General features: G+C 37.2%; 22 protein-coding genes, 2 long non-coding RNA genes and 1 pseudogene across 37 annotated transcripts; 8 read left to right on the forward strand and 17 right to left on the reverse strand.

Moving 5' to 3' along the window:
• The first annotated feature begins 272 nt into the window (after positions 1–272).
• Positions 273–12,791, forward strand: brpf3a (bromodomain and PHD finger containing, 3a). The gene is made up of 13 exons (XM_026275633.1): positions 273–837; positions 2,470–4,010; positions 6,484–6,637; positions 6,967–7,098; positions 7,246–7,374; positions 7,515–7,827; positions 8,022–8,267; positions 9,018–9,566; positions 9,678–9,756; positions 10,328–10,413; positions 10,495–10,580; positions 10,675–10,829; positions 10,919–12,791. Exons 2-13 carry the CDS (start codon positions 2,518–2,520, stop codon positions 11,100–11,102), a joined length of 3,606 nt encoding a protein of 1,201 aa, XP_026131418.1. The 5' UTR covers positions 273–837; positions 2,470–2,517; the 3' UTR covers positions 11,103–12,791.
• Positions 12,792–12,894: 103 nt separating this feature from the next.
• LOC113111138 (vacuolar fusion protein MON1 homolog B-like) lies at positions 12,895–19,133 on the reverse strand. The gene is made up of 7 exons (XM_026275634.1): positions 18,708–19,133; positions 18,522–18,622; positions 17,874–18,440; positions 16,193–16,985; positions 14,821–14,968; positions 13,975–14,149; positions 12,895–13,884 (listed from the first exon to the last, which is right to left on the reverse strand). Exons 2-7 carry the CDS (start codon positions 18,604–18,606, stop codon positions 13,874–13,876), a joined length of 1,779 nt encoding a protein of 592 aa, XP_026131419.1. The 5' UTR covers positions 18,607–18,622; positions 18,708–19,133; the 3' UTR covers positions 12,895–13,873.
• A 1,341-nt stretch (positions 19,134–20,474) lies between these two features.
• On the reverse strand, positions 20,475–25,365 carry LOC113111140 (OTU domain-containing protein 5-A-like). The gene is made up of 9 exons (XM_026275636.1): positions 24,553–25,365; positions 23,925–24,018; positions 23,408–23,472; positions 22,563–22,719; positions 22,305–22,453; positions 21,748–21,933; positions 21,460–21,667; positions 21,274–21,372; positions 20,475–21,179 (listed from the first exon to the last, which is right to left on the reverse strand). The coding sequence occupies exons 1-9, from the start codon at positions 25,102–25,104 to the stop codon at positions 21,058–21,060; spliced, it is 1,632 nt and encodes a 543-aa protein (XP_026131421.1). The 5' UTR covers positions 25,105–25,365; the 3' UTR covers positions 20,475–21,057.
• A 733-nt stretch (positions 25,366–26,098) lies between these two features.
• grm6b (glutamate receptor, metabotropic 6b) lies at positions 26,099–42,219 on the reverse strand. Its single transcript, XM_026275635.1, has 12 exons — positions 41,919–42,219; positions 40,152–40,764; positions 35,052–35,268; positions 34,567–34,702; positions 34,113–34,267; positions 33,620–33,760; positions 33,263–33,463; positions 31,722–31,861; positions 31,019–31,642; positions 28,817–29,128; positions 27,405–27,654; positions 26,099–27,311 (listed from the first exon to the last, which is right to left on the reverse strand). The coding sequence occupies exons 2-11, from the start codon at positions 40,710–40,712 to the stop codon at positions 27,415–27,417; spliced, it is 2,727 nt and encodes a 908-aa protein (XP_026131420.1). The 5' UTR covers positions 40,713–40,764; positions 41,919–42,219; the 3' UTR covers positions 26,099–27,311; positions 27,405–27,414.
• Positions 42,220–43,802: 1,583 nt separating this feature from the next.
• On the reverse strand, positions 43,803–45,498 carry LOC113110600 (catechol O-methyltransferase B-like; annotated as a pseudogene).
• A 6,909-nt stretch (positions 45,499–52,407) lies between these two features.
• On the reverse strand, positions 52,408–66,761 carry LOC113111143 (coiled-coil domain-containing protein 120-like). Of its 3 annotated transcripts, XM_026275639.1 has the most exons (12): positions 66,468–66,761; positions 60,210–60,227; positions 59,451–59,565; positions 59,263–59,367; positions 58,861–58,991; positions 58,383–58,490; positions 58,181–58,301; positions 57,439–57,495; positions 57,169–57,325; positions 56,978–57,079; positions 54,771–55,793; positions 52,408–54,558 (listed from the first exon to the last, which is right to left on the reverse strand). In XM_026275639.1, the coding sequence occupies exons 4-12, from the start codon at positions 59,309–59,311 to the stop codon at positions 54,459–54,461; spliced, it is 1,848 nt and encodes a 615-aa protein (XP_026131424.1). In that variant the 5' UTR covers positions 59,312–59,367; positions 59,451–59,565; positions 60,210–60,227; positions 66,468–66,761; the 3' UTR covers positions 52,408–54,458. The 3 variants fall into 3 exon arrangements, with proteins under 3 accessions (XP_026131424.1, XP_026131423.1, XP_026131422.1); XM_026275638.1 differs by lacking the exon at positions 60,210–60,227; XM_026275637.1 differs by lacking the exons at positions 60,210–60,227; positions 66,468–66,761 and adding an exon at positions 61,444–61,613.
• A 778-nt stretch (positions 66,762–67,539) lies between these two features.
• mbd1b (methyl-CpG binding domain protein 1b) lies at positions 67,540–75,119 on the reverse strand. 2 transcript variants are annotated; one of them, XM_026275640.1, is made up of 18 exons: positions 75,053–75,076; positions 74,617–74,717; positions 74,162–74,532; positions 73,888–74,025; positions 73,071–73,194; positions 72,630–72,988; positions 72,451–72,533; positions 72,302–72,327; positions 72,038–72,208; positions 71,627–71,689; positions 71,484–71,516; positions 71,304–71,384; positions 71,003–71,167; positions 70,367–70,594; positions 70,218–70,292; positions 69,921–70,013; positions 69,082–69,216; positions 67,540–68,996 (listed from the first exon to the last, which is right to left on the reverse strand). In XM_026275640.1, exons 3-18 carry the CDS (start codon positions 74,500–74,502, stop codon positions 68,529–68,531), a joined length of 2,583 nt encoding a protein of 860 aa, XP_026131425.1. In that variant the 5' UTR covers positions 74,503–74,532; positions 74,617–74,717; positions 75,053–75,076; the 3' UTR covers positions 67,540–68,528. The 2 variants fall into 2 exon arrangements, with proteins under 2 accessions (XP_026131425.1, XP_026131426.1); XM_026275641.1 differs by lacking the exon at positions 74,617–74,717 and having other exon boundaries at positions 75,053–75,119.
• Positions 75,120–75,786: 667 nt separating this feature from the next.
• LOC113111146 (CXXC-type zinc finger protein 1-like) lies at positions 75,787–82,234 on the reverse strand. The gene is made up of 14 exons (XM_026275642.1): positions 81,998–82,234; positions 81,462–81,577; positions 81,261–81,361; positions 81,047–81,168; positions 80,560–80,715; positions 80,343–80,480; positions 80,076–80,183; positions 78,727–78,905; positions 78,399–78,606; positions 78,180–78,290; positions 78,023–78,072; positions 77,643–77,739; positions 76,130–76,282; positions 75,787–76,049 (listed from the first exon to the last, which is right to left on the reverse strand). The coding sequence occupies exons 1-14, from the start codon at positions 81,998–82,000 to the stop codon at positions 75,903–75,905; spliced, it is 1,689 nt and encodes a 562-aa protein (XP_026131427.1). The 5' UTR covers positions 82,001–82,234; the 3' UTR covers positions 75,787–75,902.
• A 1,551-nt stretch (positions 82,235–83,785) lies between these two features.
• tfe3b (transcription factor binding to IGHM enhancer 3b) lies at positions 83,786–92,504 on the reverse strand. 2 transcript variants are annotated; one of them, XM_026275645.1, is made up of 9 exons: positions 92,334–92,502; positions 91,149–91,384; positions 89,918–90,142; positions 88,824–88,919; positions 87,426–87,537; positions 87,268–87,324; positions 87,100–87,175; positions 86,380–86,527; positions 83,786–86,116 (listed from the first exon to the last, which is right to left on the reverse strand). In XM_026275645.1, exons 2-9 carry the CDS (start codon positions 91,338–91,340, stop codon positions 85,670–85,672), a joined length of 1,353 nt encoding a protein of 450 aa, XP_026131430.1. In that variant the 5' UTR covers positions 91,341–91,384; positions 92,334–92,502; the 3' UTR covers positions 83,786–85,669. The 2 variants fall into 2 exon arrangements, with proteins under 2 accessions (XP_026131430.1, XP_026131431.1); XM_026275646.1 differs by having other exon boundaries at positions 85,839–86,153; positions 92,334–92,504.
• A 297-nt stretch (positions 92,505–92,801) lies between these two features.
• On the reverse strand, positions 92,802–97,688 carry gnl3l (G protein nucleolar 3 like). The gene is made up of 15 exons (XM_026275643.1): positions 97,676–97,688; positions 97,536–97,576; positions 97,020–97,127; positions 96,788–96,904; positions 96,338–96,421; positions 96,093–96,228; positions 95,903–96,006; positions 95,653–95,797; positions 95,426–95,513; positions 95,167–95,344; positions 94,932–95,074; positions 94,104–94,240; positions 93,833–93,996; positions 93,549–93,723; positions 92,802–93,016 (listed from the first exon to the last, which is right to left on the reverse strand). The coding sequence occupies exons 1-15, from the start codon at positions 97,686–97,688 to the stop codon at positions 92,949–92,951; spliced, it is 1,701 nt and encodes a 566-aa protein (XP_026131428.1). The 3' UTR covers positions 92,802–92,948.
• A 4,965-nt stretch (positions 97,689–102,653) lies between these two features.
• On the reverse strand, positions 102,654–105,074 carry LOC113111149 (red-sensitive opsin-like). The gene is made up of 6 exons (XM_026275647.1): positions 104,849–105,074; positions 104,293–104,589; positions 104,014–104,182; positions 103,693–103,858; positions 103,358–103,597; positions 102,654–103,272 (listed from the first exon to the last, which is right to left on the reverse strand). Exons 1-6 carry the CDS (start codon positions 104,949–104,951, stop codon positions 103,174–103,176), a joined length of 1,074 nt encoding a protein of 357 aa, XP_026131432.1. The 5' UTR covers positions 104,952–105,074; the 3' UTR covers positions 102,654–103,173.
• Positions 105,075–106,337: 1,263 nt separating this feature from the next.
• LOC113111151 (uncharacterized) lies at positions 106,338–107,434 on the forward strand. Its single transcript, XR_003293265.1, has 3 exons — positions 106,338–106,829; positions 107,085–107,118; positions 107,296–107,434. It is a non-coding gene; the product is annotated as an uncharacterized LOC113111151 (long non-coding RNA).
• A 91-nt stretch (positions 107,435–107,525) lies between these two features.
• Positions 107,526–110,114, reverse strand: LOC113111150 (blue-sensitive opsin-like). Its single transcript, XM_026275648.1, has 5 exons — positions 109,558–110,114; positions 109,279–109,447; positions 108,912–109,077; positions 107,953–108,192; positions 107,526–107,821 (listed from the first exon to the last, which is right to left on the reverse strand). The coding sequence occupies exons 1-5, from the start codon at positions 109,928–109,930 to the stop codon at positions 107,714–107,716; spliced, it is 1,056 nt and encodes a 351-aa protein (XP_026131433.1). The 5' UTR covers positions 109,931–110,114; the 3' UTR covers positions 107,526–107,713.
• Positions 110,115–116,238: 6,124 nt separating this feature from the next.
• LOC113111152 (host cell factor 1) lies at positions 116,239–137,646 on the forward strand. Of its 6 annotated transcripts, XM_026275654.1 has the most exons (29): positions 116,239–116,399; positions 117,525–117,729; positions 118,903–119,051; positions 120,853–121,013; positions 121,106–121,314; positions 121,405–121,489; positions 125,521–125,627; positions 126,288–126,467; positions 126,641–126,967; positions 127,053–127,204; positions 127,300–127,482; positions 128,191–128,409; positions 128,493–128,597; positions 128,695–128,902; positions 128,998–129,140; positions 129,231–129,363; positions 129,507–129,703; positions 130,417–130,761; positions 130,867–131,161; positions 131,943–132,070; positions 132,209–132,502; positions 132,939–133,164; positions 133,245–133,508; positions 133,804–133,907; positions 133,997–134,134; positions 134,242–134,427; positions 135,219–135,516; positions 135,619–135,682; positions 136,063–137,646. In XM_026275654.1, exons 2-29 carry the CDS (start codon positions 117,534–117,536, stop codon positions 136,100–136,102), a joined length of 5,136 nt encoding a protein of 1,711 aa, XP_026131439.1. In that variant the 5' UTR covers positions 116,239–116,399; positions 117,525–117,533; the 3' UTR covers positions 136,103–137,646. The 6 variants fall into 6 exon arrangements, with proteins under 6 accessions (XP_026131439.1, XP_026131434.1, XP_026131437.1 ...); XM_026275649.1 differs by having other exon boundaries at positions 130,417–131,161; XM_026275652.1 differs by having other exon boundaries at positions 116,246–116,399; positions 117,528–117,729; positions 130,417–131,161.
• Positions 137,392–140,359, reverse strand: LOC113111154 (ras-related protein Rab-7a). 2 transcript variants are annotated; one of them, XM_026275656.1, is made up of 5 exons: positions 140,110–140,359; positions 139,449–139,575; positions 139,058–139,276; positions 138,857–138,978; positions 137,392–138,705 (listed from the first exon to the last, which is right to left on the reverse strand). In XM_026275656.1, the coding sequence occupies exons 1-5, from the start codon at positions 140,160–140,162 to the stop codon at positions 138,699–138,701; spliced, it is 528 nt and encodes a 175-aa protein (XP_026131441.1). In that variant the 5' UTR covers positions 140,163–140,359; the 3' UTR covers positions 137,392–138,698. The 2 variants fall into 2 exon arrangements, with proteins under 2 accessions (XP_026131441.1, XP_026131440.1); XM_026275655.1 differs by having other exon boundaries at positions 138,853–138,978.
• Positions 140,360–145,882: 5,523 nt separating this feature from the next.
• Positions 145,883–150,647, forward strand: gata1a (GATA binding protein 1a). Its single transcript, XM_026275663.1, has 6 exons — positions 145,883–146,087; positions 147,645–147,852; positions 148,372–148,863; positions 148,947–149,092; positions 149,837–149,962; positions 150,048–150,647. Exons 2-6 carry the CDS (start codon positions 147,645–147,647, stop codon positions 150,330–150,332), a joined length of 1,257 nt encoding a protein of 418 aa, XP_026131448.1. The 5' UTR covers positions 145,883–146,087; the 3' UTR covers positions 150,333–150,647.
• A 2,464-nt stretch (positions 150,648–153,111) lies between these two features.
• On the reverse strand, positions 153,112–158,702 carry LOC113111156 (activity-dependent neuroprotector homeobox protein-like). 2 transcript variants are annotated; one of them, XM_026275660.1, is made up of 4 exons: positions 158,347–158,702; positions 156,472–156,581; positions 156,269–156,358; positions 153,112–156,170 (listed from the first exon to the last, which is right to left on the reverse strand). In XM_026275660.1, exons 2-4 carry the CDS (start codon positions 156,577–156,579, stop codon positions 153,474–153,476), a joined length of 2,895 nt encoding a protein of 964 aa, XP_026131445.1. In that variant the 5' UTR covers positions 156,580–156,581; positions 158,347–158,702; the 3' UTR covers positions 153,112–153,473. The 2 variants fall into 2 exon arrangements, with proteins under 2 accessions (XP_026131445.1, XP_026131444.1); XM_026275659.1 differs by having other exon boundaries at positions 156,472–156,584; positions 158,347–158,701.
• LOC113111163 (uncharacterized) lies at positions 158,676–185,204 on the forward strand. The gene is made up of 4 exons (XR_003293268.1): positions 158,676–158,802; positions 160,858–161,003; positions 161,842–162,030; positions 185,077–185,204. It is a non-coding gene; the product is annotated as an uncharacterized LOC113111163 (long non-coding RNA).
• LOC113111161 (DEP domain-containing mTOR-interacting protein) lies at positions 160,259–164,843 on the reverse strand. 2 transcript variants are annotated; one of them, XM_026275664.1, is made up of 9 exons: positions 163,502–164,843; positions 163,173–163,351; positions 162,891–163,014; positions 162,134–162,312; positions 161,715–161,924; positions 160,894–161,013; positions 160,683–160,753; positions 160,495–160,599; positions 160,259–160,390 (listed from the first exon to the last, which is right to left on the reverse strand). In XM_026275664.1, the coding sequence occupies exons 1-9, from the start codon at positions 163,582–163,584 to the stop codon at positions 160,265–160,267; spliced, it is 1,197 nt and encodes a 398-aa protein (XP_026131449.1). In that variant the 5' UTR covers positions 163,585–164,843; the 3' UTR covers positions 160,259–160,264. The 2 variants fall into 2 exon arrangements, with proteins under 2 accessions (XP_026131449.1, XP_026131450.1); XM_026275665.1 differs by lacking the exon at positions 160,894–161,013.
• Positions 165,001–166,585, forward strand: mafbb (v-maf avian musculoaponeurotic fibrosarcoma oncogene homolog Bb). Its single transcript, XM_026275666.1, has one exon. It carries the CDS (start codon positions 165,214–165,216, stop codon positions 166,147–166,149), a length of 936 nt encoding a protein of 311 aa, XP_026131451.1. The 5' UTR covers positions 165,001–165,213; the 3' UTR covers positions 166,150–166,585.
• fam83d (family with sequence similarity 83 member D) lies at positions 182,415–187,236 on the reverse strand. Its single transcript, XM_026275662.1, has 4 exons — positions 186,613–187,236; positions 185,093–185,260; positions 184,231–184,355; positions 182,415–183,880 (listed from the first exon to the last, which is right to left on the reverse strand). The coding sequence occupies exons 1-4, from the start codon at positions 187,084–187,086 to the stop codon at positions 182,971–182,973; spliced, it is 1,677 nt and encodes a 558-aa protein (XP_026131447.1). The 5' UTR covers positions 187,087–187,236; the 3' UTR covers positions 182,415–182,970.
• A 35-nt stretch (positions 187,237–187,271) lies between these two features.
• zhx3a (zinc fingers and homeoboxes 3a) lies at positions 187,272–200,410 on the forward strand. Of its 2 annotated transcripts, none has more exons than XM_026275658.1 (3): positions 187,272–187,400; positions 195,604–198,710; positions 199,209–200,410. In XM_026275658.1, the coding sequence occupies exons 2-3, from the start codon at positions 195,766–195,768 to the stop codon at positions 199,240–199,242; spliced, it is 2,979 nt and encodes a 992-aa protein (XP_026131443.1). In that variant the 5' UTR covers positions 187,272–187,400; positions 195,604–195,765; the 3' UTR covers positions 199,243–200,410. The 2 variants fall into 2 exon arrangements, with proteins under 2 accessions (XP_026131443.1, XP_026131442.1); XM_026275657.1 differs by lacking the exon at positions 187,272–187,400 and adding an exon at positions 189,401–189,817.
• A 533-nt stretch (positions 200,411–200,943) lies between these two features.
• Positions 200,944–213,022, reverse strand: top1a (DNA topoisomerase Ia). The gene is made up of 21 exons (XM_026275661.1): positions 212,860–213,022; positions 212,441–212,465; positions 209,233–209,329; positions 208,887–209,007; positions 208,669–208,715; positions 207,928–208,017; positions 207,345–207,420; positions 207,163–207,260; positions 206,864–206,979; positions 206,352–206,473; positions 206,139–206,261; positions 205,863–206,050; positions 205,641–205,785; positions 204,815–204,958; positions 204,382–204,567; positions 203,403–203,471; positions 203,165–203,279; positions 202,947–203,074; positions 202,731–202,825; positions 202,463–202,612; positions 200,944–202,376 (listed from the first exon to the last, which is right to left on the reverse strand). Exons 1-21 carry the CDS (start codon positions 212,890–212,892, stop codon positions 202,274–202,276), a joined length of 2,271 nt encoding a protein of 756 aa, XP_026131446.1. The 5' UTR covers positions 212,893–213,022; the 3' UTR covers positions 200,944–202,273.
• Positions 213,023–216,244: 3,222 nt separating this feature from the next.
• On the reverse strand, positions 216,245–221,066 carry cyld2 (cylindromatosis (turban tumor syndrome) 2). The gene is made up of 13 exons (XM_026275667.1): positions 220,563–221,066; positions 219,838–219,964; positions 219,343–219,587; positions 219,082–219,244; positions 218,857–218,989; positions 218,664–218,771; positions 218,443–218,522; positions 218,260–218,326; positions 217,792–217,924; positions 217,557–217,665; positions 217,317–217,435; positions 216,988–217,192; positions 216,245–216,814 (listed from the first exon to the last, which is right to left on the reverse strand). The coding sequence occupies exons 1-13, from the start codon at positions 220,983–220,985 to the stop codon at positions 216,642–216,644; spliced, it is 2,085 nt and encodes a 694-aa protein (XP_026131452.1). The 5' UTR covers positions 220,986–221,066; the 3' UTR covers positions 216,245–216,641.
• A 6,718-nt stretch (positions 221,067–227,784) lies between these two features.
• LOC113111166 (protein snail homolog Sna-like) lies at positions 227,785–231,016 on the forward strand. The gene is made up of 3 exons (XM_026275668.1): positions 227,785–228,007; positions 228,429–228,938; positions 229,857–231,016. The coding sequence occupies exons 1-3, from the start codon at positions 227,932–227,934 to the stop codon at positions 230,039–230,041; spliced, it is 771 nt and encodes a 256-aa protein (XP_026131453.1). The 5' UTR covers positions 227,785–227,931; the 3' UTR covers positions 230,042–231,016.
• Positions 231,017–245,693: the final 14,677 nt, after the last annotated feature.

The following is a 245,693-nucleotide window of genomic DNA, read 5'->3' on the forward strand; positions in this document are numbered from 1 at the left end:
TAAAGTGTGTATATAGTGCATTAAAAGATGGTATTTATAGCCTACATTCAGATGGAATAGGAAAAGATTAAATCATTTTAGGTTGTTTAAAACATTATAAAATAAATCAATAAATAATATTAATTATATGCCTAATAATAATAATAACAATGGATAGTGACCAAAAATCACATACAGGACTATTAAAGATGGTCTTTTAATAGGAAAGTGGAAAGTTCATTATAAAAATATCATTATAATATTATTATTAATATTATTAGTATCTTATTATTATTATTATCTGGATTATTATTAACTACGGTGTCGACTATCGTCAAGAAATTACGTTTTTCCCCCCACAATGTACCATACTTTACACGGACGTTTATGTAGCATGTGAACATGGAGTCTATGCGCGCAAACATAATAGGGAAGTCAACCGCGTTGTTTTTCTCATCGTTCTCAATTTCTACTGGCTTCTTTAAGAATTCACGGCCTCTCGGTGACGATTTCGACCAATCGCAGACCAGTGCGCATGATGCGCGCGCCAAGTGCAAACCCAACGCCGAGAATTCGTCTTTTTTCTAAAGGGGCGTATTTTTCTTGCCAATTTAATTACAAACCAACGTTCAATGCACCCGATACATTCTGCAATAATGTCAGGCGCCTATTTGAAACACTCGGGCACCATGTCAAGGTGTTAGTGTTGTGTAAAGAGCGGAGATGTGTGTTTAGAAACGTTTTTGTGGGAAGTCTCTTCAATGGAGGGTTGAGGAAGCCCGTCTTGCTACAGAAGAGGACGCTGTCGCTCCTGGATATGACCGGCATTCTCTGTCGTTTCGAGCGATCGATAAAAGAGTAAGTTTGCAGATTTATTTTCCACTGTTTTCTATAAACAGTAATGTCACGGGGTCAGGCAGCGCTGCGGTTACTTGCTTGTTTGCACTCTCTAAACATGGCTCCAGCATTGAAAGGCGCTGCTTTGCTGACTGTACACGGCGCTTTATTAACGATACACACAAGTGCCTTTTCTGTGCAGATACTCACACGGCATTGCATGCAAACGACTTGCAAATAGCTATAGCGTCATGTGCAGTTATTTGTCGTTTGGCAAATGATGTGTAAATAAGGCATATTACACCGTCAGAGTTTGTTATCAGGAAAAACAATCAAGGTTGAGGCTGTCCATCAGCCCTGCTAAAATGGCTGACTCGTCTGTCTCGCTTCAGGATTGGTATTTAGCGCTCTGCAACCGAACTACGTCAGCTGGGTCGAGGAAAATTTGAAGGTCTGCCCGGTGATTGGTTCGAATTATTCACGTGATATGTGCAAAGCACTCTATTGGTTCGCCTGATATACATTTATTTCCAACGTTTCAAATGAAGTGACATGCATGCTGTAAATGTTTATCTGCTCATTTGAGTAATTATGTTTATTGTTCACAATAAAGCATATACTTTTTGTCACGGCAAATACACCATAGCTGCTACATTTGATAGTTAAAGTGCCCCTATTATGCAATTTTTTTTACCTGTTTTGGGAGTCTCTTGCATATGATTACATGCATGCAAGATTAAAAACGCTTTAGTTTTCTCAAAATATCACCTAATTTTCAAACGATTCTCAAATGATTAGTTCAAAACATTGCTAAGATTCAGTCTCTGGTCCAAATTAACAGCATACTCCCCTAGATGTAAAAAAAAAAATGTTTGAACTCCCTGAGATTTGAGAAACAGTGGTCAGTAGAATGAAGTGTTTGTGGGCGGGAATTATGCAAATGTGTTACCTTGTGACGTATAGCGTTCACGGAAGTGTGATTCAAATTACTAACAACTTGTTTAGTCTTTACAGAGATGATAGGGGAGATATAAATATCACTCATGCTAAAATGGTATAGTCATGAAATTGTCCAGTAAGTCATGGGGAAAAATTGTTAATTATAATTTCATACTAAATAAGTAACACTATATGAATATGAGTGTCTAACAATGAAGATAAATCTCTCTCATGCTATTTGTATATTATTAAGAGGTTTTTGTTTTGTCTCACAGATTTATGGTAGGGTACAGGTCAGTAAAAATGTAATGATGATGATGATAATAATAATAATAATAATAATAATAATAATAATAATAATAATAATAGAATTGTCTGATAGTGACCCTTCATATTTTCTCAAGATCAGACTTTACACCACATAAATATGCATTTCTTTTTCAAAAATGGCCTTTTGTAAAAAATTAAAATAAAACACTTTTTTTCGCTCCATAAATCAGAATATATTTTCAACAGGCGGGAAATAAAATGTTACAAAACCAAGCAAATTCCTTCCAAGACAAATGAATCTCTTCTGTAAAAAAAAATCAGTATGTAGATATTGATGGTGTATGTAAGTCCTTAAAACTGACCTGTAGTGTCATTTTTGTTTGTTTGTTTTAAAACAGTATGTGCTCAATATTTGTAACATATTTATTCCTTTTATCTTTGTAGGTACTTATGTCCATTCGTATTTTAGCATTTGTATAGAGGACCACTCCAATGAGGAAGTTAAGAAAACGAGTTGGCCAATCCCGGGCTGGAGGCTTTGGGAGAGGAATGGTCAGAGGAAAGGATCAGGGTCAGGTTGGTCCATCCAGCCTCGCTGACACAGACGCTTTGCTCTGTCCACCTTCTCCATGCAGACTGAACTTCTCTACAACCAGAGACACACTTACATATGCACAGGCTCAGAAAATGGTGGAGATTGAGCTGGAAGGACGGCTCCACCGGATCAACATCTGTGACCAGCTCTCTGTTGTAACAGAAGACGAGATGCTGGCTCAGGATCTGACGGAATGCAACAGTAACAAAGAGAACAGTGAGCAGAGACAGGGAAACAAACAGACCACATCTAAAAGCAAGAGGAAAGATGGCAAACACACAGCCAAAAAGAAATCAAGCTCTCAATATGGCTTGCAAAACCAGGTGGCTCATAACCAAACCCCCTTGCCTAAGCCTACGTTTCGTAATGTGGACACTTTCACGGCTTCAGAGGCTCCTCCTCTTCCTGTGGCTTATTACCGCTTCATGGAGAAGTCTGGGGAAGAGCTGGACAATGAAGCAGAGTATGACATGGATGAGGAGGACATGGCTTGGCTAGAGATGGTCAATCAAAAGCGTGTGTCCGATGGACACGCTTCAGTCCCCCCTGACACGTTCGAGTTACTGATTGACCGACTTGAGCGCGAGTCCATTTTGGAGTCCCGCAGCCAGACGCTGTCTCAGAGCACCATCGACGAAGATGCCTACTGTTGCGTTTGCCTCGACGACGAGTGTCTCAACAGCAACGTCATCCTGTTCTGCGACATCTGCAACCTCGCTGTGCACCAGGAATGCTATGGGGTGCCTTACATCCCCGAGGGTCAGTGGCTGTGCAGGCGCTGTCTGCAGTCTCCGTCTCGTCCCGTCGATTGCGTCCTCTGCCCCAATCGGGGAGGTGCATTCAAGCAAACCAGTGAAGGAAGCTGGGCCCATGTCATCTGTGCCATATGGATCCCTGAAGTGTGCTTTGCCAACACGGTGTTCCTGGAGCCTGTGGAGGGAGTGAATAACATTCCTCCTGCGCGATGGAAGCTCACCTGTTACCTGTGCAAGCAGAAAGGCAGGGGAGCATCTATTCAGTGCCACAAAGCGAACTGCTACAGGGCATTTCATGTTACTTGTGCCCAGAGAGCTGGGCTCTATATGAAAATCGACCCTGTGCGGGAGACTGGCGCCAATGGCACCACTTTTACTGTGAAGAAGACTGCTTTTTGCGAGAATCACTCGCCTCCTGGGATGGAGACCGAGGGGGATGAAGACAACGGATTGGTTGGGGGCAGGGGTAACAGAGGTCAGAGGTCATACACATTAGTACCTTCACTGCAGCAAAGCCAGAATGGGCGGAAAAAAGGTTCTGCTTCACAACAGAAGAAAACACAGAAGAATCCATCAGGAACCTCGCGGAAGACAGGAGTGCCGCTCCTGCTGGTGCCGCAGATACCGTCCTTTCGGTAAATGTTTTTTGACTGTTATGCCTGGTCTTTTGATTTTACCTTACTGTTAGGGCTGCACGATTAAATTAAATAGCAAAGGCGATAAATCATGATTAAGCAGAAGCTGTGATTGTCATGCATATCTCTCAGTGAAGCACGGTTCTGTGATCCGTAGTAAATCTTCATCCGAAGGCCAGAGGGCGCTCTCGTGCTGAAACTACAAATATGCCCTGAAGAAGAAACCCAGGAAATCCCTATAGCGGTTGCTGAATAAACAGAAGATTTAACTGCTTTCATTGATTCAGCGTGACTAATAAACACACGACTACGACAATATATGGCCTATCTGATTTCATCTTATTATAATTTGTATTATAATAAAGTATATAATAATGCAATGCTAATCAACATCACAAAGCCTTTATCACTGCTAAGAATACTATAAAATATGTTGCGTGCCTTAAGGGGAGGTCACACTGCACTTTTCATTCCATTGACTTCCATTCATACGTATGTGTCAGACCGGAAACGCAGGCTCAGCGAAAAATTTCACATTTCGCTGCGTTCGAAAGTTCAAGTTTGTTGAACTCTGACCTGCAAATTCGCATCACGTGAAGTTGTGTGACCAGTAGATGATCGATACGTCACTGTGTGACCTCAACCAAAAAAAAAAAATTAAGGAAGTGCTAATATTATCCATAGTGAAGCATCATATTTTATATAATACATATTTAAAAGATAATAAAAAAAGAAGCTGCATGTTTCGCAGTGTCAATGGTTACAGGAACAGATGGTACATTTGAATGAGTACATGTTCTATAATTTTTTTATTTTTTAGTGTGTATATATTTATAGAGAGAGAGAGAGACAGAGAGTACAATATAATAAGACGCTTTCGTCACAATGTATACGCAATAAGCCACAAAAGACACAGTACACGCTGTGATAACTGAGGGGAAACCGTTATATCTTGCTCCCGCCCATATTCGCAGCGACGTCCGAAATAATTCCGCATGTTCAAAGGCTAGTGTGACCGCCCCTTTATTCTGTGTAATTAGCCATATCATCTCACAGAAGGATTTATTTCAAACACTCGACTGACGTTATAAAGTGGGTTTAGAGTAAAAATCTGTTATTTAATGTGGTATTTTCACATGCTTTCAGATGGAGCAGCATTTACTACACAGAGCCAAAGTTCACTTACAAACTATGCAAACAGCTTTCATAATCACAGAACAATTTCTTCAATTTCATTATTGCATGATTAAATCATCTGCGATTATGAACGTGATTTTGCGTATCTTGTCTGTGAAATACGGCTCTGTGTAGTAAATGCTGCTCCATCTGAAAGCACGTGCTGGAGATTTACTACTAATAACAGAACCGGCTTTTCTGACGCACATTTGATTAATCATGCAGCCCTACTTACTTTAAACATGTAGAAGAACCTTATCTTCTTCTTTATATTTGGCCAGTGTAGAAGTGACTTTATTCTAAAATCATCATCAAATTGAATTAATATTGTTTATCTTCCTAAAACACAGTCTAGGCTGGAAAATAATGTTAAGCAAGAATAGCTTTTAAAGGTATACTCCATCCTAAAATGAACATTTTGTCATTAATCACTTTACCCCTGTTGTTCCAAACCTGTAAAAGCTTTGTTCGTCTTTGGAACACAATTTAAGATAATATGGATGAAAACCTGGAGCCTTGAGACTGTCCCATATACTGCCAGGTAAATAACAGTGTCAAGGTCCATTAAAGGTATGAAAAGTCATCATCAGAATAATCCATCTGCCATCAGACGTGCTATCTGGGTTATTCCAAAATATCTTAATTGTGTTCCGAAGACTAACTAAGCTTTTACGGGTTTGAAACAACATGGGGGTAAGTGATTAATGACAATTTTCATTTCGGGGTGGAGTAACCCTTTAAGGTTACTTTTCTAGGAGTTTGGGGTCAGTAAGGAATTCATACATGTATTTAGTAAGAATGCATTAAATTGATCAAAAGTGACAGTAAATTATTTTACACTGTAACAACAAATTTCTAATGAAGTAAATGCTGCTTTATATTATAATAATATATATTCGACAGTATTATGATTTTTACTTTATTTTTGATCAGCATAAGAGGCTTCTTTCAAAAGCATAAAAAAACTTAACCCTAAGCTTTTGGTTGGTTCTTTTTGATTGAATCTTGGTAAAAATGTTACTGCGATAATGGCAAACAAACATATACTTATTAAGGATAATTATTGTGATATATTAAGATGCTTTTGTGGATGAACTTGACCATCAAGCCTTGCCTTAAAAAAAAATTGGATATTCACATTGCAGAGTCCTTTACGAGCACATCTACTCTCTTTTTATAATGCTAATGGATGAATTGAATTTAATTAGATATCCTGTGTTGCATTACAGATGAGAAATAGGTTGTGAATGTCTCATGTAGAATTGAACTAATGGCCTTTCTGATATTTCTTAAACAGGCTCAACAAGATTTGCACAGGGGTTTCTGTTGAAAGGAAGAATCAGTTTATGCAGAGGCTCCACAATTACTGGCTGCTAAAGCGTCACTCTCGGAATGGAGTGCCGCTCATCCGCCGGCTCCATTCTCATCTACAGGCTCAGAAGTCAGAGCAGGTTAGTGTGCTGTAACACATTACGCTTGTATTGACAGTAAAGAGTGTAAATAAATAATCTGTTCTCCAACTGTTAATAACCAAGCCCACACAGAATCTGTGCCAGCAGAAAGCGCTGCCGATTTCTACAAATTTGCAGCACTCGTCATTCACACTTTCCCTGCCCCATGTTTGTTTGTTTATTACATATTATGGCTAATTTGATCATGTTTTCAAATCTTTTGCATAGGATTCTGCACAGGACATAATTATTACGGTGTTAAAAGACCTCAGAGTGCTTGTATGTGCATTACATTTACAGATTTGTTAACTTGTTTCATTCATTTTTAGAGAGAGCCAGATGCAAAGTTGCAGGCAGTCAGAGAAGAGCTAAAGTACTGGCAGAAGCTTCGTCAGGACCTGGAAAAAGCTCGACTTCTTATTGAGCTCATAAGAAAGAGGGAGAGGCTTAAAAGAGAACAGGTGACACAGATCCCTTTGTGTCTGTAATGTTCTTTTGTTATCTTGTCAAGGCCCTGTTCTCTGCAAAGCATCACTTATTGCCAGAACAGGCCTGAGTTAATTACTAATTCAGAGCATCGGTTTAATTTGGCTCTCTTCTCTGGTAAGATGAAACTTCAGCAGGCTGTGCTGGAGCTGCAGCTCACCCCGGCGCTGGTGTTTCTGCGCTCTACACTGGAGCAGCTGCAGGAGAAAGACACTGATCAAATTTTCACCTCACCGGTCAATTTGAAGGAGGTGAGGAAATAAGCATTTTTTAAATTTCCTTTCATTTAGCCATGGCCACGACGTATGTACATTGTAGACTGACCTATTTTATTTTAAGAGAGTAGGGGAAATCCTTTTTTCCATATGTCCTTTTTATTATGTTTTCCCAGGTTCCAGACTATCTGGAGTTTGTTTCTGAGCCGATGGACTTCTCTACGATGCACGACAAACTAGAGGCCCATAAATACTCATCGGTGGCTGACTTGGAAAGTGATTTCAATCTCATGATATCCAACTGTCTGAGATACAACTCCAATGACACAGTGTTCCACAAAGCTGCCATGCAACTTCGGGAGGTGGGCGGAGCTATTCTGAGACACGCCCAACTTCAGGCTCTCAGCATAGGCCTTGATCCCAGCACAGGCATGCACCTGCCAGAACAGGCCAGCAAACACAACGCCACGGTCTCCTGGTGGGATGAAGGTAAACATCCCCAAAATAATGACAATAAAAAATATCGATATTTTTAATGACAAAAAAAAAGTAGATCTGTAATTATATGCTTGCCTTCATGTCATTTTAAAGCTTCAGAAAGGCTCAAGAAAAACACATTAAATGTAGCCCAGGTTGCCTGAATATTAATCATTACATTTTCCTTTCTATCAAATGACTTACAGTTGACTTGCTCTTGGACCCTGAAAATCGTGTGCACATGTGTCGTGAGGAGCAGCTGAAAACCCTGCTGGACAAACTGGATCTGGTGGCATCTATGCGCACCAGCGGAGGTCGCACAAAACGCATGCGCCTGCTGCGCAGAGAAATCAACAGCCTCCGTCACAAAATCAGCCACCGGGACCGCAACTCACGACTGCTGAATGGGAAAATTAAAGGGGAAAAGATGGATTACATAACCTCCAACACAGGTAATGCAGTAAACAAGTAAACAAGATAAATCATATCCAGAGGAAGTGTAAGAAATGCCTGGAAAATGTCTGCTATTCTCGGAATTTCATGCTATATGATTTATGTACTATATCATTTTCAGGTAAGTAAAAATAATATTATGGATGCCACCAAAGTCTCTATTTCAAAGAATACCATTTGTGCCTCAGTAAAATAAAATATATATAAAAAGATAATTGCAGCTACTTTTCATATTCGTAACTTCATATTTTTTTAGTTTAAAAGTTTAATATTATTCATATAATATTGTAGCATATATATATATATATATATATATATATATATATATATATATATAATATTTGTATTAGCTTTTGTTCTTTTACTTTTTCTTTAGTAATTAAAAAAATGTTTGCTTCTGTTATTTTTTTATAGTTCTTATTAAGCTTTAAATGGATCTATTTCCATTTTAAGTAATTGTTACTTCAACTTTATTTTAGTTAATTTGCAAGTTTAGTTTGTCAGTTCAGGTTTTTCATTTCATATTTATATATATATATATATATTTTTTTTTATTAAGAATATAATTATATTTTAGTTAAGAATAACATCAAAGATTACTATTTGTTATTTGAAATGTTTTATTGAGGCACAAATGGGCTTCCACAATAGACCATGGCAGAAAAGTGACAGATAACGAGTTCTTTATTCAAACCTCATGTGTTATATGTAAATTTAAGTTAATCATTAATTTCTTTCCATGGTTGAAGATTTAAAGAAATCAACATCCCAAAAAGTGCAGGAACCCACTTGTCCGGCCTCTTCACCTTTACCTGGAGATGCTCCACCAAACCCGCCCATGTTCTGCCTTGAGATGGGACGGACCACCACTCCAGCAGAGTCAAATAAACCTGGAAACAGAAAACGGAGGGCAAAAGGAAAAGAAAGAGGTCTGAAAGAAAATCATGATCAGACTTTAGAAGATGACGAGAGCTTCCAGGATGCAGTGATCAGGGTTTCCTCCACAGAGAACCCATCAGATTTGCCCAAGATGGGTGTGGGTCGTCGGACGTCGGTTCTCTTTAAGAAAGCTAAAAATGGAACCAGACTAACAAAGGACAAGCCTGTTTTATTGCAAAATGGAGTCAGCAAAGCTGAAAATGATGTATCGCTGAAGCAGACCACACCAGCCAAATTATTGTCAGCACCACCAGCCCCAAAATCACCCCCTCCGTCCCCTCATCAGCTGAGGTCCAGAGGACTGAGTACATGCTCGGATGGAGAAGGAGAAAAGGCCCACTCTTCACCTGAAGAAAACGGTACTGGAATATCTTTACTGAAGCGATGTCTCAAGTTTTTGAGCAGTGATTTAAGTGCTGTCCACTTTGATGTGTTTAATTTGCTAAAGTGCTCTAATGCTCTTTATGTAGGCATCACAAATGGACTCAAGAGACAGAGCAGCAACTCATCAGATTCAGAAAGCTGCACTCCCACCTTCCCAGCTCACAGGTAATGGATGCTGTCACTAGGGTCCCAGTTTAGATTCGATGTTAACATCTGTCTGAAGTGATCTGATCTGCCTTGACAGCCCAGCTCACTGATTACATTTAAACTGAAGGGGTTTTATTTCAAATATTTGCTGTTCTTTCGAACCCTGAATCCTGAGAATCCAAAGAATGTTAAAAAAACAATTCAATATTACTTATATTGAGAAATGTTTCTTGAGCTGAAAATCAGTATATTACAGTGATTTCTGAAGGACACCGACTGAAGACTGGAGGGTGCTAAAACTTCAGCTTTGTATAACAATTTTTATATTAGAAATACTTCAAATAGATTTTATATATGTTCATGCTCATGATTGCTTTCCGAATAAAACATGTATCCACGCACTTTTTATATTTGAATTTAGTTTTTTTTTTCCAAGATTTTTATGCAGCAATCCAAAATTTACTTGAAAGTTTGTGGATGGAAACCAGTTATATGACAGGACCCTTTACTCCTGTAATTCAGGTGTTCAAGGTGCCTGCTACAAGAGCTTTGCATTTTGAAATCGTATATCTTCTAATGTTTTCTGCAGTTCCTCACCTCCAAAACGAAGTCGTGGTAAACCAGCTCTCAGCAAAGTTCCTGTCGGTGAGGACGTGAATGGAGTTTCTAATGCAAGTGAGTACAACGAATACCTTTAAACTATATCGCTCCTCTTTCATTTGTTTTGCTCAACTCTCATTGTCTGTGCTTTTGTAGGCAAAGAAACTTCTCAGAATGATGAGATGGAACCTCTTACCTTGGTTTGGGCAAAATGTCGTGGATACCCCTCATACCCTGCAATGGTAAGGATCACATGGTGTTGAATATATACATGAGACTCTTGAATATATGTATATCCAGCCTGTCCTAGCCTAAAGTAACGATGCTTTTCAACAGATTGTCAATCCTAATATGCCCCGGGAAGGAATTCTTCACAACGGCATTCCCATCCCAGTGCCTCCAGCAGATGTTTTGGATCTGGGTAAACGAAGACAAGAGGAGACAGAGGAGAAGTTCTTTCTTGTGCTGTTTTTTGATACAAAAAGAACCTGGTAAGGAGAAACATCCACTTCGTGAAACATATTTCGAAGTCTGTTATAGGTGTACTAAAGTCACTGTTTTGTTATTAATTGACAATCAGGCAGTGGCTGCCGTTGGACAAGCTCCATCACATGGGCATTGACGACACTGTTGACAGGCTGCGTCTGATGGAGGGCAAGAAACCGAATGTGCGCAAGTCAGTACACATGGCATATGACAGGGCGATGACACACCTGAGCCACGTGAAGGAAAACTCAACCTTTAACCCCTCAAATTTTATATAAAAGACTTTTATAAAAGTGCCCCTATTATGGATTTTTTAAAATCACCTTTCATGCAGTGTGTTACACAGCTCTGAGTGAATGAAAACATCCTGCAAAGTTTTACATCTGAAAGAGCACCGTTTATAAAGTCACTGTCTCTCAAAAGAAAGAGTCGACTCTGAATCATTGAAATTAGTCATTTTAAAAACCAATCCAAAGCCATTGATGTCAACATGAAACATTAGCATATTCCCCGCCCACTTGTTGGTCTTTTCCCGTTGGTCTGAATGAAAATGCATATGTATTCTTTGCCACTAGGTGTTGCTTTAGGAGCAGTAAAATAGCTGTTTCCCTGGTTACGCTGTAAACAAAGCAGCACTGCCTCACAAACACTGCTTTATCAGGCATTACAGGAATGATGAAAGGAAAATTAGACCAATCGGACCAATCACCGCAGATTAGCGTCACACAAAGGAGGAGCTTGGAAAAATTAATAATTGAGCGAATTGTCTGGGAGCCGTTGAGCAAATAATGAAAAAAATAAATGCATATTATAAGACAACAAGTGTTTGACCTTGCATGCATGTCAACCTGTTGTTGGGGACTCCCAAAACCAAAATATGAACCTTTCATCACAGGCATAATAGGGGCACTTTAAATGTTTGTCTAAACTGACTGTAAGATACCAATGGAGGTACGTTCATAACATTCAGATATTTATTGGTTTTTATACCAGTGACAGGCAGATTAATAAGCTCTTTTTTTAATATAATGTTTTCCTATCCCTCATAACTCAAGGCACATCATAAATCAATCCTGGTTAACTTTAAATGTTCTCATTCAACCAAGATTTTAAGAATGTGTTAAATTCACTTATTGTAACTGCACTTATTTCTGTATGTTGAAATGTTTTGTTAATTTTCGGCCGTTTTCTTGAATGTGAAGTGATAGTATCACTTATGTTGCCAATGCACCAGAGTATTTAGGGCAGTACAATTCAGGAACTTTGTGCTAGAATTTTGTTACGGTTTACTTGGATAACCTTCTGGATTTAGGATGTGCACAAAATGTTCTGTTCCCCTTAGAGCTGCTGGTTAATCATTCTAACGTGGTCATATATACTTTTCGTCTTTATCAGATTCCAACTTCTGAGCGTCTGGTGTTTTACTACCACGGCGGTTTTAACCTACTGTGAGGTGCCACTAAATGAAATTATTTGGCACTGCTTACACAGAGCTCTATTTTGTGTCTTTTGTTAAGTTAAGATGTGCCCTTTATTTTAAAGAAAGACTGTGTTTGTTAAAAAGCTTGTAATTGTGCGTGGAGAACACTGTGTAAATATAAATGCATGTAATGTAGAAAATATGCACAGATGTGTTTTTAAAATCTGAAATGTAAATTAATGACAAACTTTGTACATGTCATTTTAATTTATTGAGTGGTTATGGAAAAGTTATTTAATAGTTATTGAGAAGGTTTAACTTAACAGCTCTGTAGAGCTTTATATTGTTCAGAAGGCATTACTGCTTTAATGCAATTGTTCCTTAGTGGTCTACCGTGAGAGAACATTGTAGAGTAAAATACCATATAGTCTCTTAGATCATGTACGCAGAGTAAAAGAGAAATGTGTTTTTTTTAAAGCCTGTGAAAAAGCTAATAGTACCAAACAAAAAATGTCTGAAATGAGAAATAAAAACACTGTTGAGCTTATGTTTCCCTGTCATTAAGCTGAACTTGAGCGATACATCTTGATCATGCACTTAGACTAAATTTAGCATTCACGTCAGTATATGAGATTTCAAAATACATGTGCTTTGAGCAACCTCAGATTTATTACAGCACCAATATATTATTCCTCTTGAATACAAATGTTTTTCCAGAAAAAGAAAAAAAATTTCATGTAGTTCTCCAAATATCATACATTGAGGATTTTCCTGTTATGCCCAGTGGTTAAAACAAACCTATTTTGGAGGTCTTGATCTTGACAGCATCATAGTGCACATGCCAGAAGAATAAATGTCACGATTCATGAGCGGCATGTCAAACAGGAAACAAACAAATATATACAACAGTAAACCACACATGCTGTGCAGTAACCTAACTGAGACAGAAATTAAAGTACATTAATCCCATAGTTAAGACAGAATTTTATGATCTGGTGATATGTTTTATCATGATATTTTCTTTCATTATATTGGAGCAATGGTTGGTCTGTTCAGTTTCAAGTAGAAAACCATATAAGACAAAAAGGCAAAGAAAACCTCTAAAAGAAATACATCACAAGAAAGAACAAAGGTGCAATGTGACAACGCACAGCTGAAGCAGCCATGCTAAATAAGAGACTTGATAAACAGCTCATCACTGGGAAACCAGATTTGATCTTTGTACTTAATACCATCTAATCTATATGCAATTAAATGTTCCTATAAAGTAAAATAATCTGGTTATAGCTTCAATTATTGTTCACTGCCACCAGTAGGGAAGGGGAAAAAAATCCACATTTTATTGGGCCTTTGCTATGAAAAGCTCAAACTGTTCTGTTCTGGAATAAAAGGTTCACAAAATTTGATTAGTTTTTCTTCCACATAAAATCAGATCCAGTCCAGGATGTGTCTGTCAAATGGTTAAAGACACAAAAACAAAAGCAGCAGCTTTACATGACTTATTAACTCATGGTAGATTAGGATCTTTTGGTGGAATCATCTCCATTGTTTTATTAAACTGAGTTAAATGTGAATGCGAAGATGCACGTCCTGCTATTTTAGCGGTCAGATCACAGCGGGTCCGTCTGGTCAATGTGCATCTGAAACCAAAACAAAGCAAACGGTCAGCAGACGAAGGGAATCTTGTAAACTACCAAGAAAACATACATCTGATTCAACGGGACTCTTACCTCCTTTAGAGCTCTTACTGGGGTTAGGGGTGGTGGAGTATTTTGGAGGGTATCGGATAAACAGACGGTCTTCCTCCTTCTTGATCCAGCGCAGCAGTTTAGTGATGGCATTGATAGCACTGGTTTTCGTGACAAGGGGACTGAAGCATGTATACAACTCGAATTTGCTCGTGACCTGAAATGTGGAAAATGCAAGGAATAGTTCAGCCAAAAAAAAAAAAGGTCCTCCCATTTAGGTCATGTAAATCATAGATTTGGAGCTCTGTAGTGAATGGGTGCCGTCAGAATGGGTGTCTAAACAGCCGATCAAAACATCACAAGTAATCCAAACAGTGCTTGAACTCTGAGCTGGAGCTGGTTTTTACAAACCGGTCTCTTTTCAATTCACAACACATTAATTGATGGACTGGAGACTACTTATTGTGGTTTTTATCAGCAGTTTGGACTCTTATTCTAACGGCACCCATTCACTGCAGAGGATCCATTGGTGAGCAAGTACTGTAATGCTAATTGAAAGAAACACAATTCTGAATGGCCTGCCCTGAAGGTGAGTACATTTTCAGGAAATTAAAATTTTGGTGAACTTTTTCCTTTAAATTGCTTTGGGCAACACATAATTAACCTGAGAATATTACAAATGAACTCCATTTGGAGCAAGGTCAGGATCCTCATTTGCATAATATGCATATGCAAATGTTGAGTGCTGCTCAGAGGCCTTAAAGGTTACTCGATCTTTCAAGGTCTGTGCGGAGAGAACGACGTGAAAGTGCCAGGCGAGATAGAAAGCATTTTTTGCTCTCAGAGGACTGGAACAGATGCGTTTGACAGCAGTTGTCATTCACTTACCCAGGCCAGCAGCGTCTCACGTTCGGCCACGTGGTAGATGAGCTTGAGGGGGCGTGAGGTGCTGTGGATTCGGCCGTGCATGTCTCTGTACAGGTCCAGGAGTCTCATCTGCTCCTCTTCACTGTTGTACGGCGCTTCCATCTCTGGGCTGCAGGAAACCCATGAGGCACAGAGAAAAACAAAGGTGGCTTTGTGCTTTAGATCTCAATATTTTCTGAAATTTTATTAGTGGTAGATTACATTGTACCGCACATCTCATGACACACATTCTATTGGCATCAAACAACAGGATAAATGAAGAAAAAATGCTTTCAATTCCTCTGTGAAATTCATTCAGGAAATATGTGAGAGCGTGACCATGAGCTCAGATCTACAGCTCACTGATACAGTTCAAAAGTTACTTGTAGAGATGCTGAGGAAAAATCTGATGTCATGAAGCCAGCAAACAAAGACTTTAACTAAATACATTTAAAAGTTTGCCAAATAAAACATTGGCAGTGTTTTTGGAACTGTTTACATACTATTATTTTATTTATAAATATCTTAAATTGGCATAGGTTCAGTTTCACTTTAATTAATTTTTCATATTTATTATTTTTACGAATAAGCCTTACTTTATTTTCAATAGGTTTTTAGTCATTTTATTTATAATTACAATTTATTTATTAATAAATGTATTTAAAGTTTTTTATATATTTTATTTTAATACTTAAACATTTTATTTCTGTTAGTTGTCAAGGCAACATTTATAATTAATTTTATAGTTTTTCATCTAAAACTTATATTTATTTAATCTTATTTTTGGTAATAGTTTTTAATAGTTTTAGTTTTAGCTAACCATCACAATAGCGCATCACAGCACATACATTATATTTATTTAATAATAAAAGTGTTCACAACAAGCAGAGGGTTAAAATAAAAATATGGATCAATCTCATAAAAACATGTCCAGGACACATTTTATCAAAAATAAAAATGGGGAAAAAGATATAGTATTTTGCATGAAGAAAATTATGAAAATTATTTTTACCATGTAACATTATTTGAATGACAATTTTGCCAATTTTTTTATTTATTTTGTCAAAATATTATAGAATTTTAATATCTGCATTTTTCAGTCAGCCATAACATGAAAATAATTATCCGCTTATTATTTTGGGCTAGAATTATATATATATATATATATTTTTTTTTTTTTTTTTTTTTTTTTATTAATCAAAGAATTCTGGAAAAAATCTATCAGTTTTTACAAGAAAAATTAGGAACTGAACTAAAAAAAAAATCCATGCTTCATTTAAAGAAATCATATAAATATTGTTTATTTGGGGAAGAAGTGAGCTGGACCGATTTTGTGATATCCGTGAAGACTCACCTGGTGAACTGTGTTAGCTGGCGATGGTTGTCGGGCACATCAAAAGGCTTGTACATGAAATGCCTGAGGTCAGACACTCCCACCTGACTAACGCTGTACGAGTGTGCTTTCGCTATGGAGCTGAGCGCATTCTGCGTTTGCATAGCCTCCTCGATCCTTCTCTTACACTCGGCCACAGAATAAAACGCCTCTTTATCAGTGGAGAGAAGAACCAGACAAACAGTACATTCAGGAGGGTCCAGGTACGAGATGTACGCATAAAAGTAACAGTCAGGGTTAAAACTGGGTAGGCAGATGGGCGTCCAGATCTCCCCAGCCTGGAAGGCAGACGAGGCCCCGATGAGGTTCAGCAGCAGGTGGAGGTCAGCAGGCTCTAGTCGGGCATCGTCGATGACCATCTTCTCTTGCACTATGGTGAGCAGCTGGTTCTTGGCTATGAGGATTGAGAAGACCAGGTTAGGCGTGATGGCCTTCTGGAGAATCTGACTGAGCGAGTCCCTGAGAGATGAGGCCAAGGGGAGACAGTGCACGGCGGAGAGTAGGAGGCTGGGGTCTGAGTCCACAAGGTTAAGGAGGCCGTCGAGGATCTTCTCCGAGCCGGCCAGCAGGCGACGCAGATCGTAGTTCTTCTTGTGCTCGAAGATGCGGGTGATGCTGGCCTGCGTGAGCATGCTGACGATCTGGTTGTAGACGTAGAGCAGTTCGTTACGGAGCTGCTGCTCTGATTGACGGCTGCTGGAGACAGACACCAGCACCAGAGGACCCCGCTGCATGAACACAACCGTGTGCTCATCTATCAGGAGAGAAGAACCAGTTTAAGTTATTTAAGAATGATTATTCATTACTTAGGTATATGATTAACTAACACCGCAATTGCATAAGAATTTGTGAAAATGTGTTCACATTTGTGGATGTAAACAATATACACTACCATTCAAAATGTAGAGGAATACGCTTATTCAATAAGAACACCTTCATTAAAGTAATCAAAAGTGATAGTAAAGACATTTAAAATATTAAAACACATTTATGTTTTAAATAATTGCTACTTTTTTCTATTTATCAAAAAATCCTGAAAATAAATTCATGGTTTTAACAAAAATACTAAGCAGAACAATTTTTTTTACAATTACCTTTTAAAATATAGTAAAACAGAAAATAGTTATTTTAAATTGTAATAATATTTCACAATGTTCCTTTTTTACTAAATGTTTAATCAAAATACAGCCTTGTTGAACGTAAAATATTTTCCATATACGTCTAAAATTTGTCTAAAATCTGACAAAACTAACTTTTGAACGTAAGTCCATTTTTATAACATTAAACATAATATAGAATAGAGAAAAAAATAAAAAACGCTATTTTTTTTTTTTTAAAGTTGGTAATTTTGTAAAAAAAAAATTCAAAAGTTTTCAGAAAAATACTGGTGAAAAAAAAAAAAACTAATTGTTCAACCAAATTGATTTAAAGGATTCAAAAAAAAAAAAACTATGGGCTACATGAAAAATCTGATCAATTAAATTAAACACTAAAAGATACTTGCGTTTCTATGTCAGAGGATATTAGAAGGTGGAGAGTGCATATGAGTAAACACAGATTTTTAGCTGTTTTGTGAGAGGAGTAAATCTGCATGCAATTTTCACTTCACAGTCTTTGGGCCAATATTTCCTAAGTCACCTACCGGAGTAAACGGAGCGAATGATGTTGTCTCCACTTTGAACGAAGGACACCAAGGCCATCATCACTCCCATAGTGGAGGACAGGGCCTCCTCACTTCCATATCGGGAATAGATGGGCTTCCCAGCCTCGCTCAGCACAAATACATGCTTCCTGTGCTGTCTCCAACTCTCTGCCGTCACATCCTCGTTCCTGTGCGAGGGAGGTCCCGGAGGTGTGCCGGTCTCAGATAGAGAGGACAAGGCTCCTTCCATCCCAATTCCCTGCTCCTCCATCTTACCCTGAGCTAACATGGTTACGACAAACTCGCCCGAGTCATCGTGGACACTGTCGGCTAATGCAGAGTCCTCAGACGCTTTCCCAGAATCAGTCTCCGAAGCCCCGGCGCACAGAGAGCGGTCTTCATCAGTCTGGAGCTTCAGCATATCTCTTAAAAGCTCTTGTTGTTGGCAGATCTCTACTGATGTGGGGTCTGCTGACTCCAAGAGCCCCTCTGGGTCTGAAGGCGTCCTGTGATCTTCATTAACACAATGGTTTTCTGATGGGACGTCACTGTCTGAGTAAGCAACATCTGGAAAGCAAAGTAAAATCAGCACTGTAAAATCAGCATGTTAGCCACTATAACGCATGTTTTAATGCAGCAAAACATTACCTGTCTGATCAAGACATTGTGGAAGGATGGATGGATCACATATCCTCACCTCCTCCATATTCCCACTCTCTTGACTCTGATCCATGTCAACATGCAAACAGCTGAATTCAAAATGAGAACGTGACTTAACACCCAGTCAAACGACAAATATATCAGTAAAGCAGTATAATAAATTAAGGTTCGTACTTAGTTTACAAAGATGGAGTCTAAAGCCGTTTAATCTAATTACTGCTGTTATCCCATATCTGCACCGCTCGTGGAGTTTAAACACCGAAACGCACGTCTTCTCAAGCAGAAACTTTAACAACGATGAATTACTATCGATCGCGATATTTACATAATATGAACTGGTTTAAATTATTGAACAGATTACAGGACACTAACTTCAGCTAGTCTACGTTATATACGGGAAAAACTCACGATCTCCCCCCATAAATGGCTCATCTCGTGAACTGATCTACTAACGTTCGTCGTCTTAATCACATTCATGTCTGACTGAATAAATTACTAACGCCAGATCAAAACCAAAATCATCTTCAGGTTTCGTTCTGCGAAACTGACTCAGCCGCCGGTGCTCCAGGAAGCCTCACATTAAAATCGATACAAAACAAATACCCACAACCACTTCCGGTTGACTTGTTTTATAATAAAAGTCCATAATGAAATACCGTATAAATGTTACATACACACAAAAAAAGGTACTGAAATGCGTACGCTGTTTTCCACGCACGTATATGTATTTATAAATAAATTAAAAAACTTGTCGTATAGCAAGTTAATCTATAAACTGCACTAGTATCTAGTTTAACGTTACTCATTCTTATTTCTTAGATACTAGTATATTTTCCTTTAAGTAATAGTACCTATTAATTAACCTATTATTTATGTACTAGTGCTTATTCATAAGATACTAGTATTTATTGATTAAATACTAGTATTTTTTTATTAGATTTTAGTACTTAATTATTAGATACTAGTATTTATCCATTAGATAATAGTACTTATTTCAATAGTTACTAGTAACAAATTTGAAATTTTGCTACTGACCTCTATGGGGATTCGTCATTGAGATATCAACTATTCAGTTTTGACTAGTATGTATTCCACAAGTGACTAGTACTTAATTTTGTACTAGTAGTTATTAGGTACTAGTATTTATTATTAGATATTACGGCTCATTCATTAGATACTAGTACTTGTCTATTAGATACTAATGCTAGTTTTTTTCATACTAGTACTTATTTATTAGATACTAGTATGTACAAGTAATACAAGTACTAGTGTCTAATGAATAAGTATCAGTTTCTAAAAAATAAGTACTAGTATCCAATTAATGCTTACTAGTAATATTTAAATAGATAATAGTCACTATTGCAATAATTACTAATCATAAATTAAAAGATGATATCAAAAACTGAATAACTACGACTCTGTTCGTTTGGAGATATCTTCAAACTCATAAAAACTGTTTTAAAACTCTGTTTTCATTTCGATATACACATTTATATTCCACTCTCATTACTGGAGATAAGTGCTGACATTACATAAAGTCATAACGCAGAAGTTAAACCAAAATTATATTTAGTCATATCTGTAGTGGATGCGATTTCCTTTGTGGCATGCAATGTTTCCATGACAGCGAGGGGTGCTGTAATAATTCATATTTAAACTTAACTGCAAATTTCATATATATATATATATGAAAGGTGATGTCCATGGGCTCCAAACTACAGGCAGCCATTGACTGCAAAAGAATTTTCATCCAAGTATTAAAATTGTGCTTATATTTACATTTGTCACTTTAACCAAATACTATTGAACCCCTGAAAATAGAGGTACTTTGTATAAAGTGGCAAGAATACTTCCGGAACTGACTGTAATAAAAAGTGTTAGACCAAACTATAATTTACTATAGACTACAGAATATGTGTATAAAATTTACATGGACATAAATGTTTATATACAATTTATACATTTAAATAGCACAATATGAAAACACAATATTTACATTTTGCACTTTACTAAAATATATACACATGTGGATATATGACATATAGTATGTTATGATGTTAGTTACATGTCTATATTTAATAATGAAACCTCAATTTTCACTAAAAGCGTCTGGACTGTTTACAAACAGTGAAGCAATTTGAATTTTTTATTTTTTATCTTTATATAACCAAACACTGCAGCTTGCTGTGCTGCATTGGTCAATTTAGAAAAATGTATGGGAAAAAGCGAAATATTTTCAACATTCTTATACTAATTAATGTATTCGGCTCAAATAATGAAAACACCTGATAATATTAAACAGTTGAGATGATATTTTTAATATTCATTTTATAATGTTTATTTAAACATGCCTAACTAGGTCCGAGAAGCTTAATGAAATTAAGGAAAATTAGTTGGCAAAACAATATAATAATAATAATACAGTGGTATTTATAAGGGGGAGAGGAAGAAACATTGCAAGGTGTTGAAATCTAGAAATGCAGCTGTTCGGTCGTTTGTGCTGCCAGTTGTGCTGTCCATTATATCAACTGCAGTCTGGAGAAGATTCTCTGTGCATTGCATTTTTCTTCAAACTGTCGAGGTATTCTTGTTGTGAAGCAGCCAGAACTGAGGCTAGAACGTCATTGTCTTCCCAATCTGTTAAACCTAAAAATGAAAAATCCAGCTAATTAAGTAAGCTTGTTTAAAAACACAAAGTATAGATCAACAAGCATTTAAACTGAAGCAAGCAATGTCCTACCGAAGGCAGTAGGTGACATCTCCTGCATTAGAGTCCTGTAGCCCAGGCTTGGGTAGAGCGACACCAGGGAAGAGTTGGCAGAAGACTGATGACTTGGACCTAAAAAAAGAAGTCCAGGAAGAACCAGTTAGAAAGCAAGAATTGTGCATTAGTGTAAGCAAAGAAAACATACATGCACATACAGACCTGGGGCACATGGTGACGGGGGTTTGGGAAGAGCCAGTGAAGCTCCAGCTGGAGAGGGAGGTTTGACAGGGGTTTCGGGGTGAGCTGGGCCTGGATGCTCTGGAGAGGGGGCAGAGCTGCGCTGGCGGGGAGACCGGCATCCCCAGTCCTCAAAGCCGCTGGATGTGGCCGCTGTGGCAGAACTGCAGGTGGCACTAGCTTTACGGGGCTGAATGGAAAAATAGAGGGGGAAATGTTTCAAAGCCGTTTAAATTTCCTTTGATTAGGATGGCTGGTATGGTTTCATACCTGTCTTGCTTGCTTCTCTTGGTCCTGAAGCCACTGCAGGTAGGACTCACGAGCCACCTGCTCCTCGATGGCCTCATTGGTGGCCTCCCAATCCGTTGCTCTTTTCTTGTCCTCCAGCATCTGTTGCTCAATCCATGACTCCTCAGACGTCTTAATAGCGTTTTTCATGAGACTCTGGTCAGCGTACTACACAAAGACAAATTAACAGATATTAAAGCAACAGTTAACCCCAATTTAAATGTACTCACCCTCAGGCTTTTTTCAATTGATCCCCTGCAGTGAATGGGTGCCGTCAGAATTGGAGTTCAAACGGCTGATAAAAACATCACAACAATCCACAAGTAATCCACACAACTCCAGTCCATCAATGAATGTATTTTGAATTGTTTATTAGCTGTTCAACTCTCACTCTGATGGCACCCATGAACTGCAGAGGATCCATTAGTGAGCTAAATTTCTGGAAAAACATAACTTATCCACATCATGGATGGCCTGTGGGCGAGTACATTTTCAGCAAATTTTTAATTATTGAGTGAAAAATCACTAAAGTATATTACCCCTGGTTTGAAGGAGGGGAGGCCCAGCCCCACCCCAACACTAGCCTTGTAGGGGTTCACTACAGAGTTATAATGGATGTTCTTGTGGTAACTGACACGTATCGGCTCATCCTTATTCTCTTGGATGCCATGGAACGTGTTTATTGGCTCTAGAAAATGGGAGTTTTCAAATAAAAGTAAAACATATTTCCTCTTCTATCTTAAAATATACCACTGACAGCCAATGAGACACCAGGAATTCAACAGACGTTGACTAACCTATGCCATACTGGTAAACCTCCACTGGCCGGTTGTACATTTCTGCCATGGCCTGCATCTCAATGTGGTTCCCATGACAGTTGTTCTTCCTCTTTCTGTTAATGTATGTGGTAAAGTCCTCTGTGACATAACTGGAGAAGTAATCCGAGTTTTTCGTCTGAAATGAAAGTATAAACAAAAAATCTAAAGTGCACATTGTTTGATCATTAAAAAGGGTCAAATTCACACTTCAAAGTTAACTTTATTGTAAATGCAAATCGTTTATTCTTAAACCAGGTATGTTTTTTTTTTTCAAGTGATTCAAAGTGGCAAATGAGAGCAGTAAAACTTTTTATGAATGCCAATGAGAATTTGAAATTGCTATTGCTTTAACATTAAATAATATAATATATTAGCATTTAAAATAATTATAATTTGTAATTATAATTTTACAATATTGTAATAATATAATTTTTTTTTACTTTATTTTGATCAAATAAATTCAGCCTTGATGAACAGAAGATATATATTTCAAGATCAAAAATAACTAATGTTTCCAAACTTTTGGCAGGTACTTTAATAATAATAATAATAACAATTATATATACTTTACTATAATATATTATGGAACATTATTATAATATGTTATCATGATTATAAAATGCTGCCTTTTTTTACAGGACAGTAGTGTGTATTATTACAACATAAAATAAAACTTTAAATGTGCTAAAGTTTTTTTTTTTTATCATAAGTGCTGGGGGTGTGGCTTGTGGGGGTAACTTGGGGAGTGGTCAGATTTTCCATCTTTTTTTGTCTCTAGCTGATCGCATAAATCTTAAATATTGTTAAATAATAAACTGACTTACCAAATAATCCATACACTGCTTCCGTACCACATCATGCATATCTTGGTCACCATACACTTGATCAGCTTTAAAAAATGGTGAGATGATAAAAGCACTTTAACATTTAGAAAAGCTGTATTAATATATAAATAATACTAAAATAACATCATTACATTTGTAATCCAAAGTTGTCAACTTTTAATGAATTTTCATGACTTCCCCAGTCATTCATAATTTAAAAAGAAATTAATTATATGCATATTGCAACTAAAAAAATTGATTTCCAACAACAACAATAAAAATAACAACAATAATAATAATACAGAAATTATATATTTTTAAATAAAGGTTGTGATACTTTAGGACTGAAAAACTGTTATTTGCCACAATATGGCACCTATGCACTGTAATAGCCACATGATTACATCTGCACTGCTAAACTATAATTTCAGCAAATTCAAAGCACAGCACATGTCCTAAAGACAAACTGACTCAGCTTTCCAGTAAATAACCCCTAAATACAGGAGAGAAATATTACCAACTGCTCTGAAAAGACATGCTCCATCTTCCTTCATTTTTTTGATTTCATAGCCTTTCTTTTCCCTTAAGGCTTTCTCGAACCATTCTTCTTGCTGTAGGCCAAAAAGCAACCAGGAAAATATATATTATAGAACAATGAGGACATTTGGAGTATTTATTCCAATCAACAAAATTGACAGTGTCCCCAAGAAGTATTTGGACATAAAGATTAATAGGATAGTTGATTAAAGAAAACTTTCTGCCTAACATTCAGCTTCCAAAGAATAATAAATGACAAGCTCAGTCACCTTCCAGTTTCAATTTTGCTTTCATTACGTAGGGTTAGTTTTATGACGTTACGTCATAATTTCAACTTTTTATTTCATGATTATTTTCATGAAGTTTTTATATCATAATTGTGAATAACATATTTTAAGAGAGCATCTAGGTCTATTTCTTGTCCATCAAGAATGAATGACAATCAACACGTATACAATAACATAAATAATGCACATGTATAGAGAATTTTTTACTTTTCTATTATGCTTTAGAACAGCGCCTATGCATTTATGCATTTTAGAAGATGACACAACTGGCAGCCTGTTCTCGTGTTGCCAAGTATCCTGCCAAATGCCAGCATCCAATACCTGCTCGACTGTGGCAGGGTCCACAAGCTGTAATCTGGCCGCGTTCTCATACTCGTCTTCACTGTTGTTGCCTCCAGCTCCCTCCTCGGGTTCTGAGCCTGGACTGCTGCCTCCTCCTCCTCCACCGCCGCATCCCACTCTTCCTCCTCCACCTGTCAAACCGCTGGAGCAGACCGCCTGTCGTCTCCGCTTGCTGAGTCCGGGTCCCGAACAGCAGCTTCCAACGCCACCTGCGCCGCAGGGCAGCTCGACGCGACCTGCGACCACAACCGAGTTCGCACTCCCTTCGCACTGCGCGACCGGTGCTCCAGCGGTAGCGGGCTGAGGGGAGGCCGGCCGCGGGCGAGCGCTCGCCTCGATCCGCCGCTCCTCTCTGGACGTGTGCGGCGTGGCCTGATATGTCCAAGGCGGAGGAGAGGCCCTGGGTCGGGACCCCGAGCGTCCTGCGAGGGGATGAGGGTGAGACTCAGAACCTCCTCGTCTGTCCGATTCGTCCGTATGATCACCGCCACTTGCGGTGGAGGCCGGTTTCTTCTTCGGGAGTATTGTCATCACTGGATGGCTTTCGGTGATTTATGTTGTTATGAGTTACACACAGAGAATAAACGGCCGTTTTTGTTTGTCTATGAACCGTTTGTTCGCTGCATGTATGGCTACACCTGTCCTAACATAATACGAGGTCTCGTGTATTAATACAGTCGTCACAGATCGACTTTATTCCTTCGGTTTCGAGGTTTTTCTTTCGTAACAACGACCGACCGAGTTTGACACAAACATCAACAAATCACAACGCGACATTTACGTCACTTCCGACGCTTGCGCTGCTTCGTGTTGACAAATGGACTCATGTCGCTCTGCACTGCCCCCTAACGCATTAACCCTGACTTAACTGTGATTTTGACCTGTTTCCAGTAAAGAAAAGCCACCATATTTTGAAGAATGTTGGTATCCAAACAATTGATGGTAGCTACTACTGTCAACCTTTTACTTCAAATTCTTTAAAATATCTTCTTTTGTGCTCAAAAGAACCAATAACATAAAAACACATACAGGTTTGGAATGACATAAGGATGAATTTTCATTTTTGGGCGAACTATTCCTTTAAAGAGGTAATAGGTGTGTCTCATATTTTTTATTCACCAACACTGCTGAATTGCTATAATTGTATGGCTATGAACTAGTTCCAAGTTTGTAGACCATTTTATCAATTTGCAAAAAAAATTCAGCTATTTCTAAACACCAAAATAGCATACTATAGCAAAAGAACTGGAAAAATCATACAGCGATCAATCAAATTGTGTAAACATGACAATGCTTTTCTGTCATTACATTTAATGTATATAAAAAGCATGTTTTCTCTCTTTTTGTTTGCCCAAAAATTGCTTTTAAAAAGGCCATGTGATGCTTTCATAGAGTAACAGAGGTTTCGGACAATCCCAAGAGTAATAGAACCATTGTATGTAATTTTGTTTTAAAACACTATGAACAAGAAACTCTCACAATCATACTGGTTTCTAAAGAGTAACATGATTTCTTCAATTTCCACTTAATTTTATCAAGATTTTATTAAATAATTTTTCCAACATGCATTCAATCAATAATTTTATTCCAGTTCTCTTTTATATCTCTTAAATGAAAACAAGACACCCACAAAATTCATCAAGGCTAACTAAGCCAACTTAGAACCTGAGTTTACAGTAACTGCATGGTCATCATTTAATATTAACTGCTTCTTGAAGTGATACAAGTAATTGAACTATAATGCATGCCCCCCCCCCCCACCCCAACCTTTAATAAGATACGAGTGACCCCAGCTGCATGTGACAATAAAAGGATCTCAGTCTCTAAAATCTTATGATTTTAATTTAAATTAACCAATAAATACTTATCAATAGAATATATTTGTTTTAAAAACAGTATCTCTTGGTAAGCTCAAGGAAACATAAAATCTCTTATCAAAACTTTGTTGTTTCATTACAGATTGTCTTTTTCTTGGTAATCAATAATTTTTAATAAATATGTTTAATAATACAGGATATTGCCTATGAGGACTGCGCACAAGACACTTAAAACATTTATTCTGAAATAAAGTTATGGCACATTTTTAAAAGCAAAGAGTTCAAAGAGTGTTCACTCCAGCTGTTGAAACACATTTGATCCCAACATTGTCTCTGTAGCTCTGACAGTCTCATTTGATATTTTATCATATGTATTTAGGATAAGGGAATAAGGATGGAGAAGACACTGAAACTGAACGTGCATCATTGATGTTTGCCCTAATTTAAGTCCGATTTCATTTGGACACATCAGATACAAACACTTAGTCCTTCAAAAAAGCTGGTGGAAGAAATTTCCTTTTTTTTTTTTTTTGCAGGGTGTCGGGGGGTTCTCCAAAGGGACGCTGTATGGACCTTCTTCATCACAAATTCATGAATCTATCATTTTAACTCAACAGATCATGCGGTGGTGACAAGGGAAATATTAACGGGAACAAATATTTTCAGTCTCAAGCTGATGTGAGAGTTCCCCATCACAAAGAATCCACTGATCCTCTAATTTCTGCACATATTGTACAATTCATTTACACATTATATTAGTGTTTTTCTCACCCAGACTCTTGTATTGCAGATATTTAAAAAAAAAATATCAGCGCATCCTCTGCCGATCCTCATCCATTAGTGGTTGCAAAATGAATGATTTAGCAAGCAACAGTTTGCCTTGACTGTTTCTCAGACTACTTCATTAGGATGTACACAGGCCTGAACACAGATAGCACATGTTATATTTCTGTTAATAAACAAATAAATATGTATATATTATAAAAAATAATATAAACCACATTTTTTTTTTACCTCTTGGTCTTTATTGGGCTCTATCTGGTTCAACTTTGCTCTCTCCGTTCTGCTTGTCGCTGGATTTCAGAGAGAGATGAGTGGAAACGGTGGCTGCCTGGACCACGGCTTTGAAGCTGCGCTTGCGCTTCTGAACATTCTGCTCTGGGTGGAAGACGATGACATAGACTTTGGGGATGTACAACATGCCCAGGGACACCGTGGCGCTCAAACTCATGGATACGGTCAGTGTGGTGGTCTGAATGAACATCTGGTTCAGGGTAGAAAAAAGATTAAGAGTAATATTTTAGCCTGGCCTCAGCCATGACCTATCACATGATGTAGATCAGCCATCAGGGCTTTAGCACTGAAATATCGCTGCACATTACACACACATATTTATATAAACTATGTTGACTGTCAGAATGCATTTCCTGGAAATCAGTATAATGACTATTAATCATGTAAGACAAAATGCTGAAATCAGCCACATGCAAATAATTCCATCAGTTTATGAAAAATTGTCCCACAAGAAGCTGTGATGGTACCCCCCCCCCATTAGAAATATAAAGATACGTAAAATATACTTCAAAATCTAAACTCATTTTGATAAAATGTAAGATAGCAGCACACAAATGACTGCAGCCTGCTGTAAGGTCTGTTATTTTATTCTTCCATGCTCTTCTTTTCATTTACAAGAAATGAAAAGACTTGAAGACCACCTGAGGGCCAAAAGCTTTGCGGTTGACCGGCCACTAAAAGTCCTCCCTATTAGTCAGAGAATACTTTCCATTTTTAAATCCCTGTGCTTTGTAAGCAAAACCATCCCCCCCAGGATGAATAGACGTGAAAAACTGAATGACTAAAGGCATGAAGTGTGGCTAGCACCTGAACAACTTTTAGGCCCACACAAAATAACACCACAATTAAATAGCAATTATGTTAACCTGATATTAGATACAGTTTTTTAGGTTTCTATTATCTGATTATGGCTGAAGCATTCACAAAAAAATGTTGCAGCATTATTAACTGAAACAGAATCGTCTAATCTAGTGAAATGCATGTCTAGACACTCTCAGGGTGAAGATCATATTTCTGTATGGCACTAGTGAACCTTCTAAACTAATATCACGGTAGCAAGACTCAGGATTTTATATGAATGACTACATCTAGGAACAGATTAAAAAACCTAAACATAAAGAGTCAAACAATAGTTAAATTATTGCAATGTATGTGACACATATATATACAGAAATATTAATTAAATTTAAATGTATACTAAGGGCTAATTTTAATGTATTTTTTACGTGGTAAAATAGGTAGTAATGGAAAAACAAAAAGTACAACTATTATTAACAATTTGGTTTTTTTGTATATAGTTTAAATTTGAAATCTAATAATCCATCTTAATCTATATTATATTAACAATTTACCTTTTCTGTGGATTGTGATGTGCCAAAAAATATGGGCACAAAGGCCAGCCAGATGATACAGGTGGTGTACATGGTGAAGCCGATGGGTTTGGCCTCGTTGAAGGTCTCAGGAACCCCTCTGCTCTTAATGGCATAGACTGTACATGTGACCATCAGTGCCATACTGTAGCTCAGACAGCCAATCAGAGACAGATCTGACATATCACATTTCAGGATCCCACGCGCATACTCAGGGTTGGGGGGACGTAGCTCATCAAAGTCGACAGTCGTGTGAGGGGGAACCACCCCAAACCAAATGAAAACACCCAGGAGCTGTGAGCAGAAAAGAAGTAGGAATAAATGTTTATACAAGATTAATGTCTGTAATGGTCCATGATATCTAAGTTAAAAGAATTCAACTCCTTGAGCATCTTTGTGAAGGAGACCATGCTTCTTAATGTTTCCTCAAAAAATATGCATTAACAACATTAATGGAACACCAAAAAAAGTGAAGAGCTTTCAGTGAAATTACTGCACCTCCATGCTACACTCAACATATTGCTTCATTAATTATTCAATGCACATGAAGTTCTCAGACAAAAATGTCTTTCGGGAACATAGAGTACAGTGACAACCCTGTAAATATCTTGGATAGCAGATACTCTGAACAAGAGTAAATTAAGCACAGATTATTATGCAAACAATTTAAATTAAAGGGGGGGTGAAATGCTATTTCATGCATACTGAGTTTTTTACACTGTTAAAGAGTTGGATTCCCATGCTAAACATGGACAAAGTTTCAAAAATTAAGTTGTACGTTTGAAGGAGTATTTCTGTTCCAAAAATACTACTTCCGGTTTGTCACAAGTTTCGGAACGTTTTTTTCGAGTATGGCTCTGTGTGACGTTAGATGGAGCGGAATTTCCTTAGATGGGTCCTTAGGGCACATCTGCCAGAAGAGCGCGCGCTCCCGTATAGCAGACCACTGAGAGCACAACAGACTTTACTGATCAGAGCGAGAGCGTCGCGAAATGTCCCAAAAGGAGTGTGTTTTTGGTTGCCAGGGCAAGACAACCCTGCACAGATTACCAAAAAATAAAAACAGCATTAAGGGACCAGTGGATGGAGTTTATTTTTACAGAGCATCAACGGAGTTGTGCAAGTGTTTGTGTTTGTTCCCTGCATTTCGAAGATGCTTGTTTTACAAACAAGGTCCAGTTTGACGCCGGATTTGCACATCGTTTATTTCTTAAGGATAATGCAGTCCCAACGAAAAAGGGTCACGATCGTGTGTTGGAACCGCATGCGGTGAGTAAAACTGCTTCAAATATCTCTGTGTTATTAACTTAGCTATCAGCGTGTAAGCACATCAAGTAAACAACATGCGATGTTGTCATCAAACTGCACTTTCCACATGTACAGCTTAAAAAAAAAAAAAAAAGACAAAGTGGAACTTAGTCATTTTCCAAAACCGCTAAGCAAATATTTACAGTTTCAGTACATACCACATAGAGACTGATTGCTGATGCTGCTCTTGTTCAATTTCAGCCTCTGGATCTGATTCTGGATCATAAATAAATGGCTGAATCTGACTGTTAGCCATGGTTTGTTTTGGTTGGTTTTGTCCTCACGGTAATGTCACAGCTTCCAGACGCGCTCAACGCAAAAGCCTACTGGCGCTCGTGATTCTTTAGCTCCGCCCACACGTCACGCCTCCAGCCACTCGTGTTTTTCCGGGAAAAATCGGTACAGACTATCTTTCTCTTATGAATATAATAAAACTAAAGACTTTTTGGAGTTATGAACGATGCAGCACTACTCTATAGGTACTCAAGATTAACATGATATTGAGTGAAAACGAGCATTTCACCCCCCCTTTAACATTGTAATATTATAGACCATTTTTTTATATGTTCATTATCATATAATTAAAATCATGCCTTACTATTAATAATAATAATTTTCCTTTTCAACAAACAAAATGGCAAAAAATCTGTTGAACACTTCTGAAATACCTCCAAAAATTAATTCATCATATATGGGAATATAATAATACTACATGTTATAAGATAATATATACAACTTTTTTTTGACTGAGGAAAACAATAGTTCACCTAATATGTTGCTCAAGGTCTGGTAACTTGCTTTGAATAAAAAAAAAAAATCTGCTAAATGAAGAAATGTAAATTTATCATATGTATATATATATTTATATACACACACCTGTACTGAGATCAAAATAAATGTGATGATCAGCTGGGATGAAGGGCTGATAAATTTAGGTGGTGTCACTGATTTCTTTCCCTGCTCAAAGATCCTGTAGATCCGATTTGTTTTGGTGAGCATGGCAGAATAACTGATGGACATGCCCAGCCCCAAAAACAACCTGCGAAATGCACAGACCACCTTGCTCGGCTCAGCGATCATGAGGAAGGTAATAAGATAGATGAGGAAGATGCCTGTCAGGAGAACATAGCTGAGCTCTCGGCCCGAAGCACGGACTATGGGAGTATCGTTAAAGCGGATGAAGGTGATGATGACTCCTGATGTAGCAAGAATGCCCAGCACTGCCAGAAATACTGGGATGATGGCCCACGGAGAGCTCCACTCCAGCTTGATGATGGGAGTGGGACGGCAGCCCGTGCGGTTAGGAGTGGGCCTCATGTCAAAAGGGCACATATCACAGTTAAACTCATCCAGGAGGTACTGATAGCCGTCACATAGCTCACAGTGCCAGCAGCACGGCACACCCTTCACCATCCTCTTCCTCTCCCCAGACTCGCAGGGAAAACTGCAAACCGAGTCCGGAACCAGTTTATCCCCTCCAGACCACTGCATTTCCTCAGCCTTACAGAAAGAGAGAGGGAAATTTCAAGAACATGCATTCAAAAATGTTGCAATCTACCAAGGAGCTTAACACGCTTACATTGAGTCGTAGGTGGTTGGTCCACTGGCCGATGATTTTGTATCCTGAGTTGGTGGTATTAGAAAGCTGGTACTGGAAGATATCGTAACGTCCTGGGGCATCACCATTTTCATTAAACATCACGCCTGTCCCAGCACTGCCTTCAGAGTAAACACAGGGTTTTGAAATTCAACATCACTACATATTACTTCAAATGCAATCATTTTAAACAAGAGAATAGAAACGACCTATTTCTAGGGCAGAAAATTGCACTAATGCGTAGAAATACATGTTTCGGCACACCCTTTGATTTTAAAGGAACACTCCACTTTTGAAAATAGACTCATTTTGCAACTCTCCTAGAGTTAAACAGTTGTGTTTTTTCCGTTTTCAAATGCATTCAGCTGATTTCCGGGTCTGGTGGTAGCACTTTTAGTTTAGCTTAGTATAGATCATTGAATCTGATGAATGACAAAAAGGGTTTCTGTATTTTTTCTATTTAAAACTTGAAACTTCCGTAATTTCATCGAGTACTAAGACAGACGAATAGATGAAAAGTTGCGATTTTCTAGGCCAAAATGGCTATGAACTATACTCTCATTCCGGCGTAATAATAAAGGAACTTTTCTACCACCTGAACGAGAGACTGGCTGAATTGGATTCGAAAACGGTAAAACTCAACTGTTTAACTCTAGGGGAGTTGCAAGATGAGCCTGTTTTCAAAAGTGGAGTGTTCCTTTAAAGTACAATTGTCATATGTAACTTTAAAAGTGACTTTCTGCTTACAAGAAAATATGGTGTTCTCAGATGTAATTCTGTGAAGACAAAGCAAACTCTATCTCACGTTCCTTTCGATTTATAAACTGCAAATCACAAGGGGCAAGGTCTCCACGCAGCGTTTTGTTCCCCTTAGGCTCTCAAAGCTGAAAAGATTTCCGTACAAGAGTGTGAGGATGTCCACTGTGCGTAAACTGAATAGCTGTGCTTTTCATAGAAATCTCTCAGGAGTGAGTAACGAAAAGAGAAGGGATTTTCACCAAATGATAGCACTGAGAAAGGAAATGTGCCTTGTGTTTGAAGAGACACTGCCCTAGGGAGAATGAAAGACAAGGAGAGAGACGAGTGGAGGGGGTGAAAACAAGTATGTGCGCTGCTGCATTGTGCATTAGTGGATCCCTTCAGGCTGGGATTGAATGCTGACCTCTCTCGCCCCACTCTGACTAACGCATGGGACTCACAGCCCTCCTCCTTGGAAACAGCAGCTTCGTTTCTGGCCTTTTTTCTCTCTCGTGGAAACTACACTGCACCAATTTTCACCTGTCAGTCTCACAGTGAAGTCTCAAACCTTTTGATTTGAGATTGTTTATTGTGTGTAATCCTCCTGGCAGATTCAAACAAAAGCGTTCCTCGGAAATAAAAGCTTACATTCAAATTCCTGTGATGTTCTTAAGTCTTGCACTTTATGAATACAAACCCATTACTGAAATTCGGACTGTTTCAAGGTCTCTTCACAATGTTTGGAATGGCTCACATGCTTCAGCTCTGTCCTTGAGAAGACTTACCATTAAAATTAACGGCACGGATGTAACTCAGCAGCATTCTTCCATTCACCGGGTCCATTTTGTCACAAACGCCCATCGAACCCGGACAGAGGTCAATGTGCATGCTATGGAGTGCGTGGGCCATGGCGTACACGGCATCGATCACAAACTGCACCTTCCCTTCCTGTTCGTATGCCGAATCCCGGCTGATTCGTTCCTCTCCTGAAAGACCGAAAGCAGCAAGACGGGAATCTAAAAGCTTTGTTTAGGGAATAATCAACTTAAATGTGCTTTACACATCTTAAAGGCATATGAACGTATGGTAATTCAAATACTATTGCATTTATGGGAGAAATTTGTTGGAAATGATTTCCTCACCTGTGCATTTCCTCAGCCCGCTGTTGCCTCGGATGCCAAGACGTGTCAGTTTGCATTTGAAGTCATCCTCCCAGAACTCAGCGAACCAGATGTTCCTCCTGTTGTTTTCCAGTGATCTTGTGGTGAAGTACTGGTCAAACCCTGAGAAACAGATTAAAGGGGTATGAAAAGATGAAACATTTGTGTAATCATTACAAAACCTTATGCTGTTATTTTATTACACATAAGCAGAATTTTTGTGTCGTCTCTGTCATTTTCAACTATAGTTGTATAGCAAAAGCTGCATAACTATTCTTAAAAAATGTTTTTTGTTTTACTTTCACAGAAAAAAAAACAGATATAGGTTTGGAATGACATGGATGATTACAGTATTTTTGGTTTAACTATCCTTACAAGTGTGAAAATGTTACCTAACACTGCATTTAGATGGATTTTCCTTTTTAATGAACAAGCCTTCATTGATTTTGCAATGGGCTGTGCTATCCTTTCATACCATCAATGGATGCCCGCTTGGGGAGGATAGTAACCGCACCCTCAGCCACATCTTCCAGGTTTAAAATGGGTGAGTTTTTTGCTCCCCAGCTATCAGATCCCACAAACAAAAAGTGACCTGTAAGATTGGCTTTTTTTGCTGCTTCCAGGACACGCCTACAATAAAAGAATACAGAAATATGAGACACCTCACAAAAGGCAGGTTTTTTAAAGATAAGGACAATCAGATCCATTATTGTTAGGAATCTGTTGATTACTGCTGATTTCAAAACCAAATAAATAAATCAATAATTTTAAGATTTACTCCACCCCAAAATAATGTTCATAATGTTACTGTTCTCATTGTATATGTATTGGTGGATAAATGCATTGCACACACACACACACACACACACACATATATATATTACTCCTGCCTCAGAGAGATTCAGAATTACTACTGAAAGACTGCTCACTTGATGTCATCTTCATTAGCGAAGATAATAACCCCTCTGGCATTGGATGTCTCCATTAGCCTTTTGATGATCTTGTCAAACTCTCCTGGTCTTGGCTCCCTAGGAATTTTAATAGACTGTGCGATGCAGAGACCTCCTGATTAAAAATATAACAGGATAGACCGTTTTGAAGGACTTGAAGGACATTAATAAAATAATTGATTGCAAGTTCTTTTAACTGAATATGACTTGCAGGTCAGTCTGTAGCATGTCTATCATTCCATCTAGGTGACTAATAACTTGTTTAGACAGAGAAAAGCACATGAAACCTTTATCCCCTGATCATTATCCTCTTTCCTCATCAAATACAACACCAGACGTGTTAAATCTTTGGATAGACTGTGATAAATTCCACTTTAATTATGGAAAATCCTGGTTTGGTAAATCTGGGTAAATTAAGCTACAATTTAAGCACACACACACACACATAATTCAGTTTTCTGTACCTGCTTCCCTGGATATCTGGATGAAAGCATCTACACCACTCTCTCCATAGTTGCCCTCGGATGCCAGAGTAGAAACATAGTTCCAGCCCATGGCTTTGACGATGTCTACCATCGCCTGGGCTTGGAAGGAATCAGGCGGCACGACTCGGGAGAAAAAGTCATAGCGATTGTTGTCACTAAGCTCAGGTGCTGTTGAAGCATAACTGATCTGAGGTATCTGTGAAATTGAAGATGCATAACACATCAGTGAGCAACAGGACTCACTTTACGCCCTTTTCACACACATGTAGCTGCTGCAAAAACATCTCTGATCTGTGAAACTGATTTTACTGGCTTTTGTAAATAGTTCAAATTCAATTACACATCAGAATAATGAACATTTTGCTGAAATGCATGTTTTGCTGTTTGTAACATTCTGTCCGTTTGCATGTTTGTTCATTAAGTGTTGGGGTTTTTTCAATATTTCTGTATGTCACTTTGCTGCACCAGTAGGTGACGACAAGTGACTGTCTTTTCAGTGAATCATTTACTCAACCGAAATTGTGCAAAACATTGAAGACATCCATACAGTAGGCAAAAACAATATGAGTAGTATGTCTGCATTCATTCATAAAAGAGTTGGCAAAAAGTCAGTGAAATTTCACTATCCCACAAGGCCATGGGAGAGGATTTGTGAATGGCACTAGAGCGACATAACAGATGCTGGTTGGTCACATAACAACACCAATATGATGGATACAGTATCTCCATATTACATTCATACCATATAGAACATGCTTCTTCAGCAGTTACAAGGTACTTATTCAAAATAATTGCCTACTCAAAGAGTATGCGATTTTGGATGAAGCTATTCGTGTTTCAGATAACAAAATATATGTCACTGAATCATTCACTTCACCAGCTTGTTCAAAAATACTAATTTGAAAAGTGGCCTGGAGACTATTTTCTATGGCAGAATGACAATGGACAACATATCTGGAAATACTAGGTCTAAGATACTGTCTACACACAAAAACAAAAGGGTGTAGAACAATTTCACTCTGTAATTGCTAGTAAATTTCCCATCATTTTATGAATTTTGCATAACACGTATTACAATAATCCTTGTTGTATTTACAGCTTTGAGTTACATTCTAGGCTGCCCTCTTGTTTATTGAACTGTTGTGTAAAAGAAATATCACACTCCTACATGATAAAGCTAATCATGTCTGAAGATAATCATATTCAGTAGACCAGCACGTTTGTTGTAGTAATATTGTCCTAGCAAGTATCATACAGCAAAACAACCCTAGCTTTACTGACAGTGTTTGCTGTGGCTCATAAAAAAATCATGGGGAAATACAGATGGCACGAGCTACCACGGTTAAAGCATTTGTTTGTAAAAAAAAAAAAAAAATGATGAGAAGATTAATTTACTGTTGTGCTAGTTTCTTAATGACGCAGCTGATGTCACTGGACTAGGCTTTGCACAGACTAATGTCTGCCGAGCCCGTGTGGCTTGATAAAAGGTTCTTTAAAGAAGCCGGCCAGTGGACTGTGAGGAAAAGGTGGATACAGAGAAGACTGGAGAAGGAGAGAAGAGGGAGAGGACCATTTGACAGATTATCTGGAAGGATTAGAGGGGTTTTAGTCAAATTATGTTAAGCACAGAGGGAGAGAGAGACAGATCAAGAGACAAGGTTGCCATTTCCCAGCCATAATCCATACAATATATTTAATTCTACTAGCTCACATACTAGGACAGATTTAAACCCCTCCCCCATCATACAACATATATATTACAGTCTGTGGATCAACACTGTTGAACACCCATGGCCATCCAGACACTTGTTACATCTTGCATGAGAAACAACAATATTCAAAGTTTGCAATGCGTTCCCCATCCAAATGCAATTCTAAAACATTTGAATGCAAATATACAAAGGAAAAAAGGTGATATAGGAGGTTGTTGCTGAAACATACAGATAATGATTTGTTATGCACCATAAACATTACAGCCTTCGAGCCTTTCCACACTTGAGTCATGTCAACATTAACAGCAATCACATGAAAACATTTCCTGGAAGTGTTTCAACATATGTTCCCTAAGCATTTATTCTTGTGAAAATATGAACATCTGCTTTATTTTGTCATGATCTGACCCTTAAAAGTGACTTCCACTGGTGGCCGGATATAACCCCAAATATTCAGCTTGATTCATCCAGATTAAATAATATTTCAGATAAAAAAAAAACATTCACTTAAAATACATTTTAGGTTGCCTGACCATTATTTTTATTATTGTTTTAGTATTTGATGCTCCTTGATTTATTACAGAAAAATTTCATAAAAAGCTTTTTTTTAAAGGAAATTCCAAATTATTATTTTAAAAGTAAACACACTGCAAGATAAAATCCAATTAAGGAAAAACAAAAAATCTTGAACTCATTCAATTTTTGTATGGCACTTAATTCAATTATACATAAACCTTTTTAAGGTCAAATATCATACCTACCATATGCATCAGATATAGAATGGTTAATGTATCTTTATCTATAGAAAGACATCTTGTGTTGTCATTAAAACAGCATTTTCTGGATTTGTGAATAATATTAATAAGAGAATGTGAGACCAAGAGACTACATGCCACCCATAAAGGCTGGCTATCTGTCCGTGTCAATCAATGTGCTAAAGGTCCACACTCATTCAGCTAAAGCGACAGAGCAGAAGCTGCTTGTAGCTGATAACAGGGCAGCTGCATTTTTGGGCTCATGTGCAATTTCCCATCAGGAGTCTGAGCTGGTGAGTGGGCTTTAATGGAGAGCGGATCCTCCGTAATGCTGTAGTTAATATCTGCCATCCTCAGTTCCTACTTACCAGAACTCAGTCAAGAACATGGACATAAACTGATATAAAGATCAGCATTTATAGAAAAAGATTCAAGATGGCGTTTTGATGGTTTCTACATTTTTAATCTCTGTGTGATTTAATAATTGTGGTATGTCCATACACACTGTCCATTTCAATGAACCTATTTAAAGTATTATATTATTAAATTATTAATTTTATTCATAAGACTTTAAGATTTTAATTGTATTTGACATTTTGCCCTAAACATTACGAATCCAATTAGCTGTTTGGTCAAAATTATAATTTCAATGATGGAAAAAAAACACTTGGCATTGCACACCAGGGTAAAACAGGGTACAATTTTTTTATAATATATAAAATATCACCATACTTCCCCAGATGGTTAATCACAGTACATTAAGATAATTGTTTTGCATTACAGGTTTTCTGAAATGTCATGTTAAAATAGGAAAATGAGGAAATGTATAAATATGCACTAATTTGCAAATCTGAATTCTTGTTTAATTTTGTTTACATATTAAAATTATAGGCTACAGAGAGGATTTTAGATATCAGTCCATATATCAGAAAATACTGTCAACAACCAGAAATCTGCTTTAGGGAATTAAAGTTAAAAACATATAAATCAGACAAATGATATATAAACAACTCCCTCTGTGGAGACAAATAAAACAATATAGATAACAAAATAACAAATAAAAGTAGTTTGGTGTATATAAGTGTTGTTAAATTGGAGATTTCTGGTTCAGTGAATGAGGGAGAAAAAAAGCTTGCTTTCATGATATGTATTGTAATTGAAAAATACAGAAGCAAATAGAAAACTTTTAATAAAATAAAAGCATTTCTGATGCAATAGAAGATTAAGAATGTTATCAAAGCAAAAAAAAAAAAGACTGTAGTGCTTTGCATTTCAGAGGAAATCCAGGTGACACTTTTTTTCTCCAGCACATATTTCTCAAGGTTCCTTTGTTATTTTTTTTTTCTTCAATCTCCTCTTTATCCAATATTATTGAAAGGCAAAAAAATTCAGATACAGTTGTTTTAGGATGTTCCAGTTCCAGAACGTATCACTAAAAATAATGAATTACCACAGCAAAATATGATTAGGATGCACAAATTCCAGGTATAATGTCCTGAGAAAAACCTAATGACTAAACTCTGACTAAGTCACTTTTTATGAATTGTTTATCTTCTCTGAAACTATGATGACTGAAAATGATTGCAGATAACTCCTGGCTGAGGTTATCAGCTTGTGCACACAGAAGCACACACAGCCGTGACCACAAAGAACACTAATGATTAAAATGAATAAATCAAAAAATCATAAAAAGTGGCAGAGGGTGGAATGAAATTGAATGTAGCTCAGGTTTAGGATTTGCAAGCTGAAAGATGATCTGAAAATGAGAAGGGATTTGAAATTAAATGACATGCACACAGCATATTTCACCTTTGTGGTTGTCAATGTTTGAAAGACACAGGTCAGTGGTGTGTGCAATACAAAACCACTTCAAGGAAAATCTGATGCACTCTCTCTCAGAACAAAATAAAGGAAGAATCTATATTGTTTAAGACGCTCTTGCTCAGAGGCCAGTGAGCTGAAACACAATCCAAACCTTTTAACACAATTAGTTATACTTCCTGTAGCACTAGCCCTATCTGCAGTGCTGCAGATTCCAGTCTTGCAGCAACACCATGCAAGAGCTCCTCACAGAACAGAAGGGAATCCAATGACAATGATTTCAAATACAAAACAAAGGCTCTTTTCTCGAAATGAGCTTTTTTTCTCATGCACTGTGTATGAATTCTTCACTTCAATTGCACCAAACTTTGCGGTTTTATTCCTATCTATATTCTGAAGGTTTTCACAGAAGGGTTTACTCATTATTACACCTGCCTGATTTTTTCTTTTACTTTTTATTCCTATAAGATGGTGTTATCTTTTTTTTTTTTTTTTTTTTGCCAATTGACAGTATGTTCTGATTTATCCAATGTTTAGATGTTTCAAATGAGTACATATTTAATTAGGCAACTCTTCATTTGCGGTACAAAAAAAAAAAAATCTGAAAATGTACAATAATACAAAACAATTGTCTTAATGAAATCTCAATAATAAGCTGCTAGGGAAAGTATGGTTATTTCTAATAGTATTTTTTCCCCCTGCCTTGAAGCCCTTCTGGAGCCTGAAACTGAAGGAATCAACATTAAAATGTAGTTCATTAAAATTAAGCTAGCTAAAAAGATCCCTCTCACCGCAAATAGACGAAGAACATTGGCCACCATTATGGACACTGAGCTGGCCGAAGCCCCGATGACCCCTACCACACGCTCCGGTTTTGGGATGATAGGTGGTTCTCCGTTGGAACATCGAACATCTGAGTTGTCCTTCTGGATGAGGGCCTGGACAAAGGTGAGGGACTGTTCCAGCGCATACGTATCCCTGGAGCACGTGTCCAGTATCCTGGCACCCAGAGTGATGTTAGGCAGCAGGTCAGGGTCGCTGTTGATCTGGTCCAGTGCATACAACATGGCCTCCATACGATGGATCCCCTTCTCCTTCTTAATTTCCCCACATGGAACACCAGCGGGGCCCCTGGAATGCACTGGGAAAAGGCCTCCCAGAGTGATGTCACCTTCGATCTTTATGGAATGAGGTTGGGTTTCTGAGGAGGCCCAGGTTTCTGGAGTAAATCCCATCATCACTATCCACATGACATGAACCAGTGACCCCACGTGTTGCCTGGGTGCCCTGCTGATCCTGCGGTGATGACATAGTGATGATGCGTGGTGCTGTGATGTCATAGTTGCGGCCATGCAAGTGGCTGGTTCTACTACAGCACAATACTTTCTTCTCTACCCGTGTCTCCTTTGAAGAAATGAGACAGAGAGTATACATGAAAATATGTATAAAACATACCTTGCAACAACATTACTTTGTAGATAGAATGTGTGAAAGTGCAGCTGAATATTTGACCTCTTGACCCACACTCACTGATATTATCAAAATAAATTAAAAACGTCTGAGGAAAACTTTCCAATTAAATATAATAAATGTAATTAAATAAAAAACTACAGTTTATAATATATACTTTATAAAGTAGAATCATTTAAAGAAAGATTTTTCAATTATATAAATGTTAGTTAACAGAGAATTGGAATAAGTATTTTGTTTCAAGATAAAGATAAATCATGATGCCTGTTTATATTAGTTCATTTATATTAATATAAAATTCAAATTTTTCCAGTCCACAACATAACTTTTATATTTACTGATTTTTATTGTTTTTTTTAAACCAAGGAGGCTTTTATTTCCATTTGTTACACCAGAAATATTCAATAAAGAATGAAAAATTTACCAAACAGCCTGGTCACAAATTCATATACCATGGCACATTGATATTGTACCATAATAAAATACAATGGTATTGCCATCATAGCAGTGGCCAAAGACATTTTGTAAGGGTGCATATTGTATTACATCCTAATTTAGTTACACATAAAAACCTACTACATATTCAAGGAAGTACAATAGTTTGTATAGGCCCATAGCAAATGCAGAGCATATAATGTCATTTTATAAATTCTTTAACATTTGATTGACCAAGTCTTCTTATTTTTATAATTATTCTTTAAAGTTATGTTTTAGCCCCAAGAGTCTCTCCTCTAGAAAATGAACTCACTTGCACGTCTTCGCACTCAGCAGACCGCTGAGAATAGAGGGCATGTATAGGCATGCATATTAATACTTTATGTTGATAAATACTTTAGCTGATACATATTCAGCAACAGGTGAGCGGAAAAGGTGCTATATTTGGATTGAAAGCAGAAGTTCCTGCGGGAAGACACTAATACACACGCGCGCGCGCGTTTGATTGAGTGTTGAAGGAAACAGAAGCACTAATCCCTCTTAATTATTTATCCCGTTACCTGAACAGACATCTTTAAAACATCGTAACATTTTACGTAAATGTATTGACACAACGATTTTTTTTATTTATTCGCTTCTTTAAAATTCCTCACCGACTGCTGCTGATGCCAGTGTGCGCCCATCTGGAACTGAAGTTTGATGGTTTTGAAGCACGACAGTAAACGTCCCCAGCATCCGAGTCTTCAGCTCTCATCTTAATATGCCCACAGGCTTCTCACACACAAAGACAATTTAAAGATTCTTTGGATTAAGACGAGATTTTACTATAGAAGGCATCCATAGCTTTAGTAAACTATAAAACGCGGGAAAAGGTGGAAATGCCCAAACATTCCACAACTGTGGTTCTACAAATCACTGTCAAATCCTTTAAAAGCCCCCTCACTCTGTCTCTTTCCCTTACTCTCTCTCTCTCTCTCTTTCACACACACACACACACCCACTCACTCACTCTCTCTTCCTTGCTCTCTCTCTCTCTCTCAGTGTGCACTAATGGACACAGATTGGGATTACCACATGCATGCATTTGAGAAGCATCTGAGAGAGCTGGACCCGTATATATTCTTAATGTGAACACTGCTGGATATAGATAGCTGCATTCAGTCCGTCTGCTTTTATGCAACAATCTGGTGCAAAACCCTCCTGGTCTCTTCATAACAATTTATATACCTTTTTTTACATTTTGGAAATTACTTCTATTATTTGTTTTTATTTTTATTTTTTATTATTATTTTATAAATATATATATATATTATGACAGATAATCTAGTTGACCTCACGGTCACGTGTGTTTTAATGGTAGTGTATAGCCTTACTCTTGTCCATAATACCACCATCACTGCATCACAAACACATGGCTGTATATGGGCTAATGGTTTTGACATCCCCACCAACACACTGACCGACTCATCCCTTTGGTCACTTTTTTCCTGGATATATTTTGCTTTATGTTATGAATGAATTATTCAAATACATTGATGTCATTTATATTCAACTTTAAAGCTAACCAGTGATCAAGTTACAAGTAGGCTATTCCCTGATCATTTAAAGTGCTTGTAATATTGTTTACTTATTAGTGTGCTTGTGGATGAATTGTGTTCAACTATGTGGCTATACTATCCGCATTTCATTACTTTATGAAATTATGCATTTTATTTAGGGATGTTTCATATATGATAAATCATAAGGTATATTTTAATGGGCTGCTGTATTTCATTTGGAATGCTATAAAAGATTTATAGCTGTCAATTCAACTTGTGGGATGTGAGTCAAATGACACACTGTAAAACATCAAATAAAATGGTCTGCTATATATTTATAGTCTTGTGTTTTAAGACAACACTCTCTAGTCATAAATAAGAAATTGTGAAAGAAAATGTGTTTTTAGAAATAGGAACAATAAAAGAAAAAAATGACTGTAAAATAGTAACAAAAATATTACCTTTAAAATGTAAATGAATAAAAAAATAAAATGAATGTTAAATAAAACATTTTAAAACTAAGAAAAAATCATACAATAATATGCACCAAATGTTTTGAAAACAAATTAGACAAAACTACAATCCATACAATGGTATTTTCAATCCACTGATAAATTCGTGTGTAAGTTCATAAACACAAAAAGGTCATTGTTTCAATTATTACAAAACGACCTTAAAATAACCCACAGAGCCCCCATGTTCTGCATGAATACAAAAAATGTGTATTACAAAGTCACTAGTATAAAATGGATTGATTCTGCAAATAACAGTTTCTGATTGAGCTGTAAGAGGGGTCTGGTCTAGACAAGACCACGTATTTCATTTATCCATTTGAAATGTGATCCTACCCTCTAGTGGTACAGAGTGGTAACAGCCTGTTGTTTGGCCTACTTGGAGTAATATGCAAAACTCTATACTCCATACCTCATGCTAATTCTCTTAGCACAAATTCTTAGCAAAAGTCCTCTTTTTAAGCATATGAATCATCTCTGTATATCTCTAGCCCAAAAACACAGACTTCTTCAAGCCATCCTCTGCCTTGGTGTACTCTAAATGGGATTTAAAATAACAGCTTTTATAGGAAGGGCTATTGCACACATATTCAAGATAGTCTGGTACTCCCGGACAAATCACATTATCAGCAAGCAGAACAGTGCCGTTCCTTAGCAGACCACAATCATACAAACAAAGAAGAAAGAGAGAGAAGAAAATAGAAGAGTAGAAAATGTTGGATATAGTGCCATACTCTACTGTTTGGGCTACAGGAAGAGACACCATAATATCTGAGAAATTGCAGTGGTCATCAAACACACCTCCATTAATTTTGTGTCAGGGAGGTAACGGTCCTTCCAGTGGTCCAGAAAAACAAAATCAAATGTTTCAATTCCAAAGTGCTCCTTCATGCGTGGGATCCAATCTTCAGACGCACCTTCTATGAGCTGGATCTGATGAAGTAATACATTAGCTCAAGGCACAATAAACAAGAAATGTTTCTTATCCTTTTAATATATAAGCTACAAACCTAATGCTCAGAGAGTAAATAAGGATTACTGTATTTAGACAATGTGTTTGTGGAAGAACAGGGCCCTTACTTTGTCTTCAAGACCTGCCCAGGCAATCACTTATCGGGCAACTGCAGCATAATCTGCATTGAACTCCAGTGTTATCAGACGAGCTCCAGGAGGAAGGAGTCGAGCGATGCACACCGTGGAGTATCCACATTATGTGCCCAACTCTAGGACCATCTCTGGGTTCAACTCACTCACCACCAGGATAGAGCCTGAGAATGTACACAAAAAAATATACATAAAAGACAGTTACTGGTTAAATCGCAAAGTTATAATCATCTTAGTAAAAGCTCCACAAATTACTGAATTTGAGTTGATTAAATACAAATATGCTGATTCCTATAGAAATTATTTTTAGTTTATATTTTTATAACATATTTTGAACATAAAATGGTATGCTGACATTTGGCCATTTATTTATTGTTCTGAAATTCTTGAAAATCATTTGACGAGATCAAATGTAAATGTAAAAACAGTGCTCTGACCTTTCTCATCTCCAACGTTCATAGCCCATTCGCTGTGTCGGCAGAAATGACCAATGGCCGAGATCACACTCTGAGGGTCACCTCGCGTTGCACGTTTCCTTACTGCTTTCAGCAGACGCTAGTCACAACAAAGAATAAAGAGGTCTGGTGATGACTTTGCTTACTTTATGGGCCTTAAAAGTCTAACACACTTAAACTTCCCTATTGTCCATAGTTGCAAATAATGAACAGATGTACATGTTATAATTTTGGTGATCGAAAGCTGTGATTAACCAGGACTGATTGAGTCACCTGTGGTCGAGTTGATCTGGTCAGAGTATCAAGAGCATGCTCAATGATGACATCGTGCCAGAGTAACGCCAGACTGCCATTGAACTGCACAGCAGTGGGGATGAGCCAGGAGTACAACACGTATAAAAGCAGTGTGGCCCCGACACACCACAGCACAGCAACACCAGCAACATACTAGAGCCAGACACAGATTTATACACCTTTATAATACATTCAAATCAGGTAATTAATTGAATTAAACAAATTGTCTTGTACAGGACAGATCTAGTGAACTAGCTTAATAAATAAATATATAAAATCTTTACTATTTTGATTTATCATTACAAACTGAATATCAGCACGACCATTCATTTGGGATAGGCAACATATTTTTTTGTGTCTTGAAAGAGTTTTCTGCTCACCAAGGCTGCATTTATGGGATCAAAAACACAGTAAAATTGTTAAATATTATTACAATTTAAAATAGCTATTTTGTATCTTAATATATAAAAAAATGTATTTAATCATGTGATGTCAAAACTGAATTTTCAGCAGCCATTAACCCAGCCTTCAACATCACATGATCCTTCTGAAATCATTTTAATAGGCTGATTTGATGATGAAGAAACATTTTCTAATTATTATCTACACTCACTGGCGACTTCATTAGGTACACCTTGCAAGTACCGGGTTGGACCTCCTTTTGCCTTCGGACCTGCCTTAATTCTTTGTGGCATAGATTTAACAAGGTGTTAGAAACATTCCTCAGAGATTCTGGTCCATATTGACATAATAGCATCACGCAGTTGCTGTAGATTTGTTGGCTGCACATCCATGATGCGAAGCTCCCCGTTCCACCACATCCCAAAGCTGCTCTATTGGATTGTGATCTGGTGACTGTGGAGGTCATTTAAGTAAGGTGAACTCGTTGTCCTGTTCAAGAAACCAGTCTGAGATGATTTGAGCTTTGTGAAATGGTGCATTATCCTGCTGGATGTAGCCATCAGAAGATGGGTACACTCTTGTCATAAAGGGATGGACAGGGTCAGCAACAATACTCAGGAAGGCGCTGGCTTTTAAATAATGCTCAATTTGTACTTAAGAAAATATCCCCCACACCATTACACCACCAGCAGCAGCCTGAACCGTTGAGACAAGGCAAGGTGGATCCATGCTTTCATGTTCTTTACGCCTAATTCTGACCCTACCCATCTGAATGTCACAGCAGATATCGAGACTCATCAGACCAGGCAACATTTTTCCAGTCTTCTATTGGCCAATTTTGGTGAGACTGTGTGAACTGTATCCTCTGTTTCCTGTTTCAAAGCTGACAGGAGCGCCACCCGGTGTGGTCTTCTGCTGCCGTAGCCCATCTGCTTCAGTGCTCGATGTGTTGTGCATTCAGAGATTATATTCTGCATATCTTGGTTGTAACGAATGGTTATTTGAGTTGCTGTTGCCTTTCTATCATCTCTAATAATTCTATCTATTCTATTCTATCATCTCTAATAATATTTTTGTGGTAAAAGCAATACAGTTTTGATGAATAGAAAGTTTTAAAGATCAGCATTTATTTTACAGTCCTTACTTTGATTTTAATTTAATGCATAATAGCTGAAAATGTTTCAATTAAAAAAAATCGTACTGACCCCAAACTTTTCAATAGTAATCTTCATCAAGCAATATTAAGAATTATGCTAACATAAGCCAGGGCTGATTTTTTTCCATCCCTGCAAGTTTTTTATGTGAGCCATGCTTCACTGAGGTTCTATAATGAACCTTTTAATGAAACTGTAAAACAATGTAACTATTAAAAAATGCAACTAAGCAAGATATTGTTGTGCATCCCTTGTGTCTGTGTAAATTAAGTGTTTTTCTAACATCTTTCAAGACAGCACACACACATACACCAATATATCCAATATGATTAGGCAGTATTACTCTGGTACAGCGCAGGTCTGTACTGCTGCAGGTCATGAGATGAATGCATATGGAAATACATTTTCATATTCAGTGCTGTGCTTTCATCTCTCTAGTCATTCCTCTATTGTCATGGTCTAATGAGATGGGTCATAACTATGCAGCAAATAAACCCTGCATTGAAAATCTCTCTCATGTGATTATTTGGTTACATTTACATGTTGCTGTAGCTCACTCTGATCCATTAGGCAGTTTGGAATCTATGCTTGCTTACTGTATTTTTTCACCAAATGCAGACTGTGTGCACACGAGAGGTTGCTTTCAAAAATATAAAAAAATTTTACCAGTCTCAAACTTAAAAAAGATAGCAAATCCAGCATTCACGTCACTGAATGAATGACTTGAGAATACAGAGTGATCTCTAACTCCACTCCTACTTTATTAAATCACATTAAATGTAGGAGCCTTTTCACCCTAACAACATTCTAGATATCTTTGTTGCTATGTATTTTGCCATTTTAAAAACTAGAAGAATCGGTGCGCTGACAAAAGCTCAATTTATGTGTGTTTTTGTTGTTGTTGTTTTTTTGTTTTTTTTTTGCTTTTGAGTGACGAGACTTCTTCATATATGTTTTTGTTGAAAGGAGCATATGCTTTTTCACAAAAGAGGTCCTGTTAATAATTGGTTTGTTAATAAAGAAGAGTGAACTAGTCATAGAGAGTAAGAATTGCAACTTTAAAGGCGGATTTTAGAGTTGCATGGCAACAAGATCAAGGTTAAGAGCAATGTTCATGTTTATGACAAAGAGTGTGGCAACCTTGAGAGAGGACCATGACAAGTGCTTCCCAGGCTTTCTTTAAATATAAACACAAATGTAGCTGGGGTCTGGAGTGGAATGCAGAGCTCAGCCACTTTGCAGGATGGCCACTCCTCTCAAATGGGTTTTGGAAAGGAATGAGTGAAGCACAGAGTCTGGCTTTCACAAATATTCTAGTGAGTGAACATATGTAATGCATTGGAAAAGTTCAGTATATATTATGCTAATTACACACAGCAATATCAAGTATTAATGCAATAATGTTAAATAGCACTGGATTAAATTCACATTAACTAATTTTGATTTGAGCCACATATTAATTTACAGTGAACAAGAAATGCAACACTCTGAAACAGACTGAGCACAAATGAATCTGGTGATACTGAATCAAAAGTCCATGCTGTCTTCAGTAATATGAAAACATGATAATTGTTATCAGATGACCAGAAAACACACCTGTGAACCATTTACTAAACCAGATTTAACCTAAATTGAGTTCCAATTTTAGACACAAGTCAAGAACACATCTACAAAACTGAGCAAAACACACTTACACAGAATAAGGCTATTTAAATATTGGAAGAGGCAAGAAAATGGGTTCAATGTAATATTATCATGAACATATAACATGTATTAATTAATAAGCCTAAGGTCCGCAGCACAATACAGGTGATTGAAAGCATGTGTGTGACAGAGAGAGAAAAAATACATAAGATCCATGGAGAAAAAGACTCTCAAGCTCTTTCTAGCGAAAGAAATATTACAGAACATGACTTTGAAAACATCTAAAAGGTGATGCGGTAGTAAGAGGAGCACATTCTTGTATATAAGCTGCCATAATCGTGTTGGCAAAAACCACTGGAGGATACGCTTCCTGTGTGGAGGAAGAGAAAAGAAGTGATCCAGGAAGCTGGCAAGAGCAAAGACTGTCCGATACAAATGTGTGACACAGTTTTAGGCCGTACAGGTTAAAAGAGGCAATGTTTTCTCCTGTTCTGTGGCAGCTCAAATGGATAAAAATAGCCTAGAATCCTTCTGTCCCCAAGCTTACATTCCGTTAGGACACATTTTTCTTTTTAAAGAAGTAGAGCAAGAGCAAAGCATTACATTGCGTAGATAAATATACACGATGAAACATAAAGAAAGGTAATACCTTTCTCTGGCCAGCTCATCTCTCAGCAATAGCAAAAACGAAGATGTCCACCAACAAACAGGAAACACAAGCATGGTAAAGCATATAGATCCGAAGTAGTGTGTAATTAATTCATTCTAGAAAACAAATCTATAAGTTCACTAGAGAAACAGCACACATGCACTCTACCGTCCCACACAGGCGCTCTGTGAGCTCACCCAAATCACACAGGGCAACTTTGTTTGAATTCCACTTTGATGGAATTCATTAATAGGCAAGCTTATTATTTTTACCTTCACGCAGAAACCAAATACACATTAAATAAGCTCTCTGGTGGCTTTAAATGGATAGTTCGCCAAAAAAAAAAAAAAAACATTCTGTTAAGTTTTTTCTGAACCAAACCTGTTTGATCTTCTTTCTTCTGTTGAACACAAGCAGATATTGAAGAATTTTATACCGAACAGATGCCAGCATCCAATGATTTTCATGCTATGGGAAAAATACTAAGGTAAAATTCTTTAAAGAAGGGTTATTATAGTTAACTACAGCTTTTTTTTTTTTTTTTTTTCATCTAGTTCTCACATTATTTATTTTCATCTAGCTAACCTTGATGTACTATAATGGCTTAAGTACAACTGAAAAAAGCACAGTTACTAATTAACTTTAACTTAAATTAATGAATGTATGAACACATTTGTATGAACAATGTACAGTATTGTTCAAAATAATAGCAGTACAATGTGACTAACCAGAATAATCAAGGTTTTTCGTATATTTTTTTATTGCTACGTGGCAAACAAGTTACCAGTAGGTTCAGTAGATTCTCAGAAAACAAATGAGACCCAGCATTCATGATATGCACGCTCTTAAGGCTGTGCAATTGGGCAATTAGTTGAAAGGGGTGTGTTCAAAAAAATAGCAGTGTGGCATTCAATCACTGAGGTCATCAATTTTGTGAAGGAACAGGTGTGAATCAGGTGGCCCCTATTTAAGGATGAAGCCAACACTTGTTGAACATGCATTTGAAAGCTGAGGAAAATGGGTCGTTCAAGACATTGTTCAGAAGAACAGCGTACTTTGATTAAAAAGTTGATTAGAGAGGGGAAAACCTATAAAGAGGTGCAAAAAATGATAGGCTGTTCAGCTAAAATGATCTCCAATGCCTTAAAATGGAGAGCAAAACCAGAGAGACGTGGAAGAAAACGGAAGACAACCATCAAAATGGATAGAAGAATAACCAGAATGGCAAAGGCTCAGCCAATGATCACCTCCAGGATGATCAAAGACAGTCTGGAGTTACCTGTAAGTACTGTGACAGTTAGAAGACGTCTGTGTGAAGCTAATCTATTTTCAAGAATCCCCCGCAAAGTCCCTCTGTTAAAAAAAAGGCATGTGCAGAAGAGGTTACAATTTGCCAAAGAACACATCAACTGGCCTAAAGAGAAATGGAGGAACATTTTGTGGACTGATGAGAGTAAAATTGTTCTTTTTGGGTCCAAGGGCCACAGGCAGTTTGTGAGACGACCCCCAAACTCTGAATTCAAGCCACAGTACACAGTGAAGACAGTGAAGCATGGAGGTGCAAGCATCATGATATGGGCATGTTTCTCCTACTATGGTGTTGGGCCTATTTATCGCATACCAGGGATCATGGATCAGTTTGCATATGTTAAAATACTTGAAGAGGTCATGTTGCCCTATGCTGAAGAGGACATCCCCTTGAAATGGTTGTTTCAACAAGACAATGACCCAAAACACACTAGTAAACGGGCAAAGTCTTGGTTCCAAACCAACAAAATTAATGTTATGGAGTGGCCAGCCCAATCTCCAGACCTTAATCCAATTGAGAACTTGTGGGGTGATATCAAAAATGCTGTTTCTGAAGCAAAATCAAGAAATGTGAATGAATTGTGGAATGTTGTTAAAGAATCATGGAGTGGAATAACAGCTGAGAGGTGCCACAAGTTGGTTGACTCCATGCCACACAGATGTCAAGCAGTTTTAAAAAACTGTGGTCATACAACTAAATATTAGTTTAGTGATTCACAGGATTGCTAAATGTTTGTACAAAATAGTTTTGAGTTTGTACAGTCAAAGGTAGACACTGCTATTTTTTTGAACACACCCCTTTCAACTAATTGCCCAATTGCACAGCCTTAAGAGCGTGCATATCATGAATGCTGGGTCTTGTTTGTTTTCTGACAATCTACTGAACCTACTGGTAACTTGTTTGCCACGTAGCAATAAAAAATATACTAAAAACCTTGATTATTCTGGTTAGTCACATTGTACTGCTATTATTTTGAACAATACTGTATAAACAAATTTGTATTTCTGAGAAAAAAAAAAAGTTTATGCTAGGGTGGTAAAATAAATATTAGTAAGTCACTAAAATAAGGCCATAAAAACACATACCGAAGATTTGTTTACACGACTTTTGAGAACTGATTGTGGTAGAGTAGGTTTTAAATGTTGTGTAAATTGCCTTGCTCAGTCATTCACAGAAAATGTTTTATTGATTTTAACTTTTGTAAGACATGTTTTGTGTTAGAAATACAGTGATGCAAGAAAGTGACTTTGACCATAAATATTTATGTGATTTGCACCTAAAAAACAAGGCCTTCCCTAATGGCCCGTCAGTCTGACTATAGTCTATAAAAGTACTTACTGTAATTATTGTATAAAGCATCTCCTTGAATTTATCTTATAACAAAATTGCAGAAAGTACCATTTAGTCTGTTTGAATAAACAATAGACACTCCCGACTATGTGTCAGCTGTTTTACTGGGCTGAGCTCCAGCATGGACTGAACTGAGCTGCCAGGAATATTTCTCCTCCAGCACCTCATTCAGACCTTATACACTCAATCAATCAATCAATAAATAAGCAAAAGAATTAGATAGAAGAAACAGTAAGGCAACACAGAGAAACTGTGACAACTTTCCCAGGTATTCCCACATAAGAAGTCCATCCAAGCGCTTCTGAAACAATTTAGAGCCACACACTCCTAAACTAAAACAGCCCTGATCAGTCCTAGAAATGTTACCTTACCAAATATTATATGCTTGCAATTTGTGTATGTTTAAAACATGATATTAGTTATTCAGAAATTATAATGAGCTGTAAAAGGATTTGGATAATAGATGAAGCGTGTTTTAAAGACAACTGTCTGCGCAGTGAATTGAATTAGGAGAGGATCATGTGAAGTGGCTGGAAAAGATTCCAACACATTCCAAGTGTTCAGCGACCTTTGAAGTGATGTGAGCAAACATTAAAGCAAGGAATGTGAACTGAACAGCTTGACAAGGGTCTACATGTTAGCCAAAAATGGTTTGTACTTACAAAATGCATTGTGATTAAAATACGAATTTAAGTATGAATCTTTACACTTGAAAAAGAAGCCACACAATGAAATCATGATCTTTATTTTATATATATTTTATAACAGAATATGGCTGATATGAAAAATGTTGATCAAAACAAAACAATGGAAAAAGTTTCATTCAAAAATATCACGTAATGCATTTATGATCCTAAAAGCTGCAACAATAGAACAATTTAAAGCCAAAACATGGTGTCATTCATCAAGACGCCAACTAGAGTCCTATTCACTGGTGAAAACAAACCAGAGCCATGTACTATGCAAATAAATATGTATACAAAATCTGATTAGTTCATAAATATACAATATATATTGTTTATTCAAGTTGCTACATATAGGTATTTTTCATTATTTATAATTAATTACAGTACAGACATTTATGTCACCAAAATACACTAAAAGAGACTAGCAATGCACAGCTGTTTGGTCATGACGTTCAGATTCCAACTGGAGGCACCTCACAAACCCGCAAGATTAGGAGTAGCATGAACCCCTCAAGTCTAATTAACCAAACATTAAATGAACCATCATCATTTGAAACTTAAACCATCACATGTTCTGCAGTTTTAGGAATAATTCATAGGCTTAACATGGGTGAAAATTACCCTATAGTGTTGTATTTAATACACTCCACAGCAAAAATTTACTGATTTCGAGGATAATCTACACAAGCTGGTAACTGGTAATAATATATGGTTTGGCCTATTTCAGGAAGAACCTAGTTCGAAGAAAAACTAAATCATACAGTCAGGAACTGTAAAAAAAAAAAAAAAAAAAAAGGTTACCAAACTGCTAGGTAAACAGAATAACCTACTGACTGGTTAAGAAAATTATAAGGTAACATAAGACCAGCTTATGCCACTGCTCAACATGTAAACTACAGTAGATGCTCACTTAAAGATTTAAGATTATCTGTTAAAGGGGTTGCCAAGTTGAATACAACTAAACATGAAAATATTAAATATCCACAAACAATTCACACAGAGTCTGATGCCAATTTTCTCAAAATTGTTGAACCCTTAAAACTATTTGGCATCCCAAAATTAATCCAAAAAGCATAAAAAAAAAAGAAAAACATGAATGCTCGTTCATTTATTTCTGACTCTGTATAAAGGATTTCATAGGAATGCATTTTTCATTTTAAAATCTTCTCACAATTTTTTTTTTTAATCGGTGTGAACAGACCTCAAGACTACCATTTCAGAATTCAAGATCTCAATATTTTAGGTCAGCAGTCCTTTTCAAGTCTGTTGAAATAGTGGACTTGATAACTGCTTGTTTACTTGACTAAGACTTCAGAGAACACAAGCCCTCCAAGAGAAAGCTCATCCTCACTTCAAGGTCCATAATATGAAATGCTATTTAGCATACTCTTCATAGCTACATATAGATATATAGATATAAACAAACAGGTATGCAACACATTCACTGCTGTTATAGGACATTAAAAACGCATGAGTTAATTCAAATCTGAGTAGACTTGTATATAATTAAATGACTGTTAATCTGAAACATATTAGTTACAAAATAGTAATTAAGAATACATACATATTATAATCTATTTATTCTCAGAAAATATATATATCTCAAGATGAAGTGGACATGATATGATTACCTTTATATCTTGTTTTGAAAATGTAATTACAATAACATCCCAATAATACACACACAGAGATTATGGAGGAGGAAAAAAGCTCCTTGTAAACACCAGTTTACAATCAAGCGCTGCACTAGATCTAAGACAGCCAACACACTGATCACTCGATTTCAGTTGTGCTCTTACAGATGCCTCCTTATCTATGATAACTGTACGATCAAATGTATGATAATTGTACATTTAAATGCAGAAATGGTAAGTATAGTAAAATGATATATTTCTCCAATCAAATACTATTTTGTCCTGCTCTCATTGTCTGTGTGGCAGCATGTATGCTACAAAGGATGCATTCTTTCAGTTTTATTTTTATTTCAATTGTTAATTTTGAGCAATTGGACAAATGCATCCCTAGAACAAGGTGTCATTTTGCATCAAATATTGCAACATGTTGCATTGGAGGCTGTGGGGTGTGTTGGCTGCCAGTCAGACCAGTGTTCCAGGTGAAGGGGGCTCAGAGCCAGACTCTTTTGGAGTGCTCCCCTCTAAGGGGAAAGGCTCTGGGTAGAGGGAGAGCTCCACAGACCTGCCATGAAGTAAAGAGAAGATGAAAATGTCACCACCAGAAATCATTTAACTAAAAATCTAATAAGAATTAACTAATTAAAAACCTACTCAATACAAACCATTGTGTTAAATAAAAAAAAAAAAAAAAAAAAATATATATATATATATATATATATATTTTCTAACTTTATATAATCACGGCAAACTGAAATGAAAATGTGGAAAGCTCACCTGGCATGCAAGGGATGCCCATGAAATGAAGCTGACTGAGGTATTTGACGATGCACAGAGTACAGTGGGTCGGCTGTAACGGACTGAGGCTGGTGCACGAGGTGGTGAGTATGTGAATGGCGCATGGCCAGTCCGTCGTGAGCTTTGGCCGTAGTGGAATAACCTAAGGCGTTCCTCAGATACCAGTCCCGGAGTCCCTCCAGAGCCAGTGCTTTGTGCAAACTCCGGGTGGAGTCCTCAGGAGTGGGAAGAGAGAACTGAGGCGCTCTGCGGCCGAAAGCTGCAGCAGTGGACAGCTCTGTGTGGTGAGGGAGCAGGTTGGGAATAGAAGAAGTGGTGGATCCAGCAGAGGGATGTGACAGATCATATGCCGAGAACAACACCGTGTCCTGTGAGTGCTGCTGTAAAGGGATGAAGGGTCCACAGGATTTCGTTCGTGTCACTTTGACCCGACGGGGTTCGGCCTCTTGACCCCGCAGCAGCACGGGGCTATAGGAAGGTGGGGCGGCAGCCAGATGTAACTGCGAATGGGAGAAACCGTTGTAGTGTGGAGGGGTGCCCGATGGAGGAGTGGAGAAGTCTGGCCAGATGCGTCCTGCTGACTGGTTCTGTTGAGCCTGGGCAGGCCTCTTTTGCTGTTTGCCCCAAATGTAGTCAATCAAAATCTCATTGTAACCTGTGCCACTACCGAGAGAGGAGCGCATTCGACCCTGGTCTTTAAATCCCATCATCTGTCTCTCTGGGCTGCCTTGATAGAACTGACGGAGCTTCCCATCTGTGAGGGACTCCGAGCTCTTGTATGGTCCGGCTCGGGGTGGCATGCCGTTGTGAGGAGGACCGGGCTCAGGGAGACTCGAGCGGTCGAGTAGCGCCTCAGAGCTGTTGCTACGACGAGCACGGGAACTGTAGGGGCAGCTGCGGCGCTCAGAAGAGGAGCCCTCCAAAGATGCCAACGGGACAAACTGAGGAAGATCTGGACTGCCACACCACTGCTTCAGTGCAATCCCACCAGGCATCTCCGGCCTAGGAGAAGAGAAGACAGTAAGAAGTTGTAGTAGTAACAAGACTTTTTTTTTTTTTTTATGCATTTGGATCTAAAGTGGATCTACAGTGATAATGTAGTAGAGCTGACTTCTGAGGGCACCATAAGTGCACTTCTGACATGAAGCCTGTTAAGAAAAAGGTAGACAACATAATTATGCTGTCTGCAAAGATATTTTATTTTGGCCAAATTACACTGCATTATCCTTTGCGGTAAAGCCAATTTAGGATGGTTAATGGTAGAGTAAAGTTGTTACTTGGTAACACCTTACTTAAAGCCTTTATGTATAATACATTATAAAGGTAGTTTTAATGCATTAATTATGCCTTGTAATGCACCTTATAATGCACTATGCATTTTAAATTCGGTTATAATTCTTAACGACAAGATATAATGTATTACAACACACAAATTATCACTAATTATAATGCACTATACCCTTTAATAATCCTTTATAATGCATTGTACATAAAGACTAAGTAAAGTGTAACCATATACTTATTTCTTGTTGTACTGCAAAGTAATGATTAAACAGTTTAATTTGGTTATTGCCAATATCTCTGTATATTATGTGCAAAGGTTTTTTGGTCAGTAATAAAAAGCTTTTATTCATAATTGATTATTTAAATTGATCAAAAGTGACAGTAAAGACATTTAGAATATTACACAAGGTTTCAATTTCAAAATTGATGCTGTTGTTTTGAATTCTTTTAAATGCAATTCTTTAAAGAATCCCATAAAAATGTATCATGGTTTCCACAAATATATTAAGCAGCACAACTTTTTTCAACACTGATAATAAGAAATGTTTCTTAAGCAGCAAATCAGCATAGAATGATTTTTGAAGGATCGTGTGATACTGAAGCCTGGAGTAATGACTTGCCATTGCCATCACATGAATAATATGTAATATTTTTTTTTACTGTAACCTTGTTGAAAATAATATTTAAGCATAATGTTTCAAAAACATACAAAATTATCAAAAACCAATATCAAACTATATTAGAATAATTTGTATATAATAATATATAAGAGTAGTTTGCACAGATTGTTCTATTTTGTGTTGCTGCCCATCTAAATGTAAGTTTAGTTATCTATGAAGCAGTTGGAACCTTACTAGCCATAGTGTACACATAGCAGAAGAAAAACTCAGAAAAGTCATTACCTCACATGAACGCTGATTGGTGCAGTGCGGGACAACAGCGGCGTGGCTGGAACACTTCTGCCCTCCACATTGGATGCACTTCTTGGCAGTGAGTGACTTGGGCTGGATGAACATTCACACAAGTTAGAAATGTAGTGTAAACCTCACCCATTTCAGCTAGTGGACACATCACATCCTCCCCCTCCGCTCACCTCACAGAGCTTGAGGTTGAGTTGCGGCGAGTCCTCATCTCGTAGTAGATCTCTACAGGCGACAGCTTCCTACAGAGCCTACTGTCAGGACTGCTTTGGGCCAACCGGGGATGAGACAAGGAGCGATGCTCAGGAGCCACACTGGGAGACGAATCCTCTGTAAACCACAGGTTGAATATCAAAGTTACAGTCAGAAACAGGCCAGTGTGGTCATACTAATCAGAGTACTGAGATGAGGTTTCTTTGTTTGATAATGTTAAGAGGCCTCACCGTTGTCATGTGATGTTGAGTCTGACATTGAACTGCTCTCTGACTTCACAGTTTCCTCTAAAAAAGGAAAAAAATTACAGTCACATTAAAATAATTACACAAAGATCAGATATTTCCATGGTCTATAATATAAGAATAGATATTCATTTCTATATTTCATACACTCCTTGACCAATGTTTTTTAAAGAAGTCTCTTATGCTCACAAAGGCTGTAAAAACAGTAAAAACAGTCAGTTAAATATATTTTTAAAATGTAATTTATTGTTTTGAAAGCAAAGCTGAATTTTAGGCAGCCATTTGTCCAGTCTTCAATGTCAACCAGAGCCTTCAGAAATTCTTCTGATATTGTAATAATCTTGGTGTTACCAGAATTATGTCCCTTATTTTAAATAAAGTTAAAATAAAGTTGTGCTGCTTGATTAATGCGAACACTTTTTTTTTTCATTTGATTGATGTAATGCATTCTTGCCAAATTAAAGTATTTAAACTTTTGAGCAGTGGCCACATTTTACAATAGCGTTTGGTATCAGTGATGTCAAACTTGGCTCAATGTGTCTGAAGGCACATATTTTTGTAATCTAAATTCTTTCTTTGTGTAAGATTTTTGTTTAAAAAGTCATTTATAAATATTGAGGTCTGTCAACACTTGTCAATTCCTCTTTTCAAGCAATGGCAACAGTCAGAAATGACTTACCAATGTTTACCCGAAATTATCTGGTGCTTTTATGTGTGTATATGTTACCTGTGTGGCATCCCCGATGAACAGTCCTCTTAATGTGCAATGCATTTTTATCAGCATCGATGCTCCGGCGCAGGGCACCACTGAAGAGAGCTTTCATCTGCCGTCGCTGACCTAGGTCATCCTACATGGACGACACATATGTTTGTTATAATAAAAAACTGTAAGGAGAATCCTTTTATTAACTTTCAGTAAACAGACTCACCTCTCCTTTTGAGCTAACATGAGGGGTCAGGCCAGCTCGGCGCGGAACAAAGGGAGGTCTTTCCCCTTCTTCTAAAGGAAAATCCCGTGGAAGCTTCCCTGTGAGCTCCTGTACAAACATTTAAAGCTTTTACAGGGAATGTTACAATGTTTTCTGCCATTCATTAGGACAGATGGTTCCAATAAGTATGCCCGTTTCACTTTTTTACATAAAAAAAAAAAAACACACAATAACAGTGACTCACATCAATGTAATCCTTAAAACCAACACTCACACATCAAATAAGATCATTCAAATGAATAAATCATTATATACCTAGATAGTACTACCATAGTAGACCTAGACACTTATTGAAACAGCTGGAAGCACAATTTCTTTGCTTCTGAAGTCAGCATTTTGCAGTTGTTTTTTTAATCTATATTTTATAGCGACTGCCTAGAAGTAAAATACTGTCTCAAAGTTTAATAAACCATCTCACCGCCTCCACAAGACACACTTGTCGCAGCTCTCCGAGACGACTGTTCAAAAGGCTCTGCAGACTCTGCTTTCGCTCCTGCAGCTCTGAGATTCGCTCTGCTTGCAGCTTGCTGTCCTGACAGCCCTGGATATCTGTGCATGAGCATGATGTGCATCAGACAGAAAGCCAAAGTTAAAATGATATTTACACTGCCATTCTTCATGTCTGTTATTTTTGATCAAATAAAAGCAGCTTTGGTGAGCATAAGAGACAAAAAAAATCAAATCTTACATATTAAAACACACTATAAATTGTTTTGAATGTTACAACAAAATTAAATATCCAATATCAACCAAAACAAAAATCTATAGCATACATTGTGCTTCCATACCCCATTATCAATATGAAAATATGTATGCTCACCTGGAGCCCCTAAGCCCATTGTACTGATTAGTCGACCTTTGACCTCCATAGAATGGATTTGAGGAAGCCTTGTGAAGTCTTTAGCTCCCAATTAACCCTCAGCTACTGCGGACAAAGAATATAGAGCTAATGAATATAATATCTTTTGAGTAACAAATGAACAGACTGATTTGAGAACCTCCAATCACCTTGTAGTTTGAGTCACGTGTTGCATGTCATTCAATGTTGGGGTCTACAATTCTACAGTATCTCAATGTCCTGCAGGGGGAGCCACTGTGCGACTTCTCAATTTACTGCTGAGCCCTAGTGAGGAAAAATCGTATATGCTTGTTATACACACACACACACATACATACATTAAAAACGTCTATATGTTCCTGCTGGCTCATCTAAACTATGGCTTATATAACAATTCAAAGACTTGGTCTGCAACAAAACTCAATTTGAAGACATCAGAACATTTATTAAAAGAGGCAAAAGAAGCATTTACCAATTAATTTAAATATTAATAAAAAATAAAAACCCTGCATACTGACATCCATTTAAAGTCACTTTGGATCCATTGTATTTCCACAAACAAGAAAAAAGAAAAACTCAAATGGCAAATGCTGCAAAACTGTTCATGAATCATTGTTATGGTATAAAGGCTGCTGGCAAATCTTGGACATAACAAGCAGGATGTGTTTTTGTTTGTGAGGAAGTGGCATGGGTCATGTGGTACGATGGGTGGCTGGGAATGCACCACACAACAAAACAAGACATAAAACCACCATGTGCAGGGTAAACAGACAACACTGAACAGCAAGTATAAGTAGGGGTATAAATAAATTAGGCAAAATATTTAAAACAAGAAGCTCTCAAAATTCATATAGGAGCACATAACAAATACAATTCTTCAAAACACTACAAGCGCATCTGGTGGACACATGCTAAGAGATATCACACACCTCAGCTCTTGTAGAGACCTGGCAGAGAGCATGATGGGAGGAGAGAGGGGAGGATAAATGTTCAGAAATCAAAACCTGACTCAGAAAGAACGATGAGAGATATATAAACAAGGGATTTATAGGAATTTGATGACTAAGCACCCAGTGTCCTGGGACAAAACATGTGCATGAGTTAAACTGGGAGAAAGGGAAAAGCATGAGAGCCTGACGTCCATATACAGACCACTGCACGGTGTCTCATAAAGAAGAAAGTAAGTAAATAAATACATAAACTCAAATGCAACTATCAAGCTTAGTGAAAAATATCTTCGAAAAATGAAATAATAATAATTACACATTTGGCTCAGTGTCTGTTCCATGTGCTGATAAATCACACTTACACTGTTGTTTATGCATTTATAAAGCTGTCAGTTTTCATGTTCTTGGGCCTGTGCATTAATAATAAAGTTTGATGTTTAATGTCAAGGACATTTTTGTTACTTTTGCACAGTGTAGGGTTGCCGGTTCTTATCGCATGTACAGTAAAACCTGGTTCCAGAAGCAGAAAGAAATACTGTCTCAAAGGGTTAAAACTGCCAAAAATGTAAAACTTTCACAAAGCTTATCATTAAGCACAGTCTCAGACATGATTCACTTTCAGACACGATTCAGGATTAAAAAGAAAAGCAATCAAAGTGAATTGTGAAAGTGGTTGTAAACGTCTGCCCAACATTTTAGGTGATGTTTAGTGGAAAAAATAGTTTTGAACAATATATGGGTATCAATTCATATCTATAAAGTCTTTAAAACAATTTCAAGTCTTTATTTCACCTTATTTGTCTTTAACAGACGACTATGTCTCAAAACTACTGATTTTTCTGACTGTTTCTCTGTTTCTGTTTACATCCATCATGCAACAAATCCTACAGTGTATGAATTGAAATGTCCATTACAGTTGTGGCAAGTGAGACTGTATACACAGCTGGGACTCCAATGCATTTCAGAAACATCCATGACTATAAAACGACTTTCTGAATGCAGTCACAAAATCAACTTTTATTTATTTATTTCTGAAAAAGCGATGCGATTATAAATGCTTTAGGATTGTGGTTGTCATTTTAAAGGTTTATCACCATCAACACCAAACACGGAAAAAATTTTTTTTTTACTCCGTAACATTTTAAAAGCTTAACGTACACGCTTGATAGGCTGGAAAAACTTTGCTTAAACGTGTAACTTGGATTCAAGGACTTACCTTGACCAAATGAAGTCACTGAAAAAATATCCGCAAAAGGAAAGAAAAAAAAATCAGAATTATTTTATTGCACGTCCGATTTCTTACTCTTTTAGTTGTCTCTTGCGCACGAACTCAAAGTATTTCGTGTTTCTTCTCGTGCAGAAGCTGCAACTCAAGCAAGTAATTTCTACAAGCCCTAAAGGCAACAAGGACGAAACCATCTACACACAGGGACGGGGGTTAGCCACTGATAAAATTGCTAAAAATATTATACATTGTTATTGTATACATTCACCATTTTCAATAAATTAAAATATATAGTTACATTTCCAAGCAATTCAAATATTTAAACCGCATTAAATCGCGTTTCTGTCCAATATGGAGAGTCCAAGATATCACGGCAAATTGTTTTAATGGTTTCGTCTGAAAAGCAGACAGGTGAGGCTTTCGCGTCCGTGACAACCATATGTTTTCTAACTTAAACGTCGCAGACAGGGATGATTTACTCTCATTGCAGTAGTTGAAAATTTAAGGCAAACAAAGTTTATCTGACACATGTTAAGTTAACTGCCAATGTAAGACTTACCTTGCGATTGTTTATTTAAAGGGAGAGTGAACCCAAAAAGATAACTATGTCTTTAACTAACCTATTGTAGCTCCGAATCCATGACTTTCTACTGCAGAACATAAAAGCTTTTCTGAAGAACTGCATTGAAAAAAGACCATGATAATGAATCTTGACTGAAGATGTCCAAGTCTTAAAAAGGACAAAATCACCATAGAAATGCATTTAAAATAGTCCAGTAAATGTATTGATATATGGTTTATAAGAATTCTAAAATAGTGGTGCAGATCATTTTAATGTATACTGTTTAGTACCTGTCCTTTTTAAAGCCTGACATTTTTAGTCACCATTCATTCTCAAAACGACCAGTGCAGTCTTCATGATTTCTCATTTTGTCTTCCAGAACTAAAAGTAGGCTATTGGTTTTGTATGACATGAGGATGAGTAAATGATGAATTCATTTTTTAACTATTCCTTTGTCAATAGTCATGTGGTCAACAAACATTAAGAGTCAGCAGTGTTTACTTAGCAATTTACTGACCTCTGCATGCAGCATTCCTCTAAACTTTTTTCTGTGCTCAGGAACAACAACTGTGTCAATAATGCAGGCAATCATTTTGCTTTAAAACAATCAGGCATTATTTGATTCTAGAACATAAAATGAGTTTATGGGCTTTCCAGCACTAAAAATAACATTAAACACCTCCATCTGCTAACTGCATTTGTTTTTCTATTGCCAAAAAAAATGGTTAAATTTAAGTATTTACAAATTGGGAGATAATTCATTTAAATTCGTATGATCTCATTTTCTTACAATTTGCTCACACCCCACTGTCAGTTTCATTGTACATTTCCATAGTAAGCATCATATATATTCATGCTAAATCACCACCTCGTAAAATACTTTTCTGAAGGATGTTACAATTCTATCATACTCAATGACATGATCAAGATGACACCAACTGACATAGAACAGGCAGCCTAGAAATTTATGACACACTTTTCCTGCACATGAGAGCATGGTGAATTGGCGTAGCAAAGGGATCTTATGCTATCTGCGACCATGAGACCTGATTGTAGAAATCGGAGGGGCTGAGATTAGCACTTGGGGGAGAAGTGCATTCTCAAAGCAGACAAAGGCAATCCCAAGGACTTGTCATGACCTGTCTCTCATTTGCACTGCCCTGTTTTAGCACACCAACAGGGCTCTGGCACACAAAGAATTAAAGAAAGAGATGAAGCCACTTCTTGCTTTCTGCCTTGCTCTAGCTGTTGCATCATGTCTGTTCAAAATACAACAGAGATGCAAAGAAGAGCATTTCTGGGTCAACGGCAAAACTACATCTAATGGGCCATGCTGCGAGTGTAATCATGCATTTTGTAAGTAAACAAAAAGACATAATTGAGGACACATTTAAATTGACATGGAGTGTTGATAGTCTCCAAAGCCATTTGACTGTAATTATCAACAACTGTAGATCAGGAAATATAAAAATGTACAAGTGTATTGCACTTAATGAGTGGAAACACTGCAGTCTTTTTATTCACTTATAATTGATTGATGTAACCCTATAGTAACCCTATATATAAAAATGGAGAAGACGACTTGGACTATGCGCATAAACCTTGCGTGCGGTATAGAAATGAACATGGAACAATACATTTATTAATTCTTTTATGTTAGTTAATAAAAAGAGGGTTTGTTTATGTTTTTGTTTCTGTTAAATGAAATAGAGGTGTCTGACTAGGGGCAAAATGTGGGCTGATGATGTCATCGTTTCAGAAAATATACGGATTCGCTGTCCATGCGAAAACGCAAGGGCGACAACAATAGTTGAACAGCAGTTTAAATTTGTGTTTTTCCTGCCTGAGTAATTGCTCAACTCCTCTTTCTTGTCGACCCTAAGACGAAATGTTTTCCTCCATGTTTTCTTTACTACTGGATAAACAAAGTGAAAACAAACAGACAGCAACACAGCTGACCACAGCTTGGCAACACTGTGGTAAATCCCTCTGTGAAAACATGTACATTTCACAGCCTACCCGGGGAGGAGACAGTATTTTGCCACCTCAGGTCCTGTCCTGGGGTCAGCTGGACAGATAACAGAGAGCCATTTGTTTGGACACTCACACCCTAAACTATAATTTGTGGTCGTGACTCAAGCCTTTAAAGGGATCGTTAACCCAAAAATGAAAATTCTGTCATTCCAAACCTCTATGGAACATAAAAAAGATGACTTTAAATACATTTTCAGTGTTGTTTTTGTCAATACATTTATAAACCCTTGAAGCATTTAGCTGTGATATATTATCACTCCATATAACCATCTAAAATATTGCAAATGAGAAAAGAGTGAAAAAATAACAAGCTAAACAGATGTTACCCCGAGTCTTTAGTGCCTGCTTGTGTGCACATGGTAACAACATCAAGCCACAACTGAACACTTTATTGCCAGTGTGCCCTGGAGAAGGAGGAGCTCAAAAACAGAAAAGATCTTCTGAAAATACAATCTTGACAGTGCTAGATGGAGCATGAAATCAGTGCTTTGCAAAGCAAAGTGACTCAGAGTCTAGACACTTCTAACCACGCTCACCATCCTCGACTAGCAGTGAACACAGTGGGACATGATTGTGAGAGCTTCAATTATAGAAGTGCAGTTCATTACGTGCCATTATAGGCACAAAGTAAATGTCTCATTTAAATAAATGGACAAATTTGTTGATTGTCACACAAATTATCAATTATGATGTAGGCTGGATGAAACAAACCACAGGATATAAATGTCACTTCAACCATAGTCAAATTTGTGCTGTATGTCTGCAGGTCAGTATCGTTCCGGTTGACAAACTATTAAAATTAATTTTGTTCACTGAAATAAAGTGGGGCTGCAAAATGATTAAAATGATCATTCATGAAAAGTTTATGTGTGTGTAGTGTGTATTTTTATCATGTATATATAAACACACACACACACACACACACACACACACACACATATGTATATATATATATATATATATATATATATATATATATATATATATATATATATATATATATAAAACAAAATGTGTATGTAGCCTATATATTTATACTTGTATATAATTTATTTTAGATATAAATATCTTATATATAAATTAACATATTTTCCCTTAATATATACATGTATGTGTGTGTATTTGTTTATATACATAATAAATATACATATTACACACATATATAGTATGTAAACAAACTTCTATGTTAAATGCAATTAATCCCGATATTATATGAAAATATTACATGGAAGAAAAAAAAAAACTCTCGGATTGCTCCCGTCAAGGTTCAAAAATAAAAAAGGAAAAGTTAGAAAAATAATAACAACAACAAAAAAACGCATACGAAATTTACTAAAACTTTAAAATTAAAATAGCTATAATAGTATAGCTATTATAATGGTGCATGGTTACATCATAGTACTTTTTGTACGTGTAATCATCTTAATTGTTTAAGAAGTACATAAAATATTGTTATTAACCTGCAAATGACAATATACAATTAAAATGTTGCAAGGGTGGTAATGAAATTGATTTATTTATGCTTTATGGCTGGATTAAAAACCATGAAGTTGACAACGTTATATTAAGTTATTACAGTAAATTGTTTGTTGGAAAAACAGGATGCTCGAGCACTCTTTCTGTTGTCTGTTATTTATTGACACAAAATATTGAAAAATAATACGATGGTGAAAGATTCGGTGTTTCTAAAGAATCGATCATGTGACTCGCTCAGGACACACAAAACTCATTCGTAATAGCTAGCAGACTTCATATCGTTATGAAATGATGAAATAGTAAGACATAGTAAAACGATGCTGTTCCGAATTCAGAGGTGTGCCCACCTACTGGCGATGTAACCTGTGTGGAAAGGGTCACTGAATTAATCTTTTAAGTAACTGATTCAGAAGATTCGAATCACTTAAATGAATCAAACTGAGACACACGCAGGGATACGTAGTATCGCATTATATTAGAGTGTATTGTCCGAGAAAACACATGCATTTACACACGGCACATTAACTGTTAATCAATTCAAACAGACAAATAACAGATGTGACTGTTTTGCATCACTAATTCATTGCATAGCAACATGCCACGAGAAATCCCAATGAAAGCCACGCGCGACGCTTTCATCAGCAAAACTATATGCTGGAGGAATAAGACGCGGATACGAAAATGTAAATGCTTGTTTACAATGACAATATATTTTCTAAAACCATTCAGCCCAACACAAAAAAAAAATGTCCAAGAAATCTAATAGGATAGCAGGAAGATTTTCCCCATGCGTCTCTGCATTTTAGCGAGCACATTCTTCTCCACCAAACCATATATACATCTAGTGCTCTTCATATTTAATATATTAGTCCCATTTAAGGTTGTCTGCTGTATAAGAAAACGCGACATCTAAGAGAAGATATCATGAGAAATGAACACGGACCTGGATGCCAATTAATATTCATCTGCGGCTCTCCTCAGTCACATCTTGCAGATCACATCCCCGCTTCATGCAAAACGCGCACAAGGTCCCTGCATCGCGCCAGCCGCCGGGACGATGATATTATAACATCTTCTCTCACGTTTCAGCATTCATCCCAGTTAACCACTGTAAAACGCCGTCACACCTCTGGAACAAGACTGGCAAACAGGGAAGAGCAACACGCATCCACTTATCTGATTAACTCTTTCAGTCTCACCAATTTATATAGACCCAGCTGACAAACTACACACACCATGTCTAAACTGAGGTCTGCATTGCTTTCTTGGATGTTAGTCTGTTTGCAACGAAAAAAAGCATGTTGAATAGTGAACAACTGAGCATTTCCTGAGGAAATAATTTACTGTTTAGACAATTAAACCGATATATACATTAAACCATTATATATATATATATATTTTAATTAGATCTAAATAACAACATACAAAACACATTTACATTTTAGATTCTACTTGGCACTAAATGAATTAAGTGCAATTATACTGTGCTATGGCGCCCCCTTCTGTGTACGTGTATATTGCATAATTGATCCATGATACCGCAGAAGAACATTTACATGTTGATGCTGCAGCAACTGCGTGACATCAGTGATGCTTTTAAAGTCCGGCATTTAAATTAAGTTACTGAATGAGTCCTTATGAAGACAACACACTACAAACAAAAATAAGTTTGGGCTATTTAGCTTCCATTACAAATCATCCATCAAACTAGTGGAAAGAAAACATCTAAATACATATTTAAGCTACTCCACTCAAGTAGCACGTTCACTAAACATAGTTTTTTTCCAACAATTTTTTTACATACGAGTTTGTAGACATATTTACTGCTAAAAAAAACAACAACAACATTGACAATAAAGAGATATCCAGAATCCTCCCTGTAAAAATCTTTAACTATTATATAGCAATAAAATACTTCTGAGGAAGCTTTTACCATAGTATAAAATTTTATGTGCTGTGATTAATTAACTAGTAGTATGGTGATATATATTGCTTTGACCACATAATGGCAGTCATTCAACTGAGAATACGATTTATTAAATAAACAGAAATAAATCAGATTATTTATATGAAAGCACATACAAACATAATTCAAAGTGTTTTGTAACAGAGGAAACAAATTCTGGAAAGCAAAAGATGTGTTTATATATAAAACAATAAAAAAAAAACACATTCTCGCTATATTTTATCTAATTTCTCTGCCACCAATTGCACTATGTACAAAATTGTCTATCCAAAACGAAAGCAGCCTCATCACGTATCATACAGCAATTATTCAATTTTTTTTTACAAACATGGACCTTCCACCTGATCAATGCATTCTGAAAACCCCCCCTGAGAAGTACATAAGCATTAAAACATGTAAAGATATCACTGGTGTGAGGAATTAAAACAAAATGGATTTGAAGCACTATTATAACTTTAGTGCAAGGCCAGATGTACAGTTAAACTGCTCAATGTCTGACTATGTAAAACATTTCCATTCACTGCCTCCATTTATTTGACCGGGATTCAATGAGCATCCTTAGCCAGAGTAGGTACCAAAACCTGTCACATATTCTAGGGTAAAAAAACAAACAAACACACAAATAACATCTACATGTTTAGTGGTCACTCATTTAAAGGATAGTTCACTCAAAAATGAACGTTAAGTCATCATTTAATCACCCTGGTGCTGTCTGATTGCGGTCCACAAAAGAAATAAGGGCATATAACATTAAAACAACACCAGGGTAAGTCAATTATGACATCCTTATTTTTATTTTTGGGGAAACTATCTTGTTAATGTGGGAAGTAATATTAGTCCTTTTTGTGGAATAAAGTAACCAAAAACTGATTCATCAGTCAATGTAATGCTGGCACCATTCTGAAAAAACATAAAAACAATTCTCTAATAATTTTATATTAGAGTCGAAAGATATTCTAGAATAGTTCAAAATTAGAAAATAGATGATGTATTACTTGAAGACCAATTCCCATGTGCTGAATAGTCTCTCTATACTTCTTATAGAGCTTTGCATTTTTCACAGCATTCTGTTTCTGAAAAAACCAGGAAGTCACAGGTAGCCGCCCGTTCGGGAACCACAGGCTCTGACCCAGTCGTGGATTTTTTGTGCCCTGAGCCCTGGCAGACCGAGTACCTTTCTAGGTCCTCGAGAAGGGCAACAATCTCTTTTGTAGTGGTGAGACGAGGCGGGTGGCTGTCGTAGAGTCTGTGGGTGGGCAGGAGCGGCTGTCCCTGGACACTGATGTGGTAGTGGAAGTGGGGCTCAATATGAATAACGGTGTCTGCCATAGTGGAGCGCTTAGAGCACTGCATCAGCTGTAACTGAGGGCCTTCCACCACAACACAGAACCAGAGGACAGGAAGTACCATGCTACGAAGAGATCTCAGCAGAGGCATCAGTTCATGATTGATGTCGATGGCTTGGATTGTGGGGTCATTGTCACCCATGCTGAATTTCTGAGTGATCTGCAAAAGCCAGAAGTACACAATCATTACTATTCCCACAACTTCAATGTCACACACACACCATATGCCTAAAACGGCTTCTTACCGATGGGCAAGACTCGTCCTCCTGTTGCTCCTCTTGACATGGCTCCTGACCTGCTGAACCATGTGATCGATTCCCTTCCCCCAAACTCCCTCCAGGACAGGTTGGTGGAATGGCCATAGGAAGAACCTCTGGTCTCTAAATACATGGGAAGTGGAAATAAATATATAGCATATAGTAAAAATATGTAAATAAATTATATATACAGTTAAAATCATTACTCAAATGTCTTAAATTAACTTTGAAAAATACTGCCTATGATGGCAAAGCTGAATTTTCAACCTGTCTTATGTTACATGATCCTTCAGAAATCATTCAGATTTTTTGCTCAAGTCAGCATTCTTATTATTATTAATGTTAAAAACAGTTGTGCTGCCTTGTAGGTTTGTGAAATTGATAGAAAAATGTTTTGCATCTTTGAACAGAAAGTTCAAAAGAATGCCATTTGTTTTTGCAACATTATAAATGTATTTACAGTCACTTTATATTGCATCTTATATTGTATTAATTTCTTTAAAAAGTTACTTTTTATAGATGTTGCAAATATTTCATTTAAAACATTATCTGGAGGCTATGCATTACTGTTATTTTCAGACGTGCTTTCTCAAGATAATGTGAAAGAAAACAGGATGTGGGAATAATATCAGAAGTGAACAGCTATGTGTACACTGGTTAGACCAAAAATTGATTTGTACAAATACAATCTTGAATGCATTTCACTTTCACCACCCAACCTAAGGAAAGACAGCACCTTAGATAACCTTACTGTTTATTTCCCACTTGCTAATCTTTGTTTGTTTTTATTTGTTTAAGCTGAAAACAGACAAGCATAAGGAGCTTACTGCAGACTGAAGGGCTCTGCTTCTGATGCCAGTGCCTTGAAGCCCATTTTCTTTGATCATCTCCGCCCGCCCTATGTGCAGCTGGGGGCTCATCTTCTCAAGAGATAGGGATGACGGACAGAAATGAGATATGAGCATATTTATATAGGTCTGTTCAAATAATACAAAAATGCAACTCAATTAAAATAATCCTATTTATGTTTAGAGAAAACTGGGAATCATATCATAACTAAGGAATCATTATGACTTGCTTAACATTATATGAGTATTATATTAATTTTCATGGTGAAAACATACCACAAATTTCTGTGGATTGTAGAATGGGATGTTGTTCATCAAATGACTGTTTGCAACATCAGTATAAACATAAGCCTAAATCAACAAGAAGAAAAAGTTAGTGAGAGCAAACAGGAACAAGTGGAAATGCTTTATAGATTCCCGAATACCTTTCTGTTGTAACTGGGATGAAGGAACCTGTTCCGATTCAGCACCTGGCCAACACCTGAGGTATGCACCTTTGGCACATATGATTCAGCCTCGTTATCTGAAACCTCAAAGTCCCACAACTTTTTGGACCTGGGTCTACCACGTCCATATGTGTACCGTGGCCTGCCGTGTGTAACCCAGCCCTGAGAAAAGAGCATCTCCGCTTCATCCATGGGCAGCAAATGCTTCTATTAAACACAAACATTGAGACAAGATTTTCACTGAACAGGATTTAACTATTCTGGTTCCACTGAACTACACTTGGTCACACACAACTAAAATACACATAACAGTACTAGGCTCAGTTTGTTTGTTTTTTAATAGATTATATAAATAGAACAATCTTAGAGTCATTCATTCGCAAGGAGTTAAACTCTCACTAAATAGTCAAAATTCACTCTCAATAAACTTTTAAACGTTATATAATATATTACATTAAAATAAATGTTATTATATGGACCCAAAAAAAAGACAGAGAATAAGATTTAGTGGACAACTAAAGGTTTCAAAATAATGTACCGTAAAACAACATTCTCTTTCATATTAACAAGTAAACGCTAATAATACAATTAAAAAAATATTTTACGGAAGCCCACCATAGCCTCTCTTTGACACTGTCGTAGACGGCATTTCTGTCTTTTCTTATTTCTTCCTCCAAACTTGGGTTTGTCCATGCAAAAATCACAGCTTCCACAGTCTGTACGGCGAACGCAGCCTTTACACTTCCCACAGGAACGGCGGCGTACTTTTGGCACACCCATCTGCAAATCAAGAAAAAAATATATATATTTTTTTTAAAAATACTTTGTGATTCTCTTCAAGCAATGCGCAGGTGTGTGATCAAGGCACTTGGATCATGTTATTGCAGTGTATTTAATTGGCTAGCTAGAACTCTACCTCATCCAGGCCATTGTCACCATCATTACCCCCAAAGAACATAGACAGATCCTCAGAGTCGCTGTACTGCAGATAGGAGCTCTGCTTACAGGAAAACAACATTTAGTTTTAGCTGTTCTATATATTAAAACTACAGGAATCTCTCAGATTACTCTGCAAGATTATTTATAAGACTTTTACCTGCGATTCCTCAAAATCATCTGAGACTGAGGGCTGAAAAATAAAAGAATGGAAGAGACTGAATGTTTAAAACTTTTTCTTTTACAAGCATAATGAAGCACTGTGTGAAAAGAATGGTGTAAATCAAAGCATTTTATTCTCACATGTGAAATATTTGAAGCAGTGCTTAGTGACACGTCCATGTTTGGAAACTGCCACTCTGATGCCTGTGGATTAGATAAAGGTGAGTGAGGATTATATGATCATTAGACACAAAGAGTAACTCTTTTTATTTTTAATAAATTAGCAATTCATCTAGTGAAGACTTTATATTGTCAAAATATTTCTACTTCAAAAAAATGCTGTACTTTTGAACTTTGAATTTTTTTAAGGAATCCTGGAAAAAAAAAATTGCTTCCACAAAAATGTTTTCAACAATTTCCGGAGGAACAAATCAGCATATTAAAATGATTTCTGAAGAACAAGTAACAGCAGGAGTAATGCTGCTGAAAATTCAGCCTTGCCATCATGGGAATAAATTGCTTCTTAAAATATAATAAACTAATTATTATTACCTTTACAGCCCTGTCTCTATTGATGGGGTGCAAACACTTCCGTTTGTGACACTTAATGACTTTACGAGAGTGGATATTGAGTCGGACGCGTAGCCGACCATTTCTGCAATTAACACATTTTCCACAGTCCACTGTATATTGGCAAGCCCGGCATCGGCCACATGGAATCCACTACAAAAAAAATTGTACAATAAATGTTTTTATTTGTAAGCCAAAACATTACATAAAGCCAAAAAACTAAAAAAATGAAAAATGAAAGCATACCTTTTTGTAGGGTTTTCTTCGTCTGACTATTGATAAACCAAAAAAAAAAAAAAAAAAACACAATACTAGTGTTAGCTGAAATACACTATTACCGCTTACTTTCCTGCACTCACGAATTGGAAAATAAATTACTACATTTTGATACATACATACGATAACCTCTAGTCTGCACTCCTGGCACATAGTTTGTCCCTCTTCAAAATCATAGGTTTTATGACATTTTAGACAGACACTGAGTAAAAAACAAAAAGAACAGAGTGAAGAAAGATATTAATACCACTGTTTTTGACAATTAGGCTATAGAGTAAGTAAAAGAAGCTTTGCCTACCTAAAACATTTTTGTGAATTTCCACTGGCACCATTGACTGGCCCATCTGGGGCCCCAGACACTGAAACACCCGAAGGAGGAGGAGTTGGATTTGCAGATTCTTCAGTCAGATCAACAGTAAATTGTGGGGTGGCACTTGGTAAAGCGGTATCTGTTTCAGGACTAGTATAGGTACTGGATTTTGGAGTGGTCACTGTATTGGCACCCTTTTGGATTGAATATGAGCTCAACTTCGGAGCTGTACTGTAGCTGAGACTAGCCGAAGATCCTGGATTGCCGGCTGCACTACCTGGATCTGCTACTTCATTTGGAAAACTGGGTACAGGAAAGTGTGCCTGGGGAGAATCCACTTTCCTTCTCTATGGATACCAGAATGTAGATATTAGTGGGAAATGTGTGAATAAAAGCAAGCTAAGAATGGCATGCTGAACATCTCCTCACCTTTCTTCTTCGAGGCGCTTCATCAAGAAACTGGCCCGTTTTAAAATCAAAATTTGTGAGGTCCACAGATGCACTCATAAACTTCATAAGCTCAACCCTACTTCTCACTTTATGACCTCTTGGACTGAAAGGAAAGAATAATAATAAAATGAATGGGTGAAGCAAAATAGTAATGCCTTATTACATCATTTCCTCACCAATGGATCCTCTGCAGTGGATGGATGCCAAAGTCCCAAACAGCTGATAAAATCATCACAATGATTTGTACAATTATATCGATTAACAACAAGTGAAAAGTTGCATGTTTGTGATAAATAAATCTAGATGTTTTTAACTCCAAACCATTGTTTCTGGCAAAAATATGAGTCCTCTATCCATAATATTGCTTTTTTTCCAGTGAAAAACACATCTCGTTAAAATCAAGAGAGAAAAATGCACAGATTAAGTGTAATTTCCAAACAAAAACTGTCCAAAACAGTTCTAAAGAAATAGGTTTTCAATATTTTGATGCAAGAGGATGAAGTGTTATTACAGACTCACATTTTGGCCACAAGCAACGGTTTAACATTAAAATGGCTTAGAAACATGCGTTTGCTTTTAACTTCACACAGAAGACATTCATCGATAAACTAGAATTGCAGGGATCTCTTGTGGAATGTTGTGATGTTTTAATAAGCTGTTTGGACTCACATTCTGACGGCACCCATTCACTGCAAAGGATCTCTCATTGAGCAAGGGATTCTACATCTTGAATGTTATGAGGGGTAGTAAATTTTAGTTTCTAACTATTCTTTTAATCGAGTCATTCTTACAATACCTCATGTAGTATGTATCACTGCGTCCTTCACTGGTGCCTGACCGACGAAAAACCTGTTTGCGTTTCCATCCTTTCCCTAATGATGGCCAATCTTCCCATTCTTCATCTACCTCGCATTGTGCTCTCCTCCTCGGTCTCCTAGAAGAAAAAGCAAAACATGCATCTGTTTTAGTTTAAAAATAAATGCATATGAGGAAAATGTATTATTTTTCAGTAACTTATGACTTGAAGTTTGACGTGAGATGTTTAATTAGAATCCAGGTTATGTACATACCCAACACCTCTGCCACCTCTCTCTCCAGCGTTTTTCCTAACACTAACCACACTGCCGCTCCATTCGCTCCCCACAAGGCTCTCTATTTCTCCATCAACGCTCTGGGAATCGACATCGTCGCAGTCTTCTTCGAGTGGCTCCAACCAGTCACAAGGTGGTTTGTCATCATCTTTGGAAGACTCACCCTCCTTCTCCGTTACAGCTCCCTCTTTGTTTTCATCTGTGACATGATTCTGGATGTCTGTGCTTTCCGCGGGCTCTTTGCTTTCCTCCGTATTTGCATCTTTGACTTCGGTTGTTGGTTCCACAAGAGACGCAGCCACTACTTCCTCTGTTTCCATGTTTGTAGAGCTTCCCTGTTCTTATTACAGCTGGCATAAGGAAATACACATTAGTGGGGCTACACTCAGATACAGTGTTTTAAGCAGCAAACAAAACTTATTTAGTTCTTCTACCTTCCAGCAATGTAAATCATCTACTCTTTGTCCATCTGAAGCTCCTTCGTTTTAATAACGTTGAAGTATCTGAATAATCTCTTTGCAATATGTTATGACACCTGCAGTTGAGTCCAACAGTCAGCTGACCGCCTATTGTTGCTCTTCGTATAAATAACAAACGCTTTATCGATTAAACCACGACTTTTAATGCAGAAAATGCTGTCTAGGTAGTCAGCAAATTAGGGTTTGAGACACAGCCTTACGTTAGACGTATTAGCGCCAATACTTAGCGTGGTAGCTAAAGTATTAGCAAACGCGAAATGATAGTAAATAAAACATTATTATTTAGATTTACCAGGACTGGTTGCTGTTTTTAACGGTCATGTTAAACTAATCAGAAATACGAACCAGCCATTTTTAAAAGCCTACCTGTAAACCCTTCAACAATACTCACATTTATATATTTTAAATACTGAAACAGGAGAGGAACCGGAAGTGGCTGTAAACCGGAAACACGTGACTCGAGCATTTTGAATAAATAAAGTTCCCTGCTCACGTATTTAAAAAGCTAAATTGTTGTTGCGCCGATTGATGTACCGTTGACGTCTTTGTACGTTCTAAGCATAGGGTTCTAAGAGATTTAACAAAATAGCAAGATATTTTTTTTAAACTTCTGATTTACAAATTACTTTATCACCGTAAACAGGAGTGAAAAGTTGAAAAAGTAACATGAATATTTTGCTTTTCATAAATTGTATTTAATTTTGATTAAATAGAATTTATGAAAAACAAAATATTCATGTTACTTTTTCAACTCATTCATCAATAAATTTTTCAGACTACATCCCAATGTATATGATATACTGAAAAACTGCTATAAATCCCTAGACGTGATAATAAAAAGGCCTTATATAAAAATGTATGTTAACTACAGAGTAGGCTGAAATACTAATAATCATTCAACTTAAAAAATATATATTTATATTGTGTAGTTTTATGAGATTAATGGTTATTTTGTCTCTGTTCTGGAAGCTTGTTTTACCCAAACAATAGTAAGCATACTTGCTCATATGTCAATATAGAACAGATAAAAATAACTAAAAAATAAAGCAAGAAATATGAGGGTTACAAAAAGTACAATTCCATAATTAACCAAGCACAAGGAAAATGAATCAATGCAGACAGAAGGAGACACATGAAGAAGGTTTAATATGAATGACATCATCCAAATAGTGACAAATATACAATATGAAAAGTATACAAATATAAAAAAATATTTTTTTTTGCGGAGATTGTTGGCACGGCTATCTGTCTTTGTTGCTGCGGAGGTCAGTGGTCAGAGGGTCATGCTGGATGGTCTGGTGGAGCATCAGGGCCAATAGTCCTGCTCTGTTGGTCATGGCCGTCCTCACATTGCGTTCTTGTTCAAAAAGCTCATCCAGCTTGTACCACTGTTTGGATGGGGAAATATGAGTTATATGAAACCAAATTAAGACTACGATGAAAATAAGTTTTGAAGAACATCACTGACCACTCTGACACGCTCCAGGTCCACTTCCGCACGTCTGAGCTTCTCCCAGCTGTAATGCTTGTTGCACTTGCGTTTCGAGACCCTGCAATACTCTCCAGTCGGCTCAAACACATTACGCACTAGTGGACATCCACACACCTCATCTGCTGAGACCTGAGCAGAGAAAAACAGAAAAGTGATTTACTGAACACAAATCCTGTTATGAAGAGATGTCTGAAGATGTGGTTAATTTTGTTCAGGGGGTTTTGGAGACCCCCAGCACTGTATATTTGGTATCTTTTTGAAAACAATAAGCTAAAAAATAGCATTGCCAGCTGCTGGCCTAGCACGAATACTACAGCGTCTTTAGTATTTTGCAGAACCGTGTGAACAGGGGTTGTTTAGACAATGTTGTTGCCTGTACGTGAAACAAATTGCAAAGAAAAATCCATTGTCAGTACAATCACTGTTGTGTAAACATACCCTTAGACCAGTGGTTTTCTAGGGCTGTGCGATTAAAAGAAAACGTCCTAAAATCACGATTTGAGCGTGCGCGATTTCTAAATCGCTTTATAGCACAGTTTTCCGTGGCCCTGACCTCCCGTAGTATGCTATCTGATCCAATCAGAATGCATTGCGCCTAGCGCGAGAACAGAGATTTGGTATATATGCCTAACTCCAGGTTCACACACTGTCTGTGATGCGCCTTTTTTCTGAGCCAATGTTGACGGATCAGATCATTCTCACTGCGATAAAAGGCTAGAAATAAAAATGTGCGAAAATAATTCATGTCTAACACATGAGCATAGAGTGAATTTGTTAGTGAACAGGATGCAGTTTAAGTGAGAGGAGACACGTTTTAAGTGTGCACACTCTCCTCGCAAAGCAGCGTGTTTCTGAGCAAGCACGACCGGTTTTGTGACAGAGCAAAGGAAATCTGCTGCGAACAGAGAGATTCGCACTCGTGCATTATTTTAAAGTGCTTTCGCGTTATATTTATGCGCTCTCACTGCTGAGCACATACACATACTGTATACACACTGCAAACACCTGAGGCACCGCTACAATTAATGAGCTCTATGAACAATGCATGGCAAAAAAGAAAAAAAAGTCCCTGTATACAGGATTTTTTTTTTTTTTTGCCACAAGTCTATAATTTTTTTTACATCTTCACTATAGTGATAATTTTGACTTATGTCTGTTCTAGAGATGTTACAACTTTTTGATAAAGCTCTGATTGGTTTTCTTTTGGAAATGTTTAAAATTAATCCTGAATGCATTTATGACTGTAAAAGCACAATTGCAAAATTGATCAAAAAAATCGCGATAGTTTTTTTTTTTTTTTTTTTTGACCATGTTTATTCAATAAATACAGTTTAAAATCTAGCTTCTGAGTACTAAGTTATTAACCCAACAATAGCGGGGTCAGTTAATTTTTTTGAAGTGGGCCACGCAAACATATGTGTTTGGTTGTGTGGGCCGCGAGTTGAAAAAGTTTGGGAACCACTGCCTTAGACCATCACTAAACTCTCACCTTTGGATCTCTGGAATGTTCTGGACATAAAACTTGGAGTCGCTTGCAGTATGTTTTACTCTGAGGGTTATAAACATCACAGAAGAGTCTTGTGGCCCTAGTAGAAGAAAAAAAAAAAAATATATTTTTTTTTGTATTATTATTTTTTTTTTAAACAAATTTTATTGCAAATAAAATTAATGTCATCATTTGTAAGTCACTTTGGACAAAAGTGTCTGCTAAATGACTACATGTCAATGTAAATATACATAAACTTTGGTAAAACTGCCCACAAACAGAGAAATTATAAGAAAAAAAAACCAAGTGAATGAAGGATATACAGACACATTCAATCAAAACTGCTGTATTATATAATAATAATTCAATTATAGCCCTCTTACCCTTCGATTCTGGTTGGGAAAATGGAACCAAAAGAGGTCTGGCTTTCATACTGTTAAAATAATAAATCAAGTGTCAGTGTAATCTAAAGCAATTCTGTTTTAAGGAATGCCACATCAGACCAAAAATTCACTCTTCAATACAACTAAATATAATCACCTTGGCATAACATCTCTCCATATGCCTCAGCGCCACCTTGGGGTTAATAGGGTGACTGCAGGAAACACAGAAGATCTGAAGGTCTGTATCTTCACTGTCCGTTTCATTCACCTGCAAGACAGGACATTAGCTTGCTTACACCAATAAACATCTCTAAACATCTAATTACTCTACAAAATTCAATGATATTAGAATAAGAAAGTACTGCTGGAAACTTACATCCTCATCCTGTTGGACCACCTGCTGCTTGGCTTTGGCAATGATGCCCTCGAGCTCATGGAAACGGCGCTCCATCTCGGCAAGGCGCATCCGTGCAGCCTGCTGCTCCCTGCGGATGCGCTCCAGCTGTTTTTTGCCCTGTTCCTCGGCGATGCAGGGGCTCTGCTGCCACTGCTGGATGCGTTGTGGGAGGATCTCATAGATGCGGCTGCACAAATCAGCAGACCAAGAAATGAACACAATCTTTTCCAAACACAATCAACTGGTATTGGTATAACATTGCATGACTGTTCCATGCTGGTTGGCTGCACTTGATGAAATAACCTACTTGGTGGCCAGCTTCATGCCACAGTCCTCAGAGCAGTATTTTGAGTTTGGACGTGCTGGCTCGATACAGTTCGGCCCCAGACACTGCTGCGTGTTTCCTCCATGTCTGCCGTCTCCCCTCTCGCTGTGTCTCGAACGATCACGGTGCTTCTGTTTCTGCTTGTGTCGACGGGACTCTTTCTGTGAAAGAGGAGCACAATTACGAGATGAGCAAACAATTCCTGAAGAATGTTGGGAACCAAACAGTTTATAGACTGTCCTCACTGACTGCCATAGTATTTTATTGCATACTATAGAACTCAGTGGGGACCAAAAACTGTTTGGTTAACAACATTCTTCAAACTATTTTCTTATATGTTCAACAGAAGAAATAAACTCATACAGGTTTAAAATAAGTTTAGGGTGCATAAATGATCATTTTCATTACATTTACATTTATTCATTTAGCAGACACTTTTATCCAAAGCGACTTACAAATGAAGACAGTGGAAGCAATCAAAAACAACAAAAAGAGCAATGAAATATCAACAAGTCAACAAGTCTATAACAGTTAGCTTAACAAAGTACATGAGCATGGGCTTTAGATAATATAATAAATAAAAAGAAAATGGATAGAATAAAAAAGAATAGAGTAAGCTAGTGTTACAGGTCATTACATACATACATACATACATATATATACATATATATATATATATATACATATATATATATATATATATATATATATATATATATACACACACACACACACACAATTTCAAAATAAATGAAAAGGAAATAGAATACAAAAAGATTAGAAAGGTAGTTAGTATTTTTTTAAGAATAGAATTAGAATAGTGAGTGTTAAAGTTACTATCTGAACTCTCTCTTCAACCCACATGTTATGCTCTGGTCATTTTGACTTCATGAAAATGCTACATAATATAACTCCAATGGACTAAAGTTGCTCATAAATTTCTATTTAAGCTATCATATTACCAAACATTGGTTTTAATGTCTTTATCAACTTGTCTTCTTTTTATTAGCACAGGTTTTATATTTTTCTTTTTGGAACTGGTTGATTGTAGGCCTCTATGAACATTAATCTTTTTTAAGTTTTTGAGTGAACATTTCCAAAATTATCCACAATGAACATTTTTCTCATTAAAACGGAAGTGTGTAAGAGCAGATCAAGGAGACCAACAATAAATCAGTTCCACTGAATCTAAGATTTGATGATGATGATGCAGCAACATGCTGAGAGATTTACAAGCAATTTTTTTATTTACAATTAAATATGTTTTTTTTTATTTGGTTAAGGATTGTCAACACAACAAAAGGTTTCAGGAACGGTTTTCCTCATTGTACCTTTTTGTCAATTTTTTTGTCTCTCCTCTTGACGTGCTTGACTTTTATAGCTTTCTTCCGTGGGACAGGGCTGTAAAGTGGGCCGTCTTCATCATCACTGCCCCATGACTTAAAAAAAAAAAAGAGGGTTGAGGTTTATCTATAAGTGCTAGACCAACAGCATAATCCCGATCAAGCATTTCTCACAAAAATACTCAGGTTAAAATACATATTATAACCTGACAAGTTCAAAGTTATTGTGGTTGAGCTACAGCAATTAGTGTTTACCGTATTTCTGTCCTTGTAATGCCCATATGGCTCCATATCATTGTCATCATAATCATCTGAGTATCTTCTTTTCCTGTGCATTATATTGTCCTTCCTTTCACACAGAGAAAACTCCTCGTCTCGAACACGCAGCATTTTCTGCAAAAACATTGCGAGAGAAAATTAACTACAAAACAAAAAACAAAACAATAAACCACCTAAAAATAAAGAAACTTACCCGTGCACGGACAACACACTGCCTTAGACGACATTTCTGACGAATCTTGTTTGGGCCGCCAAATTTCTTCATGTCTTTACAGAAATCGCAATGACCACAGTCCTCCGTCCTAGTGCAGGGTTCACATTCACCACACATACGGGCAGAGCGCTTCACCTGGAATGCAGTTCATAGACCGTATATATATTACAGTTCATAGACCGTAATATATATATATATATATATATATAAATAAAAACTTTATTAAACTTAAACTTATTACATTTATTTATTTAAAATGCTATTTTTATTTTATTCATTATTTCGTTTTAAAATAAATCAAATTATTTAAATTTATAATAAATCTTAATAATCAAGTGAGATTAAATATGATTTTTGAAGTATTTAATTCAGTGCATATTTCCAAAAAGAATTTTGGTCAATTTACCCACCCATAATGCAACAGAGAAAGTGACATCATAAAAAGGCAAACTTGAGAAACACTAACTTTGGATCCTCGACGCTCGGTCTTGTATTCTGGAGTGCTGGACCGTTTTTCAACTCTCTCTGGCTCGACTTCTCTATCACGTTTTTTTTTCCGATAGCGGATTGAAAGAGATGGATCCAGTTCTATGAGATGAAGAATATAACACATGTTCTAACACAACATACGTTCAAGTGCATGTTTAAATATTCTGAGGTGAAAGTCTTCAGTCACTGACTCTGACACTGTTGGCAGTACCACTCCCTGATCGCTTTGGCCATCTTCTCCGTCACATTTATGCAGTGACCGTGGAACCACTCATTGCAGTTGTCACAACCACTATGGGAAAAGGATTTGATGAAAAATTAAGCACTCTGTTTGGAAACATACACTGTTATGTAATACTTTGTGAGAACATGGTTGGAGAGATCTGTCTTACATCATGAAGCAGTTTATGTCTGGTTTTCTGCAGATGCAGTAGAGAGGAGCATTCTCTGTATCTAGTACAGCGCTGTCCACAGCTGGAGGCTGCTCTATATCAGACATCTCGCTGTCCTATGACGACAGAGACAATACAAAGTGTTTACAAATACTTGAGCTATAACAAGCTACACTTAATGGAAATATCAACAGATTCAAAGACGATGGCACCCCACACTGGAAATTAGAAACATTGAATAATAACACAAATAAAGATGAGGTAATCATTTTACACCAAGAATACTTATTTACATGTTCTGACCACAGTTCAAAATCAGTAAGTCACAATACATATTAGCATGATAGCACACTTGACAACAAAACGATTACGTTAACTATTAACCTATTAATATTTACTCCTTAATATTTACAATATAGATGGTTCAATAATGCGTTGTTTAATTCACAACCATTGTTTTTAGATTTATTTATTTGTTTTATTTTGACTGCTCAAGGTGCAGCTAAAATGCTATCAAATCATAATAGCAGACTTACCATAGCTGCTCCCCGCCTTCTGGAAGACCCGATCAAACAGAGCAAATGAGGACTGATTAAGATAATACCTCAGTGCATAAACACGTCTCTATCCTGTGTGTTCCGACCTCGACAACAGTACAATTCCTAACACAATACTACGAAATGAACCGGTATAATAAACCGTATAGTTGGTACATGGATCAGTGGCTAACAGCGTCGTCTCGGGTCTGTTTGGGCTGGTTTGAGCAGAGAGATGCTTGTCATAATAAAAGTCATCAACAGGGAAAAAATTCTGTTCCTTTCGTTCACAGACGAATCAGATTATATGCTACAGTATAAATACCTAATAATCAATGTGTTTTCTGTTAAAGTTTCATTATAAATAACAGCAATAAAACAATCTTAATAAGGATACACATTGTTATTACTATTAGTAGTAATTATATGATTATCATTATTTTAAATAATTGTATATGTATGTATGCAGGCTATATATATATATATATATATATATATATATATATATATATATATATATATATATATATATATATATATATATATATATGAGAAAGGATTTTGAAAACATGGACTGTGACCATGAGGATGGTGAGTGTCACCAACTGGATCAGAATCCAACTTTTGTGAGTATGGGCTTCAAAATAATTCAGTTCTTAGTACATCAACTTTTCAAAACACTGGTAAGACTTTTCTATTCACTTTTGATACTTCAGGAAAAGAGTAACTAATAGTGTGGTTTATTTATTTTACAGAGTCATCTGATGTAAAAGATTTAGAATCTACTAGAACATGTCTAAAGGATAGTGAATTATCACCAACTGATGAACTTTCTGGGAAGGAAATCTTATTTCCCCTCTTAGCAAATCGAAACCACTAAAATATATAAAAATAGTATTGGTATATATCCTTCACGCTAGTACCATTCATTTTAAAACTAACATCCAAATAACTTTATCATTATAATCTTCCATTATTTTTTAATAGATGTGCATGCAATTTCAGAATTTTATTAACCCACCTGGCAGTGACACCAGCGATGCACCAAAAGTTGGTTAAATGAGCATGATGCTGGTGTGCTTGACTAGCCAGCAAACTCACCAGACCTGAACCCCACAGAGAATCAACGGTGTATTGTCAAGCGGAAAATGAATAACTAGAGACCTAACAATGCAGATGATCTGAAGGCCACGGTCAAAGAAACCTGGGCTTCCATACTCAGCAGTGTCACAAACTGATCACCTCCATGCCACACCGAATTAAGGCCCCTACCAAGTATTTAGTAAATGTACACTAAATGAACAAACTTTTTCAGAAGGCCAACAATTCACTAAAAATGTTTTTTTTTTTTTTTTATGAAGTATTCTTATTTGTTGAGATCATGAATTGGTGGGTTTTTGTTAAATGTGAGCAAAAATAATCACAATATAAAGAACCAAAGACTTAAACTACTTCAGTCTGTCTGCACTGAATTTATTTAATACATGAGTTTCACAATTTGAGTTGAATTACTGAAATAAATTAACTTTCCCACAACATTCTAATTTATTGAGATGCACCTGTAAATACTTTGCTACCGAGACTTGTCATGTGCACTTACATATTGCTGTATACTGTAAGAAAATCACGGTTTACATAAGATACTAGATTGGTTTAACTTGCTCATTTGCACATCACGTCTATCTGGCACATTTAATGAATTCTGAGATGATACTGGAAGTGTATATGCAAATGGATAACACTGAAGAACATGTTTAAAGATGTTTAAATAATGTCAATGACATTTGATTTTTTTCTCATCAGTTTATTTTAGCCAACACACAGGAAAATCCTAATTAAAATACATGTTCTCTCAATTATAAATTATGTGCTTTGAAAAAAACTTACAAAAAAGAACAACACCTTCCCTTTAACTGAGTACAGATGTAATGAAAGTAAAGGCAATGACACACACCAGCAGCAGAACAATAACTGGCAATAAAATTTTAATGAGAGGAAATATGTCTTAATGCCTATTTCTACTCTACTGTCAGCAAATGAGACGATACAAAAATGTTATTGCTGTGACTTCACATAATTAAATCATTTCAAACTTATGCCCATTTTGTGCCTATGATAGAAAAAAACGGGGAACCTGCAATCACATTCACATTCCAGTTTTTAAATATATTTTACAAGTTTGCACTTAGTTTTGAATTAGATAGTTTTATTTATAGATTCATTTGACATGTTTTACACCTTTCAAGACTCATTTGTAATCTTTTTTCTATATTTACAAACATTTTTGCAAAAGGCACGGTTTGATCAGAGAGGACACTTCATTTGGCTTTTACCGACAGTACTCTTATCTGAGAACAGACTTCAAAGTTTATTTTCATTTAGCTGTAGCTAACAAATTGCTGATTTTGATTTATTAGTTATAAAAAGCATTTTAGGCAGAGGTAGCTTGTAACATTTTATACCTGAAAAGCTGTTTGTGTATTATGTTTATGTGGCTTGTTTCCTTATATCATCAGAAAAAAACGGTAACACTTTACGCAAAACTCATTAACACTAGTTAATGCATAATGGTATCATAAATGAACAATGACCAACATTTTTACTAAATAAATCAATCTTAAATGTTTAGTACACTGTTAATATTAGTCCATAATAAAATTTTATGTATACATTTTTTGATTGTACTACTATACATTTTCAAATAACTAGAATATTTATGTTTTTTATGATACCTGATGTATTAAGTAATGCTACTGAATTAATTGAAGATACGAATTTACCTTATTGTAAAGAGTTACTAAAAATCATGTATGAGCACCTGCACCTTCAAACATTTGTTTAGCAATGTAACATTGAAGAAGGTCAAACTAACCAGCCATAAAAGGAAGTGTTGTAAACGAACAAATAAAATGTAGACATTTCAAACCAGTTAGTAAATATGCAAGTACTTTGGCTAAAAGTAAAGCCAGCAAAGATGTGTTTAAAAAATAAATTTTTCTGATATATGCAGAAATATTGCTTGAACCCTTTCAACATCATAATATGAATAATGAGTTCATGCTATTAAACAGCTCTGAAACATCCCTTTGGTGCGATTAGTGACTACTCACGCCACACTCCAAAATCATATATATGTATAAATATGTGCACTTGCATGCTCTGAATTCAGAGTCTAAAAACACATACCTAAAACAACAATAAACATCACATGATTTACCCTTAAAGCAACACAGCTATTCATAGACAGGCTGAAATATCCTAAACTTTAGCTACAAAAAGGCTAATTGTTTTAGGTGTGTTTTGAATTTGGGATATACCTATGGGACTGCCTACAAAAAGGTGTAATACTAGTTAATTTCCTTACTAACTGATATGTAGACATATGACAGCACAGCTCGTGGAGTGTTTCCAGGGATAGTCCACCAAAAAAATCTGGCATTTCTGGAGAACACAAAAGAAGATATTTTGAAGAAAGTTGGTAACCAATCGGCTTTGGCAACCAATGAGTTCATTTCTCAAAATATCTTCTTTCAAGTTCCACAGAAGAAAGAAAGTCATACAGGTTTGGAACAACATGAATTTTCATTTTTGGGTGAAGGATCTCTTTGAAAACATCCCATGGCGTCCCACACGAGTAAAAGCACAGGAACATGCATTTAGTGGTCAGTTGGGTCACAAGTCGTCCTCCATGGTCACGCTACTCCTGCAGCTGCTGGTCTTGGAGGCTCCAGGGGAAATTGGGGAGAAGAGCGGATCTGAAGGCCTGATGATGGGCATCGTGCAGCCGTCATCCATCAGAATGTCACGAAGACCCACGTCAGGGTAAAGATCAGAGGCCGAAGCTTCGTCCAGCTCCGCAAAGCTAAACGTATCTAGATTGAGAGGGCCGCTTACTGCTGCAGCAGCTGGAGAGCTGGAGGAAGGTATTGTGAGGAATGGGGAAGTCTGCGTCATGACTCCATCCATGCTGAGGTGGCTCTGAGGTTGGCCTTCCCCAGAGCCAAGCTGTGTGGACTGGTTTCCTTGTAATAGTGGTTGCTGAAGGAAGGAAGTGTCAGTGCTCAGGCCTGGAGACATAGTGGTGGAGAGGCCATGATGACGAGCTTGCATCTCCAATTCCTGTGTGCAACGAACAGCAGGGGGTGTTGGAGTCCATCTTTTTACAGGATTTAAAAGTGTTTAGTTTTCTAGACTATGAGCTGTATTTACATTCACACTTATGTTGATGGCGCGTTCATGCCATCCTGCAGGTTAAATACTGTATAATGAAAAATGAATAAATATTGATCATTTAGTGGATGATGTGTTTTGGGTACAGACAGGAAAGCGAACATCCATTTTGGACTTTGTACTGTATTTCAGAAGGACTGTTTATCTTATACCTGTATGCGGAGCAGAAGGGCCTGGTTGGATTGCTCCAGTTTCTTCTGCCTCATCTCAATCTCTTTGGCCCTCTGTTGCTCTTTCTGAAGTTTTCTTATATAATCAACAGAAGCCTTCAAAATGGTTCCTTTGTTCCAGCGCATCTCCCTGCAATTTAAACAAGACAAGATATATAGTATGCAAAAACAGCAATATGGTGAAATATTATTATAAAATGTTTTATTTATATATTATATATATATATATATATATATATATATATATATATATATATATATATATATATATACACACACATATTAGTTTTAATGTTTTTTTTTGTTTGTTTGTTTGTTTTTTAAGTATAATTGTTGAAAACCGTTGTGCTGTTTAATATTTTTGGTGGAAACAATAAGTAATTTATTTGGACAGCATATATTTGTATTTTATACATCTTTTGTAACATTAGAAATGCCTTAACTGTCAATTTGGATCATTTTAATGCAACCTTTATACTTTTTTTTTATTTATTTGAAAACAAAACAGCAGTAGTTCAAGAGCTGCTGACATGCCATTCAATTTAAAAACAGAATCAAATCACTAAGCATCTGATCACATACGCTATAAAAAAAAGTGTTCAAAGCAATTCACTGGTAGTATTTGTGTTTTGCAACATAATGTGTGATCAATCTTTAAAAAAAAAAAAAAAGTCCTATGAAGATTCAAGGACAGAAACTTACGGATCATTGGATTTGGGTATCATAGCTCCTAATTCCTTTATTCTGTCATTTATGTTGAATCTTCTCCGCCGTTCAACTGCACAATGCAAAACACTTATTGACACCAAGCCATGCAATGACGCAGTATACAAGCAATATTTTACCAAAGCATGTGTCTTTTGAACTCACTGAGATTGTGATTATCTTTCTTTTGCCTCTCCTTCATCAAGGCTCTGGTCTCTGCGTCTGAAAATGAAAAGCTGTTATAACTATCACACTTCAAACAAGTCAAAGGAAATCGAAATACAGAAAATGAAATACAGCAGCCATGCTGAGTAAATCATTACCAGTTAATTCCCTTTTAATATTAGGCAGATCTGCTGGACAAGAATTGCTGACGGTGATGGAGGGGGCCGTCATGCCAGGACTGTTGTAGACATCCAGAAGGTTGCCTGGCAGCTAAGATAATAAAATGGAGGGGAAAATAAATCAAAAACCTTTAAAGCAGGATATGGTGATCATATCAGCCTAAAAAATATTTTTAAAATCAAATATCACTTTAGTATTAAGCACACTATTGGTTACCTTACAATAAATAAACTCTACAAAAATCTTTGACTGGAATTCAATTATTGAATTATTTTCATAATATTTACACAAATGCAAAAAAAAAAAAAAAAAACACTTGCAGACAAGTTATAATAGTTAACATTAACATTAACTTTTGTAACTTTAATTATGCAATTTCACTGTTATGTAAATGTTTCTTATACATTATTTATAATGAAATATTTGTGACCCTGGAGCACAAAACCAGTTGTAAGTCACTGGGGTATATTTTTAGCAATAGCCAAAAAAACATTGTATGGGTCAAAATTATTAATTTTTATTTTATGCCAAAAATCATTAGGATATTAAGAAAAGATTATGTTCCTTGAAGATATTTGGTAAATTTCATACTGTAAATATATCAAAACTTAATTTTTGATTATTAATATGCATTGTTAAGAATTCATTAGGACAAGTTCAAAGGACCTCAGAATCCAGATTTTCAAAGAGTTGTATCTCGGCCAAATATCATCTGATCCAAATAAACCATACATCAATGGAAAGCTTATTTATTCAGTTTCAGATAATGTATAAATCTCAATTTCGTCTATCAAATTTACACTTAAGGTCCTGGGTCACATATTACAAAAAAACTACAATAAAAACATTAGTTTGAAACAGCAGCCATTCAAAATGGAAATCTTTAGGAATAAAGGTTAAAACATTTTAAAAAAAAATCATTTTACCTTTCTTTTCTCTTCATGCTCCCACAATAAAACTAAAATCCTCATTTTATGTCAATTCACTTTTACTCCTTTCTCCATAAAAAATTATAATAAAATGAAATCCTTCACCAAATATTTCCCAAGTTCTTTCTATCCGGTGCCAAGTCCCTGCATGCTCTGTACAATCCTTTCACAGTCCTTTTTGTGCCCTCCCTGATGATTCCTGCCTGGCAGGTGTTAGTAAAGTGTTATGTCGATTGCTGAGCTATATCCTCATTTATCACTTCCCTCATAAGTGCAATGGTTAGCACTCACTCTCAAGAGGGGAGGGGATATTTACGTTCAGGAAATAATCTCTCCGTAGCTTTCCAGATGTCTTGTGTTGGTTTACCACAAATATAGCTTTATTCAGAACATTGCCATAATGTTATGGAAGTATTCATCAATAATAAAGACAATCGCTCAGCTTACCGTGTTTGGGAGTTGCAGGCCAGAATCTATCAGTGACATGATGTCATCATTGAAGCTGGATTCAAGGCTGATGATGTCATCGATTACATCATCCATCTGAGGGGATGCAATCAAGCTTTAGAATGATTACTGTCATATAAGAGTGCTGTGTATCTAATCACATAATTAAACAAACTGGGTTATAAACATGTATGTATTTGTGGAACCGATGAACTGTATTCTTAAAAAGACAACCGTCAAGTGTGTGTTCTGTGGGAGATCTAGGAAGTGCTGTATGGTGTGAAAGAGAGGAGCAAATATAATTAAGCCGCTGGTGTGGTATCTTGCAGTACATTGTGACACAAAGCTAGTGAGATGGCAAGTGGATAAGTGAAAGGTAAGCATGTTCAATGACAAAAATAAGGTTTAATAACATTAGTTAACATAAACTCACTACAAAACACTAATAAACTATTTATTAATCTTAGTTAATGTTTATTTCACCCTTTACTAATACATTATTAATATCAAAAGTTGTATCTGTTTATATTTATTTAATGGACCTGAGCTAACTTGAACTAAAAATGAACAGTTGTATTTTTCCATTAACTGAAGATTAATTAATACTGCAACAAATGTATTGTTCATGGTTATTTAATATATTTTGATAGTTAATGTATTAACTAATGTTAAATAATAAGACCTTATTTTAAAGTGTTAAGAAAAAGTGGGAAAACTCTCCATTAGTATATTTCTCAGCTTGTGGGCAGATATGTTTTAGGGTCACAGACAGTGTCACAAAATATATAATTAACATAATAAAATCTAACTATGCGACATATAAGTGCACATTGTAGAAGAGTACAATAGTAAAATAGGCTTTAAGGGAATAACTTTAAGGCAGGAAACAATATAGAAACTCTCTAATCAGATTCAATGATCGATGCTTAGCTAAGCTAAAAGTGCTTCTGCCAGACCCTAAGACCGGCTGAATGGATTAGAAAACGGGAAAACACAACTGTTTAACTCTAGGGGAGTTGGAAAATGAGCCTTTTTTCAACTTCTATATTTGAATGAGATGATCAATACACAGTGTATATTTAGATGTGCTTTACCTCTTCTTTGTTGGAGCCCAGGTTAAGATGTGCCATTGGACTGTTGGGAGCACTGCTTGCAGAAGGGCACCTCTCCGGAGCAGAATTTGATTGTGGAACGGGAGATACACCGAGAGTTTGTGTGGCAACTTTATTTCCTAGCGTAGTAGACAAGTACTGCTTCACTTGCTGCCTCTGGGCCTGCTGGATGTGGTATTTAGTTGGGTTTTCAAGATGAGTTTGCACCTAAAGCAAAGTAAAAACAGTGGGTCAATGGTCACGTGAAGACGTCAGTGGCATTTCGTGCCCTACACATTGTCCATGCAGAAGCTAGAAGGAAGGAAATTGTCACTCTTAATTAAAAAGGGAACTTACAATTGTGTAAAGTCTACATTGGATAAATGTAACATGAAACTAAAACTTTAGTGAAGCTGACTACACCGAAGGCTCCAAATGCAACTAGGGCTGTGCGATATGGGGAAAATATCTAATTGCGATTTTGTTTTTTACAGATATTGCGATTTGATTTGCTATTTTTATATTTGCAAAGTCAAGCTTCAGCTTAATATTGTCAATAATGTGCAGCACAGTATGATTACGCAGTATGATTATTACCCTGCATAAAAAAATAATAATAATTTCTTAGTTTCCGTGAAACCATTACAAAATTAGGAATCCAATAGGAACTACTGTTGTTCTATCCAATACAATAATTATATTATATTATATTAAAGGCTGACAGTCATGCCTATGCTCTGGAACAGAGTAATATCGAGTAATATATATATAACTTATAACTATTTATAGTTTTTTTCTAAAGTAGCATCTGTAAAGTCCACGTTTTTAGCAATGATTTTCTTTAAAACAATTTTAAATATTTTTATTTAGCTATAATTCTTTTATTTTTTATTTTGGTTTTAGTTATTTTAGTAGTTCAACTTGAAAAAAATTACATTTATTTTCCCATAATCTGAAATATCTTACATTTTAGGTTTTTCATCTAATATTTAGTCTAATAAATATATATATATATTTTTTTTTTTTTTTTTTTTACACAAGTTTTTTTTTTTTTTATTTAAATTAACAATAACAAAATCTGGCATTTAGATATTTACATTTAACTTCTACAGAGTTAATTTTTCAATTTTATTTTAGCAAGTGTTTTGAGGCTAGCTCTAAACTTTCAGCTGATTGTGTCACAACAAGAAACTTTTTTCTAAAGTAGAAACAAAGTAGAAAGGAACAAACCCACCTTCAGAACCTCCACCGGTACTTGAGCTGGAGGAGGGCGGGCAGCCATGGCTGGCACCGTGACTGAGATGGCGGGAGTGGACTCTGTAGGACGGAGCTGAGCGGCAGACGCTTGCTGCTGCGCCTCCCTCCTCTCCTGCTCCTGTGCCTGCTCCCGCATCAGCTGTTGCCGTAGCAACACCCGGGATGACATGGCTACGCTGGTTCCACAGGTCAAGTATGAGCAGAATTAACACGCTGTAACAGTGAAAGCATCAAGAACGTTGGCAACAATACAAGTAGTAGTATACAAGAAAACAATGGAAATCACTTCTCCTTTTGGACAAAGAAGGGTTAAGAACAAGTGAAATTTAACTCAGCTGAGTCATACCACTCAGTTGGATTCAAAGAGAAATTTAATACTCTACCAAAGCATGATCAGCAAAAGATTCATCTCTCAGACATCATATTAATATAAATCACACACACACATCAAAATTACAAGTTACTGCATACTTCTATTGCAACTTTGCATTTTTAAAAACTACCCAACAAGCGAGATATTTTCAAATATACAAGATAAAACATATGTCTGACCATAATACTCCTTACAATTTAAGATCTCAACCCGTAATAAGTCAAATGACTGAAATCTGCAGCTCTCCTTAATGGGGAAGTACAGAATTTAGCAGATGACTGACAGCTAACCAAACTACTACTGTTCAAGATTTATCTTTAAAACTGACATGTCCTTTAAATGCCAACAAATCATCAGGTATAAAAACTTATCTGGATGTATTTCTGTAGTTATAAATACACAAAACACTTCACGATTGTGCAGTTGACTTGGATATCTAAGTTACAGGGCAGTTATGTAATAGTTCGCTACATTGTAGGGATTATATAAAGTTTAGTAAATTCCTTAATTTACAACAAATTAACGCGTGTGGTAGTTATTTACAACATAAAGCATATGCTGATCTCTAAAGCGCACTTCACAAGCCCGGAAAAGTTGTTTTAGACCGCATCCAGCTGTTAGCTCTAGGCTAACTTCCTAGCTAGTTGACATGTCAAACAACGTCAAACTGGCACGTTGCCTGTATTCAACTTCGTTAACTTTCATTTACGCAGAATTATTCTGATATTAGCACAATTTATACATACGTGTCCGCTCAACAAGAGGGCAAAATAAATTTGGATGAGTTACCTGGTTGTGTTAGCAGAAGTAAAGCGAGTTTTCTAGAAGAATCGCCATTACTAGCACGCGCGGGGATTTCCTTGTTGTGATGTGACAGTCCCATCCCATGTCTCCTCAACACACTCAGCCACCTTTTACTTACTTGTTTCCCCATTTCACATGTAAAGTTTTTATTATTGTTAACTAAAACTATTAAAAAGTCTAAAAAAAAAAAAAATCAAAAAAAAAAAGAAAATACAAATATTACATGAGAAGCTTTAAAGTTGTATTAGAACCAATGCATTGGAAACTAACTGAAATAAAATTACTAAAACAAAAAAAAAAAAAAAAATCATACCAGTTGAATAGTTCACATCTAAATTATTCAACTGATTAAAAAAATAGTTGAAAGACTGGATTTGTTTCTCTGGACAGTAAAATAAAACTTGCAGGTGATTTATGAACAGAAAGAAGGTCAATAAATAGCCACAGACACCGTTAAGTCATTCTTCTCAGTCAGAGAAAGATTATTTATTTGCATATTTTAAATTGTAAATAATTTAAATATACAAGTTTGTTAGTATCTCCAACCACATGTAAAAAGTAGAATGAACTCCCCTGAGCATCCTGGTTTAATAATCAAAATCAGCTGTCAGAGAAGGAGAAATTCAACGCTGACGTAAGAGAATCTGAAAGTTTGGTGCCCAGTTTATCTATAAAAGAAAGGACAATGTGTGTTAGAATACACCATTTTAAAAACAGCTGTGTTTGACTTGTAATACATGTAAAACAAACTGTTCAAAACTTATTTCCATGGTAATCACACATAGAATAGATTTCTTCAAAGAAAATGGGAGATATAGCCAACTTTAATCATGTGTGATAACCAATCACATTACAGCTTTGATGTCAGTGAATTAGCTGTGCAAGTCTATCACTGTTTCTGATACCACAGAAATGAATGACAAATGCCATAAACTCAACCCTACTTGTAGCAAAATTGACTTTGGCTTCTTTTTTTTTTGGTGTAAACTCTAAAAACAGATAAATCCAAAATGTTTAATAGCAAGCATGTTGAAGATTAGCCAACAGGCTGTTAATTCATGAATAAGCTTTAATTCAAAGCTGTTTTACCACAAATTCAATTATTCAGTGTAGCGCAGCCCCTCCTTCATTTAGAGTGTGCTTTCTTTTTTCTTTTTTTTTTTGTGGATTTAAAGGCAGGAAAAACAAAGTGGGTCTTACCAGCTCTCTTTTGCTGCTTCTTTCTCTTTTTGTTGGCAGCCAGGAGAGCCTGACCTTGCAGGAGTGGGTCAACATCCAGGATGTCTTTTAAGTCCACTGGCTTTGGGCCTACTTCTTTAATTGCACTACTGCCTTTTGACTTGGGATTTTTGAGCTCAACAGTCATTGGTCCAAACTTAATGGAAGAATTATAATTGAAATTCAAAAATTAGATTTGAGTCTTTAAACGAACATAACAAATCACCCAACCTTTGCACACTGAATGGCTAATAACCGCATCATACCTCTGGGTCCTCATCTGCATCCATTGATTCAATCGTTTCTGGAGGCTCAAGGTCCTCTGATGGGTCGTCCATTTGCTGTTCTGCTAACTCTACTCCTTGACCTCCTTGTGTCAATCCGGATGTAGTCATACAGAAACCCATCTGTACATCAGATGTGCCACATTCTAAATTGGGAAAGTAAAAAAAAAGAAAAAAAGGCAAAAGTGCGTTTAAGTAATGTGTGTTTATAAAACTTGTGTTGTGTCATATCACTGCAAGTATACACAGTTACCAGCAAGTGCCTCAAGATTGCCCTTCTCCAGTTCATCCCAGTCAAACGCTTTACCCATCTCAGCTACAATCTCAGCACTGACATGAGTGGGCAGCGTGTGTGTTTCAGGAGGATGTGTGAAGTAGCTAATACGACCCCTGCAAAACAGAGAATGAAATTCAGAATTAACGTTACAGTTGTCAACAGTTTTAACCAACCAGCATCATCTGTGCAAGTTAAAGTAACATTTCATTTGACATATAACCAAATTTAAAACTGGACCTTTTCTGCTTTACAAACACTTGTATTTTTTTTAAAGAAATTAAATTATAGTTTAATGTGCGTTTTAAAATGCTTCATTACATTAAAGTTGAACCACTGATGTGACGTGGACTATTTTAAGGATGTCCTCACTACATTTCTGGGTCATGAACATGTCAGTTGTGTTGCGGTCTAGACAGGGTCAGAAAGCTCTAAGATTTCATCAAAAATATCTTTATTTGTGTTCTGAGAATGAATGAGGGTCTTATGGATGTGGAACAACATGAGGATGAGTAATTAATGACAGAATTTTCATTTTTGCGTGAACAATCCCTTTAAAGAGATACTGTTTCCAATATGTATGCCTTTCTGCTGCGAAACACAAGATGATATTTAAAAAAAAAAAAAAACTATTTGTATGCATGGAAATAGGTGAAAAATTTCATTCTTTTTAACTTTACAGAAGAAAGTTTGGAATGGGAACAAGAAAATGTGGTTTGGAACAACATGAAAGATTTTTTTTTGTGTGAAGTATCGCTTTTAAAGATCAACAAGTAACTAACATAAGTCACGGGACTTTAACCTCACCCTGTCCAATCCAGAAGAACACTTTTGGCAGCTTTGTCAGTGTCAGGCAGTCCTCCTTTCCTCAGCTTGCCTTGACGACGTGCGAGTAAGGCCAGGAACTCATGAGCCGTCTGGAAGTCTGTGATTCCATAATGATCCATAATCTATGCAAGAAAAAGTACAAACAACTGATCTCAACATTGTTTAATACTATGATTGCCCATGCAATAAAAGTTCCCGAAAAACGAGTAGCTACCTGCGTTTTATTGCAGCGCCTCAATATGGCTTCAACAGGTGGAACTGGGTCCACCAGCTGTTCAATCTTGACACAGTTTCGAAGGATCATAGCAGCATCACTGGTTGAGGTTGCCATGACAATACCAGGGCAATCTAAAAGTTTGATGTGTTTGTCTAAATGGACTTCCTGTAAACACCTGAAAAACAGATTGATTTTAGGTTAAGAGTACAGAAGATTTGAAATGTATGGAAAATATCAACAAAACTAATTAACATACTTAGTAACTCCAGGTGTAGCTCCAACATTACATGCACGGGAACGCTTCAAGCTGTTAATTAAACTGCTTTTCCCCACATTCGGAAAACCTGAAACATTAAAAGCGAGGTAGTGTGATTAAAAAAAAGATGGGTTTCTGCTGCTAACTTGCTTATTATGGAATTAGCAATGTAATTATTTACAAAAAACTATGTAGCAGTTATATCTCAACTTTTGTGTGAAACTTACCAACCACTCCTACAGTTATGGCAGTTTTTATATCTTGGTTCCGGCAATAGTTTCCCAATAGTTTCATTAAACAATCTGCACCAACACATGCACTGCTCTCGAGCAGCTCTTGAGTAGCTTGGGTCACAGGCACACGACTGCGTTTCTGTAAACATCAAACAGAAAAAAAGTACTGTAACTTTGTGATTTTCTCAAACAGAACACAGTAATAAAAAAAATAAAAATAAAGTAAACAATTACTGCAACTCACCAAATTTTTGTTCTGCTGCTGAGTGGACGATTTGAAAGCCACAGTAGGAAACTCATTGCGAAGATATTTAATCCATTTTTCCACAATTTCTTTGGAAACCAAATCTGCAAGTGAAAATTGTAGTCATTTTATGTATTTCTGTCTGTTGCTGACTGAAGTTATGCGTACTAAAAACCAAGTATCTCCTTACCAATTTTATTTAGAACAAGGACAATTTTCTTGTTGGTTCCACTTTGGACGACAGCCTGTTCAACCTGTGGACAGCGGCAGCCTAAGGGGTCTCTGGCATCCAGAACCTCTAAAATAACATCTGCTGCCTCTACTACCTGGTATACATACAAAAAAAGTAAACTGTTATTAAGAATTGGTCATTAGATGTTCATGTTCAAGGAAATATAATGGGCTACCGAAACAGGTCAGTACAGAAAACAGCACCTTTTTAAATTCTCTGCAGTACGCTTTTCTTGAGTTCTCGGTCTCAAAGTTGACATGCTTTTCCAAATCTTGCATTTGAACTTCCTGCATCATTGCAACAAAAATAAAGTGTTATTAAGATAAAGCTCCAGTTCTTTAACAGTTTCCAATTAGAAAATAACAATTCACAAGTATGCTACAGCAATTGTACAAAATAGTGATATGGCTAAACTATAAAATGTAATTTGCATACATTTTAGGCTGTCCTTCTATATATCAGTCTATGAAGAAACACCACTTTGGCAAATTCTAAACTTAAGAGAAAAGATAAAATTTCATAAACATAAAAACGAATCATATTGACTCCACATATTTTAATGTACTGCATTTTAAAACACAATAAATGTATTCTGTTGTACTCTATAGAAAATCTTATCCATTGTCACATCTAATAAAGTGTCGGACACGAACCCTTTGTTCAAACTCTTTTTGCCGCAACTGGATGTCTTTCTGAAAACTGTCCAGACTTCTCCTTTTCATCATTTCCTTTTCTCTTGACAACCTCTGCCTCTCCTGTTGCTCCTCCAACTAGAAAACAGCAGACAAAAATTGCATGTCAGCTTTTTTTTTTATATATAAAGCTCTTCAATACAAGCATATGTCCTTTAGATTTGGTACTAGGACTGTACAGATCCGTCCTCACCCTCTGTTTTCTGAGTTCAGCTTGTCTCTGACTGTGATCTTTAAAGCTGCGCACATTAGGTACTCCAGGATCCTTCTTTCCTCCATGAGACTGCTGTCCATCTTTGGACTTTAGAGAAGAGAAACAGATGACAGTCAACAACAGGCAATGCATGTCAGAAGGTAAAACACTTCATTTATGTTTCACACTCTCTTAAATCCAAAGAGTGGCAAATCTTGGCAATGAGCGGAACTTTGAAGCTGCTCAAATATAAAACTTGGTTTGTTCAACGTTACCTTTATCAAACCACATAATTCCCACAATTATCCCAGTTATTTCATAGTTTGGGTTATTAAAAATAGGAAGCCCGTGATAATAATGAAGTAGGAGTGTCCAAACATTTGATTGGTAGTGTTTCTTGTTCTGGTACATTTAGACATACAGTATGCAAGGATGTCATATTCACTTTTCAACTGAACTTAACGCAGTATTGATTTGACTGTAATTTAGCATGTAGGCTAAACTACGTAACGTTACCTTTTTGCCGCAAAAACCCAGACGTTTCGCTCGCTTTTGTTCTGTAACATGATAAAATTAATTAAATTAGAATGGCCACTATGTTAGCAAAACTTTCAATGCTCTACGTATAAAAAAGACAGAGAGATACATGTACTCACTGGCTTTAGACATAACTCCACGTGTGTGAGCAATGCTTGTGTGAAGTCTCAAGGCTGCAACGAACGCCAGTAATTTTCAAAATAAAAGTCTAAGTGGCCCATCGCTTTCCTATGGCTTAAAACCCATTGGAAAATTGTACAGCGGCACAGTGCTGCCTCATACCATAGACAGTACTTACCAAAACGTGAATTCAGTACATTACTTTATTCTTACAACGTGGAATGATGTCCGATGTCCCCCAAAAACCCACTCTGAAATCCATTCGACGTTGATGAAAAAATATCTAAAAATATATATATGATTGTATATATGATTCAGTATCTAAATCTCAAAGTCCTGAGCTCAGGTAAATAACAAGTTTTTTTTCACACAAATATACTAATTAACCACAAATTCTTAAGACATGGGACAAAACACATCCAGCAATTGTAATTGTTTTTAGGATTATTTTTTGACTATTTTCCAATGTAAATGTCATGGGGGATTAATAATAGAATGCCTATTTAACACAATTATCCCCTTCAATTTAATTTTATCATTATTATATCAAATCTATTACACTTATTGTCTTCTCGCTTCATCTAAAACAGTGTGTCCACAGAGAAGGGTTCAATCATTTATATGCTATAAAATGAATAAAAATATATTTTAAAAGTAAAAAGAATAATAAAAAAACAGCTTTTTTATCAAAAGCATCACTTAATACTATCGCATATCAAAGCAAGGTATTCAGTGTATCATAAGGTTTCATAAGGTTCATAAGGTTTAATCAGTGTTTCATAAGGTTTCAAAGTTATGTCCCCACTTTTTGTCGACACCTTCAGACATTCATTAAAATGAAAAAAAAAAGGGTTTGTCAGTGTATATCACTGGCAGCGATCACAAAGGACCCCCTTGCCCCATTCTACCTCTGCAGAGTACATCAGTGTCAGACAGGCTCTGGTAAGTTTTATAGTTTAAGAATATTTTAAATCCTGAGGTTAATATTTACTGGGTCACAACCATTATATGGCAACACCATCTTCCGATTACTGAGGAAATTATTTAAAATATTTAGATAATTTTATTTTCCTGAAGCACGTTCTATAAGCTTCTAGCATCAATGGATAAAAAATTGCTACTACTTGAACTCCATTTGTTTTGTAAAAGCAATTTGTCAACACTGTCAGATGTTTCTACTCTAAACCTTCGTCAGATGAACATTTTGATAATATTTAATTATATTTCTTGTGGAATGGTCACATGAGAATGTGCTTTGAAATGTCAATAGCATCTTGATAGATGTTAAAAAATAAATGTAAAATTATATTACTCAATCCAAGGTAAAATTTTGATTAAAAAAACAAACAAAAAAAAACAAAAACAAAGAGTTGAGAGGGTTGCATCAAAGAATAGCTCAATAGCTTAATAAATATAAGATACATAAATATAGCTTAGCTTGTCTGAAAATGGTTTTATTTATCATTTAAATTTTGCACTCAGTTTTTTTCCTTCTTCTCAAAAATCAGTGATACACAAATACACTCAACATTGTTTTAACCTAATGAGTTCCTTCATATAAGCTTCCTAGTAAAAGTCGTGACTTTACTGGCCAGTCCAGGTGAAATCCTCTATCCGCTTGATGTGGAATAGAGCTTATGTGGGATTACAAGATGTTACCTGGCTTCATGTGTTCTGCATCTTATTAAACCATTGCAAGATACATTTTAAAAAAAAGTTCAAGAAATTCAAAGTACAATAATCTTAAAAGTAAAAAAGTGAGTTTTTAATTGCTGAAGAGCATCATTTAAAGCATTTGATCTTTTATTTCTCTCTTCTTTGCTAATATAAAAATTCTTTACATGATTTTTGATCTGAGCTGATCCCTAACAGCAAGCAGAAATAATCAAGAGATGAGGGGGGGAAGAATACATTGAATGCACTTCTACTAACATTTTGTTAACACTTCAGACAACTGAAATATTGAAAGCAGGACAATGCATCATTTTGCTGCATGGTTCTTTTTCTTTAGAAAACAATTAAAAATATGATTTTTTTTTAAATAATTTGGGTATTGCTAGTACCCAAATTTCTTTAGGTCTTACCAAATGTTCAACATTTCCAAGAAACAGTAAACAGAGATTTTTTCATGAAATATGTAGTCAAGTCTATTCCAACTTTACTGGGCTCCTCAAATGGATCTGTGAACATATGAGACATTATTATACATATATATTATATATTATTATAATTATATATGATATTATATTATATATATTATCATCCACTTCTACTTATTCGTCATGTGTAGAAGTCCAGGTGTTTCCCGAAGATCAGATTTTGTGAAGTACCCTTGTGTTATTGCTGTCGGTATAGATGAAAACAGACTCCCCCGTTGTGCTGTTCCCTTGTTGTCTGGCAGCAAAGGCCACAATGGCCCACTCTGCCATTTCAAAAACCCTGGAGAAAATTTTACATTGAATCATGGTTACATTCTCATTAAATGCGACCAAAAATAGTAAATATTGCAGGTGTTGTACCTGTTAAAATTCTTGATGGCAAGTGGTTGGCTGTTCCTTTGCTTTTTATGTCTCCTTTTGTGTTAAAATCGCATTCATCAAACTGGCAGACTGGTGTCACATCCATCTACAGGAGTGCCCTTGCCATTCATCAAAGGGCACTCTTCTGGACTGTTGTTTGTGTTGCTCTGGACTTCAGTTCCCATCACCCCTTGCACTTATTAGTTAAATAAATAAATACATTTTTAGCAAACACTTTTATCCAAAGTGATTTTCAGTGCATTCAGGCTAACAATTTTTACCTAACATGTAATTAGTTAATCTAATTAATATTAACATGTAATTAGTTCTGATTGTTCCCAGCTTTGTGTCATTTATGGTGCTTTTTCACTACATCGTATGTCATGCTACAGCTCGGTACAGTTTTCCACTGGGTACAGTACCTGGTACCTGGTACTTTTTTTTAGTACCACCTTGACTGAGGTTCCCAGTGAACCGTGCCATTACCAAAACATGACGTGTAAACTCTGCTGATCATGGATTGGCCAGAGAGAATTGTCACTAACTACGCCACTGAACTGGCGACACAATCACAAAATAACTGCTACTCAGCCAACGAATGATCGAATGCAACTGTTTTGAATAAACACACCTTTTTTTAAAAACCAAGAGGTTTCTTTGTCTCTTGCGGAAGTACAGAAATTATTCTCGTTGATGGCAGAGGAGCAGATCTAGCGAGAGCTTGATGGGGCGATGTGGAATGAAACATTTTTTTAGGAGTCGTAGCGTTAGAGACGTCGCAACTATAATGTCATGTGTATAATCCCACCCACTCTAAAGCGATACTAAACCGTACTGAGCCGTGCTGAGCCGAGTCATACCAAGCAGTGGAAAAGTGCCATTAGTCTTATTAGTTCCCCTATTTATAACATGTTCTGTTAGCCAATGTGAGATGGAAGCACTTCAGACTCTGGATTATTGGGGTTTTGTTAACTAACTCTCTTTCCCGCAGTTTAGTGGTAACACCAGGTCAGTCTGAGCCCATTGCAGTGCCCCTGGAGATGCCAGAGTCCGCTGTAACTTCTCCAGAGAACAGTGAAGTTTCCCTATCTCTGACCGTAAACATACTGTGAGAAGGAGGAAGGCAGCTAAGTCTGCTCCTGTGGTCCCAAATCTGGTGGTCCTGCAGGACCTGACTCCTGTGGTCCCAATTCCAGTGATTGTGGAGGATCTGACTTCGGTGGTCCCGACTCTGGTGGTCCAGGAGGACCCGACTCCTGTGATCCTTAGTCCATTGGTCCTGAAGGACCCGACTCCAGTCTGCTCCAGTATGGGAGCCCTCATAATCCACTCCAGAGCCTGCTCCAGTTTGGGTGCCTTCAGAGTCCACTCCAGAGTTCGCTCCAGTCTGGAAGCTCTCCATGTCCACTCCAGAACCCGCTCCAGTCCAGGAGTCCCTGTAGGTGGGGGGAGTGAATGAACAGATCTCACTTCCACCCTCAATACCCATGGCTGAAGTGCCCTTGAGCAAGGCACTGAACCCCTAATTGCTCCCGGGCGCTGGGAAAAATAGCTGCCGACTGCTCCGTGTGTTCATGGTGTGTGTGTGTGTGTGTGTGTGTGTGTGTGTGTGTGCGCGCACTTGGATGGGTTAAATGCAGAGCACCAATTTCGAGTATGGGTTACCATACTTGCCAAATGTCACAAATTTCCATGCATGGTACATTTGCACCCATACAAACACGACACATGGATACCCAGAATTAAAAAGGTAAGACCTTATTTTGAGGTTAATCTTCCTTAGTTAAGAAGTGCTTTTTGTGTCACGATTTTCCAATTGAAATTGCTTAGCCCCTTTGGCTTAAACGGAGGAAATGCAATTGACTTGCTCTTACTTGCAGACTTCTTAGTGACTTTTAAGCTTTAGATCCTGTCTAGTAGCCTACAATAAAACATATTGAAATGAAAATGGATTTATTTTAAGTGGATTTTGTCTGGCTGTCTAAGGGATTTCAGTGCAATTGTTTTTTTTGTTTTTTTTCTTTGAAGTGAAACATGGGAAAACGTGTCAAATTTAAATAAACAAATTTGAAACAAGATAATGGACTCTATTCACATTTCAAGGTTTGGAACATAGAAGTATAATAGACCATAGCAAATATTATTCTTCCATTCACATTTAACTTCAGCTTCACAAGACAAATCCACTATTGGATTTCCAAGACTCTCCACAATAGGAAAAACATATAGAGATGGATTGTCACAAATAATTAGGATGACATATTTACAGTCACTTCCTCAGCAGCAGTAACATCCTATTAGCATGTTGACTAGTTATTGATTGATTTATTGATTGATTGATTGAAATTCAATTCCAGGGGAATATAATAAGTATAGTTAACATTAAATATTTAAATATAAAATATGATAATTTCAATTCTTGTAATATATCTAATAATGATAGACACAAAACAAAATATTTATTTTGCTGCTTTTTTATTTTCATCAAAGAAAAAATAGAACCATATTACATGCTGTACATGGGCAGTCATCTATCTATCAAACTTTTTTTTTGTCATTTTTGTTTTCTTGCAAGATGGCTACAAAATTAAACTTAATTCAGAATAGTACATTAAAATGAGGCGAAATATCTTTTCGCTGTTAGTTAATTCACACTGAATGTCACATTCCCACAATGAAGTGCTGTATATAGGTGCACAACCTTCTGAATAGCCAATGGACAAATGATTGTGTGACAAATGATTACCATAAAAACTGTAACATTGTTCCTGTGGATCTTAAGCCGCAGGGCCATTGAGAAAGTAATGTTAACACATACTGTCATGCAACAAGGTATTTCCCCATCACTCCAAGGAAAATATATGGAAGCAGAATCATCAAGATACGGTGAGGGTAAACAAGAAATATAAAAAGTCCCATTGTCATCTTTTTTTCCCATGTCTGAGTCAAGACGTTTCTTTTGAGATCTGGTGTGCAATTTATGCAGGAGCCACAGAGGACACTTCTGTCTTGGATGTAGACACCTCGGAACCATCATCTACCTTCTTTCCAAAGAGCTGCATGATGCATACACGGAACTGCAAAGAAATACAAATCAAGATTATTTTGCCAATTTTCTCAATGTGCTCAAGGTCTAAGCTCTGTTAAACAGCATTGACCTACCTGTCGGTTCATGAAGACATAAATAATGGGGTTGTAGATGGTGGCGCTCTTGGCAAAGTAGGCAGGCATGGCTGCTGCCAGTGGGTGGAAGGCATAGCCTGGGTTTGCAGCAGCAAAGCATGCAAAGAATGTGTATGGTCCCCAGCAAAAACAGTAGGCAAAGATCATGACAACCACCATTCTGGACACTTCCTTCTCTGCTTTCTGTGTGGACTCAGAATCCTTCTGCTGCTGGGCGACCTGTTGGAAAGAAATGACTTGTGCTTAGTGCTTTGTGCTTAGTGCCTTTTTACGAACTGGAAAAACTTCTGAAAGCATTCCAGGAGACAACTTACAGTACGAATGGCAAGCCACACAGCAATGTAGCAGAGAATGATAATGGCCAGAGGGATGATACAGCAGGTGATCATCAGGACAATCATGTAGGACTGGACACCGGGGTCCTCACTTCCGCTGAAGACATCAGGCCCACAGGAGGTCTTTAGACCATGAGGCCAGAATCTGTGAGAAGATAATGGATCAGAAGGTCCACATTTTAGCTTGTGTGGAACGTCTTACATGCTTGTCTTACCAGCCAAAGAATTAAATAATTTTATGTTGAATATACTCCAAGCTGTCAAATTACTTAATATAGATTATTTAATAATGGATTTTACCTGCTCCAGCCAAAGATGGGTGGTGCACACCAGATAGCAGACCAAACCCAGGAGAAGATGATACCAGCAGATGCCCATTTAGCATCAAACTTGACATTTCCAAATGGTTTGCAGACAACCACCCATCTTTCCCAAGAGATGACAGTCAAAGACCACAGACCAGCGATACCTGTTGATTGTGACGTTAAATACTATGAAAAACCTGACAAAGTTTCAACTTTGGTCCAATGCATTTTTAACTATAGTTGTGAACAATTATGTCTTTGGGCAGTAACTTACCACATACAGACACGGTGAAGCCTTCAAAAATACACATGGGGTGTCCGAGGATAAAGTAGCCAAAAAACTGGTTGGTGACACTGATGGTGCTGGCCAAAAGTGTCTCTGCTAGATCAGCTACAGCGAGGTTGACCAGGATCCAGTTAAGAGGGTGACGGAGCTTCTTAAATTTGGCTGTGGCCACCAGCACCAGGCCATTGGTGAAGGTCGACGCAACGACCACAAAGAACATCCACACTGTTGCTAGGTTGTACACCCATCGAGGAGCAATGTGGTAGTTGGGTCCCTCAAAGGGATCTGGAAATGAGAAATAAAGAGCAGTGTTATCACCTTGAAGGGATTCTCACTTAAAATCCATTACAACCAACTCTCATTTTTCTCATTTATCAGTTTGAAATTGTTCTTTGTCCTGTCTGTTCTTTCTGACTATAAAAAATTCCTTTACTACCACCATTTTGAAACAGATATTGCTCTATCATGTTAACAGAATATCTATGTTACTATAATAACTGTAATGTGTTGAGAAATAATACAGAAAAAAATGCTAAAGACTCACCCCTGGTGTTATTGCTGTTTGTATATACAAACATTGATTCCCTCGTCGTTTCATCTCCCCTTCGCCTAGCTGCGAAGATTGCATCTCCCCACTGCTCTGCCATTGTTGGCTGTTGTTGTGTAGCCCAAACCTGTAGTTACCTGGCTGCCGTAAAGGTCTGGGCCTTTAGGTTTGTACTATCTGCTGTCTCTGGCCGACTTGCACCGACAGACTTTGGGCTCCTGTCAAAGTGCTTTTATATGTGCTGTCTTACAGGGTGGAGAATTTTTGAGGTCAAAACAGGTATCAGGAGCAGAACCAAGACTCATTCATTAGGCTTACAGGAGGTCTAAGCTACTGTTCCTTCCTAGGATTGTTGAAGCCATCAAAGGTAAACCAAAACAGTGTACGGTGACATTTGGCATGACCGAGCCTGGAGTGATTATAAGGTGACAGCGCCCTTTGATGCTTTCTAAGTTTTAAATTTAGGTCACAGATCACTTTTGCCCTTGACTCAAGCTTGCCCTTGACAAGAATGACTTTTATTAAACATGCATTAGAAAATTATTGCAAGTAAAAACAGTTTGCATTTTCTGAAAAAAAAAAAAACAGCATTAGAGTGCTCTGGCTTGTAAAATATCAGATTCCTTTCTGATGTGCAGTATAACTCTGAATTTTAGGTTTAAAAAAATGCATAGAAAGGTTCCATTATGGATTTTACAATGGCCCCTGCTTCCTACTGCAGGAGTAAAGAATCTTTAGATTATTTTAAGTTGTAGATTGTACTAATTGGAGCATTGCACAAATACTGCTCACTTGCACATTCATTCCTTATATACTGCATAGTTACATAGAATCTATTACGTAGCTTCTATTCTATTCCACACTCACATGCACGCAAACACACATGCAACATTCAGCACAAAAAGGTTTAGGTGTATGTGTTCTAAGGATATTAATATCATTGAAGAAGCAAGATTTTAGGCCATTTCAATGCTGCAGGTTCACCTGCAAGTCATAAATAATGTTAAACTGACTGCACAACTTTGCTGAATACTTATATTTAAGTCTTAATAAAGGACATGATAATATTCTCAATGATATCAGTGTCATTGTATACTCAGTTCCACACAGTTTATGCCCAGCAACTCTTAATCATTAATCTTTCATGCCAATTAAAAACAACTTCAACAATCATAATCATCATCTTTTGTGCAGGGTAACTGTAAGTCAGACATCTAGGTTACACTCCAAGTCCAAATCAGCTTACTGGGACAACTGGGGTACCCAGGTACCCTCCACACAGGATCCTAATTAGTACTGACAAGGATGCAGCCCAAACCTTCCTAATCCCACTGGATTGATAGTTCAGTTTAGGGAAAGCAGGGTTTATCTGAAAATCTTGATGAGGTCAGTTTTAATCTCTCCCGGTTTCTGACGATAGACGTTTTCTTTTTTTTTTCATTTATCTGCTTCTCCTTCTATTGTGGCAAAGTGGAGCAGGAGGAAGTGAACACTTGGATGAGGATGAGGATGGAGCCAACACAAAGAAAAGAGCAGTCTGTAAACTCTTTTTTTACTCTACCAGTTGTTTCGTTGTTGTTAAGGATTGTACCGATATGTATGTTATTTAGATCAGGTATTTTTTCCATTATGATCTTTTATACTTTCTTTAAAAGTGAACTTAATGGAATTAATATATGTGCTTTGGTGGGATTAAGAATCAATGGTCACTATTGTGATGTTTTATTGAGATCACAGTGTAAATCATATATTCAGAGATGTAGTTGAAAAGGATGTTTTTCAGAAACAGATGGATCAGAAAGTTTCATGGGACAGCACACAGTCAGTCGTATGTCTGGAATTCCGCTAGTTCTGAACTATTCGTGATTGGAAAAAGTTCACTACTAGCAGAACTCGAATATACAACTGAATTCTCAACGAAAGCTCAAGAATAGTTTGGTCCTACATGGCCTGCCATTGGACAACTGCTGTATTCACGGTACATAGTGCTGAATGTGTATTTAAAAAAAATACATTTGACTGAAATTAATCCATATGATAGATGTTAATCTAACATGGGCAAAACTTTGCTTTTCCTGCTCACTGTTTCTCTAACATCATTTGTGGTTTAATTTCTAGATAAACTACCAAGTTGATCTTGCTCTTGATTTGATTGTGTCAGACTGATTTGAAAACTGAAAAAAAAACAACGAACTTAACATTGTTTCTTTGCACTTTTCTCTTGATTTGGAAGTGATCTACTTATTGGATGAAGGATGAAGATTAAGGTGAGTAAGCATGCATACGCAAATCAATGACGTGAGCAATGACATTTCTAAAGAGACATCGAAAACCACTGTGCATAAATTCTCATGATTAATTATTAATGCAATAATTAAAAATCATTAAATATTAGTGCAGCAATTTAATGCAAAGATAATACTGTGTCTGACTTTGTTTTTCAGACCATCCTTGGATGTGTTACTCCATTACTCATAACCGAAGCACTACGGACTTGATTACAATCAGACATATAAGACACTTCCCTGTTTTCATGTTTAGTTGTGGTAAAATGGTGTGCTTACTACATCAATCTGTTTAAAACAGGAAGAAATGTAATAAATTTAATATATATAAACCTTTGTACATCACTGCTCTTCAACTGATACATTTAACAACAAAATTCTTTTTTTCATTGCATTTATTGTAAATTTTTAATGATAACACTGAACTTATACTAATTCTACTGGTTCAGCAAGCCAAGATAAAGTTACAAAAATGTTGACATTAAAAGCAAGAATTCCTATTGTGTCTGTTTATTATTTACAATCGTTGTAAAATTGTTTTTCACTGCCACAGTATGAGGTTACATTGAAAATAGGTTTATTTCTCTGGTGCAACGGAGGAGACCTGGGTGACCTGAGATGAAGTAGAGGCCTCATCTTCCTCAATATTTTTGCCACAGACCATCTTCATCATACAGGAACGGAACTGGGTTTCAAAAGAAAAGAACAGAACATGTTACTTGTAAGTGATAGTTATGCCATGTGAACATGTGGTACTGTTGTCCTGTGTGGAAAAACTACAGCAATACTTAAAATACTTAGCACATCATTTCATACCTGTTTGTTCATTAAGACGTAGATGACAGGGTTATACACTGTAGAGGCTTTGGAAAGGCAGGATGGTATGGTTGCCATTCTCAGATCAAATTCTTCACCACGGTGGGAAACTATCCAGAGAGAAAAGCTAGCATATGGTGCCCAGCATACCAAGAAGCCTAACACCATCACCACCACCATCTTCGTCACCTCCCTCTCTGCCTTCTGGGTCGAAGCTGAATCTGCTTGAGCTTTTGCTGCCTGATAGAACAAACAAGGGATTTTTGAGCACCTGGCAACATGACCAGCACTATAATAATCTATGTACAGTCTCCATCTAGTGTTAATCCAAAAGCATTAAAGAGTGTGGCAGAGCAAGGAAACAAATGTGTCATTTGTTCATGTAAGAAATACATATTAACGGAGCCCAGCATATGACATGCTAGAAAAAAATTGATAAATTCTGTGCACGATTTACTCATTTGTTCTCTCGAATAATACATTTTGTGCACAATTTAGCAAATCGAATGAAATAATTAGTAAATTGTGTGCACAATTCATAAATCAAGGGAACAAAATAGTAAATCATGCACACGATTTAGCCTACTATTTTTTTCCGCATGACATGTGCGAGGCTCCCTACATAATAAATGGTATTTTATCTGTATTTAGTGTTAGTATGTACCCTGACTTTATTAAAACATTAAACTTTATCATTTGAATGATCATGTGGCTGAAGTTTTCCAATTGAAAAAAAGAACAGAGATCAACTGAAAATAATATGGTTTTGTGGTCTTATTATTTATTAAAATAAATTTATTTTTTTGTATTTTTATAAAAAAAAAAAAAAAAAAATGAAAAACATTGTTGTTCTATAAAATTCCTCTACCTCACTAAAACTTTTACTCTTTTCTCGAAACATTTCATTAAAATAATTAATTCTGGGGCAGCTTTCAATGAGAAATAGAAATTGTACTCACTAATTTGAGTGTGATGAGTAGTTGGCCATAACAGAACACGATGGTGCCGAAAGGAACAGCAAAGCAGAAGCAGAACAAAAACATGACGTAGGATTCGTTGTTGTATTTGTTGTTAGTGGTATACCAGTCAGGTCCACAGGAGCACTGCAAACCTTCAGGTATGTACCTGGAAGAGAGGTCTTGGTGAAATTGATGCTACAGACAGCTCCACACAGCTGAATTATAATCAGATTGAGAATTTCACTTCTAGACTTGAACTAGCTGTTAAGGAGTGGAGCAAAATGATGTTGGTTTTCCTTCTTCAGGTTAAGTGGAGGGAGGCGCTGTGGCTTTGTTTTTATTAGTGTTTTATGAGCAGTGGACTTACCGGCTCCAGCCAAACAGTGGAGGGAGTGAAGCTGCCAATGCACTTATCCAAGGAAGTATGCAGCCAGCTATGGCATGAGGGGTCTTGAAGGTAAAGTTCCCAAGGGGTTTGCAAATGACCAGCCACCTTTCAAAAGCCACTACAGCAAGAGACCACAAACCCACCATTCCTGCAAAAACAGAAAAACAGTTTACTGAAACTATCTGTGAACTACAATGGACTAAAGAAGCTTTAAACACATAAGCTTTTTAAATAATGTCGATGCTTGTTGCATTTTACCTCCGAGCGTTGCAAGGAAGCCCTCTATTTTACATGCTGTCGCCCCAAAGATAAAGTACCTATTAAAGAAGGAGTAGAATGATAACGGGGAACCAAAAATGGCCACGAACAGGTTGGCAATGGAAAGGTTCACAAGAATATAGTTAAGGTGAGATCGGAGTTTCTTGAATTGAATTGTGCAAAGGATGGTAAGGATGTTGATTGAAGCCCCTCCGATGAAAATGAAGAACATAAAGACAGACATGGCCATGAATATGCCTTGGTTTCCCAGGTGGTCCTGGGGGACCAAAAAAGGGCTGTAGGCTGAGAGGTTGTTGATATCTAAAGGGATGGGGATGTAGAAGTCCTCGTGAAACTCTGGTACTTGCTTCATCTTGCTTGAAACTTGCAACCACTCCACCGAGAACGCTATAACAGCTTAAAGCTTTAATCAGTTGTGTTATTTTCTTCGCAGATTACTGCAGCATCGCAAAAAAAATAAAGTCTAACCCGTATCGATGTAAATTCTCTCTTCGTTGATGACAAGATGAAGCCTCCCTCGATCGATTTCCAAGTGATCCGTCTTTTATAAGGATTCAAAAGATTCCTTTTCGCTCCTCCCAAATGGTCTTAATGGAAGGATTTGTGTTTGCTGTCATCTACAAAACACACAGGCTCTTGTGCACACACACACAAAACTACATCTGTGTATTGCAAGACACACAATTCACATAATCTCATTTCCAAAACCTGGTTAATTCGGATCATCCCTTTCACCCTGCAGTGGTTCTGTGTTAGCGATGGCAGGTAATCTGCTGCACAGTGCAGATAATTCAACTAATGACTTGCAGTTAACCCGTCTTTAATCTGCTTCCCATCGTATTATCTCCAGCTTTGAGCATGGAATCACAGCCTTTGTGAAGAGCCTCAAATACCTGACAGCTCAAATGCCCTTGACACTCATCTGTAGAGCATTCTTGTGTCAGAGCCATTAAATGAACTTCAGTTTATATTTTACACCCATAAGCTACATAAGCAAAATCTAAGCAAAGAAAAAAAAAAGATAATGTGAAATGCAGTGAAAACCTTGCTTGTCAGCACACTGCATCACACAGAAATAATGATGAATTGTCAGTAATGACTTCACAGACACATCATTCGATTGTATTGTTGATGTTCATGACTGTTCATTATTTTAAGTTATTTCTTGTTCTGTATTTTGATTAGACAACCTTAGACTGCTTTATGAAAGTTGAATATGATTTTATAATTATTCATTTGTTGTATTAATTAAAGTCAGTAAATCCAGTGCATCCACTGTAAATGACATCAAATGTGCTAATGACACAGGTACACATTTTTCATCAAAAAAAATACTCTTAATAAGGTTAATAATCACACTAAACGTGAATGTTACACAAATATAGTATTACATAAGACTATATAAACCTATACACTGTAAAACATTATATTATCAGTAAGTCACGGCAACTTATGTTTTTATCACAATTATTATTTTTTTTTACATTTTATTGGTTTAATGTAATTTAAGTTGAAAAGACTTGTACAACAAAGTTTATTAGACTTCAGTTATGGCAGCAACTACTCTGAAATAGACTGATTTTTTTTTTACAGATTTACAAGATGGAGTAGTCATGGAATAAAGCCAAGGTTTATCTGTACCTTATTGGTTTTGTTGCTCCAATGAGATAATGAGAAACAAACCTTAATTTGTTTAGAGCAGCCACTTTAAGACAGACTGGTAAAGCAATTTAAAACTTGAACATAACACAATTTAAGGTTTGTATAATTGCTCATTGACAACATCAAAACAGAATTGTTTGATAAAAATTAATAATTGTATATATTTAAATAACATTGTTTAATTATTAAAAGACAACTTGATAAGTACAACTCTTCATAATTACAATTTGAAAATGCACACTGTTCACCCTTTGGAAAAATGGAGTTGCTGTGTGTGTTAATAATGCAAATAAATAAATGAAACATCAAATGTTTCATTCAAATGTAATTGCAATGTGAGGCGTCACTTTAAGTTATAAATAATATTGTAACGGTTTTCATATAACTGCAGCTTGTGCACGTGGCATTAAAATGCAATAAATTGCACACAATCCGTTAAGCAGGCACAGTCATATTGTGTCATCCTGTGAAAAGTTACCGCGTGAGCAAAGAGTGGGATTTGAGTCAGAGTCTTCTGGCTTATAATACCCCTCTGAGCTAATCACTCCCTGAAAAGTAAACAGCAGATTTCCCATATACCATGAGGCAAAAATTCCCAACTACACATTCAACACCAGTATATTTACCCACTACAAATGTTAAACATACTTATTATGTTTCAGTATTTCTAGTGCCACATAAGCTTACATGAAAGTCATCTGAAAAGTAGAAAACTTAAGTTGCTCAAAAAAAGTAACAATAAGTAAGAAAGAAAGGCATATATGTAGGTTAAGGGTGAATATAAGGTGTATTAGCCACAAAATGTCATTATCATGTCAAAATTATCATGGTCTTAAAATCATTCTCATTTCCATATCATCAAAATCTCAGCAAATGAGCCTTTTTACTGCCCATTTTGTCACCCTACGTGGTCAAAGCTCTGCCCCCTCCCTCTTCTTCTGTTTTAATCTCTGGTCTTCCTCACCACTATGACCCATATGAGGATCTGTTTAGTGGCTTAGGACTAATTATTGACTTGTGCTAAGGCTCTTAACCACCACAGTCAGTGTCGAGCAGTTAAGAGGGGTGCTTGAGGTAAAGACACCTGTTAGTGCGTCACAGTTATCTCCGGCCTATTAACCTGCTTCAGAGCTGAGTTTGTGTCAGTATGTCTACAGCCAGATTATAGTTTTATTCACCAGTCTTAGTGATTAATATTAACAAGTGAAAATGCAATAACAAAACCAGAAGCAAACACAAACTGTATAAATCACAAGTTCAAAGTTAAAATTTATTTCTAAACCACCGAATAAAACAACTCTGACCACAGTGCTGTACAAACAGTAACACATTTTGGACCATCTGCAGTCTGTCTAAAACTTTATTTTGAGCACCATAATATACCGAATTGCAGTAGTCTAAGTCATTAATTACATTTTCCAAATATTTCTAGGATAAAAAAGGATTAAAGGGTTAGTTCACCAGAAAATTAACCCATAAATGACTCACTCTCAAGTCATCATAGGTGTATTGTCTATGACTTTCTTCAGACGAATCCAGTCTGAGTTATATTAAAAATTATCGTTGATTTTTTAAGCTGTTTCATTGCACTCAGCAGGTGTTGAAGGCATCAGTCCAAAAGAAGTTAAATAAAAAGTGCCTATCCTTCATAAAAAAAAAAAGTGTCTCATACAGCTCCGGGGGGTGAACAAAGTCCTCCTTTAGTGAACTGATGTGTTTTAATAACCATATTTAAAACTCAATAATCAGTTTAATCTAGTTTGCACTCACTGTTGTACATTTTGGCTGAACTAACCCTTTAATCTTAGAGATCATCCTCAATTTGAAAATACTCTTTCTGAAGACTTAATTTATCTGCTTGTCAAATTCCCCAATTTTTTTATTTGATGTTTCCGAACGGGGCTCAGGGGACCCAGCTTATTTTGAATTGTGTTAGAAAATAATGCTCTGAATATTGAAGTTTCGTCTTATTTGATGTAATTACATTATATTAATTATTATAAATCCAAGGTAATGTTGTATTTAAAAAAGTAAAAACATTGACATTCAACAATCAACATTAAAAGAAATGTTGCCAATACATTTATGAGCATTTAATAAGGTTAAGTATTAGGAAATACAATAACTTTAATCAATGTTAATAAAGAAAGATATTTAAAATTGTTACAAACTTGCATATCATTTAAAAAGAAAAAATGAATAATAGCTTGCTCAATTTTTTTTCTATTCTATCTGTTTTCTTTTTATTTATTATATTATTTAAAAACCCCTTGCTACATGTACTGTGTTATGCTAAAAGAGACTTGTTATAGCACTTCTATATATAATTGCTCTTTTTTTTTTTTTTGATTGCTTCCATTGTCCTCATTTGTAAGTTGCTTTGGATAAAAGTGTCTGCTAAATGAATAAATGTAAATATGTAACAAGAATGGCTGAGTTTGTAAAAATGAAACTGACTGAGGTTTGAGCAGCTGGGTTTAAATATAATGCTGTTATATAATCACTTTGGGTGAAAGGAAGTGTTTACAGAGGATTAATGGTTTTCTCTTTTCTGCTACATCCTGTATCTGACTATGTGCTAAAGCACCTTGCGTGATACCTTAATTGTTTAATCTAATCAAAATAGACACCAGTACTTAATTTCACTGTTCCGGTAGTTCAACAAGCTGTATAATTTACGTGCAACCTTACATAGATATTTGGTAACATTTGTGTCATTCATTAACATCAGTCAACCAACAATGAACAATATTTATCCAGCATTTATTCAACATTCATTAAACATAATGTTAAAAAAGTAGATGATTACAATAATAATGATTTTTTTTTATGAAGTTTTGATTGAAATCAACTTTCTTAGATTATAATTTGTCCCATTGCAGTCAGAGAGATTTGGCTCTACTATGATCAGATTCAGAGAAAAGTGACTGTATTGATCTCTATAGCATGACATAACATACGTATTGATTAAGAATAAAATTCACATCTAGACAAAACATGGAATTTTCCATTACTTGTGTGATGGATTTTAGTGAAATGGATCAGGGCAAAGACCGAAGGATCACAGTGATTAACGTTGACAACGCAACACGACCAGAAGAGGGAGGAGTCTACTACAAAGTTAATGATCACAAGCCTCTTTATAAGGCATCTGAAACACAGTTGCAGTTGCAATGCAACCTTGAGAATTGCAAACACACACTGTGAAGGTATTACAGAATGGTTATCGCTATTGTTTATTCTCAATTTATAAAATAAACACAATAATGAAAACCAGCAGAAACTATATATACTATGTTGTAGCTAGATACAACTAAATATTATGCTATGTTTCTTTTTAGTTATAAAGCATTGGTGAAAAGATTATTTTTAGAGCATCAGTAGTTCTCCAATGTGTTTAATCCGATTCCATAAGTACATTAGTACAGGGACGCATACAATTTGAACTGATTGCTTTACTTTTGATGGATAATCAACAGAAAAGTTTGTATTTAGAGCCTCTGGAATACCACAGTTGCCTGTAGAAAAGACAAACAAAATGAGACAAATGAAATGTCTTTAATATCTAAATGGATTAAATGGAGAATAAAAGGAGAAAAGACCCTGGTAATGTTTCAGAAAATATTTTGTCAATGTCACAAACTCTGCACCTCACACTTGCCAATATCTATGCATTTCTTTAATAATAATAATAATAATAATAATTATAAAAAATGTTTATTATTTCCTATCACCTACTGCCTGTAAAACTTTGTCAACTACAATGTATTTATTATTCAGTATTATGCTAATAATCGAGCAGAATGCAGAAACAATGTGTATTGAAAATTAAGAGATGCTACAGTGCCACCTAGCATAAAAAACTGAAATAACTAAGAAACAGACAGTAAGTATACGTAGTTGTAATTAAGTTTCTTACTTACTACTATATATAATTAGTAATTAGTATAGATAATTAAAAAATATTTAAAACAAAAATAGAAATTAAATAGAATTGGATCATGTTAAGCTATACAGTGTAACTATATATATTAGCCTACTGAACAGAATGGAAATTGCAAACAGTAATCTACCCAACACTTTAAATAGAACAAACAAACACTCATTTCTTAGACATAGAAACTATTTACCATATATTTAATCCAATAATTATCTAAACTTGCCATTCTTAATTTGCAGTGACAAGTGGTGTCCTTTAACTGCAGCAGTTGAAATGTTATTTTATGGGGTGAAAATATTTGCTCACTTTTAAAAATTATATATATATTTTTGCTTTAAAATGCATATTTAGTTGTGTTTGAGTTGTAACAAACAGTTTCTGTTTTTCAAACAGATCACCCTTGGACGTAACTGCAGCATTATAGCCAAATTATGATGTATTTAATAAATTATGATGTATTTAATAAATTATGATGTATTATGATGAATTTCTGCCTCGCATTTGCCACTCCATTTTAAGAAAACCCAATCATAATTACATTTATGCATTTGGCTGATGCATTTATCCAAAGCAACTCTCCTTAAAAAAATCTAACAAAGTTTCTATTCTAGGAAGATAACAAAATTGGCTCAATGCAGTCGATAATAAAGTAATGTCATCACTGGAAGAACTCCACTAAGGGGGCGTCACTTCAAGAAAATACTTTAGAAGCGCTGTGTTCATTCATTCGTGGTTAACTTGCAGATTCCTCTTTGTTTCGAACGTAATAATAATTTTATCATTCATATTTTGGAAACGTTACACACAAATAAAAATGTCAGACAACGAATATCCAACAATAAACTTCGACTTATGTCGCCATCTTTAGTGTGGGACAATAAGCCCTTAATATATAAAGTGTATAAAATGAGTAGAAATTGGCGGAATAGTTTTAGCAGATCTCAGAGACATGCCTATAGGGTATGATAACTATAAAACAACTGCTTAAGAAATACAAGACTGTATAGCTGAGCTTTGAGTGAGTGTTTTCCGAACAGCTCTAGAGAGGGACGTCGTAATTCAGCCATCTTCGTTACTGGTGGCTGTACACTTTGAAGAACATGGCGGCTTCCAGGCAGGCATGAGAGGGGATACTTCTTAACGAATTTGGGTGAACCTGGGCAATCATTTCAAAAACAGATCAGCAAAACAGTATTTCGGATATTGCAACACAAATCTCGTACGTGTGACTTTTTGTGAAGAGAATGCATTGAGCCGAAATGTGTATTTTATGATGGCGAACACCAACTTAGCCGCCATTTTTCTTGTGGGAGCCGCTAGTGGGTTGATTTGACAACAAGATGGCTGCTTACACCGGGACGGCATGAATTAAACAAAATTCATCCCGTCTGTAGTTTTCGCTCGGAGGAGACTTGCGCGGGCGTATCTTCTCATAGTATGTATCGGGGTGTATTCGCGCGTACGCATTTATGTGTGGATCATTTGGTGAAACGAGGCTAGGTGTGTGTGTTTAAGTTGCGCTGCATCAATATTATGCACACGTAAAAGTCTCGATTAAATGATCAGACCGCTTAGAAACTGCAGCACCATGACGATGGCTTAATTTTGCGCTGCACTGGAATCAAACTGCACGCTTAAAATGTAGTATTGTTGTTATTTTGAGTGGCTGACAAGATGGCGACTCCCAGAGAGGGGCATGAAAATAGCCTTCTGTAGCAAATGGGGACTGGGTTTCGATTGTTAATCTTTGATTTTGTATGTTTGTGTACCTTCGAGGTATTTCGCAGATGGAGGTTTGAGTAATGCTTACGTAGCAGTTAGTAAACCGTTGATTCACTTACACTTGCTATTTAGTTGACGGAAATTAATTGTTTTTATTTGCCGCTCCGCCATTTTTCAGACTGGCGGAGGCTTGTTTCAAGATGGCGACTTCCATGGTTTTGATACTCTTTCTGCATCAGGGACATTTAACTGCCTAATGTAATTTTGGGATGTGAGTGAACTAGAACGTGGTGCTATGTGGTGTTTGGTATATAAAGTGATCGAGGCTGAACTTGCTGTGCGCGGTATTTAGACTGACGTTAGCTTGTCGGCTTTCAGCTCGTCTACAAGCGCCAAAATGGCGGCTTTGCTGAAATAATCAAACTTCTGAATAACTCACAGCGTTTGGGGTTTTGATGGCACCGCTGTAATGTTATACTAATTTTTTTATCCATATTCAAAACGTGTTATTTAATGTATACTATTCTTATTCTATGTTTTGCTATATTTTCACTGATTTGAGCGCTCAGAAACTGATATTGGTGGCTAAGAGTCGCTGAAGTGCATTGCTTTTTTCCTTCAGTAGAAGGACATGACGTCCCCCGGAGCCGCTGTGCCTGGATCCACCGGAGCTCCGCTGCAGCCGCGATGGAAGCGGGTTCTGGGATGGTCCGGGCCGGTCCCCCGGCCGAGACACGGGCACAGAGCCGTAGCCATCAAGGAGCTGATGGTCGTTTTCGGCGGAGGAAACGAAGGGATCGTTGACGAGCTGCACGTATATAATACTGGTAAGAAAAATGTTTTTATTTGAGGAACGTGTGTATAAGCGTACAAACTACATCACTTTTGCAAATCGACGTTAAATGGGATCTTTGTGTTTAGCTTGTCACTACACCTCATATTTCTTGTGCGCAACGACGAAGATTCGACTTAACTTGAAGTTACAGTCGTACATTTTTCTGCATTTCGAAGAACAACATCTTATATTACATATATGCATAGTATTTGTGTATAAAATAATCGGCGAGTTCATTGCCGTTTCGCTTGCAGCTCGTAAGCTGGGAAAAGAAAAAAAGGCGCCAGAAAACAAAAATGGACGTTGGCCGCGTCACGCGCACGCCCCCTCCTGCACGTGCACCTTTTTGTTATGTTTTTTTTTTTTGACTGTTGAGGCGATATGTATTGAGCCAATACATTAGTAGCATTGTTGAAATTAAGATGCTCTGGATTAGACAGTGCCGTGCCGGTAGGTATCTCCAGAAATGTTTTATGATATTTGATAAAAAATAAAAAAGTTTAATTTTGAGGATTACAGTGAAGGAGTTAATTTCCCCAGAAAGATCTAATTTATCACACAGTCGCCCACCCGCTGAAGCTTAACAGTTTAGTTCCTCTGTAGTGACCTTTCAGTTCTGTGAATTGCAATTCGGTAAATTTCTCTTCCTGTTACAGAATAACACTAAACTTTAGTGTTACACTCGCCTTTAAAAAAAAAAAAGTTCAGTATATAACAAATATAAAAAATATACAGTTTTCTCTTCTCACTTTCAACTTCAAAATTGACATGAAATAATACAAGTTCACTTTGTCTCTATTTATTTTCTAAATGCATGTAATAGATCCTAATAAAGTCCTTACCCTCCTTTTTTTTTCTTTTTCTTTAAACACAATATGATAAAAAAAAACATCTATTGCTACTTCAATTTCATTGTGGATTTAAAGCTTGTGTTCTTTTAATACCTCATCTAATGGTGTGATTTATTGTTCATGTATTAGTCAAGTCTTCCTTTGTCTTTGAATTTTGTGCTACTGTCTAATTTATTTAGACTATTAGTGGTTTAAATTTATAAAGTGTGTTTTATTCACCTTGGCTTTAAAACTGCAAGAGAATGTTATTGCAAGTTATCTGCACCTTATCACTGAGTATTGACAGAGTAATGAAACATTTCTTTCTTTCTCAGCAACAAACCAGTGGTTCATACCAGCTGTTCGTGGAGACATTCCTCCCGGCTGTGCAGCTTATGGTTTCGTATGTGATGGCACACGTTTATTGGTGTTTGGTGGAATGGTGGAATATGGAAAGTACAGCAATGACCTTTATGAGTTACAGGTGAGAAAAAGTTCTTTAAAACACTCTCTTATGTGACTAAAAGCTGGAAGACACAAGAAAACTTTTGCCCAGATTTGCAAACTAAAGTATTCAGCACTAGATGCTGAAAGTTCTAGCTCGCCTGCTGATTTTGGCCAGTCAAGAGTTGACCGATTTCACAGAAAATTACATAGTGTATGATGTGCACAGTTTCTGAATTTTTAGCTTCGGATTATGCTCCATCTTGTTGATTGATTTGTAAAATATGTTTGATATTTTGAGCCATCTTTTTAGAGCACACATTAGACATATTTCCACTTTCGTGGCAAAAGTGAGTGTGCTAGTGCACTTCAGGCCCAGAACACTGAATGAGGCAGAAATATATTGCCGCGTTTCCACTGAAATTACCCGGAACATTTGTACCAGGAACTTTTTTTCCCAGGAACTTTTTTCCCCCCAGACCTGTTGCTTTCTGCGTTTCCACCATGGTGTAAAGTACCGGGAAGATTAGGCAAATAGACTGGTGACGTAGGTCTGCACGCGTTTCTCAATACAAAGTACCGCTGATTAAAAAAAAAAAACAAGGACGCTGATTTTGGAAGTGCATCCTTTTATTGAAATCTATAAACAGCAGCGTACTTGATAACTTCAGTCAGCTCTTCTTGGCTACTGCATTTTTCCTTACTGTATATTTACAATAAAACGAAATAGGATATCAAATACAACTGCCTCCTTTCGTTTTCATTTAAACTTAATAACAGCTGCAGAAATGTACTTAGTTCAGGGATATGTGTAACGTTATATACAGCCATTACAATGAAACAAAATATTATAGACTTGCCTGTTTTATTTTCATTTTAACATATAGATAAATTGAATACAGACCAAAGAAAACCGGTTAGATTTACTCCGCAGCTGAATTATATTTTATGTTTAACCACTAAAGAGACATCAGAGCCAGCGGCACACATCAGAAGGTCTAGCCGAGGTGAGGCTGCTCTCTGCGGATACATGATCACTGAGCTCCCGCTGATCGCGTGGAGCTCACCGTCTCCGGGATTGGCGAAACACATTTTTAAACAGGCACTGTCTTTATAAATTAACAACAGATTTGAGTTTTAAACAACTACATTCTCTCCTGAAATACTTTTAAAATGACATTTCATGACACAATAACAGTAATATTTTGAAAATGTTGATCCGAATAAATGGTGGTTGAACTCAACCAATGCTGCGTGAACTCAACCAATCAGGATGTTTAGCACCAAAGTCCCGCCCACGAAAGTTCCTGAACTTTGAAAAAGTACCACCTCGCCAGCAGGGACTTTCTGAGGGGCATTTTTTTACCCGGAACTTTTAGTTCCTGCGGTGGAAACAAACCAATTACCAGGCCAAAGTCCCTAGTTCCTGGGTAAAGTTCCTGCGGTGGAAACGCGTCTTATTATATATGTGATCCTAAAGGCGAAGTATGCTGTCCATTGCTTGAAGAACTTGTACAAAACATATGATTATAATCATGTATTTATTTGGTTTCAAAATGGTTTTTTGTTTGTTTGTGTGTTTGTTGACTTCTGCATCTTCAAATGCCATACATTTCAAATATTCAGTGTAACACATAATTAAGTATTTCTGTCTGAGCTCCCATTTTATTGTTTTATTTCTATTTATGTGTGTCCAAGCAATGTTTCTGTCTGAGTTTGTTTTGACTGACGTGGAAGTCTGTTAGTGTGTGACTCATATTTATTTAGTTTGAGTTATGTATCGTTGTCAAGTGTATGATGCCTAGTGTTTTATAACATCTTCCTATGGTTACTATATTCAGGCAAGCAGATGGGAGTGGAAAAAATTGAAACCAAAAGCCCCTAAAAATGGAGCACCACCATGTCCTCGCCTGGGCCACAGTTTTTCTATTGTGGGCAACAAGTGCTATCTTTTTGGGGGGCTTGCCAATGACAGTGAAGACCCCAAGAACAACATTCCCAGGTATTATTTATTTCCTGCTGTATAACAGTGTGGTCAGTAAATAAATATTTGTATATTATTTGGTTCATAAACTCACTCACATGTGCTTCCAGATATTTGAATGACCTTTATACCCTCGAGCTGCGCCCGGGCTCCAGCGTTATGGGCTGGGATATACCGGTCACATATGGAGCGCTTCCGCCTCCAAGAGAGAGCCACACTGCTGTGATTTATACTGAAAAAGCTACTAAGAAGTCACGTCTTGTTATATATGGAGGAATGAGTGGTTGCCGTTTGGGAGATCTTTGGACGTTGGATATTGGTATGAAATTATCTCTTTGCTGTTTGTCATACAATTAATTCAACCAATCAATTAGGTTAAGCAATAATTAGGCCATTCGTTGCTTTACAGATACACTGACCTGGAACAAGCCTGCAATAAGCGGCACAGCTCCCCTGCCCCGTAGCCTTCACTCAGCCACCACGATTACAAACAAGTGAGTTTCAGGGTGCTTTCACACCTGTAGAACGAGGAAGGCTCGTTGCAAACTGGCTTCTGGCGCCGATACAGGATGGCTGCCTCCGTGACGAGCTCCGCATATGTTTTTGTGTTTTTGTTAGTTTGTCCTGTCTTTAGTTATATTCCTGCCATCAGTTTCACCAGGGAAGAACTGCTGAACATTCGGCAGAACACACCACAGGATATTTTACCGGATTTCAATTATTCAGACGTTTTACTGAACGTTGTTATCGGAGGAGCGGCGGCGCTGATCAAGCGCTTCAGGACGCGCAGACGGGGGAAGCGGGCGGGAGCGCTCGTCAGACTCAGGAAGCGCGGATTTCGAACGCCGTTGCCTAGCATCCATCTGGCAAATCTCCGCTCTCTACCCAACAAAACGGACGAACTCCTTCTGCTCTCTCGGACAAATAAGGATTTCACACACTCTGCTGCTCTGTGTTTCACGGAAACCTGGCTGAATGACACCATACCGGACAGCGCGCTCCATCTGCCGGGCTTTCAGCTGTTTAGAGCGGATCGTGACACAGAATCAACGGGGAAATCGCGTGGCGGCGGGACATGCTTTTACATCAATGAACGGTGGTGTACAGATGTAACTGTGTTAAAGAAGACGTGCTGCTCAAATCTCGAAACACTCTTCATTAACTGCAAGCCGTTCTATTCGCCGCGGGAGTTTCACTCGTTCATTCTGGTCAGTGTTTACATCCATCCCCAAGCGCATGTGAGCTCAGCTTTACAGAAACTCGCTGATCAGATCACAGAGACAGAACAACAACACCCGGACTCTGTTTTAATCATTCTCGGGGACTTTAATAAAGCCAATCTGTCCCGTGAACTGCCAAAATACAGACAGCATGTTACTTGTCCCACAAGAGACAGTAATATATTGGATCACTGTTACACCACAATAAAGGATGCATTTCACTCTGTTCCACGAGCAGCTTTGGGACGTTCTGATCACCTTCTGGTTCATCTAATACCGTCCTACAGGCAGAAACTAAAATCAGCTAAACCTGTATCAAGGACTGTAAAAAGATGGACTAATGAAGCAGAGCAGGATTTACAATCTTGTTTTGACCTCACTGATTGGAGTGTTTTTGAAGCTGCTGCCACCGATCTGGATGAACTCACAGAGACCGTAACATCATATATCAGTTTCTGTGAGGATATGTGTATTCCTACAAAGACTCAACTAATTTACAATAATGACAAACCGTGGTTCACTGCAAAACTCAGACAGCTCCGTCAGGCCAAAGAAGATGCTTACGTGAAGGGGGACAATGTCTTGTATAAACAGGCTAAATACACATTGGAAAAGGAGATCAAAGTGGCAAAGAGGAATTATTCTGAAAAAATAAGGACTCAGTTCACTTCCAACGACTCCGCATCAGTGTGGAAAAGTCTAAAGAAGATCACCAATTACAAGACACCACCCCCCAGCACCGTAGAGAATCAACGACTGGCAGACGATCTGAACGAGTTTTACTGCAGGTTTGAAAGAACACCCATCACCTGCCCTGAACGCCTCCCCCAACAACCATTCACACCCTTCACAACTCCTGCAACCAGCCCTGAATGCCTCTCCAAACTACCGTTCACACCATTAACAGCTCCTGCAACCCATCCTGAACACCTCTCCAATCAAGCACTCTCACCATTCTCACCTCCTGCATCCCCCCTCTCCCCCACACCTGCAATTCAGATCAGCGAGGATGCGGTGCGCCAGGTCTTCCGGAAGCAGAAAAGGAAAAAAGCACCAGGCCCAGATTGTGTTACACCAGCCTGTCTGAAATCCTGTGCTGACCAGCTGGCCCCCATCTTCACACAGATCTTCAACAGATCGCTGGAGCTGTGCGAAGTCCCTTCATGCCTCAAACGTTCCACCATCATCCCCATCCCTAAGAAACCCAAAATTACAGGACTAAATGACTACAGGCCTGTGGCTCTAACGTCTGTAGTCATGAAGTCATTTGAAAAACTGGTGCTGGGCCACCTGAAGGACATCACTGGGCCCTTGCTGGATCCTCTTCAGTTTGCCTACAGAGCAAACAGGTCTGTGGACGATGCAGTAAACATTGGACTGCATTATGTTCTGCAACACCTAGACAGACCGGGGACTTATGTGAGGATCCTGTTTGTGGACTTCAGCTCGGCCTTCAACACGATCATCCCAAACCTCCTCCTGCCCAAACTAAATCAGCTCTCCGTGCCCACCTCCGTCTGTCACTGGATCAACAGCTTCCTGACAGACAGGCAGCAGCTAGTGAGGCTGGGAAAATACACATCCAGCACCCGTACAATCAGCACCGGAGCTCCCCAGGGCTGTGTTCTCTCCCCACTGCTCTTCTCCCTGTACACTAATGATTGCACGTCTAAGGACCCCTCTGTCAAGCTCCTGAAGTTTGCAGATGACACCACACTCATCGGCCTCATTCAGGACGGTGACGAGTCTGCTTACAGACAGGAGGTAAAAGAGCTGGCTGTCTGGTGCAGTCTCAACAACCTGGAGCTTAACACCCTCAAAACAGTGGAGATGATCGTGGACTTCAGGAGAGACCCCCCTGCACTCCCCCCACTCACCATCATGAACAGCACTGTGACTGCAGTGGAGTCATTCAGGTTCCTGGGCACCTCTATCTCTCAGGACCTGAAGTGGGACATTCACATTGACTCCATTGTGAAAAAGGCCCAGCAGAGGTTGTACTTTCTCCGCCAGCTGAGGAAGTTTAACCTGCCACAGGAGCTGCTGAAACAGTTCTACTCCACCATCATTGAATCCATCCTCTGCACTTCAGTAACTGTCTGGTTCAGCTCAGCTTCTAAATCTGACCTCAGAAGACTACAGAGAGTAGTCCGGACTGCTGAGCGAATCATCGGTTCAACCCTCCCATCTATTCAAGAACTGTACTTATCCAGAGTGAGAAAAAGGGCTGTCAAAATCACTCTGGACCCCTCACATCCAGCACACTCCCTCTTTGAACTGTTGCCATCTGGTCGACGCTACAGAGCACTGAGCACTAGAACGACCAGACACAGGACCAGTTTCTTCCCTCAGGCAATCCATCTTATGAACAGCTTATAATAACGGCGGACACACTACACTTTATATTTATATACACACACACTTTATTTATCTAACACACATACTTAGTATACACTTAAATTTTGCACACAATATATATGTACATACATAACTTCATTTTGTAATATACTTGCCTACAATTGTCATTTGTATATTGTTATTCACTCTCTACTTATTTGTATTTTTTATTCTTTATTATGTGTTTTATGTTCTGTCGCTGTCATTCTGTTGTACTGCGGAGCTTCTGTCACGAAAACAAATTCCTCGTATGTGTACATACCTGGCAATAAAGCTCATTCTGATTCTGATTCTGATTCTGATTCTGAGTGCTTTGTTGTGTTAATTAACACAAGTCATGTGCGAGTAAACCGTTCCCTCATTGGTCAAAATGTATTTTCCCTGACTCCACTCAGATCGCTTTCACAGCTTTGCGAGCTTATTGTTGGTTTTATTATATTTATTTACCTGGGTTCATCTGGATTTTTTTTTTAAAAATGCACTTACTAAGTAGAGAAGTAAAACGGCATTATAAAATTTAAACGTGCGCTTTGATTTTGAAGAAGACATGCTCACCCACAAAGATTCAAAGGTTCATTTTGAGGCTTTTCTCAGAACTTAGGTAATTACCCATCATACATTGTGATATAGCCTGGTTCTTTGGATTGGATTGCTTTCTCACTACAACCAAACCGTTCCAGAGTTCGTTATTAATCGACCTATTGTTTTGGCGTGGATCCGAGCGCGATGGTTGTGTTCACTTATGTCCAAACAAACCGAGCTAAGTGGGAAACGTGCCAGGTTCCACAACAAGGGACCAGGTGTGAAAGCACCCTCAGTGTAATCCAGAATTGTATCTACAGGGAATTCCCTAAATGCAAACAATGGCATAACTGCCCTTTTAATCCTTTTATTTGTTTTGTCTGCAGAATGTATGTTTTTGGTGGCTGGGTTCCCTTAGTGATGGATGATGTGAAGGTGGCCACACATGAGAAGGAATGGAAGTGTACAAACACACTGGCCTGCCTGAACATGGGTATGTTTGAACATGTAGTATTACAAAAATCTTCGATCAAAAATGCAGCGAAAACAGTCATATAGTAAAACATAATTTAAAAGAACTGATCTCTATTTTAATGTAATTTTTTTATGGAGGCAAAGCTGAAATTTTAGCAGCCACTATTTCAGCCTTTAGTGTCACACAGTCCTTCATAAATCATTCTGATATACTGATTTGGTGCACAAAAAACATTTCTTATTTTCTGTTATGAAAAGTGTACCGCTTAATATAATTGTGGAAACTGTGATGCATTTGTTCAGGATTCTCTAAATATAAAGTTCAACGTTACAGAATTTATTTGATGCATATTTAAATACGAGGATGAATTTCCTTCAGATAAAAAAATAAAAAACTGTAGTGACCCCGAACTTGTGTGCTAGTACAAAAATACTGAAAAAAAAAAAAGTAATCGAGTACAGATTATTGACTCAATAGGTCTAGTTTGTGCATTAAGTGTGAATGCAGCCTGATACTGTTGTCTTTAATGTTGTTAATATAAATGAAACTGTTATCACAAACAAGTCTTTGTTCCGTTTCCTAATTATTGCCTCTCTACGTAATTATTAGATTTATAGTTTTGATTTATAGATTTATAGTTGCCAAATCCTTAAAAAAAAACGTTTCTTTTAATTTAAGACACCTTGACATGGGAGACTGTTTTGATGGACACTTTGGAGGACAGCATACCACGTGCACGAGCAGGACATTGTTCTGTTGCTATTAACAACAGACTTTATGTTTGGAGTGGACGTGATGGGTACCGCAAAGCTTGGAACAATCAGGTGTGCTGCAAAGACCTGTGGTATCTGGAAACAGGTGGGTGCAGTATGGGGTATTTCTGACACAACTAAACTGCTTCATAAAATACCCAAATGCATAAAATGTTTCACACGGAGTCATATGTTTTTTTTGTTGCATCAGTTGAATGTGTTAAACTATGCAAGGTGACTGGTTTTCAGCAAATTTTAAAAAAAAAAATTTTTTGGCAGAGCGACCTAATCCTCCTTCACGGGTACAGCTTGTCCGGGCCAACACAAACTCTCTGGAGGTTAGCTGGGGAGCGGTGTCTACAGCAGACATGTACCTGCTTCAGCTTCAGAAATATGATATCCCATCAGCCACTGCTGCCACATCACCAGCCCTCAACGCAGCTCCCTCCCTCCCTGGAAACTCTCCTAAGAGTCCAGCGCCTGCTGCAGCTGCTCCGTCTGCTCAGAGTCTGCCGCAAAGTGGCATCACCCTCGTGCCCCAGGCTGCTTCAGTTCTGCCCAGCACACCTGCAAGTCCCATGGCTGCCTCAACAGCTCGTGGACCAGGTACATATTTGTTCAGTTATTAGTAGCTTAATTTTATTCATCCTCATGAAAGGTGGAGTTTAACACGTTTCATTTTTTATTTAAGCTATTCTGAAAGTTGCAGCCCCTCAGTCAGGCACTGGGACGTCAATTGTCACTGTGCGACAGGCCACCCAGGCCGGAAAGTCCCCAGTCACTGTGACATCACTTCCTGCAGGTGTTCGCATGGTAGTGCCAACACAGACCACTCAAGGAACGGTATGAAACAAAAAAAAAAAAAACCTATAAAACTGTGTATGTCTTATAAATTGTTTTATTCAAATAGGTGTTTTTCTTCTTTTGTCTTTTTGTAGCCCATCGGCAGCAGCCCTCAGATGAGTGGAATGGCAGCTTTGGCCGCAGCTGCTGCAGCCACACAGAAAATCCCTCCTTCCCCTGGAGCCACTGTTCTCAATGTGCCTCCTGGGGCCACAATTGTTAAAACGGTGGCTGTGACACCTGGGTCCAGCACAGTTAAAGTGGCATCACCCGTCATGGTAATTATCTTAAGATTGTCACTGTGTGTCGTCCTTCATATTGCCTCTTGCTCCTTGGACTTTATTTCTCATGTTCAACCAATTTTTTTTTCTATTATTTGCAAAAATACACTCCTGATTAGATTAGAGTTATTTTATTAATTAGCAGCGTTTTATTAAATTTATCTAAAGATAATTTATGGCTGTTCTACTCATCAAAGAATAATACAATAAATAAAAAAAAAGGATCTCTGTTTCTGTAAAAATTAAGGACCGTAACAGTTTTCAACATTGATAACGATAATGAATGCGTCTTGAGCAAAAATCCATATATCAGAATGATTTCTGAAGGATCATGCAACACTGAAGACTGGAGAAATGGCTGCTGAAAATTCTGCTTTGCCATCACGGGAATTTGTTAATTTTAATTAAAAAAAAAATGTGAACACAAGATACTTCCTTCAAATATTACATATCTTAATATCTATAGTACCGTATAGTGTAATGCTTGTATTAAAGAAATAAGACTCAAAGCTTACATGGTTCCGGCTCTAAACTGTTGATTGGAGAAGCTGAACTCGAAACTTGCATTCACCAGAATACGCTTCTGTAAACACATATCAGTTTTATTATATATTTATATATGAAATTCTATGTTTTTGTGAGAATTTGTTTATGTTGCAGTCTTGGCCAGCACTAATCTCGTGACCCACGATTATTTTGTCGTAGGTAAGCAACCCTGCCACTCGCATGCTGAAGACTGCGGCTGCACAGGTGGCCACTCCAACAGTGTCCAGTCCCACTACAGCTGCTCGGCCCATCATCACCGTGCACAAGTCTGGCACAGTTACCGTAGCCCAGCAGGCTCAGGTTATGACCACGGTGGTGGGCGGAGTCACCAAGACCATCACTCTTGTCAAGAGCCCGCTTTCCATGGGAGGAAACTTGGTACAGTTTTAAAATCTGGCGTAGGAAACCTTTGAAAGGTAAAAAAAATCTTTAATTTTTAATTTTTTTTTTTTTTTTTTTAGATCTCCAGCTTGGGCAAGGTTGTGTCAGTGGTACAGACCAAACCAGTGCAGACAACTGCTGTGACGGGACAGGCCTCCTCCAACCCACTGACTCAGATTATACAGGTACATCAAACCTATAGTATAACTAGTTTTAAGTTTCTGAGACCCATTAATTATAATTTGAAATGATCTGAACTTCAATGTCATTCTTATTTCATAGACTAAGGGTCACCTCCCACCCGGCACCATTCTGAAGCTGGTAACATCTGCGGATGGAAAACCAACCACCATAATCACCACCAGTCAAGCAGGTGGCACAGGAAAAATCTTGGGCATCAGCGGCATGTCCCCCACTACCACCACCAAACCGGGCACCACCACAATTTTTAAAACAATCCCCATGTCTGCTCTACAGCAGGGAGCTGCAGGTTAAGAAATAAGTTATCTTGTCAAGAAGTCCTTTTGTCTTTTGATATGCTGACTAAGTCTTTTAGACTGAATGAGCTTCTGTTTTCTGTTGTAGGTGTGACCAGTAGTACAGGGGTGAAGAGTCCTATTACCATCATCACCACAAAGGTGATGACATCTGGAACAGGAACTCCTGGCAAAATCATTACAGCAATGCCTAAGATTGGTACAGCAGCTGGCCAGCAAGGCCTAACACAGGTATTGGGGTTCAGATTATCTGGTGCAAAATGGAAAAGATGATGGCGTTGAATCATTTGAAGTCCGTATTCTTACCTTTCTTTTCTGAAGGTTGTTCTAAAGGGAGCTCCTGGTCAGCCGGGAACCATCCTTCGCACTGTGCCGATGGGAGGAGTGCGTCTCGTGTCTCCAGTATCTGGGGGCAAGCCAACTGTTACAACACTAGTTGTGAAGGGAACAACTGGTAAGGATATTAGCCTAAAAAAGTCAAAAGTTAACGTTCATTGTTAAAAGACTGCATGTGTCTCTGTGCCAAGTGTAATTATGCAACCTCTATTATGAATGATTAAAGTATTTTCCTCTCACCGTGTCTGTTCTCTTTCCAAGGTGTAACAACTCTTGGCACAGTCACAGGAACAGTTTCTACTAGCTTAGCTGGAGGAAGCTTAGCCAGTGCCAATGCCACCCTGGCAACTCCCATCACCACTCTGGGCACGATTGCCACCCTCTCCAGCCAGGTCATAAATGCTACCGCTGTGTCAGCTGCCCAAAGCAACCTGAACACGGTCACCTCCTCAATGCAGGTTAGGACCACATCATCTTTTCAGATTGTTTTGATAGCAATTGTATATTATTATTCCTTAATTATTGGAGCTACTTTTATTATTATTTTTTGATATTATGCAAGCATACTTTTACATATTTTATAAATAATTACTACAAAAACAATTTCAGTAAGTAATTTATACATTTTCTACCTATAAACCACCAATTTTTCATCTTGTGTAGTTATGAACTGATATGGCTTATTTAATGTCCAATATGATGGCAATATTAATCATCATTATGTACAATATTGTTAGTTTTACAAGCCTCTTATACTCTACGAGTCTCACTTATACTCAGTGTCACATGATCTTTCAGAAAAAAAAATTCTAATATGCTGATTAGGGTAAAAACTAAAAATCTGGGATTCTCTGATAGAAAAGTTCAAAAGCACAGCATTTATTTAAAATCGAAATCTTAATGAGATTATACTTTTTTTTTTTATCATTCTTTATGGTCACTTTTAATACATTTGTATATGTCTTTTCTAAATGAAAGTATACATTTCTTTAAAAAAAAAGAAAAAGAAAAAATTTTAGACTGCAAACTATATTTTATACGAATAATTAATGTAATACAAAACGTTAAACTATATGCTAATAATATAAAAATATTTATTACACACATTTACTTAATTTACTGAAAAATATAACATAATCTGCAGTCACTAATGTTGTCGTCCTTTCCTAAGCCCACTCAGGTGACTCTGATAACAACACCCAGTGGTGTGGAGGCTCAGCCTGGCCAAGATCTGCCTGTTTCCTTTCTGGCCTCTCCCACCTCTGAGCAGCCCACCTCTACTGAGTCTGGTGCAGGTGATGCTTCTGGCAGTGCTACTTTAGTGTGCTCCAACCCACCCTGTGAAACACATGAAACGGGTACAACAAACACTGCCACCACAGCATCTGCCAACATGGGCACTGTACAGAGGGTCTGCTCCAACCCCCCATGTGAAACCCATGAAACAGGCACCACCAATACAGCATCCACAGCATCTTCAAATATGGGCACAGCTCCTGCCGGCACTGTCCAGAAGGTCTGCTCAAACCCACCCTGTGAGACCCACGAGACAGGCACCACCAACACTGCAACCACAGCATCATCTAACATGGGCGGAAATCAAACGGGAATGGTGCAGAAGGTCTGCTCAAACCCACCCTGTGAGACCCACGAGACAGGCACCACCAACACTGCAACCACAGCATCATCTAACATGGGCGGAAATCAAACGGGAACGGTGCAGAAGGTCTGCTCAAACCCACCCTGTGAAACCCACGAGACGGGCACGACAAACACGGCAACCACAGCCTCATCTAACATGGGCGGAAATCAAACGGGAACGGTGCAGAAGGTCTGCTCAAACCCACCCTGTGAGACCCACGAGACGGGCACGACAACCACTGCAACCTGCAGTATGGAGACAGATGAGGAAACAGGTATTTTGGATTTCCACTCTATTTTCAAATCTTCACATTTCTAATATTTAGAAATTATGGGTCTCATTCGCTAATAATTGTGTGGGGTTATTTGTATTTATATGCACACAAACATCCTAACTCACAAGAAATACATTTGCATAAGTTGTTCATGGAATTTCTTCCTTCTAACATTATTGAAGTTTGAGTATTTTAAATAAATGACTGTACCTGAGGCTAGTGATTTGCATTAAACATTTGCCTCCAAACTGGCCATATATGGCTTTTCTCATATACATTTAAGTTGAAATATCTATGTATAGAATTTCTTATAGAATGTCTTAGGCTGTTGTTAAGGGTGGCCTGGAAAGTTTTAATGGTTTTAAAAGAAGTCTCTTATACTCGGCGAGGCTGCATTTTTATTTGATCAGAAATACAGTAAACATGCTAATATTGTGAAATATTATAATTCAAAAGTTTCTATTTTAATAGTTTTATGTCATTTATTCAGCAGTCATTACAGTCTTCAGTATCACAAGATCCTTCATCATTCTAAAATGCTGATTTGGTGCTTAAAAATAATATATATTTTCAGTGTTGAAAACGGTACACATTTTTTTAGATGAAGTATCCATGTATAGAATTTCCTCTTAACATAATTGTAAAGGTGCTCAGAATGTGTACACAGATTTCATGCACAAATTAGTGAATGAGACCCAAGATTAATTTTTTCTTATTTCTTGCAATTTGTCCTTTTTATGTCCTTTTTAAAAGATGATAGTAACAATTTTTGTATTTTTAGCCCAACAGAGTGGTGAGGCATCAGAAGCTACCACCAGTACAGAAGGCCTGCCGTCCACTACAGCGCCTCAAAACAGAGCCATTACTATAGTCACACAGGCCACACCTCTACCAGGACCTGCTGTTCCGGTGAGTGGCCTGTATTTTGAGATCTAAACATTGTGCTTCTATTTTATTTACATGAAATTAAATAAGAAAAAATGTAGGGTTGAAAAGAGAGGCATTTATAACATCAGCAGGTTTTCTTTCTCTGTCCTTTTCCTGTAGTCCATCTCTTCAATCACGGAGTCATCCTCCGAGGCTGGAGCTGAGCCGGTTGTTATGGAGAGCTCTGTGGCAGAGTCTTTGCAGGCAGAAGGCCAGGCTGAAGCGGGGGCAGAAGCAATGCCAAGGGACTTCCAGGCGGAGGCAGCCTCGTTGCCGAGTGACTTCCAGGGAGAAGCCGTAGCTGTAGCCATGCAGGCAGAGAGCCAGGCGGAGGAAGGGGCAGTTCCCATGGAACATGACGCTTCTAGCATGGCAGAGGGAGAACCCTCTCAGGAGCAGCTACCGACAGCCGAGGTACAGTCAGACACATTCTAACTGTACAATTTACAGTTATTGCAAAGACAGACCAATATTCAATATTTACTTTTTATAACTTAAACTGCAATCCATATTGCTTCTTTGTCACAATCTCTGTTTGAAACCTGCAATTGTGTAATCCCAGGCTATTTGTAGTCAGATGCATATTTAAAACTGTAATAATTTATTTTCAGTTACATGCGTTTCATGAACACACAATCCTATCAGGATTACAATCCGCCATCAAAATGTTTAATTTTTCTGTCAAAGCAGGATCAGAAAGCTCTTGGATTTCATCAAATGTATCTTAATTTGTGTTTCAAAGATGAACGAAGGTCTTATGGGTTTGGAACGACATGAGTAATTAATGATAGAATTTAGATTTTTGGGTGAACTATACCTTATATAACTTTTTATTAAAAAAAAAAAATAGATGGAGGGCATAGAAGCAGCATCAGCATCACAAGCCGAGGTGCTGGCCTTGCCACCAGAGCTGATGTCGGACGGGCAACCCACAACGCTGATGGTGACAGGTTTGACCCCAGAGGAGCTGGCCGTCACGGCAGCCGCAGAGGCAGCGGCCCAGGCTGCAGCGACAGAAGAGGCACAAGCCCTTGCCATTCAGGCTGTTCTGCAAGCAGCACAGCAGGCTGTTATGAGTGAGTCACCTTTATCTATCTGCAGAAATCCAACCTGTGATATTCTGGTCAGAGCTCATTCCGTCTTATTCCCTTGTCAGGCTCAGGTGAGGTCAGAGGAGACCAGCAGACCCACACCATACCCATCGTTTTGACCCAGCAGGAACTAGCGGCTTTGGTTCAGCAGCAGCAGCAGCTTCAGGCAGCCCAGCAGCAAGCTGCTGCCCAGGCCGCACTGCCCACTGAGGGCTTGGCTCCAGCTGACAGCCTAAATGACCCCTCTTCAGAAAGCAATGGACACAACGAGATCGCCGCCGCTGCCACAAATACAGTAGTCCGACTGCTGCCTAGCACCTCAGCAGAGAGTATGTGTGAAGTTTGACTTTTTAAAAATAGTAGTCGTTTTGAACCATTATTATAGTTGAATTATGCAGTAACTCAACTGCTTATAAAAAAAAAAAATTCTATAAAGTTCAGTCACATTTGGTTGGTCATGCATACCGCTTATTTACCGCATTAACACACTTAAAACTACTTGGTTTGAATGCGAGCTGTGAATAGGCTGCTTACAGATAAATAAATAAAAAACATTTATTTAAATAAAGATGTTACGACAAATTTGCTGTTTATTTCCATTAATTCTGTTTATTTCCTTGGTAGCTTTGGCTCCATCCATCACATTAGCCTCTGCGGTGGTTGCCAGTCCTGCTAAGATGCAGGCAGCTGCTGCTCTGACTGAAGTGGCCAATGGTATTGAGGCTGCGGTAAGTTTCATGGGTAAAGAATCACAGTAATATGCACTGAAGTGCGAAAGAATATTTTAAAATCCGGTTTTCTGTTTTCCCCCCCACAGAAACAAAACCCCCCCACTATTACCATCAAACCTCAAGTGAAGAAAGAAAACCAGTGGTTTGATGTTGGCATTGTCAAAGTGACCAATATGGTTGTAACACATTTCTACATGCCTGCAGATGACGCCGCTTATGTTGAGGTGAGACACAGTCAGATTCTACTTCTAACCACTATATTTTAAGACCTTGTGTCATTGCTTGTTTGTTGAAGTAGGTGAACTGACAGAACTTGTGTATTATGCTGCAGGATGATTCTGGCACAATCCCTGACTACAGCCAGATGAAGAGGGTGGACCTTCAGCCAGGGACGGCCTATAAGTTCAGAGTGGCAGGAATAAACACATGTGGCCGTGGAGCCTTTTCTGAAATATCTGCTTTTAAGACCTGTTTACCTGGCTTCCCAGGGGCACCGTGTGCCATAAAGATCAGCAAGGTTTGCACTTTCCCTCGTTACATATGGTTTTATAATAAAGGATTTTTTTTTAAATGGGAATAAGGCCTTAATTTTTACAAAACAAATATTTTTACAGACTTCTGATTTTCAAAGATTTAAGGAAAAGTTTAAATGAATGATTGTTTAGCCCATTTAATATGCTTTCAGTTGCATTTAGAATTATTCAATACACTAAACGGATGTAATTAATTAACTTTAATGTTTAATTTAGTATGTTTTAATATATTTCTTTAAAAATGTTTAACCAGTTGCTGTTCAAAGTTTGAGATCAGTAAGATTTAAAATTTTTATAGAAGATTCTTCTGCTCAATGCTCCATCTATTTGATCAAAAATACTGAAAAAAAATGTAATTTTGTGAAATATTATTGCAATTTAAAATAAGTTTTCTATTAAAATATAATTTAAAATACAATTTATTTCTGTGAAGCAGAGCTGAATTTTCAGCTTCATTACTCCAGTCTTCAGGGTCAAATCCTTCAGAAATCATTGTAATATGCTGATTTATAATCAGTGTTGGAAACAGTTGTGCTGCTTAATATATAAAAAAATTGAAAATAAAAATAGAAATTGTTACAATATAGCATACACTACTGTTTAAAAGTTTGGGGTAAGTAAAAATTTTTTGAAGAAGAAATGAATACTTTTATTCAGCAAGGATGTGAAATGTATAAAGTGATAGTAAAGACATATTATTCAAAGAATCAAAGAAAATATTTTATGAACATAAGACTATTAAAAATATCCTTTCTTTAATTCTCTTTCTCCTTAGAGTCCAGACGGTGCACACCTTACATGGGAGCCTCCATCCGTGACATCAGGAAAGATCACGGAGTACTCTGTGTATCTGGCTATCCAGAGCAGCCAAACCACCGAGGCGAAACCCTCGACCCCGGCCCAGCTTGCCTTCATGCGTGTTTACTGTGGGCCAAATCCTTCCTGCCTGGTCCTGTCCTCTAGCCTGTCCAACGCCCACATAGACTACACCACCAAACCCGCCATCATCTTCCGCATCGCTGCACGCAACGAGAAAGGTTATGGCCCGGCCACACAAGTGCGATGGCTGCAAGGTAAAGGTTTTCAAGGGTGCAAAAAAAAAAAAAAGGTTTTCGTTTCAGGCAGTGACGAGGTAGATTTTTAACAATGGATTTGTTTCGCCTCTTGCTTTGTAGAGTCGAACAAAGATGGCCTTTCTGCAAAGCCTGCCCCAAAGAGAGCAGTTTCTTCACCAGATACGTGAGTGTCGCCAGGATTAGAAGAGTGCCTTTGTTCAAAATACAGTATTAATGTTAAATATTACAATTTAAGCTGTTTTCCTTTTTAATGCTCACTGTAATGTATTTCTGTGATGGCAAGGCTGAATTTTCAGCAGCCGTTACTTCATTCTTTAGTGTCACATGATCCATAAAATCAGCCAGTAACACTGTGTACAGATGATATTAAGCATATTAAATATTTAAGATATTAAACTGTTTTATTAATGTCGTCATATAAATATATAATCAATTTAATGCATCCTTGTAAAATAAAGGTGTTCATTTCTTACTGTCCCTGAAAATTTTAAACAGTATTAGAAATAAGTTTGATTAGTAAAATGCTTGTATATTTTACTTCAGGAAAGGGATTGGTCAGAAGAAAGCAAGAATGGACCAGTGAGCACCTCTCTCCATCTGTCCTCCAAGACCAGAAAGACTTACACTACCCTAACACAACTTCATCCGCAACCATCCATCAAAACCTGCAAAGGAAATAGTGTTTCAGAATACAATTTCTAGGGAAAGCATTTTTCTTTTTAATAGTATGAATGGAGAAAAGCACATTGCTTATTTTTGAATATTTTTCAACATACTTGGAGTGGGAGAAAGAAAAAAAAAAATTAGCGTTTTCCATTGTAGAGTCTTCCTTTTTGCTCTCCACCATTTCTTTCAAAACCTATATCTTGCTTCAGCAAAGTCAAACAGCAGTTTTAAGATATTCGTTATGTTTGTTCTGTCAGCTGGGCTTAAATGAAGTCGCTCTTTTGTTCTGCGCTGGACTTTAGTGTGAAGTTTCGATTCACGTTAAATGTGTGGACACCGCGGGAGGATTTCTGGAGATGACCGATTTCATTTTCATGCGAGGGGAAGAAACTGAAATGGGGGGGGCGGGGGGAACAAATCAAGCACTCGTCCTCAGACAAGAGGGGATATTTTTAGTGAAATAAGATCTGCATAAGGAATCGTTCTGGACTCCAGCCTGCTGGTGAAGTCTGCACATCTGCATTGAGCAGAAATAGAGGCAGAACTGCAGATGAAGACGTGGCCATGGAAGTACATTACTGGCAGAGATTTTGCTAGAACTGAGATTTGCCATACAAACAAACAAAAAAACTGGGTGAAAAAAAAAAAACTTCCCAAAATATTAGCAAGCGATGATGGAGAAGATCTTTTGTGTAGTTTATTTTTGTATTTTTAAAGCTTTTCTCCTGTATGTCTGTTTTTTTTTCACTATTATTTTTTTTCTCTTTTGTTTTTTCTTTTTAATTCTTGGCCCATCCCCATTGGTTTAAGGATTTGTGGGAAGAAGGGCTTTTGGATGGGCCGTTTTCTTGTCTTGTACTTTTACACGAAGAACTACATTGTATTTGTGCTCAAGTTGAGTGATGTGCTACAGCTGAAAAGGATGTGAACATCTGAAGGGCTTTTACTTTGTTTACTGCGTATATCTACGCTTGTTTCCACTCTGTCTGTGTGTACGCCAAACCTTGAGGTGTAAAAATCCTAAAACATTGAGTTTTTGTTTTTTTATTTCCTCACCTTACCAAACCGCCGTTTATTAGTAAAAACTCAACTTTTTCCCTTCCTCTGGCTTGTGCTCTTAACTTTTTCACAACACAACTTTGTAGAATTTTCTCTGCCCTAGATTGTGAAGGAAGTTGTCCATATGAAGATCATTTTCTCTCTTTCTTTTTTTTTTTTTTCTTCCACCTTTGATTATCTGAGAGGTATGCAAACTAAATGTTCAGTGTATACCTGTATGTCTTCATGTGGGTAACTCTTGGTGAAAGCCAAGTTCGAATTCGACTGTAATATAGTTCATTCATAATGCAAGAAGTGAAGATGATGTCCTGGCCTTTTATATATTTACCTGTACAACGTTTTTACATGTTGGTCATCTCCTGATTGCCTTTTTTGTCTTGACTTATAAAAGAAACCGAAATATAAACTGTCTGGCTGATTAATTTTGACTAATTTCTTTAGTTTCATGCAGCACATCCTGAGATTTTGTCCACCCCAGTTTCTTCCAGAATTGTTGTGAATTTGAGTAGCTATATTTGATGGAACACTTTTCAGAAAGCTGAATAGATAAACCAGTTGACTCGTTTGCATTTAATATGGAGCTATTTCAGTTGAAATAAAGGAATTATATCCCAGAATATATTATTTAAATGAAGTAGTTTGTGAGGTTTTATTTTCATGTCTTTTTACACGTACATTAATCAAGATCAATCGAAAATATCCTTTAATTTGTTTTACACAGACTAAAATGGCTAGTTTTAGTAAATGAAAATAGCATTTTAGTCAACTAGAAATTTTATCACGAGAAACATTTTGTTTAAATCTTTCACAAAAATGTAAAATATTCTTAGCAGCTTGACATTCTCAACTTGGTGAAACTGGGCATTGTACTGTTGCATTTTAATTTTTCCTTTTATTTCCAAATAGTGTGTTTTAAAATGGTGTGCATTTGCACCTAGTTTTACAATAAATAAATAAAAATTCAGCAAACCTATCAGGAACCTAATAATTCCATAGATTAAATGCCCATTCACACTGAAAACCATAACTAAATTAACATCCACACCAATGGACAACATAACTATAATCATGCACTGCAGTTATCGTCCACCACTTTAAATAATCAAGCTCTTTAAAGTTTGGTGGGTTCTGATTGACTCCAAAAATGTTTAGCATTCATCAGCTGAAAAAAAAAGTGATTTGTAGTTTTGAAGATCAAGTTCTGAAAGTGATTCCAAAGATATTGTTCTTCTGTGTAGTTATTCTTATTGCAGTTGTAGACTTCATTTTTCTCAGAACAAGAACATTTATTGTTACAGTTATCATAATGATCCTCCTTGGTGTGAACGGGCCTTAACACTGAAGAGTAGCACAGCAGTTTTTTGCTTTGCTTCAACAATAGCATTTTTTATTTGGCTGCTTCTCCTGTTGTTTCTGTGTAATCTGGATGTCCTCTCCATTTTCCACATGGTGTCTTATGAGCTGTAGAAAGTGTGGCACAAACAACTATAACTTAACACTTCTGCTTTTTTGGTACAAGCCAAATATGAAATGTTCAGTTATCCCTGGCTAGTCTCTGATCAAAAACGAATCCTGATTTAGTCTTGTTTATAGACAGCTTGAACTTACATACTGCAGGGCTGCTCGTGCCGCACTGTGAAAAGTGGTGTCCACGCAAATGTCTTCCTTGGCACTACATTCAAAATATTCAGCTCCGATTTCACTGCACCACTGCTGGGCTTTGCTAGAAGACACCTGTCAATCAAAGCCTTCTATCAGTTCTAAAGCAAAGTCATTAGATCTTATACCTCGTAATTCAATATTGATGACTAACCTCACGATAATCCAGGTCAATTTTATTGCCGAGAACTATGAAAGGGAATGCAGAGGGGTCCGAGGGACATGCCTGCACCAGGAACTCTTTCTTCCAGACGTCTAGTGCATCAAAGGAGACGGATGAGGTAACATCAAACACTAGAAGGCAGCAGTGAGCTCCACGGTACAGTGTGGTACCAAGAGAGTGAAACCTCTCTGTTCCTGCAGTGTCCCAGATCTGGTGCAAGAACAGCTGAGCATTATTGCATTATTGACACAGTTTGTAGAGCCCTATTCGGTGTAACCTGTGTTACTGTAAAGAAAACTGGATCTGTGGATCCTGTGTACGACATGAAGTGAATGTTGGTTTCATTTTGAAAAACTGGGGGTTTAAGATAAATGTAACTCACCTGAAGAATCACTGATCTTTTATCAATAGTGATTTCTTTCGTAAGGAAATCAACCCCGATTGTGGCACGATACAAGTTAGTAAAGCGATGGTGGACGAACCGGCTCATAAATGAAGACTTTCCCACTCTGTTCAAAGAAAAAGAACGGGGAAGACTAAATGACCAGAGAATTAACTGTGAAATTATACATGATACAGAACCAGCTTCCTCTGTAAATGTTCTCACATTTTTAGAAACACCAGCATGGGAATAACACTGCTTTTAGTTTCTTTCTGTACTTCCTTATTTCTGTTTAACAGTATATTGGTCTTTTGTTTTTAGATCAAAATACACTGGTATTCATGGGATTGGAATCACTTTGAAACATGTTTTTCAAATTATTTTCAGTAGCCATTACTGTCCTTTCAAAAATAATTTGCATTTATTTAGTTTAGTTTTTATCAATATAATGCATAATTGGTGAATAAAGGTAGGCCTATAACATTCTTTCGGAAACATAAAAATTATAGTGATACTAAATGGTAGCATCCATATCTTTGTTGTTCTTACAGCAGTATTCCGGACTATACTGGAAAAGTTGTTCGTATTGCCTTTTATGAATTGCATGTGGCTCTCCATGCTTCACAAGTAGATTTACCATCAAAACAAGACAGACACTCACCCAGAGTTTCCAATAAGAATGACTTTCAAGTGTGGTGTGCTCCACTCTGTCATGATAAAAAATAACCAAAGCTGTTTTCAGTGAAAGGAGGTCCTGAAAGACTGCATTCTGCATTTCAGACTGTAATGTCCTGTTCCTATCACGGATCCATAAGAAAACACGGCAAAATAGGTAATGGTTAACCACCGTAGCAGTGTAAGGTAAACAAACGCCTTGCTAAACTAAACAGGTGGTGTAGGCTATCAGAAATGTTAGACCTGGACTGTTGGACTGTTTTAAATGATATGATCTCTCTGCTATTTGAAAATACTAGTCGTCATATAGCATTTTTCAGTTTCAGTTTTCAGTTTTTAAAGTAGGCCAAAAATGACCAACAATGAACAACTTTTTCAGCATTTATTTAGGTTAATATAGTTAAGTTAAATATACTATCATTTATATATTAGAATATGACTTGAAATAAAAAGGCATTTAAAAATGTGGAAATTAACACTAATTAAGATTATTAGCCTATGCTCATTCTGAAATAGGCTACTAAAATCCGATTGGTCAATGGCACCATTCGCTGTGTCCATGTTCAGCAAATGTATGAATGAATCGATGAAATGGCGCTGTTTACTTATTTATTTGTTAAATTGTTGCTTTTTAAATTAAACTTTCAAAATTACAATATTCAGCAAATTCTTGAAATATTTCATAATTTTACCATTGTGCAAGCACAAATAGAAAAATGACAGCTATAATTTTGTTGTTGTTGTTTGTTTTGTCTTTTTTATAATAAATGGGCAGCCTAAACTTGTTTTACAGAGGTACAGTTAGTTCTTTTGATTTAAAAAAATAACCTTTACAGGTTCAGAATGACCTTTAAAGGCTGTTTGAAAATTTGCAAGATTAGGTTTTAAATTAGGCTACTCCATGAATATACATATTTTAATGGTGTGTTTTTAAAGTCTCTTGTATCTCATCTCTTGTATCACATTGCTGACTCACAGTCTCTTGTTTCATATCGATTTTTGTGAAAATGATCTCGGATGACTTAAACACAGGCTAAGGCTATAAGTTAATGCACTGTACGTCTCTTTACATTTTTAGGCCCTTATTTAATTTAACATTTTTATGATCCAGTTATTAGCTTCAATAGACTCACAAACCCCCTGCAGATCCACAGTTTGGGAAACCTTGACTTAATATAATGTTTAATGCATTGGTGTTAATAAAAAAGAATGGAATATATTTTTCTTACTCTTTGTTTTAGATATATATATATATATATATATATATATATATATATATATATATAGGTCTATGGTACAAGATTATCCTTTTTTAAAATGTGATAAATGAGTTAGGTCCAAATTAAACTAAAAGTAATATGATTAGTCAGTAATGGACTACAATTTGAAAGAATCTACTCAGCTCTGATCATACATTAAATAGCCTAATAATTCAGTATTATATTATATCAAAGTACAGTGGTGTAGACATGTGACACCATACCACTGTACCAGTACAGTACTGTTTAGTAAGGATAGCTTTTAATAATTGATTTGGCTTTCAAAGTACAAAATATAGAGGCAAACACTTGGGCAGAACCTGCTATGAGGTCCTCATATGGGAGGTGTCTTGTTCTGTGTCAGTTAAGGGTGTGGAGGTCAAAACTGTAAGTTGTAACAGTGAATACTGAGACCAGTTCTTCTCATCTGAAACGTGGTTTTGACTAACTCAGCTCACAAAAACATAAAACACATACAAACTTAACTGGTACCATTGAGTCACACTATTACTTTCGGGAGCTGTGGGTTTGCAGTCAGTACACACATCCTCTTCTTTGAAAGTTCAGAATTTCACCTGACTTACATCACTCTCTCTATGAACTATAGACTGTTAAAAATAAAGGTGCTTCACGAATCTCGCGATGCCATAGAATATTTTTTTTTCTAAATGGTTTCATAAAGAACCTTTAATATCTGAAGAACCTTTCTGTTTCACAAAAGGTTGTCTGTGGCAAAAGAAGATTCTTCAGATTATAAAAAGGTAAGAAAGAGACGGTTCTTTAAATAACTTTTTTACTGAATGGTTCTTTGTAGAACCAAAAATGGTTCTTCTATGGCATCGCTTGAAGAACCTTTTAAAGCACCTTTATTTTTAAGTGTATTCAAGTGACACACACACATACACATATATATAAAGCTATCATAACATTAAGATACTTTCACCTTTTCTTGTACAACTTGAATTACACACAGTCACTCAAATATGAAGACAGTTTTCAAAGATCAAACTGAAACAACTGTGGTTTAAAAAAGTCTAGGGTCACCAAGTTATTTTTTATTTTTATTTTTTTGTTTATTTAGCAAGAATGCATTAAATAAAGAAAAGTGATAGTTAAGACGTTTATAATATTACAAAAGATTTCTATTTTAAATAAAGATGTTCTTTTGAACATTCCATTTATCAAATATCAAAGAATCCTGAAGAAACTGTTTCACAGGTTCCACAGAAACTGTTTCTGTACCACAATAATAATAACAAGAAATGTTTCTTGAGCACTAGATCAGCATTTTAGAATTATTTCTGAAGGATCATGTGATACTAAAGACTAGAGTAATGATGCTGAAAATTCAGCTTTGCCAGTAATAAATTACATTTTTAAATATATCGAAACAGAACACAAATATTTCAAATTATGATAATATTAAAAATATACTGTTTTCACATTTTTTTGATCAAATAAACAAAGCCTTGGTAAGAGACTTTCAAAAATTTCCTCTTATAGTCTGCAACTCATAGACAAGAAGCATTCTCTCACTCTGACTTATCTTTGGGATAAGACTTTTGGCTAGAAATGATTTTAGAGTCTTGAGGATGAGATATGTGATTACTTGGGAATAAAGCTACTTGTTGGCAATAAAGCTTACATATGTGACCTGAAACAAATACATTCTAGCTTTGGATATAAATAAAAATAAGAAGTCGAGGCAGAGGAAGAGGGAGAGAGAGGCGGTTCTTTGAGCTGTACCTCATGACACAGAGTCGCTCAGCTGGCTGTGTGAGGCAGAGATAAGGGCCTGCTTTCATGGAAGATTCTTTCCTTGGAACTGGAGCGCTGCCCCAAAAACCTACTGCTACCCCCAACTGCTTGGGTTTTCTGCCCCGGCCCACACCACCCTGACCAGTAACAGTTCCACAATCTTGTGTCACTCACCAACTGAAACATCTTTATGGATCCACGCAGGCATTGTGTATTTTGCACCTGGATCAGAGGACTTCCTGGGTTCAGGAATGGATATCATTGTATAACAGAAGTGCAGTGTCACTGTTGTCAGTCACATTGCCCCTAAACAACATCTTGGATTGCAAACACATGGCACAAGAGTGTGTTGCATGCACATATTTATACAGAGTAATTTTATTTGAGAGACCAATTTAATTTAATATTTTTTAACCTATATTATGGGGGCAGTTTTTTAGTTAGCAAGCTCACATTAAATGTTTCACAAGTGAAACTAAAGACATTCATAATGTTATAAAAGTTTTAATTTTTTATACTTTTCGATTTTCAGAGAATCAAAGTTTCCACAAAAATATTAAGCAGCAGAAATGTTTTCAACATTGTTGATAAGAAATGTTTCACCATATTAGTATATCAGAATGATTTTTGAAGGATCCTGTGACACTGACGACTGGAGTAATGACACTGAAAATTCAGCTTCATATCACATGAATTAATTATATTTTTAAATATATTCAAATACAAAACCGTTTTTAATAATAAGAGACTTCTTTCAAAAAATGTACCCCAAACTTTTAGGAGTGTGTAGATATGCATACAGTCAGAAATGGTTTTGAGTCTTTCATATTCAAAATGGAGTTTAAATCATTACCCCAAACTTTTGAACGCTATATAATTTATTTCTTATTTATACTTTTTTTTTTTGTTTAATTTATGGATGTGTGATGTGTAAGTTAAAATGGGAAATATATTCACTGATTTGAGCTAATTTAGTCTATATTAATTAGCTTCATATACAAATACTAGACATCTAAAGTAAGTCCTCATCTAGATAGCCAAGTAAATAAGTGTGTGTGTGTGTGTGTGTGTGTGTGTGTGTGTGTGTGAGTGTGAAAAAGAGAAAGTTGCCTGACTACCATTGTAGGGTGTCATTTGTTCATGTAGTGTCATGGCTGGACGATTCCCCAGCCTCCGACTCCAATCTTGATAACCTCTTATCACAGTTCAGCAGCCAGCACACACACACAGCCACCAGCCACATCCCTCAACACTGCCTCTCTCGCTTTATTGAGTTCTTTCTGTTTGGCAGTCTAGTTTTTGTGTGAAGATCCAAACATTTACAAAAGTGAACTTAATTTTTTACAGAACAAAAATGCCTAAAGTCACCACAAATACTGGGACTTCACAACATGTTCAGGACAGAAATACAGCTGAGTTGTATTTAGTGGTTTGTTTTTAAAATGAGAGTTAACTTAGTAATAATTTACAATTATATATTTTGTAAACAGAATGTCCAGCTATATTGTTTTTCGTACAGTGAAAGTGAATGCTGACAATGGATGTTTTAAATCAAAATTGGATGAATAATGAATAGAATTTGGGTCTGTTTCTCATACAAAATGTGATGGAAGGACTACTTCTGTGGCGCTTTATGTTGCTCTTATTCACTTTTTGAAGCGTGACAGCCCTATCACCATCCACTTTCATTAAATGGAAAACAGCTCCCTTTATGTTCCGCTGAAGAAAAACAAGTCAAACAGTTTGGAATGACATTAGGGTGAGTAAATCAAATTTTGGAAGAACTGTCCCAATGTAACAATGTATTGGCCTACATGATGGAGGTAAAATAGGGCCCTATGTAAATCAATAAACTGGCCCTTGTTGAAGGATTTGCTTCTCTGGGTCTCTTCCCAGTTTCCCTGAAAATTATAAATGCACAATGGTGGAGGGAAGTTGAAAGTGTTTTGACTGTCAAATGACAGTGACAGTCTAAGTCCTGTGCTCAGGCAGGCCATGCTGCGTCCGTATCTCTGACCATGATTGCAGCATTTGAGTTGATTTGCATTACTGTTCTCTGCTGAGCTGCACCAGGGAAAAGAGCTTTTGCTTTTGCATTTTCATTTGCTTTGTTCAGAGTCACCGTTTCCATTGGAATAGTCTTTGTTACTACTTCTTTGTGCTGTTTTAATTCCTATATTAATTGTGGAAGTGCTTTAGAAAATTTGTTCTGTGAATTTTTCACAAAAGTGCTTGAATCATATGAACAATAAGTTTATGGTTGCTGTAAACTAGGGTTTCTCATAAGCTTTGTGGGATTTTCTCAGACCATGAACTGTTAGATTTGCCTCTTTATCTCTATTTATACACCAGGCAATCGTATATAACCTCTGGTTTGTAGTGTGGAACAGTATAAGGATTTTTTATTTTACCAAAATATTTAAAATATTGGTCAAATTTATTACTGGACTTTACTAATGTTATCACACAGCTTAAGATAAAAATAATTCATTTTGGTGTAAATCTTATAACAGCTGTTTTGTTAAAATCGTATAGATGTTTTTGTGAACCAAAAAAACTCAAAAATTGAATGAAAGTTGATCGTGATATCTGAATAAGAAATCAAGTTGTGTTCAAAATCATGTTTTCGATCATCATACACAATCGAACAGGCCAAGAATATTTATAAAAAAAACACCAGTTTAACTGATCTATACTTAGTTGCTGTGTCAGCCAGAGATCAGCCATATATTCAAAACTGGCCGTATGGTAGGAGTGTCCAAAAAAGTACCCCAACCCCACCCATTGGTGCCCTACAATTTAAAATGAAGTTACTAGTTCCCAAAGACTGAAGGAGATAAGCAAGCGAGCAGAGGACCAGTACACTCTCTTTCTCCAGCCGCCCTCCAAGATCTGTGCAGCGGTGTGAATCTACTGATAAACACCACACTCTCTACATCACTTGCAGGTGAGTTCTTCCATACAGTGCCAGTAAAAGTGTCTCACAACACATTACCTGGCTTTATTCACACAAAATTATTTTCTGTGTTTAGACATAGAAGAGAGTAGGCTATATATCTTTAATGTTTGCCAAATATTTCATATACTCTGTTCTAGGAAATATGAAGGAAATTTTGTTATAGTCTAGATCTTAGTGTCCAGACAACCAATTTAATCGGTTAATTAACATATAAGCCAATAAATAAATAAGTGTGCCGTATGCAATACATTTTTATTAACTTACATAAATATGAATGTACTATTATTATTTGCTATTAAAACCAGCACGTTTTAAAATAATGTTAGATGAGCAAATTACTGTTTGTTGTATTTAAGAGACTGGACTTAATAAATTAATAAAAAGAAAACGAAAGAAGCTGATGTTACTTATTAATGTCAAGTGAAAATGTTCAAATTTTTTTACCCCGATTTTATTAAAAATGTATTGTTATATATCTCTCTCTCTCTCTCTCTCTATATATATATATAATGTGTTACTGCCTGTTTTATAACTGACTTGTATTAACATACAAAGAAATATGATACATACTATTTTTAAATATACAATTTTAAACATAATATTTTAATAAATTTAATATTATATGAATATATTTCTAAACTTCTTGTAAAGCAAGAGACTTACATGTAACTGTCAGTGCCTTCACTGGTAAAATGGGCCGTTTGCGCTTTGATTCACAATTTGTAAATTTTGTTTGTTAAAATATGTGCGTGATTATTAAAGACTTATATTGCATGATAAGCCAGTTATCAGGAGAATATGATGCTATTCATAATCACTCAGCTAGATAGATAGTTTTTCTGTTCAGCCTGCGATAACATGATTGACTGAGGGAAACAACAAGAAAATATGTTCCAACGTTGTCGCTTCTGAGGTTAATGGTCTTTAAAGTTATACAGTTTTTTTTTTATATAGATTTGTATATTTTTAAATGCCATAAGAAAAATATGATGCTTCTAGACTGAAAATAAATAAAAAAAACTAACATGACTAAGACTAATAAAGACCTTTGCAGGACAGACATATGATCAATACTGAACTTGCTCGACAGTTAGTCTGTTTTTCAAAGTCAATACCATGGTATTTCTGTTAATCTTTTAATAGTCAATTCCCCTAAGGGAGTAAATGTTGTTGTGAGCTAATGCTAACAGTTATGAAAGCCTTTGAGAAATTCAGACGTATTTATAGTGCTCACTTTTTGCCACAGTCAAATGAGGACGTTTTAAAGGGAAGTGTGACTGTCTAGATACCTTATTAAAGTATTATACTGACCAAGGGGGGTCTACAATACCTGTTAAGCTATCTGTTAGCATTCCAATTCATCTTGATTGCAATTGCTTAGCTGTAAGGATTGAGAAAAATGTTAGTATAGAATTTTGAATTTATTCATTCATAATATTATCTGTCAACATTAATTATGCAATTATGATTTTTTTTTAAAGCTCAATTAATTAGACAATTACTTCCAATTAAGCAAGTCTAACCATTATTTTTTCCAAATGAAAGATGGAGAACTCATCCGAGCAGTCTCGTTGGGTGTCCCCCAGCCTGATCAGTCCAGACCAATTGGCAAACTACACCACAGAGCCTGGTTTACTGCCACCCGGTGAAGATGATGAGCCTTTCTATTCCAGCTCTGAGACTGAATTACTGCAGTCATATTATTCCACTAGTGGACAGAGCCGAGCCTCGTCGTCTTACAGACACAGTCCAGGTGAGATTCTCACTGCTGCATTTAAATTATATACATTTAAATGCAAATTGTAAAAATAATAAATGATCAGGAATTGTCCAAAGACATGGAAACACAGTTTTGCTGGTTTCCACGCCACCATACACTCCCAAAAAATATAGGTTCCCAAAAAGGGTTTTAGTAGCAAGGCAGAACAATTTTAATCGACAGAACATGAAAAGGCTCTATGGAAACTGAAGGTTCTTTATGGAAACATAGATGCCAATAAAGAACATATATTTATAAAAATGTAAAGGGTTCACCTTAAAATTAAAAGTCTGTTATCCTTTATTCACTCTGATTTTATGTCAGATTTGTAGGACCATCTGTGCATCAATGTTTTTTTTTTTTATACATTGAAAGCCAGTGGGGTCCAGAGTTGTTACATTGTCACCTCATGGAAAAAAAACTGTTAAAAACATCTTTCAAAACTATTAATCATTACCATAAGAGTCAATATTTGAGTCTAAATGTGTTCATGTTTTAATTCCATTGAAATAGTTCGCCAGGTGTACTCCTCTCCATCAATTCTGGGAAACATCCAGTGGCTGGACAACTCTGCGGGTCACTCTCTAAACTCTTCCTACAACCTCACATCCACTGTCTGGGCAAGCAGCCCATTCACAAAAACGCCTCTCCACCCTCACACCTCCACGTCCATCTACCCAAACAGCACTACCCCATCTTTCACCTCCCCCAAAGAGAGCTTCCCTTCCCCGAGTCGTGATGGGAAGGAAAGTCCCAGGCTCCAGGAAGTCCTGAAAGCCGAGCGCCTGAGTCCCATGGGTGGAGGCGGAAGCAGCTTTCTCAATCTGAGTTCAGCCTCTGGAGGGGTGTACGGTCCTTCTTCACACATGCTGGGTCCATACGGGTCGTACATGACCACGTCACAGGACTATAGTTCAGCAGCGCTCTATTCTACTGCGGGACCCTGGATGAGCCCTTCATCATTCTCACCCAAACTTCGCAACAAGATGAGACTTTCACCACCAGGTATGTAAATGTCCTCTGGGGTTGATTGAAGAAATTTAAAATCATGCACGATTCAGCATAATAATTACTTTTGAAATTGACAGAGGCACGTGAATGCGTAAATTGTGGTGCCACTGCCACCCCCCTGTGGCGTAGAGATGGGACGGGCCACTACCTCTGTAATGCTTGCGGACTGTACCATAAAATGAACGGCCAGAACAGACCCCTCATCAGACCAAAAAAGAGGCTGGTACGTATATTAAAAAAAAAAGGGAAAAAAAAGCGTGATAGTTTGTGATTATATCATGTAGAGTTAAAACTATTTATATATAATTTTCACAGTACACATTAGTATTTTCAAATAAAATCATTAAGATAAGGTTTAAAATATCTTCATGTCTTATAGTTGTATTTAGCAGATTAGAGCTTGGCAACATTATAGTTTACATTTTGTGATGATGTATGCAATCAAGCAGCTGAGATTTGCCATTTAGTATATATAGTTTTAAGGGAATATCCTATATAATGTATACTTATGTATGCAGCTTAATATAAAGAGTTGGGTGATAATATGGTTTAGTTTGGCAACAAAATAAAAAAATCAGGGTGTTGATATTTGCTATATAATATAAATATCTTTACCAGAGACAAATATAACATATAGTACTTCAAATCTATATACAAAACTGTTTGAAAAAACATTTCTGCCTGGATTTGCTGTATACCATGTATTGCTTTGTGTAAGTGTACTGTATGTACGCAGTAAAGTAGCATATACTATATTCAGCTTTTTATATATATCCCTGGGTGATAATATAATTTACATATTTTTAATGATGTAAAAATCACATAGCTAAATATTTGCTGATATTTATTGCTTTGAGTGTACTGTATGTTTCTGAGTAAGGGTGGATATTGTGTAGTTGTGTAATTCACTATTGATTATCTGGTAGTTATACTATATTTCAGTGACAATAAACTTTGCTTCTGTCAGATTGTCAGCAAACGCGCTGGAACACAGTGCGCCAACTGCCACACGAGCACTACCACACTATGGAGACGCAACGCTAGCGGCGAGCCTGTGTGCAATGCCTGTGGCCTCTATTTTAAACTCCACAACGTGAGTGCACTCATTCATACTACATTCATCAGAGGAAAAACGAGGAACTGCCAAAGCTCAAATCGCTTCTATGTCTTTTTTGCAGGTCAACAGGCCTTTAACTATGAAGAAGGATGGAATACAGACACGGAATCGCAAGGTGTCTAACAGAAACAAGAAGGGCAAAAAGAGTGCAGCTTCAGAGGTTTACCCCGACATGTCTCACATCGCACCTCCTGATGAGCATGTAGGACCCTACTGTCTGAACCCAGGATCCCTCCTGTCCTACAGTCACACCCCTCACCTATTGCCCCCTTCCACTATGCACTCCTCTCAAAATTTGCCCTACATCCATCACCCAAACTCTGGCATGGTGCCCACATTAGTGTGACGGAAACATCTACTGGACCACAACGAGTCATGTACATTACGTTTACCTATAGTAAACACATCTTGCATAAATGCATTCCATCACATTTTTAAGTAAAGAGAAAATACATTAAAGCTGCTCCATAACAGTCGCAGTCTACCAGCTTGTCAGTGATTTTGAACCAGTGATGTAGTTTGAATTGTTGAACAGTAAAACTGAAACTGTCAGCTATATTATAATGACAAATGTAAATATGAATTTATGGTTTATTGTATGTGCTATAATAATACAATGACTTCTTTTGAAATGTTCAATAAATGCTTTGTAATCAAATGAGGTTTTGAGGTTGAAAAATAAATTTTGTTTATTAATTAAAATATTTATTAAAAGTTGAAGAAATAATTAAATAAATATATTAATGAAATATTGCACGTTCAATACCATTATATAGCCTGCTGATTAATACTATAGAAGTGTTTTTGTTGGATATGCCCCTACAGTTAAGCCTAAGTAACTCCTCACTGATGCCAAACAACAAGTTACATGTTGACCTTTATATGTAAGTTTTATTATCAAAGGTAACCATTTTCAATGTGGTGATGGTATTTAAATATTGCAAACTGTTTTAGCCCTTGTGGTTTGGAGCTCGCTATTTGGACTTCATGGCGTTCTAGCCATGCAATAATAGTGCCATTGTCCATTCATCCACTCCGCAGAGGCTTTGACAATTGATCTGCTTTTGGAGCATGAACATGCAAATAAAACACTTTCCATAAAGCTGGCGGAGGGTGACAAAGCATTTAACCAAGGTTCCACTTGTGCCATAAGGTCCTAAATTTAGCTCACATGGAAAAACTGTTTTATCTCTGTACATAACACAACTGCGGGCTGTGAGGCCCAGATGCTGGCAAAATAATTGCACCTGCACTGAAATTCTTACAGAGAACATTAGAACCAAGATAAGCTGAAAAACAACTGGCCTGTGTCAACATACACTGGATTTGACTGTTAATGAAGTATTTGCTGTAGGTATGCACTTGTTTAGTAGGAATACATTCCTGGACATCAGTTGACAATGACCTTTGATCTGTGTGTTGTTACCTACACATACAAAAAAAAAAAAGAAGATGAAAAAAAGTAATTTACTCAGTTGTTACCTTTTAGCATTGACACTTACAAACTGCCATTTTTACTAATGCAAGGTGTTGGGACAGTACAGTTTAGAGGGCTGTGAAAGTGATACTTTATCATGTTCACAACACTCTCAACACTGACCCTCCTCCACAGCATCACCATGGGTGGGCGGTTGCATCTTTGAGAAAACATCTTAAACATAACTCAAGCACCTGCAATCTTTGTTCCTCCGCAAGGCCCTAAAATAAACTAGCATACTTCATGGGGCAGTTTTAGAAATACATAATTATTTGCATACTTGTGTATACTGTGGGCAAATCATTGCATGATTGATCATTGGTCATGTGCAAGTGTGGGGAAGAGATCACGTCTCACGAGGAACCATGAACATCTGGGGACGCCACCTAAACCTTACCCCTTGCTGACTCATTAATCAGAAACGGTTTAAGAAAATTCAGTTTGCAAAGGCTTGCCTAGTTCACCAGACGTTCAATCTTGAATCGTAACACTACTTATACACGCTTTTAAAATCCCTCTCATCTCAGACATTTGCATAAATATCAAGTGTTTGACAAATAAAAACAAACTTTACAGATATGATGTGTCCATGAAAGATATTTTAAACGTTGACATTACAAACTCTGAGTGGCAGGTGGGTATCTATTTTTTTCTGTTTTGTCCTCACTGAGTTTATCTTGTTGGGACGGACAGCCATGTATTGGGGAAATGGTGACAAATGACTGCAAGAGATTAGCAACCACAGGACCAGTCGAGCAAATTCAAAACGACATCCGTTACAGTTCTCATGTCTCAGTCTCTCCTTCCTCACTCTAATACTTGCAAATACAAACCCCATATGTTACATGTCCACTACCAAATCGTTTATCAAGATTCTATTGAATCAGTGCACGTCCCACATTGTCAGACTCATGGACATCCATTCATTTAAAGATCTTGAGCAACCATACCCTCCATGAATGCATTAGCACAATGTAAATTCTGCAAAATACGTCTCAAAATGACAGAATACTAATCATGTAACTAAGTGTCTGTACAAAGACATCATTGCTTTTTTTTTTTTAAATAAACTACAAATCATTTGTCAGGCTAACATGACTGTAAACCGGTTTTAAGACTGCTGTAAATAAAGGTTTTTAGTTGACTTGTAAAGATGTAGCTGCCATAAACATATTGGCATCATGGCATCAGTTTTCAACATTTGAAGTGGATCAAAAAAGCTCATTAAAGTTGTCATTTACGACAACTTTGATGAAAGGTTTTGATCCACTTCAAATGCTGGCTCCTTTATAATCTGTATTTATGAAGGACATTGGTTTTACAGACAGTGACCTCTAAGGGAAGTGTGGTGCAAGTACAACAGTCAAGATAAGAGGTCAAGACACAACTGAGAAGTTCATGAGGATTAAAATAAACAAAATATTATTTTAAAAGGACAGATGATGTTTATTTGCTGAGACGCTAATATTAATGGAGCACAACCAAATGCTCAGAAGCTCAAATAAATATTCCAGCACCTGCTTCACACTGCACTGAAATAGTGGTCTGAGTGTTATATTATTTATAATATATAATAGTTTAATAATTGTATTCAGCTTTTCTTCACAAAAAAAAAAAAAAAAAAAAAAAAACAACAACATCCAAGCACTTTTGATTGTGAATTACACTGCCTTTTTTATTTCATCAGGGAAAAAAAACAATAGACCTATCAATTTCATTACAATTCCAACAAGTGTATGATTAAATACAGAAAACAGTATACAAAAAAAGAAGAAAAACTCACCAAAGACTATGGATCGGTTGGAAAAAACAATTACACAGTATATTAGTTTTCCCGCTTTTTTACAGCAGAATTGTTCGAGAGTAAACAGTACTTCCAGTAAGACTGTGTAACTGCTCAGACTCAGTTCATAACATATTGTTTACTGTCAGCAAAATGTGAGGTAAAAGCTCTGACCTACAAATCTGGGCATGGATAGACAAAGAAAGGGAAACTATCACCAAAAGTCATCATCTACCAAGTAACCCAACTTTCTTCCCCTTAACTTCGAATCGTCCTGCTGGTCTGTAGCGGCTCTCTTCAGAAGACATGTTGCCTGACCAGGTCGCCTCGTCAGGACTGGAACCCGAAACGGAGCCATCTAGACTTTTTGGCCCAACTCTGGGAGAACTTCTGCTTGCCCTGACATCTCTTTCGCAACGGAAGCCCTCTCGCAGCGATGTCCCTTTTGTGTGGGACTGACCTACCAAAGGCCTTATCGCCGTAGTTGGTTGATTGAGATTTTTATTAGGCATCACTTCTGGCTCTGAATCACTGTCAGAGTCAATGGCAATAGGTTCTGAGGATGATCCAGGGCATGGCTTGAAGGCACAGTTGCTAAGACTACTTTGTCCAGTGTTCAATGGCTGCATTTTCCCCTTAAAGTCTGCAGAGAAACCAACAGGAGACTTCAGCTTAAATTTTGAGGTCCTTGAGAATGTGCTTTTTTCATCATCATTGACTTCAAACAGCCAGCTTGAATCAAAGCCCATATCATGCTTGAGCTGGCTTACAGCCCGCATGTTAAAGCCAAGTAACACAGCAGGTTTGCGGGTGACAAAGTCCCTGTCACATGAGCGCCGATGGTTGGCAAAATGGCTTGAAACATCGGATTTCCACAACCAGAGGCTTGCAGCAAGTTTCTCAATCTCTCGTTGGGAAGGGTAGGGATGCCGATTGAAATACGCTGTAAGGAAAGCTTTGCGTGCTTCGTAGGACTCGTCACCATGACCTTTCGGATCCAGTGCCAACACAACCGGCTCCTCTGGCTTCTCAACAAAGCCTGTAGGGTAATACCTAGACTGGTCTACCATCTTCCTTCTCTTGGGGTCAGATGCATCTGGGGTAACTAACTCACGTTTGAGAGACCCAGCTCCAGGTGATCGCAGTCCAGGCATAATAGGCTTGGTGCCTTTGGGGGTCTGGCAAACACCTCTGCAGTGCACCAAATGGAGTGTGATGGTGGAAGCAGTCATGTTGCTAGTGTACACTCCCAGGCAGTGGATGCACTTGTAGGTTAGTTTCTTTTCAACAGGGTGCAACGTTTGGAGTACCTGATGACGATCCCGTAAATGATGGGCTAGGGCATCCGAGATGGGACCTTTGAGAATAGTGAAGCATAGTGGGCAGAGTGTTTTCCCAACTTCTTTCTTTTGTGACACAGAAGACTGGGACATGTTTCGGACCACAGAATCAGTTTGCGTATCTGGCTGCTTTACCGCCATCTTTGCAGGCTTAGCTATGGCGCTGTTCTGTGGTGGTTGACTGGCAGCTGAAGAGGCTTCAGGGGTCTCTTTCATGTTGTAGGTGGTTACAATAAGCTGAACATTTTTGGGATTTCCTTGCTGAAGTGTGAGATCGAATGTTAGAGGAGAAGCAGTTGGCGGATCCCCTGGTTCATTAGGGTGCGCCAGACGCTTGTGTGCTACAATTTTCTCAACTTCATGAAAGGTGGAATGACATTGTGGGCATGACAGCCCATGCACTAGCATATGGTTCAACAAAGAGTCACTGGGTAGATAACGGTTACAGTACAGACACTTGCTAGTAAAGTTGTGAATCTTCATGATGTATTTAGCCATCACCCTCACCTTCTCCGCCTGATGTTCCTTTTCAAAGTGAGCACTATATGTGCTTTCGGGGAAAAGTTCATTACAGATGGTGCAAATCTTCCACTTTTGTGTTTGTGAGGTGTTCAAAGCATTGGCTGATGCTTTCTTGGCCTGCAGTGATGTCAGTGTGGAAGTAGCAGCATGCACAGATGAAAGAGGTAGGCTCTTCAATGAGGGGGAGAAAGAAGCTGACTGGGCATTAAGATGTGTAGCACCATGGACTCCAAAACCGCCCAGGTGTTTTCCTGTATGTGACTGGGACACTGCACCAGACACGAAAGCTTTATCAGGTAGTGTAACGCGAACTGGATGACCAGGCACGGAGTTGCCTGCCAGAGTTTGCTTGAAATGGTTGACGACAGGTAACCCCACCATTTTGGGCATGCTGAAGCGATTCATTTGAGGTGTTTGAGGACGCACACCAGGAGTGATTGCAATGCCCCTTTGGATTATGTTCGCCTGGGGCCTCTGCACTATGACATTGGTGTGCCCAATCATAGCAGTGACTTGATGGCCAATGCGCTCATGGAACTCAATGACATGCTGGACCAGTGCTTCATAAGAACGAGGTGTGAATTGGCAGCTCTTGCAGTGAATCCCATGACTGTTACCAGGGACCTCTACACTGTTTTCTTGCTTCTCTGAGTTTCTTCCTAGGTAAGGTGTAGTCACATGCTGGAAGTGTTCCCTGTAAATATGCCTGCGCACCACGTTGTACAGTCTATCTCGGTAGGTGCACTTCTTGCAGTAGTACACCGCAAGCTCCTTTCGATCGCCCAACATAGGCTTGTCTAATCGCATACCGTCCCTAACCCCTGCTGGAGCTCCGTGAGGGCCGACGACACCCTGACGCACCATATTGTGAGGCATATGGAAGAGCCTGACATGGGTTTCCAGTGTCCTTTTGTTCCCACTGTATGTGCAATAGGAGCAATTAAGAAGGATTCGGCTCTCAAAGTCTTCTCTGTGAACATTGCGGAAGTGGTTTTTGTAGGCAGAGAAATACTTGGAGGCAAATTGGCAATCCGAGCAGCAAAACTGCTTTGTTCTGTAGTCCTGCAACATTTGAAAACAAAGCAATATTACAAAAAGTTTATGCAATGCGAAATATTTTACTTTGAGGACTTATGTTGCAGTGGCTGTGGGGGACATACCTGTGACTTTGTCCAGGATGGATCCCACAAACAAATGTCAAGGTAAAATTGTTTCATGTATGAATCACTGGGGCTAAAATCTTTGTAGTCCTACAGGATGGACAGGAAGTAACATTAGTGAAGCAAAGTCTTAAGTAACACAACAGATGTATTTTTAATCTGAGGTTCACTATGACTAGGAAACACAATGACAGTTCAATCACCTCCACATGTTCTTTGCAGTAGTCAAGGCCAATGTCACTCAGCAGTGTCTTGACTTTTTTCCTGGCCTTCCTCAGCCGAGTGAGGTTATTCACTGGAAGTTGAAACATCTCTTCTAAGAAAAAAAAAAAAAAGATTATAGTTAATCTCCAAATTGGTCAAATTTCACTCAGCATTTTTTAACTATGTTGTGAAGACCAATATAGACTTGTTATGCACTTGTATGTAGTATAGATGCAGCAACATAAAAAAGCAATTATTATTAATGTTATTTGCAGTCAGCCATAGTTAACTTATTCCACAAATGCAGGTGGTAAATTAAAGAACAGGGGTACAGGGATAACAATGAGTTTTATTCTGCTGGTCATGTGATTTCAACATGTTGCCACCAGCTTTTATGAGCCTCATGGGAGGGCGCATCACATTAAACAATTTGAAAGGGGTAGTTCACTCAAACATGAAAATAATATAATCAATGACTCACTCACTCCAAACCCTTTAGTTCATCTTTGAAACAGTAACAGAGGTATTTTTAACTCCTTTAAAAGTCAATTAAGGCAAAACTTTGGTGCTTCAAAAAAGATCATTAATAGTTTGTAAAAGTAACTGAATGGTTAATCCAAGTCTTCTGAATAGACATGATCACTTGATATGATGAACAGACTTAGATTTGCGATCAATGCACATACATAGAGCACATCAAACATGGTAAATTGAACAGTACTTGCTTCAAAGATGAAAACCAGTTAGGTTTGCCCTTGTCACTTTAGCATGGTTTGAGCATTCACAAGAACCATTGAGGTTTGTTTTTCTGGTGTCCAGCAAGTACGGTTCAGCTTCCGTTTACTATCTTTAATATGCTCTATGTATGTGCGATTTTAAATTGTCAAAACTTAAGGTGAACTGATTTTCAGTTGAGGAAATGAAATCACTCAGATCCATTAAAAATATTTATCTTATGGGTTTGGGATATAATGAAAGTAAATGATTACGGTTTTCATATTTTGAGTGAACTAACCACTATTCTTTTATCATATTAACAATATTGAACTTTTTAATGAACACACACACACACACACAAACACTATTAATTGTTAAGATGTTCTGAAAATTACAAAACACAGTGTGTAAATGTGAATGCAATGCCCAAACAAAATAAACCCTCTTCAAAAATAAAAATCTGCTGAGACATCACATCAGAGGCAGCTGAAGACACACTTCTTCCACAAGCACCTGGCAAGTTCACATATCTTTTCTGCATTTAGTGTGTGCCACTGTGCACTTCAAATACTTTAATGTAGACAACAAATCAATCTAGATGTAATAAAAGAGGAGCTCTAAATTTGTCAGAAGACTTAATAACATACTCATCCTTTGACATACAGTTAGCCAATATCAATCAGTTATGGGCAATGAACACGACACATGCAGCACTATAGGCTCAATGGTGTGATAGATATTACAGAATGTAAACAAACCACTCTTATATAAACCTGACCTCTGAGGCACAATGCATGCATGCAGCAACTGCAGCCGGGACTGTTGCTCCTATAATTGCAACTGCAATAGACAATACAGGCCACAGCAGGCCTTTTTGATAGGCTCAGCAAAAAATACCTCATTTGTTTTGACAGTCTGCGCTGGCGTTGGCCAGGCCGCATGTACCAACTTTCCAGTGAGAGTGAAGTGCTTCTAATGTATGATTTTATTTAAAAACGAACTAAGTTTAGCGATGACAAAACAATTGTTACTCCTTGCACATTTATGCAGTTAGCGCGTTAGCTTAGCCACATTTGATGTTTGATGTGCACACTGAACTCCACACAAAAGCAGCGATGCCAAAGAAAGAAAAGCAGACGTTTATAATCACACATTACCTGCTTTACTTTACGGTCTCGCATGGAATTCAAGCGCTTTGCTTTCAGAGCCAATGAAGAGTTAGGGTGAGAAGACAGAGACGGGTTGAGGTTTATTCGGCAGATGCTGCAGTCCTTCGCGCCGCTGCCGCCGCCGGTGGATTTCGGCAACTCATCCTGAGAATCCGCACCATGTGTCATCAGCTGGATTAACACAGGCTACTGGGCAGTTTCTGTCGACCTCATGGACTTTTTCTTTAATATACGACTTGGATAGACTGTTTTGTCTCTTCAGTACAAACACGGGGCAGAGAACAGACTTTTTTTCTTTCTCTTAGACTGTTCCGTTCCACAAACTAGACTAGCCTGTTCAAAATGGCCGACGCTTGCAAACGGAAATGACATATATTTATGTTAAGTTCAAAAGTGGCCACACTGATGTCTGGGGAAGATTCATCACCGCCACACAAGTACCAAGTAGGTTTAAGTCCTCGATTCATGAAATAATGGTAGATTTTGTTCTTGTATTAATTTTATTCGTTTGGGTTTACACATCAGTTGAGATAATGAAATTACTGGTTAAATGTCATCAACGTTGGAGGTGGTAGTGTCAAATCCAAGACTGCTGTCATATGCCAGTCCAATATTAACGTAAATGAATGAGGGTAAGTTTATGATTTAAAAATTAGCTGTAGCCTATTTTGCCATAATCTTGAACCAAAGTGGTTCCTGTATATTTGTATATGACACCTTGTTTTCTCTTGCCTTAAACATACAGTGATGATCAAAATTAGAGAACAATCTACAATATTCTACATTTCAAGCTCACTGTTTAGTCTTAAGTTACCCTAACAAGAGTTTAACAAGTTTTGAAGCAAATGTTTAATAAATTATTTAATTCTGACTCTTTATGGGGAATCGGTTCAACGCTGCAGCTGGAATTGCTTGCCAGTTTGGTGATGAACAGGGTATGGATCTGTCTCTGCACATTTAAGAGAAATCAGACTTAAAATTTTCTCTGCAGTTACAAAGTCTATCATCAGGAGAAAAAAAAGGGCTAAGCTCACATTTGCTGAGGACCAAGTTGTGTGGAGAAAGAAAAACTGGTTCAAGGTCACTTTAGTGATGAAAACAAATGTAATTTATTTTGGTCACGTGGGAAACATCATGTTTTGCATCAAACTGGGGAAAAACTGAAGCCAGTGGGGGATGTTTAGTGCAGCAGGAGTTGTGCCTCGTATAGCTACATGACAAGATGAATGCAAATTTTTATCAGAAATCTCATTTAGCAACATACTTGCAGGGAACACAACTTGCAGTGTTTTCCCTGCAAGCATCTCCCAATCAGCCTGCAATTTTCATGCAAGACAAAGCCCCCTTCACACTGCAAAACAGGTAAAGCAGTTCCATGAAGCCAAGAACACTGAAATAATTAAATGACTGTCTCAGAAATCTAAACCCAAGAAACCCAGTTACTGAGCTATCGAAGAGAGTGAAAGAAGACGATAAAAACCACATAAAGGTTTTTATTGAAATGCCTTGGTTATTTTTCAAACATGTTTGTATAACAGTGTTATACCCACAATTAATATTCCTTCACATTTTGATCAATGAAGATTAACACTTTTTTAACACTATTTCCGAAAAAAAAAAGTATTTATAGATTATTCTCAACTGTACATATTCAAGATAAAGGCACCAAACTTAATCGTTTAAAACTGAGATTAGATAAAAATCCTACTCATCTATTTTCAAAACACGTTATTAATATTATAATGAATGTTTATGTTATGGATGACCACTAATCTGAATATTGTCCCTCTAAATTGTGAATAGTGAACTATATATATATATATATATATATATATATATATATATATATATATATATATATATATATATATATGTAACAAATGTATTTAATTACACCTATACTTAATTAATCCAGTGGTTCCATGACTTCCAAAGTAACAACACGGGGTCCAGTCATCACCACCTTTGAAAGAGTACGATAGTCTAAGTGAAGCACACTGCATCCATTCACTCGGCACACAAACTGACGAACCTAAGCAAAAAAAAAAAAAAAAAAAAGATTGGAGGCCAGCTGATGATGGATTCTAAATTTTTATAGCGTAAGCAACTGTGTTTGTGTTTACGTGTTATGATCACCTTGATTCCTGCTGCTGCAGCAGGGCTTGCAGGATCCACAGCCTGAACATAACAAGGTGATTTTCCACGCACTACAAAGCCCCAGCCTAGGGCATCACCGAGGATCTTTAATGATAAAACTCACATAAACAAACTGTAGTTCATTGTTCTTTTCACGGCCAGCTAAGCCTGATGTTTGCAAGACTTACCGTAAGAACTCTTTTTACATAAGGAGCACCTGGAGATAACAGCTCTTCACAGGTTACACGTCTTTTCAGCACTGTCGAAAATAATAATACACATTACACACACATTTTATGACCAGAATTTGAAAACTGATAGAATACTTTGTCTCTTGGAATTTGACAGTTGTGCCTCTTATAGATTTTCAAAAGCATGCAAATGCACTCCTGTAATAACCTGATGTGGGATTGCATCGTACTGCAAGGGCAACGGTAAGAGAAGCAGTGAGCGGGTATCCACGAGAACTATGCTGCTGGTGGGTCAAACTTCCACACCGTCCATCCAAAGTAGGTTGAACTGTGATTATAAATTAGAAAAGCTTACATTTTACAAGTTTATACATTGATCTACAGTACTGCTTGAAACTTTAGGATGATTGTTGAAATGTTTTTAAATGAAGTCTCTTATGCTCACAAAGGCTGCGTTTATTAAATAGAATATACAATAAAACAGTAATATAAGTTTAACAATTTCTTTACTATCACTTTTCCTTCATCACTGTTAAATAAATCTATTATTTAAAAAAAAATCATATACTGACCCCATTATATTATATTAGTAATTACAAATATATATGAGTAATTTGCTCAAACGGTTATGTTGGCCTAATGGGTAGTCTTGTATTAGATTTTGTCATGTGTCAGGGGGTCCATGAGTAGTTTGGGGTTATGAAAAGGAGCCTTTAGTGTAAAATAAAATAATGAGAAACCCTAGGTTAAGGAGCTAGGTTGCTGACACAAAGGTTGCAGGTTACATGGGTGTCCACGAAAATGAAGAGTTACTGAGCTCATTATGCTGTGATATCCCAGCTGTGCCATTGAGCAAGGCACTTAACTTCATATTGCTTTCATTACTCCAGAGGGGTTGACCAGGCAATTAGTGTGCTGAAACTCCCTCTGGTTAAATTGGGCCATTTGCCTAAGCACCACCTCTCAAGCTCTAACACTCCATATCAAAGCACTGAAATATCTTTGTACTATTTGTACTGATTTTACTACCAGATAAGAAGTCACTGTTGCCTTCAGGTGGAGAAGTTTTGTGCATAGTGAAGGGACTGCCAGCCTGGTCTTCTTGGCTTTGGTGTGTTATACATTCAACCTCTTCATTCTCTGTCTCATGCAACAGTTCAGAAAGACGGCGCCGCCAGCGAAAGTTAATGCAGAATTGATACAGCAGCCCGCTGTCAAAGAAGTGGTGCTTCAGAGAGACTGCAGAGTGAAATGAAGAGTGGACTGTTTCAACAAGGCAAGGGCATAAAGAGCAAAATCACTGCAGATAAAACATTACTTCAAGAGGTCATCGCTCTATACAGAGGTATGTTGCATTAGATTAACTTAACAGAGAGACAGTGCATTTAGACCTTCTAATGGCTAAATAAAACATCGTCATAATCTAGGTGATAGTTAGCTATTATTACCATGCTGAATGATACCATGCTCTAGTAGGGCCTTGCAGAGATCCAGTCCTTGCCGTCGACTCTCTATTTCACCGTTTTGTAGCAGCCAATCAATTAACATGTAACCAGGGAAAGAACGATCATAAGCCACTCCCTTTTCCTGTCTCAGTTGTAAGATGGAGTCTTTGCTTGTAATCAGACTGTGAAAAGCAACAGATGAATTTTGAAAATCTCATCTGAAAGAGCCTAATAATGACAATTATTTTGCTGCATTTATTAATGTAGATTAATGCTTATTATTTATCAATATATTACCGTTTAAAAGTTTGGGGTTAGTAAAAATTGTGTATGTTTTTGAAAACCGTCTCTTTGGCTGCCTTTATTAAAACAAAATACAGTAAAAACAGTAATTTTGTGAAATATTATTACAATTTAAAATAACAGTTTTGCATATTTTAAAATGTAATTTATTCCTGTGATGGCAAAGCTGATTGCTATGATGATTTATTGCTCAAGATAATTTTTTTTCCCCAGAATTCTTTGACAAATAGAAAGTTTAAAATAACAGTATTTGTTTGAAGAAGAAATCCTTTGTAACATTACAAATGTACTGTCACTTTTGATCAGTTGATTGCACCTTCGCTTAACAAAAGCCTGTGTTAATTCCTTAAAGAAATGTGCTGATCCCAGACTATTAAATGGTATATATTATTAATGCAATTCAATTTAAAATGTTTTTAAAACCTTTTTTTTTACACTTCCTAAGAAAGTGTCTTACTGTTCATACAGCCTCTGTCCACGCATGAAGATCTTAACCTCTATGTTGAAAGGAAATGTGCCATCATCTTTTCTGAATCTGTATAAATATTGGGCGTCTTTGAACACAGGCCACTTATCACACACTATAAAGATGAAAAGATGGTTAAGTATGCAATCTGTTTTCTGAAACATTAAGAATCAAATAAATGGGACCTAATATGAGTCAACAGAGAAGGAAAACAGACATGACCTTGTTGTATCACACGCTTTGTTATTTGGTGTACAGTAAATAATATTGTACCGTGATGAATGATATCATGGTCCATGAGGTGCTGCATGAGCGGGACAGCAGTCTCTCGATCAGGCACTTCTTTATGAGCAATCAGCCAGTCAATGAGCTCCTGAGCCACAAAACAATTTGGGTATGTTCGCAAATGGTGTCTACGGTCCTTGATCAACTTGCTATCATGTAGTCGCAATCTTCAAAATCAAGATAGTTGTATTAGCAACAGTTATTATGCAAACATTAAGAATATTAGGCTAACTGTATAACAAAATAATGTTATAACAAATAATTCAATATTTTAAGTTTTGAGGTGTAGTGAGATTAACTTTGTTAATATAGCGTACCTTAGCTGTTCTCCGGCAATCATTATCTCTGCCTTTTGGTGTCTTGTCATCATTGTACTTTGAATGTTTCCCTGCAGCTCCATGGATGTTCTGTCAAGTCTCTGCTTCTGTGCACTTGTTTCATTCGCTTTATTGGTGCTTTTGTGTTTAGTAAATATTCAGCAGACTGGGGCACCAGTTCTTCAATACTGTGAATGTTGTGTATACAAATATATTCCCTCTCTGCATCCTTGTTACAAGCACTTTAGACATTGTTCTAGGTTTTGAGTGATGTTTACAGACAGGACTTTCCATAAAAAATATATATATACTGTATATAGTTCATATAAATACAAAAAAAAACCTTTAAAGGTAGTTTCAGTGATGCTGTCTTAACTGTTCTTTTTTTAAATGTAAAAATTGGAAAACATCAGCAGCTTCACATAATGGCCACATGGTGTCGTTAAAAGAATTAACAGAGAAACATACACATACCACGAGATCTCGGAGAATCTTAGACTGAGATAATCACTTAGTTTTGGACTTGGGTCCAAATACCATCTTAACTTATATTGGCTCATCTGAAAATTGCTTCCGTTCAAAGATATATTTTAACTTTAGGTTTTTCACAGTTTCACAGTCTTGTTTCTGAGAATGTTTGCGCAGAGGAGAGAAGTCCTACTATATATATAAATTAAGCTGACTCTTACAAAACATGTCAAGGTCATATTTCTCCCCAAAATGATCAACATGTAAAAATTATTTTTTCCTAACTTTTTTATTTTTGTTATCTGTTATGCACATCATAGTTCTTTATGTTGTATTTATGTTATAGTTAATTACTTGACTATATTTTGGTTAATTAATGCTTATAGTTTGTTATTTAGTTAAAGCCTTCATTTTAATGTCTTGTGCTACCCTGGTGGTCTTGTGTGGATGACACTGTGATCTGACTTTATTGTTGGTCACAGTTGCTAGAGAGGCCAACTTTAAGTGATCATGTGGCCTTCCATAGCACCACCTGTGAGTATCAGTGCATTTTACAATGATATTCAGGTTTTAATTGCTCACATTTATTATGGCAATTAGGGAAAGTAAGTGACATAACAGTCACAGTGTATCCCCTAATGCTTGTCACTGTTAGTGATCGTCATGCTGTGTAAAATATGTGCTGGCTATATCGTGATAGTATCGTGTTATATAGTGTTTAAATTATGGACTGCTTCTTTAAAAAAATAAAATAAAAAAATAAAGTTTTTTTTTCCTACGATACTGAGAATCACAGTCAACCCCGCCAAACTGAAAATAAAAAGTGTGCTGATTTGTTTTTTGTTTGATTAAATATTTTATTAATAGGTTCGCTTGTCGTTAGACTATGAAAAATGCGACATTGGTTTTGGTGTACTACTAAACGTACCGCGGACGTGTTTTGGTGAGAGTGACAGCTGTGATAGGAAAGAGGGCGTGGCCTCGCTGAGCGGCTGCTTTTAAAGCTGCGTGATTTACTTTCTTTTCAACACAGCTACATCCTGCGCTGTTCTCCGAGAGACCATCTGAAACTAAAAAGCGACTCGCAAACTTTCTGTCGGCTAAGGCGTTTAGGAGGGTGGCTTAAAGAGTTGTATTGACTTCCAGCGCGATTTTATATGCGATTGAACCGTGTTTTCAGAACATTGATGCAACCTTAACCGCAGTAACAAGTTGTTCGCTTCATCGAAACATCAGCAGAAATCATGACGGCGGCGCAGCATCAGCTAAATTTGGACTACGGTGACTTTGACATGAGATTTGATGTGAAAAAGGAAGCTGCAGCTTTGGGACCGGACCGCTCTTTTATCCAGCAGTGCGGTGTACACGTGCCAGGCTCCGTGTCCAGCACACCCATGAGCACCCCGTGCAGCTCCGTGCCTTCCTCCCCGAGCTTCAGCCCAAGCGGACAGAGAAGCGGTGCTGAAGATCTCTACTGGACCCTGAGCACGGGGGCTTATCCACAGCACGCAGATCCCCACTGCCTTGAACTGACACCCGAGGATGTCCGGGAAGCCTTAAGTGCCAATCTCATGCATGCACACCCTTCTCAGCTCCACCAGGCAGAGATGGAGCATGGCTACAGGAGCATCAGTCAGTTCCACGCACCAAACATGCATCAATTCCATCAGCAGCAGTACTCCGACCTCGGCCACAATCCCGAATTCGCGCACGACAAAAGCGTGGATCAGTTAATGCAGCAACTCGACTGTGCACCTCAAGGCGCGACGCACCTCAGGTCGCATAATATCCACCAGCAGACGCACCACAGACGCGGCGAGCGCGCGGAGAGCCGCTTCTCCGACCAGCAGCTGGTGTCCATGTCTGTGCGCGAGCTCAACCGACACCTCCGCGGCATGAGCAAGGACGAAATTATCCGGCTGAAGCAGAAACGCCGTACCTTGAAAAACCGCGGCTACGCTCAGTCGTGTCGACACAAACGCGTTCAGCTGAAACACATACTGGAGAACGAGAAGACGAGCCTCGCGACGCAGGTGGAGCAGCTGAAGCACGAGCTCAATAAGCTGGTGCGCGAGAGGGACGCATACAAACTCAAATGCGAGAGGCTAGTTGTCGGAATGAACTGCCAGAGCAATGGACCCTGTTGTGAAAATCCCTCATCGCCTGAATTTTTGCGATAGTTCTGCATATATTTAATGTTGATAAAGTTTCTCTTTAATAATATAAAAAACAGCTTAAAATTGTTTGCTGGTCTGACCAGCAAAACCGTCTTAGACTTCCTTGTTTTTGTCAGCAGAGGAGAAAGTTTTAATTCTGTTGTTTGGTATTTTAGCCTATATTTTCACTCAACTTTATCTCTGACATGTCAAGCTGGTTTTGATAATGTATCTTTTATCTTCTAGTTTTCACAACAGTCAGTCATCTCAGCTATGCAAATGACATTTGACCTTTTTGGAAATAGATGCATTGCTTCGGCAATTTTTGTTTGTTTGAACATTTTGTAATTTGCTTCATTAATCAGTTGTATTATTTGTTCCTCAACTCTTCTGAAGAGTAGACGATTGTGATTTGCATTTCCTTGTCACCTCCAAAATAAATTTGTAAAGAAAAAAAAAATCATTTGGATTCCCTTATTTTTCTTGCACTTCCCCAGAACGCAGTTCAAACTGCGTTTTTGCACAAAACTTACATAGCATGGATGTTTTATATGTAACCCATCAACAGACTGAGAACATAAAAAAAAAACAACAGTTCACAGGTATGTCTACTGGCAGCAACCTTTGACCTTGCTCAACGGCTGTTTCCTGAGACAACTGTGTTTCTAATGACTCGAGAGACTCGGAGAAGAGCTGCACAGCACTGATTGTACCAAGGTGGAAATACGCTTTGCTCTCTTCTCCTTAAGAGGAAAGCAAAGGCCATCCATCTGAACTGTTTTTTTGATTTCTCTTGAAAATAATAGTTTTATTACGAACTCCAGTAACAGAAGGATTTGCTGGAAAGGCCAGCCCAGTATGACAAACTTTACGAGCAAAATGAGTAATCTCCACTCTAAACCACAATGTTGGAACATTTGCACTTTGGTAATGAATCGAAAATGATTTAAAGTCACGCGAATGAAAAAAAGTGAAGCAGTGCGATACACTTTCACAACACTGACATAAATAGATCTTCAAACACTGGTTGTTATTTTTGTTTTACACAACTCTTCTTTTCTCGGGATCCAAACTAGATGTGTGGCAAAACAGCCTTTAACCCTCGACCTTGTTGTCAACTGCTCCTTAACAGTTAGCACAAGATTGACCGCCTTGTAATGACGTGCCACCTGTGCAACACAGGGTCACAGGTGCAAAAGCAGTTTTTCACTGAGCAACAGCTTCATGATTTCTTTCTCATCCCAAAGTTAGCTTGTCATTTATGAGAATGATTTTTATGAAAGCGTTGTATTGGCTGATCAATAGGACTAATGTGCCAGAAGACTCATTAGTAACATTTATTCAGGATTTTTCAAAGCACTTATAATTTCTTGGGTTCCGATTGACTCCATACAAATGCATGTATTTTTTTTAAAATCTAGATAGGCCTAGTCATTTGTATCATTGATCGGTGTTTTTTGTTTTGTGCTGTTCTTGTAGAGTTCTTGTAGACTCAGTGTACAGTGTTTTATCACTGGAAAGCAGTGCTGTTGTAAAAGTCGGTAACAACCTCTCCTTGCACGTGAGATAGTGTGGCTGTCCCCTCCTTCCCCCACTCTGCCTTTGCCCGAGGGGGAGGGGTATTGAGTCAGCACTCTGCCCAAGGTGTCTGCTGCTCTGTGGCATCGGAGGGTCACTGAAACCAGAAAGACTGAGGCAGGAAGAGACCACGGACAAACAAAAGTGCAAAAAGAGTTGGTATTATTAGACTAACACAGGCTGTCAAATTCTGGTAGTAAAATGATAGTTATGACTCTGTATGAGTTGGGTTTAAACTATTTATTGAACACATGCACACTGTTAATGTTTAGTATGAATTTGCCAACATGCCACATTGTACAGCAACTGCAAGTTATATTTAAGTTTAAGAACTATTTATTCTGTTTATTGATGATGATGATGATGATGATGATTATTATTACATTTATAAACTTATTATAGATTATATAATTTTAAATGTATAATTTATTAAGAATGTAATTTATTATTTTACTATTTTGCTGTTACAGTCATCTAATAAAATAAATACAATTATATTTATTTAGTATACATTATTACATTTAATACCTTTACAATTTGTTTATATTATTTATAATACATTCATTTTAATGTATTATATTAAAATCGACATAATATAAGCAACATTTATCTTTTAATATTATTAATAGTATATAATACAATAACGTAATATTAAATATGAAAAATATTAATTATATTTAAAAATGTGTATTTTAAAATGTTTATATATTTTAAAAATATATATCATTTATATGATTTCATCTATAATTGTATAAATGTATTATTTTGTATTTTTAATAAATGTAATCTACAATATACAATTAGAGTTATATATTATGATTGATAATATTCAATTGCAGCAGTGAATATACTGAATACTGTTTAATAACAGATTAATTCAATTAAAATGAGAATTAAATTAGCACCATTTAGGATATTTAAATTTGAACAATTCTTTAAAACATTAAGCATTTATATAATTTTCATTTCATTTTCATATCATTTTACTTATAACTGTAATTATTTAAAATAATTATTTTTATTTATAATTTTAATGTAATATACATTATAAGTATCAATGTAATATCCATTCATAATTTATTTATAATTGTATAATTATTAAAATCGTGCATTTAGTAAAATGTGTCAGTTATATCAAAACAATAATAAGATATTGTGCCACTTAGAACATTTAGAATTTTAACATTTTAAAACTTTCGTACACACAACGGCTGTCTGTAAACAAGAGCAAGTTAAGTTCAGTTAGACCACTAAATAGTCTCTGGCCGAACATTGAGTCAAAAGTGCCTGATCTCTCAAGCAGAACTTGTCTGGTCAGAACTGGTCTGTTCCTGCTTTCTGGCTGTTTTTTTATTGTGGAGAATACCAATGTCCTCTATCTCTCTCACCCTTCACGTGAACAGCAGCAGCCGTGAGGCAGTGAGGATGGACGGGGATATATGGGCTTCCTCTTTCACTTCCTAAATAGGGGTCTGGTCAAGTGACTTTGTTCGAGAGTGAGGGGAGATGAAGTGAAGGAATGCAATGCGGCGGTGGGGTTGGTGGTTTCCGCTCAGGATGTCCACTTGTTTCTGTGTTTGGAGCCATGACAGTTATTGTGGTGTTGTGATTTACGGTTTTACAAGCACGTTAAATCAGTGAATTGTCTTGGTTTTGTAAATTCTGGACTAATTTTGCTATGTAGTGGTGCAGCAATCGAATGCATAGAAGCTAAACTTGTTGATTAAAGAGAAAATTCATCTAAACATAAAAATTGTATTATGCTCACCGAATGTTCATCCAAACCTGCCGTAAAGTAAGTGATACATGTTTGGAATGACATGAGGGTGAGTAAATGATGACAGAATTGTAATTTCTAGGAACGATCACAATATCTTGATTTTTTTTTTTTTTTTTTTTTTTACTGCATACTTACAAATTAGTTTTTCAAAAGTGGAAGCTTAGGAACTTTAAAAACAAGTCTCTTATGCATTTTTTTTTTTTTAGAAGAAAACCTCAGTTAAGCAGATGCTTGCTGGTCTCTTGTGCGTCAGAACTGATGACAGCACTTCATGATCACACAACGTACACATGACTCACTGAGGAGAATTCAGGCTTGCTCCCACACTGTCACTTCCTTCTCCCTCCCAGACCTCTTACACTTGCCTTTTAGCCTGGCTAAAGTACAGGTTTAAACCGGCCGTAAATACTCAGTGGGTCATGCTTTTGTCAAAGCCTCATGTGCACTTTTTTATTTTTAACAAACTTAAAGGCTGACAAAAAGTGCACAGTCATAAGTCTGGAGCCACAAAGGCTTCACATTGGTAAAAATAAAGATTCTTTATTTGCATTGATGGTTCCATGAAGAACCTTTAATATCTGTGGAATCTTTTCATTCCACAAAAGGTTCTTTATAGTGGAAAAGGTTTTTAAAATGTTCTTCACACTAAGAAAATAATGTTTGTTTGTTTTGATTTGTTTTGTTGTTTAGATTTTTGTTTTGTTTTGTGGTTTAGAGTTTTGTTTTGTTTCAATGGGGAGCCCAAAATGGTTAGCTGAAAACCGCTTTTTGAAACTTTATTTTTAAGTGTACAGTAAGATAGTATATACATCTGTATAAGATTAATTTCTAAACCTGGATACAAGCTAGATGCTTAAAGTGAAGGTATGTTTATTTTAGATTTACAGTGCTTTGCTGGCAATTGTACATTTCGTCCCCTTGGAATTATAAGGTTCTGTCTGAAATTTTTGTCAAAATTGAGTTATTAACATATTCTTATTCTGTGTCAATGTATTTAATTTATGTGATAGATTTTTTTAATGTTGTGTACATTATGAGACTTGTTTTAAAAAAAAAAAAAGGTTCTATCTACACAGTCGAATGGAACACAAAAACTTTGAAGCTCAATATCTCAAAACTACTAGGAATGCAGTTAGAATCTTATAATTCCAAGGGGATGATTTGTCTAACTGTTAAAATGACCCAATCAGCTAAAAAAAGTGTCAAGTTCAATGGAATTAAAGATAAAAAAAAAATAAATAAATCACTGAACACAGACTTTCACCATGCTTTCAACTTAATATAGTTTAGGTGGGGTCAAATGTAGCAGACAACTTGGAGTAAATGACAGTGGTTCCTCATATCCAAGAAAAGCAAATGGGTTGATATGTGCCTAATAGATATAGCAGCAATCATCTCTTATTGTTTTAAACTACCACATACCAAGTGTGCCGTCAGAATGTCATAAATGTTTCTAAAAAAATTAATCAAAATCTCCCAACAAAATGTGAAATTGGACAGGGATAAAGGACATCCTGCTGTTGAAGTTAACTCATGCTGTGACACATATTTTAGAATCATGAATCATTCATTTTAGTTGGTTCTAGTAATTCTGTTTTTGTAATTTTTCTTATTTTTGTCGGTATAGCTTTTATAAAGTTTTAGTTCGTTTAGTTTTAGTAAATTTAGTACCTCAACTTAAATAAATGTAAATGAGAAATTTAGCCTTTGTAGGTTTTTATTTTATCTTAGTTCAGCTAATGTTTATTTTATTTCAAGTGATTAATTTTAACATCCTTGCAAATAACAAACCGTCTAAATGTTTGTCCTTTTGCCTCCTTAATATCAAGGATGACATAATTCCAAAGTCTGAGTAAAGAAATGATCAGACAAAGTGTTCGTTTTGAAGAGCACAAAACATTTCACGCCTCCAGCTGCTGTTTTACAGCTCGGGTTTGTCTTTGCCGATCTTGAAACCAGCTTGTATAGCATAACAGGACCATGATGGCAAAAGAACATGGGGGACAGAGAAGATGAGCTTTCCCACAGGTGGCAAATAGGGATCAGGTTTCAAAAGGTGTTATCAGGCCTCGCCATCTTATGTCGAGCTCGCTTGTCAGCACTTTCTCCACCAAGGGCATTTGACACTCTCACTCTATGTGCATCAACCGAATGAGGAAGTAATGTGTTAATTTGAGATGACATTTCACAGCAGCAACTGCACCACAAACATTTATCTGCATTATTTTTTTCTCGTAATGACACTGCATTATGTATACTTATTTTGTAATAGATACCACATTACACACAATCAAAAAATCAAAACAAAGCTGAGTTTGTAGATGGGTGTTTCTTCCACTACAGGCTAATTTCTTTGGAAACATTTTTTTACCATTTTCTAATGGTAACAATTTATTTTCTAAATACCTGTTATGTATATAAATAAAAAAACTTAACATTTTGTAAAATAAATCAACAACTTTAAAATATTTATTGTGCAAAAATTATTATTTGTAGAAATTTAGTCTACTTAAATTTTGACTTATTTCTATGACAAGTCAACAAAGTCCTTTTTTTTTTTTTTTTACGTGACATTCAGCCAAGTATGGTGACCCATACTCAGAATTTGTGCTTTGCATTTAACCCATCCGAAGTGCACACACACAGAGCAGTGAACACACACACACACACACAGAGCAGTGGGCAGCCATTTATGCTGCGGCGCCCGGGGAGCAGTTGGTGGTTCGATGCCCTGCTCAAGGGCACCTAAGTCGTGGTATTGAAGGTGGAGAGGGAACTGTACATGCACTCAATTCCTGCCGGATCGAGACTCGAACTCACAACCCTTCGATTGCCAGTCCAACTCTCTAACCATTAGGCCACGACTTCCCTGTCAGCATTAAGGGAAGTCGTGTGCTTCCCTACACTTAATGCTTATTTTTTCAGCATTAAGTGTACTTGGTCTGTAATAAGCAGACTTGAGATGATATCAAATCTGAAAAAAAAAGAATGAAGAAAAATCAAGTCAAATCTAATAAGAAATTGTTTTGTTATTTTATTGTAATTTCCAATCATGATCATTTCAGTTAAGTTATTTTTTTGTGCAGAAAGTCTGATATCATTAAATTGAATTATTTAATATTATTTAAGTGTTTAAAATGTGATTCCCACCACAGGATGCTTTCAAACACAATGCATACACTACTGTTCAAACGTTTGTGGTCTGTTAGATTTTTATTTTTTATTTTTTAAAGGTCATATGATGTGATTTCAAATTTTCTTTGGAATGTTACAAGTTCTTGGTGCATAAAGAAGCTCTGTAAAGTTGCAAAGACTAAAGTCTCAAATCCAAAGAGATATTCTTTATAAAAGTTAAGAGTCAACCACGCCCTCCTAAAATGGCTCACTCTTACACGCCCCCGCATGTCTATGTCACGATGTGGGAAGACTTGCATAATGTCGCCCAAATGTTCACACAAAGAAAGAAGGTGTAACTTTTATTCCACCACCATGTTGTGGAGAGAAGCTGTTTCGTTGTGAAAGCAAAACGACTTTGTTTGGCCTTGCAAACGATTACACAACTAGAAATCAGTGGTTAACTTGTATTTACAAAACTTTTTCAGAACAGTTCAACCCAAATATTCAGATGTGTGTAGCACATTTTATGGAGGATGAGGACTGTTTCCTAAACCATTTTAGCCTACAATGAGTCTGTGGCACAAAGGCTGTTTCTATGAAGTTGGGCAGTTCCAAATTTGCAAGGACAGTTTGGCGCTTCTGTCTCATAGCCTGTAAGTACGTTTAGATATTTAAAGAATTTACCACTGATGATTAAAACTTGAGTTTTAAGCAGTGTAGAGTAGTGCTTGTTTTTCATTTCTCAGATCACAAATGCAGACATGGTTTTATTTTTACGCAGCGCGATATGCAACACAACACGTATAAGTCATTAAAATCAGTAATTATGTCCCTACTGGATGCAACAAATGCCTCGTTTGTAATGGGTTTTATTGGTTTTGTCTTGTCATGCCGGGACACACGTAATCACAGTATGTTGGGCGTAACATTTCCGTCAAATGCTTGAGGTATTTAGACAATCACAATGCACTGGATAGCTGGCCAATCACAGCACGCCTCGCTTTTCAGAATGATGAGCTTTTTAAAAATCTATGCATTTCAGAAAGGCGGGCAGAGGAGAAACAATTATGTAAATTATGTGGAAAATAATGTGTTTTTTGAACCTTAAACCACATAAACACATTTAATTACAACAAATACACCAAATATTGTTCCTTTTAACAACCCCTTATGACCCCTTTAATGGAAATACAGGAAATCAGAATTATTGTGAAATATTATTGCAATTTAAAGTGTTTTATTTGTACATATTTTAAGACGTCATTCATTTTTTGTGATGGCAAAGCTGAAATTTTCAGCAGTCATTACTCCAGTTTTCTGTGTCTTTATTGAACAGTGTTGAAAAAAGTTGCTTTATACTTTTGTTGACATCTAAATTATTTTGTAGCAGTCTAAAAGTATTTACTGTGACTTATGAAAAATGTAATGCATCCTTGCTTTATAAACATTATAATTTCTTTGACAAATGTATATTCACTGATGGTAAAACAAATGAAATGTGTGCAGACTAAAAGCCAAAAGTGCCGTAGTTGAAGAAACACCCTGAGAAACTGGCAAGTGCTCTGTTTCCAGTCATACAGGGTGTTTCTCCTCTTAAATTCATCCTGGCTCTCTGACCTTGTTTTCATGCCTAATGGAAAGGTGAAAAAACCCACCTTCCCACAGGAGTCAAGTGAGAGGTGAATCCGGCATAAAATGACAAGCAGTTTTATCTGTTTATTCATCAGCACTTCAACTGTCTGTCCAAACCAAAAGGCCAGTCGTACAATACAATGAGACTGCTTTTGAAATCTATCGGCATTGAACTTCTTAAAGATGACATGCACTCATAGCACTTCGTGTTTATGGTCGGCCAGTGAAAACCTCTGTAAAACGGGTCTGTGTCTGTGTGTGAGTGTGAAGACAGACACCACGATGAAAAAGCAGACCCTTTTAATTGTAACTGCTGGTAGTTTTACTACCAAATTCATGCAAATATCCATCTCGCTGCATTTGCAGTATAAACAAGCATTTGGTGCTTGGAGACAGTGAAAGAAACACACAAGTATGGGGAAAGATCCACTCTGTCACCTCCACAACAAACTGCGATACTGAGAACAGTAGCGTGCCACTCCCTGCTGTCAAGCCACCATAAAGAAGAAGTGTATAAATACAGCCGATAAACAAAGCACTGAGTCTGCAGAAAGACTTTTTGTGGTGTGAGAAAACTGCATGTTTGTCAGTCACAGGATTAGGACTGTCTGTGTGTCTGTTGCTGTATACATAATAACTCGTCCTGATGATCTGACAGAAATCCAATTAAAACAAATACAACAGAAAAGAAAGAAAGAAAAAAGAAAACACAGACACACAGCTTCGCTAACGATTTTATCTAAGCATTCATAATGAGTCATTAATCATTAGTACTTGACGTTGGCCAGCAGGATGTTCCAGGAAAGTTGTTTCTTAATGTATAATTCAGCACAAGACTTTCAAGGTTTATCTATTAGTAATATGTTGGCCCATTCAGTTCAAGTAAACAGCAATATACTTTTGGCTGTTCACTATATTGCATAACAGGAAAAAAAACAATACAAGATTATTTTTTTAATTACTTTTTAATGTAGTGAGGATCAAGGATCATTTTTTAAATATCAAAACTAATATTTATTTTAAAATCATTTCATATTCAAACATATTCATTAGTTATAAGAAGAAAACTATTAGCAAATTAATTATTGTATTGTTATTATTATTGATATTATATTACTTTCATGATATGATATAGTAGGTGAAGGATGTGCAATATTTAGAATTTAATATAGACATTAGCAGACAAATTAAGCAATTTTAATTATTTTGCCATTGGTGATTAAAAACAAATTTTGTCATTGAGTATTGTTCACCATTTATTATTGCTAGTGCATTAGGTCCCTAAAATTATTTTCTATTCTAACTTTTAATATTATTTTTATTAAATAGATTAGATAAACCTTTGTTCGTTTATTTCATTTTAAATATGTAATTTTTTAAAAACATTTATTTTAGTGATGTTCCTTTTTCACAGAACAAACTACACAATGGCAACGAAGAAGAGAAAAAAAGATAATTACAATAATAAAATAAATTAAAATGTAATAACCTATGACAGAACAAGAGAACATTGAGGGACAAATGCATGCAAAGACAAATTATAATTTAATTGCTCAGGGAATGCATAAACAGGAGACAAATTCATAAATGTTGTAGAGTGACTCAGTCAAATGTATAATTTTAAAGAGGGTAAAATATTTATACAGTCATTTAGCAGAAACTGTGAGCTCTACTGCTTTCTTTGTGTGATATTACTGTTCAGATGTCCTCTGCAGTCGACTCAATCAATGATCAAAGTTGTGCTGATCTTGCAAGTCAAGCTAAGTTTCCCTTCCCCCTCCGTCCCAACACCAGTGGTCCTCCAGACATACGTGTCTAAACGCATTACCGCCAGTGAATGTAGCATGATAAACGTCAGCATGTGTAGAAAACATCACCCTGATTTGTTTTGTTCTTCTGGCCAGCCAGTTTGGAGAGCAGGGAATACCCTTGAGTTTAATTCAAGTTCATAGCACCTCACAGGAGAGATACAGATTGCACCATCTGCATAATTCAGACAGCGTTCACACTGACATAGACAAGTGCTTTTGACTAATTGTTTGATGATTGCATTAGGTTCTCAATCCCTCAAACATGTAATGCAACCCCTTGGGCTGTTGAAAGGTGAGTAAATGTTTATCTATGCACAGTTTGAAACTGTTCGCCATAGCAAAAACATTAAGCTTAAAGAATAAATATTAAAAATGTTACACTTGCAAAAGGTCAGAATATAAGGTCATTCTGCCTCTGGCTGTATAATAATGTGAGAGCATGTTGCTGTTAACTTGTTTTTTTTTTTTTTACATTATTATGAAACCGTAAGTAGCCTCAATAATTATTAAGGATCATTGACCTTGTTCATCCTAAAAGAGAGAATTTACTGTAAAAATATTTCATTATTAAAACAACATATTTGAGAAGCAAAATTGTATAGGGACATGAATGTGACCCTGGACCACAAAACCAGTCTTGAGTGTTAGTTTTTCAAAATTGAGATTTATAATAAGCTTTATAATAAGCTTTCCAGCTTTCCAATAAGCTTTCCATCGATGTATGGTTTATTAGGATCTGACAATATTTTGCAGAGATACAACTATTTGAAAATCTGGAATCTGAGGGTGCAAAAAAATCTACATATTGAGAAAATCGCCTTTGAAGTTGTCCAAATGAATTCTTAGCAATGCATATTACTAATCAAAAATTAGGTTTTGATATATTTATGGTAGAAAATGTACAAAATATCTTCATGGAACATGATCTTTACTTAATATCCTAATGATTTTTGGCATAAAATAATACAATCTATAATTTTGACCCATACAATGTTTTTTTTTGGCTATTGCTAAAACTATTCCCCAGCGACTTACGACTGGTTTTGTGCCCTAGGGTCACAAATATGTGTTTATTTAACTCAAGACATGATCATTTTTTATGCTTAGAAGGAAAGAAGAAAATGCAAATGTTGTAAGAAAACGTCTTTTAATTGAAAATGCATTCTTTGAAAGCAAGTTTAAATATTAAGTAATATAAATTAGTATAGTCACCAAGAGACCTTCCCTGTTTCCTTTCTCAGTAATGTCAAGTGCTTCCATTTCATTTTTCTTTTTTTCGACTTTGTTTCATTTCCAGTCTCTTTGCAGTTTATCAAGTGGTCATTATTCTTGACATCATTTGGCCTACCCCTCAATTTGGCCGATCATTTAAAAGCCTTTAGCAGACACATGAGCAGCTAATAGATTACATCACAAAATCCATATGAAATCAATTTGCATGAATCAATAAGTAGATGGAGCGTCTGTGAAACAGACACCAAGACAGTCCTGATCAATAGCCAAGGTACATGTTGTTTAACAGCTTGCCAAGCACCAGCAACTATTTTCTAACCCATTAGTTTAAATGAGTTGAAATGCGACGTCCATGTAATGATTTGAGTTTAAAAGCAAATATTTGTGTCAACTGTCAATGCTAGAAAGGCTTTAACAGCTCCTAGGATCAGCTGTAACTTCACACTCTGTCATAAACTGATGAGGCAGATGGAAAGAGAGCGGGTAGAGCAGGCACGTCTCCTCGACAGCGTCCGCTTAAACCGTGAGAGTGAGAGGGTTTGCGGTGTATCCGAGCTGGGAGATGAGTTGAGATAAAGACTCTATGAGGCTGCAGGAAACGTTGGATGAGGGTGAGTGAGTGAGTGAAGCAGAAAGGGGCCTTATCTGTTTTAAACAGCACTCTCCTCTCAGGCATCTCTTTAACCACATGCAATCAGATTCTTCAATCTCCATAAGAAAAAAGAAAATAAAAATCGTGAATTACCTTAATCTTTTCTCTCTTTTTTTATTTTTATTGTGGCCATGAACCATTATAACTGTCTAAAAGGCAATTATTGCTTTAATAGTGTGGGCTTTGGAATTCATTATTTTAATGTTAATGCTATATTTGCTGTCTTTATTAAGGGATGCTCAGATACAAAAATTTTGGCTGATACAATAGGCAGAGAATTATTTTCATATTATGGTAGATAACCCATGAATGGCTCATATTACAGTTCTATTTTGGGTAAATAAAAGACACACACACACACACACACACACAAAACTCAAATCAGTCCTTTTAAATTATGCAAGTGATTTATAGTATCACAACATTATAATGTACAGTATGACAATAAATGGATATTTATTGAAATATTCAATGCAGATTAATACAGATTACATTTGAACAGTGTTAATAAATTATTAGTGTTTTAAAGGTTTCCATTAAAGTGCAAAATAGGGGAAATGAGCACAAACAATTAAATAAATATCGACTGTTAATGATACATAAAAGAGCATTAATACTTGTCAATAACCTCCATTATCATGTATCCCCTGTTTGCGTGAGATTTATTGGTAGTATATAAGTGTCAGAGTTTGATGGAAAAAAGGTGATCTAAATGTAAAAATGAGCATGCGCATTGCACAGTTAAATATCAAATATCAACTGATATTATTAAATAAATAAATATATTGGCTAGTAACCAATATGGTACCATTATTTTATGTTTACAATTAATGCTTTTTTTGTAGGAATGCATTAGTTTTATTAGTAGTATATGAATGTGTTAAATAAAAGAAAAACCAATGTAAATCTAAAAATAATTCAATAGCCAATATGACTGAGTCATATAAGTATAAGTTAAAGTTAAAAATAAGTCATATTTAAGTCAAATTAACCAATAACTGATAGGTTTCCATTATATTGTTTTGTATGAATGCGTTATTAATATTGGTGATTGTAATTACTGATAGTAATAAATGACTGTAAGTGTAAGTGTAAAAACAGCATGCAAATAAGATACATTATGCATTATTCCCTTCTAACTTTTCCTCCTATTATTAGCAAAGGAAATCTGCATTGTTTCTGCATTACAAAGACAAAAGTGCAAAACAGATGAGCTGACCCAAACACAGAGCTGCACCTGTCACCTTCCCCAAGCCACACAGCAAAGACCACAGGACACAAAGACTGCTTTCACCTGAGACACACACCGTGGCTTCTATTAATAGCACAGTTCAGCAGTGGTGCTGACACACACATCTCCAAGTAGCGGTGGTGGTTACCTTCACTGACAGCAGTTACTATATTAATGTGGCTTGTATTACTCATTTGCTGAGAAAGTGTGAACCAAGGTCATGAAGCAAAAACACTGATAAATAGCTCTCATATTAGGCTATTTATCTCCGCTCTTTTTGGTCAGAGGAACAGTCTGAAATCAACCCGCGAGCTCTAAATGAACTAGGGGAAGATACGAAACAAAGGGCAAGAACATGTCACACCGGGGAGCGAGCAGAAAAGTTTACACACGCCATCAACTCGAACATGCTGCGCTCCGCCGGATCCACAGGGATTGAAAACAACCGTGTGTCATCATCATTTGAAAGCTGCAAATATAGCGGGGGCGTTAAAACCGAAATCTCTCCTGAAAACTACAAAAGGGTCGGCTGAGCCGTTTTGGCACGCGTCATCACATTGTTTCCCCCTGACTTGTATTTTCATGTCATTGTTTTGTATCCTCAGGCCAAACACCCTCCTCCAGATGGTGACTGTTCTAGTCTCCTCTTGATGGAAAGTCAGATGTTTACCAGAGCCAAGTGAGGGGCAGAAGAGCTGACGAGGGCAGTAGGATAACAAAAGGTCTCCACCTGCGAGTCTAGTTTAATTGGGATGACACAGACCTGTGTTAGGGATGGATATACACCCATGTGTTGCCAAATATGTCCGATATCCCTTTTAAAACGGTACGAGAACTTGCCAATTGCCTACAACACTTTCTACACTCATCTTGAGTAAAGTTTTTGAGTTGCTTGCATCTGTTTCTGTAGGCATTTCTATTCATGCTCAGCATACAATTGTTGAGATCTTAAAGTGACAGTTCAGACAAAAATAATTTACTCATCCACCAGTTGTTCCGAACTTGTATGAAGTTTTTTTTTTTTTTTTCTAAAACACACGAAATTCAGTATTTTTTCTTACCCCATTTTCCAATTAAATTAAGAAGATCATAATTGCTTTTGTAATTTATAGATTTACCTCAGTTACTGAATTATGGGCCTACATTGGGTTTAGGTAGAGAAACCATTTAAACACGAACTGTATCTTTAGTAACAACGACTGCTCTTTAAAACCACGAACAGGCTTCATCACTCAAGAGGAGTGATTAAAGCTGTGATCATTGGACAGTCATTGAGCTGTGGCTCAAAACACTCATGAAAACAAGATAAATAATTAACCGCCAACAATCACTTGTTGTGTTTAATCAAGCTATTAATAGTAAAGCTCAGTGGTGACTTTTGAACGTTTAAGTATTCAAGATAGTAAACCGGCATCTGAATGGTAATTTGTTTTGAGTGTTAATTAAGGCCTTCGTTGCCTGGATTTGTTGTTAAATATATTTTTGTAATGTTTATTCATTTTTAAAAGGCACTTTTATGGGTTCAATTGTAATTACAATTCACATAAACAACCCTTGTGGATTTTACAGCAAACAACATACTACTAAGAGAATCATTCGGCAGTATTTTGACACACACGGCAGCATGTGTAAATCTTCATAATGAACCAGAAATCAATAAGACACTAATCCTAGTAACCTTATCCTTAGTAACATTTTTTGTTGTTGTTGTTGTTTGTTTTTGGAAGAAAGGTTTTATGAAGAGTATAAAGCTGCAATAATTTGATCAGAAATACAGTTTAAACTATATATTTTTGTGTATAATTTTGCATTTTATTTATTCTTGAATGAATAGAAAATTCAAAAGAACAGCGTTTATTTGAAATAGAAATCTTTGTAACGCTAAAAAAAACTTTTTGTATGTGTATATTTTCGACAAGGTTAGCCAAGGCGTCAGTCTCATGAAGTGAGTTGCAAGGTGCAAGATAATAGCGCCCTCTGTGGTTTACAGAGAACTATTGCTGATGTGACATGAGGACAGACTTCCCAGATTTCCTCGTTCTGTGAACACACAGTTACTGACCTAAAATAAGGGCAGTCGTTTTAAATGATTTTTTGGTATAATTCTGCCTGAGTAATTCTTGCAATGGATATGCAATATCCATTGAATTATAGTTAAAAAACAAAGGGGTATGTTTGAAACCTCTAGTGAAAATGCATCTAAAAAAAAGACATTTAATTATAAATTACCAGCACAATTATTTAAATGAGGTTGTTGAGTTTAAAATGTAGGCCTACTTAAATTTTTTTGAGTGATTTGGTGGAAACAAGAACATCTGACGGTTTTTATTTTTATTTTTTTTCAACCGAGGAGTTCACAAATTTGCTTATTTGAATAGTGGCCTAGATATGGTAGAGAATCTTACACATTACTTATTCATTTTATGTATTAACTTTAATATACTTAAAAAAAGTTTTGGAAATTGGGTCAGGATTTTTTATTTTTATTTTATTTTACTGAGACTAATGGCCTGATTTAGCCGAATTCAACCTTGTGTTTAATAAAACCAATACATTTTGCAACACTCAGTTTTGAGACGTGCAGCCCTTGAGCAGACCAAGCATTTTCTGAAGAAGCATTTACACATAATCATAAAATATAACCCAAAATTCACCAATCTATTAACATAAACATTTAAGTCAGGAACTACTTACTGTACATTTAATTATATAAATATATTTATATGTTTCAAAAATTTACATTTTTGGTAAGGTTTTTCATTGGTTTTGAAATGTCCTGTGCTTTCCAATCCTACATTTATCTAGTAACATAAACATTTAAGTCAGGAACTACTTACTGTACTTTTAATTATATAAATATATTTATATGTTTCAAAAAATTACATTTTTGGTAAGGTTTTTCATTGGTTTTGAAATGTCCTGTGCTTTCCAATCCTACATTTATTTGATCAAAATACAGTAAAATTGTAATATTGTGAAATATACAAATTTTAAGGTTTCTAATGCAATATATTAAAATAGAAACGTATTTAAAATAGATATCTTATGTTACATTATAAATGTCTTTTAACTGTCACTGATGCATTTTTAATAAAGTAATTATTAACCCCAAACATTCAAATGCTGATATATATTAGAATATTTATTTATTTATTATATACATTACATTCCTGTATTTAAGCTAAATTAATACTAAGTGGGCCTTTATAAACGAGTGTTACATTCCACATTCCCACAAAGATCTCCAACAAAGTGTTCATCAAATGAAGAGTTTTATTAAAATGAGGCAATCATAAAACAATGAACTGTTTTTCCCCCTACTATTTTTGGTTAAATAAATATTCAAATGCCTCAGGCATTGTCCAAACGTTTCCAATTTAGTACAACCGTTTTGATTAATTCCTTTCACTAACATCATCCAAGGCACATCAAACACATAATCATGAGTGACTATTGTTTTTTTTTAGTTTTTTTCAATATATGAATATAAAAGTAATAGTGTTACAAAGGAGGTCATTTTCATAACTCCACAACTTTAAACAACACAGAAAGAAACAGACAACCAAATACAGACAAAGTGGATTTCAAAATATCACTGGAAAAAAAATATAGATTTTAGTTTATCTAACAGCAGAATATAATTCCCCCATCAACTACAATAAGTACAATTCAAGTTCAGAACAAAATCAGTATCTTTGCACATTTGTCTTTTTAATATTGCATACAAATCATTCAAACTATGTTTCTGGTTAATTCTGATTCGTAAAAAAACATTGCAGACCACCACCAGCGCTGTTCTCCAGTGTTCATGTTACTGCAGACATCTCGACTTGGGCCAAGTCCCCATTATCACATTGTCAAGTGTACTATGAAGCTGCCTGCCCTCCTGCTGACCCTTGCATCCTCTGTGCAGGCCGGGCCTCAGCGTCAGGTTAGTGAGGTCCACTAGTTCCCTCTTGTGAGAAAGCAGTGTCACCACGTGGTCGAGCTTGGTGCGAATGGAGCTGTAGTGGTGCTGTCGCTCTTTGGTGATCTTTAGGAAGCATTCCCTCAGGTTGACTTCTTGAGGGGCGAGACAGACAGGTGGGTGACAGTCCACCTCTTGTAGGTTGCAAGCAGATGAAGTATCAGGGTTGATCTGGTTGCTGCTGGACGAGGTTTTCGATTTAAGCTGGCTGTTGTCAGCACATGTTTGCACGCTCACCTCTGCTGTTTGGCAGGTGGTTTGTGTTGAAATGTCGCTGGAAGGTAAAGGGGGAGAGATCCTCACATCAACTGTCTGAGTCTGAATATTAACATTCGTTGCCGGTAAACGAGGAGGGGCATCCGAGGTGAGAGCTTCCTTTCTGAGTTCTTGCTCGATCCAGTCCTCACCTAGAGTGGAAGTATCAGAAACTGGGTTACTCTTTCTGTCTCGATCTTCAGTGTCTTCATTCATCTGTTGGATCTTTGGGGTATGAAGTCTGGCTGGAGTGCTCGTCAGACATTCTGGCTGACGCTTTGTTGTTCGTGCCAAGTAGGAAGGAGGCGTTCCAGGTGCTTTGAGGACAAGATGGTCATATAAAGCGCTGCTCCTGGCACTAGAGGGAGCTCTTGTATTCGCTGGCAGTGGCAGGGACTGGGCATAGAGGATGCGGAACTCTTCATCGAATTTCTCAGTTATCTGGCCAGATAACTCGATAAGGTTGCTGCTGTTTAGTTTGCCATCCGTCCAGTTAAACCTGTAGATAAAAAAGTGCCAAAATAAAAAGGACACGTATAAGCAGAACTCAAGTCGTAACTATTTTGCACCGATTGTAGGACATTTGCAAAGTTCTAATCGATTCATTTAATATGTCAAAATAAATAATTTCTATATAATTATTCTGCTTTGTCTGAAAGGTTACACCCATGCAAAATAGAAAACAAAAACATATTTTGAAAAAATGTTTTGTCCATACTTTGAAAATCATAACAATGTTGGACCCCATTGACATTCATTGTATTGACAAAAAAGGCATGTGTTGCACAGAAGAAAGAAAGTCATACAGTTATCACTTTCAAGATGTTGTGGAAAAGGGGTCTTTATTACCTATATGAACCTGTGGCCACTCTGTTTCCATCAATCAGCATGAAACGCTCATGAACCTTTCCAGTGATCCGAGCACCTGATCTCATGTAGTATGTAGAACCGGTTATGCTTCGTACTTTCATTTGCTTCATAAATAAAACAAAACACATTAAAAAAAATGCAATTAAAAATTGCTAAATATATAAAAAAAACAATAATATTAGCATGTAAAAACTGACTGTGAATTTAACGGTAAAATACTGTAAAAATGCTACAGCAAAAACCTGTTAAATGGTTAACGGTAAATTCCCCTACTATATACGGTGAATAACCGTAAATTGACATTCACAGAATTCTCTGCATTACATTTCAAATTTGATGTTTGTTTGTTGAAATAACTATGTTTCTTCTTGGTTTTTTCCTAACAGTTTTGTATATTAGGGTTGTTACACCTAATGTTGTTAAATGAATGTTTATTGCATTATTTCAGTTTCATGTGTGTTACCATGATGGTGTTTAGTGTTTGTGTGAAGGACAAGGTGCACCCTCTATATATTTTATTATTTAAAAACTGCTTGTGATGGGCTTAATTGGTTTATCATGTGACTTTCTTGACACTTCCTGCATTTGGTGGTTATCAGTGTATTACAAAGGTACAAAACAGATTTCAGTACTTCAGTAGGTTGGTATTTAAACGTTGTATTAGCTAATGAATTTACGGTATTTTACTGTCAATTTAAGTTAAGCAAATGAAAACCTAAGATGTTGCTACTGTATCTTTTACTTTAAAGTTCTGGCAACCACAGCTGTCGCTTTTTTTTTTTTTTTTAACAATAAATTTTACAGATGTGTTTTTTTTTTTTACAGTGTGAAGAACTCATACCAGCAGTTCATCCAGCTGTACGTGAAGGTTTTTACACATCTGTATGAATGAGGGAACAGAAGACTGGTCTAACAGAATATACACAGGAACTCTGCGCCGTGTGCAAGCTTCCTGCAGGTCTTGGAAGATATCCAGGTCTGTCAAGGAGTCTGTCACAATGGCAATCACCTAAGGATAAAAATCATTTCTGATTAATGAGAAATTAACAGCAGTAAACATTTCTTTGTGCAAGGGAGTATTGTTTGGCTAAACATGGCAGGAAATTAATTAACATCTTAGAGCTTCAGCATCTGAACTGAAGCGTTCTGGCTCATTCGTATGAATGTCATGACTGCACAGCCGCTGGCTACACACCTAGATGATTTCTTATTACGTTTGGTTTTTAAGTACATGCAAGCTGGAACAGATCCAGGATGCCTGCAGATATAACCTCAATACATTCAGCTCAAACCCCCCTTCATTTGAAGGACTGAAGAGCTTGTTGTGGGACCTCCAGGGTCAGACCCTAAGAGGTAACAGTCCAGTGTTATAGACGCTTCTGTGCATTCTTACCATTCCACATTCAAGATCCAGAGTGCTACTTTGAATAAGTCACACACATACCCTTCCAGCACCTAAAAAACCCAAAGGATGATTTTTTTTTTAAATTAATACAACAATCATCGTATTTCATTGTTATACTTTTTATTGTGGTTTCTTTTTTTTATATATATATATATATCACTTTAATCCTGTTAAAATTTTCAACTGGGAAATCTGAAAACAAACTAATTTCCCAACTCAATGACAATAAAAAAAAAATAACTAAATGAAAGTGTTATGACATTTAAATATTACTTCTAAATTATTCTGATCTATTTTTGATAAGTAATTTTTAATTATAAATTAATAAATTAATTCAACAGAGACAGACATCTGTTTCCATTCAATTAGTAGCTATTTATTAGCTACTCGTTTTTAGTAGCTACAATACTGCTTAATAAATATCTGTTTTAACAAATCTAGAAAAAGTGGAATATATAACCAGTTACTAGAAACATCTAAAAATAAGTACCAGCAATAACTGGAATACATACCTTTTAGAAATGAATAGTTGATATATCTACCAAATCTACATTAAATGTGGTAAATTTAAATTTAATTGTTACAGGTTACAAAGGAATAGTTACTAGGGGTAATTAAAGTAGTTCTGTCACTAACCGAAACTAAGTAGTCTCTTTAGAATAAGTACTAGTATATATTGAATAGTACAATTTAAAAAGATAATAGTCACTTTTGGATAACATACTAGTAATTTAAGAATGAATACCAGTAACAGAAAAATATACTTAATATATGTAATGATTAAATGTTAAAGCTTGTCATTGAGGCACTATTTTTTGTAAAGTTGCATTAGAACAGTACAGTTACGCATTGTGAAATTAATCACGGGAAAGAACAGATTAATTAACTAACAGCATCGTGTCCACATATACATATATATATATATATATATATATATATATGAGAAATAACGTTACCTCTTTCGCATTTTTTATCATCTTCCTGGCGGCTTCTTTGCAGCTATAAATGCACTCTCCATAACTCGGCTGGAAGTAGGCGACGGCGCGTGTTACTCCGCGGAAAGACCCCGCGGTGAAGGCTGGCCAGCCCATCTCTAAAACTGGAGGCTCGATATCAGACACTTCGGGGAAATAAGTGACAGATGAGCAGTCCAGTGTGGCCGACTGGTCCAAATGAGAATCGTCTCCGTTCAAAGAGAGTGATTTGGGCACTACAGCAGTGCGGGAGATTCGCCTGATCTCGTCGTCGGAGAGAAAGTTAGGGATCCTCTCTCTCTGCAGGAATCCCGTGAAGGCTTCGACTCCGCCGGCGACCAGCTCCTCCAGAGCGAGTCGGTGTCTCTCATTATAAAGCTCTTTCGAGTTTAGGTCCTGGCCTGTCCTCGGTGTCCGCCAGCCCGGCGAATCTTCAAGACACTGGGAAAGCGCCATAACTGAAAGTTTATTAATCGCACTAACGTTTCCTGAGATTAATACTACAATCTACACCTGCTGTCTCCTCTCCTGTATTTTCAGAGGTCCAGCCCACTGCCAGGCGGCTATTGGTCGGTGCGTTGTTACCAGTCAAGTCGTTGCATCACGTGTCCGCCAAGTAAGAATGCCATTGGACAACCTGCCCTGCGCCTATTGGCCAAGAGTTTGAATTCGGAGGCAAACAAAGGCGGCGTGTATGATTCTCCTCTGTGCTGTTGAATGTGAAGTACTCACGGTGGTGTTGTGAAACTAAATGGGCTCATAAAATACAGGTAATAATACACCATATAAACACCAATATAAAATCAGTTAAGATTATGGCGGCATTTCTAAGAAACCCTCCTCCAAAACTCCCATTCTTGCTTAACTCATAGATTGTTAGTGCTGCATATATATATGATTAATAACAATATTAATGTTGTTAATACAAATGTACTATACTAATCGTAATCGCTAATTTGCAATGGCAGTACAAAGCTAGTAAAAAATAAAATAAGCCATTGTATAATATATATATTATGCACAGGCACAAACTTTAAATACATTTTATTAGTATTAACTGAACATTAACTTTTTTTTATTGTTGCTTGAAACAATACAGTTTATAGAACACGCTTAGAATTATTTTAAGCCAGGCTTTTTAGCAGAATTGAAACAGTTAAACAATTATAAAACAGAATAATTCATATAATAGCAGTAATGTGTAAAGAAAACATATACAGCAAACCACTTTAACAAATATCTAAAATTATCAGCCTTTCAATGATATAGTTCAGTTCACTGACTGTGTCTTGGTTATATGGTATTATTATTATTCAATAGTTATAGCATATATATAGAGAGAGAGAAAGAGATATTATAGTTTGGTGGACAAAATTCATAAAAAGTTTCTGCTTTTAACTTTAGAACTAAGTGTTTAAAACCACCAAATAAAATCACTGCAAGAGAAACACATTTATTATTACTGAAATATAGTCACTGTGACATCAAACCTCAATTTCCTCTGTATAATATTTACAAAGCTAAACCATGTTCATCGTACATTTACACCATGAAAAATTTGTGCCGAGGCCTTAATGAAATAAAAGCCCAAACCGCATGGCAACCATCTCGTAATGGACAGTAGGTGTTTTCGGGCTTTATCCAATCAGATTCATCTCTGCCTGTGCTGTCAAAAAAAGAAAAAAAAAAAAAAGAAAAGAAAAAAAGCTGCATGTCTGAATGTGTAATTGCCACTGTGGCGTGAGGGGGAGCCCCTGGATAGCAGGTCTTCCACCACGTCCTAAGAAAGGAAAAGTAAAGACTTTGAAACATTAAACGTATTTATGATCGCACCTACAAGTATCGAGTATGAGTATCATACAACCTGTTGATAATAGACAGGATGGTGATTGTTGCACTCTGGTTGACTGGTTATCAATTCAGAGAGCACGACAGGAGGCTGTGGAAATCTCAGATTTACTTTCACCTTATATGACCCTCTCAAAAAGAAGTAGTAATCACTGTTTCTGAAACTGTTAATGGTTAAACTGGCAGAACCAAGGTAACGTTTGAGCACAGCTCTTCATATTTATCATCATTAGTAATAAAATGTATAAATATTTCTGGTGATTATTATCCAAAGATAACAACAGGAATAAAACTGGTAATTGTGGCAAAATAGTCTCTCTACCCAATCTGTAATAATAATAATAATGGCTATATATTTTTATACTTTTATAATATCTGTATTTAACAGTATGTTGCACAACATCAAAATAATCTATTCTATTCTAACCCATTGATAATAGGGCTACCAGTAATAATTGTATTCTGTTGCATATTGCATATTAATTTCCCTTGGCCATGGTTGTGTAGCACTGGAGATCATACTCTATTCTATTTTATTTCAGTATTAGTATGTACAGCATGCTGCGCACCAATTTTCAATTTGGTTGTGTGGCTAATAAGATTCTATTCGGTTCCATTCTGATCATGTGTATTCCGTTGCATGCTGAGTATCAATGGAGTTTCTATTCTATTCTATTCTATTCTATAAATATGAATTGCATGTTGCGCAACAATTTCCAGTTTGGTCTCATGGATATAGAGATTCTATTGTGTTCTGTTCTATTTTATTTTACTCTGTTGTAACACTGCGGGCAGCGTGTCGTATCTATTTCTATTCCGCACGGTGTGAAACATGTGTAGTAGCCTGTATGTAGTAGGCACATGCTCTCGGTCGGTTGTCTACTATGGTTGTTTTCCCCCCTCGTCCTTATACGACCTACTGACCGAAAGCGCTGCTCCATATTTCTGGCTATATTAGACATTTGCGCATGAGTCACTCCCTTCAGTGTGTCTGCTCAGCCCGTCCTAGAACAGAGAGGGGTAGGATCAGGATTTTGGGTTTGGGTGACGCGTTTTAATCACGTGCCCTTATTTGAGAGCGCCTGGCGTACATTTCTTTCCCTTCTCGCCACTCCAGCAGCGCCCATGTCAGCCGGGCACATACTCAGTGTGCCATAAAGCAGTAGATGCTCCTTATCGCGGTGACCCGACGGGTTCACTTTAGTTCACAGGGTTCATCTGAGGAGAGGTCTCGGCCCCTCCTGTTCCCCCGAGACCCGGAGCGGAGCGAAACCTAAATGTTATTTATTTCTGTATCAATAACGGATTTCCATTTGCAGTCACCAGAGCCGACGAAAAGGTAGGGAACTTTGACTTTTCAAAGAAGTGAAAGCGATTTCTTTAGGTGACGCGAATAGTCTTCAAAAGTAGTTTTAGTATAGAGAAGCGTGCCTTGTTATTCCACTCATATGCGGCGCGTGAAGTCGCCTCTATGTATAAAATGGCGACAGTAGATGGGAGTGCTTAGTTAAAAATTTTGGTAATAGCCAAAATGTTGCGCTGCGCTCCACACTCAAACTCGCGAGAAACGTCAAGCCGGATGGAGGTTACTAGTGCCTCAATACGAAGCGAAAGGGTTAACTTACCAGTTTGTTACAGTTTGTTACTCAGTGTTCTTGTCTGCTTCTAGTTTGATCATTCGCACGCTACAACGTGCCTATGTGATGTTACTATAATATAGTCTGTCCATTCCGGAGCGTCACGCGTCAGATTTCTACTTCAACCGGGGGTCAAAATGGGACCCGAGTCTAGGATTGATCGCCGGCGAGGAACCCGTAAATATTGGCGCATAATCGATTTCCAAAAGTGATCTTTACGATGACGAACCCGAACCTTTCGGGGGTGCCTATAGTTTAAAGCTGGTTCAGATCTAGACAAGTATGCGCTATCAACTGTTAATGGGTACAGAATGTACTCAAACTCGGATTTGAATCCAGATCATAACCCTGGCTCCGATACCACACAGAATAAATCATTATTTAGAATCACAGGCTCTCAGGGTGCTTCATATCTCAGCTCTCTGCCTCAAGCCTCTCTACAGTAAACCTCACTTTCTGATAAAGTACACTACTTTTTAAAAGTTAGCAGGCAGAATGACATGATAAAATGCGTTAGAAGGTCAGGATTCATGCTTTCTGTAGGTCCTTTAGCATGCAGTGTGTTTCGGGTGAGCGTCTGTTCTCTACTGGGAATAGTGTTCTGGTCTGCAGTGTTGTAATAAGGCAAGGCAATATTGCCTTTCATCCTGAATTTAAGCAATTAGGACAGCAAAGCGTTCAGAACGTGACCTTCCCAAAGTATTTGTGCCTACAGACTAAAGAAAATGCAATTTGTACATACATGAACAGTTTGCCCTTTATTATTGTGTCAGATTAGAACAGTGTGACGGCACAAAATGAAAGACTAAATGTTAAGTCGCCTGCGTGTGCACTTTATTGTATGCTGATTTCTGGTAAAAGCTGGGCATTTATATAATATTCCTTGAATTAAGAGAGGAGAATTGTCTGCCTAATGCCAGCTGGATTTCTAAGCAGAATTATAATTGCGGAGGCTCTATGTCCTCTATCCGTGCTATAAAAGCAGTCAAAATGATTAAATTATTTATAATGAAAAGCTCACTGTGCATGTAATAACAAAAATGCCCTTCTGTGATATCTCACATTACCTTATTAAATTTGTAAATCTAAAGAGTGGATGAATGTCATGGAGTAACAGACTGAAATGAGCTCAACAATAGGAGTATATCCCCAAAACCTTCCCTGAAAAGCCCGTATTAACCTTAAGTACTTTTCGACACAAACTTTTGGCTTAACGGCGGCGTGTCGGCCATATAAGTATTTCAGCTGCTCCAGCTCGGTTTTGTATGGAGGAGCCTGGCATTCACCGAGACCTGGCACTTGACTCAGTACAATTCATGGTGCTCCGCCATCTTTCTTTTTTGTAACTAATGAGTGTCGCACCGGTGATCAAACTCAGCACATCGCATCAATGAGTATTTCTCCCTTATTTGCAAAGAACTTTCTTTCTTTCTCGTGCGAATTTCTAAATCTTTTCCGTGATTTTAATTGCAGATTTTTTTTTGTGTCGCAAGACTGGCGAAGTAATTCGAAAAACGCAAATAGTGCCTTTTGTAAAATTCTGGGGTGCTCTTTTCATAAAATAAAAAAAAAAAATCTGCCATGATTGCGGGGCGGAAAACGGGTCGGATTCTCATTTGTTTCCAATTTGTATATTGGCATAAACAAATAGCACAGTCAAATAAAATGTTTGGAGTTTTATCTCCTTTGGGTTGGAGGGCTGTGAAAAATGTCCCCCAAGTGTGTGTTTTTTTTTTTGGTGAAGAATAGAGGATTTAGTCCCCTCTGTGTGTTGTGGGCAAGGAAAGGGAAAGGAGAGGGGTTGCTATGGCAATGTTAACACATGAGTGGCAGCGCAGACTGGCCTCCCAAGAGTCCGTGCAGCAGTCACCGAGGTAAGGGGGGCAAAGCGGGCACTTCTGATGGCACCGAGCTTTCTGTAGTACTCGCATAAGGTTCATTGACTGGATTTAAAGATAAACAGGGGCCGTCCAGGAATAGCTGATGGTACAAATGCCTATGTTGGTGGCATTTTGCTAATGAGTCACATCCTATAATGAAGGTGAACTGTAGGATGCCTCAGCAGTGCTTCAGTCTCTACATAATTAATGTGGACGTGTTTGACGCCGTCACTGATATAGCTCGCAAACAGTGCCGTACAATGATGGCATGTAGTCACATGCCCATCTTACATACTGGCACACACATTCGGGAAATATTTCAATGGCATGCAAGCATTGAGGGCACCGCATATGTTTTCCGCTTAGTGTCATATTACCCTCGTAAATGGGAGCGCCATTGTGTAAAATGAAGAAAAATGGACACGGCAACTTCATACGCTGACCTCCTTTTTTCTTGTATTTATAGAAATATAATTATTATAGCATGTGTGCACTGACCTTTGTTATGGCTTCTTGGCGTTAAACAAAAGTTTCATTCATGCAGCGCTTATGAAAGATGGTCATGTTAAAACCAACCGATATCCCTATAGGCTTATTCATATAAGCCTCGTCTAATAAAGCAGATCCAGTCTGAGAAATAAAGAGGACGTCCTGATCATGTCTGGGAGCACTGTGTATTTTAGGCCATAATTTTAGTTTTTTTTTTTTTTTTTTCCTGAATGGTTTTCTCCTTTATTTAAAAGACAGCTGGGACCAGTGGAAAAAAATATATATACACATGGACACCACATTGTCTTAATCCGAAATGTATTTATAGTCAAATGAAAGGCAAGCTCACGAAAATTCAGAGAAGTCTGAGAGATTTAATCTGCACACTTTATCTGGTGCCAATTTTTTTCACTGAGTTTGAAGTGGGATGTTAGGATATATACGCAGCAATGACTTTACTTCATATGATGGACACTTAGATTAACAGTCAATGCAAGATATTTACATAATTGTTAAAGCGGAACAGTAGGAAAAATGTGAACCGCAGATGAACTTTATCCTAAAATGCTCCCGCACTGCCTGAAGTGTGGAGGAGTACACCAAAAAAGAAGAGGATTTAGGAGGGTGTGTGTGTGAGCATATGATCAAATAAAAGAGAAGTGGGTACAATGTGGCATGTAAGAATACAAACATACTCGCAGCTTCAAAAAATGCGACTGTTTATAACAATCTGTTTATTTTAGACCCCTTATCATGGAATTTTTTTCCTGAGCACATTTTGTTGCTGCGCAGAAAACAGAGATTTTATTTCAGCGGCCTTATGAAAGATTTTCATGCTGGGAATCTATTGATATCTTTGCAGGCTCATTCAGCGTGGTCCCATGTAATAAAGGACATCCAGTCTGGGATGCTTCGGCCTTTAATCAATAATGAGAGAGGATCTTTTATTATGTAAGGCCCGCATTGCCAGGCCTTTGGCCTCACACTGCATTTAATACGGTGCATCACTATCTCAAATGTTCAAGCAGAGCCAGCCTTATTAAATGTGTAACACGTAACATGATGTAATATTTTAGTTTCGAGCTGCTCAAAGACGTAAATGTAGGTCAGCGTTGTTGTGCTAATTTTCAACCAAATGTACTGCATGCCTTGACTCCACAGGTTGCCTGGATAAAAAGGCCTCCGGTTTCTCTGCTAAAGCTTAGGCACACAGTAGCAGGATAGACTGTTTTGTGTGAGACTGGTTCACCCCGGTGCTGAAACACGAGGCCTCTCTTTCTGAGTTCCCTTTTCAATAGCTCACTGTCTGGAAACCTCTTGTCCTGTGTCTAATCGCACGTCTCGGTCGCCAGATAAAGCATCCCATTCTTTGATGAGTGACCTGTTTTTTTATATAACATTTTTGAACCATCTCCTGCTTGTCCGGTGCTAATCAAGCTAGTGGTTCAAATTTTGGGTGGTGGAGTCATCTCGATATTAGCATGTCTGTTGTGGTTAACTAGCATCTTATGGTTTATATTAGACGAATCTGGAGAGCAGATTTTTGTTACCATCTGAGAGAATGGTAGGTGCCCTCATTCATTCAGACGCACTCCACAAGATTTTAACTCTGCTTGAACTCAGTAACTTTGTAACAAAAATAAAACTCACGTTTCCATTACAAAGATAGATTTTTTTTTTCTATTCAGACCAAAGATTTTATACACACATTTATGAGCAATGTTAATATTATTAAGCAACTTTTTGTATAGTTTCTACTCTGAGATGTCTGGCACATTTTCAACAACCCCCGATTCATGTCAGGGGTTAACATCTATTGATGAAATCTGAGTGTTGTGGACTTGTAAGCAGGCTCAACATACAGTAAATGCCCATGCCTGGATGCAGGGAACCAGGATTACAGCATAAGATGCTGGTGACCTAGTTTTATTTTTATTTATTTATTTTTCTGGCAGGAAGGCAGCCGTCATGAGAAATAAAAGAGTCAGTTGCAAAAGAGTACGTCATGGCCATGTCTGAGAGCACTGTGTATTTTAGGCAGTGTTTTTACTTCTGAATGGTTTTATCCTTTTTTTTTTTTTTCAAGACAGCTGGCGATACTGAAAAAAATATATACACATGGACACCACATTGTTTTTACTCAAAATGTATTTGTAGTCTGATGAAAGAGAAGGTCAAGGAAATTTAGAGCTAAACACTAAACAGAAGTCTTGGGTGGTTTAATTAGAATCTTTTGCAGATGCATAATGCATGGAAAAACAAGTATTATATTACTAGATTTATTCACCACCAGCTAGTATTTAGCTGAAATATTGAAACTGCTCTGACAAGATGAACTAATTTATGTGCTCTGCTGATGGAGACAACACATTCTTTCTCAAATTTTTTCTAGTGCCATTTTAAGTATATATATATATATATGTGTGTGTGTGTGTGTGTGTGTTTACACGAATTAATTCATCATATAGTTTATGTTTCAAACATGCAAAGTCGACTACATATGGTAGATGTAAAAATTATTACAACATATTTAAAAAAAGATTTATTGTATTTAAAAAAATGTGAACCATGCATGAACTTTATCCTGAAATGCTCCCTTACTGACTGAAGTGTAGTGTGTGGAGAAGTGCAACAAAAATAAAAAGATTTAGAAAGCGTGTGTGTGTGTGAACATGTAGAAGTCACAGAGAACTGGGTTTGATGTGCTGTGTAGGAATACAAACAATCACATTTTTGGAAACAAACATTTTTGGAGTATATTTATAACAAGAACTTGTATCTTGCTATCTGTTTATTTAGGTCTCTTATAATGAAAACTTCTTACAAGCACATTTCGTTTATTTTAGTTGCTCATAAAAAAGAGATTTTATTTCAGCCCATCAGTATCACCAATGTTTCTGCTCTTAATGGTGAACTGTATTTAGCTCTACTAGGAAAGGGTAAATAGAATTTTACCTTCATATTAGTGTTTTGATTATAATAAACATTAAACAGTGGTTGGTCAGAACATTTCAATAACCTGTCTCTCTTTTAGAAATGTTTTTTTAATGCATATCCCATGCTGACATTCATTTTTTTGTTAGCGTTTTATATCAAAATGTCATGTTTTCTCTCCTTAGGTTCACAGGGAGTTGTTATTTCACTCTGTTTTACAATGGGAAGTCCTGATAGCTGAAAATTTCACCAGTTTCTGGTTCATCACGGCTGGCTGATGACACCTCAACTCCATACAATTCCAGTATTTGTTTCTAACTCTTCACTCATCTGCACAATCCTACACTATGGCCAGCAAGAGGAAATCCACAGTTCCCTGTATGATTCCATCAAAAAGCAAGCACATGCGGGAGGACATCATCCTAGGATGCTTACCTGAGCTCCTGCCCACAATACCCGAAGACAGCATCCTTAGTATTTCTTCAAAAGATGAGGATACACAACGATTCCATGATTTCTCAAAAGCCGAACCGAAGACTTCATGTTGGGAAAGGGGAACATATAGCTGCCCTCTGTGCTGCTTTAAGTCCGGAGACTTGAACCTGTTTCTTCACCATATGGACAACTGTCACATGGACTTTCATGCTCAACCAAACTTCTACTGCCTGCCTTGCAAGGTTTCAGCTGTGAAGTTTGAAGGCCTCGCTTTACATAACGCAAAATCACACCCTGAACTCCATTCAGCACACAAGAGAGTATCGTTGCAGGTAACCAAACGAGATGGGGCTATCACAGTGGAGCAAACCTTGTTTACAGAAGAGGATTTAAGTGAATCCGGAATATCCATTACCAAGACACCCATAATGAAAATGACCAAAGGGGGGCACAAAAAAATTGTTGTCTCCCATACTGTTGAAGTACACCGGGCTGAGCCTAGCAGCGACAAGCCTGCAACTGTAACCAATGGCACTTCAGTAAGGACCTTACCCCTAACAACATCACCACATATCATCGGTGGCATTAGTGCCTCTCCGGTCCATAAAATCCCGAACACGCTTGGGATACTAGGGATGCATAACCGTGGTCCTCTGTGGAACTCTAATCCGTCATCACCTGATTCGAACACTGATCTCCCAAAGGTCATGATCCCTCTAAGTAGCATCCCCACCTATGATCCAACCATGGATTTAAGCAGTTTTCTTAAGACATCTTTTGGTAAGTTCCCCTACCCTACCAAAGCAGAGCTCTGTTACTTGACGGTGGTCTCTGGCTTCCCAGAGGAGCAGATCAAGCTCTGGTTCACGGCCCAAAGGCTGAAGCAAGGGATCAGCTGGTCTCCTGAGGAGATTGAGGACACACGTAGAAAGATGTTCAACACTGTATTCCAGGTCGCACCGAAAACATCACACCACCAGATGCATAACTCCATTTCCCAGCAATGTGTTTCTGTTCAGTCAAACTCTTTGAGTTCTAACTATATACCGCAGATACCAAAGGGAAGTGTAATGGGTTGGAAAGGAGGGGTCATAGTCAGCCATCCTAGTGTGACCCAAGCCACATCCCTTAAGCATCAGCAGCAGCCAGTGGTCCAAACGCCACGGGTAAATATCCATCATGCTGTCATCACTAAGGAAACTGGAAATGAATTATCTTGTCGTACAGCTGAGAACTGCAACATTGTAGGCAGAGGAGGCAGCGTTAACAATCATGGACACACTGGAAAAGGTGAAACTGGCTGCAGCTCGTCCATAAAGACTGGCGTTAGCTGCTTGCCTGGCATTCCCAAAAGTCAAAATAACAGTTACAGTGAGGGCAGCATTATGACTCTGACGAACATAGTCAGGAAAATTGACTGTCATATCAATGACAGGAACGCAAATTGCACCAGCAAATCTAACATCAGTCCAACTTCCATTTATGGCCAACAGAAGGCATCCAGTAAAGCGAAAGAAAACAGCAACAGCAGCTTTGCCACCACCAGCAAATATAACAATGGAAGCACTTATAAAAGCACCAGCCACAGTACTATTTGCACTAAAAGGGAGGGATACATCTTAGACCACACCAGCAAAAGCAACGCTGACACTAGTGTCATTTGTAGCAGCAGCAACATACAAGCTGAAGAATTTATACCACCCCTTGCCCATATCCTGGTCCCACAGCCTGGAAGTCTCATGGATCCATCCCTTGGAAAGGGCAAGGTATTACCAGAGCAACCAGTGACTTTGAAGCAAAACTTTATTCATAACTCATTCCCAGAACAAAAGCAGTTTCTTGCACCCCAAGGTCAACCATACCACATACGTTCTTTGACAGACTCCCAGTCTGCTGTGGGGGGAACATTTAATAACATGCCCCAGAGCTCCCTTCAGTCTAGCCCTTCAGCAAGTTCATGTCTTCAGGAGGAAACGAGTCAACACTCCTCTCCATCCCCTTCTGCTCCTCAGGAGCAACATTCTCCAAAAACCCTGCTGGGAGCACCTCAGGTCCAGTCCACAGACTTTACTGCTGTCCACTACAAGGAACATGACCCCAAGCACTTACCTGCCTTAGACAAAGACTTTAACCAATCACATTTTGATAGAGAAAGATTGCACAGAAATATAGCGCAAAAAGAAAACGAGGGAAGGGTTTCTGAACAGCACAGCGGAATTACAAATACGTTTTACAAGGCTGACAAGAATGAGCATAGCAACCTGCTTAACACACTACATACCTTCACAAAAGATAACACTAACCAGGCTAAACAAGGCATGCCACTTTTACGACAATACATACAGGAAGTGGACCAATGGGAAAGCAACAGTGACTATCATGAAGAGCTGAATGTGAGCCCTATGAAGATAAACGTAATAGCGTTGAACAAAGAAGAGAGTTTGTACAAGACCAACAGCAAGCAGCTAATCAGCAAGCCGTTGGAGAACTTGATCAATGATGGTGGTCCCAGCCATAAAAAGCAGTCTACAGAAAGCTACCGGCATGCACCGGAGGTGGCTGAAGATGGTATATCTGATATAAGTAACACTGAACCACATCAACCAGATAACCTTGTGGGGCTTGAGACAGAGCAAGTTGAAAGCGATCTACGCCCAGAGCGGAAAATTATTTTTCAGAGTCTAGACTCTGAAACTCCTATGCTGCCGATAAAGAAAAAATCAAAGGAGGCTACGATGGATTTAGACAAACCAACTACAGGAGAACAAGACTACTGGGAGATAAAAGATGAGAAGCATCAGCAACCAATGGGCAACCAGAGTTTGAGGGGGCATCAAGCGCAAGACAGTCAGTCAAGGTAATGGCTGTAAACCATTGATCAGGTTATTTGAGAACAATAAAAACATCTAATTTTAAGTGTCTTCCCAAGAGACGCATTTGTAGTTTTTGTAGCAGCTGACTTGTTGAGTCTTCAATTGATGTCTACTACTCTTGGATTGTCATATCACATAACAGTGTTTAAGGTAATCAAAGTAGCACAAATTTTAAAATTAGTTTAATTGGGAAACGTGAATTAAATTATGTGCATATTAACAACATTTGGCTTTTTGATCAATTTATTTTGATTAGTCACTGCCATGCACATGATTATGTGCTTTATTTAAAAGGCTATTTTTGGCGTTAGTGAAGGCAGAGCTAATGAATTATAGATTTACTCAAAGTGTGTCTTAACGTGAATAAATGATGAAAATTTTGTGTAGCAAAGTGCCGGACTCTCGGGTCTCTTGTGGAGTTCATTGTGCGATGCTGTTCGTTGTGTTTGGGCTGGTCTTACACATCTTTTTCTCTCCAACAGGGACTGTCTGAGAGGAGAGCTTCTGAAAGTTTAAGGACTTCTCCCTGCCTGGCGGAGAGGCCGAGGATCTTGTATTCATCCTGAACATTACATTACATTACATTTTCTTTCAATATGACAGCCGATGAGATTGTAACACATTTGTGATGGTCAGTAGAATTGAGTTTTCGAAAGGTGGCCCAATCCAGAGAATAACCGCTACAAATGTAGGTCTGATTTGATTTAAGTAAATTCTGTGTAGGAAACTATGATGTATATGCTTGAAACTGCACTATTGAGGGTGTACTGGACGTTAGGAATGTCAGTTAGATATTGTGATGCTTTGTAAAATGTCAGATAATCAGCACTTCTGCAATGCCTTGGGTTTTATGATAGTCGTTGGGATATTCCAACCCGTTTTCCCTTCATGTCCAAATCAAATAAGTTCTCCATGGCTTATTTTTTTCACACAACATTGAGCAGTTAGCGACAAATCATGCACTATAACTCGCTTTAGTGGTGTCTGTCTGCACACACAATAAATTGGCCAGACATTGCCTTAAACGTCACCGTTCTATTTCTATGACTGGCTACATAAACAAGCTTTTCAGCAACTGTATTGATGTGTGTATAAATTGGGGATTTGAAATCCCAACAGAACTGCTGCTATATCTTCGGAGGTGTTTTTTTATAAGCATTAACAAGACTATTATATGTGAAAGCTTAAAAAAAAAAAAATGTTAATTTATGTTGGAGAAAGTTTAAAACGGTGTGCTTACAATCCGAGAGGTATTACAGTTCTCACAGACAGTCAGCTCAAGTGCTCTGCTAACCTGATATTCCATGTTTGAGTTGGGCTACGATATATAAATATATATAGTGTGTGTATATATATATATATATATATATATATATATATATATATATATATATATATATATATACACACACACTCACACACATTATGCATCATTTATATGCTGCTAAGTTCAGACCATCCAAAGTGAATAACAGGTGCTTTTCATCCTTTTTATTTGCATTTGTATCCAATGTGGTTTCTCCTTTAAAAGTTAACACATTAAAGATACTATCTGGACTTACAGTATTACCTTCCCATCAGTTCCCATTGTGCAGGTCTGTCTAAAAGAACACAGTGCACTGGAGTGTTATCCTTTCTTCACATTACAAATCTTTTGGTAATAAATGGAGAATGTCAAATTTAAGAACTGGCGTCTTGAATGCATCTCATGCCATTGAAAGATATACCCAACTTGGCAGAGACCAATTCTAAAGAAACTTCCAACAGCTTTCTTGGGCCAAAACAATGCACATGCAAATGGTCGACACACTGTCACGTAAATAATAAAGGAGCAGAAGAAAACTATCTTGAGAGAATAAATGATTAGAATACCTTCCTGAGCACAAGAGTCACAGAGAGGTCCCGGGTGCACTTTTCAAAAGGAATGAAACCTTGCCCAAGACTACAGCTTGGCTAATACATCATACAGGCCATTCTTCCAAGACAAACAGGCAGGGTCTTTTTACGCTCCCCCTCTGAGTTCTTCCTGAGGCCTGTTCTCAAAGCAAGACTCGGTGCTCATTTCACATGGTTCTGGGAACACAGGAAGTTCTTCAACCCATTATTTTAAGTGTAAAGCACCTTAAAGCATCAAGTTCTTGCAAAATCTCACCCGTCATGGCATGTGGAAGATGAAATAAGACTTGTGGATTTGGCTTTAAAAACACAACATGCAGGTTAGTTTGTAGGGTTTTATTTTTAAATAACCTACAATTGAGCAAAAGAAAAAAAAAAGAAAGAAAAAACCTTGATCAGAGGTTACGGCATGAGCTTGATAGGAAAAGGTTACATGGCTGCCACTAACAATTCTTTCCAGACTGGAGTGGAAAAAAACTAAACGAAGATTCTTAAAGTCCATATTAAAACAAGTATATCCTTAAATCTTGATACAATTACAAAAAAATAAAAATCATAACACAGACTTTGTTTTTGGCAATGTTGATTTCCCCTCACCCCCTTCAGAAATAAAAACCCTTTTGCCATTCCCTGAAATAATACATCCTAATAATGATATATTCAAGTAACAGATACAAGAGTTTCTTTTTTTTGCTTTTTTTTTTATCTTATGGAAACAGTCAATAAACCAACAGTTAGCATTACACATTAAGTTAAATCCAGATGGAGACTCAAAGCCATGAAGACACAATCTGTAGGATACTGGAGACAAGAACGGGGCACAAAAAGAAAAAAAGAAATTGGTTCACATTTACACTGGAAACAAAACCCTGATATATATGCTGTAACAAAAAATAAATTCACATTCTGCATGTTTAAGGAAATATAGTTGAAGCTGTAGTCCCCTGCAGCTCATCCAAGCATCCTACTTTGTGATCTGGACATAGTTTACACAAGAACTCCAGTTTAATAGTGAACAGTTCATGTAACGCTCACTCAAACACACAGCTTTTCATGGTCACATTTCCCATAAAATCACACCAGGTGTACACATTTCTTCTAAAAAGGCGTATGGGTGTACTTTAATTCTTAGATTTTTTTTTTTTTTAAATCTTCTATTAAAATATAGAATTCATTATTAATACAGGAGGGCTAAAAATACAGCAAAACTAAAAATGAAATGATCCACAAAGCAAGTTGTAGCTTAATACAGTAGCTATAGGACCATGTTAAGTTCATAGTTTTCAGACGTCCTTGAGCCCGTGTCCAGATACGGGAGGGGAGTGAGCCCGTAAAAGTGTTCAAAAGGTCAAGCCACTGATTCTCCAGTTCCTGGCTTAAAGACCATGCAACCTCGCGCAGAGGCCGTCCATACTTCATTCTTAAAAGACCGACCCAATAAAACCAACAAGATCACAGGTCACAGCCTAAAAAAAAATGTTTAAATCAGTCACCCAAATCATGACACTCGGGCCTCCTCGACACTACGCTTGCTTCACATGTTTTCCCTTGCCCGGTTCATAACCTGCTGGAAATCATCACTTACGCTAAAAGTATCTAAAAAAAAAAAAAAGGAAAGGGGTGGAGGGAGAAGTAAAATTGCAAAGAGGATTTAAAATTCATAGTCTTTCTCAGCCATGTCGATAGCCCAGGCAAATTTCTCACGCTGAGTTTTGTTGTAGATCTTCTCTATAGGGATGCCAAACTTCTTGCACCTGGAGCAGGAAAGAATAAAAAGGAATAAGACCCCAAAACAGACAAGGGACATCTTACTGCACAACATATGAAAGCGCCATCTCACCAGGCTACTGAGATACGTGGGTCCAAGTAGTTGAGCTTGGAGGTACCCAGGGCGATCTGCTTGTTCTCCTCCCGGTCGGTGGCCTGTACCTCCAGCTTCATCAGCTGCTCCTCGATCCTCTGCACGGCTTTCTTCTTGGCCTCCACGGCTCTGGGTTGCCAAAACAACCAACATTAAAGCAGCATACAATCACATACGAACGCACAATGAGAGTGTAAAGGGCCAAATTCAGTTGGGCGCCCCTTCAAGCAAATATTTTGACACTCACTTCTTGGATTTCTCATCTCTGCGTACTTTGGCGTCAGCCTTGGCACTCTTCAGTTCTCTTTTAGCATCTGCAAGCTGTTCCTTCTTTGCATCAATCTGGTTTTAATGAACAAGTGAATGCATGAAAGGCAAACATTTAGATGGTCCAACAGACCCTGCACTAACAAAAAAATACCAGCATAAAGACAACGAGGACAAGGTCACAAACGTCTCATACTTTTGTCTGAAGATTTTGCATGGACTTCTCAAACGTCTTGGGTGGTGCCCTCTGGTGGTTACACAAGATGGCTACTGCTCTGTTAGCACGATTGTAGGAAAGGATCTTTGCAGGAACATTGTCTTCAGCTGAACAAATAAACTTGAGGTCACATACCATGCATATCATGACCGGGTCTGTTAACTCAAGCATCTTTACATACGGTAAATGGTACTTACAGGTTGTGAGTTCATTCAGCTGCTGCTGTAGTGTGATGGATGCATTGTAAGTACGGAACACTTTCGCCGTAAGCCCATCCATCAGCTCCTGAAGATGCTTGTTCAAAATGGAGGTCTGCAAGAGAGGGAAGTCATGTTACATACAATTGTCTTAATTCAACGCATTCAGCTAAAGTTTTTTTTTCTTTCTTTCTCCTTGCAAGTAATAAATAACGGACTGGTGAAAGCACCGGCTTACATTGAGACGGTCAAAAAGGTCATCCTCCGGCTCCTTGTCCTCCATGAACAGCTGAAGGTTTTTGAAAACCTGTAACATTTAGACAAAGATTTTACACAAAAGACAGAACCAACACATCTTTGCTAATCAATAGCACTCAGATGAAAATTCTCTCATTTGTACACCAGTAATTTGAAAACCACATTTGATTTATACAGTGCCTTTCACAAACCCAAGGACATTTGCAACGTACAACAACAAAAGACCAAACACAATCAAAAAGAGAAATAAAAACAAAAACTGGCATGATTTGATGACTGTAGAGAAGCAACAAATTGAGCAACGACAAGCCAATGAATTTGAGTTTTCAAAATATGGGAACATGAAACTTCATGTGGCATCTACTACCCATGTAGCACAATCAAAACTCAGTAACAGTTAATAACTTGGCAACAAAGGTCCTGACTGCATACAACAGCATAATAAATCAATTCTATTGCATAGTGTGGTGCTAGACCGTGACAAGCTTTAAAAACTGAAAACAGGACTTGATTACATGCAATTCTGCAACCTCTGAAGTTGCTGAAGAATTTTTTGGTGTAAAGACACGGGCTGCGGAGTTTCGGATATATTAGCTCTGTTCCAAAACCTAATGAGACACCTCAGGCACCATCCTAACCGAAAAGGAACCTCATAAGCGACTGATTTGGAATGCTCCATCTCAGGAGCAATCTGTGCAACACTCAAGAGCGCTGCGGACCTATGCGTAAGCTTTTCAATACTGAATTAAGTATTTATAAATGCACATTTAGTTTTCCTTGTACAACATCTTGGGGAAACAACTTTTTTACAATAATTTACCAGACTAACCTAATCTGAAGAAAACATGCAATATGGTCTTATTTAACTAAAATGAGCCTTCAGAGGTTTTGATGCCTTAAAAAACATCATCTCTGTAGGGGAAGGTGGCGGTGGGGGCTTGAGAAACACTACAACTTACCCTCTTCTCAACGGGGACTTTGTTGTAGTATCTAATGGAGTCTTTACCAAGGAAGTCGAACTCCACCACATACTCCTGGCCGTCCATCTCTTGATGGAGAGTTAGATGTTCCACTCTGAGTGAGCAGCAGCCCACTGTGTCAGCCGTCTCTCCTTCCTCCTTTTCATTACCTGCTCTCAGAGCCAGCTATACCAGAGAAAATGGAGATGCATAACACCGTTCTGCTTTTCAACTTCTGCTTTAGTTCAAAACGATTCTACAAACGTAACAGTAAATGTACTCCCTTTGGAGAAAAATAAAAGACTAACTGAACCAAATGCACTTACTCTTTAAGTGCTTTTAAAGAGTAATTTTTAATTAACCTATTCATCACAAGCTTTCAGGGTCATGGGTTTGACGTGAAGGATGTTACATTTATCTAAGCAATGCAAACCTTGTCAATGAAGTAAAGAGCAACAGCACGCTGTCTGATCCTCATCTCTTTGGATTTCCAATCCTCACGGTATTGCGCACGGATCCGATCCACACACTTTTTCAACTTACGGGCCATTTCATATTTCTGCCAATCCTTCTCTCCCTGCAAGAAGCAACACGTAGGATACACCAATATTAAAATTATCACCAAAACCAATAATTAATTTCATATTATGGCAGAAACTGAAAGGACTAATATCTATTCTACGGTCTATGAAGATTTATTGGTTAAACTGACGTAAAGACAGGGATGGAACCAATGTACAATACAGTTCAAAAGTTTGGTGTCAGTAAGAATACAAAAAAGGATTTTATTCAGCAAGGATGCATTAAATTGAATCAGATTTTTACAAACTATTTTAAACAACAGCATTTTTATAATCTGTCCCACTTTATATTTAGTGGCCTTAACGATGTACTTGCATGAAAAAATAAGTGCAAATGTTTGTGTTATGTTTATATTGTATTAGAGAACACTTTTGCGGCTATCAAGGTGGGATACGATTAAGGTTAGGTGGCGTGGGTAGATTAAGGTGTAAGGGATGAGTCAACAGTGTAACTATAAATGTAATAACATGCAGGCTTATACATTTTATATAAATGCACTGTAAAAACATGCATGTACACAATCAATTATTAATTTAATTCTAAGTACATAGTAGTTAAGGCCACTTAATATAAAGTGGGACCAAATAGGAGGAAATACAATCCTTGGCTAAATCAGTGCTTAGAGAACCCAAATTCTATTTCAATAGCATTCCTTCAGTCATGTGCTTATTTTTTACCTTGATCCTCGAACTGGGGTTCAGCATGATGTATTTGATAGAGCCTTGGATATTCTCAGTCCAGGACACCAGCCACGTCACCTTGTTATCATGACGCACCTCCTTCCACTTTGTCCCAGGTGGTGGTTTAGGATGCTTCGAGTCCCTATAATGAGACGGAGATGATGTAAAGAGGTTTCAAACCAAATGGACTGATGTCGGACTGTTACGAACACTCCTTACTTGCTGCAGTTAATGATAATGTCCTCAGGACGGATACGGCGCTTCAGCATGCCCATTTTCGGATGGTCACCTCTGCCACGGAACAAGCCTGGAGGCTCAATACGGAAGTTAGCAATGCGCTCTTTGTGATTGTCCATGAGACAGAAGCCATACTCCTGTAGAATGCGCTCATTCTCCTCTTTAATTTTCTTGAAGGGAAAAAAGAAAAAAAGCACTAAAAACAACACATGCCAAAATATCACCAAAATCATTTTAGAAATCATAGGTAAACTGTACCAGTTTCTCTTCTTTCGTCATGGCCTTCCTGGCTTCAGATTGAGCTTTGAAATATTCACTCATTTCAGCAAAGTCACACTTGTTCAGATCTGTGAGTTTGGATTTCTCTTCAGATGTCATTTCCTGCAAGTGACAAGATCGTGCAAGATTAATACAAGTCATAAGCAATTATTTAAAAAGCAAGGGGGAAAGATGACAGATTGTCAACATTACCTTCCTCCAGTCTTTGAAGAAGTTTTTCCGAAAAACATCCTTAGTTGTGTATTCATGGTCCAACATTTTTGCGAAGAAGGTGGCCACTTCCTCTGCACCAGGGCTGAGTTTCATGTGTTTTCCTATTGAAGGACCAAAAAAATAATATAAAAGCAGTTTGAGAACAGCAGCAAAAGAACACAATGCATCTTTTTATCAGGACTTTACAAAGTTATTACAGCCTTAACACCTGAATGTAGTAAAGCCAGTTATAGAAGATAAAAGCCTACATCCAGAATAAAGAACTTTGAGTTTGGTTGGAAAATTCGACATTATCTTTAACAGACCAGTGGAAACAAAACACAGACAGGGCACGCATGTTCAACATAACAAAGGTGTTTAAAACATCTGAGGTTTATACGACCTAACACCTGCTTCTCTGACAGTTTTGATGGAAATCCAACCAGAGCAACCCCTGAATAGAATGATCCATCAATCCTCGTGAACTGCCATTGAGTCATTAAAGGACGTACCGTCATAATAGAACTTGACATTGCTGGGAAGAGGCTCATATGGTGGTGCAAATACAGGCCCTTTGTGTTCCAAAAACTTCCATTTCACGCCATCTGTGTACCTCTCTTCCTCCCACCTAAATGGTATGAAAAAGCACAGTGATGGAAGGATGTAAACCAACATCCCAACAAAAGCAACCAAAATGGATGTGCAAAGTGCAGGAACAAGGACATTTGTGATCGGCAACATATCCCCGAATAAATCAGAAGACGAGGAGTCAGCCTACAATTACTTAACAATCGGAGGATGTGAGACTAACCATTTCCACTTCTCTTCAGGCTCTTTTTTGGCTTTTTTCTTGCCATCTGTGGCAGCTTCTCCTTTCTTGTCTTTTGTCTTCTTTTTGGGCTTAATGTCCTATGGCAAATCAAAAGATTCACATTATGTTTAAAGACAGTTTTTGTAAAGTGTATCCAGGAGAGATAAGCTTCATCCACTAACCTCATCTTCCTGTTTCCGTTTCTTTGCCTTCTTTTCGCTTTCCTCTGTTTTAATTTTTTTGGGTTTGAACTCGGCACTGAAGAAAACAAACGTTAAGATGTCAGGTATTTCCACACCTTTCATTCACTATATAATCAGCTCTATTCGCTCTAAAGCCCCTATCACAACAAGAACGATAACTATATTAGCGTCCACACCAGAGAACGATATCGTCCGTTTATTCTGAGCGCACGCGAGTCTGCCGCTTTAAATCCTCGAGCTCGTTACAGCAGGATGGATTCTGATTGGATGTCAATGTTTATATCGTTCATGCGCTGGAAAAATTTTTTTTCTGAAAATGATTCCAACGATACCATTTCTCTACACCTTTATCGTTATAGTTGTAGTGTGGACTCTGCTATTCTTTAATATTGAAAACGATTTTTAGAACTATATCTTTATAGTTATCGATCTTGGTGTGAACGGGCCTTTATGCTTCACATTTTAAAGATGAGTGAATCAATGTGCTTTCGTGACTGAAGAAGATTGAAAGGTTCTTGTCACATGCGAGTTCAAGAAGGCCTGCAAATGCATTGTCACTTACTCGTCATCATCGCGCTCTCTCTTCAGAGACTTCTCGTGTTTAGGAGAGTGGTAAAAGCCATCATTCTCAGGTTCAGACTTGATGAAAGGGCTGCGTGAAGGATAAGACAAGCATTATTCATTTTCTTGCTCATCTGATCAAAATTGAGAACCCCTCTAAATTGTCACAAGATAAATTCATGCTTCTGATTATGGGATTAAAACCAAACAGTTGATCTTGAAGGGATCATATAAGGAAATTAAATTTTACTTAATCTGTTTAGAAACTTCACTGTAGAATGAAAACATACTGTAACTTTCAGAACTCAAATGCTCCCAGTACAAAACAAGCAGCTATTGAAAGCTTGAAGTGATGACTTCAGAAACCCAAAGTATTAACATTTGAGCCCAATTTACATAATTGCACCTATTTGGTGTTTAGAGGAAGTATAGATACCATTACACCAAACAACAGAAGATTAAGTGTAAAACGGTGCAGGAAGTTCACTAATAGTATGGGGTATGTAGCAACTTGATTCCCAACATGGAAAATGAAGTGTGCTTCTACTTATTTCAGTCTGATTCCAATTTTAGTTGCCAATTTTCCTACATATTTTTTTTTCTTCATAATTTCATATAGTCATGTCATTTAAAAAAAAAAGAAAAAAAAAAGAGAAAAACAAAGAGTGAGTTATATGATTCCTTTATAATAATAAAAACATTTCAGAGCTACTCGAGGCATATGTTATAGTGGTGTTCTTACCTTCCAAATCCATTCTCTTTCTCTTTTTTAGGCTTGCCATCGAAAGGCTTTTGAGGAAGGAAATAGAATAAAATAAAATCACATACAACAGAAAGAGGTCAGTAACAGCACTCAATAATGTGTGAATCACAAAAGACTATTTACAACTCCTCCAGAGCCAGAGGATTTAGCTCAAATAAAACTGTTGCAATGTGAAAGTAACAGAGGCCTCTGCCCACCCTTTCCTCCTTCTTCTTCTCTTTGTGTTTGTCCTTCTGCTTGTCTGAGGATCCATCTTTGAGCTTCAGCCTCTCTTTATCTTTATCTCTGTGCTTTTTATCCAAGGAGTCCCTGTGTTCGCTGCCAAAACGCAATAAAACATGCCGTGATCTAATTGTCCATCAACAAAATCAGCTCCAAATAGATGAGTGTTTACAAAGGAAGTTGCAGTAAAGCCAACATTCCTTCCTGTGGTCTGAACACTGAAGGCCACGCCCTGTTTATCAAACACACCCAATATAGAGCAAACTAGGCTATAAAGGGCCTATATATCAACCATAGGAGTGAATGACAGTGACGTCATACCTGTTGCTGTACTTTGATTTCTCACGTTCTTTGTCTTTCTTGTGGTCCTTGTGTTTGTGTTCTTTGTCCTTGTATTTATCTTTGTGTTTGTGAGAATCTGCCAACAAAGAAATTAAAGATAAAGTAGCACATTCAAAAGGCAACGAACACCTGGCAAGAGTACGTCCCTGGAACAGGAAAGAGATTCAAAGGAAGGGGTTAGAAAGAGTACAAAAGAAAGAAGTCAAACAGACCTCCACATTGAAACTGTTTTACTGCTATAGGCATTCACAAAACCTAGGCAAAGAATAAGATGGTAGCTCATTGGAAACATTATGGCGGCTCATTTTGCTCACACCTGGATGAGAAATCCATTTCAGAGTGACCTGCACAAGCCTGCCAAACCCTGAAGACCATTTACAGACAACTGGTTTGAAATAAGTAAGGCATGACATATTTTGGGTTGTCCTCACCCGACCTACTGCAGACACATTAGTCACATCTTGTAGATTTTGGCACTTTACCTCTTGACGTGAAGCGTCCAGTTTTCACTCTCAGCTATGCATGGTGTTTATAGAGGCCCCATTCTTTGCAGACTGTTTACTCAGAGAACCAATGCTTTAGGAAATGTGTAGGTTGGTAGGCCGGATTGGGTTGCAAGAGGGCCAGGCATATTCTACTGACACTGTATCGGACAGTGAGAAAGCTGGAGGTGTTTTGTAACAGGCCTCCCAAAAGGGGAAAGCAAAATGAGAGCTCTTTCTGTCGCGAGGACCAAAAGAATGAACAGGAATTCTACGAGGCTTCGGAATCCAAATGAACTCAAATGTCATCTTTTAAGAGCACAGATAAACAATGAACCTCATGTTACAGTAGGATGCATTCAAGCATTAAGAGGGACAGGAGTGCTCGGTTAGGACATGAAATCAAATCATTTATCTTCCACAGTACGCATGAGCGCATTACCAAACGTGACAAACCTTTCCCTACCTCTAGATATGCATCCTTAACTGAACTCCTGTACAGGCATACATTCGTAAATATGCATGGGGTTACATTTAAGCCTTAATTTATATAAAAAAAATTTTATAATAATACATATACATGTAAATATACATATGTGTCATGTATGTATATATATATATATATATATATATATATATATATATATATATATATATATATATATATATATATATATACATAAAAAAATGAAATCCTCCCTATGGGCCAACCATTCAGCATGTTCATTTTGCCCTTCAGCAAAACACATGCACATCTGGGACTGTGGAGAACTTGTTTGTGAACTGTACCATCTAGTGGACAAGTTCATTGTCAGCAGAACTGTTACATGCTGGAGCTTCATAACAAAAAGCAAACTCAAAATAAAGTCGAAATAAATTCGATGACTGAAAGAAGCCATTTGACTAAAAAGAACATACTGAGGTAAATCAACCAAAAGAAAAATTACTTCCAAACAATTTTACACAAAGTACATGCTAACAGTACACAAAAACGGTATTCGCATAATTTTGAAGACTGCTAGGCTAACACTCATTCCCTCAGATCTAATAAAAAAAAAAATCCATTATCATAACATTTTTATTATATAGTTTCTGGTACACATTACCCATGCAAATGAAGTAAAGCATGGGAAGACTATGTAGAATGTGCAAAATAAAGCAATGTTACTCAAATCATGTTATTGTTTATTAAATACATTGTCTAATTTTATGTGCCATGCCCGAGCATGGGTTTACGTTTATGTTAAGCACTTGGTGGGTGTTCAGTGGAATGACGATGTTAACATGCAGTGTGTGCATCAGCACAGCCATGGGTTAAGCACCCTAGCTGCCCTTATGAGGAGAAGCATCATGAGGCCTTATCAGAAGCATCATGCCCATTCAAAGTAAGGATGGTGTGGATTTTAAAATGGAACAAAAAAAGATAATTTATGAGATGCCTACATAATTACTCTAGTTAAAAAAAAAGTGACAAAAAAAGGGTGACAAATCATTTAGCCTAATTCGCTGAAAAAATTAAAAAGTAAATAAATAAAAATCAGACAACAAAAGGAAAATGCAATCACACTCACGGTCTTTAATGTTCAGCTGCCATTTTGAATAGTTTAAATTATAACTTTAATAATAATTATATTAAAATATAAAGTGTCAGAAATGTCAATGATGCCCCTATTAAAGTCAAGTGCATAATATTCTTGTCTCATCACCTAACTGTGTGTCTGAAATGAGAATATAATTAATTTAGGTAGTTTACATTTATGTTCATGTATAATAAACTAATGGTTAACAATTGGCACCTAAATGATGCATTGCATAAAACAAAAAGAAACATGTGTCTAGTGATGTGAAAGTGCTTAAAAGTTTTGCCAAGACTGAACAGAAATGGGGAACAACCACACTGATCTTTTGAAGGTTTAAAAAATAAAAGCTACAATTATAAAAGCAATTTTATTTTGCAATACCTTTGGTTGGCCATGTTTTGAACCTACATTACCAAACTGGTCTCACCAGTGACACTTGTGTGGTATCAGTTATAGGTCTATTGAAATCCCACAGCACAGGCTCATTCAAGTTTATAAAATCTTACTGCAAGTAATAATCTGATGCAGATTATATTACAGATTAGCTCATAAGAATAGATGAGTTTTAAAGAAGCCAAATTCCTGGAAAATTGCAGTTACTGATTTGATTTGTAAACGTGCATTTTTAAGCACATTTCATCGAATAAAGGTTTTTTTGAGGTTGAGGCTTTATTTTCGTGCGTGGATCCGGAACAGGTCACGCACGTTTCTCAAACCTTCGCCTCCATAATCACGTCGATGTGCATTTAACGTGCACTCCACACAGACCGCTAGACAGAGAAAAAAGAAAATGGCGCAGAGACTAAGTCCTCAACCCCAAACCCTCACTTTCACGAGCCTCGTTAGAGCGTTTTTCTAACTCCACAAACGACCAAGCTACACGAACTGGCAAATAGTCTCATTTTCTTTCAAAATCGCCGCTTTTCGTCGATTTTAAAGCAACGGAAATACGATTTTTAAGGGCTCAATGTGAACAATAGACGCCTGTCAGTGAGCGAGAGGGGACTTAGTCTCTGGGACGCCATTTCTGTCCTTAAAACTAACTGGTCGTCAAGAAAGCTACGTGCGATCACGTTAGATGTGTAAAGCGTAAAATTTTATTTTATCTTAATGTGGCCAACTCACCATTATGTCTGGATCCCGAGTCGATCTGCGGAAAAACAGTGGAATATAAGTTAATCGTGCCGTGTCAAGAGGCTGCTAACTTTCAACTTGATGCTAGTCGGAGGGTTAGCACTCAAGCTAACAAGCCTGTTCATAAAACAGCGTTTAAATACCACCGCTGCGTTTGACATGGGAATATATAAAGTTTTAATTTCCAGAATGACGCATTTAATAGGACACGTTAATGTAAAATAAGCGCCAAAGGACAGCAAGAGCTGAATATATAAAATTACTATATTCAAAGCCGACTTCTAGTGCCTGTTAGCTTAGCATGCTGGGGGAAAACTGCCGCTGCGGATGAATTTAAACAGCCGAGCTAGTGACTACAAACCCTCAAGAAAAAAAAAACTATTACTGACGTTAAATCACAAACACTTTACCTGGGAATCGTTGTGGAAATGGTCCCCACTCATTTTTATGGGTCTTATTTTTTTAAATAACACAGTTAAAAGCCTGTTAAAGTAAAATGCCGGCGAGGAGCTGTAGGCAGAATGAAGAAAGACACAGTTGTGTAACAGACCAAGCCCGAGATTCGAAGCACTGCGCATGTCAGACGCGTTTAAAAGGATAAAAAGGCGTTTTTTCCTGCCAGGCTCCTCCCACACCGCGTGCCCGCTCAGCTCCGCTCTGTGACGTCACCCTAATTTACTATGGTGTTAAAGCCACGTGGTACCAGCGAAGAGAGTCTTGCTGAAAGAGTTGTGAAGATCAGTAATAATTTAAAAAATTACAATAATAATAATTTTTTTACATTTGACTTGATAAAATATTAGCTACAAAGCCTCCTATCACATACCCAGGTATTATTTACTTTTTATACAGTAGAATAATACAAAAAGACATACGGGGGACTTTTAAACATAGTTGATTTTTATTTTATTCAGTCCTCCTTAAGGTTACTTGCAGCTACACATATATTTTCATACACTGAGATGAGTTAGGTTTTTCAGAAGTTGTGCTGCCATGTGTTTCTTATCATTTTAATAAATCAATACTATTAGAACTATTTGTTTCAATGCCTTTGTTATCATAGAATCCCTAACAGTATTTTGTGTGAGTGCTCACTAACACAATGCTTTGCTTCTCAATGGCCACATTTATCTTTAACCTGCAGTAGGCCTATCTCTGTCCAGACAACAGATGTACAAAGGCGGAAATTGTTTTGCAATCACGTGTTATGTATGATCTTTGTGTCTTTAACAACTGTCATAATAAATGTATAACCTTAATATGATTCACTGTTAACAATTTAAAGGTCAATGACAAGGAACTGCCATAGGATACTGCTAAATAACTGGGCCGAACAACAAACTACTGTGGTGTGTACATTGATCTTTGCTGATTTATTTATTTTTAGAATTTATTTACTTTTATTTAGCCATTAAACTATTACTATGTGCATATCTACACTCATATATGAATGGCCAATCAGAGATAATAATATTTCCTGGTTTATGTTTCAGAAACACTGTATTAATTTTACAATAATATAATATAATTTTATATTATATTATATAAAGAACCCATTTAACAGAACGATTGTTCGAGAATCAGACCTCAAAGTTTAGAATGTCAAGTCTTTATAAACTTCGTTATTGATGAATCAATGCTGTGAGGTTTCCATTAGAGGGCACCAACGCCTTCTCTTCAACCAGGCCTCACTATACATTTAAAACCACTGTAATACTTTTTATTTTTTGTACTTCATAGCAGACATGGGGACTTGTGACTTGGTGACTTGGACTCGAGTCGACTCGAGTCGCTATTTTTAGGACTTGAGACTTGACTCGGACTTGGAAGTTAAAGACTCAAGACTTGACTTGACTTGACTTGAGACACGATGACTTGAATGACTTGAGTGTTAATCACATCATGTTTTCAGTTTGAATATAAAATATATAAATTATTTTTTAAAATAAAGTTGATTACTCAGCTGGAGCGCAGGCTGAGAATAGCGTCGAGACTGGATCAGGACACTATCATCAGTCATGCCCTCTCTACCTTACACACACCACGCCCACTTAAATCAGATATCACATCACATCAACATGTCAGCCTGAGGGTTACCGACGGTCATCGCTTTTGTCTTCAATAATTCGCGCCTAAAAACGCGTGGAAAACGCTGGGTGCGCCGCTTTCTCCTTTCCAAAGCGCTCGGGCAGAAGTGCTCCTGGGGCGTCTGTTGCTAAGCATCCATGACACGCTCTCTCTCAATGGAGACGCGGAAATTTCAGCAAAGGATAAATGGATTTGCAGCACTAAAAATCGCTCGCAGTAGCTCTGCTACTAAATTCATTTCAAAATGGCAATCCATATACAGCTATGAACAGCTGTTCCTTCATCTTAGCTGAGCTTTCAACGTTGATACGGGAAAGGATGAAGCTGATTGGTTAGTTATTGTCACATGACCCGCGGTGCGCTTGCGGCATTCTGAAAAGTTTTAACAAGATGCGGTGCGCGTCGTGAGCGCGTTGCTTCCATTATGAGCGCGCATACCGCGCGCCTACATTGGAAATAGCGAACTTGCGCGCACAAAAGACGTGATGTGAACAGCCCCTAATGATCCGCTAGCAGGCCGTCAAAAAAATGCATTCGAGGGGCGGCGCTAGGGCTGGGCTAAGGGGGCATAAGCCCCGAATATTTTGTTACCTTGTCTTTCTCATAGAGCAAAACAATTAATCAGAAAAACAAATGTAGCTGCCGCGATTACCCAATCATGAGAAGTGCACATTACATACATATATATATATATATATATATATATATATATATATATATATATATATATATATATATATATATATATATATATATATATATATATATATATATATATACCCCATCACTCTCCTTCTTGCTCAAATAGCCCTTGATGCCTTCAGCGTGAATCTACAATTTTCATAGTCATGAAAATAAAGAAAACTCTTTGAATGAGAAGGTGTGTCCAAACTTTTGGTCTGTACTGTACATAACAAAAAAGTATGAAACAACTGAAAATACGTCATATTTATATTCTATACTGAGAGAGAGAGAGAGAGAGAGAGAGAGAGAGAGAGTGTGTGTGTGTGTGTGTGTGAGAGAGAGAGAGAGAGAGGATAAATGTAACAAAGTTTAATGTTGTATGTAAACTGTGTTTGAGAGAGAGAGAGAGAAAGAGGTGTTCAGAGAGGAGTCTGTTGGATGTTTAGCTGTTATTTGTTTTATGGACTCAATGTTGAAAATGTAAAACATTTCAAACACTGTTGGCAGAAGTGAAAAATAAATAATTTTACGAAGTTACAATTTTGTTTGATTCCATGATGTATTTTACTGAACATGAGTATTTACAATGCAAATCCAAATTATTTTAATTTACTGACAGTTACTTATATCTTGTCTTTTAACTTTATTAAGATCAGATTCTGCAGGTAAAATAACAATATTAAGGTGACTTGACTTGGACTTGACTTGACATAGCTTGTGACTTGACTTGACTTGACTTGCCCAAGAAAAAAATACTTGGGACTTACTTGAGACTTGAAGGTTAAGACTTGAGACTTACTTGAGACTTGCACATGTGTGACTTGGTCCCATCTCTGCTTCATAGCCCCCAATTATATTAATTCCTAATATTTTCAACGTCATCTGTAATTTGTTTCTGTAGACTGTAGTCATAAACACCAATGTGTAACATACAAATATGACCAAAAGAGTGAAAGATTAGTAAGAAACTCTGAAATCAACTATGAATTAAAAATAAGATTTATCAAGACAGATAAATGAAACTGGTGCTGCATAATTTTTAATGCCAATATAAGCATCCTACAATTTTCAATACAAATAGAATATACTAATCAGTATACAAATAAGCAATAAATCATGTAGTAATCAAAAATCATACCAAATGTAATACAAAATAAATCATACTGAACATACTTAACTATCAAAATAAATTACATTGTTGCTTGTGTATAAATGTATATCTCTGCCTAATAAAATGAGATACATCTAGGAGCCCTTTTAAATATAATACACTTCCATTAGAAGTCACAGATTAATAGTTTGCTGAAGAACAGAATGTCTCAGCAAAACATACGTATACAGTAATTCATGTGTCAGCTCTGTTGATGTAATGAGACAAGAGAAGGACACAGTAGTCCGAAGATATCAAAGATGTCTCTGCTCACTCTGTTCTCTGATAGAGACACATGTATGAATCACACAGCAGTCTGCGTACCATCTCACTGCTCTGACTCACATCTGCTGTGGACATCTCCTCTTCAGACTGTGAAAGGAAGTCTCCAACCTCAGGACAGGACCTGATCACAGGAACGTTGTAGCCACTGTTATCATCACCTAATGATAAAAATAAGGCAGTGAGGAATTAACACCCATTTTAGTGATAAATAGCTTTTTAAACAGTTATAGGATCAATAATGGAAGGATTAAAAAAGGTTTGTGATCCTGTGCAAATTACATAAATATATAAATGACATGTTAATGTGTTTGACATTTAACATTTGACATACCACATCGGTCAGCCATGCTGTCAAAGAAGATCCAGGACCGTGGGTTAGGCCCATATTTGACGAAAGATACATAATGGCTGGTGTTTATACAGAGGACTGCAAAAAGTTGCATCTGCTGCCTCTGTACAGGTGCATCTTCTGGAAGGTGATCTGGAACTGTAAGTTTTTGAGGAGTGTGTTCCTTTCGGGAGGAATGAATGTGAACCTGTAGAAAGAGGAAAAATATTTAGGTTTAGAAAGGCATATGGATGGAAAAAAAAAAAACATGGAAAATGCATTGTATCACAGAAATGTGTGCATTAAAAAGGTTTTAATATTTGGTGCACTACCTGTGTGTTGCAGGTGATGCAATACTGCTTTATTTTGCCTGGTTGGAGCTTATGGTCCATCAGGCACTGGACACACTCATATTCAGCAGGATGACCACACAGAAAACATTCCCGGGGAGCTGCCAGAGAAAACAGGAGAAGCATGAAAGATATTGCATCTGAAACTGTCCAATATCTGCACCCACAAAACAAATGTTATCAGGAGCAGATTTCATTTAGAAGCACGCTTGTTAAACTCACAACAATGCAAGATGTCTGTGATGTCCAGTTCTGTTGAGGGAATGATTTTAGGGAACATCTTGAACTTCTTTCCAAACCGTGGCATCTGAACTATAAGGCAAGATGGAATCTAAAATAAAAAAAGGTTTGATTAATATATGCAATGTATCTCCTAGGCAGGGACCTACAGGTTATGCACAACTGAATCAAATAAATTATAATCTAATTTACAATAAACTATAAGAAATGAACAAACCTCTTCAAACTTCAGATCGCTTGACACGAAGGACATCTCAAGCAGCTGTTGAACCGAAGGCACAGCTCGCACCTGATTCTTTTCTACAATGATCTGATGTGTATAAGCACCCTGTGCCAAGTCTCCACATGACCTAAAAAAGCACATACAGGTGTTAAGATAATAAGTTTAAGTTTGTTTACACAGAATGTACACAATTTGGGTCTGTAACATTATTTAATGATTTTAAAGAAGTATCTTATATCCATCAAGAATATAAATAAAGCAGTAATATTATTACTATTTAAAATAGCAATTTTCTATTTTAATATATTTTAAACATTTTAAATTAAAAATGTATTCTGTGATAGCAAAGCTCAATTTTCAGCGGCCATTACTCCAGTCTTCAGTATCATATGATCCTTCAGAAAAAATATGCTGATTTGGTGTATAATATAAAATAATACAAGCAGTGGAAATGAAACAAACCTGATTTTGAGCAAAGGCTCTATATGTAAAACTTGCTTTAGTAGTAGTGTGATGAACTCCTCTGGATCTGACGGAAATAGCAGTGTTTTAGAGATCAGGGTTCATTACATTAGCTCTAAGCCACAGATAAAAACCTGCTGCTCAGCATCAACAAGTAAATGGCTGCTATGGAATAAGTAATACCTTTCTCCTCTGTAGCAAAAGATTTGCAGCCCAGCCGTTCTCGAAACTTCATCACACTCTCAGCTGGAACAAAGCCCGTTCTGCAGAGAGAGGTCATATGAAATGAACTGTGAGTTTCCTGATGACTATAAACACACATACCCATATAAAGCGTGTTTACTCAAGCTCCGGCTATGCATTATCTTTGTTAAGTGACTTTTGTATGTACTAAGAGCCTTTACCTGCGTAAACGGTTCACAATGTCCCGTCTTAAAATGTTTGAAATGCCTTCCTCGCTATCTTCTGATGTGCTAAACATTCTGTTGAAAGCTACGGATGATGTGAAGAGACTGTAAAAACAGAAAAAAAGAAAATGCATCAACATGATGAAACAGAATGAAACATGAAATAACATGGGTTTCTTAAGATGTTTACCTAAAGAGAGTGGTGTCTAGATAACATGAGTTGAAGTGACCTTGGATTCCCCTCATTCTGCCAATCAGATGGGACAAAACGTCTTGCTCAGCAACAGGGGGAACATCTTCATTTAAATCTTCCAGGAGAGTGACTAAGAAGGGAAAAGGTCTTCATGTTTAGGCCTTTAACATTCTGAATGTTTCTGTAAGTAGAGGAATAATAAAGCAGACTGAAGGGTCTCACCTGAGAGAGGTTCAAGTGGTTTTGGGATCTCATTCGGGATGAACAGAAATCTGCTGTCTGGTTTGCAGTTGGTCAGTGGCACAAACAAGGCTTTGTTTCCTTCACATGTGAAATACCGCTTTGTACCAAATGTCCCATCCGAACAAGTCGTCACCTCATTGTCCTGAAAGGATTTGAGGGATGTTTTTATTATTTACACACAAAACACCACATAATCAGCACATGCTTTATACTGAGAGAGAAAAAAATGCTGATGCTGACCAGCTCAAGTCCTGCCCAGCAATTTCTCTTTCCCTCTGGGACTCCAATCCATCTGATCACACCAAACACGGTCAGCCCATTCAAAGATATGACTTCTGCCATAGACCCCACCTCCAAAGAAGAATGGGACAAGGACTGAATGGTACTTGACACGTCTGTGTTTAAAATGATACTTCCTTTCTTTGCATTGCGTGAGTTGAGAGCTGGCATGGAGTTGATGCGAGACACCGCTTTCCTTTTCAAACCTAAAAAGTGAAAACATGTAAATCATATTATTGCAAAAATCATCACCTGACCCTCTAAAATGTTGGTATGCAGCATGCTAGATACTACAAATTGTTTCAGCTTTGAGATTGACAGCATGGTTTTTCCAGTTTAAGATAACAATCTTTTCCGCAGTCTCTAGTCATAGGATCTCTACAATAACTCCCTGATCCAATCAATACCCATGAGAATTCAAATATGTTTTAAGGGCTAAATAGATGATTAACTGACCCAAATCAACGCTGTCTCTCAGTGGTTGTCTGGTGTTTAAATGTGATGGAGCCACCTGGACAATATCAGCGGCACTGAAGAAGGGAAGAGGGACAGTCGTCTTTGACAAAATATCATGTTGAGTGTCCTGTGAAAAGATTCAACAGCATGTCAAGAGATCATGTGGATTCTTCACACCATTATCTATTTTCTTTGCATTTCAAATATTTAGTCTATGTGATCATATCAACACTTATGTCACAGTTCAAAAGTGCATGTTTAGATAATGTAGCAGTACACAGCCATATCGGTCATGTTGATTCAGATTTTCTATTTCTATAGTAAACATACACATGCCCTCTAACTTATAAAAAATTATATGCAAAGAAGAAATACATTTTATAGTATTAATATTTATTTTTAATTTTTTTTTATGAAAATAAAATATTTTAATACATATTTAATTTACAGTAAAATAATAACAATCATAAAAATATAGAAATTAGAAACTAATTCAACTATACTGATTTGAATACTAATATACTATAAAATGCATATATAAATGTATATAATAATAATCATAAATAATTTCAGTACACACATATTATGTTTTATTGTTATATATTATCATTTCAAAATAAAATAAAATGAATACTATAGAATTAAGAGAATATAAAGTTGTTCAGTCAAATGTATGTTATTCTTCAAATTGCAAGAATTAATGGAAAAAGAATATCTTTCCTCACCACTAAATCCAGCTCAAATCCCAGCATCTGCAAGACTCCTGGCTTGTCTTTCTTGCCTATTTGAATCAGATTTTTGACCAGGCATGGTTGAAAGTCCTTCTTGTGTTTGACCACTACAAGATCGTCCTGAGCAAGAGCGCAGATTGCACTGAAGAGCTGGACGTTGCACATGAGCTCCAGTCGTCTGCTGGCAGGTGAAACGAACAGAAGTAGCTGAGCTTGGTGGCGTGTGAGTGGGTATGTGTCCTGCTTCTTCACCGTGCCGCTGCTCTTGGCACTGCCACCTCCTCCATAAACCATTCCTATGAGATCTCCTGCTGCTGTCTCTGCATCCGCGCACCCAATAGACCCGCGAGACAAACCATTCTTGCTTCTCCTCACTACAATAAAGTAGCGCTCCTGTTTTCCCTCGTTTAGCTCCATGCTGAAGGATGAGTGTCTGCGTGTTAAATGACAGCCGACGCCTTATGAACACAGGAGTCAGTTATCTACTTGTCAGTCGTTATGTCATTCCGACATTCCATTGCTCACATCATGTGAGTCACATGCTACAAAGTCATGACACTGGACGCCAGGAACTAGGAAATCAGACAAACCGTCCACAAAAAGCTACACTAATTGATATGCATTGGTTGACAATATATTATTCGTAATTATTTTTATGCATTTGCATTGATCTGCAAGATTGGATGTTTTTTTTAATGAGCAATACAGCTTATATATTTTACATCGCAAGTCTTCCAGTTGGCTACTGAACCGATTATTAATGAGTGTTTAACTCTGACCCAAAGACAATCTGAGGGTATCAAGAGTCTTTTTGCCATTTTTGGGACCTGTGAAGCAACCCAGCCTCGAAATGTTTGCTTAAGTTAGAGACAGCTGAAAAGAAAATACGTTTTGAGCGATCTCACGTCTTAGTCGCCGTTTAACATATTCAAAAGTCTGTAGGCCTGTAGTTCTGTGCATGTGCACTTTTTTTCTGTACTTTGGTTGAAAGCACCTGACCTCAAATGCCTGAGTGTCTGAACTCTTTAAGTTGATAAACCTGTTTTGTAACTTGTTCTTTTCATTGTCAAATACTTTGTTAAAATATTATAAAGGTTAAGAAGTCAATTTAGTATGCAAGGAGATATGGGATAGAGATGAATGCCTCCAAACATACTTCCATATGCATATTAGAAATGTAGGCAAAATAATATCTTAATTTGACTGAACATATATGAAAGCATTATAAGTGTAGAAAATTCTAAAAATACATATTTAGGTTCATTAATTTTAATTTAATTCCATTTTAGATTTACCTCTTTTTCTCATAGTTTGGAGCATGGCCCATTTACCCTTCTGTCCTACAAAGAGAATCATTATAATATGACATAAATATTATCTGACTGACTGTAGTTATGTAAAACACTGCATTGCAAGTTACAGTTCAACAGACCACACCTTTCCATCAACAACTCCATATGTAGAAATGGAAATGGGTTAAACTATGAGTTAACAGACGACAACTCAGTCATGCATTGCACCTTCACATGCTTCATGTGCTCTGATCACTTTCTGCCATTGTCAAAAAATATCTGTGGACGTCACAAGGCATATGGCATAGCTGAAATTTATCTTGCAGCTCATCAGATCAGGTGATAAGTATGTAAATGTGATAAAGGTGTTCATCAGACTTATGTGATAGCATCTCGTATGAGATCCTTTAACAGATTTTTTTTATGTAACTGGTGAAGATGACATACATCACTTATTAGAACAAGACTTGCATTTTATTTCTACAAAATCAACATTATGAAACATTTAGTAACATGTGATTCTGTTGACATAACATGGCCAAATTGGTTTTACACATAGATGGCAACTGTCCAACATCAAGTGAGTTGTGTATACTGTTGCAAAACCATCTTGGTCTGTTACATGTTTGATTATGTCTTGGATGCACTCAAATCACCCGTTCACATGACAGCACCTGCAATCTGTAATGTTTATGCTGCAGGGCTATAATGTCCTGAATGAGAAACAAAGGAGAAAAAAAACTGAATAAGCGATGAACTGTAAACGTTCTCTCTGTTCTAATTGAAAATCAAGTGAGGAAAACAAGAGAAAGAACTTAAGGGGATAGTTCACCCAAAATCTTTCTTTGAGGAATGCAGTTGCTGGTAGCCACTGACTTCTGTAATATTTTTCCCCTGAGTTAAACTGTAAATGTGCATCTTCTACAGCACATGATGGAAACTTTCAATGGACAAAACCCCCAAAATGCAGTAATCATTTAATACTGTGAAACCACTGGATGAGAGTCATGTCTTATACATTTTATATTCTTTCATACTAAGGACAGTTTGACCACATTAATTAAGACAAGGGCTATTTTGATGACTGGGCCACAACTAGGCGAACCTAGGCTCCCCCTCGTGGTTTTTATAGAGCATTACATGAAAATAATAATACTGGTAATAATGATAGTAATAATAATGAACCTATCTGAAATTATCTAGATTGTGCATAACTTTGCTTTATTGTTTAAAATAAATTGACTTGAAATATCAAATCAAATTTTTAATTAAGCACAGTTTCCATATTAGTTTAATGTTACTATGATAGAAAACTAGAAAAAAAAAGGAAAATTCAAAGGTCCTTAATTTTATTGCTGCATGACAGTTTACTACACATGTACTTTCAAATGGCCAACAATATATTCGGAGCCATAATTTTAGCTGCCACTGGATTCATTATACACTACATTGTAAATATATATATATATAAAGTTCAAGAATATTCATATCATGCTTTTATTTTGAACCAAGGTATTTGCATATTTGTTGTTTGCTTGCATGATGCCTATTGACACTTTATGCATCTTAGTGACTAAAGTTGCGACGACTAGGCTGATGGAGGATCATGTGATGTATGCGAGAGTAGCGTTGAGGAAGACGCTGATGAATGTGGTTCTGCCGCTGAATGCAATTGCGGCTGAGATTGTGGCGGTTGGACCGTGCCTGAGCCCGCTGGATCCGGCCCACCTGTGACACTTTGACCAGAGCTCCGGCCTGAGAGACCAACCGCTGAGATACTCGACTACTGCTTCGAGCAATAGGGACTTCTGGTTCGACAATGCTTTAGAAAGAGAACAAAAGTGTTGTTTTAACCTCACAGCAGGAATAAAGTGATACTGACTGTGGTCTCTGAGCAGATGTATTGGTTTTACCTTGCATCACTGACCAGGCTGGCAGCACACTTCTCAGTGCTGGACCGGTTTCCTATTACCTTGAACTGCACCTCACTGGGTTCAGGGGATGCCTCTCCATCTACAGAAAATAATAACATATACCAGGGAAAGCTGTAAGTTAATAAACACAATTGCAACCCTGTTATGAGACAACTGTTATTTGTTGCCGAACAAATTGATCAGTTAATTAAAATATATTTTGAAGAAGGTTTTGCCCACACAATGGAGGTCAGTGGGGTCCAAAACAATGTTGTATTACACAGATTTTTACTGTAGGAAAAAAAACTGTAAATGATGACAAAATTTTCATTTTGGGTAAACTATCCATTTAAATGAATGCAAATTATTATTTGAAGACCTTAAATTAACTGCACTGTATTTTAACCCAATATTTCATGATGGTCTCAAGCAACTTGATCATCTTGATAATCATAAATCATGCTTTTGAGGAATGGTTATTTGTGCATCTCTCAATCAACATTATATTGTATATTTGTACATTTCTCAAACAACATTGTAATTACATCATGTGAACTTCTTATTTTTGGTCATATAAATATCTGCAGCTGCAAAAGAATGAAAAAAGTGCATATTTTGCTCAGTTTCGCCTTCTGTATTTTTTCTGCTTGAGTATGAGCTCCACAACCTCATATTCTCTTATATGATTTTTTACCTGCCAATTATTTCTGCCAGTCCATAAAGGGTTTTCATATCAATATGAGACATTTTTATTGCTGTACTCACCGGCAGCATTGACCAGTAGCCAACCCTCCTCATCCACTTCTGGTGACCCTGGTTTTGGTACAGCTGGTTCCTCAATTGTTTCATTTACACTTCCAAAGAGCAGGTTTGTGAGCCGCTGAAGCATTGTTATCAATCAAGTGTGCTTGTACTGAATATCTGAAGGTCAACTCAATTCTTCACTCTGACGGACGTTATGAGCAGATCTCAGCAGTACAACTTCAGCCAGACCTTTGGTAGAGGAGAAATGTGAATATTATAAACGTAAATACTATGATAAAGCTCCCGTTTTGAATTAGCGCCACTAATCAAGACTTGAATAAAAACCAGGCTAAAAGTTATTTTAGGCTCATATCTCATATTGAGGTCAGTCTTCCAGGCTTCTGTCAGGCTTCATTATGAAACTCTACTTTTCAGTTTTGAAAACTATAAAGTAGTGATAAATTAAAAAGGAACATTGTATTAAGGCAAGCTCCCTAACACAATGGCTTTCCTCTTTCAATACACACGTAGAAATTCAAAACATTCAGATTACGCTGTGTTTTTAGTAGAAACACATATGTTTCTTTAGTTAGAGATATGTTCAAAATGTGTCTGTCATGTAAAACCTATATTTGACGATATTTGTTCATATAGCCACAAAGATGGATGAACTGAAATTTGGGAGTGTATTGTTGGACCCCTAAACTCCATTGTAGGTGTCCATCTGTTGTCCTCCAGCAGGGGGGTGTGCCATTAAAACAATACATACATTTTCTCTGAAAACACAGCATCTGCGTGATGTGGAAATTATTTAATATCTATGGTTTTTATGCAGGGTCTTTTATTACCATTCATTTAATTTTATTTATTTATTTATTGGTCCCTCTCTTTTAACACTTGAATAATTTAGAATGGCATGTCGAGGAAAACAAGGGCCAATGATTTATCTGGTTGTGCAATAGGCTACAAATAACGTTACACACTAAAACAAAGTGTCCTGTAGGAGAAATGTAATCAACAAATACTATCACATCACTATCAATAAATGAAGCAGCGTCATGAGCGTCGATTATGATTAAGACATATAGTAGCCTATTATTATGTATTAAATTAAAAAAATATATATAGGCTACATGGATATATACAAACAAAACAGATTTAGGAATATAAATTACAGATAATCTCACACAGTTTAAAAAGAGGCTGAAGTGAAACATACTAACGTTACCTGCTTCTTTACAGAGCAACAGATTTTCCGACGTCTAAATCGTTAAAAATAAATCTTTGGTTGTTTAATCCGAGGAAGAGGTGCAGAATATATGTTTTATTATTTTGTTTCTTTTTACTTTTAGAAACTGTTCCATGTAAATTATAGCACCGCAGTACAGATCCCAACGAACAGCTGATAATAAAAACAAAAAATCCCAATGATGTAGCTCCGCCCACAGTTGAGCCCTAGTCCAATAGGATTCGTACACAAACCAAGGGGTGGAGCCATTATTTAACGGAATGTAGTAACCGTTTTTAATCTATAACAACAGACATGGGAACAGTGTTTAACACTAAATAATAAAACTCATTGGTTGAGCGTGAGTAAAGCTGATCCCAGTTCAGCTGTAGAGGACGGTAGAATGGCATGTCGATGGGCGTAGTCACAAATTTTGAAAACTGCAGAATGAGCGCAGCAACTGACAGTAGTAATTATTTGGATATGAAAAATAGCGTTTTTTAAAAGGCATAGTTCACTCATAAATTAAAATTAGCCTTTAAGTAGTTCCAAACCAATATGGCTTGCCATCTTTTGTGGAAAATTAAAAAGGGAACATTAAGCGGACAGATTTAGTAACTATTTAGTAACGTTTGGAAAAGATTCAACCAAAGTCAACAGTGAATAAAGCTAAAAGTGTAACATTTTACAGTATCTTTCCGCATTATTTAGAAAATTATCATTAAATTCCCTTTTAATGCCATGAATAAATCAAACTTTATTAAAATAAATGGACACATTAGTATTAATATTTTAATGTAATTAAAACGCTTTTTAAGCAAATCTGATAAGTGAGTAGGAAAACAATATATGTACACTAACGTTACATATTTTTATCACGGCGAAATTCTGCTAATAATAATAATCAAATTAAAAAAAGTAATGTAAAATCAATTTAAACAGAATTCGATATATATGTTTAAGCCTCCTAAACACCTAATAAAAGTTTTGTGTGTGTTCATCAAACATTGTGGACACAAAGTTCTTTCATAAAAAAGTGATACACACCCGAGGACCAAACTGCAGAAGTGATAAATAAATATGTCTATAAATAAATAATAGTAAAATAAATAAATTATTTAAAAAACAAGATAAAACCAATTAATTTGTAATAAAATGCAATCCTGAAATAAAAATCTATATGAATTAATTTGTATTACCCGCTTTCTTTGTTAGTCATTTTCTGTATATTTGTTTTTTATTTATTTTTAATTAACATAACACATTTACATATTATATATATATAAATATATATATATTACATATATAATATGTAAATGTGTTATGTTAATTAAAAATAAATATATACATACACACACACACACACACATCGCAAAATAACCACATTTTATCACCACAAGGTGGAGCCATAATCAAACTTGTACTTTCACCCCAAACTCATTCCAGGCTCGACTTGACATCTGTTGAAAAGTGCATTGTGCACTTGTCAGCTATATCAAAACTAGGTAATAAAACATATCCAGAGCACGTACATTCTAGTGTATTATATATAATGGCCTTGACTTTGAAATAAAACTTGATGACAGTTAACATTTCATTACTAAACGATGCATCTGTACGAACCAAATCTAGCATATGTGTTTTGCTACGAAGTAGGACTTGAGTAGATTTATGCTGCACACGCTAGTTCTATTATCCTCCATTATATGCAGACTTTGGAAATGGTAAACAGTTCCTTCACAAAGGCTTTAATTTAAATGAACAATCTGGCTTTTTTACACACATTGGCATGAAGCCACGATGTAAACAATGCATTTAGAACGGCTAATTTACATGATCTTAATAGGCATGAATTAAACATAGCACTTGTGTGTATTACCTGCGAAGTGCGCTCTGGCACTTTCACACCCAGGCAGCAGTCAAGTGCTGGGTAATTAAATGAAACACTGACGACAGCGATGGATGTAGGCTGTTCTTTTGGGCGGGTCCAAATGGACGTGTAGTACCCACTTTAGTCTGTCAGACTATTTTAAATAAGTACAGACTCACTAATTGTAGTCCAGATCGGTGTTCACGTTACGAGAACTGCAGATTGGCGAGGTCGCTACATTTAACGGACTATCTGAAGTGGAGAGATTTCAGCGAGAGTTTACCACCGAAAATAACTGGACTGGACTGAGTTCAGCATGCCTCGATCATTCCTGGTAAAAAAGTATTTCACCAGCAAGAGGCCAAACTACAGCGAGTTGGAATGTCAGAACGGTCAGTTTTGGTCTATTCTTTAAAAATCGAATCGATCTAAACGTAAAATGTTTTTAGAGAGCAAAACCTGCACAAAGACTGGCTATAGAACAACATCTGTATTTATGTGCGAGTTTTCATCAAGCATCGATAAATCTGACATCATTATAAGATGTAACTTTATATACATTTATGTAACTTTAAAAGTTATTTTGTGGAATTTCGAATTGAAGAAAATGAAGAATGAAGACAGCTAATTTTCTTCACTGTATCTGCAGATTATTATTTAAAAAAATAGTTTCTACTTCTGTTGCAATTATCTGCCTTATGCTTTTTTTTGGCAATTACTTATATTATCACCTATCAAGTTATTTAATTTGAGTGTTTATGGTGTTAAAAACATGATTAGGAACTTATTTTGTGTTTCTCTCTCACCCATCAGATACTTTGCCAGACAGATACCCACTAGCAGAACTTCCAGCAGTCACCAGCGACTTCCCAGTAGCTTGCTTGACCACTGGACTGGTTTGGGATGTCAGCTTGCTACCCTCCCTACACGATCCCACATCCCCATCCACCCTTTCCAATAGCCAGGGCCCGCTGGACCTCAGCTCCCCGTCCAGCGTCAGCTGCAGCAGCAGTGGGGAGGAAGATGAGGGTCGCACCTCAGACCCACCGAGCCCAGATTCCTCAGACACCTACCACCCCCAACAGACCAGCAGGCCGAGGCGCAACAGCAAGAACAGAGCAGGACAGAGAGAGGACAAGAGCGAGGCCCCTGTCCCAGCCACTCGACCGGCCTTCTTCTGCAAACACTGTCCCAAAGAATACAACAGTCTTGGTGCCTTAAAGATGCACATCCGCTCACACACACTACCATGCGTCTGTCCCACCTGTGGAAAGGCATTCTCACGGCCCTGGCTGTTAAGAGGACACATTCGCACACATACAGGTACATGAACAAACTTAATAAATGTTAAAGGCTTATTTCATCAGTTACTAACACCAATTTTAGTTCATGCTGATTTGGATTTAAAAAAATTGTAAGGACGTCTCAAATGTTAACAATTTATTGTTAAAGAGTAAACATTGTCAATTTAGCTTCAGCTAATTAAAATTTTTTTTTAATGTATTTTTAAGATAAATTAATTTTTAATTTGACTAGATTTAATTAAAATTATAATTATTTTTAAAGATTGTAGCTGAGCAAATATCTTCTACTTTGCTTTGAATATATAAAAAACTATTTCCCTTGTTTTAAATTATTATTATTATTATTATTTTAGATTTAGAAGAGTAAATATCTTCCACTTTTTTTTCTTTGGAATTTCAAAGGTCCATGAAAGAATTTCGATTTTATTTTACCTTAAATGTTATAAATGTGTGTGTGTGTGTGTGTGTTTGTATATATATATATATATATATATATATATATATATAAGGTTTATATCAGGAAATCTCTAAATTCTTTTTTCTCAATTTAATTAATGCAATAGCACAAGTTTAGTAATTCGCTCAGTCACGTGTGTTGCCCTCAATAGAATTGCTTTTCATTGATCACTCATTGTGCTGACTTCTTTTTAACAATGACACAATAGGACAATCTTATCAATCACTAGTGTGAGAGCAGAGATAAGCACAGATAAGGCAATCAAGAATGCTAGGGAGCACTTGTTATCATCCTTGCTGAATAGCCATTTATTTTGTGTACCTGTGGTTGATTCAATCAGTTTACCATGTGACTGTTAGCTATTGCACTAACATTGTTTTTTAACAAGGGTATTTACTTTTAGAAAGGACATTTGTGATTACAAAGCACATTCATATAACTGTAGCCTTAACTCTCTCTCTCTCTCTCTTTTCCCCACAGGTGAACGTCCGTTCTCTTGCCCACACTGTAACCGTGCCTTCGCAGACCGCTCTAACCTGCGCGCGCACCTGCAGACTCACGCAGATGTGAAGAAATACCAGTGCAGCACCTGTTCTCGCACCTTCAGCCGCATGTCCTTGCTGCAGAAACACAGCGCAGCCGGCTGCTGTCCCTCCACGGCCTGAACACACCATTTTATTTTAATTCAAACATGGTGCCTTGTGAGATAATAACACCTGCACATAGAAGCAATATGCGACAAGAAAAGGATGAAGCGGCTTTTTCCTAACCAGATTACTTCAAATGAAGGAGTTATGAATGTTTAAAGTATAATAGCTGTTCAGTGAGGACTCCTGAACAAGGGACAGCTGCTGTCAGGTTGGGGGTGGGCTCATATGTAGGGTATGTCTCTCAGCATGACACACACACACACACATGCAAACATAAACACACTTGCAAACATAAGCACACAGACAGACAGCTGTGCTGTGGTGCGGAGGCAGTGTGCTAACAGGTGCCACGGCCCTGACCGTCACATCTCTGTTAACAGGTGGCATCTAATATGTTCTCTAGAAACACGCTTGGACAGAGTCGTAATGGACCACAGTTGACCGTGTGTGTGTGTTTTTTTTCCAGTTGGTTTTAGTGTGTTGTAACCTGCATGCGCAAGGTTCATCACTTGTTTTTACAGATGTTTGTTCTTTTTACTACAAGTTTTTTTTTTATTACTCTTTTATTTCTCTTCCTTTTGTTGTACAGGGACTGAGTTTTAAAATGCACTCCAATTTACCAAAGAGTATTGAAGTCCTGTCATTTTGTATTATTGACATGAATGATTGGACCATTGAAACCAAAGCCATGCTACTTTTTGTAATTTAATTTTTTTTTTTGCTTTTTTGTACCTCAGTGTTTTTTCAAGCGGTGACATGCAACACTTCTTTATTTTTGTCTGGTGTGAAGAAAAGGACATTCTCAATAAATAGACTACAACGTTTTTCATATTGTGTCCACTATGCTCGTGGACACATCGACTTCGATATCACAATTTATTGACTCCACAATTTTTGCATGAAATGTCTTAAAACTGAATTGAGTTCAGTGCAATTTTTTTGTATTGGTCCAAATAATTTTCAATAAAATAATTTAAGTTTATACAAAGACTGAATCATTCTCACTCAATTTGAATTTGGTGCACTTACGAAAAAATGGGGGGAAAGACTCACCCATGGATCCTCTGTAGTTGATGGGTGCCATCAGAGTGAGAGTCTAAGCAGCTGATAAAACATCACAATAATCCTCCAGTTGATCAGTTAATGTCTAGTTAAGTCTGTGTTTGTTTCTTATTCTCTGTTCTCTCAAATCAAAATCCACTGACATTTGTTTAGAACGGCTATCACTTGTATATAATAATTCTCTGTATATTTACGTCCCGATTCAGAACCCCTTTTCACTGGAGAAAACAAAATTATAGCTATATGACTCATATTTAGCTGGAATCAATAGTTTAAAGTTAAACACCTTAATGATTCATTTGTGACTTGTGACCTGCTTTTCAAAATATGTTAATTGAGGAATTGCAGTTGTGTGGATTACTTATGGATTACTGATAAGTTTTAATCAGCTGTTTGGACTCTCATTATGATGGCACCCATTCACTGCAGAGAATCCATTGGTGAGCAAGTTATGTATTGCTAAATTTTTTCCAAATCTGTTTCAATGAAGAAATAAACTCATTCACATCTTGGATGGCCTGAGGGTAAGTAAACGTTAAGCAATATGCGATTTATTTATTTATTTATTTTTCACATTTTGGATTGTTGGATTTAGATTGGATTGTTTTGGTCTCCTAACAGTCATAGTTTCCTTCTGTAGAAGAGGGGGAGAGGCTATCAGATGCCTATGTTGGATGAAAAAATAATTTTACAAAATTCTTACACTACATGGTTGGGCACATAGTGCATTGTAAAAGTGCATCATGGACAGTACGTCATTTGGGACAGGACTTCAGTCATACCTGTAATCTTATGGCTCATACTATTTGAAGCTGTTGAAATGCATTATTAGGAAGAGCTGTGCTTCATTTCCCATCAATAGGAGTGACTCACTGGTTTGTAACTGTGATGTTTGCTGGGTGGCAGGTGAACAGGTGAATGCACTGTGACAGCACAGGGACAACTGCATGCACCTGCCCCACACACCTGTCAAACTGCACGCACGCACACACACACACACACACACACACACACACACACACACACACACACACACACTCGCTCTCTGCAAACAAAACGGTTTACCCAGAATGGTCTCCTGGCCTGCTTATGCATACGGATGTGTGTTGATCTTTATGTGTATACTCAGATCCATTTTTATATACAAGACATAAAGATGCCATTGTGGCCTGATTTTAGTCATCTGAGCGCTCTGTTTTCTTTAAACTGTAATTTTGCCCCTTGAAGAATTGCTGTGAGGCAAACTGATGGAATGTCTTACATAAATATTTTCATGTTGGAAGCTTTGCTTCTGAGCGTTGGAAGAGTTGTGTGCGCTGCTCTGATGTAAGGCACTTCTATCTGCTGACCTCAAAACCTGGCCTGTGTAAATGTAATGCCTATATAATCATACTGTGCTAGGATCAGATCTCTGCTATGGAAGCCTGTTTCCACCTTGGAATACAAATTAAAATGGCTACTTTATACATGACACTATGACTTCTTATCTCACAATTGTGACTTTATTTCTCAAAATTATGACAACAAGCCTTAATAATAACATAATTCTAATTTGAATCTCACAATTTTGTGACTTTTTATCTCACAATGCAGCTTTATGTCTCACAGTTTTATATCTCACAACTTATCACACAATGATTTATCTCGCAATGTGATTTTGTATCTCACAAATGCAACTATCTTGCAGTTGTAACTATATATCATCTGACTTAATATCTTAAAATTGCAACAAATTTCCCGTAATTGTAACAGAATTTCGTGATGTGATTTCCTATCTTGCAACTGTGACTTTATCTTGCAGTGAGACTTTATATATCTCGCAGTTGCAACTTTACACCTCACAATATGTCTTCATACTTTGAATCTTTGACTTTGAATCACACAATGTGAATCACACAATGTGATTTCGTGTCTCACATATGCAACTTCATATCACATATGTTTTTGTATTTCACAGCTGCAACCTTATACTGGCCATAGTTGCTTTGTTTCTTAGTTTAAAACTTATCTCACAGCAATCTTTTGTATTTTCTACTCTGAGGCTCAAAAAGGCTTCCATACATGTGTTGTCCAAATTTGAAGGCGAACAGCACTCGTGAGCTCCTCAAATGCTAGTAGTGGAAACGCAGGTCTGCAGTAATCAGACCGAATGGTTGAATCCAGACAGTGAGTCAGCTGCTGTCAGGAGCAAGCGTGAGTTCTCATAGTAAGTGGAGGTGCATTTGTGGAGCATGAGGTAAGTCCTTCCATGTCCTGTCCCAGATCTGAACGTCTGAAAGAGTGTTAGTATGAGGAGCTTCTTCCCATTTAGTCACCCAACCACTCACAGACAAGCACAATCACTGGAATGCATGTGTCAGGTGCTGACATGTAGTTTATGACACTGAGATGTAATCCTTGGGGGGTGGGGGGGTATGGGTGCTGGTTTGGAAAGAATTGTTTAAGCTTTACGTTTTGGTGATCCAGCTGGAATTAATTCATTGTTAGGTGCAGTGCAATGGTAGAACGACGCAATCCTCCAAACGGTCTGGAAAACCGACAAGCAAACATCTGTATGGAAGCAGAGCAGTTACATGTGGTCGATTTGTAACAAGCCCAGAGGGGAGGGAGAGACGGCCTAATGAGATGACGTTATCAGAGTTGCTGTGAGAAACTTTTAAGAAGAAATTCCTGACAAAACTCAAATCTGCTCTGTCAGCAGGTAAAAAGACCTCAGGCTTATATATCTGATTCATCTTCAACTTTATTCACGCAAAAAAGCACATTTCCAAACCTGGAAAGTTTACGGTGAGCCAAAACGTCAACTCACCACCAGAGAGTTTGCTGTAACACAACCCGCAGCAATATCTAATGCATATTCTGTGCTAAGAAACGCAAACTAAATATGCACTCTCATACAGTTGTTCCTGAGGGATAATGAGACGTCTGGCTCTGAAATCGGAGAACTCCTTCCCCACTGTGCATTCCCAAGTGCCAGAAGGTTCACTGTAATTTACCAAAAGTGGCTGCTGCTGCTGCTGCTGCCATAAAGCATGTGTTTAACATTCCAGCTCTTTTCTCATGGCTCATGTGTGTCTATTATATTCCCTTTCTTTTGCTCTTTCTCAACTTTGGATGGCTAAATTTGAGCACAAGTATGATGTGTCTTTGCCTTACTTCACATGAGGATCATCTCTCTCCCTCAGAGACACTCAAAGTCCCAGGCAGGAAATGGGAGTTTACATTGGCCTGACATTGTAGGGAGAAAACAAGTGGGCTCAAGTGTTCAGTGACTGCAGTAAGGCTGCAGTAAACCCCATCCCCCCACTCAAGCTTCCCTCCCACGCACGCTCTCCCACTCAGTCAGGGGGAGAGCGCCGCTAGGGCCCTGGCCAGGACTTGGGGCTCAGGGCCTGAGATACAGGAAGAAGCTGTCAGCCTCTTATAAACATGAGCGGTTCTGCACCCACGACAAACTACTGCCTGAGGGAATGCTCCAACGCCGCCGTACTGTCTGTGTCAAACTGGCTGCATGAAAGTGCAAAGAGTCACGTGTTTCTCACCACAGGTATTCTATACTTCAAGCATCTCAGCTGTTATCAAACATCTGTTATGTCTTCTGAGTCTGGAACTGAAAGCGCTTGTTGCCCAGTCGGTCGATGAATAAACAGACAGCATTAAAGCATGATGGTAACTGGTTACGGACCGCCTTCCAAGACATCGTCATGTCTGATGACCTAAGAACAGTGCTTCTAAAATGAAAAAACACATAGGTAAATCAGCGGTATGAGGGCCCTGTACATGCAAGACGCAGAAAAAAGCATTACAAAATGAAATATATTTTATAACACTCAATATACCTCCAAAAATATTAATATATAATTTCCTGGGAGACTACTACAAAAATAGTCTGTTTAATATTTTTGAAAAATTTAATTTTCTATAACATAATTTCAAAAGTGTATGTTTTATTCATAAATTTTCAATATTATTATAATTTTTTTTTCGTTTGCTGGATGGGAATTTTAAGAGACTGATGAGCATAATATTGATTGTCTTAACTACAACAATATTATCAAATATGGCACTGTGTTACTTGCAGTTCATTGAAAGTGAAAGTGTGACTTGACATACAGCCAAGTGGTTACCCATACTCAGAATTCGTGATCTGCTTTTAACCCATCCAAAGTGCACACACACACACAGCAGTGAATACACACACACCGTGAACACACACTCGGAGCAGTGGGCAGCCATTTATGAAGGATTTTTCTACCTGAATGTTTTGATCTGCAATAATGTTAATTTATAAATTAACAAACTTTTCAAATGCTCCACCAGACACCTGTTTTATTCTTTCAACCGACTGACTGTCAGGCTTCAAGAGCAGAATTGAGGGAAATTATAAGCATGCAAGGACACATCTGTTCTGGAGGCATTTAAATGAGCAGATCAACAATTAATGGATACATTTGTTCCTTGATGACTACCTCCATATACTGCATTTTTTCAGGTTCTGAACACAGTCTATGCAATCGAGTGTAAATCATTTTAGATTGAGCTCTTTTATTTCAGATTGACGGACTGAACACATGCGAGAATCACACATCTCTATCTCAAAGTTCACCTTACTTAACCCGCATCTTTTAACGTCTGTCCATCAGATGTGGCCCAGTACAAACAGTACTATTCTAATTACAGACAGAAACACTTCTGCATCAAGGTCTCCCATGAACAATAGCATCTAAACAAAACCACTAAACAAAATGCAAACAAAGGCCCTCATCTCTCTCTCCAAGAGCTTCGTAGTTTGCCAGAGGGCCGCTGGAGAAGCAGAAAGACTTTATTACAGAATAATGAATCACACACTCACTAAGTCACAGGGTTGCTGAAGATGAATGTGCTCTCTGTTGGTTTTCCTGGAGCTGTGTGTTTACTAACCGATGACGCAGGCTGCACTTGATCAGAGACATGTGTTTTTGAGGTCTCAGTTCCAGTGAGAAGCCAGGGGAAGGAGAACCGAGCGCGAATGTGTGGCGCCTGGGCTCCCTTGGCCCCATCTCTGCCACACACACAGGGGTTGGGGTAACTGTGGGGGTCACGCTGAGAAAAATAAACCGTGTAAACCTCAGGAAAGGAAGCATACTGCAGCGAAGGAGATCCACATTAAGCGAGGCCATGAAGCCTCTAATTTCAGTCTGTGCACTGGTTTTGAACCTCATTGCAAGTCGCAAAAATCTTCTCATTTGCTCAGAGAGCAAATAAAATGTTTAAGAAGCATGCCATTATAACCTTAGTAATAATAGCTGTTGAACTTAAAGATCTGTCCACTAGTGGCACTAAATATGACTGCAAACATGACTTTTTTCAAACAGGTTTTAATATAATGTTAATTTATAAATATACTTATATATAAATGTTTAATTCATTTTCATTCGTAATACATATACATACTATTTTAATATACATTTTGAAATGTGCATTGTGTTTAATGTAACATCCTGAAACCTTAAAGATGTATTTGTATATGTAGAAATTAACCTTACCTAGATTAATAGATGCTAAAAAATATTGTTCGTTGTTCATTCATTGTTTTAAATGCATTAACTAACTTTACCAAATAACCTTATTATAAAGTATTATTGAATCAAACTTATGTCCGACTCTTTCAAACAAACAGATTGCAATTCCATTTGCTGCCACTAGTTGTGTATAAATTACACACTTTACCTTTAAGGCCTAACAAAAATTTTGCCTGGTTCTTGATGAATTATTAGTGAGCGTTTACTACATTCATGGACACGGCCCATTGTGCCAATTAGCATGTAAGTTCATGACACACCACTTAACTTGAAATATCCTCAGCGATGCACATTGCTTAAAGTCATGTAGAAAATGCCTTATGACTCACGTCTGAAATTCTTGCCAAAACAAGAGAAACATCCTTGACTGTAAAAATGAATGTAGGCGTTGGCTGAAAAACGAAGCGAGAGGGAAGTGAAGCACATGGAGGATGTAAGTCCAATTTTAGGTCTCTGCCTCACAGGTCGTACTTAACTTGTTCCTGAGCATAGCGGCTTGTATCCTGTGCTCAGCTCCCGCTGCCCAGGCTTTTCCTCACATTTGCAGAGGGAAAAGAGTGTTGTTATTCACAGGTTCAACCTCAAATGGACAAGTGTCAAACCTTTACTGTTTGATCAATGGAACCTTGAGGCATTTCGAGACTTTAACTCTTGGATTTCCTGTTGTTGTGGACCTGTAAAAGCGAGCGTGAGATGGAGAATTCCAGACAGGGTGTGTTCTGAACAACTGTCCTTCAATTATAAAAAACAAAAATGAATGCTTGATTGATGAAAAGCTGTTTATACACCAGAATCACGTGAGGTGGCTCTCAGTTTACCGAACTAACTAAACAATTTAACACAAACTAACACTCAGTCTATCTACAGCTGTCATACAACATCATGCAACCCACTAGCACCTTCCCCCAACACAAATATATACGTCCAGGGGTGGTCTTTGTTGCAGCAGCCTCGTAATGATGAGAAGCACTTTGCAACCTCGCGGTCACCCTGGTCTACAGGCAGTCTTTAATACTCTATAAGGCATCATTCTGATCCTCTCATCCTGTTGTTTGGAGGAGTCTGACAACCCACAATCTCTAAACTAACATATTATGAGAGGGGGGGATTTGCTCATTAATGTCAGAAATGTTGAGCAGGAAATGAGATGAAACTCCTCCAAAACTCACAACCACACGCATTCATAATCGCATATATATTATCATGGGTTCATCAAGCTCTTTTGATGTGAGATTCGACTCCGGACATCCCTCTTTTGGGGGGTTTAAAAGGCTCATCATAGGGAATATAATGTTTATGTATTTTTCAGGGGCCCTGAGAGAAAATGGCCCCCTATACGTTGGATATCAGTCACATACCACATTTGAGCCCCTACATATAACAGCAATGAATACAGGTTAAACAAAGCAGATATTCTTGCCTTCTAGTGCTCCTCTGTCAGTTTAACAACTCTCACATGCCTAAGTGATTAAACACCAGCTTGTTGTTTTCCCTGCCCAAAGTAAAAAGGCTTCATGCAAAGAATGCTGAAAGATTTGCCACCCAACTGAGCTTTGGGTTATAGGAATGTTGGCTTGAAATATAAAAACTCTAATGAGCCATGGACATACAGTCTAAAATCAAAAAGTTTTCAAAGGTAAAGTCAGTTGTGTTATTAAATATCATCATGGTAGCCCAAAGTATTTCCCTTCATTCAACTTCTTGATTCGCTCTGACATCAATTTGTGACGCAGAGACTCTGTGGTGACCATGAAATCTAGACAGAGTAGATTTGAAACAGATACTCCATGTAGGGGAAGTACGGGAATCTTAGGAGGTCATTTATAATTTAAAAATAAAATAAAAAATTGAAGTATAAAAATGTCTGTACATCCAAGATAAATGTAAGATAATAAGATGTGTTTTATAAGATGTTATAATAAATGTAATACAATTAATATCAAATTATTTAATTTTGAATTATATATTTTTTTCTTGTTTTTATTTTTATTATCTTTAAAATGTAGGAGTAAAGAGTTTTGCAATGTTCAGAAAGATACCTTCCACTGTTAGCCATCAGAAGTACTGGGTAACGTTATAAGAATAGCTCTTCCTCTTTTGCTCCCATGTTCACTTACAACACATACACAAAGGAAGTTGTGTGTTTAGGCAGCAGTATGTGGTCTGGTGGTCTTTCACAGCACTGTCTTAATACAGAGCTCAATCAAAAGAACCTGTCTCTCACTGGAACGCTAAATGAGTGACACTCACCCACCATACCGGACATTCACACCTTAGATCAAAGAACTGTAGGATAACAGCTTTTGCTCACATACCAGTAAACCTTGGCCAGCCCCCTCAACCCACCCTCACTTTTAACACCCCAGTGATAAGTCTGAAGTGGGCAAATGGCGCAAACACCTGTCTGCAGTTCAAACAGTGACATCGTCTTTGTGCAATCACCTGTCGGCCATCAGTTGTAACAGGGATTCTCACTTTTATGAAGCAGGAAGGGGCTTTTCATTGTCTCCGCGACATGGTCGGTTTGTTAAGTGGTTTGAGTCTCTGTGCATGGACCAGAGAGCTTGAATAACCCTCTAAATGGCCCTTTACAAAACAAACACTCATGTTTGCTTAGAAAGATTCATTAAATGCATGCATTAAAGAGGATGACACCTATGTGAACTTTTTTTTGCAACGCTACTTTCCAAATAGGCCACAATTATTTTGTATTCAATTGTTTCGATATGTATTTTATAAATGTTCATTTATATTTGAAAAGAGTTGAACTAGTGTTGTAAATCTCAACAGAGCAAACCCAGAAAAGAGGGATGAGGAGAACGAGAGAACATCAGAGGTTTGAGGGAGGAAATCCCACAGCAACCTGACCTCCATTTCAGCCAACATCACACATGAGTTCACCTACTCTCTCTTTCCCTTTTTCTCTCTCTGGGTGTGGTAAGTACAACAAAGGCTACATGTCTCTATAGACCATTCCCATTTAGAGAATTTTGACAAAAAAACAAGCAAGGTGGCACCAGCCACAAAAACAGGCAATTTTTTAAACAAATACTGTATCTAAACAAAGCGCACAATTATATGTCTCTATGTAAACATGCACAAAACCTTGCAAGTGCATTCCCACAGTCTCACGAAGTACCAGAGATAGTGGTCTCTCAAAGCGTTGCATTCCTCTGCACTCATCCAGTAGAGGAAACAGAGCCCTCTCTATAATCTGCTCATTCAGAGAGCTCATGGTCCGCATGTGATTTCAATATGGACACGGCAAGTCAACGGAGGGTCTGTTCGCATTCATGCTAATGCAAGAGCGGCTGTTGGTACATTTCAGTGGGAAATTAAACAAATCTTCTGGAATGGAAATGTTTTTGTGAAGTTCTTATATTTGTAACAAAGAGATCAACAAGCAAACAAAATAAATGTGTTATATTGGCAGAGAAAGCTTTATGGAGTACAAGGAAAACACATGCACCAATTTGTCCTGGATGAAAAAAACTGAACAAAAAAAATGTGGGGTAAGAAAACTACTAGTGCTGTCAAACGATTAATCGTGATTAATCGCATCCAAAATAAAAGTTTTCGTTTCAATAATATATGTGTGTGTACTGTGTATATTTATTATCTATATATAAATACATACATGCATGGACATATTTAAAGAAAAATATGTTATATTTCTATATTTTATATATTTATATATACTATAAATTATATAAATATAAATATACACATGTAAATAAATGTTAATATTTTCAAAATATATACTGTATGTGTGTGTATTTATATATAGATAATAAATATACACAGACAGTACACACATTATATATTACATAAACAAAAACTTTTATTTTGGATACGATTAATTGCGATTAATTGTGATTAATCCTTTGACAGCATTTAAAACTACTAATAAAAAATAAACATAAAATAAATATTATGAAGCAAATTATAATATACATTATATTTTACAAAAATAAACATTTAATTGTATTATTTTAAAGGTGATTTTTACTGGAAGACTCTCTCTCTCTCTCTCTCTCTCTCTATATATAAAGATATAAGCACATTTTTAGTGCATTTTTAACTTCAAATTTTGACTACTGTATGCATATATATATGTATATGTCCATATGATAATGTATTGGAGTAAGGAGTAAGATGGAGTAAGGTAATAAATCAAAAATAAATACATGTGATATAAATTAGATTATACATTTATTTGTCTTGATAAACATTTATTTATCTAAAGGATTATTAGGCTTTTTACTGTAAGATAATTCCAAAATATTAACGATGAAAATGATTTTAATACATTCAACTAAATTTGGGTTAAAATGGCACTGAAACTCTTCGGTCAGCCTGAACAGATTTCTTTTACTTCCTGAAAAACTGTTACAAGGATGTTTTTTATACCTGGTTCTGACTAGAGCATTAACAGTGCTCTCTTTTCAGCAGAGGCAGCATATAAGTGTTAGTGAGGGAAATGGCAAGTGCAGTGACGGGTGGGGGTGGCCGAGGCACCTTGCAACAGCTGGACTGAATTAGCCAGGGGGATCGGGGGGTGCGGGGGGGCTCTGAGACTGCTGGCGCCAGGAGCAGGCCAGCAGGTCAGGGTGGATGAAGATTACCAAAACACAAGCGGGCAGCCATGCCCTGCGGAGGGATGGGGAGGAGGGGGGAGCAGGGGTTCCTGGCTCACAGGCCTTCAGTCACAGGATGGGGCGGCAGGAGGACTTCCACTTCCTGTCAGATAACCCTTTCCTGTCCATATGACATCCAGAGAAAGAATGCTGGAAAAGAAAAGCAGTAAATGCAGATATTTATGTGATAATGAAATACAGAACAACGCACCATTCTTGCCGGAGTTAATGTTATTAGTGGCTTTTGCTGAGACGTACTGTCACATCATAGTTTATATCTCTGAACGAACACGACATGCGATCAAGATATTAAGAATTAGTGAGAGAACGGAATGAAAACAGAGAGAACATTGCTGTAAAGCTCTAAATATAGACATTTTATTAGATTTTGAAGCCAAATGGTGTATAAACACACTCAGCCACCATGTCTGGTCTGGATGTGAAGGGGGGAATGTTCAAGAACAAATTCCATATGAGGTAGAGAAACACATTTACAGACGTTACAGGCATGTAGACCTCAGAATTTGGTCTCTAATGTACAAACAAGTACTAAGAAGCACATCGTAACTTTAAATCAGTCTGAATAAGCGCTTTTGCACTACAATCATTTTACATGCACTGTTTGTTTACTTCACTGGTTTGGACTCTATCTGCCATGTGCATTGTGCTGCTTTATTTAATTGTATTTTTTTTTACATGCCCTCATTTGTGTAGTTGTATTTTATATTTAATCTGTATTTTTATGCTCTACTGTTAGTGTTAGCTATCTGTATGCACAAAGGGTCTGAGAGTAACACAATTTCAATTCTCTGTATGTATGTGCTGTAGATGTGGAAGAATTGACAATAAAGCAGACTTGACTTAGAAAACAGCAAGGAGTTACTTCAAACTACTTTTGTTTTGCCTGTTTTGCCTTGTGTAATCAATTATTCACAACCCCACAGCACAAGTTATTTTATAAATAGGAACTATATGAGTGTATGAAAGCCTTGTTAGCTAGACGGTCATTGTCAGTCTGTGATTTACTCCCCTCCCCTCAGTTAACTCGACGGTTAAAGCTGCACATAAGGCCATCTTGTGGCCGATTAATATACAGCGCCCTTAAAAACCTAGCCGCCAATTAAAATGAAGAGCATCACACAGCTAATTTTGGTTGCAAGTGAGTAAAGTTATTTACATTCGAGTAAATATAACTAACATTTAAGTAATTACATAAACAAACCTAGAGAATCTTGGAAAAGTAGTATGAGATACCGTTAATCATTTCCCCATTAAATCGGGATCATAGCTTAGTCATAAAGACACTAACCTGTTGCATCACTGTTTGTCTGGACTGAAAGCACTTAAGAGGAAGTGACTGGGAACAGTTCTGTATTCCATCAGAAGTCTTACGTCAAATGTGAAAAGCAAGTTGTCCAAACACATTCTAGCCCTTATGAAACAAAAATATATTGCAATATATTGGAAAATATCATTTTATGCAATATATTGGTAAATATATTTTCCTTTCGTAAGGGAGCACATCAACTCCCGATAAATACACCTGCATTACCACTGCCAGTAACTACGCACTACCTCTAGAGGGAGCCACACGCACTTCACAGGCTACAGGGTTGAAATGCATTCATAGACCAAGGCATTATTCTAAAGTAAGCTGATAAACATGTTCAGAGGAACACGTTTCTCACAAATTTCTTTCTCTTTTATCATGTCAAATAATTATGAATTAAAAAAAAAAAAGTATGAATTGAGGGTTGGTTCCAAAATAATTCCAAACATTTTTTTCATTATTGTTACAATAAATAAATAAATAAACAAAAATCACATAAATAATCACACAAATATTAAAAATAAGTAGTCATACCCCCCCCCCCCCCACGATGTTGCCAGCTATCCCCAAAGTAGGATATTATAGTTCCATAGTTATATGGAATCCCCTTTTTATTTTTGATGATGGGGATGGCATAATGGCTGTTACACAGAAAATATAAGTTATTTAATAATTATGTTTTAGTATCATTCCAGAGATTGTCTTTAATTAATTTCAAAGCAGAAAATTTCAGGTAAGGCAGATACAATTATGGGACATCTTTTATCTTGAAAATCACGGATAACCTTATTGCAGATAAACTTAAAAATGAAGGTTAAAAATGATTATATTTTATGGGTTGTTACTACAGCTGAATGTCACTGTACATGCACTGCATCTCAATATGTTCTAAATTGTCAGTTCCATATCATTAAGTGCAAAATGAACACCTAATTGACTAGAAGGGTCTAATGACACTGGTCAAGTGCCTGAGACTCTGCCAAGAAACAGTACTTCTTAAGATGCTTTATGGTTCACACCAATACCCCACAATGCTAGAAGTGCAAGTGATGCCCACAACTGACCCCCTTTCTCTCACTGTAGACAGATATCAAGCCCCTGAGGAGTGCTATTACATGTGTCAAAGTAATATTGCCATATGTTCCTGCCAAGCCTTGTATTATACATAGTGCCAAAGCAATTGAACCGATTTTCAGAGTTAGTGCTGCAGACATCATCCAAAATGTATCCACTTACAGACATGGTGGCACAAAAAAATACTGTAAACACTCATTCATATCACTAAAAAGCATTTGTTTTTGTATTTACACAGATATGCCAGACATTTTAAAGGAGAGGGCAAATTAAATGCAAAAATGTTTAAACTGTAGTTTTTGTATTTACATCAAGAAACAAATTAATTTCTGTTTTTATTATTATTTCTTGTATCCAAACTTAGGAGGATGGCTATGCAGTATATACATAGTAAATAGATGTTAATATTGTGTAATATTTTAAACACAATATTGTATTTTCACACAATTTTGCTGATGAAAATATTACCTATAAAGCCACAGAAGACTTGTTGTGCATCTATGAGCAACAAACAAAGCGGTGCTTAGTTTCTCAGTGATTCCATGTTTTGAATTAATTGTGTGAACCAATGATTCAAAGGCTCATTCATAGAGAGAGCCATTTACTTAATTCCTGAATGAATCAGCAGTTTGAATTAAACAAATGATTGAATGACTCACAGATATGTGTGGCCACTTGCTGTAAAAAAGAATAAAATAAAATATTTACTAGCCCTTTATTTCAAACCTGAATGACTTACTTTCTTTTGCACAACATAAAAAGGTATCTGAAGTAAGTTGCATTGCATGAACAAAAAATACTAAAATGTTTCTCAAATGATCTTCTTTAGTTTATGTTCAGCCATTGTAGCCTAAACATTTATGTGTAAAGAAAATTGTTTAATCAAATATTTCTTTCTAAAGCTACTGTTTGTAATATCTACTTGATACTTTCTCATTTAACAAAATAATAGCTTTAAATAATCTTTTGTGGGTATTTTCACAGCCATATCATTTTTTAAATAATTAAATTAACTAATCGCGGCACCATAAGCAGATTAAAAATTGTAATCAACTAACAGCCCTAATACATATATGCTGTTTTGTATTCACCAAGGATGGATTTATTTAATCAAATATATAGTAAAAGCAGTAATATCATGAAATATTATTTTTATTTTATTTTAATGTTTTATTAATGTTTAATAATATTTTAATGTTTCCTGTGATGGTTAAGCTGAATTTTCAGCAGCCATAACTCCAGGATTCAGTGTCACATGATCCTTCAGAAATCACTCAAATGGACCATTTTCACAGACAATGATGTATGAAGTTTGACGTATCATAAATCCTAAACAAATCGTAAATAAAACTTTTTTAGGTTTAAATTATTTCTTAAATGTAAATGCATTTATAAAACAGTACTTTGTATTATTTTACCTTTGCATCAAATTACATATATATATATTAAAAAAAAAAACTAAAAACTAAACGCTGCTGTTAGGGTGTTTCTAATTCTGCAACTAAATGTGTTATTTCTTTTGACTGCCGCTTTCAGTCTCTCTATACAGTGCAATAGGCATTTTAACTGTATTAAGTTTTTCACTTATTTATTTATTAGATCGGTCACACTTTATTTTAGGGTCCAATTCTCGATATTAACTAACCATTAGCTATGACTTTTGCCTCAATTAACCCCTTATTTGCTGCTTATTAATAGTTTATAAGGTAGTTGTTAAGTTTAAGGTATTGGGTAGGATTATGGATGTCATGCATTATATGTACTTTATAAGCACTAATAAACAGCCAATATGTTAATAATAGACATGCTAATAAGCAACTAGTTATTAGTGTGAATTGTACCCTATACTAAAGTGTTACCATTAGATCTCCTGTAACTAAATAAATAAACCAAGAAAAGTAGTATTGCCATGGCAATGTGGCCATACCCATTCTTTTTTGAAGAAATTAACATACAGTTAAAGTAATGAAGCGCCCTCTACTGATTGAGTCTAAATGTTTTGA

The sequence above is a fragment of the Carassius auratus genome, chromosome 11 (genome assembly GCF_003368295.1).
Source record: "Carassius auratus strain Wakin chromosome 11, ASM336829v1, whole genome shotgun sequence".
NCBI lineage: Eukaryota > Metazoa > Chordata > Actinopteri > Cypriniformes > Cyprinidae > Carassius > Carassius auratus.

Bases quoted from the DNA above. Each gene is read 5' to 3' on its own strand.
- brpf3a (XM_026275633.1), top strand. From the start codon at position 2,518: ATGAGGAAGTTAAGAAAACGAGTTGGCCAATCCCGGGCTGGAGGCTTT. The intron at 8,268-9,017 runs GTAATGCAGTAA...CCATGGTTGAAG, and splicing joins TTACATAACCTCCAACACAG to ATTTAAAGAAATCAACATCC. The intron at 10,414-10,494 runs GTGAGTACAACG...GTGCTTTTGTAG, and splicing joins GAATGGAGTTTCTAATGCAA to GCAAAGAAACTTCTCAGAAT.
- LOC113111138 (XM_026275634.1), bottom strand. From the start codon at position 18,606: ATGGATCAGAGTCAAGAGAGTGGGAATATGGAGGAGGTGAGGATATGT. The intron at 18,441-18,521 runs GTAATGTTTTGC...TTTGCTTTCCAG, and splicing joins ACAATGTCTTGATCAGACAG to ATGTTGCTTACTCAGACAGT. The intron at 16,986-17,873 runs GTAGGTGACTTA...CTCTCCTGATAG, and splicing joins CATTCGCTCCGTTTACTCCG to ATGAGCACACGGTTGTGTTC.
- LOC113111140 (XM_026275636.1), bottom strand. From the start codon at position 25,104: ATGACAATACTCCCGAAGAAGAAACCGGCCTCCACCGCAAGTGGCGGT. The intron at 24,019-24,552 runs GTATTGGATGCT...TTTGGCCTACAG, and splicing joins ACCCTGCCACAGTCGAGCAG to CAAGAAGAATGGTTCGAGAA. The intron at 21,934-22,304 runs GTAATATACTTT...GTCTTTGTGTAG, and splicing joins TCCCCTCCTTCAAACCAGGG to TACGCTGACCAGAGTCTCAT.
- grm6b (XM_026275635.1), bottom strand. From the start codon at position 40,712: ATGGCCGCAACTATGACATCACAGCACCACGCATCATCACTATGTCAT. The intron at 31,862-33,262 runs GTAAGTCTTCTC...TTTACTCTGAAG, and splicing joins CCGTGCCGTTAATTTTAATG to GCAGTGCTGGGACAGGCGTG. The intron at 31,643-31,721 runs GTAAGCGTGTTA...TCTTTCTGTAAG, and splicing joins CCAACCACCTACGACTCAAT to GCTGAGGAAATGCAGTGGTC.
- LOC113111143 (XM_026275638.1), bottom strand. From the start codon at position 59,311: ATGGAGGTCAAAGGTCGACTAATCAGTACAATGGGCTTAGGGGCTCCA. The intron at 58,992-59,262 runs GTGAGCATACAT...GCTCATGCACAG, and splicing joins AATGGGCTTAGGGGCTCCAG to ATATCCAGGGCTGTCAGGAC. The intron at 55,794-56,977 runs GTAATGACTTTT...CTCTTCTCCTAG, and splicing joins CCAATCAGCGTTCATGTGAG to GCCGGAGATGCCTGGTGGGA.
- mbd1b (XM_026275641.1), bottom strand. From the start codon at position 74,502: ATGGAAACAGAGGAAGTAGTGGCTGCGTCTCTTGTGGAACCAACAACC. The intron at 74,026-74,161 runs GTATGTACATAA...TTTTTCTTCTAG, and splicing joins AGAGGTGGCAGAGGTGTTGG to GAGACCGAGGAGGAGAGCAC. The intron at 70,595-71,002 runs GTGGGCTTCCGT...TGTGTTTAATAG, and splicing joins AGTGTCAAAGAGAGGCTATG to AAGCATTTGCTGCCCATGGA.
- LOC113111146 (XM_026275642.1), bottom strand. The intron at 80,716-81,046 runs GTTAGTGTTTCT...ACTGCATTCCAG, and splicing joins CCGAGCGTCGAGGATCCAAA to GTGAAGCGCTCTGCCCGTAT. The intron at 77,740-78,022 runs GTAAGAGGGCTA...TTCTTCTACTAG, and splicing joins TTCCCAACCAGAATCGAAGG to GGCCACAAGACTCTTCTGTG.
- tfe3b (XM_026275645.1), bottom strand. From the start codon at position 91,340: ATGTCATCCCGGGTGTTGCTACGGCAACAGCTGATGCGGGAGCAGGCA. The intron at 88,920-89,917 runs GTAAAGCACATC...GCATCCCCTCAG, and splicing joins TGGGCTCCAACAAAGAAGAG to ATGGATGATGTAATCGATGA. The intron at 87,538-88,823 runs GTAAGCTGAGCG...TTATTATCTTAG, and splicing joins GCCTGCAACTCCCAAACACG to CTGCCAGGCAACCTTCTGGA.
- gnl3l (XM_026275643.1), bottom strand. The intron at 97,128-97,535 runs GTAACGTTACGT...TCTTCTCTAAAG, and splicing joins TGGGTTTTTGCGGCAAAAAG to TCCAAAGATGGACAGCAGTC. The intron at 95,345-95,425 runs GTATGTTAATTA...TCTGTTTTTCAG, and splicing joins GCTACACCTGGAGTTACTAA to GTGTTTACAGGAAGTCCATT.
- LOC113111149 (XM_026275647.1), bottom strand. From the start codon at position 104,951: ATGGCAGAGCAGTGGGGAGATGCAATCTTCGCAGCTAGGCGAAGGGGA. The intron at 103,598-103,692 runs GTAAGTTGTCTC...TCTTTCCAACAG, and splicing joins TGTGGCTTGCCATTCGTACT to GTCGCCCAGCAGCAGAAGGA. The intron at 103,273-103,357 runs GTAGGTCAATGC...ATTTCTTTGCAG, and splicing joins ATGTCTTCATGAACCGACAG to TTCCGTGTATGCATCATGCA.
- LOC113111150 (XM_026275648.1), bottom strand. From the start codon at position 109,930: ATGAAGCAAGTACCAGAGTTTCACGAGGACTTCTACATCCCCATCCCT. The intron at 109,078-109,278 runs GTAAGTCCACTG...CCTCTCTTCCAG, and splicing joins CCACTGTTTGGCTGGAGCCG to GTACATACCTGAAGGTTTGC. The intron at 108,193-108,911 runs GTGAGTACAATT...TTGTTCTATCAG, and splicing joins TACTCATCACACTCAAATTA to GCAGCAAAAGCTCAAGCAGA.
- LOC113111152 (XM_026275649.1), top strand. From the start codon at position 117,534: ATGACGTCCCCCGGAGCCGCTGTGCCTGGATCCACCGGAGCTCCGCTG. The intron at 117,730-118,902 runs GTAAGAAAAATG...TTTCTTTCTCAG, and splicing joins GCTGCACGTATATAATACTG to CAACAAACCAGTGGTTCATA. The intron at 121,014-121,105 runs GTATTATTTATT...ATGTGCTTCCAG, and splicing joins CCCAAGAACAACATTCCCAG to ATATTTGAATGACCTTTATA.
- LOC113111154 (XM_026275655.1), bottom strand. From the start codon at position 140,162: ATGACAGAGTGGAGCACACCACACTTGAAAGTCATTCTTATTGGAAAC. The intron at 139,277-139,448 runs GTGAGTTACATT...TTCTTGCACCAG, and splicing joins AAAGATCAGTGATTCTTCAG to ATCTGGGACACTGCAGGAAC. The intron at 138,979-139,057 runs GTTAGTCATCAA...TTTGATTGACAG, and splicing joins TTGACCTGGATTATCGTGAG to GTGTCTTCTAGCAAAGCCCA.
- gata1a (XM_026275663.1), top strand. From the start codon at position 147,645: ATGGAGAACTCATCCGAGCAGTCTCGTTGGGTGTCCCCCAGCCTGATC. The intron at 149,093-149,836 runs GTACGTATATTA...TGCTTCTGTCAG, and splicing joins TCAGACCAAAAAAGAGGCTG to ATTGTCAGCAAACGCGCTGG. The intron at 149,963-150,047 runs GTGAGTGCACTC...TCTTTTTTGCAG, and splicing joins TCTATTTTAAACTCCACAAC to GTCAACAGGCCTTTAACTAT.
- LOC113111156 (XM_026275660.1), bottom strand. From the start codon at position 156,579: ATGTTTCAACTTCCAGTGAATAACCTCACTCGGCTGAGGAAGGCCAGG. The intron at 156,359-156,471 runs GTGATTGAACTG...TCCATCCTGTAG, and splicing joins ACTGCAAAGAACATGTGGAG to GACTACAAAGATTTTAGCCC. The intron at 156,171-156,268 runs GTATGTCCCCCA...CAAATGTTGCAG, and splicing joins CATCCTGGACAAAGTCACAG to GACTACAGAACAAAGCAGTT.
- LOC113111161 (XM_026275664.1), bottom strand. From the start codon at position 163,584: ATGGAGCTGCAGGGAAACATTCAAAGTACAATGATGACAAGACACCAA. The intron at 163,352-163,501 runs GTACGCTATATT...TTGATTTTGAAG, and splicing joins ATTGCCGGAGAACAGCTAAG to ATTGCGACTACATGATAGCA. The intron at 163,015-163,172 runs GTACAATATTAT...TCATCTTTATAG, and splicing joins CCATGATATCATTCATCACG to TGTGTGATAAGTGGCCTGTG.
- mafbb (XM_026275666.1), top strand. From the start codon at position 165,214: ATGACGGCGGCGCAGCATCAGCTAAATTTGGACTACGGTGACTTTGAC.
- fam83d (XM_026275662.1), bottom strand. From the start codon at position 187,086: ATGGCGCTTTCCCAGTGTCTTGAAGATTCGCCGGGCTGGCGGACACCG. The intron at 185,261-186,612 runs GTAACGTTATTT...TTTTATCCTTAG, and splicing joins TGATAAAAAATGCGAAAGAG to GTGATTGCCATTGTGACAGA. The intron at 183,881-184,230 runs GTAATAAAGACC...TTTTATCTACAG, and splicing joins GTGGCCACAGGTTCATATAG to GTTTAACTGGACGGATGGCA.
- zhx3a (XM_026275658.1), top strand. From the start codon at position 195,766: ATGGCCAGCAAGAGGAAATCCACAGTTCCCTGTATGATTCCATCAAAA. The intron at 198,711-199,208 runs GTAATGGCTGTA...TCTCTCCAACAG, and splicing joins GCGCAAGACAGTCAGTCAAG to GGACTGTCTGAGAGGAGAGC.
- top1a (XM_026275661.1), bottom strand. From the start codon at position 212,892: ATGAGTGGGGACCATTTCCACAACGATTCCCAG. The intron at 207,421-207,927 runs GTAAGTGACAAT...TGTTTTCTTCAG, and splicing joins AGAGAGCGCGATGATGACGA to TGCCGAGTTCAAACCCAAAA. The intron at 202,826-202,946 runs GTATGAGACGTT...CATTAAAACCAG, and splicing joins TGCAAAATCTTCAGACAAAA to ATTGATGCAAAGAAGGAACA.
- cyld2 (XM_026275667.1), bottom strand. From the start codon at position 220,985: ATGGAGCTAAACGAGGGAAAACAGGAGCGCTACTTTATTGTAGTGAGG. The intron at 219,245-219,342 runs GTCAGCATCAGC...AAATCCTTTCAG, and splicing joins GCTGGGCAGGACTTGAGCTG to GACAATGAGGTGACGACTTG. The intron at 218,327-218,442 runs GTATTACTTATT...TATTTCCGTCAG, and splicing joins TTTTGCTACAGAGGAGAAAG to ATCCAGAGGAGTTCATCACA.
- LOC113111166 (XM_026275668.1), top strand. From the start codon at position 227,932: ATGCCTCGATCATTCCTGGTAAAAAAGTATTTCACCAGCAAGAGGCCA. The intron at 228,008-228,428 runs GTCAGTTTTGGT...CTCACCCATCAG, and splicing joins CGAGTTGGAATGTCAGAACG to ATACTTTGCCAGACAGATAC. The intron at 228,939-229,856 runs GTACATGAACAA...TTTTCCCCACAG, and splicing joins ACACATTCGCACACATACAG to GTGAACGTCCGTTCTCTTGC.